The 279,532-nt window shown below is 36.3% G+C and overlaps 32 protein-coding genes, 4 long non-coding RNA genes, 1 other non-coding gene and 3 pseudogenes across 60 annotated transcripts in view; 18 read left to right on the top strand and 22 right to left on the bottom strand.

Moving 5' to 3' along the window:
- Window positions 1–793, top strand: part of LOC121805613 (F-box protein At1g67340-like) — a 1,971-nt gene extending 1,178 nt beyond the window's left edge. Inside the window, exon 3 of the mRNA XM_042205535.1 lies at window positions 1–793. This exon is cut by the window's left edge and continues 449 nt beyond it. Within this exon, the coding sequence (XP_042061469.1) occupies window positions 1–244 (244 nt within the window). The 3' untranslated portion in view covers window positions 245–793.
- Window positions 794–8,558: 7,765 nt separating this feature from the next.
- On the bottom strand, window positions 8,559–10,967 carry LOC121801868 (REF/SRPP-like protein At1g67360). Its single transcript, XM_042201312.1, has 3 exons — window positions 10,809–10,967; window positions 10,476–10,718; window positions 8,559–9,345 (listed from the first exon to the last, which is right to left on the bottom strand). The coding sequence occupies exons 1-3, from the start codon at window positions 10,821–10,823 to the stop codon at window positions 8,890–8,892; spliced, it is 714 nt and encodes a 237-aa protein (XP_042057246.1). The 5' UTR covers window positions 10,824–10,967; the 3' UTR covers window positions 8,559–8,889.
- A 457-nt stretch (window positions 10,968–11,424) lies between these two features.
- LOC121801866 (meiosis-specific protein ASY1-like) lies at window positions 11,425–16,489 on the bottom strand. Its single transcript, XM_042201308.1, has 22 exons — window positions 16,421–16,489; window positions 16,256–16,312; window positions 15,453–15,549; window positions 15,311–15,379; window positions 15,136–15,228; window positions 14,793–14,919; window positions 14,641–14,710; window positions 14,511–14,552; window positions 14,164–14,292; window positions 13,974–14,087; window positions 13,833–13,878; window positions 13,694–13,735; window positions 13,482–13,606; window positions 13,359–13,371; window positions 13,176–13,252; window positions 12,977–13,075; window positions 12,735–12,888; window positions 12,584–12,660; window positions 12,448–12,511; window positions 12,205–12,362; window positions 11,845–11,964; window positions 11,425–11,746 (listed from the first exon to the last, which is right to left on the bottom strand). Exons 1-22 carry the CDS (start codon window positions 16,421–16,423, stop codon window positions 11,693–11,695), a joined length of 1,830 nt encoding a protein of 609 aa, XP_042057242.1. The 5' UTR covers window positions 16,424–16,489; the 3' UTR covers window positions 11,425–11,692.
- A 1,223-nt stretch (window positions 16,490–17,712) lies between these two features.
- Window positions 17,713–21,679, bottom strand: LOC121801867 (CTD small phosphatase-like protein 2). Of its 3 annotated transcripts, none has more exons than XM_042201309.1 (8): window positions 21,449–21,679; window positions 20,354–20,533; window positions 19,865–20,007; window positions 19,591–19,687; window positions 19,394–19,465; window positions 19,034–19,303; window positions 18,199–18,536; window positions 17,713–18,116 (listed from the first exon to the last, which is right to left on the bottom strand). In XM_042201309.1, exons 2-8 carry the CDS (start codon window positions 20,505–20,507, stop codon window positions 17,901–17,903), a joined length of 1,290 nt encoding a protein of 429 aa, XP_042057243.1. In that variant the 5' UTR covers window positions 20,508–20,533; window positions 21,449–21,679; the 3' UTR covers window positions 17,713–17,900. The 3 variants fall into 3 exon arrangements, with proteins under 3 accessions (XP_042057243.1, XP_042057245.1, XP_042057244.1); XM_042201311.1 differs by having other exon boundaries at window positions 19,394–19,462; XM_042201310.1 differs by having other exon boundaries at window positions 20,354–20,524.
- Window positions 21,680–25,311: 3,632 nt separating this feature from the next.
- Window positions 25,312–30,801, top strand: LOC121801865. Of its 4 annotated transcripts, XR_006050695.1 has the most exons (5): window positions 25,312–25,599; window positions 26,063–26,145; window positions 28,940–29,164; window positions 29,237–29,546; window positions 29,683–29,896. It is a non-coding gene; the product is annotated as an uncharacterized LOC121801865 (long non-coding RNA). The 4 variants fall into 4 exon arrangements; XR_006050694.1 differs by lacking the exon at window positions 25,312–25,599 and having other exon boundaries at window positions 26,027–26,145; XR_006050693.1 differs by lacking the exons at window positions 25,312–25,599; window positions 26,063–26,145 and adding an exon at window positions 28,415–28,556.
- LOC121801864 (65-kDa microtubule-associated protein 8-like) lies at window positions 25,980–29,355 on the bottom strand. Of its 2 annotated transcripts, XM_042201305.1 has the most exons (11): window positions 29,222–29,355; window positions 28,928–29,131; window positions 28,281–28,538; window positions 27,972–28,184; window positions 27,712–27,867; window positions 27,481–27,640; window positions 27,247–27,398; window positions 27,071–27,158; window positions 26,913–26,986; window positions 26,500–26,574; window positions 25,980–26,391 (listed from the first exon to the last, which is right to left on the bottom strand). In XM_042201305.1, exons 1-11 carry the CDS (start codon window positions 29,306–29,308, stop codon window positions 26,086–26,088), a joined length of 1,773 nt encoding a protein of 590 aa, XP_042057239.1. In that variant the 5' UTR covers window positions 29,309–29,355; the 3' UTR covers window positions 25,980–26,085. The 2 variants fall into 2 exon arrangements, with proteins under 2 accessions (XP_042057239.1, XP_042057240.1); XM_042201306.1 differs by lacking the exon at window positions 25,980–26,391 and having other exon boundaries at window positions 26,531–26,594.
- A 691-nt stretch (window positions 30,802–31,492) lies between the features above and the next one.
- LOC121802564 (flavonoid 3',5'-methyltransferase-like) lies at window positions 31,493–33,479 on the bottom strand. The gene is made up of 5 exons (XM_042202250.1): window positions 33,341–33,479; window positions 33,146–33,231; window positions 32,928–33,072; window positions 32,677–32,808; window positions 31,493–32,031 (listed from the first exon to the last, which is right to left on the bottom strand). The coding sequence occupies exons 1-5, from the start codon at window positions 33,389–33,391 to the stop codon at window positions 31,741–31,743; spliced, it is 705 nt and encodes a 234-aa protein (XP_042058184.1). The 5' UTR covers window positions 33,392–33,479; the 3' UTR covers window positions 31,493–31,740.
- Window positions 33,480–39,427: 5,948 nt separating this feature from the next.
- On the bottom strand, window positions 39,428–40,548 carry LOC121804307 (annotated as a pseudogene).
- An 8,625-nt stretch (window positions 40,549–49,173) lies between these two features.
- LOC121802888 (flavonoid 3',5'-methyltransferase-like) lies at window positions 49,174–52,787 on the bottom strand. The gene is made up of 5 exons (XM_042202576.1): window positions 52,673–52,787; window positions 52,503–52,588; window positions 52,161–52,305; window positions 51,335–51,469; window positions 49,174–49,560 (listed from the first exon to the last, which is right to left on the bottom strand). Exons 1-5 carry the CDS (start codon window positions 52,721–52,723, stop codon window positions 49,261–49,263), a joined length of 717 nt encoding a protein of 238 aa, XP_042058510.1. The 5' UTR covers window positions 52,724–52,787; the 3' UTR covers window positions 49,174–49,260.
- A 3,095-nt stretch (window positions 52,788–55,882) lies between these two features.
- LOC121802887 (probable arabinosyltransferase ARAD1) lies at window positions 55,883–59,554 on the bottom strand. Its single transcript, XM_042202575.1, has 4 exons — window positions 58,935–59,554; window positions 57,446–57,739; window positions 57,268–57,363; window positions 55,883–56,667 (listed from the first exon to the last, which is right to left on the bottom strand). The coding sequence occupies exons 1-4, from the start codon at window positions 59,421–59,423 to the stop codon at window positions 56,251–56,253; spliced, it is 1,296 nt and encodes a 431-aa protein (XP_042058509.1). The 5' UTR covers window positions 59,424–59,554; the 3' UTR covers window positions 55,883–56,250.
- A 9,397-nt stretch (window positions 59,555–68,951) lies between these two features.
- LOC121803350 (F-box/kelch-repeat protein At1g67480-like) lies at window positions 68,952–72,574 on the top strand. Of its 3 annotated transcripts, none has more exons than XM_042203030.1 (4): window positions 68,952–69,109; window positions 70,018–70,083; window positions 70,186–71,079; window positions 71,745–72,574. In XM_042203030.1, the coding sequence occupies exons 3-4, from the start codon at window positions 70,520–70,522 to the stop codon at window positions 72,370–72,372; spliced, it is 1,188 nt and encodes a 395-aa protein (XP_042058964.1). In that variant the 5' UTR covers window positions 68,952–69,109; window positions 70,018–70,083; window positions 70,186–70,519; the 3' UTR covers window positions 72,373–72,574. The 3 variants fall into 3 exon arrangements, with proteins under 3 accessions (XP_042058964.1, XP_042058966.1, XP_042058965.1); XM_042203032.1 differs by lacking the exon at window positions 68,952–69,109 and adding an exon at window positions 69,524–69,682; XM_042203031.1 differs by lacking the exon at window positions 68,952–69,109 and adding an exon at window positions 69,715–69,931.
- A 513-nt stretch (window positions 72,575–73,087) lies between these two features.
- On the top strand, window positions 73,088–77,244 carry LOC121801859 (nuclear pore complex protein NUP54-like). The gene is made up of 9 exons (XM_042201300.1): window positions 73,088–73,633; window positions 73,716–73,769; window positions 74,207–74,266; window positions 74,363–74,473; window positions 75,933–75,998; window positions 76,171–76,257; window positions 76,457–76,558; window positions 76,631–76,777; window positions 76,903–77,244. The coding sequence occupies exons 1-9, from the start codon at window positions 73,199–73,201 to the stop codon at window positions 77,020–77,022; spliced, it is 1,182 nt and encodes a 393-aa protein (XP_042057234.1). The 5' UTR covers window positions 73,088–73,198; the 3' UTR covers window positions 77,023–77,244.
- On the bottom strand, window positions 73,623–82,447 carry LOC121801860. Of its 7 annotated transcripts, none has more exons than XR_006050688.1 (8): window positions 81,718–82,446; window positions 81,559–81,632; window positions 80,747–81,193; window positions 79,829–80,660; window positions 79,604–79,700; window positions 79,154–79,255; window positions 78,370–78,477; window positions 73,623–73,743 (listed from the first exon to the last, which is right to left on the bottom strand). It is a non-coding gene; the product is annotated as an uncharacterized LOC121801860 (long non-coding RNA). The 7 variants fall into 7 exon arrangements; XR_006050686.1 differs by lacking the exon at window positions 73,623–73,743 and adding an exon at window positions 77,611–77,894; XR_006050691.1 differs by lacking the exon at window positions 73,623–73,743 and having other exon boundaries at window positions 78,203–78,477; window positions 79,829–80,344; window positions 80,557–80,660; window positions 81,718–82,447.
- A 381-nt stretch (window positions 82,448–82,828) lies between these two features.
- On the bottom strand, window positions 82,829–84,841 carry LOC121802387 (40S ribosomal protein SA-like). The gene is made up of 5 exons (XM_042202053.1): window positions 84,665–84,841; window positions 84,011–84,273; window positions 83,728–83,925; window positions 83,336–83,534; window positions 82,829–83,184 (listed from the first exon to the last, which is right to left on the bottom strand). Exons 1-5 carry the CDS (start codon window positions 84,795–84,797, stop codon window positions 83,081–83,083), a joined length of 897 nt encoding a protein of 298 aa, XP_042057987.1. The 5' UTR covers window positions 84,798–84,841; the 3' UTR covers window positions 82,829–83,080.
- Window positions 84,842–100,405: 15,564 nt separating this feature from the next.
- LOC121801857 (U-box domain-containing protein 45-like) lies at window positions 100,406–105,159 on the top strand. The gene is made up of 6 exons (XM_042201294.1): window positions 100,406–100,651; window positions 101,259–101,358; window positions 101,549–101,734; window positions 102,031–102,138; window positions 102,479–103,659; window positions 104,016–105,159. Exons 2-6 carry the CDS (start codon window positions 101,308–101,310, stop codon window positions 104,788–104,790), a joined length of 2,301 nt encoding a protein of 766 aa, XP_042057228.1. The 5' UTR covers window positions 100,406–100,651; window positions 101,259–101,307; the 3' UTR covers window positions 104,791–105,159.
- Window positions 105,160–106,818: 1,659 nt separating this feature from the next.
- LOC121801853 (dihydrolipoyl dehydrogenase 1, mitochondrial-like) lies at window positions 106,819–109,239 on the top strand. The gene is made up of 2 exons (XM_042201292.1): window positions 106,819–107,117; window positions 107,782–109,239. Exons 1-2 carry the CDS (start codon window positions 106,854–106,856, stop codon window positions 109,030–109,032), a joined length of 1,515 nt encoding a protein of 504 aa, XP_042057226.1. The 5' UTR covers window positions 106,819–106,853; the 3' UTR covers window positions 109,033–109,239.
- Window positions 109,240–113,507: 4,268 nt separating this feature from the next.
- LOC121801856 lies at window positions 113,508–115,617 on the bottom strand. Of its 2 annotated transcripts, XR_006050684.1 has the most exons (3): window positions 115,416–115,617; window positions 114,343–115,161; window positions 113,508–114,235 (listed from the first exon to the last, which is right to left on the bottom strand). It is a non-coding gene; the product is annotated as an uncharacterized LOC121801856 (long non-coding RNA). The 2 variants fall into 2 exon arrangements; XR_006050683.1 differs by having other exon boundaries at window positions 113,508–115,161.
- A 1,431-nt stretch (window positions 115,618–117,048) lies between these two features.
- LOC121801855 lies at window positions 117,049–118,548 on the bottom strand. The gene is made up of 2 exons (XM_042201293.1): window positions 118,393–118,548; window positions 117,049–118,300 (listed from the first exon to the last, which is right to left on the bottom strand). Exons 1-2 carry the CDS (start codon window positions 118,462–118,464, stop codon window positions 117,218–117,220), a joined length of 1,155 nt encoding a protein of 384 aa, XP_042057227.1. The 5' UTR covers window positions 118,465–118,548; the 3' UTR covers window positions 117,049–117,217.
- A 9,738-nt stretch (window positions 118,549–128,286) lies between these two features.
- Window positions 128,287–131,937, top strand: LOC121801852 (lipoxygenase 6, chloroplastic-like). The gene is made up of 9 exons (XM_042201291.1): window positions 128,287–128,742; window positions 128,830–129,092; window positions 129,167–129,404; window positions 129,488–129,808; window positions 129,892–129,977; window positions 130,058–130,165; window positions 130,241–130,539; window positions 130,640–130,906; window positions 130,979–131,937. Exons 1-9 carry the CDS (start codon window positions 128,382–128,384, stop codon window positions 131,736–131,738), a joined length of 2,703 nt encoding a protein of 900 aa, XP_042057225.1. The 5' UTR covers window positions 128,287–128,381; the 3' UTR covers window positions 131,739–131,937.
- On the bottom strand, window positions 131,796–139,955 carry LOC121804306 (annotated as a pseudogene).
- A 4,091-nt stretch (window positions 139,956–144,046) lies between these two features.
- Window positions 144,047–150,389, bottom strand: LOC121801851 (cyclin-dependent kinase G-2-like). Of its 7 annotated transcripts, none has more exons than XM_042201285.1 (9): window positions 148,217–150,389; window positions 147,706–147,841; window positions 147,517–147,605; window positions 147,214–147,325; window positions 147,022–147,128; window positions 146,591–146,938; window positions 146,346–146,424; window positions 144,407–145,426; window positions 144,047–144,323 (listed from the first exon to the last, which is right to left on the bottom strand). In XM_042201285.1, exons 1-6 carry the CDS (start codon window positions 149,908–149,910, stop codon window positions 146,839–146,841), a joined length of 2,238 nt encoding a protein of 745 aa, XP_042057219.1. In that variant the 5' UTR covers window positions 149,911–150,389; the 3' UTR covers window positions 144,047–144,323; window positions 144,407–145,426; window positions 146,346–146,424; window positions 146,591–146,838. The 7 variants fall into 7 exon arrangements, with proteins under 7 accessions (XP_042057219.1, XP_042057220.1, XP_042057222.1 ...); XM_042201286.1 differs by having other exon boundaries at window positions 144,047–145,426; window positions 146,591–146,724; window positions 146,789–146,938; XM_042201288.1 differs by having other exon boundaries at window positions 144,047–145,426; window positions 146,603–146,724; window positions 146,789–146,938.
- A 4,392-nt stretch (window positions 150,390–154,781) lies between these two features.
- On the bottom strand, window positions 154,782–157,777 carry LOC121802177 (remorin-like). 2 transcript variants are annotated; one of them, XM_042201768.1, is made up of 4 exons: window positions 157,641–157,777; window positions 155,538–156,388; window positions 155,189–155,270; window positions 154,782–155,107 (listed from the first exon to the last, which is right to left on the bottom strand). In XM_042201768.1, the coding sequence occupies exons 2-4, from the start codon at window positions 156,290–156,292 to the stop codon at window positions 154,892–154,894; spliced, it is 1,053 nt and encodes a 350-aa protein (XP_042057702.1). In that variant the 5' UTR covers window positions 156,293–156,388; window positions 157,641–157,777; the 3' UTR covers window positions 154,782–154,891. The 2 variants fall into 2 exon arrangements, with proteins under 2 accessions (XP_042057702.1, XP_042057703.1); XM_042201769.1 differs by having other exon boundaries at window positions 155,538–156,383; window positions 157,641–157,771.
- Window positions 157,778–163,581: 5,804 nt separating this feature from the next.
- LOC121801847 (putative polyketide hydroxylase) lies at window positions 163,582–167,499 on the top strand. The gene is made up of 11 exons (XM_042201281.1): window positions 163,582–163,974; window positions 164,248–164,330; window positions 164,408–164,543; window positions 164,877–165,367; window positions 165,468–165,515; window positions 165,683–165,857; window positions 165,963–166,075; window positions 166,163–166,259; window positions 166,343–166,562; window positions 166,688–166,838; window positions 166,919–167,499. Exons 1-11 carry the CDS (start codon window positions 163,767–163,769, stop codon window positions 167,324–167,326), a joined length of 2,130 nt encoding a protein of 709 aa, XP_042057215.1. The 5' UTR covers window positions 163,582–163,766; the 3' UTR covers window positions 167,327–167,499.
- A 6,414-nt stretch (window positions 167,500–173,913) lies between these two features.
- Window positions 173,914–179,855, bottom strand: LOC121801846. 2 transcript variants are annotated; one of them, XM_042201280.1, is made up of 6 exons: window positions 178,713–179,855; window positions 178,503–178,611; window positions 178,040–178,160; window positions 177,202–177,933; window positions 174,960–176,751; window positions 173,914–174,632 (listed from the first exon to the last, which is right to left on the bottom strand). In XM_042201280.1, the coding sequence occupies exons 1-6, from the start codon at window positions 178,906–178,908 to the stop codon at window positions 174,211–174,213; spliced, it is 3,372 nt and encodes a 1,123-aa protein (XP_042057214.1). In that variant the 5' UTR covers window positions 178,909–179,855; the 3' UTR covers window positions 173,914–174,210. The 2 variants fall into 2 exon arrangements, with proteins under 2 accessions (XP_042057214.1, XP_042057212.1); XM_042201278.1 differs by having other exon boundaries at window positions 173,914–174,635; window positions 178,713–179,851.
- Window positions 179,856–182,055: 2,200 nt separating this feature from the next.
- On the top strand, window positions 182,056–184,829 carry LOC121805316 (protein Iojap-related, mitochondrial-like). The gene is made up of 4 exons (XM_042205122.1): window positions 182,056–182,440; window positions 182,980–183,067; window positions 184,379–184,476; window positions 184,559–184,829. The coding sequence occupies exons 1-4, from the start codon at window positions 182,132–182,134 to the stop codon at window positions 184,631–184,633; spliced, it is 570 nt and encodes a 189-aa protein (XP_042061056.1). The 5' UTR covers window positions 182,056–182,131; the 3' UTR covers window positions 184,634–184,829.
- A 1,017-nt stretch (window positions 184,830–185,846) lies between these two features.
- LOC121802991 (3-oxoacyl-[acyl-carrier-protein] reductase 4-like) lies at window positions 185,847–189,586 on the top strand. Its single transcript, XM_042202691.1, has 11 exons — window positions 185,847–186,155; window positions 186,347–186,489; window positions 186,980–187,033; window positions 187,574–187,654; window positions 187,729–187,774; window positions 187,853–187,947; window positions 188,035–188,067; window positions 188,415–188,549; window positions 188,647–188,740; window positions 189,139–189,221; window positions 189,336–189,586. Exons 1-11 carry the CDS (start codon window positions 185,996–185,998, stop codon window positions 189,366–189,368), a joined length of 957 nt encoding a protein of 318 aa, XP_042058625.1. The 5' UTR covers window positions 185,847–185,995; the 3' UTR covers window positions 189,369–189,586.
- A 1,826-nt stretch (window positions 189,587–191,412) lies between these two features.
- On the bottom strand, window positions 191,413–192,859 carry LOC121802958. The gene is made up of 2 exons (XR_006050880.1): window positions 192,725–192,859; window positions 191,413–192,208 (listed from the first exon to the last, which is right to left on the bottom strand). It is a non-coding gene; the product is annotated as an uncharacterized LOC121802958 (long non-coding RNA).
- Window positions 192,860–198,163: 5,304 nt separating this feature from the next.
- On the bottom strand, window positions 198,164–200,714 carry LOC121802812. Its single transcript, XM_042202516.1, has 7 exons — window positions 200,662–200,714; window positions 200,438–200,583; window positions 199,863–199,933; window positions 199,695–199,759; window positions 199,119–199,604; window positions 198,950–199,040; window positions 198,164–198,452 (listed from the first exon to the last, which is right to left on the bottom strand). Exons 2-7 carry the CDS (start codon window positions 200,577–200,579, stop codon window positions 198,366–198,368), a joined length of 942 nt encoding a protein of 313 aa, XP_042058450.1. The 5' UTR covers window positions 200,580–200,583; window positions 200,662–200,714; the 3' UTR covers window positions 198,164–198,365.
- Window positions 200,715–200,866: 152 nt separating this feature from the next.
- On the top strand, window positions 200,867–200,940 carry TRNAV-AAC. The gene has a single exon. It is a non-coding gene; the product is annotated as a tRNA-Val (tRNA).
- A 1,095-nt stretch (window positions 200,941–202,035) lies between these two features.
- LOC121805513 (40S ribosomal protein SA-like) lies at window positions 202,036–204,302 on the top strand. The gene is made up of 5 exons (XM_042205397.1): window positions 202,036–202,257; window positions 202,832–203,094; window positions 203,180–203,377; window positions 203,589–203,790; window positions 203,956–204,302. The coding sequence occupies exons 1-5, from the start codon at window positions 202,125–202,127 to the stop codon at window positions 204,060–204,062; spliced, it is 903 nt and encodes a 300-aa protein (XP_042061331.1). The 5' UTR covers window positions 202,036–202,124; the 3' UTR covers window positions 204,063–204,302.
- A 2,037-nt stretch (window positions 204,303–206,339) lies between these two features.
- On the bottom strand, window positions 206,340–208,462 carry LOC121801843 (glyceraldehyde-3-phosphate dehydrogenase, cytosolic-like). Its single transcript, XM_042201275.1, has 8 exons — window positions 208,359–208,462; window positions 208,127–208,227; window positions 207,915–208,030; window positions 207,715–207,814; window positions 207,204–207,411; window positions 207,022–207,119; window positions 206,800–206,942; window positions 206,340–206,722 (listed from the first exon to the last, which is right to left on the bottom strand). Exons 1-8 carry the CDS (start codon window positions 208,384–208,386, stop codon window positions 206,497–206,499), a joined length of 1,020 nt encoding a protein of 339 aa, XP_042057209.1. The 5' UTR covers window positions 208,387–208,462; the 3' UTR covers window positions 206,340–206,496.
- A 3,345-nt stretch (window positions 208,463–211,807) lies between these two features.
- Window positions 211,808–214,194, top strand: LOC121801844 (40S ribosomal protein SA-like). The gene is made up of 5 exons (XM_042201276.1): window positions 211,808–211,987; window positions 212,611–212,873; window positions 212,961–213,158; window positions 213,404–213,605; window positions 213,897–214,194. The coding sequence occupies exons 1-5, from the start codon at window positions 211,858–211,860 to the stop codon at window positions 214,001–214,003; spliced, it is 900 nt and encodes a 299-aa protein (XP_042057210.1). The 5' UTR covers window positions 211,808–211,857; the 3' UTR covers window positions 214,004–214,194.
- Window positions 214,195–215,217: 1,023 nt separating this feature from the next.
- LOC121802805 (mitotic spindle checkpoint protein MAD2) lies at window positions 215,218–216,917 on the top strand. Its single transcript, XM_042202510.1, has 7 exons — window positions 215,218–215,436; window positions 215,560–215,575; window positions 215,681–215,811; window positions 215,930–216,050; window positions 216,139–216,242; window positions 216,322–216,443; window positions 216,540–216,917. Exons 1-7 carry the CDS (start codon window positions 215,364–215,366, stop codon window positions 216,594–216,596), a joined length of 624 nt encoding a protein of 207 aa, XP_042058444.1. The 5' UTR covers window positions 215,218–215,363; the 3' UTR covers window positions 216,597–216,917.
- Window positions 216,918–217,019: 102 nt separating this feature from the next.
- On the bottom strand, window positions 217,020–220,012 carry LOC121803191 (trihelix transcription factor GT-1-like). Its single transcript, XM_042202890.1, has 5 exons — window positions 219,439–220,012; window positions 218,362–218,400; window positions 217,856–217,972; window positions 217,501–217,725; window positions 217,020–217,400 (listed from the first exon to the last, which is right to left on the bottom strand). The coding sequence occupies exons 1-5, from the start codon at window positions 219,911–219,913 to the stop codon at window positions 217,198–217,200; spliced, it is 1,059 nt and encodes a 352-aa protein (XP_042058824.1). The 5' UTR covers window positions 219,914–220,012; the 3' UTR covers window positions 217,020–217,197.
- Window positions 220,013–222,642: 2,630 nt separating this feature from the next.
- LOC121804305 lies at window positions 222,643–224,265 on the bottom strand (annotated as a pseudogene).
- A 31,560-nt stretch (window positions 224,266–255,825) lies between these two features.
- Window positions 255,826–259,554, top strand: LOC121801841 (serine/threonine protein phosphatase 2A 57 kDa regulatory subunit B' theta isoform-like). The gene is made up of 2 exons (XM_042201273.1): window positions 255,826–257,813; window positions 258,996–259,554. Exons 1-2 carry the CDS (start codon window positions 256,608–256,610, stop codon window positions 259,314–259,316), a joined length of 1,527 nt encoding a protein of 508 aa, XP_042057207.1. The 5' UTR covers window positions 255,826–256,607; the 3' UTR covers window positions 259,317–259,554.
- An 802-nt stretch (window positions 259,555–260,356) lies between these two features.
- On the top strand, window positions 260,357–263,356 carry LOC121805563 (probable carboxylesterase 16). Its single transcript, XM_042205465.1, has 2 exons — window positions 260,357–261,190; window positions 262,523–263,356. Exons 1-2 carry the CDS (start codon window positions 260,502–260,504, stop codon window positions 263,061–263,063), a joined length of 1,230 nt encoding a protein of 409 aa, XP_042061399.1. The 5' UTR covers window positions 260,357–260,501; the 3' UTR covers window positions 263,064–263,356.
- Window positions 263,357–264,068: 712 nt separating this feature from the next.
- Window positions 264,069–266,193, top strand: LOC121802129 (protein HHL1, chloroplastic-like). Its single transcript, XM_042201707.1, has 6 exons — window positions 264,069–264,415; window positions 264,735–264,872; window positions 265,190–265,276; window positions 265,358–265,405; window positions 265,676–265,842; window positions 265,991–266,193. Exons 1-6 carry the CDS (start codon window positions 264,140–264,142, stop codon window positions 266,001–266,003), a joined length of 729 nt encoding a protein of 242 aa, XP_042057641.1. The 5' UTR covers window positions 264,069–264,139; the 3' UTR covers window positions 266,004–266,193.
- Window positions 266,194–273,415: 7,222 nt separating this feature from the next.
- LOC121802226 (protein WVD2-like 7) lies at window positions 273,416–276,913 on the top strand. The gene is made up of 10 exons (XM_042201845.1): window positions 273,416–273,678; window positions 274,064–274,564; window positions 274,656–275,018; window positions 275,107–275,165; window positions 275,291–275,365; window positions 275,547–275,649; window positions 275,735–275,800; window positions 275,915–276,010; window positions 276,130–276,225; window positions 276,436–276,913. The coding sequence occupies exons 1-10, from the start codon at window positions 273,607–273,609 to the stop codon at window positions 276,652–276,654; spliced, it is 1,650 nt and encodes a 549-aa protein (XP_042057779.1). The 5' UTR covers window positions 273,416–273,606; the 3' UTR covers window positions 276,655–276,913.
- A 297-nt stretch (window positions 276,914–277,210) lies between these two features.
- Window positions 277,211–278,841, bottom strand: LOC121803373 (E3 ubiquitin-protein ligase AIRP2-like). Its single transcript, XM_042203046.1, has 4 exons — window positions 278,685–278,841; window positions 278,096–278,264; window positions 277,842–277,908; window positions 277,211–277,747 (listed from the first exon to the last, which is right to left on the bottom strand). The coding sequence occupies exons 1-4, from the start codon at window positions 278,765–278,767 to the stop codon at window positions 277,350–277,352; spliced, it is 717 nt and encodes a 238-aa protein (XP_042058980.1). The 5' UTR covers window positions 278,768–278,841; the 3' UTR covers window positions 277,211–277,349.
- Window positions 278,842–279,532: the final 691 nt, after the last annotated feature.

Genomic DNA, 279,532 nt, shown 5'->3' with positions numbered 1-279,532 from the left:
CCGTTTTTTATCGGATTGGTTCGCAGACCGGACCGGGAACGTTCCCGGTCCAGGCCTCCGGCTCTGCTCGCACACGGGGTGCGGCAGGCTGGAGACACGTAGGCACGAGTTTCGTCGCTGCTCGGTGTGCGGAGCAGTGAATTACTGCTCACGCGCTTGTCAAGCGCTTGATTGGAAACTCCGCCATAAGGCGGAGTGCGCACTGGTGGAGCGATGGGCCGACGGCGAGGCCGAGGGACTGTGAATGTGACATCAGTCTTTTTTTTGGGAGGAATCTATGATTATTTTTTTAGTTGGGGTGGAAAATTGAATTAATTATAAAATTAGTTGACGGTTATTTTAAATTGTACAGAGATGTAAAAGCGGGGGTTTATTTTAGAGCGACATTTTCCCTCTCGTCTCTGTATAAAAACTAATGTTAGTTTATAGGAGAAAATGGTTATTATTTGAAGTGGAGTAGTATTTCTAATGATTGGGGTTTGTGATACTATGAATTAATAATTTGTGCTAATGCTCAAAACATGGGTCGAAATTATGGGGGGAGTTGATGTGGTTAGGTAATGGGAGAGCAAATCACATGAAAAGTGGGACATGTTGTGGGCAATAGAGGTATGATTTTCTTGACAAGAAAGTGAAGCATTGATTCTTTTGATGTGTGAAACAGTGCTGGGGTTGATAGTACAAATTCAAATTATAAACTAGATAGTAGTACTAGTTAGGTAATTAAATGACATAATTGTGTGTGAAATTTGTTGGGAGCTTGCTAGTCTTGATCTCGGGAGCATTCGATTTATGATTCGAGTATTGTTTCGTCTATCTTTCGTGTTATGCCTTTTCTACTAGCTTTTCTTTCTTTTTTTTTGTTGGTATATGGCTCGTGTTGTGTCTATCTTTATGCATGTTAAACTTTGGTAATGGTTTGGTGCGTTGTTTTGTTAGATTTTTGACTGTTGGATAGTAGCTCGTCTCAATTTGCAAGGTTCAACATGTGTTTTTTTCATAGAAAAATACGTGAAGTCACTGTAGAAGAAGATTTTTTTATAGTAATAAAACTTTTACGTAAAAATATTGGTATCAAATACTTAACTCATGTTGATGCTAAAGATAAAGGTTTGTTTATAATGTGTGTTGTATATTTGAAGTTATGGATTTCAATATTGTTGAAAATTTGAAAATTGATAGTATAAACGAAATCTTGCATGACTTCAAAGGAAAAAAGGATAAGATTTGCATCTTTAAAGGATGGGGTGGGTAGGTACGGTATACCTTACCGAAACCACCATATCGTATACCTTACCGTAAATTCGGTATGCGAAAAAATCATACCTTTATCTTACCAAAATTTTCGGTATACCGAACTTTGATATACCTTATTTTCAGTATGGAGAATTTTCATACCGATATCGTACCTCATTTTCGGTATGCCATACCAAAGTTCGGTATACCTTACTTTCAATATCAATGAAAATTGAATATTTGAGTTTTTAGAATACTATTTATATTTTATAATAATTTAAATAATATACGGGGTATTAAATACTAGTATATTTTATTCATATTATATTATATTTCACAATAAATTTAATAATTTAAAAATATATAAAATACTTTATATATTATTATATTCATATATTACGGTATATACCGAATTTCGGTATGTCGCGGTATACCGCGGTATATAAAAATTCATACCTTTACCTTACCGAAATATTTCAGTAAGGTATCATACCGTACCGAAAATCATGGTATACCGAAAATTCGGTATTTTCAGTATTTTTCGGTACGATAAGTCCGGTATTTCAGCATTTTTCCCCAGCCCTATTTAAAGGGGCATCCAATTTTGCATATAAAAATATTCAAGATTTAAGAATCAAGCGTTCAAGCTAAGAATACAATGTGATTATAGCCTTAGGGAATATACTAAAGAATGGGCATATTTAAAAGTACAATAACAAGCTGTGATATTTGGTTGTAACAAGTTGGAATATAGGAGTTAGCTGGAAAGTCATTTGGTGAATTAAGTGTTTGGATGGTGGGGATCCTAGTAATTATATGAGAAATTAGGCAAATTACAACTCCTTTCCTCATTGTTGTGCTACTTTAATGTTTTGTCTAAATATTTCTAGTAGTGAGAGATTGACCAAACCACCACTTAAACACAACATGTGATTCAAGTTTTTGAAGAAAAGAGTAAAAGGTTAATTGCCAATAAAATAACACTGTTTGGTCAAATTCTGATATACCTAGTACAATGTAAAATTTAAATAACAAATTATGAATCTCAATCAGCCATGATAATTTTGGAGGGGGGGGGGGGGGGGGGGGGGGGGGGGAGATTTGATTCAAAATTGGTGTACATGGAATAAATAGTGATGTAAATGTGCATTAATGTGACATGTGAATGGCTAAACGACAATATTTTGAGTCTAAACAGTTAGAAATTATAAAACAAAATTGCTCAAATGGATAAATGGGAATTAATAAAATTTTGTAATTTGTAATTCACATTCTGAAAAATGCAGGACAAATCAGAATATTATCAAACCTTCTAGATTTTGTAGGAAATTAACCCATGAATTAATTGGAATGGTGGGAATGGGATAGCACTTATTCTTCTATTATAACCTTTATTTTATTGTCACTTTACACTAGCTCTATAGGGGTTGGCAGCGGAAGTGTGCGTTCTAACGAATCACATAATAATTCTGATCTATTTAGCAGATTATTTAGATAAAATCTATTCGCGTAATTCTCACATGTATCATGCTCATAACTTGAATTTAAACATGCTTTATCGCAATTAACACCTAAAACATGTTTGCTACGGAGTAAGCCAATTTACCTCGTTGATTCACTGAAAAATAGAAGATAGCTCGCACCTTCTCCACGTGAAGATCTTGAGTACTAAACCACTGATCATCTGACTGGTTCCCGGACTGTAATCTGATATCAGTGTGGCTGATCTCACCAGAATACTAGGGACTCAAATAAAGAAGACGGAAACTGCTCACGGAGAGAGCAAAAATCGTCCCCTATGATGGATAGGAGTTGGACGAAAATTTTGTGAAAAATACAAGTGTATATTCTATCTCCTTTATTCTCCTATTTATATTTAGTCACATATTGGGCCCAGTCAGAGATCTATGGAAGAATTTGGATATGGCCTCCCCCAATTAGCTTTTTACTAATTAAATTGAACCCACAATTTAATATAAGCTTATATTGGAATATTACGAGCAGCCACTACAGAAGTAATATTGCACTGCCCATCCAATTCCAAAATTACAAGTATTCCGTATTTCCATTTGTTTGTCATCAATTTCCCGCGCTTAAGATAGAAACGTCCATTAATTAATCAATGTATGCCATGGACTTAATTAATTAACATATTATTATCTCCAAAAGTTGAGTTAGCAAGAAACGCTTATTTATTATTTATATAGTAATCAAACTCCAACTAGCTAGGTTCCGAATAATAAAACCTTGTTTCGAACTCCTCTTGTGGACGTTATCAAACGAGACTCACCTCGCGCACGATTCAATATAATAGCAATCCTAGCACCGCTAGATATTAATCACCACTACCCAATATACCAGGATTCTTGGGTTGCGAAAAACTAGCACCTTTTGGTAAGTCAAAGTAGTGCATAATCAATACCGTATGCTCAATGCTAACATACATTGATTAAGAAATTAATTATCAAGACCTCGTCTTTCAGTAGATAGCATGTTAGATCCAATTCAGTGTTATACCACACCAATGTCATCTTATTTCAGTAAGGCTTAGAAATATGCGGACTGACATTGCAACCTTTCACGATAGGTAGTCTAGGCCTATCTAGGTTGTGAAATTCTTATTTTTCTTTATTCAGAACTGACCGTGTTACCTTAAAGTGGACGACGCCCACAACCGGTCTACTAAAATAAAGACTTAGACTTTGTTGTGTTGCTTATACATTTAAATATGCAATAAACATCCATTAAATGTAAAACATAACAACATTATGACAAAAATAATCTGTTTCATTCATTTGGAAAATAACATATAGAGTTTTACAGTATTCAATCACTCGAAAGGTGATTTCTAGTATACAAACTCTAACAAGCTCAACCCAAATAAAAGTAGAGGGAACATCTTTTTAGGTCCACGAACTTTGCCAAATTATCATTTTAGGTCCGTGAACTTTATAAATATCATTTTATGTCCATCAACTACAAGTTAATATCATTTGAGGTATTTTGACCTTTTTTTGGACGAAAATGCCCTTAAGGCCTTCAAAGGGCAACTTGGACAATTCTTTTTCCACTCATCTTGATGGAAAAATTTTATATTTAAATTCAATTTGGATGGTAATTGATCTCCATTATGAAATTCATATAAATAATACTCCAAATGACAATCCAAATTAATATAGCTATCTAATTCCAAAATAAATAAACTAAATATAATTCACTAATCACCTATAGTAAGTTCTTAAAATGCAGTTTAGATTGAAAAAATAAAATAAAGTATCAAGTCCCAATTCACTATCCCTAAATAATTGGTCATCTAATAATTGAAAAATTAACACATATTTTTAAGGCAAAATCTAATTATATTTAAATTCAATTTGGATGGTAATTGAATCAAATAGTAGTAAAAAAAATGTTGGACTCTAGGTCTTTGACGCAAGATGAGTGACGAAAGAATTGTCCAAATTGCCCTTTGATGGCCTTAAGGGTATTTTCGTCCGGAAAAAGTTCATAATACCTCAAATGATATTAACTTGTAGTTGACGGACCTAAAATGATATTTTCAAAGTTCACGGACCTAAAATGATACTTTGGCAAAGTTCATGAACCTAAAAAGATGTTCCCTCGTAAAAGTTATTGAATTCAAACAGAGGCAAAGAAAAGAAATAGTTTTGTGGTCCAAAATACCCACGAACACTCAAAATTCCATTCAATTTTCAAAGGCATGTTGGTTGAGTTAACAAGTTGGAAACTTGTTGGTTGGTCGAATTCTCTTTGTCAGGGTTTACACACACATATAATAAAAATGTGTATTATAAGGACCTTTCTTGTATTAAGAACGGAAAACTAATTTCAATTGTTTGACCATGAAGATTTTCTTAATAAATTGTCAATTTATTAAGTTTTACTAGTGCGGCTAATTTTGAATGCAAATGAAATTATTTTATAGGAATAGTACATTAATATAAGTGTTTTTCATGTTTTCACTATGACAAGATTTTGTTTTAACCAACCCGGTTGGTATGCATAATGCATATAGTTTCTTACTTTCTTTTACATCGGCCTAAAAACATAAGAATATTATTAGTATATCAACATTTATAACAATTAGGCATGTTATAATAGGGTGTACTTAGAAAATAACTTAAATTGGAATCACAACATCCTTCCAACCATATGCTACCACGTGGCATTTATAAGCAACAAAACAATGTTATTAAGCAAAAAAATTAGTGGATGACATTGATGACTAAAATGCAAAATAAACTGCATTTAATGCAACATAAATAGTCTTTTATGCGATCCACGAAAATCCATCAATGTCATCCACTAATTTCATTGCTTAATAACGTTGTTTTGTTGCTTATAAATACCACATGATAGCATATGGTTGGAAGGATGCTGTGATTCTAAATGTGAAAGAATATTAACTGAAATAGGTATATATATTTGGTGAAACAAAGGACCAAATTCTCAATAGTGCTCCCATGTTATAATATTAACTGAAATAGGTATATATAATTGGTGAAACAAAGGACCAAATTCTCAATTAATATGCACCAACAGAACCCACTACTCAAATTTCCTTCACTAAATAATGAGTAGTTTGACATAACTCATATTTTCCACATTATGTAATTTCCAGCTTCACGTTTTTCCTGTCAAAGAAAATCTGATTTTTTTGGTATCTGTTAGAATTAGAGGTCATTATTATTAAGAATTAAATTCACCAGCTGTGATTGACAAATAAGACATTCCCGTGTATATAGGAATCTGATTGAAGAAAATTAATTTAAAAAAGGAAATTAATAATAATTACTCCTTTACTCTCGGATTCAAAATTTACTGAACAAAATAATAAAGGAAATAAAATTTAAAAAGGGCAGTCAGAAAAAACATAAAAATTACCAGTAAAAGTTATGAATGTTAACATTTTTCTCAAATTTTATGTGACAAAATATTTTGATTTCCTTTTATCATATGGTGTTGATTTGGTTTATACGTGTTTCATATTGATAACGAGATTGAGTTATTTGCCAAGTGTATTAAGAAAAATGACTAAAATTTATAGGCGATCACATCCTTGTAGAATTTTTTTATGACATATTAGATACAATTTCATTTCAATTAGACCCTACGGCAAAAGTGAGAATAATATTCAATTCAATTTTACTATTGACTTATAAAGTCACGAAACAAGCTAAAATTTGACCAAAATTCATGATTTTGTCTTATAATTTGCCCAAGAAATAGTAAATAGAATTGAGATAGACAGGCATACGCATTAAAGGGATCCATAGTAACCCAACCATAGCATTGAAGCAAAAAATATTGATGAGTTTTTGTACAAATGACATCAATTACCTGTTTATCTCAAGTGAAGCATTTGGTGGGGAAAAAGCAGTACAAAATAATTTGATTCCTTAAATAAGAGAACCCCCTCTTTGTTGCAAACCCATTAATGCAACACACTACTGACCTCTCACCAGAAACACTCTTTGTTGCTTATTACTGGTCCGTCAGATGGCGATTCTAGGAAACGAAACTAGTATAGTCCAATACAATCGAGAATGTCCGTGTTGCGTCAGAAGGGGGAGTGGTGTGGCAGTTGTCACCGACAATTAATGGATGTCGGATGAAGAATGAAAACGAGCCCAACGTTAAAGAATTGTAGATTGCCGCACTGTAGGATCGGCGGTAGCTAGAACGACTATTATTATAAAAGATCAATAATTCCAAACCAGCGAGGGCACACGGAACCTATAATTCAACATTTATAGTGTTATAGACTTATAGTAACAAATCGATTAAAACGAGAAGACGTAATTTGATTGTTATGAGTGGAGAAAAGATCACACCTTAAAAGAGCCGGCTTAGTAATAACTAATAAATATATTATTGAAATCAATGGCGGATCCAGGGAGGGCGACCTGCTACCATGGACCCGGACGTAAATTTTCCATAGACGCCCCCTCCGATAGCTTCCGACGTCGCCCCTTCCCCCTCCGTTAGCTTCCGTTAAATTTTATTTCACCCCTTCTTAGGATCCTAGATCCGCCACTGATCGAAATGGAAGTTATTTCAATCTTGTGGTCCCTCTAATGCTACCAAGTGCAAGGCCAAGACCATTAGATTATAAAGCCACGTTTTTGTAACAAATCATTGTAGCCTATCACATGGCAAAGCTTTGTATATATCGCAACCTCTTCATTTTTGCTTCCTCTCTTGATGTACACAACAATCAATGACTTAATTATCAAATCATGTCTCACTCCATCTTACCCTAATTGTGTCAACTTATATGTCTATACACAACAATTAATCACTTAATTATCAAATCATGCCTCTCTCCATCTTACCCTAATTGAGTCAACATATATCTACTACATATTAATTACTAGCATTTATTTCTTTTATTATAATTTCTCACACATTAGTAAATGCATCCCTATTCATCTCATAGTACAACTAGTCTGGTCCTTCGGGGGTGTTTATTTCACTTATACATAATGAGTGATCGTGACGGATCCAGGAATTTTAGTGTTTGGTTCATTTAGTGGAAATGGAAACAATTTGCAGCCTAAATTGAATGAACATAGGAGAAACAAGAGTATTTCATTACAGTAATGAAGGGTAGAATTATAATTGCACAATATAAATTTTATAAAAAATAATCTCAGAACGAAGTAGTTTGATCTCTTCTGCTTAAAAAATTATAGATTGGAGAGGCGGTTTAGTTTAGGCAAAGCCTAGGGTAAAAATTAGGCACTCCTGGCGGTTTTAAAAGAATTTTATTCTGTAAATAAAGTTAATTTTTAGCCTCAAGATATAGGCCTACACTAAATGGGCTTAATTTAGTAACTATTAATCATTGGAAGAGCCCATTATCTAACTACACAAACAATGTTAGTAGAACTCTTAAAATTTTTTAATAACCTATAGTAAATTTTAAATTCATTATTTTAATATTATGTAAACTAAGACGGTTTTTTTAGTTGAGAAACAAATTTCATGGTTGTATACTGAACTTTAATCCATCCTAACAGCCAATTATTAATTAAAAGTTAACAATTAAGTGTGAAAATTAGTATCAACTAGTAAAATCAAACTGCAAAACAAAAGATTGCTATCGAAGAAAATTTGACTGTAGGTCACAATTCACAAAGATTAAATTTGGAACACCAAAAACCCTAAATTCAACACTGAAAAATAAAATCAACAATTAAGGAGCAAGATATATTGTTAAACATCCACATGATAATTCATGAATCAATATGATTATCGGACTTTATCATTTCAACACCAAACAGGGCCGGAGACAAAAATTTGTTAATCAAGGGTTATATATTTTAAATTTAAAGTTCGAAATTTCAAGACAAAATTTTTGTCGTGTTCTGCTGTGACGATAGTTGCTTTTGCACAACGATTCACACAAAATATCGAAAATTCAATGATAGTATACGAATAGAAAAAAGAAACTCTTAGCTCGGTAGAAACTTAAGCCCCTCCTTGCTTCTGTGTGCGGAAGACACCATACGCTCGCAGAAAATCCCCCGATATATCGATCACGCTCATCATTTCCACAATTCAAAGAGGGATGAGAAAGAAACACGCGCACCTATCAGTATTTACAACCACGAACAAACCAACCCGGACCTACTCCTTGTCCGATTCACTCGTACTCGAGCTGGATGCCTCCTCCTCCTTATCCGCGGCAGATGCCTCCACTCGCTTATACGCCTTTGCCATTTCCTCGACTGGTACCAACGGGGCGTAGCAGAACAAGCTATAGCCTTTCCCTCTCATGCCTTGGACCAAGCTATTGTATTTCTCCGACCAATCTCTGGCGGTTGGGGCAGCAACCTCCGCCACTCCCTGCAGAGTCGAGTGCTGGTTGATCTTGTACCACACCATGGCTAGCTGGTTGATAGCGAAGGTCTTGGACATGGACGAGGATCGATATACTGCAGCCATTGGACCACCAACCTTGGCTTCCTCGACCAACTCTTCAACTGTGGCGGACGCCTTCTTCATTATGACATGGACCTTGAGAGCCACGTTCTTGGCCATGGGCGGAGCATGCTCATCGAACTTGTGAGACGCATCGTCCACCTAACACAAGCAATTGAACAATCAAAAGATTATCTGGAAAATGATTGACTAGATAACATTGCAACTAACATGGATCCTCGCTACCATATGTAAATAGTTTTCAAACGAGAACATTTTTTTCGATAAACAAAAGGCTGCAAACTGAACACGCAAAGAGCAAACAGTTTCAGAAGACAACAAGCAAAAAAAGCAAAGTCCATAAACCACAAAAGCACCAACAAAAGAAACCTATTGCTAGCACACCAGAGACTAGCAAAGGGCAGAAGGAGGGCACGCACTCCCTCGGTCAAAAACATAAAACACACGTCAAACAAAAGCAAAATAATTCAATACTAAATGATAATATGGGGAAACAATAACTAGAAAGGAAGAAGATCACCTTGAAGGGTTCAAGTGAGGATATTATTGGCAAATGAAACAAACAAATATACATAACAAATATCCAAAGCATAAAGAGAATAACTGAAACTACTATACTCCTCCTAGTTGGTTTAGGACTTTATTTGTATTTCCTCTTTGAATTAGGTTTACATTTTATGCATTTAATTTTCTTATAGCCTCTCTGGATATAACTTCTTGTATCCTTTTATTCGATTAATCAAACTGGTTGTGACGTCTTACATCTACATTCTTTATCTTCTACTCCTAATACAATATTTATCTTTTATCAAACAGATTTCATCTCATTTGTAGTGTCTTCTAATTACAGTTTTAATACTACTCCATATAATTAGAGTCGCTCGTTGGGTCGGATAACTGAGTAAAAATTTAGTATTCCGGACACATTGCCACATTATGCGTCTAGCCAATCCATTGTGATTGGTTGGACATACCACGCATAAATATGCCCGGCCTAATAAATTTTTACTCGTTCCACAGCATTTCTGAGCTATTTTTCACATGTGGATCATCAATCACCGAACAAGCACATAAAAAAATTCATCAACAAAAAAAAAGCAAACAAAATTCAGAACGACGACACTGACGTAATCAATCGAGAAGTGCACTAATAATCGATCAACAGCAGTAATAGATCTCAGCATATCACGAAATCAAACCATATTCTCACAATAAATAACTGCATCGCATGTGAAATTCACGGAAAAATAAATAAAATAAAATAAAAAAACCTTATTGTCGAGGAAAACGAGAAGATGAGTCGGAACGTCTCTGAATCGGTGGTAGATCGGGGTGACGAGCGCCGTAACGGCGCCCTCCGCCCTGTCGACGGTGGGTCTGAGAGAGCCAGAATTCTGCTTCGCGTGATCGTAGATGTTGGAGAGCAGAACGACGGCGTTTATGACGAGAGACCTCACAAAACCTAGGCGCTTCAATTGGATAGCGCCATTAACGGTGGATCCCTCCATCTCAACCTATCGCCATAACAAAGAAGGAGAAAGCAGAGATTAGCGAGAGAAAATGTAGAAATGGAAGAGAGTGGGAGAGGAATTGATGCGTGTAACCTGAGATGAAGCCATTTTGGAGTGTGGAAGAGAAATGGTGTTGGCGTGAGGAGGTGAAGCTGAGTTTTGCAGTTATTTAGTTTTTCGGATTTTGCATTTGGAATCGCGAGAAACAAAACAAATGGAGTCGCGAGGTGTATTTTGGGAGTTTTGTGGAGTGCCGGTGAATCTGATGCCACGTGTCGTTTCACATTCCTTCCTATTCTCGAGGGGAGGGGTCCGGAGGAATTAATCAACCAGATCAGCATTGTCGCAATTAGGGTATTGAATATGTAAACGTACCATATTTCAATTGAAAGTTAAAATTATAGTAATAAATGAAATATAGAAATACATATCATATTTAAACATGTTTTAAAATTTAAACAATGTACAATTTTAGAATATGCTAATACTCCATGAATCATATTGAAATATTGATACAGCTAATACTCCGTCTATTCACATTTACTGTACATGCTTTTCCTTTTCAATATTTTCCAAACGTGGTAATACTTTTGGAAATAATAAAACAACTTATCCGATTTTTTCTCTATATTTGATACAGTCAAAAATCAACCATTTAATACCTTCAACCAACTTTTTTATTTTATTTTCAAACACACTAATCAATAGCTTCAAAAAATTTACTGTATTTCATCTAAAAATTATATGGAACGAAACGAATGGAGCAAACGTGTTGGGGGCGAATCCTCGCGGCACAATTACAAACATAATAGTATTTCAAAATTTACTAAACTGATTAATCCCCATTGAGGAATCTCACTCGTCAAATCTATATTATGCACTTAAAAAATCATGCTGCAGTACCTTGAAAAGTTAAAAATAATAAAGGATGTTTTTATATCATCAACTGATAGAAAACTAACAGAGCACTAAAATTCTCACACAGCCACAGATTTCTGGCGCTTTGCGTGTTGAAGGATCGGCTCTTTCACCTATAATAATTTATATTCACATAAAAAATGGTTAAAATGCTGACAATCAGATTTGTCAAGGAGTCAAAAGATTAGAAACACATGTACAAGAAGTTTACCGTGCTTGTTTTTCTGAAACGTTTGTCCTGAGTAGACTTGCTCTCCATGACCAAGTCCATGTCGTCGCCACCTCTGCCCTCGTCGGCCCCAGGCACGAAACTCTCTCTCGATGCTGCGGGCTGCGTGTTTTCAATTATACCAAGTTAATATTCTACACTCACTCCATCCCAAGGTAAATAATGTGTATTCTTTATCTGGACGTCCCAAGCTATCTTTTGATAAAAATTAACTGTTATTCTTTGTCATACTTTATTCTCTCTTCTACTTTATTAAACACCATTTTTCTCGTCCCAAAATTAATTGTATCACTTGAGTTGGGACGAAGGAGGATAAAAAAAGAAGTTAGAGAATGAGCAGACCTCAGCCCTGCTAGTTGGGGTACTCCCGGAACGGCCCATTTTCCTGCCAAGTCCTGTTGAGTCATTCATGTTTGCGTCTGATCTGCCTCTTGTCCTGGTGATATCCGACCCGATGGAGTGGAGACCACCGCACGTGGATAAGTCCTTGTACTTGGTACCTGATTCCAAATCATGATAGATTGTGTAAATCATGCCGCTAATTAACTTAACTTTTGGTTTAAGAAAGAAGGTAATATTAGTCACCAGCAGCAGTCTCAGTTTCTAGATTGTTGGTGGACTTGTCGCCTGATTCGGTATTATCCACGTCCTGTTAAGAAGGACATAATGCTAAGTATCGAAAACCAAGAGTCTTATGCAAGAAATACAGTACTAATTGTACCATTGCATCAAAGTTTAAGATCTTTGTCACTTCAAGCAGCTTTTTGTTAGTGAGGTCAGATTGGATCACTCTCTTTCCTGGCAGAATAGAAAGCATGTCTGTCAATTACAGCATCTTTGTTTGTGTCGGAAAAATATGTACCTGTACTAACCAAGTCTGCGGTTGCTAGTGGTGGCCTCAACGTAGCCATCTTTTGCCATTTTGTCTAGAAGCTTCCGAACTGTGCCCTGGCTGGCTTCGCCTTCAAGTTTGTTCTGAAGTTTTGCTACTGTTATATACATCAATGGAAGAGTATGGTACAAAGCCTGGAGACAAAGGCAAAGCTAGTGTAAGTGAAGAATGATACAGCTTGTAATAACTCAATAATTGAACTGGAATTGAGGGCTTATATACCTTCATGTACATGTGATCTACGCATCCAGCTTTTCCGTCGTGTCCTACTGCATGCACATCAGCTTCTTCTTTCACAACATCAAACTCGTAGTCGAAATTCTGCAGTTCAGTTGCATACCACAAGGAGAAGACACAACTCAACATACAGGTTATAAATGGAAGCATTGAGAAAAATGTTCTGAAGAAAAAGAAAAGAAACCTTTTTCTTGTTAATGACATAACTATCTCCAGTTGCTTTAGTTACAACATTTTCCTTCACGAGCATGTCCATAATATCTGGAAAATAGCCAATTTAGCATCAGATGAAGGCTAATAGGTGAATAGTAAAGTAACTACGACTTCGTTTCTATTAGCTTGAGTCATTCAAATCTTTCATTTATACCTTCAATCAAGATCTGCACAGAGAGGTTAGATATGGATCAGATACACTGAACAGAATAACTTGAATGCTTTATACCAGGTAAATTAATGCTTTGTATCATGTATTCATGTATAGAATTTTTACAACTGAGATGTCTGGGAAATTTGAGAGGACATCAGTGAGGTCAACTGTTTCGAGGTGATAAGAACCAATCCATTCCTTCACCCGCTCCAATTGGTGTTCATCTTCTGCTGGATCCTGTGTATTGTCTGCATTAACGGTGAAGGATTAGAACATCTTCTAAACGATATGAAAATAGAAATCCGGCATAAGGTACTGAGGTGATTAAATGGAACCTTCATCCGCTGCTGCATTATCCTCTTGAAATTGCTTTTTTTCTGCCAAACATGCAGAAAATTAGTGTGATTAAAGCTATAAAATTTGCAATGCAGACTGATCTAAGGCTGAAAAGTCTGTTGTTTGATGATATTTTACCTACGGGTGCTACAATGTATTGATCATCGTCATCTGAATTACTCATCTGAGTTAGAAGGTAAAAAAGACAAGTATCTACGTGTCAAAATTAGATGATCGTACTGAAACTCGGTGGACCAAATGCAACCATCCAAATGATACCTCACTGTTGGATTCACTATCTTCATCTATTTGGAGAGACTCAGCTCCCAGGCTGATTTCATCATCTTGATAATCGTTATTTTCATCTTCACAAGGATCAAGCACGCTCTTAACCTGTTGAGTTTATAGTTGGAGAAGAGATTAAGAAGGCCGGCTAGATACAGTAAAAGATTCTGTTGAAATCCCGTACCTTTAGATTTAGTACCAAATACTTGCTATTGACTCTGCCAACTTCCATCTTCAACGGATCTTTAGTCCATAGATTGTGTGGTTCCTCATCTGTGCAGCCTCTGAAAAATGGGGGCTCATAATCCATTGGCTGCAAAATAAAGGTTATGTAAGAAATCAAAATGAGCAAATGACTAAGCTAGCAGAAGAGTCCAAAAACTCCCTGCATCCATGAAAACCACTACTATTGAACAGTAGCAAGCAACACTTCAGTTAATTCATTTTTCCATAATCAAATCATAAAAGCAGTTATGAACAAATGAAGAATATAGATGCGGGAAAAAATAAACTACTCATGTAAAATTCTACCGTGACATCATCATAGTACAGGAGCTTCATCAGAACAGTGCGCTGAAAGAATGGGACACAATCAATAAGTATGCGAGTGAATCAAGTAAAAACAATAGACAGTCACAACTCAAGTATCTAGAAACCACACCTCTTCTGGCATCTTATCCAGAGTTCTCATTAGTTGTACCAATGTACGAACCATCTTGCAAGCAGAACTCCTGTTAAATAAGAATTTTCATTTATCATGTGCAAGAACAGAAAGCAAATATTTTATAATAGAAATGTTGTAGACTTCAACACCTCATCTGACTTGGAGTTATTTCTGTTGTGGAATTATGTTTGAAAGTCCCACCCTTCTTCGTCCCACTACGATTGATGTTCATTGAAACCTCTTGACTGTCAGAACTACTAGAGTAACTAAATGAGACTGCAAGAAAGGTTCTGCATCAGTGTATGCTAAATTAAAAGCGATACGAAATGGCTTGCCAGATCTAGAACTGGTCAAAACGTGTTAGTAGTATCTTATACAATGTTAAATATGGAAACAAAACTTAAGGAAAATAATAAATGATGACTTTCCATCATCAAAATTCTTCTGTATATGAGCTATTTTTCTGGAAATAATAGCTTCTCGGAGACTTACATGAATATTCCTCAATCATTGGACCATCTACCGCCTCACAGACACAGAATAGCAGTGTTTTAAGATATTTTTTCTGTAAAGCATCATAAACACCTATACAGAAAGGGTGATACCAGAATGAATTAGCTCCTGAGTGAGAGAAATGGGAGATAGTGAAGTTAGGTCTAGGATATACCTTTCTCCATCCAATCAATGAGTCTCCGTGATTCCGCATCCATAGGCATAAGCTTTTTAATTTTCATGTCTGTTACATAGTCACTAGTATTACCTATTTAACTTCATAAGTTGCTTTAGGAGTATTATGGCTGGAAACTTACCCAAAGCTGGAACAGATTTGTCACTGAAATATTTCTCAGGGAAAAGGCCTCTGATGTAACTGATATTGAATATGGCTATTCGCAACAGATTCCTTGTCTGATCAAATTCAGAAGCAATTTTCAGGATGCTTGTTAGGAATGATGAACCAAAACACAGAAAATGAGAAAAAGGAATACTATTAATTTGCAAGGACACCAGCAAATACTACAAGTGATGCTCAAAAAAAGAACAAATGGTTCAGATCGGGAATAAGATCGGTTAGCTAAACTGACATTTCTAGCTGCAATACAAGCCGTAATCATCCTACAAGTCGGACAATATACATAATCTAATGATTTACAAGTTCCAATCATCACAAATCAAGTGACTAACATCTTATTTTAAAGCTGTCATTCTTTGTCATTCAGATCAGATACCACACAAACTTAATACTCCGTTATTTCAAATGTTGATAATCCGGTTCCCAATCCAAGCAGCTAATAGATATCGGGCTAAACTACCGATTGAGTTGCACAGTAGTAATTCAGAAATCTCACGGGAATGATTCATGATCCTTTAAAAAGCTAAAATAAGATAAATTTGCAAATATCTTCAGGCACAACGACAAGTGCATCAGGAACCAAAATCCGATCCGAAATCAAACATATAGAAATGGAAATTCAGATGTCTAATGTAGCGCGATCATCACAATTATACCAGTATCAATGCGATCGCAGTTCACAAGTTAATACCCGTTTGTTCATGCCGAAAACAAATAATTCGTACAGAAAATTCAGATCAAAAGCATAAGCGAGAGATTTACGAGGAGAAGCGAGTCCTGCTCCGTTATCTCAGATTCCTTCACTTTCTGTGCAACCACCTGAAATTGTTAAAACAGTAAACATCTTAGCTACGATTGGAAGCTTAGTGATCAAACTAAGGGAATTGGAGAAACAGAGCTCTTTCTGTGATAGATCTCTCATCTCACCATTGCTTCGAATGAACAGACAGAAATGAGAGTTTCGAAATGAGCTGTGAACTGGCGGGAGCTTGGAAAACTCGGAAACTCGGAGGGGTTTTATATGTAAATTTTTGCAGGTGTAGACCGTGGTTAGGTTCATATTAACCAGAGTTCAAACGGCTTATAACTGCGGTAAGTTTGGCTGCATGGGGAACGTGAACAGTGGGCAAATCTGTAATTTCAGCATAAATGGGCATATTCTGCACTTGTGTTACTAACTGTGCACGTGATCAAATGGGCATATATTTTAAATTTTGAATATAAAAATATCAAGATAATAATTTTCACATAATTTATTAAATGTGCTTTTGCGCAACAATTCACACAAAATATCGAGAATTCGACAATATTATGTAAATAGAGACAGGAAAATCTTCAATTTAGTAGGAGCTTAAGTCCCTTATTAAAGACCATGCGAATCTCCCGGCATAACGAATTTGATCCTCCCATTGTTGATGCCGTTAGGTTTCGATTATCTCGTTATCGATGCTCTAAGGTTTGTTGGCATAACTCAAAATTCTTAGGCACAATAAAATAGTCAAGCATTTATTTTACTTCGCAAAAATAAATTACTTTTTTCAAGTGTGTAACTAATTTTCAGATCTATTGAAACATTATCTAGGGATGTTGTATAAGCATTAATTTGATTATATTTTCAAGAAATTACAAATCAATACTTAATGGAAGTTGAAGCTAGAAAGATGGATCATCGTAGTCTCACTTCTCTCTTACCATTGAGCACAAGTATTCGCTTAGTCGATTATCAATTAATCAATAACTGAATTGAATGAATCAGTTACTATTAGTTAATCTATAAGCATAATTTTGGGGTTTGGTTCATTTCAGGTTAATTCTTAAGAAGTTGGGATTAATTCAACTTAGAGGTGTATTCATGAATTCAGTTACTCCCTCCGTCCTCAAATAGGAGTCTTATTCCTTTTCGACCAGATTTTAAGAAAGGATAAGAAAAATAAATGGAAAAAATTAGTGGTATATGAATCTCAAGTGTATTTAATTTATTAGTTTTAAATAAAATGTGAGTGGAATGAGTTATAATGGTCCATTTATAGTATAAAAAGACCGAGACTTCTATTCGCGGACGGACTAAAATAAAAAAATAAAACTCTTATTTGCAAAGGAGGGAATATTAGTTAGTCAAGTCAATAGTCGATAATTGAACCGAACAAAATAAAATCGGTTATCAACTCTATGCCACAAAAACACAAACATATAAGAAATGAAATCAAGAGACCAAGAAGGGCAATTCAAGTGAATAAATCATCCATTTAAAATGTAACTTGTATAAACTTAAATTATTCATTTCCGGTTCACGTCTGCAGTCCTGCAACCCCTTGAGATCACACTGCTTTTACCTCTGTGTAGTTATTTTATCACTTCTACTGCTTCGACAAGACAAAGCAGAAGCAACTACAAAAAAACGCAACGTTCATCTCTGGAACGGGTCTCCTTCGTTGTACTCTAAAGGGGAGACTGCCGCGACTACTTTCTCTCGGAGATTGAATTTCTGGGCGATCAGTGGCCGTACATCTTGAGCTCCGACTAAGCTTTCCAAGAACGGGAGCAGCAATAACAATTCTGAATCAGAACGATCGTCAAACCAGCTTTCGATAGGGATTCCGTTGTCAACTTGGAAACCAAAAGCCTGCAAAACCATCACATACATAATAAGCCTATATATCTCATCAAGCTAAAAAAGTGGCGCGACGAATAAAAATTATGAGTACCTGAGGAGAATTGTCGATTATAATGACACGAGACAAGTCACGGCCGAGAACTGACAGGTCTTTTAGATAATTTCCGTCCACAAAAAGACAGGAATCGCGATAAACACGATGGCGAAAGATTTTCCTCTTAGGGTCCAAGACATTTAAAAGCTGCTCAGCGTAGATGCTTTGACTCGCGGTAAATATAATTATCTCGAAAATCCTAGATACTCTCTCCAGGAATTCTCTAAGATGAGGACGGCATCGCACATATACTGTGTGCTCCTTCAGGTTGAAATTAACAGAGAATGTGAAATCTGCATCATCACATGGTTCGAGTGTCGAGTGCACCAAAGTCTCTGCCATACACAATAACTTTTGTGAGTGCAATTTCATAATCGGGTAAAGTAAGAGATCACAGAAGAAGACAATAATTCACTATGCATAGTCATGAGATCGACAAGATACCAATATAAACAATTGCACAAACATGTTGGTCCAACGACTCAACCATCTTCATATAACGATCACGACATTGTAAAAAGCAAGAAAATGCACCGGAACTTTTTCATTTAGGAGGTCATTTTTGGTAGCCCTGTCTAATGACTGATAAATATGACTTCCAAATTTAGTAAACTACTTGGTAAAATGTACTTTAGTACTTAAAACAATAAAATCAATAAGCAGTGAATCAGCTCAACTCCAAAAGAGGCGTCTTTATTTCAAATTTTAATTTAATAATCAATTAGGTAAATTATCCAATCAGCTTTATTGGTGCCACTAGGCAATCCAACATTGGTAAAGGATCTCGATAACAATACCATAAAAGGAGTGCCAAACGGTAAATTGTGCTTACCATCCAAGTCCAGAACAAGTGATGTTGAAGGGCAGCTTCTTGTTTGTTTAGGCAATAGCAGAGGGCGAAACATAGGGACCACCGAAGAAAGGTCGGGTAAATTCTTTATGAAAAAGTATGGGTCAAAATCATCATAGTCATCAGCATCTTCATCCTCCTGACGTACATCAACTGACATGTGGTCCTGATTGTTCTCATCAATGCATTCCAGGTTTGAATTTTTCATGGAGAGATAAATAGCTGAAACTTCAGGTGAAAGAGTGACACCACCTAAATTTGCACAGAGAGAATAATCTAGTGAATTAATCAAGGAAGAATTTATGGAATTACGGAGATAAATACGTTTTGCCTTGCAAATACCTGGGCAATCAATCTGGATGTTCTCCTTCCCACAGTCCTGGTTCCCATTCCGGAAGTAATTATAGAAGTCTGCTGGAAAGATAAATCAGAGATAAGTTAAGGTACTGAAATATATGACATATTAGACATCGGAAAATAGACTTGGAAAACAAAAATGGAAACAGAAAAGAGTGGTCATAATTCATATAATACTGTACCTTCACTTGAAATATCATCGGCATCGCTTCTAGCAAGGTGAAAGGAAGGAGAGAATATGGTGTCCGCACTGTAATTAGCAGCTCCATTCTCATGACTCTATAATATGACAAATAAAATAAACAAACTCTGACAAGTTATACGAAAAGTTGTTACCACCATTCTTATTCCCATAACTTAAAAATCAGATGGCCCGTGTATTTTTGCAAAGACAGAATCAAACAATGTAAAGCATAATTGTGAAGAAAGAGTATCATATCCAGAGCAGCTGATTACCTTATTTAAAGAAGAATCATGAGATTCATGTTCAGCTTGATGATCCAAACATACGTTGGAGTCATCTGCATCTACCAATCTGAATTTGGTATCCAAATTTGTTCCACCATCAGATTCCTCAACCACCTTCGATTTTGTGCTAACTGAAAATTCAACAAGAAACCCCCAAAATGGTAGAAAATTAAGAAAAACTAAAGAGGGACTGGCTATGAATAGTACTAAGAAACTAAGACTTGGGAGCTTATCGTACAAAGATGTGCCCAAAGAATCAACCAGAGAGAGCAAAACATTAGGATAAAGATGTAAACAAGCTACAGCTAGTAGCAAAATCAGCCACCTAATTTAACGGAGGAACTAAGTCTCCAAATTTAGGGAAGACAGAGAATTCTCTAGGAAAGTTTTTAACGAATGAACTAAGCCTCCCAATTTATGGATTTAGCATTGCATTCAGGCAAAAACTTCAGATAACGGGTTGAAGAGGCTACTAACCAACTTTTTTCTTTCTAGCAGATGATGTTATTATCTCAGCAACTTTCTTTCCCTGAATCTGCACATTCTCGGCCAATTTTTTCTGCTGTCTTGGAACCCTAGGGCTGGCAACCTCTCGAGAATTTCTACCGGTTGTTCTTTTCTTGGTCTGCATTGCTCATTTAAGGAAGACTGTTCCAGCTGTAAAACACTTTCATTAGACTCAAACTCGATTTCATTAGGTTGAAAGAATAAAATTTTATGCAATCCCATCACCACATACACACAAAACCTTCTAAATTCAATTAGTCAAAGAAACAATGTACTATCTGTATATAAATCCCTTATGCAACGGAAACAACATTACAAAATCTACATTTTGATGGAGTAATTGTACAAGATAGAAACAAGTTCCAGACATTTTCTTGTTGCTGTTAAAATCAACTTAACAATCCTGAAATGGAGCATAGAAACCTACTGACAAACCCATTTTATCTGTAAAATTACAATTAAATAATTCAATTAAACCTTGACTACAGCACCAAGAGCTTCACTGAACTGACTAAATGGAGTAAATACTATTAGAAATGGGCAAACTCACCCCTTAAAAGGCCTTATAAGAGGGAGGGTTATCCACACTTATATAGATGAGCTAGGATCGTCACCAAGTCGATGTGGGACAAGATTTAATAGTTTTAACAAATACTATACACAAGCCCCAAATAACATAAAAAATAAATAAAACCACAAAGGCTTCTATTCTCAATTTCTCATTGAGCAAAAATGCAGGAAATCAAAAAAATTCCAAAAACACAGCTCAGCAGATATCTAGCTACTGATTCCATTGCATCCAAATCAGAGAACTAATTCTCCTCAATTAAAGAGAAATAACACTTAAAAAAGTTTTTTTTTCGAGAAAAAATGGACTCAGCTACTTTGTAAATCCACATGCAGCTCCCCCAAACTTGAGCCAATCAAAACAAACCCTAAATCCCAAAAAGCTAACCACAAAAGAACACAGTAGAATTGGAGTATGTCAGCATGCGTATATACTAACTCAATCGCGAAAATCAAAACAAATTCAGAAATCCCAGGAATGCAGCAAATGATTCGTACCTCGAATTCAAAATCTGCAAGGTCAAGAAAGTGAGCTGCTGAAAGCAATTAGCTGAAAAGAGAGTTTGTAGGCTCAGTTCAAAATGGAGAATTTTTCAAGAGGAAATTAAAACCTCTTCTTTCCCTCCAAAGATTAGAAAATGGAAAATATTAGAGGGAAATGAAAAGAGATCGAAATGGCTTTTCTATTTTCTTTTTGCATTTTTCTTTGGGTGAAGAAAATGGTTTGAAATGAAATTAATGCTCTTTGCAGCTTATTAATACCATCTTCCCTTAATATACGATTGCTGTCTTCGAATTTACATAATTTAATACACGACCACGCGCGGGTCGTAATTATATATGTGTACTCGCCCTTAAATCGTGTACGCGTGGACGACCTTTTGTAAAAATCGATTTTTTATTGTGCTCCCTTGACTTCATGAAATTGCATTCAAGATACATCTCGAAATATTTTTAATTTGATTGAACTATTAAAAATAGTTTTTTTTGTTCTAATATTTCTGATCCCTAATTAATTTCAATATCAGGGATAGTCGTTGAACATTGTTATCTAGAGAGTAACAGCATCCGTAGCGCGCCTCGTTATTGTCTCTATCTCGTCTTGAAGAGACGAGACGGCGTTGCAAGGATACGTCTTGGTCTCATCTCGGCGGGTGTCTCGTCCCGGTGGGACGGCTAGCACGACAGCTCGCCACGCGCCAGCGCCACGTGGCGCTAGGCGTGACGCCCACTCGCCGGCCCGGGAGTGGGCGTCGTCACGCTGACGCAATAAATTATTTTTTAATTCGATTTTAATTAAAAAATAATTAAAAATAAACGGTAATGTTACCGTTTTTTACCGTTTTCAACGGTATTTTTTTCTTTTTTATTTTTTACTCTATAAATACTCCTCTTTCATCCTCATTATACACACAAACACACATCTATTCTTCCCAAATCATCTTTCTTTCCTCTCCAATTTTCATCTCACCTCTCCAATTTTCATCTCAAAATGTCCGGCGACGGAAATGAGGGCGGCTCCGGCGGATATGACTTGAACACGTTTGGCGACTGGGGGCATGTACAATGTCTTGGGTGCTGTCGGTTTCGGTTCGTTGACGTAGGGCACCCAAGGCTCGTCGACGCCGGTGGCGTACCAACCACCCTATTTTGATGTGGATGCATACTCTCGTCCCTCTGCCCGAGGTATGGGCAATCGCAGGGATTATCCCAAATTAGGGAGGATTTTTCGGATGAACCCAATTCGGAAGGAGGACGAGACGGTGGAAGCTCCAGGGGTCGCGCATTCGACGCCGTGGAGGAAGAGGAGGAGGATATAGGCCGTCATCCATACAGCCGCAGGGACACGATGACTCTGTTCAACGCTTTAGTCAGCGTCCCATACGATCCCATCGTCGGGAATCAACAAACCCGCAAGTGTTTTTGGGAAAAGGTCACTGACGCCTTCAACGAGAACAAGTCGTCTCGGTCCCGCCGCCGCACCATGAAGATGCTCCGCAGTCATTTTGACCGAGTCGACAAAGATGTCAAAAAATTTTGCGGCATCTACAAGAATGAAGCGGCCCAATACCAAAGTGGAGCCAGTGGAGCCGACATTATGAGAGCGGCTATGCGAGTCTTTTTTTACGACAACGACAAAGAATTCAAACATGTCGATGTTTGGGAGGCCGTCAAAGACGTTGAAAGGTGTGCCGGCGGTGTCCAGTCCAGCACTAGCTCGAGCTCGAAACTCACGAAGCACACGACGGGTGGCCAATATTCGTCTAGTGAGGGCGGGTCAAGCAACGCCTCACAAGAGGTTGAGGGCACGACCACCGATGCAGGGGGCTCCTCTCATGGGCATCGTCGGCCGCAAGGGACCAAGGCGGCGAAGGCGGCTAGAGGGAGGAGGGGCCGAGGCGAATCAAGCCAGACAGGCTCGGTCTCGGGCTCGAACACCCTATTGTCCATGTACTTGACCGCCACGATGGCTGACACTTCCCGCATGACGTCTCCCCAATATCAAGCCCATCTTGCCTGAATTGAGTATATGGCAAGACAAATTGGTATTCCGCCTCCAGGTAGCTTGAGTGCACCGCCACCGCCTTCGGGGGATGATTCGCCGGCAGAGTAGTTCTACTCAATTTCTATAAAATTGTATTTAAATTATGTAATTGTTATTTTTTTAGGATTTTAATTATGTGTTTTTTTTATTTGTTGAATTTTAAGTTGTAATTTTATTTTATTTAATGAAGTGTGTTTTTATTTATTGAATTTGTTGGAAATAAAAATAAAAAATGAAATTGAATGAATAGTTAAGGGATGCGATGATTAAAAGATGGTTAAGAGGGAGAGGGTTGCAGATGTTGTCTCTTAGTTAAGAGATAGGATGAAAAGTACAGTGGGGCGTATGAATAGTGAAGAGATGAGACGGTTAAGAGACGGATAAGAGACGGCGTTACAGATGACCACATTAATTTCATGATATTAATTATAAATACGTTTTTCTTTTACAAAACTTGGAGTATTTAAAGCAATGCCAATAATATAGGAATAGGAGCATCTTCAAAATTTATTTCTTTTTTTACACGCAATATTCCTATTAAATACTACTACTACTATATTACAAGGTGAATAAATACGAGGCTGTAATCTTTACCGTTACCTTGTCAATAGATACTATTTCAGTGGAATACTTTCCAATTAAAGTGGCTTGATAAACATGACCATGCTGGCCTTTTAAAATTTAAAATTTAAACTACATTAGTTCAATTGAACGAAATTTATCACAACAATATGTCACTATATATATACTCCCTCCGTCCACCATTAGGAGTCTCAGTCACTTTTGCGTGTTCTCAACATTATTCTCTCATTTGCTTTATCATTTATCTACTTTAATTATTTATTATCATTTTTATAAAACGAGTGCGCAAAAGTGACCGAGACTCCTAATGGCGGACTGAGAGAGTAGTTCGGAGTTCGGACAGATCTCGGTGCGATTTTGAATCATCGTTTTCTGCAAATTAAAGCTGAGATGGACAATGCAATAGTGAATGAATATGGACACTTTAATATATCTGAAATACATCAATGTTCCGTCTTTAAATTAAATAGCGCCACATAATTAATCATTGAAAAATAAATCTTAGTATAAGGTTTAATTCCAATGGGCAATGGTACTCAAAAAACCATTTCATTTTAGGTTTTTGAGTATGTACCATTTTTGGATTTATACTAAAATAAACCCAGATTGTTTTTTATTTATTTTGTGAGCAAAAAAATACTATAAAAAGGAATAATTTTTTAGATTTGAGTTCTATGTAAACAGTTGGAGTAACATTTACGATAAAATAAATTTGAGTTTAATACGAATGATTAAAAATGTTCTAAGTCAACTTCAAATTCCGAGTAACAATTTTCCCTTTCAAATTTGTTAGTCTAAACTTCACAATTTTTCATCGTGCAAATACAAAGCTATTCTTAGTACTCTAAATATATTTGTCAAATTGTATTCTATTTCCCTTCTTCCGCTTTTACATGTCACATTTGGCATTAAATAATAAATACTACTACTATTAGTTGTATATTTAGAAACACAAATTAATGTCCTTACTTGCATTAAAAATGTCCTTAACGATTTTATTTTTATAATGACATATATTTTTCTAACTCATTTAATTCACATTTTATACATTGTTAAATACAGAACTAACTCATAATTATTTTATCCTACTTACTCATCCAATATTAAAATCGTTAAAAACAAATTATTGAGAAAAAGTAGAACGGAGAGATGAAATATTATTTGCTTAATCGAGACCAAAATAGTGAATTCATGGAAATTTTGGAGATAAATTACTCATATTGATTTGTACCAAAATTAAAGAATTACTAGTATTTCCAAACTATTTCCCGCTAAATTCCACCTCCAATACAGAAAAAAAAAAAAAAAATTCCCCTGCAATGGCAGAGGAAGTAGAAGAAGACCGCGCCAACATTGACGAGACGCATCAGTCGAGAAGAAGAGGAAGGCTATAGCAGTCGAACACAATCGAATTGCTGTCAAACGACACCGTCTGCCTGCTGATTTTCTGCTCGATTCTCTCCCGATGCCTCCTCGCCCCACCGATCAGAATATCCCGGGAGATCGGGCTAAATCGCGGCCAGTTAAGATGCCCGTACCTTCTGCCACTCGTTCAATTGATACCTTCTTTAAAAAAATTACAAAGGCTAATTAGAATTTCTGTTGGTATTAGGTTTTAATAGATTAAATTATACTATCAATTATTGTTCTAGAGGATGGTGTTGTGAGCCTGTTTCAATTCTTAAGTTGAGTTAAATTAATGGAAATTAGATATTTTGGTGCTTAATCTGATTAACAAATCATGTGCAATCGAGATTATATTAGACTTTATACAGTCGTGCTTCTGGATTAATCAATTCAATATGTTTAAGTTATAGTATTGCTTTTTATTAGGAGTATGAAGTATTTGTGGCTTGTGATTTTCTCTACAAAATGAAATGGTTTTGCTTGTCAAATGCTGGGTTTAGATCTTGTGAAATGATCTGTTAATTTATTTACGGGTACAACTCTTTTTATACTATAGAGAATGTACTCTGATTATACAGATTAATGGTGGACACCAAATATCCTAGGGTGAGAAGGGGCCAGAAAATGACGAGACAACTGACACTGTATCCTCTCTGGGATGGTAAGAAAAGCCTTTCTGACTGTATGCCCTTTCCCTCTTTGTTTTCTTTCCTCCTGTTATGGAAGATATGCCTCGACTTGGTGAGTTGATGCTGCTTGGTCCCATAGATTTTCTATTTAGAGGGCTTGCACTTCCAAAGCCTCCGTTTATGCTTTTATCTGAAAGACGTCGACTGCTAGTGCTTGGCCTTGTTCCAAATGGGCTGTCGGGCTCAGCCACTACTTTACTTTGTACCTTCTTCTGTTCCTGCATTAAAGATCACCCCCTTGTGTATTGAAATCTTCTAAAAATGCCATAATCACAGTTTATAGTAGTACTAGTGAATGAGAATGAAAAAGGTTCTGGAGATATTACCCGTTGTCTTTGTTTCTCCTCTTCCTTTTCCTTTCTCAACATATGGTACTCTTCAAGCATTGCTAGTAGAGGAACCTGAAGTCCGAATTTTAATTCTAGTACAAAGGTTTATTCAGAAACATTGCAAAGCTGAATAATGAGGCATAAAAGGCTTTGGAATTCAAAGTTTAGTTCCTAGAAAACTGAACAAGTGCGTGATCATGAAACGAAAAACCAACTCAAGTGTGTATAAGTTATCCTGAGAGTGTTCTCTCTGCTGAAACATTATCTACCTAACCAGTTTGACACTACAATTTCATCACTTCTACGAATACCATGTCTATCATATATCCAAGAATGTATCCAAGAAGATGGTACATATTCATAATGCTTACAAGAATGGTTTACTGAAGTAGCTATTCCGAACAGTATACCTCATCATACAAGAAGACTTTCTTTCTTTCATCTTCCCAGTCCTTAGTTTTGGATATCAGCAAGTCCACCAAAGCTGCCAGGAGGATGAAACAGACAAGATAATGTATTAGTACTATTAAGTTATTCTTGAAAGTATATCGCGGAGATAACTCTTAACCTGGTATCTTGTTGACCATCAATCTGGCTCGCTCAGCCCTTTTAAGGTTCTTATGAGCACCTCTGCTAACCGAATAGCGATTTTCATCCTGAATTGGGAAATTAGCAGCTAAGATTTTCTTGCTCAAGGGGTTCTTAATGTATTTACTATTTAAATGAAGAAGAGAAGAATCTGACCATGCTGTACTCTTCTAACCAGAGCTCCTCGTCACATGCCAATATCCACTTTTCAACCTTCTCCATGATCACCTTCCTGCTACTAGCTTCTTCTTCAGCTCTTGATATCTGCTCATCCATGCTTGTGAGGAGATCGGCATGATCAATCTCCCCTTTTATATGTATGGCCATGGGTCAAATTGTGATACATATGAGCTACAACTAAAAATTTTCTTTCTAAAAATTCAGTCTTACCGGAGTCTATTTGGCTTATTATTTTTTCCATCTCCGATCTCGATGGTATTTCCATGTGTGATATTCTGCATATGTCCTCGAGCTCTATTTGTTTCTTGAAGAAAAACTCTTTCATCTTGCTTGCTTTCAACTGATCCAGTCTCTTCACTTCAGTGTCAGCCTTGAAAAGGATTCATAATCAAATTAAATCATTTCTGGCATATAATTCCAGAGAAGTATCAGACAGCATACCTGTTGCACCATGTCAAGAGTAAGGCTTCCGGGAGTGGATATCTCTGCTGATGCCATAGATGATAGATTGGCAACACGTAGAAATTCTTGACGGTCTTTATAGGGTGTATCCATGAGACTCCACAAATCAGACAATGCTTTACCAAGTTGTTGCAGCTGAATAAATAAATCAACTAATCAGAGTTACTATGCTAGGAGTTTGCAGTGACCATTTCTGTGTGCATTCCTTATATCATATATATTGTGAAAAAAATATCTACCTTGTCAAACCGTGTTTGTTTTTCTGATTGAAGGGACTTCACTGTGCTATCAAGCTTTTCCAGGATACCATCACTAATGTTCTTTGACAATCCTGATAATTCGTTCAAGCTTGGGTGCACCTTTGTTATGATCGATGAAGAATCCATTCCTAAAGTGGCTGACAAATTTCTGATTGTGCTTATGCAGTTTTCCATCCTCTGAAGTCTGTCGCTCTTTAGATAGGGATACGAGCATGCAAGAAAACAAATAAAAGTGATTGGTTTCTGAATTTATTTTTAGCCCCTTACAACATATTTTCACTATAGTACCTTCTCACTCTGAAGTCTCTGAAGCTCATTTTGGAACTCCTCAAGTTTCTTAAGTGAAAGATCATTCTCATTGACACATACAGGTGATGTTGAATCATTATACTCTGTCCAACCTGCAATTTCTGCAGAAATTTTATGAATTTGCCCTTGTACTACACGGAATTGCTTTACTCGCTCTTCTTTCCTTAACTGCATCTCTCTTAGTGCTGGGGTTATAGAATTCAGTTGCTCTTTCAGCGTTCCTTCCATTTTCTCTGGCTGTCGAGGATGAAAGAGGTACTTGAATCAAAACATAACAGTACATATTTTAAAGCTTTTCTCCTGCTAAGATCTATAATTATTGTTTGCTGTAATGTAAAAATATCAGATTGCCAAGCTTCCTTCCCCTGTAATTTTACATTGATAGATGTTTTAAATCAGTTTTTCACATAATTGCAATATTTTCATTTTTTTAACATTATGATTGTCTCTTGATCTTCATGCAGAAAGCATTGAGAGTATTTTTCATGTTTCATAGTATTTGATTTCTCTTAAATTATGTGATCATGACCAAGAGCTACAACTATATTGGCTCTTCCATGATACAGTACTGAATAATTTCCTTATACAAAGGTTTCGATTTAACTGGTTTGTAGTGTATATCTTACCCTTCCTGGCAGTGATCTTTCTCCAAGTGAGAGGAGGAGATGCGTGAACTCAGCCTCGGACTCTGCAAGCTGCTGATGTAGTCGAGCTCGTGAAATGTTAGCTCTGTCAACTTTTCTTCTATAAATCTCGAGGCACTCATGCTCAAGATCCAGCAGAAACTTTTCCCGCTCAAATTTGTCTTCTCCGACTTCATCCCATATGATCTGCAAGCGAAAGGCTCGTGTTACAACAATCTGGTGAGCAATCTGACTGATCACATTGCCATAAGTTAAAAAATTCGTATAAAGACATGCCTGTAATTCTTGTAGCAAGTAGCCACACGACGTCTCCAGCAATGCTAAACTTCCCATCCCACCATTTGATTTCTGTAAGGATCCCATCAAGAGAATCTGTTGTGATGAGATGATGAAAGACTAGAGATTTAGCAGTCGTTTCCTAGAAGCGACTAGTATTTTCTCGTACCACAAGAGCAGTTATAAAAAGTAGAGAGATGGAGGGACCATAGTGAGGTGGGACTTTTGTTTTGGGAGTGAATATTTGCTTGAAAGATAAGGTTTCACTGGTGGGTGACAGTGGAACTTTAGGCTCAAGGATCCTTTGTTGCTTTTGATCTTCAAGGTTTGTCTTCCTACTTTACTGTCAAGGTTAATTCTAGTGTGTTTTGTATCAACAGATGAGATGATGGTTTGATTCTCTCATCACAATTGAGCTTCTAATGATTGTGAGGTCTCACTCTTTTTTTTGCTTTGAGCAGGACTTGATTCTCAAGCAAAGCTCTCTGGAAAATGGGGAAAAGAAATGGTGAGGCATCATATACTTGTCCTTGAGAATCTTGTTATTAGATTATCATATGAGAATCCACTTTTCTTGGAAACTTACTCATTTTATCTCAGATAATTAGTAAAATCACATTTACTTATGTTATGTTATTGGAGAGGTACTGTTATTCCTCACCAATGTTTGTCAAACTATGAATGAAAAACCCCTAGAATATGTCTCATTAATTCTCTTGCTAGTGTCTTATCTGCATTTTGTATGATTAAAAAAAAGAAAAACAAAGAAAGAATATTTGGGCAGACAAATCCCCTATGACGACAATAAGATTAGTGATGCCTTGTCCAAAAAAGGACATTTTACCTTGACTCTTTATGGGTTTTTAGAGACAACTAGTGCATTGCATGTTTCTATTAAAAGTTCATTTAATGTAGATTTAGTGTTAGAACTTAGATTGCTTGGTAGCATTTCGTTATCACTACGTTTTTGTTAGGTGGCGCAGGTAAACGAGAACGATGTTAAACCTTGGGTTTTTTCTCATTAAAGTCTAACATATTTATTTTAAAAACATGAAATACACACGTGGTCACCTTGTCTGTTGAGAGGTGCTCACACATATATGTATGCAATAAATATTGTATGAGTGCTTCACAAGTCTAGACTCCAAATAACTCAAATCATACTATTACAGTACTCCTTCCGTTTCTCCATAGTTGAGTCATTTCTCTATATAATAACTTTTTTCTCTTTCTTACTTTTTTTAATAAGGAGGATCAACGATGGTTCTCCATCTACCCCCGAGATGACTCGGACCCCCGACCTAACGGTTAGAGGTGAAGCGTCTTACCACCGAGGTTGTCACCTTGGGTACAAACGAGTCAACTTGACTACCCCAGAACTGGTACACGGCTAGTCAACTGTCACCCCCAAGGGAAATTAATCCCAAGATGCGCCTCCCAGGGGTCGAACTCGTGACCTCCAGGATGATGCGGTATCCAACGCCCTTTACCGCTAGGCCAAGTGGCTTGGATTCTCTTTCTTACTTTACTTTCTCTTACTTTATTCTTTCTATTTTATTCACATTCTACTTTATTCTCTACTTTTTTTCTCTCTCTTACTTTTTTATCTATTTATTTAACACATTCAACATCCCTTTCTTAAACTCCGTGTCGAAAAATTTTGCTTCAACTATGAAGAAACGGATGAAGTAATTACTAAGTGACGTGGTAGGTGTTGCTCAATTGTGACTACACAACAGTTGGAAAAGGCAAATGGTACATATAAGATGTCCTTGAATAATGATCTCATTCAATGACGCATGCATATTGGGGATTTCGTAAATGGAATTCGTAGAGTCGGACACAACAAAAAAAGTTAGTTGTTATCTACATTGGAAGGCTGTAGCTAAGTGAATCAAATGGAGTTTCGCGGTCTTCTATGGTTCCATCTATACCTAATATCATGTTTTTTTTCATATGTCCAAAAAAATTTACCATCCTTCATTTTAAAAATTCATATGATCTCACTTTTTTTTAGTTTCAACATTTTTTTATTATTATTACTAAATTTACAAATTTGTATGGGATTATGGGAATATTTGTCTTGGATGTGGATTGTGGGGTGTGAAAGATTATATGGACTGTTATTGATCTTTTTAATTACGAGGACGATTTTGTACATCCTTTATTGGGCTTCAATCTTTATTAGGCCAGCCCAATAAGATCCAATCATCAAATGAAGGCTTTTATGTCAAAGGCGAAATGCCAACACTAAAATGTCAAAGCTGGATGTGAGGTCTAAAGACTATGGACTCTGATTTATCAAATGTTCTTCAAATACAATAGTCCAAATTTTAAATATAAAAATAGTCACCAACGAAGAAAATAAAATAAAAAAAACAAGCAAAATAATCGAAGGAGTACACTGGTAGCAGTTCCAAACAAATGAAACCTTAATTTGTATAGAATTATAAAAAAAATGGAAATAAAATTACAGTTGCATATGGTGTAATTATATAAATAAAAAGGAGGGGAAATAATCAGATGAGACGCCTGCACAAAGTGAGGCCATCTCCGATAGAAAGCTGGGCCAATTCAATGCGAGAATCCGAGGCAAGAAATGAGTTGAGAGCAATGATATGGCCTTTGCAGCCCCTCAAGAAGTCATCCATCTCGTCTTCCTCCGCCGCGACGACGGTGCCGGACCACAAGGTGTTGTCGTAGGCTATAATTCCTCCTACCTTAACCAGCTTCAGCAGTTGTTTGTGGTAGTTGATGTAGTTCTCTTTGTCCGCATCAACGAATGCATAATCAAATGTCCCTTCCTCACCCTATTAATTCATTCATTTTTCATCAATTATTCAAAATCCAATATATGTTCCATTTTAAATGACATTTGACTGAAATGAGTTGATAATGGTGGATGGACCGAAATAAAAAAAAAGGACAAATATTGTTAGATGATGGAGTACTGACTTATGGATTTAAAGAGAAATATTATGTTGCTTATCTTATTTGAGCACTACAAATATCGCTTTCGTTTATGCTTATTTGTTATTTTTATATACTATATATGTAGTTATACTATTATAATATATTTGAAATTAATTAAGTTTATATAATTAATTTTATAAATTATAGTAGTATGAATTTTGATTCGATTTATTTATTTGAAGTTGTTGAGAAAATGAAGAATCAAACTTTAGTTTAAGTAATTTGTTAAATTAATAATAAAATAATTAAAATAAATGATACTAACATACACTTGTGGTAATCATGGTTCATGAGAGACAAAATATATAGTATAACACTTATCTATATTTAAATGGGAGTATTAATAGAATATGAGCAATCACGAAGAGAGATATTCGACCATGAATATATAGCATAACACTTATCTACATGAATTACTTAATTTTAGTATTATAAAGTTCACAATTATATTAATATTATCTTTGTAAGAAGTGATTAATTACCGTGGAGAGGAGTTCCTTCATGACACTCAAAGCATCAGACTGGATGAACTCAATTTTGTGAGCCATGTTTGCCTTTTCAATAAATGGCAATCCAATTTCGTAGGCTTCCCGATCCGGGTCGATCGCGGTTATCTGCAAAACGACGATTAGAGAGAGGTAAGTCGAGATGAAAAAAAAAACTACGCGAACTTTGATTCCTCAATGAGTATACAAGTCAATTATTTTATTTTTCATCCTCCAAATTTACATACCTTGCCGTCGTCGGGAAGAGCGAGAGCAGTGGAGAGAAGTGAATAACCGGTAAAAACTCCGACTTCGATAGTCTTCTTCGCATTCATAATTTTCAAAAGCATAGAAATAAACAGTCCCTCATCAGCCGGCACATTCATAAGACTCCTGATTAACCATCAATTGATTATTACAATTATTTTATTATGCAAAAACTATAAATGTTTGGTTTATATATTACCAAAATTTATATTTATCGACGGTAGCATTCCTGATCTCTTTGAGTTGTTCGTGCTCTCTAGGATAGGCACTTGTTTCCAGAATATACTGAAAAAAATTAATATGAAATATATTACTTGATAAAGAAAAAAAAATGAAATAAGCTAATTTTTCAATATTATGCAAAATTAATTTAAGTAGGGAGTAGAAAGAAAACCTTAGCTAGGACTTCGCTCTGAAGAATGGAGCCATAGAACTTATCCTTCATTTTCAAATTAAGCTAATAAAGATGAATGATAAGTTTGGTATGAATGAAGGGATGATGTATTTATTTGAAAGAATGAGGCTATTTATAAAGATTAGAGACTCTATTTGGAAGAAATGTCTACAGCAACTACTCTCATATATCCACTATTTTATTTAGGGATATTGGTTCCTAAAATCATAAACTTTATCTCAAATTTAGTACTAATGTAGTATTTTTCATGAACTTTGAAAGTGGTCTATAATATCACAAACTTTGCACTTTGTTTGGTATTTCCCAAACTGACTCAAATAAAATATTTTCATCAAAATCTTATTTTATGTGGACAATCGTGATACATATTATGATATTTTAAACCACTTTTTAAGTTCATAACATGTAGGATAAAAAGCATGTTGAAAATTACATTGATTTAATTGTGTCAAGTATGATAAAAAAAAACTTCGTAAGTTAGTCAAATACTAAATTTTGGACAAAGTTTATGGTTTTATGGACCAATATTCATAGTTTACTTTTAAATTTTTTTATATTTGATTTTGGGTGGGTTGTTAAGAGCATCCCCATTGCCACTCTCCGGGGTAGACGGCGTCCGTGCCAGCGGCGCGACACAGCCCCGTCCGCCGCTGTGCTCGGGCCAACGGCACGGCGCTGCTCGATAATAAGAGCATGTTCGTACCGCTGAGCATGTCGACGTGACAGCGTGCGATTGGCCAACGACAATGCCGTTGTAATTTCCTTTTTTTAAAAAATCGAAAATAATACCAAAAATTAAAATTTTAAAAAAAATCGGATTCCCAAAAAATATAGTCGTTTATTACCTTTTTTGATTTTTTTTTTGATTTTTTTTTAAAAAAATTTAATCCCAAAATCATCTATAAATACACACATTCATCATCCATTTTCTCATACAACACATTCATCATCCTTCTTCCTCTCTTACTCAAACCCTCTCTAAAAATTCATAAATGGATTTCACCGATATCATGGCTGAAGCGGAGCGCGAAGAATAAAAATACTATGAACAATATCGTGCCGCCTATGAAGCCTATGTCGACGTCGCCACCCCTGCCCCTCCTCCTCAACCAACTAGATCAAAACGCCGCTACATTCCTCGTGACCAGGAGGGAGCCCATGAAAGGCTCGTTGCCGACTATTTTTTCGACACACCGCGGTTTCCGGACGATTACTTCTGGCACCATTTTCGCATGTCAAAACGGTTGTTTATGCATATTGTCAACACATTGTCCACCCGTGTTGAATACTTTCAATCACGTAGAGACGCAACCGGTCGGCAAAGTCTCTCGGCGTTGCAGAAGTGTACTTGTGTCCTCCAACAACTTGCTACTGGTCAAACGGCTGACCTCTTCGACGAGTATTTGCATGTGGGTAAGTCAACTGGAATCCTATGCCTCAAAAATTTTTGCGACGACATTCGTTCTGCTTTCGGTGAGGAATTCCTTCGGGTACCCACCACCGAAGATTGTCAACGGTTGCTTCATCTTAACGAAACAGTCCACGGTTTTCCCGGTATGCTTGGCAGCATGGACTGCATGCATTGGAAGTGAAAGAATTGCCCGAATGCTTGGAGGGGGCAACAGTTAGCGGCCACAAAGGCGGCGGCCCAACGCTTATCCTTGAAGCGGTCACCAACTACCGCCTATGGATTTGGCATGCATATTTCGGTGTTGCCGGATCCAACAACGACTTGAACATGCTCTATTCTTCACCACTCTTCAATGATGTTTTGAGTGGTGTGGCACCGGTGGTCGACTTCATCGTCAACGGAAATCCATACCATATTGGTTACTATCTCGCCGATGGTATCTACCCAAGGTGATCAACTTTCGTGAAGACGCTCAGCAATCCGCAAGACCCGAGGCAGGTTCTTTTTGCGAAGCGTCAAGAGTCTGACAGGAAAGACGTCGAAAGAGCTTTTGGGGTCCTTCAAGGCCGATTCAACATTGTGAATGCCCCGTCTCGGCTGTGGTACTCTAAGAATATTGCCGACATCATGTAACCATGTATTATCTTATACAACATGATTATAGCTGACGAAGGACCGAGGGCGGCTAACTTTTACGACGAGGATGAAGCCGGAAGCTCAACGGCAAGGTCTCCCCCACGCTGAGGTGTGCATACGACGGTGCGAGAGAGGATCGAAACAAGACACACAATGCGCGATACCAAAGCCCACATTGAGCTACAAGAAGACCTAATCAAACACATTTGGGCGAAATTCGGCAATGAGTAGTGGGTTTTTTAATTTTATGAATTTAATTATATATTTTTTAATTTTTAGGACTTTAATTATGTAATTTTTAATTTTTAGGATTTGAATTATGTAATTTTAATTTTTAGTAATTTGTAATAGTATTCCGGGCATTTTTAATGCATTCTAATATTGTGGAAATGTTTTTATTTAAACTTAATAATATAATGGTGGGACCCTTAAACATGTCCTTGCGGAAGAACATGGATGTGGGTGTTGTGCTCTTGAGGAAGAGTATAGAGTAAAAAATGAATAAAAATGAATCTGGGCCCACTTTCATGCTATTGCTTAAGAGCATGGATGGGGATGTTCGTCACGTAGATTCTCCCGGCCAACAACCACCATCTCATTATTAAGTTTCACATATTTAATTATTTGCAAGAATTTGATAACATTAATTGGTTGGTTACACATGAATGAGACAACTCGATGGCAGTCCCCTAAATTATTAATTACTATGAACACAAATGTAGGCTATAATACGAATCTCTTCATCCTCCAATTAATGTAAATATTTATACAATTAGTGACAGGTCATGAAACAAATCTTGAGTTTGGTGAGGATCTATTAAGAAATAGAACTGGGATTCGAAGTTTGGTAAAATCCATTAAGAAAAATGAGAAATCATGATTGAGTTTGGTGAAGGGCAATAAAAATTAAGAATAAACTTCAAAATGAGAACCCATAGAAATCGAGCAACATGAAGGTGTGTTGTTATGATATTCATATTTTAATTTTAATACTACTATTATTATTAAAAATTATGAGTGGGCAAGTCAAACACTCAATGTAGGAATCACAATTAACCCAATTTTGTATATATATAAATCCTTATATACCGTGGTTGGTAAATAATGCTGTTTATTTATTTTTTAATAAGAAAATAATTTATTATAAAGAGAAAGTACACTAATTTTGATTTATAAACTAAATATAAAAAATAAACTATTTTTTTTATAATAGAGGCATCAATTAACTGCTAAAAACGATGTAATTGATCAAGTGCTCGAAATATTTAATGTTAACCACCGTTTATAGTACTAGGTCTATCTAATATAATACAAATAGTCAGTGATTAAGGTATGCCACTATCAATGTAACGATTAATTTACATGGACAGAGAGTAAATGATCAAATTCTGATTAATTTTGTAAGGTTAAAAATCAATGGTTAATATAAGAGGGAGGATGTTATTTATCTTCTAAAGAGCATTCAAACGAATACTAAAGCATCCTATACGTTACTATATGGAACAATTGATTAGCACAGTCAAGGTTAAAATGAATGTGTAATAGCCTTCTCTGATTTCGATTGGATAGATCTAGCACGAAGGCAGAATATAGGAGTCTTGCTTGTGCTACTTCAGAATCACATGGCTTCCATCAAGTCCCGCCCTACATGCTAGGACAAAGCACATTGTACTCTGTCCGCGATAAAGTCCTGGCCAAGGATATTGAGCTACAATGCGGCTTCGTCCCACTGCGTAGCTTCGCCTTTTCACAACAATTAATATATGTCCATTTTACTCTTAGATGCATGCTCAATTTTTTTCCTTAATATTTTTGTTTCCATTTTTTCACGGTTTCACCTGTAGTGCTTCTTCTAACAAATTTTATAAAGTACCTTGAAGGCTATACCTTTTGTTTCCATTGGCCTATAAAAAAGCATTAGCTTTGAGAAAGAAAAAAAACAATACAAACTACATCTCCATTTTTGTCCTAAATTTTCTTGCATTCATCATTTAGTGCACAATTAAGAAGTCTGGCTATTTTCTCAATTCTCGAAACTTCATCAGTGTGTAGTGAGTCAGAGGTGTTTTTATACGTTTGTAAGAAGTCATTTTATATTTGAGAACAATTCCCAAGCTGCGAGCACTAGCTTTTCTCGGCTTGAATTGGTTTTCATTCTTCTTCCTGTTTTGTTCATTTCCTCGGTTGTACTCCCTTCATTCACCATTAGGATTCCCATTTTTTTTCAACACGAGTTTTAAGAAATGTTAAGAGAAATGAATGGAAGAAAGTTAGCTGAATATGGGTCCCACTTGTATATACTATTAGTTTTAAATAATACTCCCTCCGTCCCATAGTAGATGGCATAGTTGAAGAATGACACAGAATTTTAGAAGATATTGTTTTGTGTTAGATGGAGAGAGAAATAGTATATTTATATTAACGTGAGAGAGAACTTTTTCTAAAAAAAGAAATGTGACATCTTTTGTGAGACAAACTAAAAATACAAGTGTAACATCTATTATGAGACGGATGAAGTACTCCGTATTAGTGAAATAAGTTAGTAGAATGTGAAGTCTCTTACCATTTATAGTAATAACTAACCAAGACTTCTATTCGCGGACGGATCAAAATTGAAAAATAGTACTCCTTTTAGCGGACATAGGAGCAATAGTTAGAAATCAATTTGTCACGTTTGAGATTTTTTTCCACATTTCAAAACATCACAAAGACTAGGTTAGGGATTGAAAAAGTTGTTGGGATTCTTTTTATTACAAGAAATAAAAGGCGGGCGTAATACAACCCAAAGAAGGAATACAAAAGAACGAACTGAACCAAAATTAAAATGGAAAAAATCGAAACAGTAAGACCGTAAAAGTGTTTAGCCGAGTCGAGGAGGCCTCTTCCCGCAAGACGAGAAACGCCCCGGTAGTGCTCTCGGTTTGGCGTGTCGTCCCCAAAGATAAAACGGCTACGTCTCTGGTGAAGCAGCACCGCAATCAACAGAGCTCCGGCGAACTGGATAGAGGAGAGGGCAGGGCTTTCGACAGGAAAAAATAATGCATGAGAGGGAGAGAGCTTATGATGCTATATGCTTTGTGAATATTGTGTAGAGATGCATGGAATGACTAGCCTATTTATAGGCTCAGTCCACTGTTGGGGTCAACAGCCATGATGGTTGTCATCATTGCGAGATTGTAACTGCCGAAAGTTACAGGCGTTACAAATCGTTACGAGAGTTGCTCCTTGACGCATCGGGACACGCGCGCGTCTAGGTTCGTATTGACGTGGACTTCATCACGTGTCAGCCACGTAGGCTCTTACCGCGTCATATTGACGATGTGTCATCCCACTTAGCTTGCTGGCGTGGAAACGTTGGTGGTCAAAAAAGAAAAAGAACTACACCAACCAGCCTTTGGGTCGAGCCCAAGCACCGAGCCCCACGACCAGGCCCAAAGAACAGTCCAAGTCAACTCCAACTCCAAGTCCACAGGCGCGCGGCTCGCCGCATGCGGGCGGCGGCGCGCGCGTGTGGGCTCTACAGCCCATCTTAGTCCACTAGAAGTATTACATGTAATAATCCCACTTATTAAATACTTGTTTAATAAGCTTTTAACTTTCAATGTGGGATACTTAATTAATCTCATGGCTACTCTCATAACTCATTTAATTAACTAGTAATTATTTTGCAACTTTAATCCATTATTTCTCACTCACCGGGAATCGGATTTGAGAAAATGAATATACAACGGTCATCTACTGAGAGCGTAAATCGACGCTATATTATTTAATTTCACAAAATTAAATGTCTCATTGGAAGTATTCTTGGTCAAAGTCCTTTGACCGCAACTATTACAACAAAAGTAAAGTACACAACACAATAGCTGGAAAATCAAACCAGAATTCAATTTTCATAAAAAAAATGAAACCTTAGTACAGAGTACATAATAAAACGATAGTGACACATGATTTATTTATTTATTAAAAAGGGAAGGGAAGGGAAGGGAAGGGAAGGGAAGGGAAGGGAATTAGGGAAATGATCAGGTGAGACGCTTGCACAAAGTGAGGCCATCTCCGATTGAAAGGTGGGCCAATTCAATGCGGGAATCAACGGCTAGAAATGAGTTGAGAGTCATGATATGCCCTCTGGCGCTCCTCATGTACACAGGACCACAGGGTGTTGTCGTAGGCTATAATTCCTCCCACCTTAACCAGCTTCAGTAATTGCTCGTGCTAGTTGATGATGTAGTTCGGTTTGTCCGCATCAACAAAAGCAAAATCAAATGTCCCTTCCCAACCCTATTAATTCATTAATTACTTCATTATCAATAAAATATACCTGAGTCATTTCTATATATGCTATATTTTTCTCTATTTTATTCGTTTTCTATTTAATTCTCTTTACTTTTTTTATCAATCTACTTAACATATCAAACATCCATTTCTTAAACTCTGTACAAAAAATTTCCGCCTCAATTATGAGGGAACAGAGAAAGTACAATTTCTGTATTTAAAAAGAAATGTTATGCTGCTTATTTTATCTGAACATTTAATACACCTTAGTTTTTACTTAAATTTGAATATCTTCAAAATTATTCTTTAGGTTATTAATTGTGCAAAATGAATAATTGGACTTTAATTTAAAAGATTTGGTAAATTAAAAATAATATTTACGTACTAAAATAAAATAAATAATGTTGATATAAATTTAACTAGTAAGAGAAATAAAATATGTAGCATAGAAGTACTTAATTTCATATTATAAAATTCACAATTATATATTAATATTATGTTTGTAAGAAATAATTAATTACCTAGGAGAGGAGGTCCTTCAAGACACTGATGAACTCAATTTTGTGAGTCATGTTTGCCTTTTCAATAAATGGCAATCCAGTTTCGTAGGCTTCCCTATCCGGGTCGATCGCGATTATCTGTACAACGAAGATTATACAAGTAAGTCGAGATTAAAAAAAAAAAAAAACTCTACGTAGGCTGTTATTCAGTGATAACATTTAAATCTACGTACCTGGCCGTGGTCTGCAAGAGCGAGAGCTGTCGCGAGAAGTGAGTAACCACTAAAAACTCCCTTCGCATTCATAATTTTCAGAAGCATAGAAATAAACTGGCCTTCATCAGCTGGCACATTCATAACACTCCTCATCAAATATACAAAGTCAATTATTATTACCAACTATAGTCTACTTCTGATTTTACCACTATTTTTAAATGTGGTGAAAACAATCAAGTATGTGACTTGTCCATTGAAAATTTCAAATATGGATATTGGTCCCTAAAACCATAAACTTTGCCTAAAATTTGGTATTTCCCATAAATTTTAAAATTGGTTTATAATATCACAAACTTTGCACTTCGTTTGGTATTTCCCAAACTGACTCAAATAAGATATTTTCTCTCAAAATTTTATTTTACGTGGGGAATCTACATCAAAAACACGTGGATCGAAGTGGCTAAGACCGTGAAGACTAGGTCGATGCCAAGGTTCATCAATGACGGCTCCTTGCAACCTAATAATCTACGCAACACCGCCACAATCATCGCAAGTAGTGCATTTCCGGTCGCAGTTAGGAGAAGTGGAGTTGATATAAGGCCATCCGAAATCCTTCAATGCCTCGGACTTCTCTGCTTGAATTCCGAACATTGCTCGACAATAATGTGGTGATGATATATGAGGATGATGAAACTAGTGCCAAACCAAATCCTAACTCCATCACTTATAATATGATATAGTACTATATGTTATGTTTATGTAATAGTGTTTTAGCTCCAATATCAGTTCTTATGTTTGAAATATTATTAATTTAACTTCAAGAGGACTTAATGTTGGCATGCCTAGTTTTGTGTATTTTGGGCCAAATTTTAAAACAAAACCCACTACTCAAATTTCCTTCACTAAATAATGAGTAGTTTGACATAACTCATAAATTCCACATTATGTAATTTCCAGCTACACTTTTTTCCTGTCAAAGAAAAACTAATTTATTTGGTAGCTGTTAGAATTAGAGGTCATTATTGTTAAGAATTAAATTCACCAGCTGTGATTGACAACTTACAGAATAAGAATTGAAAAAATTATTTTTAAAAAGGAAACTAATAATAATTCCTCATTTACTTTCGGATTCAAAATTTACTAGAACAAAATAAAACAAAAAAGGGCATTCGGAAAAATCATAATACTAATCACGTACACTGAACATGTATATGATGAGTAGTTCATAATACAAATTAGCTGAACACTTAATCCATTAACCAATTTTCAATGAAAACAAATTCCTGTGAAAGTGCGGGACCTACTATAATCTCCTACTTATTACACTATCAAATTATTACATGAACAAGTCTTTTAGATAGCACACCAATCAATTTAACACTCCCAATTTATGTTAAAGAGATAATAGAAAATAGAATTAACACTATATTAATGGCCAAAAACATAGTGTACAATCATCAAGCACATTGATGGTGTCATATAACATGGATTCAATGGTGTAGAAAAACTCAAGCAAGCATAGTTTACAACTTGGAGCAACATTTAAAGTTTAGCCCGAAAACATTGTGGAAATCACAATAAATACCATAGGAATCATGCTCTCGTGGAAAGAAAGGAAACTTGGGAGCGGATCGTCAGAATGTTGACCGTAATTCCTTCCTTTTCTTCCTCCTCTCTTTCTCTCTCTTTTTCCGCGTTTGAATTGCTTCCCAATCTTCAGTTTATTCCCTCTTTTAAAATTCACAACAGTCGGTAACTGCCAACAACGTTATTGTCAGAGACTCGCCTACACTATTCTGGAATTTCCCGTCGGTTTTGTTGGAATGAGGAAATTAATTAATTGGAGAACAAGAAGGCAATGGATGAAATTATGGCAAGAATATTGAAGGAAATCAATTAAAGATTATGGAAAATCAAATAAAAGGATATTAGTATAATTAAAATATATTTTCCATGTATAGCTAGAATTAGAGCCTATAAAAGGTTGTCTAACCATTGAGAGAATTAATTCAAGCATAATCACAATGTAGTGTTTACAATTTTTCCGTATTTTACTTTCTTCAATAGTCTTTTATTTTCCGCATTATATTTTCTAACATGGTATTAGAGCAGCTAACGATCCTCCGTTAGCTTGTTCTAAACCAAAAAAAAACAGAGTTGTGTTCGTTTATGTTGGATCTGTCTCTTGTTGGTTGAGAAAAATCAAAATTAATAACTAGTCGAGATCTTGAATATCAACTTGTTTTTTGGGCGGCTAAAAAAATGGTCAAATTTATCTCAAGTCTCCCGGATACAGCCTCTTGCCGGCTTCTAATTTGGAATCTGTCACAGGGGGAGGGGGAGAGGCTGTCACCGAAGAGGGGGGGTTGTGGAGGCGGGTGCCGACAAGAGAAGCTCCGAGAAAGCAATCTTGGAGTCATGGTGGCCAAGCTGAAACTAAGGGCTGGCCGAAGTTTACACACAACTATGAACCGGAGGAGGAGCCGCCACGGACGGAGAAGAAGGCTGCAGAGGAGCAGTCATGAAGAGATCGAGTCTCCACCCCAAAAGAGAAGAAAATATAGAAGTAGTTATCCGGCAGAGGGGGAAAGGAAGTACCCTACCGGAAGAGAGATAACGAACGGTCATTGACAAAGCCTCTGAAGAAGAAGGCCAGAGAGACCGTTGAGAAAGCCACCAAAGCCGAGGTTGAGAAATATGCTGTCGGTGAATTGTCCGACCAAGGAAGAGAGGAAGTATCTTACCGAACAACTCATCACCAAATTGAGTTGAGTCGAGAAAGGATACTAGTGTTGCCGTCGGGAAAAGAAGCAGATCGGACAGATCCAAAAAATGGACTCCTTCATCTGACAGAGAGAACAGGCAGCCTATGAGAGGTGGCGCCTGGAAGATTGCCTAGAAGAAAGAGTAATGGTCAGTATACTGTGGAGAAATTGAGGAACTCTCAGGCAAGAGGGGGAGAAGAATTACACCTCCCGGGCAATTCTAACATTGACGGGAAAGGCAGTAGCATTACAGTGAACACCGAGAAGAAGGTAGAGGACGGTAGATGCAGCAACAACACGCCGACATTGGATAAATGAGAAAAAGAAATGTCGAGAAGATGGCCAGCCCCACCGAGGGAGGAGAAGCTACTGTCGAAGAGGGGGCAGCAGGGGAGAGTCTGCGAACTCACGTTATAATGGATAAAGCGTTTGGCCGAGGGGGAGATATCATCCACTTGCCAAACAATTCAATCTCTGAATCAAGGACAGAATTTACAAGGACGAAGGCGGAGCAGCCAACGTCTGCGCGGTAAGGGGGAGAGAAATAGCGTGGCCACACAACCGCTTTGAAGAGCTGGTAGGAATGGGATGTCGTCGGGAGAACGTCAAGAACCCGCGGCCAAAAGACGATGTTGAAGGGGGCTCGTCGGAGGTGGCATGTTTGGAGTGTATGTCACCGAGAAAAGACCCACAAGGAGAAAAGGAGACTGATGGTTACATCTTCATTGTTATGGTTTCCAGAATTAGGAAGCAAATTTGAAGAGCTGGTATCCTTAGGCTCAAGGAAGAAAAGAAAATGGGCTAAGAATGGCCACACAAAGTTAAGATTTGGGCTGCAAATTAAATTCAGTCCAAAGACAAGAATTAGCTGCTCGACAAGAGTCAAAACTGTCAGAATGAGCTACTCAACAAGAGTCAAAACTGTCTGAATTAGTTCCTCGACACAAGTAATGTGACACCTCAACCCCTCTGACGTATACTCTTATAATAAATAAATCCCTTATCATAAAAGCAATCAATACACATGTATAATTTATAGAACACCCATATTATATAAGTTCAAACCAACACTTATCCGCTACATATTTCAAAATATCATGTAAAGTAGTGGAACCCTCTCACCACTCTATATACTATACATTTATCTACATGCAAAAAGATGAGACGGAGAAGGTTGCCAATATGCGTCAGCCGCCGAACCTAATAACACGTGGAGTTCATATGACCCATGTCAGTCAAAACTTTACTGCTATCTTATTCCTGAAAAATTTAGTGGTTTATATGAGCCACAACTCAGTATATATAAATTTCCACCTTTAATCTCACATGATACAAACGTCAAGCATATTCTTTTATCAATACATATAATCAGAAACAATATATAACATAATTTAAAAAAAACAGTTCATATTCATATGCATATGTCACTCTATTCAGTTTATTATTCTGTAACAGTCAAGCCTGGTATCTGCCCCGGGATTCCTCTATGACCCGAATGTCTCTCTGTAATTGGACTCATAGGTCACTCTGTATTTGACCCGAAGGCCTCTCTGTAATTGGACTCATAGGTCCCTCTAAAATTTCAGATCCAGTACAAGACTGTCACAGATCCTCTTTAATCCAATGATTTACATAATCAGTATCATAAACATATCCTTTGCACCAATAACATATCCATATCATATTCAACCATCTATATCAAATAACACATAATCATATTGGATCCCATCATATAATCAAATCATTCATTTTGTTTAACACCTAGCTAAGAAGCAAATAAAACATGTAAAATTAAAAGTGTGATTTATACATACCTGATTATGATAAAATCTAGTCGAACACCTCTCTTCACATTCTACAACCATGAACCCTTTTTGATAGACGGAGATGACAAAACTTGCCATATTTCTTCTATCCCCTTTTCCTTTATATTTTTTTTTCCTTCGATTTTTATTAGTAATTATTCCTACAAACTTTTGTATCTCATCTGTAATCCTCCCTCCCTCTTTTCGTCTAACTATATAAATATATAGGCAAGTTATCAAAGTCGGTTCCCTTTTTGCCAACCTTTTAAAATTATTTATAGATATATATATTTTCTATTATTTATACTTTGAGACTATTATAAATTCTTAAATATTTTGGAATTATCTGTAACAATGACACCTAACTATGCATGCAACACATGTAAGGATTTTAATTTAAACACGTATACTACATAAACATGTCATAATTCCCTATTGTAGTAAAGCTAACGTGTATACATATACACGGGGTGTACAAATATACTATTTATATTTCCATACACCACTACATGTATCCATATATAATTATTTTAATTAAACTAATTAACTAATAGTCTATACATAATACTTCATATTTTTGTTTTGCTCACATATAATAAATAACGTGAATATTACATACAATTATATCAATTCACCATGATTGAATAAAACATCATCCATTATATCCGAAAAATATGTTTGTAATGCTAATAGTAATAATAATATGTTGTTATAAAATTATATTTTCATGTTAGGGATGTTACAAGTAAAAACTGTCAGTCAGAAAAAAATGATGGCTCCTGGATACGAGCTAAAACTATCTAAGATGACTCCCTGACACGAGTTAAAACTGTCAACCAAAAATTGAAGCTCCTTGACACGAGTTAAAACCGTCAACAAAAATTGAAGAGCTCCTTGATAAGAGCCTAAACTTTCAATGAAGAAAAATTGAAGAACTCCTTTAAACGAGTCTAAACTTTCAATAACTCTTTGATACGAGTATAAATTATCAATGATGAATTGAAGAAGCTCTATGATACGAGCATAAACTATCAATGGAAATTGAAGAACTCTTAAATACGAGTATAAACTATTTATCAAACTAAAGATCATGCAAGTTAAGTGTCGAAATACTCGATACTGAACTTGAGGAGGAGTGTTGGAATGAGGAAATTAATTGATTGGAGAACAAGAAGGCAATGGATTAAATTATGGCAGGAATATTGAAGGAAATCAATTAAAGATTATGAAAAATCAAATAAAAGTATATTAGTATAATTAGAATATATTTTCCATGTATAGTTGTCTAACCATTGAGAGAATTAATTCAAGCATAATCACAATGTAGTGTTTACAGTTTTCCCGTATATTACTTTCTGCAATAGTCTTTTATTTTCCGCATTATATTTTCTAACAGGTTTCAGCGACTAGCCGAAACGAGCCTGCACTCCAAAATCGACTACTGCCTTCTTCCTCCCAGCTCTATTTTTACACTTCATTCTACTTCCTACACGAGAAAAACACACTTTTGCAAGCATTAAATCATATTAACCATTCAAAATAGTGAAATAAAGATATAATATTTGGTTCATATCATTAATAGCCATTTAAATCATGATATTTTGTCAAATTCTGGTCTGTTCCATGAACTTTGTAGTTGGAATATTAAATCATGAAATTTTAGTTTTTCTCAATTGTCTCATCCGTGCACAAATCCACATATTTTGGTGATATTTAAAATGCTAATATTTCAATAAAATAAGAAATGAAATGAGAAATAAAAGTAAGCCTCACATTCTACTATTTTTTTTACCAAATTTTCTTACATTTCTTAAAATGTGTGTTAGACTCAACTAAGACTCCTAATGTGGTACAGCGGGTGTATTATATTATTACTCTCTCCGTCCGCCCGAAGATGACCTACTTTTCTTTTTGGATTGTCTAAACCAAGATGACATATTACTAAAAATAGAACACATTTATCTCTACTTTATTTTCTCTCTCTTAATTTATTTCTTCAATTAATACATATAACAAAACTGCATAAAATCTCGTACGACCTAAGGACGGGGTCATCTTCCTTAGACTGAAATAATTATTATTTAATTTTTGCCTTTTACTAGTTAATCTTCTTCTTTTATTCACATCCATCATTACTGTTGTTTGAAATTTAAATTATCAAATTTTTCCCTTTTTAGCATTCAGCTTATAATTATTTAGTTCGTAGCATCATTAGTTTGTTAAGAGCTAAGTATATTCGAAAAAATTCAAAATATAACAAAAAAAATGAATTGGTTGGCCTCTCGCACTTGTTACTGGAACACCAAATGCGCAATGGTAGCCATGGTGGCGGCAGTTTCCTAGGTAATTAAGTATTGTACGTTGGAATAATTAAACGAACAATTACATAAAGTTTTCCATGATGATTATTCAAGAACAATGGAAAACGAGCATAAAATATAAAGCGGAAGCGTACTTTAATCCATCTAGAATAGAACAACTGAATTACTTTGCAGTGGGTATAGATCTTCCAAACAATCAAAGACATTCTTCCATAATCCTATCTTATATTTATATAAATAAGACCCTTTATTTTCTATTAAATCAACAAATAGAAAATCTCATATAATATCTACACTTATTTAACAAATAAATATACTTTAGCTCAAACTTTAATCTCTATTAGATCACTTTAATTGATTAAACTATGAATATTATCTCCGTTGTAAACTCCTCTTTTCTTACTTGAATGCGAAATCGAAATCTGTGGTAATTGTTTGAAATAACATGTATCCTTTCTTGCTTTTATACTCCACAAAAGTTTGAAATTGTTAAAGAAAAGACACAACTTATATGAACAAGAAGCCTTGTGCAATAGTGCGTGTGAATTGACAATAGTGGTAGAGTGGTTAATATCCAAAGTTAAATGTTTAAGGTTCAGTTTACCATAATACAACCCTTAAGACTTTTTATACCCTTTTTTTACTTCTTAGATTTTTAAGGTTATTTTAGTCAATATACAATTCTATCTCTTTACTTAACTCAAATATTTGTGTCTCTTCCCATTAATCTCTTTCTTAGCTCGTGTGTCTCTCTTGCAAACATGCAAGCACAAACACAAAGTATTTTTGTCCACTTAGGCAGAGGCATGAAGATATACTAGTAACTAGTATCTGCATGAGCCATCCCCCATTAAACAAAAAAAATCATAATAATTTCTCAATTCGAGAAACTTCATAACGTAGGTCTTATTTCACTTACATTTCAGAATTTGCTATTAAATTCATTGACCTTACATAATATTGGATTGAAGCAAATTTTCTATTTAAGGGTTTTTTTCTCTTTTTTCCCTCACAAAATTTCTAAGTAAACCAAACTACACTACTCATTTGTGAAATCGATTTAAAGTAAGCCATAGGCGTGTATTTTAGTGAGAATGAAGTGCGTATTTTTGGTACAATACAATATTTTTCTTTAATTTTTGAATTTATTAAATTAAACCATGGGTCGAGCGTGTATTTTTGTGCTCCTATTGACTTACTTTAAGTAGATTTTTAAATGAGTAGTCTCAAAATTAACTTCGATTGGTACATCTGGAACGACTCTGCCTCCGGTGAGAAGAAGAATCATCAATCAATTTAAAATTTAGGTGAGAGTCATTTTTCCATTTTACAAAAATAATGTACAGTATTATTTTCCACGTATTTATATTTTAGCTGAATCTCAACATGATCATATTAAAATGTCAACATATATTTGTGTTGCCATTTTAATAAACTGTGTTGACATTTAAATATCAATATCAACATAATGTATTAAAATATCAACTTAAGTTTATGTTGACATTTCGGTATCATCGTGTTGACATTTTTAATATATTACATTGATGAGTTAGCAAGTTAGCAATTTAAAAAAAGTATGCAACTGATCATACCACTGTGGTCATATTTATTAAAAATATGGAAATGTACATTATATAATAAAATTTTCTTATCTCAAATTTGTGACACAAATTATTATGAACTCATCATTTGTATATCACAACTTTATTTTAATAAAATACACTACTTTAATCAAATGTATTATTTATATTTATTATTAAATTAGTACATTATAATTTTAGACATCATATAATTTTATTATTTCATATTTGAAGAGAATAAAGTGGACCGTACATAGCACGGGTGTGATACTAGTTAACTTATAAAACACATGTTTTTTTACAAAAATACATTAATAAAATCAATCCTCGAATTTCCCCAAATTTCACACCCAGATTTATTAAGCAAAAGAAAAGATAGCGATATTTGAATGAATCAATGAAGGCGGCGGCAAAGGGAGAGGCCATCACCAATGGAAAGATGAGCTAGTTCGATGCGAGAATCTTTAGCCAAAAAGGTGTTGAGATTCCTAAGAAAGATCCGATTCTCCCCAATCTTATCCTTCCATTCCTGGGTTAGATCCTCATCAGCCAATGCCACGGTGCCGGCCCACAGGGTGTTGTCGTAGCCGATCACTCCTCCCACCTTCACTACTTTCAGCAGTAGTTCGTGATAATTAATGTAGTTTTCTTTGTCAGCATCCACAAATGCGAAATCAAATGTCCCTTCTTCTCCCTGTAATTAATTTATTTCACATTAATTATGCTACAATCAACTGGAAGTAGTACTATTTAATCATAGAGTGATGCTAAATGGCCATAATGTGGCCGGCCATAAAAAGTTATTTTAGTCCATTTACATGTATAAAAAAATTAGAATTATCGATATAAACTTATAAGTGTGTGAATGGACTTGTGAGTTGATACTTATTTTTGAATTCCATTACGTAAAACACATTAATATCACGAATTACTGTATACGTTGAGCAATAATCAAGAAATGACAGTAGTAATAAGTTGAGCAAAAACTACGAAAGAACAACACTAGCATGTTGAGTAACATATAATGAAGATGATATAAAAGTAAAATCAAATAGTATTAAACCAAAAATTTGAAAAAAAATCATTTTTTTTGTTATTTACTTAATTTATGGCTGGCCATAATGTGGCCACATAGCTTTATTCTTAATCATATTATGTTTGATATAAAATATTTATTTATTTAATATGTCAAACATAATTTTTTACTCATGTAATGTTTTTGAATTTTCTACTGAATATTATACTAGTATAAGTTTAAAATAGTGATAACTAAGGTTAAGTTATTTATAAAAAAATTTCTTTTAATTTTAACCCATATATACAATTGTATGATGGTTTATAAAATAACATGAAATATTGTGTTAATACTTATTTATTGAAAAAATATACGTATTCAAATATATCTTACTATTACAATTATTTATGAGGAAATTGAACTTGAATAATTTAGGGAAACATAATTAAATTTAGATAATAGTAGTAGTACTGTACTTGAATACACGATCACTAGTAGTGAACGACTTCTTTAGATTGCTATATTTTGTGGGTGGTCTTAAGAAAATGATTAAATTGGAATAATATAATTAGGTAGTGAGTGTTGGGAGCATTAGTAGCAGTGGCGGATCCCGGGGGGCAGGAGGGGGCGGTCGCCCCTACCCGACCGTCCGGAGAGCCTAAATTTTTCATTGAATCAAGCCGAAAATAGCATATCCGCCCCCTCCGTAGATTGTAGAAATATTTTTGTTTTCAATAAATGTTATATAAAATGTAGTAGTCCAATGGTTTGGTTGTTGGATTTTTAACCTAAATGTCTAGGGTTCAATCCTCAACAAAAAAAATATTTATTTTCATTTTTCATTTTTTATTTTATCAATTCATATTTCTTCTTATTATCAAAATAATACCTTTAAATACTAATAAGTTGCATATATTACGTTATTATATTTATTCTTTAGTTAAAATCATTTTTAATCTTGTGTTAAAGTTTTTTTTATCCTAAAGTACTTATAATTTGATCAATGCATCTTAATTATTCTCTATGTAACAAAAAAAATATTTTAAATATTTTTGAAATATAAATATTTAGTGCTCTACTGATATCACTTTTGTATATAATATTTACAGTGATTTTAAATGTACATATATTTATAATAATTTTATATTTTAAAATGAGTAATACATATGCAAGCTAAAGCATGTTTGTATTTATATAATTTTTTTAAAAATGAATAATACATATTTGCAAGCTGAAGCATGTTTATATTTTATTAATGAAGCTAGTGCTACTTAAATATTAATATAATATTTATTTATTTTATTATTAAAAATAATATTAAATTAAATATTTAATATTTAAATATAAGTTCCGCCCCCGCCATTTTCGGGTCCTGGATCCGCCTAGTATAATCCAACTATGACATTAATTAAATTAAATTAAAGATGTAGATTAAAAGAGAAAATGGACTCACACTGTGAAGTAGTAATTGGTTAATAGCCGTGACTGCGTCAGAATGAATGAATTGGATCTTGTGAGTCACGCCAGCTTTCTCAATAAATGGCAACCCAACCTCGTATGCTTCTCTATCCGGATCTATCGCAATTATCTTAACACAATATTTTAAAATTTGGATTAATAACCAAACCATCCAAGCTATTAAAATTTACGGTTGTAACAAAACACAAAATTCAATAATCAAATTTTCACATTTTCAACTTTGATTCATGTCATTAAAGTCATTTTTTTAAAAAAAAGGTAACTTGCCAAAAAAACCTATAAATTTTAATCAAATTCTAGTTTGTTATGTAAATTTAAAAATCAACCATAATAGCTTATGTAGTTTTGAATTTGTTCTCTATTAACTCAGTGGTGAATAATTTGTTCTCTATATTGTTTATATATTTTAACCAAATGGTGTTGATTTCTTTATAAACAGATAAAATTGTTTAATTCATCGGTGGTGACGTCCATGTATGATTTTTTGTTGTCATATCAGATACTACAATTTTACCAAAAAAAACCACGAATCAAAACTTCGTTATTATTTTGGTTGGTTTGCAAAGTTGCGGGACGAACCATAATTCGACCAAAGTTCAAGATTTTTTTGACAATTTACTTTAAAACAATTATGCATGGACCAGACCAGGCAACTCGCTAGTTCATGACTGAATTGATTGAAACGACTAGTCTGATCTGGTCCAATTTTTGAAACACGACCTAAACAAATTAATTCACCCAATATAGTATTATGTTTTATTACTATAAATAGTCGAATAAGTATTTGTGTAATTACTTACTTTGGCTTCATCAGGGAGGGCAAGAGCAGTAGCTAAAAGGGAATAACCAGTAAAAACTCCAACTTCAATTGTTTTCTTTGCATTCATAACTTTCAACAACATTGAAAGAAACTGCCCTTCATCTGCTGGCACATTCATCACACTCCTGAAAATAAAAAAATTAAAAAAATGGATGAAAGTTTCAAAAACTTAACAAAACCATATGACCATGATCATGTTAGTATTTCTTAATTACATACATATACAAATGTCATTAGGATTTTTTGGAATAAAAAACATAAATTTTAAAGGTCGTGTCACAGTGGACTCGAACCCAAGACTTAAAAAGTAAACATTACATACAGGTGACTGTATTTATCAACGGTAGCCTGCCGAAGCTCCTTGAGTTGTTGGTGCTCTCTTGGATAGGCACTTGTTTCTAGTAGGTACTGAAATTATATGTCAAAATCAGTAAAAGTAAGTCAAAATATATAATTAAGAATTTTAAATTATACAAAGTGAAAGAAATAAACCTTAGTGAGGGCCTCGCTTTGAAGAATGGTGCATGAGAATTTCTCTTTCATCTTGGAAGAAAAAGGAGATTAATGGGAAAGGGATCAAGATTTATTTTTGTGGATCTCTATTAGCTTCAACTTAAACTAATTTATAGAGTTCTTGAATCCATTAATATAATATTTTTTGTATTTAATATTGTGGGGGTAGGTTGGTAAGGTATGTTAAGTGTTGGTTTGGTGGTTGTTCTCTTTTTCTATTACACAACCATAGCACGGCAAAATTGAAGGGTCCTACTCCTGTTATATTTAATACTCCCTCCGTCCCTAAAGAATATGCACTTTGAGTTCGACACGAGTTTTAATCTAAAATTGGTAAAGTAAGAGAGATGAAGAGAGAAAAATTAATTAAAGTATTGTTAGTGGAAAATGAGTCCAACCTCATTAGAGAGAAAAATGTTTCTAAAATTAGAAAGTGTATATTCTTGTGGGACGGATTAAAAAGGAAAGAGTGCATATTCTTGTGAGACAGAGGGAGTATATATTTTTTATCATAATATATATTGAGTGACGTCGTTGTGTATTGGATTAGGAAAAACAGTTAAAATCCTAGTGATCATTACAATTTACAAGATTCGCAAGGAAAAGTCAAGATTTATTGTGTGTTTGATTTACTTATGAGATCGGTAGATTCTCCACCTATCAATTAATGAAATATTCGTTCCTTATTATAGTGACTCATTTAATCTTAATATATAGTATGATTATTTGCTTGAAAATTTATGAAGTACTGATGAATTCTGATTTTACATAGTACTCCATTAATTTTAAAAAGTGTGTGTTGAATTTGTTGAACTATTTATTGGTCTGATCTAATTAGTTGAAGAATATTAGTGTTAACATGGCTTGGTGATTTCGGCTAAACGTCACGCAACTTTGATAAGCTCATACCAAATCATGTCAATAATAATTCTTATTGAAAATTTTCATTTGTAGCAAATACATTGAGTAACACACAATTGTTAAAATGGTATGCAATATAGAATTTACCGAAAGTTCAGAAATTTCAAGCAAATAACCATAATTTATATGTCCGTGGTTATGTGTCAAATTACAAAATCATTTATCTTTCGCGGAGAAAGATAAAATTAAATCTACATTGATTATATTTATAAGAGTTTTTTGCAAAAATTATGCCATTTGTTCTATGTATTTTGCCCCCTTATGTTTGAGGACCTGGCTATGATGTCACTATATTATAAACAGTGACCAGTTCATTATAGACATAATTTATGACGAAAATTAATGTATTTTTTTGTGATTTACATAATTTAAGGTTAATTGCATATAAAATCTTCAAATTTTAAATGAAAATTTATGTATAGTAGGTAAATTGAATAGATTACTTCAATCATTTGACAAAAAATCCATGACTTCGATCTTGGAAAGGAAATGTTAATACTATCCTTTTCATTAAAAATGGGTTTAATTTTGACGGTTGGATCACGAGATTTGATAATCAAGATGAAATTTATATGCACTTGTAATCAACGATATTTTATACAATTTTCATTACAAGAATGGGTTGGTTATAGACTGATTTTTGTAATGAACAGTGGTTTATAATTATGAAATAAAAATAATTATTAAATAAATATGTCCCTATACATACACATATAATAGAGATCAAATGCAATAGGGAAATATTGTTCATATTTTATATAATGACTACTCAGTGTGCACAATAATATTTTAGGAATTATAAAAATGAGTGTGCGAATGGGCCAAGCAACATGGGTTAAAATTATAATCATGAAGTCGTTGGTTGATTATTAGTAATATAAACTCTTGCTCCTCCGTCTTATAGAAGTATTAATTCTTTTCTTTTTTTATCTATTCTACAAAGTATATACTTAATTTCTAATTTTAAAAATTCTTTTTTATATGGTAATTGAATTTATTTTTTTACTGATATTATTTTTTATTATATTTTTTTACTTTACTAATTGTATATTAAAATTTATATCAAACTAAAAATATACTATATTTTTATAGGACGAAAGAATTACGTATTTAATAGCAGTACAGCATGGATTATTTCCACACCACAATATTATATATACGTATGATTGAATATTTGTGAGTGTTGCAATTCATGACTTCATCTAAGATTGACCTTAACAATGGAAAAATACTTATATGTTTATTTAGACCAAATCACCATCAGTTAATGGTTGAAGCTTACAAAAGGGTGCGTACTTTGTAAAACTCTTGATTAATTATTATTAAAGAACGATGAATACCATAAACAAATAGGCCTATAGGAGAATTACTAGGAAAATTGGAGTTCAAGTTTTATTGAAAATGGAAATTTCTCCAAATTAACTTATGTGCATGATTATAACTAAAATTTCTCCAATTTACTTTGTAAATATAAGTAAAATTTCTCCAATAATCCAATTTACTTGTAATTGTAAATAAATGCCATTAGATGACTTTGTATCAGATTCTAAACTATTAGAACAACTAAATAACTCTCCTCACAACTAAGTGATAAGAATATTGAGAAAAATTATGAACTGTGTACAAGCGATATTGTGACTACTATAGTTCATGAACAGAAACATAATTAAGTGGAATAGAATTACAACGAAAAATAGTACTCCCTCCGTTTCTTCATAGTTGAGGCAAAACTTTTCGGCGCGGAGTTTAAGAAAGAGATGTTGAATGTGTTAAATAAATAGATAAAAAGTAAGAGAGGGAAAAAAATAGAGAGAATAAAGTAGAAAGTGAATAAAGTAGAGAGAATAAAGTAAGAATGCGTAAAGTAGGAAAAAGAAAAAAGTTACTATATAGGGAAATGACTAACTATGAGGAAACTCCCCAAAATGAAAAAATGACTCAACTATAGAGAAACGAAGGGAGTAGTAAAATAAATCTAACTTATTGTAAGTCGAGTCGAAAAAAAAGCAATTTTGCCGCAAGACAAATTATGCCCGACTAGTACTCTTGGATTTTACTGTCCTCAAGATAAAGTCACATCTGCACTTTGATAAGGATAACAATGCCCATAATAGACAACATACCTAATTGCAAAAGGCTTAAAAAATATACCTAATTGCAAAAGACTTTAAAAAATTTGTATTTCATGTTAACTGAAAGAGAAAAAATAATATATTTGTATTAATAGTATGAAAGATGACGTTTTCCTAAAAAAGAAATGTGACAATCTTTTATAGGACAAAGAAAATGTGACATCTATTATGAGACGGAGTACGAATTACAAGTCACACGAAAATCAACATCTTTACAATCTGCAGTTAAATCATCTCTTCTCCCTGCCCAAATTCAAGGCCTACTTTCTCAATATTAACATACAACACTGCATACCTTCGCTACACGAACACATCCTGCAACATAGAAACTCAGCAACTATACAACTCATTCGCCAGCAGGGTACGCAGCGCAAATGATTGACTGCGCATTTCCTGTTTAGCGTTTCCAGTGATGGCCGTGAAAACCCGTTACACCTTATTGCACTTCTGTGCCAAAAAGAATGAATATGAATGTACAAAGATATAAGAACATGCTTCTCAGTGTTATCTCCACCAGTCGGGTATTTTCAGCCTCCTACTCCGATGCACTGCAAGCTTAACCGTGGGAACTTTCGCCTTCACCTGTCTCCAAATCATATTGACCGCGTCTTCGTTCTTGGGAGGATACTGAAATTCAAAGTGGTGTGAAATATCTTTGAGTCGCAACCACATGTTTGTCCATTTCTCTGGTGAAACGCTCCTGAGCTCATTGACCAAGTAACCGGGTTTAAGCGCTTCATCTACTGAGATGAAAATGGAGAACTCCTTGTAGTCTATTTCACTTTCGTAAGGTAGCTCAATTCTGTCACTCACAATGACGGGAACGCAGTGGCTGACAATAGCATCAAATAGACGACATGAAGATGGAGTGTCACCCGCAGGATGGAGACAAAACTTTGATGAACGCATATGATCAGCAGACTGGTATATGCAAGAGAAAGATAATTTGTTAGTTGAAACGTCTATTGAGTATGACTCTGTAGCTCCAGCCATACGAGCAAAGTTAGAAAACTCAACAGAGAAACGATCCCTCGAGAGAACATATCAGTGTTCCTGAGTTCCATCTCGTGACAAGATCTCAAGCAATTTAGTATCCAGATATTTTCCTAATTATGGAGCAATAAGAGATAGCTGCAAACATTGAAAGTAAAATATAGGAATCTATATCTGTATCTAATAGTATAAAATTGAACTCTTAAGATTAAATTTATGTAGGCATTGAATGTTCTCCGTGCAATAATTTAGTAGGCATTTAATGTTCTCCATGCATCGGCACGGAGGGAAAATCTGGTTGAGGAAAAGCAAAAACTAGGATCATATGTAAAATTATGAAGTAAATCTGAAAGCATGTAGTAGACTGAAAATGGTTCATTTTAGCCCTGACCGAAGAGAAGTACAGAGATCATGTGCACAATTAACATGCCATTAGACTCATTACGGAATAACATTTTCACCTCTGTATCTTCTTTAAGTAATATGACTACTATCATGTGGGACAAAAGTAAAAGCCATAAGACTTACCGCTTTGAAGCCTTCTTCTGATGCATGAGCCTCCTCATAAATGACATCCTTTGTTCCCTTCAGTGCCTTGTAAAGTTGTGCACGAATTATTCCTTCCTGCAAAATTAACATGTCTGAAACATGTGTTTATTTAACGAAATCCTACAAAATATGATAAAAGCCTGTTTGAATTGCATACATCTTTTCTATGGGTCCTTCCGCGGAAGAAAAGAAGTGTCTCACGAGACTTGTATGGATCTTGATGGTCTTCGCTACTATATGATTCTACCATGTGTGGATAGGGTGCAACAACATCTTTTGTCAGAGTGGAAATGTTCATTATGCGCCCAAAATCAGCAACTATGAATATCGAGGCATTGAGCAGATCACGATAATGTCTGAAAGCATTTGGATGATGCATGGGAATCACATGATCTCGTCCATCAGACCTCTTCCAGTAATCTGATTCTCTCAATATATTTACCATCTCCAGCTACAGTTACAGGTAATGTCATCAGCTTTACTAAATGAGAAGATTTGATTTTGTAGACATAGGCCCATAAATAAAATAATATGCATGAGTCTCTTGGTTATCAATTACTATCAAATAGTACAGTATAACACTTAGAGTCACAAACTCTCCAGTCTCCACTCTCTACCCATCCAGTTTAACTAATCCATTGCACAAGAAAGGATGATGTAGGAAGGAAAACCACATTGTACAAAAATGCTACAGAAGATAAGCCAAGGCTTCAGTCAGGTGCATAAATGCGATTCTAGGAGGACAGCACAGCAAGAGCGTAAAATACTTAGCACAAGTGCACCAACCAGGCCATAATATGGTCTACTGCTGGGCTCTACTGAGCCGTAGATGCTGTTCACATGTTTAAAGTAAGTATGCTCTTGTTGCTCTACCATTCAATTTGTTAGGAAAAAATATTAGTAAGTAGTACTAGTTACTTTTCTAACTATTTAGAGAACAGCTATTCGGAGGTGCAGGTATCAAGCCATATCAATGCCAAACACAGGAGAAAACAATGCATCTGTATTTGTGTCAATTTTAGGCTTAAGAGAACTTGATTGCAAAACACTGCAAGATTAGCAAATCGGGCAACAACAAGACAATCAAACAGATAAGGAGATCCAAAAGCACCCCATAAAACCATATTTGTTTTAAGGTCGAAACTCTGAAGACCAGGTAAAACAACCAGAATCATCACCGAACCACTTATTGAATTGCAATTTCAAGCGACAGCGTATTGTTCAAGAAGAAAGCCAACACAATGTCTTCATTGAACAAAAAATGCATTTAACATCTAACTCACAAATAACAGGCCCTATAATTTATAACTTCACATCGAAAATAACCTCTTCTACACATTCAATAAGCAAACCGATATATTTCAAATTAATTAGTTAAATGCCGATTTAATGATCACGGACATTTGTTGACACCGTTTGATCTATCACCAGAGAACTGAGTGTTTGATTTGAATATTGTATAAATTACGAAACAAGCTCTATCACATTGTCATCTGATTATGTCAATCGAAATTCCTAGAACTAATGGTGGCGATCTCAATTGAATCACTACAAACAAAACATTTGTCTCGCTATACACGTTAACCTGTAAATAAATAATTGTAATTATAAATATAAAAATAATTCAATTCTAACAGAAAACGCACCTGCAATTTCTCATCCACAGTATCGATCTCCGCCATATTCCGAACATGAACATTGAAGCTAAGAGACGAGAAAAACGGCACGAAGAAGACGTCAGCCAAATCGGGGTCCATAACCCGAACGGCCTCCGTGGTCGACTCCGATTCCCCATCCCCGTCGTAGAGAAGCGACGCCATCATCCAGTACTCCACACTGTGCTGCCGCCGGAGTCCGTCGTTCCACCTCCAGGCGGGGATGTTCCGGGCGGTGACAGGAGCGGCGTCGGAGAAGTTAGGGTCCATCAATCCGACATTGAATCGCGGCGGCAGATCGTACATGAAGACTCGGAGCGGCGGCGATCCGGCTCCGCACGGCGAGGCATAACTGAGCTGAGGGATGAAATTGAGGAATTGCGATTTGTAATCCAGGGTTCCGCCGAGCAGCAGTGCGCCGATGAGTAGAGGAACGCATACTGATAAGCCGAGGAGAGTTCTGCTTATAGATTTTTGCATTTAGCTTGAGAGAGAGAGGGAATTTGGCAATTGGAAGAAGGTGAGAAGTGTGTATCGGGATTTTCGCAATGGAGAGGAAATGAATGAGCAAGATTTTGGTAAATTTTGAAACTGTGATTTATATGATTGGATTTGGGAGAAAGACGAAAATGAATAGTACTACTCCATTTAATATTTGAGTATTTAAAGAAAAAATATTTTATTCACAAAAATATTAGTTTATTTTGCTATTTTTGTTTGCCTGAATCTATTTTTTTTATTATTTTAGGTAAGTTTCTTTATTGAGTTGAGAATTGCGATTATTTAGGAGTAATATTTTAATTATTTTTTCATTTTATCTTTTTTTTTTGCTTAACTAATTTTATACTACTACCAGTATTAAATTTTTTATCGTTCTCAAATTCTCTATTTTTACATTTTTCCACCAGCAAAACTGATTATTTTTATTTATTTCATTTTTCTCATCTCTTATTTATCTGTATTATCATATCATTTGTCTTTCTTAAATTAATCTTATTTTATGCTTAGTCAACTTATGTATTGGGAACATGTTTCTATGTTAGTATTTTCAAAAAGTCAGTCCACTTGATCTAAATAATTTCAATTTTGAGAAAACATTTTGAGTTGAAATAGGAAAAAAAAAACAAATTTAGTAGTAGTATTTAATTTGGTTAAGTTCGATTATCCATATTTCAATATTTTTTTCATCGATCCTCACTCCTATTTAATTTTGCATTAAAAATAATCATAATTACAATTTCAAAGTCGATAATCATTCAATAAAACATCCAGTAAGGCAAAAATCAACTAAAATAGACCAAAACAATATGCAATGAAATAGCAATATAGTATATTCATATGAAACTTTAATTTTATTCTATCAAATTTGAACTACATATATATTTCTATCATGTATACATATAAAATCTGATCTATATGAAACACGTATAGAAATATTTTTGAGACTAAAAAATATCTCTAAGTACGATCTAAGATTATTTTTTATTTTAAAATGCTAAGAGAAAGAAACGAAAATAAATAAAATTGCCTGGGGCAGAAAAAAGTAGAGCCAAAGAATACTTACAAAATAAAATATTTGTCCAGAAACTATGACGCTATTTATTTTCAGTAGAAATGAAAACAAATTTGCAATTATATATAACTGGGCCAGTAAAATCTAAAAAGCCCATAAAAGCCCGCCCAAGGAAAATAACCCATCAAAGCCCAATAGTAGTTAAATGGGTTTTTCATTAAGCAATAATACACTTCTAACATCTTAAATTCAATTTGGTTTGAAATGTGGAATTCGTGTGAGGAAATTATCAGAGTTATCAAAGATGAAAAAGAAAACTCAATATATATATTTTTTTTGGTGAGAGAAGACAGGCCACCGCCTGATTACAAAAATAAATTAGCGAGCAAACGAAATACCAAGTCTATCGTGCAACATTGTCAACAATACTGCGTGAAGTTTGTTGATTTTCGGATACGGGCTACATGACACTCGCATTCTCAATAACCCATATATATATATGCTTATTATTTAAAACGTCATCTCAATTATATTACAAATCTTTTAAATTAACATCTAAAAGAGTTAGAAGGTCTAGAACATTATGACGTTTGATTTTATTCAAATTCTAATTTTACATATTTAAATTGATAAATCATCATTAAAGTCAATCCAATTGCGATGTCCTAGATAAGAGTACCACGAAGCTCAAACTTAGAGGATCAAACTATAGTTTTCCTATAAAAAGTGAAGAGTTGGGATGGATGTGAAGCTACCTTAAAGTTAGAGGCTGGTTTTTAGAGTTTTTCAGCGATACTCATGGACCGGCAGTGAAATCGTTTATTGTCCTAATAAATCTAGTTTTCTATTGAGAGTAATCATATTCATGTTCTTTCGCTGAGGGAAGGGGCAATCGTATTTCCTTACCATTGTTGCACAAGAATTTAAGAAATTAGCATGGAAACTTTCCTCGTAACGTCTGATGAATAGTATTATTACCTATCTATTTGGTCGAATATTACTTTAATTAGAAGCATCATTACATAGATGATTTTTAGGAGTAATTTAAATTGAAGACTGAAGCAGTCTTGTTTAGGTTTATACTTTGCTGTGCATTTTATATGATGGAGATGAGATGAGATGAGATGAGATGGTGGGTACAATTTCTTAATTTGAAAAATCTGTGGCATTCTTATCTAGTTATCTTCTGCATATGGATAAAATCCACCTTCACATGTTTCGATTGAAGACTGAAGCAAAGCAGTATATAGGTTCAATTTTATCTTCGTTTTGTTTTCAGTTTGCAATTATATTAAAATTAATTATATAGGTGTATTTGTATTTAAATTAAAATGTTGTGTTAGCAATTTTAATTTTATAGTATAATAACTTGGTTCAATGTTGTTGGTTTAAACTTTTCTACATAGTTAAAATAAATTTTGATTACTTGTATTTAAAAATAATAATTTATGCATGTAAATATTGTATTGAAACAAAAACTTAAATATAAAAACAAGATAAATAGGTTTTATAGGGGTGTGTTGTATTGTTAACCCATCCTTAAATTGCTAACTACAACTAAATGATAGGTATTAAATTTTTAAATCAAGGACCAAGATCATTCAAATTAACAACAAATTAGTTGTAGTTAACTTTAAAAAAATATCTCAAAACTTAAAATGCATATAATTATCTCGATTTAATTATTTTTTCACACAACATATATCAAATTAAAGATAATTCTATAAAGATTCTAACGAGATCCTACGTGCATATGTTTCGATATTAAAATTTGATAATATTTTCATAAATTTTCACATATTTTGTCAAAAGCTTTATGTCAATATAACTAACCTAATATGTTAACTTAATACATGTAAAATGTCAATATGAAACTGTGTTGACATATTCAAAACATGGTGTTGATATGTTTAATTCACTGTCTTGACATTTTAATCTAAAACCCTAAATTTAGAGTTGTTATTATTTTTTTGGTATTAAAAAATAAAAAAACAAATTTACACATGACAATTTATAGACTATTAGATCTTTAAAATCTTATGGTGTTAAATTAGTTGTAGTTAGTAATTAAGGGAAAGTTAGCAATTGATCACGATCCTAGATTTTATGTATAAATATTGATGAAGATTTATGGCGGAGTCAGCAATTTTTATTAGAAAAAATATTGGCGTTTTTATATTAATATAAATTGGCCATATATATAATGTAAGATGTGAAAAATGACATAAGTTGTAGTATAAACATATTGGAAACGTAGATTTATGGGGTCTATTAAATAGTAAAAATTAGGTGGAAGTTGTCATATATAGCCCAAAAGTGGAATATGGAAGCTATAGTGGAATATATACTTTATTAAAATACGAAAATTAAACATCAAAATAATCAAAAGATTATACTCTATTCGTCCCATAAAAATATACTCCTTCCATCCCACAAGAATATACACTCTTTTCTTTTTAGTCCGTCCCACAAGAATATACACTTTCCAATTTTAGAAACGTTTTTCTTTCTAATGGCGTGGGACTCATTCCCCACTAACAATACTTTAATTACTTTTTCTCTCTGTCTCTCTCTTACTTGACCAATTTTGCAATAAAACCCGTGTCGAACCCAAAATGCATATTCATTGGGGACGGAGTGAATATGTATTTTCTATTTTCGTTCATCTCATAAAAATATAGGCATTTCCATTTATAGAAAGTTGTCACCAACGCATTACACATGGAGTACATCAATTTATTTATAACTTAATTATATCGCTATGATCCACCATTACAATTCATTAAACACTAATAAGGTTGGTTCCTTATTTGCTAATACTACTACTTTAACTACCCTCTCATCATGCATTAATTTACCTGTCATTTCAAATTTCAAATGTACATATTTTTATAGAACGGAAGGAGTATTATTTAATGTTTGCGTAATATTACTCTATTATATCCATCACTTTATATATTCTATTGTATAAGGACAAAATTATTTGTCACTAAATTTAAATATAGATTAAATTAAGCATTCAATTTTATAAGGAAAATAAATAATTTATTTTTATCCCTAACTTTAATTAATACTCCTACAAGTTAATTTGTTTCTTTCTTGATTGAATTGTTATTTTTCACTTCATTCCAACAATTATCTACTTGATCATATATAAAATTAAATGATTGATTACAATACATCCACAACTGTGAAGGACTTTATTATACTAATGTTTCACTTCCTCCAAGAGTCATTTTTAGAGGATGTGTGGAATAAACTTCTTAAAGCAAAGTACCGCTTATTGACTTTAATTCATGCCTACCTAGCCTTTAATTATGGGTTTTTTTGTTTGTATATACTGACTTGGAATAAAAAAAAAAGATTAATTATAGTATATACATATCGATTTCAGATGACAGCAGCCTTGCAAAAAGATAAGAGTAAAAACAAAGCTTAAAATAACACATTAATTATTATGACAATTATATGGAAATTCGAGTTACATGAGAGTCATTAGCATCTTTTGAACCAATAAAAAAGATCAAATACGAAAAAAAACATAATTATATTATTCAAAGAAATTGACACCATTAATTTTTTTTAACTATTTTCATATAATATCATTCTACTCAATAGTCTATTGTATATAGCTAATACATACTCTCCCCGTCACAAATTACTTGAGTCGTATTGCTTTTTAGGTTGTCTCAAGTTATTTGAGTGAATCATTTCTTTTTTTGCTAAAAACAAAACATCTAATCTCACTATTTTATTCTTTCTTTTACTTTACTCTCTTTTTTCTTTCTCTTACTTTACTCTCTCATCTACTATATTTAACTCACTAAACACAATTTTCTTAAATCTCGTGCTGAAAAGAAATGTCTCAAGTAACATGATACGGAGGGAATAGTTTATAAAAAAATGTACTAGCATATATATCCTTGTATCTCATTCAAATGAAATATTTTTCTTTTCAAGACAGCCACTTATAAAGGTATATTTCTAAAAGGAAAAACATTATTTTATTACCCAAATATCTTAACTTTAATTGTAATGATAACTTAAGTAACATCTTAATAAAACTTAATTACCCAAATATCTGAACGACTTATCTAATATAAAATTCTTCGTTTGATGATTGTATTACACATGAGCATGATTACATCCAATGATCACGACTCCATTATTTCATTGAAACAAATAAATAACTAACGTCTTAAATAGAGAAAATGAGAAATTTAAAATTTTCAATCTTTTGAATCAAGGGTTAATTTGTTACTTACACAAATGTTCACAGAAATAATAAATCTGGAATAATACCCAAGCCAACTGTATGGACATAAAATTTTCATGATTTAATTGCATTGATAGCATATTACATTAATGAATTTTTTTCTTAAAATTAATTAATAATACTTTGAAAATGATAGTAGTGTATTTGTAGGCATTATATATTCCAAATGAAGAGACAAAATTAACATCAAACACATACCCCAGATTCCAGGAATTGTAGCCAACCACATGTGCTCTATACTTTTTTTTTTCATAAGTTTGAGAATTTAAAACTTGTATATTTCGAGGAGAGTATTATTTTGATAGGTAATAAAATCAAGAGCTCGAATTTATGTGGATTGACGAAGACACACTATTAATTTTCGACCATTGCTAATTGCACACGAGATTTCATATTCATAAGTCTTTGTTCTAACATATCGTCAATTAATATTAAGCCTGAGCGTGATATTTTATACCTCATTCTTTCATAGCTGACCTTTTGTTAAAATTGTAGTATAGCATTGTAACTCGAAAATATAGAATTAGATGTGTACGTGTTGTGAATATATAGCAAAATTCACTAGATGTAATATTTGTATAATATATTTGAATAATATATATGAATAGTAAAACCTATATAAAAGAACAATATATTTAAGCACTGACTAACACACGTTGAAGAGGGGAGGGGCTCGAGCCCTTCCCAAACTTTTCTTTTTAATATATGTCTATTGTAAAAAAAATCAAAATTTTTGAAAAGTATCTTCAGCCCTCATCAAATTGATGTCTTTGAAGTCTAGTGGTTGGAGATTTAATGAAAAGGAGGGGCTGAAAATTAAATTTACAAAGAAAACTACCTCCATTTCATCAATGGCCACTCTGTAGAATTGGGAAGGAGGAGAAAATAAACGGTTAAACTTAAATGAATATAATAATAATAATAGAGTTGAAAATGTCAATTGCCTACTTATTCATTAAATACGTGGCTATGACATGTTTTTAGATTTAAAATAATTTAGAAAGTGCCACTAAATTTAAAGTTATATCCATCCAGTAGTAATACTTGTAAAAATTGTATCCTAAACTGACACTACCGTTTTTTATTCAAATGACTACTGAAAATTGAAAAGGGCTTCTCAAATAGTTAAATTTGTGTTGGATTTGTTTTATGTAAAATATATGTATGCATTTTTTTAATAGTAATTATTATTATATATTTCTTTTGTTCTAAAAAAATATAGTATGAACTTGTAAATGACAAGAGTTTTAATATGCAATTAGTAAAATAAGAGATATGTAAAAAAGCAAGAGAGAGGAAAAAGACTAGAAATTGTATTAGTGGATTGTGGAATCCACATTATTAGCCGTAGTAATATAAAAACTTTCATATTTATATTCTAATTTTGGGGCGGCCCAAGATAGTAAAACTAATCTTTTTTTTAGGATGGATGAAGCATTTTATATATATATACTCTCTCTGCCCGTGAAATGTTGTTCACATCTCAGCGCGGATTTTAAGAAATGTGAAGAAAAGTGAGTGAAAAAAGTTAATGGAATGTCCCACATTTATATATTAGTTTTACGATAGAATGTGAGTATAATGATTTAGTTGAAAGTGGACTCCATAAAAATAGAAAGAAAAAAAACAAAGTGGATAACAAAGACGGACCAAAATGGCAAAAATGAACAATATTTCATAAACGGAGGAAATATGTATATTTTGTTAACAATAAATTTTTTTAGTAAAGCCCCTACTAAAATTTATTTTTGCGTCCTCCACTGTATATAAAAATAAATTGTGTAGACATAAAAATGGCAAATTTTTTGGGAAAATATGATTTTGGTCAAATTCCGGTACGTCTCACCACTCTTAAAATCTCATACGTAAAACCATGAATTTTAATATTTTCTCAATTTTTACATGACGAAATATTCTGATTTCCTATTTATAATATGTTATTGATTTGGCTCACACGTGTTTTGTTCGGATTGTCGACTGCAACAGGCGTTTGATATTGTCCACTTTGGGTCAAGCTCGCAAAGATTTGTTTTTGGGTCACTTCCCAAATATCTCAAACTAATTGGGGTTGAACAGGATTTATACACACCTTCCAACTTCCCTCAGACTTCCGATGTGGGATGAGTTTGTACATAACATGTTTCAAATTAATGACGCGGTTGAAATATTTGCTAAATGTGTAAACTGAGAAAATATATGGATGGTTATCCTCTTAGAAAATTTTCAAATGTCATCTTTAGATACAATTTCATTAAATTAGACCCATTGAGAAAACTAATTTTTCTATAAATATGATTTTTAATGTTGATTTTTTCTGGACGAATCAAAGTTTCATAGTAGTAGTTTGTTACTTATTTTTCTGGCAATTGTCCAGATAAAAATCCATGATCTCAATTTAGGTCCAGTTATAAATAGGAAATACTACAAAATTTTCAAATTCATCACAATAGATATAAGATGATTTAAAACCACTTAGTCGTAATGATATCTTTTAATGAGTTGTCTCTTAATTAGGTAAACTTGTGTATTCACAATTGATGCTATATGAGTATAAGTTTATTTGAGATGTGATAATTCATAATTCCCACTGTACATATTTAGAGATACTGTCATGATCATAATTTATTTAATTGAAAAATCTTGAACCACAGATCTGAACAAAATTCTATTCTTATCCTATTTATATTTGTGATGAGCACTTTTCAAAAAATTATTTTATTGGTAGAGAGTTTGGACCGCCACTCATGATTCAGTGGAAAAGATTCCATTTTGGCATAAATTTACCATTCTATGCAAAATTTTATAAACACAATAAAATACACTACCAGTGAACTTCAAATTTGGTCTTTAAAAATGTAATTTACATATTTTAGGTTCTTGAATTTGAAAAAATATCACCACACCTTCTTATAAAAAAAATACAACTCATTTTTATAAAAACATTTATCAAAATATATAGCAATTACATTTTATAAATAGACTAAAATAAAATTAATTTATTTTTCAGAGACAGAGAAATGATAATAAATACTCATTAACCTTTGAACTCCTGCGGTGATGTATTTTTCCTAGTGTTGAAAATATTCTTAATAAGAGATTAAACTTTTTATTCACAAAAGAACATAAAAGTAAGTGCATAGATATTTATTTGCTTGTTTGTTTGTTTGTGGATACAATTCATATTTAAAAGAACTATCTATTTTTTAGTTTCTAAAATATTTCTAACATAATCATATGAGAGATTAATAATTTATTATCAAACGAACACAAAAGTATGTGCATCTTTGTTTGTTTGTTTATTTGTTTGTGAATTCATATTTTACGATTTAATCTTCATGATTTTATAACTCCCTTCCCCAGATTTTTTTTTCCTCTAAAGTCTATAATTAAATTTTTATAACAAAATTTATAATTAAAACTCTTTGTATTTTAAATTCTTTTATTTTAGCTTCTGAAAATTAAATCAAGATACAATATAAATCAAATGTATTGAAAGGCCTACTGACAATAAAGTCATAGAGATATCAAAAAACAAAGAAAACCAAAGTAGTGTATGAAACTACTAATCAATATTTATAATAGTGAGAATAACTTTATTGCATTCGATTATATGGGTTATCTGTTGTAATTAATTTCATAAATACAATCAATAAAAAGATTTAATAAAAAAGGTTAATCTAATAAATGTTAATTGACTATAATATCAGCATGTTTTGTCAAATTATTTTTATAAAATTGACAAATCGCAAAATTTTAAAAATGTGCCAAAAAAATGCGATGTGAGTTGACGCACACGTGCAAAATTTCAATACTGTAGATGAATAGTAGCACGAATATGTGTTATGGTGACGACGTGAACATCTAAATGACCTTGTTTTAAGGATAAGGAAAAAAATGGTTAGATCGCTAATTCATTTTATTTCCAAATTCAACAAATAACAAAATTTTAAATTAAGGGTTTCGTTAAATCAAGAACCGGCGAGTTTTAGTGCCGGGAATAGTGAAACCATAATCGGCTTGACAACAAGTTCGACGATTCCAGGTTTTCCATCATCAATCGGCGGTTTCAGTTCGGATTCAAAAGCAAAGATTTTTTTGAGTCTTGAAAAAACAAAAATAAATAATTAAAATTTATCCTTGGTGAAATGTGATCATATGACGTGGCATCTCTCTCTCATCCATCTCTCTGCACAATAAATAGAGAGAGATATGGTTATGGTGTTGGCAATTCCATACCCATTTCCCTCGTTTCAACATCTGATAATACACACCGCCTCCGCTCCATAACTCATTCTTACCCACTGCATTCATTCTCTCTCCTCATCCCTATATTTACTCCTTACTCGTCCATTCTCTTCTCAAATTCCGCATTTCAAGGTATAACTTTTTTTTATTTGATTTTTCCTTTCCCGTTTATGTTTTTTTTTATTTGAATTTAGTTCGTTTTATTAGATCTGTGAGCAGTTACCACGGTTCTGGATTTTTTTTTTGTTTGGAGCTGATTTATATCTATCAAAACGCTTTGGTATTGGATCTAACTTGTCGTCGGTTTTCTCTTATATATTTATACAAATTTTGATTCTGTTGCTTGGTTGCATTTCAATCAACTAAATTCCACATATCCGTTGTATTTGTGTCGTTGAGATTGGAATTTGTCATTTTCTCTTTATATTTATTTTTGCATGTGGGCGGAAGTAGGTTGAGAAATTCCACCTTCAATCATTGAATGCGTTACTTTTCATATAATTGATATTTATTCGTTCATTTATTTCCACTTTTTTCGTTTTTCAACTTGATTGGAAGGAGTAGTTGGGTTGTGATGGGTTTGGTTGGTGGGGAGGTAGCTCAGCCCGCAGCTCAACGGTTGCATCTTCGAAGCTTGATATTACGATGCTCCGCTTTTGTTGGGATCTTATCTTTTATAAATTGTTGAAATTACGTCAATATCAAGTTAGTTCCAACTTGTCATTATATAAACAAATTCATCGATTTGGATGATTGGGAATTACTATTTGATTTGGTCAAGGACCAGTCTTATTATATTAGATCTCTGTTTATATTGCCACTTATGTAAAGCATCACTTCGTGATTAATCGTGATTGCAGCATTGATCGATTTATTGGGTTTTATTAATCTTCGAAACTGGAATAATAAGATAAGATCTGCACCTTGTTGTAATCTTCAGAATCCTAAATTTGGGTTGTGCTTTGACCTTACCTATTGTTTTAGCCAACTAGAGCTGATTTGAGATGTATATTTATCTCGTCTTTTTTTATTTGATGCAGACGATTCTACAGTAAAGAAATGGAAGTCCGCGGAGGTTAAAACTCATAAGGCTATGGGCTTGTCAGGTTTGTTTTTTGTTCCATTAGAGTGCCTGCTTATTGATCGACTATTTGTTGTCTTCTCGTGTCTTCATGTGCTCTGTTTGACGGGTCCGTCAATGATTGTAGGTGCTTGGGCAATGAGTGAGGGGAAAAGCACTTCAGGAAACTTGAACTTTCATATAGGGTTGACGAATCTGAGTTATAGTGCAGTAGGAGAAAGTGGTATGGACATTGAATCTGATAACCATAGAAAACCGTTGGCCTTTACAGCTCAAATGATCCGATTCACAACATCTTTTATGCCTTGGTCTTGTAGAATTCCCATTAGTGAAGGATTTTATGAATTTTTGTAATTAGAAACCCAGATTCTATTTGTTGCATTGATACTTGTCTTCCTGAGACATTTTTTATTCACGAAAATTGTGGTGCCAAAATTCCTATAACCTGTGACTTGGGAAAGATGCCGGGTCCTATTTCTGTGAAGAGATTCAAAGAATCAGATATGTTCTCTGACTCTTTCCAGCTAGATACTCCAACTGCAAAAGGTGGTTCTGTCTTAGTTCCCGAAGCTGTTAATGCTAAAACCAAATCGTTCTTAATTTCTGAGGTTGATGATGATTATCATAGTCCCATCTTGCCTGGGTTACCCGATGATGTTTCTAAGCACTGCCTTGCTCTTGTTCCCCGTTCTGATGTTCCTGTCATGGGTGCTGTCTCCAAGCGATGGAGATCCTTTGTCAAAAGCAGAGAGTTCATCACTGTCCGTAAACTAGCTGGAATGCTTGAGGAATGGCTGTATGTCCTGACTGTAGACGCTGAAGGAAAAGAGAGCCACTGGGAGGTTCTTGATTGTTTTGGACATAAACGGCAGGAACTTGTGCCTATGCCTGGGCCTGCTAAAACAGGCTTCGGCGTAGTTGTTCTGAATGGAAAGCTTATGGTCCTTGCTGGGTACTCTATCAGTGATGGCAATGCTCTTGTTTCATCAGATGTTTACCAATACGATTCTTGCCTCAACAGGTTTGTTTTCTCTTACTTCCGCCAAAATTGCTATAGTTGTCCATCTTGTGTATGATGCTACTAGATGATTCTTGTAGATGTGAACTAGGTTCATGCATGGTGATGTTGGCTAGTAAAAGAGTTTCTGTCCAAGTTATTTACTGCTGGATCATTCTAAAATTTGATGATTTGTTAATTCTATGTTGATGTTTGGTGATATGCGATCTATGGAATATATCACTGTTTCATTGCTTTCACTTTGTGACTATCTCTATGAACTTTGATTATACGTTAATCTTGTCACAAGGCAGCAATGCCAAATTATGTCTCCTTGTTGATATATGCATCACTGTTTCATGTGTGAACCCCTTAATGCTCTGTGCCAGTTGGACTTGACCTTCTCTACGACTCTCCTAGCTCTGGCAAGCTTTATCAGAACGTTTGAACTCAACGGTTACATTGTTTTTTGGAACGAACGAATACCAATAAACTAGATATGCACTACATAGGTACTGTGTAGCTAGCCAGACTCTGCATTTGTGTGATTTACTTATAGTTTCATACTTTTACCTATCAAATGCAGAATTACTTCGCTAGTTTCTGTCACGGATGCTTAACTCGCTTATATCTAATAGTTCAATGACAATGATGTTTTCATTTTTTCCTAATATCTGCACCACTTGCAGCTGGAGGAAACTAGCTAATATGAATGTGGCACGCTATGACTTTGGCTGTGCCGAAGTTAATGGGATGACCTACGCAGTTGGAGGATGTGGGATGGATGGGGAATCTCTCTCGTCTGTCGAGGTATACGACCCTGAAGCTGACAAGTGGACAATGATCGAGAGTCTGCGACGCCCCAGATGGGGCTGCTTCGCCTCTGGCTTCGAGGGGAAGCTCTACATCATGGGTGGAAGGTCCACCTTCACCATTGGAAACTCAAGGTTCATTGACGTGTACAGCCCCGATAGCCACACGTGGTCCCAGATGAAAAATGGGTGTGTTATGGTCACTGCTCACGCCGTGCTCGGGAAGAAGCTGTGCTGCATGGAATGGAAAAATCAGCGTAGGTTGGCAATTTACAACCCCACGGACAATTCATGGAAGATGGTACCAGTGCCAGTGACCGGAAGCTCAAGCATTGGGTTTCGTTTTGGGAGCTTGGATGGCAAACTCTTGCTGTTCTCGGCAGAGGAGGATCCTGGGTACCACACGCTGTTATATGACCCGAACGCTGCACCAGGCTCCGAGTGGCAGACTTCTGAGATAAAGCCGGTGGGGCCGTGCTTATGCAGCGTTACGATTGAGGCATGAGTAGTTGGATTGAACCTCCATTTTCATCTCATTTGATTTTACTTTTTGATGCAAGTTGAAGTTTGTCTACTCTTTTGATTAATGGAAACATCACAAGGGATCTTTTGTTCCAGTTGTGGAAGACTGTAATTTGTCTTACTTTGGTTTGGATGTGATGACTCGCAATTAGGTTGGCATTACTAATATTAAATATGGTTTCTCATCTTGAATTATTGCAATTTATTCTTTTTCAGGGGAAGGAAGAAGCTTAAAAAAAGAATAAATGTGGAATAATGAAAATTATTGTAAATTATTTTTGGAATAATTCATTACTCCATTTTTAATATTTTCAACTGAATCAAGAAGCTTTAAATTACCATAATTTGGTAACTCAAAAAAAAGGATAAGTTGTCAGTAAATTTATAAATTTATGTTAAATTCTAATTTTACATATTAACTTTAAAACTCGTCTGTAAATTATTAAACTATTAATTTATTCTGATTTTAAAACTAAGATTTGCTCGTATTTTATAACTAAACTATTGATTTGTTCTGATTTTACCGTTAAATTCAGAGATGGAGCTAGTCTATTGGCATTAAGGGGAAAATGCCCTCCCTCAAAAAGCTCACATACACACATAAAATCGGTTACTAAAATTTTAGTGTTAACATAATTTAATAATTTATAAAATTGAACAAAAATAAGGCATACCCTTAATTTGGATGAAATTATATACGTACATTTGATTTTGATTTCAAAACACTCCAAGCCGGCGTCGTATCGAAATTGGCGGCAACCGCCGCATTAAGAAATTCCCAATCTCTGAATCTAGGGTTCCGCCACAAAATGTTTGGAGCTCAATCTTCCACCCCGGCCTTCGCCACCCCTTCCTCCACCCCCGCATTCAGCACGCCTTCTACTCCGGCTTTCGGTTCATCGCTCTTCTCCACACCATTTTCCCAACAATCCCAACCGCAGCAAACGCCGTCGCTGTTTCAGACGCCTCAGCAGCAAACTCCGTCGCTGTTTCAGACGCCTCAACAGCAAACTCCGTCGCTGTTTCAGACGCCTCAGCAGCAAACTCCGTCGCTGTTTCAGACGCCTCAGCCGCAGCAACAACAGAGCCCCTTCGGCTTAACGACGCCGTTTAATACCGCACAGCAACAGCAATCCACTCCTTTTAGTAATGCTCCTCAAACCAATTTCATGAATCAGCAATTGACTACTCAGATGGCACCAGTTGCTCCCCTCCCGTTCTCTCTAGCCGATCGCGATATTCAAGTATGAATCCTGTTTTTATATGATCCTAATTGATTAACTTTTGAATTATGTTGATGTTGATCGCTTCATTTTGTCCCTACAGGCGATTGTGGATGCATACAAAGAGGAACCTGGGAACATGAAGTACGAATTCAAGGTCCGTTTCTTTTTTGCCAACGTTGCTCTTTTCTAAGTACTGTAAGCATATGAATCTGATTTATGAATAAATCCCTGAGTAGCAATGCACAAACATTCTGTTACAAATGTAAATTGCCAATGCAATACCCAACAACATTATATTCAAGCATGACTTTTCTTATCTACCGATGTTGCGCTGAAATTGAGCATGTCCACGGTTGTAAAACTGCATTGAATTCTGTTGTGTGGAACTGAAATGAATGAGGAAATAATTGCTAAGGGATGTAGTGCGCTCTTTAGGTGTAAGAGCATCATTTTCAGCATGGAAGTTGAAAATTTGAAACTAGAAGAGTACTGTTAGAAATTCATGTCTCTCAATTCAAGAAGCTTGAGCTTTAACTCTGAAATCAAGCTCTTTCTTATTTGGATACTTATCAAGATCATTTGGTTTTGCAGCACCTGTTGTTCAGTGTGACTGAACCTCAGTACAGGTCAAAGCCTGCTGGTGTATCAGATGTGAGTGTAGTTTAAATTTGCATCACAATACTATTAATTATGAATGTATTTTTGGAGTCTATTTTGTAAGTCTGGTAAAATAGTTTGAGCTGCCAGATTATGTGGGCAGAAGCCATGGCAAAACTAGAAGGCATGGAAAGTTCCAAAAGAGAACGTTTGTGGCCTCAACTCGTGCAAGGTTTCAAAGATCTTTCCCAGCGCCTTGCGGTACGTGCATATTTTAATTAAACTATTATCTGGATTGATTTGGGAGGATCTCCACTATCCTTCACACCATTTGAAAAGTTTTCCTTTCTAAACTTGAGTTACAAACTTTTTAATATTTCGCTAAACCTTGTGTAATGTCTTTGTTTTGCTCCAGTATAGCCTCCATAAACTGCTAGATTATCTATCACATTAGGCGTTCATCTGATACATTGAACACTTATTTTGAGCATATATCTCACTGGTACTTATGATGGTCTTCTCACTCGTCGTGTCATATTACCATTCGAATAGTATGACTGTATCTCTAATGGTCCCCACCATTTACTAAAAAATATTGGATGCATAAAGGTGACAAGAGGATATTGATTATGATAATGTTCAGTATATGCATGGATATGAATATATGCACATGCAATAATATATTCAGCTTAAGGGATATGCTTGGATTTGGCATCATAAAGCCAGGCTAAAAGCTGTGTGCTTGATAATTCCAAAAAACAAGCTTCTATTTACATATATTTTTAGAAGCTTTTGTTTTTGGGAAAGCATATTGAATGTCTAAAGGAGTGCGGCGAGGAAAAAAATATTGAAAAAGGCAAAAATTCCTGCTTGGGCTGGCATATTTTAAAAAGTATTCTAAAATTCTAAAATCATGTGGTGTAATTGTTATGTTCTAGCACAACCTTTGCTCCATTTGGATAGTTAGAAACAAGAGAGTTTTCTAGGAATATGAAGAATTCTAGAGGGATTATCAATTTATTATTTTGTATGGGTTGCATGAGAATGGCAGATTTGGGCTATATATTTCTTAATTTGATTGCTATTTGCTTAATTTTTTTATTTCCTGAATGAATTATGGATTTGTAATGTTAAATGTATATTAGATAAAATATACTTCCTCCGTCCCATAGTAGATGGCATACTTGGTGAATGACACGGGATTTTAGGGGATATTGTTTTGTGTGTTAGGTGGAGAGAGAAAATAGTATATTTATATTAATGTGAGGGAGAACTTTTTCCTAAAAAGGAAATGTGACATCTTTTGTAGGACAAACTAAAAAAGAAAGTGTGACATCTATTATGGGATGGAGGGAGTACATATTTTTGACGTATCGGTATTGTATCTTGAATTTTTCATTTTTGAGAATTGACATATTTACTTCCCTGTGGTGTCTCTGTACGTATTCCTTATTTGTCCACGTGCTTCGTAGAAGATTCATAGTAAAATTTTAATTGCTTGATTTATTGGTCTAGTCCCTTTAACAATCTTGTATTTACGTGAACATCATTATGCGATTATTGCTATTATTCTGACTTTAAGGGTTCTCATACATACTACCTATTCTGTCCTGATCTGTTAGACAAAATGTTTCTTTATTTTGAATAATCAATAACCACAACCTGCTTCTACTTTTTACTAATAAGTTTCTAATGATGATCCATAAATGCACTTCTTTAGCTTCAAGATGAAGTCATACTGTCAGATTCGGAAAGACTGAAGATGACCCAGACCAATGTGAAGATGGTAATCTCTCTCTCTCTCTCTCTCTCTCTCTCTCTCTACATCTTATGTATAAATATATTTAGAGGGACAGGCAACACGGAGTAAGCTTTAAAAGTGTAATTCACATGCATATGCCCTCATCTCTCTCTCTCTCTCTAATTCTCCCTCTTTATCCATTTTTCCTTTGATGCAGCTCCAAAGGCATTTTCAAGCTGACACACTTCCTTGGATCCAAAGAATGCAACAGAAAGAGCAAATCCTTCAAAGGCGTCTTTTGAGGGTAGGATTTTGTCTTGTTTTTCTTAAATATGAATATTAAAAAACCAGGCTCATTCGAGACATGGGTTGAGCATGGCATATGCAGGCTACTGGTTGCTTGGTCTCTTATAATTGCTATAGCACAACTATTTTAGTATTTTACCAATTGTATTTAATGGCATCGTCCTGTTTTTCATTATTGTGTGTTTTATGTTAAACAGGCAATGAGAATAGTAGAGGCGCTGGAGGGTAAAGGTTGTCGAGTACCTCTGATGAAGGGAGAAGTAGAATTAGCAGAGAAGTTGGCTGCAACAACGAGACAGGTTACTCTTCACCTATTGTCTCTATTAAAATGTGAAAAAGAGGATCAATAAGAAAAGTATTTGAAATTGCAGTTGAAAGGATCCGGAGCAGAACTTTCTAGACGGGTTCAGAATCTACTCATGGTATCTCGCCTTCAAGCAGACGGCCTAACTGGTAGCTCGATGTATCTGCCAGGATCGACCAAAATTCATGAACAAAGTCTATCTGACATGCAGGAGGTACAATGAAAATAGCATGCTTATCAATCCGACCCTCTCCTTGGACCTTTGAGTATTTTGCTGTGAATACCATGTAATTTTGTGATACCATATTATTGAATGTGTCAATGTTGTTGTAAAAACAGGTGTTACAACGACAGACTGAGGCTATTTCGAGACTAGGCAACGTGCTGAAGCGGGACGTGAGAGATATGGAAATCATAATGGCTGAAGATACAGTAATTACCCAACAAGACTACCTTTGAAGTGAAATCTGCAGCACTCCCTTTCCCTCAGTTGTATCAACAATTCTTTTGCCTATTTTATTTCATTTGGTAATGTGTTCATGAAATTCTTTTCCCTCAGTTGTATCAAATGAACCCATGATTTCAAGGTGGTTATGAAATTCTTACATGGGCAAGTTTTATTGTACTAACATAATCTTTAAAAAGTGATTCAGAAGATATGTATAAAGATGTTTTTACAAATTATCCATTCGTCAAAAACATCGTAATAACAAAAGATGTAAGTTCTTCAATTACCCGCAAAGTGGTAATTTGCTTGTAAATTAGTATTAAACTTTTGTACAATTTTGGTTTTGTATACCAACATCAAAATTTGATTTTACATTCAAACTATTGATTTGTTTTAATTTGCAGCCAATCAAAATTTCTACACTGGCATAACTTCATGTCTTATTTGCATGGCTTTATTGGACGCCATTGACGGCAACCACAAGGATGTCATGCTTTAGGCAACAAAAACATCTTATTATACTAAATTAAATGATTTCATTTGTAAAATCAGGTTTATAATAAACTATATAAGTGCCAAAATTATAATTGGTTGCAAAATTAGAACAATCAATAGTTTGTAGTTTTTAAAGTTGGTATGAAAACCAGAATTTGATGAAAGTTAAGAATTTTATAAACAAATACCCCAACTAGAAATTATGCATCAGCAACATAACATTAGCAAACTTAACTAGTTGAGTTTCATCTAAGTGATAAAACTATATCCATATTCTATAATACTACTCCATGTGTTTGAAAGAACAAGTATATGAGTTGATCTCGGAGTTGCGTTTTGAATAAGACTTTCCTAACACTCACTAAAGGATTCAGCCATGATGTCCAACCTGTAAGCCAATACAGACACCATGTTGTTGAATTAAGGGCAGAAACTTTGTACAGAACACTCAAAAGGCTGAGCAAACAAAGAAATAATTTTGTGTACTCTAGATTGCTTGAGTTCCTCTTGAGTAGTGAGCACCAACTTTAAGTTGGGAGAGGGGTGTATAAGGCTGCAAACTGGAAATCACTCAATGTTCAGCCTATAAACTACAATTAACCCTTTGTTTACTGTTGAGTTGGAAAATTGAAAATCCACCTCAGTTTACTTATGATCAAGTCACACTTCCAGTGACACAAAACTTTAAACGGACCATAACTATGAAATTTCTCAGATTTCATGACATACGAAAAAGAAGTCAAAGTTGAGGTTACAAACTGAAAAAACACTTAAAGTTCAAGATATAAACTAAATCATTATTCATTCAGATTTTCGCTAAGGCCTGAAGAATTAGCATGTAAACTACTCAGAAACCGCCTTACTTTAGAGGAAGGTGGAAGTGAAATTTTTGATTGGCCATAAAAGTAGCCAACCCCGCCCAGCAAATTCCCGAGTGCTGCTTTGGCCACTATTATGGGTTCAGGGTTGATCTGAAACAGACATACATCTCATTGAACATGTGAAACTATCAAGAACAATGTGGCAAAGTATACATACTATTGAAAAAATGTGAAAATGATATGATATAGAAAATGGAAGTAAACCAACACAGATGATTGAAGATTATGCAAATAATTCAGACATAAATTTAATTAAATGTGACAATCACATGAGTTATGAAAAATTCATGACATCTTGTAACCAAGCCTGTTATATATAAAATCCACTGATATATTGTTAGCAGATCGTAATTTTTTATCTTCTATGTCGACGATTTCACTTGTTTATCTTCATGTATTATCTTCAATGCTCTGTTCAGAAAATGTTTAATTGCAACCACTTTAACCAGTGTATAGATGGCATCTCAAGAGAAGACTGCATGGTCTATATTTTGTTAGCAGTTTAGCACTCAACAATGGTGGGTTGAGACACACTTTGTTCTGAATTTTTTTTTATTATGTATTTTCATATATGGCCGTCTAGCAATGCATAGGTATTATAGGTTTTCGTTATTCAGCTTCAGATAAACTATGCACATCATTAAAAGTCAATATATGAGGTTTAGTTCTTTATTTGATAAAAAACCTAACATCCAATATAAAAATTTAATAAAACTCAATTAAATGATGATGACTAAGGCAGCAAAGGATCTTTCATGATTGATACCTCATTGGACATGTCAAAACAGCTCTGGAATTTGTTGTTAAATTGCTCCTGTTTATGCTTGAGATTACTGGATAAAGAGTCGCCTGGAATGATTTCAACGTTCTTGATACAACAAAAATATATAAGCTTCTAAGTCAGAGAATTAGATAAAGAAACATCCTGACTCCAAATAAATTCAGAGAATTAGGAGACAAATTTTACCAGAAGATGTCAAAGCCTTTGCTTGGGAAGTGTGAGAAATGGAATTTTTAGATTCTAAATTTTTAAAAAAATCTTGAAACTGGAGTTTAAATTAGAATTTTAATGAACATATTTTATCCGTAGGATGTATCAAATATGAAATTCAGTGGATTAAATTGGAGAACTTCTCAGCAAAAGGTACATATAATGTTTTTTTTCGTTAAAAGCTCAAATTAAATTGCCTGAATGTGTAAAACAGATTAACAGTACCTATAAAACTTCTGATACGTTCTTTTAATCTTGAAGTAGAACCACTCAATTTTGTCACAAAAGCAATATCCACTTTGAAAGTAATCATTGCAGAAACCTGAACTATGAATAGAAAATGATGAGCAACATGGATGAGAACAAAAATACTCTCAACAAATATCTGAGTTAATTTTTAGGATGCTGAAATTGCAAGAAAGATTATGAAAAATTTGATGATTGACAAACCTGGAAAACTAGAATATTTGAAGCATGATCAGATGTATCCGAGAGTTGAAGTCAGCGGGTTGTCTGAGCCTACAATAAATTGTGGAAAATGATCAATACAAAATCCAGACCAAATCCTGACCATGAGATTTTGCAATCTAATGGTCAATAATTAAATAAAAATACAGAGGGTCATTATAAAGTAGTTTTAGGTCATATTATAAAATTCGGGTTTGAGGTCATGTTAAGATCATTTTATGTCATCATTACTATAATGACGTAAAAATAAGCTTATGATGACTTAAAAATGACCTTTGTATGTTTGGTTCTGCATTTTTGTATTAAGAATGGGCTTTGCATAGATCAAAACCCCATAAATTGTTATTTAAGTATTGCAAAGATACAGCCAAAAGGCAGGGGCTCCATAGTGAAACCTAAAATTGTACATAGCTGGATTGCAAGATTGGTTTGGACAAGCTCAGATAAATTGTGAATGTTATGTGTCTTGAAACCAGCATAATGGAACTCAAAGTTCTCCTTAAGAAATTCAGTAAGCTATTATTAGGTTATCTATGTACTAGGAGATAATATCATAAATACGTACTGAATAAACCTTATATTTCTGAGTATGACAGGCTCTAGCTACTGATCAACAAATTTAAAGAAGTGAAATCGTGCAAAGGTAAAAATATTGCCCTGGTTTCCCAAAAGAAATAGCATCTGAATATATGAAGGAAAAGAGACTGAACTCATTGATAAACACAAGAGTAAATGATTTGCCTCACTGTTGCGACATATTGGCAACCTTGCTCCTCCTTATACGATTCCAGATGTAGCAACATTACTTGGTTCTCTGTTCATTTATCTATTCATGCATTAGTCGGGGGAAGTAAACTTTCTAACCATTCTTCTATACTGCAAAACATAATAGACTCTTACATTATTCTACTTCAACTTCAAAATGCAATTCATGCCTCCATTGAAACTTCAGCACGAAAAGTGCGTCACTTAATTCAACTTTACAGATGATTAGCCACGACGAAGTATTTTGGAAATCCTAGGCAAAATCTTTTCATTTCATGATAAACCATGCAAGTCATTGAAACGAAGCAGTATAAAAGGTATAGGCACGTACACTTCACTTTGTGCTTCGATTGGAAGTGCCCAGTTCCCACCATAACCACTCTCTTCCTCCCTTGATTTCAGGAAATTCGTTGTCAACACCAAATTTTGGTCAACCAATACTTGACGTCCATAATCCCGTCCGTTATGGTGCGTCCAACCATATGTCGCTAGCTCATCTGAGTCCTGGCACACATGCCGCATCACATATCTCCCATCCTTACACCAAGCCACATCAGACCCGCCAGCAGAGACTGAGGAGTCCTGACAATGACAACATCTCACTAAAATTTCTCAAGCAACCACTCTACTGCAGATGCAATAACAAAGATATGCAGACAGAGTAAGAGAACACAGCAACACCAAAATGCTTGTGCTTAAATATACATTAGCCAAACTTATATAAAGAGAGCAGCTAAAAATGCTTATCACTGGAAGAAGACATGAACAACTAGAATGGGAAATCCTGAATGAAATATCAAGATCCTCAGTCAGTCCGTATGCATACATAAGCTGAGGATGAAATTGTTATATACATAATAATATAAAATCAATGCAGAAACAGATGACATTTTTTCCACAAACAATAGATAGAATAACATTAAGATAAATCAGCGAAATGAACTCACCGCGCACGAATTCCAAAATAAACATGAGGCCTGTATGTTCCCCAATACAAACTCTCCTAGTGCTCCCCTTGAAACTGCAGGGAAAATGATAAAAACTCTGATTCTACAACTAAAATAAAATTATGATCTTATCAGAATCCAAAAGAATCTTCAATTCACCATAGGAAGATCCATGAGCTTTGGAGCGGATAACGGGCATGACGACCCTGGGTTTTACAGTCTCCTTAGCAGGGTTTATGAAATAATTCTTCATACAAAATCCGATAGTGATGAGAACAATTCCAATAGACAACAAAATCGAGGAAGTGGAAGTGACGATCCGAGTGAAACCGCGGTGGCCTCCGGCGGCGGACTTTCGGGTTCTGGTGTTGTTGTCGAGGTTCGGCGATTTGCCAGCGGAGGTTGCTTTGTCTCGAATGTTTCGCCGCGAAACCCCGGCCATTGCCGGCCAGTGATTCCGATCGATTGGAAATCCGTTTGATCAACTATTCCTACTACCTAGCTTGACTAAGATGTGAGAATACTAGCTATGAAATGTTTAGTCAAATCAAATAATTTACTAGTATATATGATGAAATCGAAACTAGAGAAATCGATTTATAGCTCCAAACCAAACACAGAAATCGGAATTCAATATTCAAAGATAGTCAATTCCGAAATAGCAATATATGTAGAAAATGGAAACCGGTGAGGGGATACACGTTTAATAAGAAACTGCAGAAGCAACAACCGCAAGCGAGAGCAAAGGCGGCATTGTGAGGAACTCGACGACGGCGACGATTATATCAACAATTGGGAATTCTATTTTCTTTTTCCGATAGAGTGAGAATGATGACGGACGCAGGCAGATTCTTCAGTTCTCCTTTCAGTTTTTTGAGCTAAGTTGCAAGTCCAAAATACATATTTTTAAAAGATTTATTAAATTATTAGACAATTTAATCATAGTTCATATTATTTCTATTCACGAGAATCAATCTTAGTAATTTATATCTAGATTTTAATGCAAAATTTAATAGTGAGTAATACAAATTTTAATAATAAAAATAACAAATGAAAAAGAAAAAAAAGTAATTGAAATGACTCATTTTAGTGGAGTAATCAAAATATAAAAATAAAATTATCTATCGTAAAGGAAGATGGAGTAATAAATTTTCTACAATTGCTATTATTAGTAGTAAATAATCTGGTATTTAGTATTAATGAACATAATTTTAATTAGGATAAATTACCAGAATAATCATGAAATTTGATCCTAATTGTAGGCTAAATCAATCACAAAGAAAATTTTCTTGATTGAATAATTAATCCGATATAACCACAACAAAGAAATGTCGATACCAATTACTTATATCCTCAAAAAGAAAAAACTCATTTCATATGAAGCCCCATAGAGACATGGAGCCCAAAAGTTTACACCTGATTTGCTAAAAATCACTTGAAAGTTGGAACCAACAAAAACCAATCGTATTAAAAATTTTAAATTAATGAAAAAGGGATTCTGCAAAAATGAAAAACACAGCGCCTATTCCCACCCAGCTGGAGCAATGGGCACTACCTCAACACCGGGGACTGCTTCTGTAGCCGGAGCAGCTGCTGAATCCCATCCATCACCGCCGACTGCAGCACCTGCAATATACACCATAGCAGGAAAACGGTTAACAAAATTGCATATACTACAATGCAAAGCAACAGTAGTGTCTAGTCAATCAATTAAGGGAACATAATTTAACATAACTCGGTAGAACAATACGCCACTTAATATAGACACAACACACACCTGCATCAGCAGTCCATCCACTTGTGACTGGAGCAATGGCACCAGCAACCTCAGGAGCCCACTGGGCATCGGGAATTTGGGCACTGGACCAATCAGCACCTGCAGCTGCGGTATAATCGGCATAATCAGGTAGAGCAGCAACTTCATCTTGCTCTTCTTCTTTAGCCTCTTCAGGCTCCCTATAAAAGAATAGATCAACCTGCCAAAATTGCCCAATTGTCAAATTGTGACAATAGAGAAGCTAAATCAACTACGAACAAAACAAATACTACTCCCTACATAAATCTCATACATCAACCTTAACCTTCACTTTTGTCGAAGCACAACTTGTTTAACAAGCACATCCACACAAAAGAGCATTAAAAGAAACCAAGTATTCAAAGTTTTTTTACCATGACTTCCCATTTGTGTCCAGGAGCAATCACACTGCGCATCTGCAGCACCATCCTAGCCAAAAGCCAGAACAAGCAACCAATGCTGTGCTTCCCTTTGTTATTAGCTGGAATGCCAATATCAACATAGCGCATTGGAGAATCCGTATCACAGAAGGCAATGGTGGGGATATTGTAAAGAGCAGCTTCCTTAATAGGCTGCAGAAGAATGGAATGTCATATTAGCAACAGAAAAAGACATACACTATCACAACCATAAAACTAAGCAGTGAGTGGCAATGACCTGATGATCGGTCCTTGGATCAGTAAGAATGAGCAGCCTCGGCTCACTAAAGGAGGTCTGAAGCTGATTAGTGAAGGTTCCTGGCGTATGACGCCCTGCAATTGCCTGAGCACCTGTGTACTGGGCAAACTTCAAAACAGCTCTCTGTCCGTACGGCCTGGCAGACTGCACGATAATGTCTTGTGGGTTCTCGATAGCAACAATAACCCGGGCAGCCATCATAAGCTTTTCCCAGGTTCTCCCAATATTAATGATGAAAATTCCTGACAAATTGATTATAAGTAAATCAGTTAAGTGATATCACAGCCAAAAGCAGCTGATAAACTGATTTTGTGACCTTTGTCAGCTTAAACAATTAAGAATTATCAAAATTATGAGCTTAACTAGAAACAATACATTTAGTAAACACATATCAATTATCAGCCATATGATTATCCTATAAGATAATTGGTATATCTTCACTAATTACTCTAAACAGACATTACACTAAACTACAATTTTTCTTAATTGCGCCCTTCAAACATCCAATAAATCTCAAATTCCATACAAAAATACATGATCAAAAAGAAAAAAATATGCAGAGTAACAAATTGAAACTATCAAACAATCACATTAGTAATTGCAACGGAAAACATGCTAAGTAGGGTAATTTACCATCATTGCGGCGCTTAAAGACGTAGCGCTCCATCTGGAAATCGCAATTTTTGGTTCCGAGATGAACCTCGGCCGCCAGCATGAGCTGATAGTCCGCCTCTTTTGTGGAGAGGAGCCTTTGATCAGACGCCATGGTTGAATGCTCTTCTTCGCCGCTTCTCTCAAAGGAGCACTGTATTTTCTTCAACGGGAAGTTCTTCATAACCCTAATAGATAATGTATTTATGTTGGCCTCCTTTCTTTTTGATTGGGCCTTTTTGGAAGCCCAATATGTTTTCGTTTTCTTCTAAATCACTTCGAGTATTTCTATTGGAGATTGCATATAGAATTTGGAGAAATATATTTTCCATTAATGGATTAATTGTTAAAAAAGGATGAATTATTTATCACATTTTGAGTTTTAACACCTTTATTAATAATACTATTTTCTATTTTAGGGTTATAGTATTTCGATGACGAGATTTCAACCCATATTATACCGTGCCATGAGTGGTATACAACAAGTATATATTAAATTTTATATTAGGGTTGATAAATAACGTTAATACTGTAAAATTGTGCAATACTAGCTACCATTATAAAAAAATATACTATAGAATCTTTAAAAGTGCAAACAAAACCATGAAATGTTTTTCACTTATTTAAAAACTATAGGAGCTTTAAAAGTGAAAATAAAACCATGAAAAAAATTGTAATAATGTTTTACACTTATTTAGTGGTGACTTTTTCTTGAAGTATGAAAAGAGTCGGGGGATATATATTGTCGGATATTTTATTCATTACTATATATTAAGGCAAACGAAGAATCAAAAGAGTATTAATTGATTAATTAAACATTAGATCTGTTAAAAATTAAAGAGTTGACTATGAATAGGATTTTCGTAGTAATAATAATGATGAAGAGCGCACAAAAAATGGGTTGGATTTGGGCCAAAATGAACGGATCTTTCAGGGTGTCCACTATAATGAGGCGCGGCTATAGCCGCGTTTGGGGAAAAAGCGGGGCGGAAGCGGGGCGGGTTATAGTGGGAAGGGTGTCCGCCGCGGGGGTGGACGCGGCGAGTGGGGCGAGATGCGGCGGACGCGCGATAGCCGTGTGCGCGGCGAGGACGCGGCGGGGGTGCTATAGCCGCGCCTATAGGCGCGGCGCCTATAGTGGAGACATTAGCCGCGGCGGTTGCATGCGATTTTTTATTTTTATTTTTTTCACTTCAATTCACCTATAAATACACCCCACTCCATTCATTATTTTCACACCATTCAAACACAACAACTATACAATTTTCTCTCACTACAATTTGGGGTCGGAAATGAACAATTTGTGGAGAGCCAACTGGAATGCTCTGATTCAACAGGTGCAACACCAGGCCGCCCAGGAGGTAGCGGCCCGTTTGGCGGAGGAGGCGGAGGATGCGGAGGATCCGATCCCTCGCACCATTACTCATCGGCGGACAATCCCACGAGACCACGTCGGTGCTCACCAACGTTTAATGGATGATTACTTCGTGGATAACCCCCGTTATCCACCCGAGATATTCCGCCGGAGATTCAGGATGTCGCAGCGGCTGTTCAATTATATAGCGACGAATTTGGCGGAGCGTTACCGGTGCTTCACCCTCCGGCGTGATGCGGCTGGCCGGATCGGGCTGTCCACACAACAGAAGTGCACCGCTGCAATCCGACAGCTTGCCTACGCCGGACCAGCGGACATGTTCGATGAATACCTACAGATGGGTGAGACTACTGGCCTCACGGTGCTTAGGCAGTTCTGAAAGGGGATCCGGGAAATTTTCGGTGGGGAGTTTCTACGGAAGCCCAACCCGGATGAGTGTCAGCGCCTACTTGATATGCACGGGTCGGTGCACGGCTTCCCAGGAATGTTAGGAAGCATCGATTGCATGCATTGGGAGTGGAGGAACTGCCCCGTGGCATGGAAAGGCCAGTTCACTTCTGGATTCAAAAGCAAACATCCAACGATGATACTGGAAGCCGTTGCGGACTACCGACTGAAGATCTGGCATGCGTATTTCGGCGTGGCAGGTTCGAACAACGACATCAATGTTCTTCAGTCGTCGCCTCTCTTCAACGAGGAGTGCCGGGGGGAGGGGCCAGAAATCAGCTTCGTAGCCAACGGTACGCAGTACAGTAGGGGCTACTATTTGGCAGATGGAATATATCCGCGGTGGCCCGTATTCGTGAAGACTGTCCGCCAACCGGTAGGACCGAAGAAACAATATTTTGCGCACAAACAAGAGAGTGCTAGGAAGGACGTTGAGCGGGCTTTTGGTGTCCTCCAATCGCGGTGGGCTATTATACGGTGTCCGGCACGAGTTTGGCACGAAGATGATGTCGCGAATATTATGTTAGCCTGCATCATATTGCATAATATGATAATAGAAGATGAAGGATTTGCGGCAGAGCGATGGGCGCCGGAAGAGGGTGCAAGTACAAGTCACGGTGTCGCCTCCGCGCCGATCCAGATGGGCGTACCACGGAGCAATGAATATTTGATCCAACGCTTCGCTGATATGCGCAGGACCACATCACATAACACAATGCAGGCCGATTTGATTGAAGAAGTGTGGGCACGTAGGGGAGGTGGTGGCGTTGTGTAAACTTGATAGTGATTTGTACTAGATTCAATGTAGTGTGTGATTTTAATTTTAAATATAATTTAGTGTGTAATCCTAATTTTAATTTTAATTTGTATTTTATTTTTATTTTTATTTTTATTTTTATTTTTATTTTTATTTTTATTTTTAATTCGTATAGTCGGCTTCTTCTAATTACGTATAGCCCGATAAAGTTGTTCATAATTACTTGAAATATTATAAAATAAAAGTTGATTATAAAATTTTGGGGCTATTGGAGGTGTCCACCATAGTGGCGGACACAAAATTTTGGGGCTATGGACAACAAAATTGGGGCTATTGACAAAAACTGGGGCGGGGCTATTGGGCGTGTCCGCCTTATAGTGGACACTCTCAGGCTAGGTTTTTCATACCAAACAATTACTCCATATCTTAATTAATAAAGGGTGATTATATTCCAATTTCTCATTTTAATCCCGGATAAAAAAAACAGTGATAAAAATGATATTACTACATTTACTGTGTTTGAAAAGGAAAAGATTATGATTGAAATCAATTACTCCAATTAAGTGATTGAAACAATAAGTTGATTAAGATAGGATTAATTCTCTTTCTCATTGTAATTAAAACTTGCCATGTACATTGCTTCTCACTCCATATTTAAAGGGTACTCTCCACAATAGAATGATCATCCAATTCTGTACAACTTATACTAGTATTACACTATTATATTGTAAAAAATAAACTATAACCCTGGATTTTAACTAATAATAAAAAATTATATTGCATATACTATTATATGTAGCCACCGATTTCCTATTTTATAACCCTGAATTTAAAAGAATAATAAAATATAATAATATACTACTACTATATTGGATATGGCCTTTGGGCCAATAAGTAGGCTTTTTCAGGCTAGATTTGTCATACCAAACCATTTCTCACTATAACCCCTGATTTAAAAAAAATTAATAAAAATAATATTACACGTATATTCGTAATTACTTATAGTATTATTTTATATAGAGTGAACTACAAAAACAGTCTCTGGACTATGCGTTTATCTCGCTATTAGTCTCTGGACTTTCAAAATATCTCCAGACAACCATGGACTAAGCGTTTATTTCGAAAATGGTCCTTTATCACTGTTTCGGGATGAAAATACCCTTTTGGGGGGTTTTGGGGGGGTTTGGGCAATTTGGTTTTTTTACACTTTTAACATTTTAAATCTAATATTATATCATTGATGTACTAAATCTGATATTATTTCTAAATTATTATTCTTCTTCCCTTTTACTATCCTTCACTTTGTTTCTTTATTTCAATATTATATTTAATTTTATAAAATTAAATTTTAAATTTCAATTTATAAATATCAATAAATTTTTATTAATTATTAAAATTACTATTAAATAAAAAAATTAATAGTTTTAATAAATATTTGATAGTGTCTAATATTAATCAATAAGGTACGACGACGCCTTAGTTTTAATCAATATTTATAGTTTTAATTATAAATAGTTCATATAACATGATTTATTCTGACATAAATATGCATCTAATGTAAGACTAATATAATTTTTGTTTATTAATTTAAAAATAATTAAAATTAACTAGAAAATTTCAACAAAAATTCTCCTATATCAAATTTTAGTAGTATCAAATTTTTAGTCAACTTCATAATATTTAATCACAAGCAATTATAACAACCGAACGAAGGCTAAATAGAATAACTCTTATTTTTCCATCATGATTAATCTGTACTTCTTCAATTCAGCTAAATATTATATTAAATAACAAAAATTAATAGTTTTAATCAATATTTATAGTGTCCATGAATTAATAGTTTTAATTAAAAAAATTTATTGCTATTTAAAAATTTTAAATTTAATTTTATAAAATTAAATCTAATATTGAAATAAAGAAACAAAGTGAAGGATGTCAAAAAGGAAGAAGAATGATAATTTTGAAATAATATCAGATTTAGTACATCACTGAAATAATATCAAATTTAAAATGGTAAAAGTGTAAAAAGACCAAATTGCCCAAACCCCCCAAAACCCCCCCAAAAGGGTATTTTCATCCCGAAATAGTGAAAAATGACCATTTTTGAGATAAACGCTTAATTCATGGTTGTCTGAGGATATTTTGAAAGTGTAGGGACTAATGGCGAGATAAACGCATAGTCCAAGGACTGTTTTTATAGTTCACTCTTTTATATAAATGAGAGGGTATAGTAAGTTTTTTTGGGGGAAAGTAAATATGGTGGATAAATTTATAATTAATGAGTATAGACTGTGAAACAATTAAAGTAATTAATATATGTATATGTGAGTATTTAAACATTAAAAAAATCATATAATCCCGGAGTTAAGAGAATAATAGAATATGAGATCACATATGCTATTAATAAGTGTATATGTGAGAATCAAAATATACTATAAAATGAAAAGAATAAGCAATTAAAAGTGTTTATATAAGGATTTAAATGTTTTTAAAATCAGAGAAATAAGCAATTAATAAATGTAAAAATAAAAAATAAAAAATGTTGGCAATTAAAAGTGTTTATATAAGGATTTAAATGTTTTTAAAATCAGAGAAATAAGCAATTAATAAATGTAAAAATAAAAATGGGGTTCAAACCCATGCGCACTTATTGTGTAGAAGATCTTAAGTCTTCCCCCTTAACCTCTCGGGCAAACCAGTTGATTGTTTATATTTTTCATAATATTTTAATTATTACATTTCACATAGTAAGAAGTTAGCACATATTAGAAATATGTATATTGATCCACTAAAATTATAATTTACTCATGTAATAATAGATTAAAATATTCCAAAGTTATAGCAAAATTATAAGGTATCATTTGCAATAGTTTTTTTTTTAATGGAAACTTGATCATCTTATAATAGAGGTAGGAAAAATTGAAAAAGGAAAGGGATTTAAGGGAGACAATCATAGGAAGAAGGTGCATGTACCCAACCAACTTTTGTCACATGCATCAAATGAGTAATTGAATGGTTGTAGATGAAGCTTAGGCCCCAACTGCTATAAATTGGTCCCAATTATAACTCTCTTACCATGTTCTACCATTTTCATTCTCAATTTTAATACCTATAAACATGTATTTGGGGTGAGGGGAGTGGGTAATGCCCATATGAACCTCTTTGTTTTTTCCTTTCTGTATTGGTGAGCTTGTCGAAATTATTTTAGAGTTATCTTCGATTCTTCGGCTCTTACTAAGTTGACGTTACATAGAAAATTGCTTGAGGTTGGAGGAATAGAAAGGGCTTAAATTGCATAAATAAGTAGTAAGAAGAAAGGAATTTGGCAGTGTTAAAAAGTAATTTTGACGTTAACCTAGTATGCTTTATGCTGCGTACTTGATGTGAGCATTATTTGTGATTACCACTCTCGTTTAATCCACATTTATCATTACTTGTTTAGTTTTATACAATGCATCCAAAATTGTTACTCACATTGTTAAATTTACAAATTAATTTAAAATCAAAGTCCAAATTGTTATCTTATTCATTTATTTGAAGTTTTATAGAGAAAATAATCGAATCGAGCTTTGATTTTCATTCATTTGCGATATAACGTCATTTATAATTATAACTTTTGATATAATAGAATCAAACAAATGTATAAACAAAACAAATACTAACATTAAAGCATTTGCCAACATTTTTTTTTTCTGCGTCCACCCTGACTAACTCCTCACTGCCATTTTAGCTGACTAACGAGGAACGAATCACAAATACTATAAAATGTAAATGTATTGTTTTTTTGTTTGAAAGTGTTATATCAAAATGTCAAAAGTCAAAATGTATTGTATTTTTTGTTTGAAGGGGTTAAGTGATTAGCTTATTAGGGCTAAACCCTAAACCCGTATGGTTCTTTTTATCTAACTTTTTGTCTGTTATATCTTTTATTTTTCTTGCAATTCTTGGTATGATATGTTGGTATATGTACCTTCAAATATTCGCTTCAAATATTCAATGCTATGATACTACGATATAAATGCCAATAGCCTTTTGATATTTATTAATTTACCTCTTTTTGCCATAATGGTCAATTATTTTGACAGTGGGTGATCATATTTTCATATATATAGTTGGTCGTAGTAATAAATGTGATCATGTGAAATGCGTGGTTTATTTTTTCAATTTATGTCTTTAATCTTTGACTCAATGAAAGTAATAATCATTTCTTAATGTAATGATTGTAATAAAAGTGACATATTACCACTTTTTTTCTTTTATTTATTTTCACTACAAGACACAAAATATAATCCCTGTAAAGAATGATGCATAATTATACAGCAATGGAGCAATACAAATAGCGCCACATATAATATTAGTACTAACTAATTTTGGGAAACATATATTTACTAGTACTTTTTTTTGTTAAAAGATAAAATGAAATACCAAAACAATTTTAAATTTTATTTTCTTAAATTTTCAAGATAAAAAATTATATATATTTTTTATATTACTACTTAATAGTATAATTTAAATTTTTGGATTAAAGTTTATTCCCACCTTTTCCTTATAAATTAAGTACTACTAGATTTATTGCGTTGCCCGTCAGATGCATATACTTCCATTACTATAACAATTCAATTACTAAAACTTATAATCAAAATATATCGTAATAAAAATTATATATTTACTATTTAATCGTTTAAATTGCCGCTAATATCCTAATACAGTTAACAAAATGAATACTAACAATTGAAGTTATATTTTTAGCCAGTTAGAAACTATATTGGAATCCTTCCAAACCTAATAATCAAAAAATCAATTACTAATATGCTTTTTCAGTAGAGTGAATATTGCATGCTCAGCATGTGGGGAACAAAATAAGTACCTATCACAAATCAATTATTTGTGACGCTAATTAATTATATATGCAACTTTAGCAACATCATGTCATTATATGCAAACTAAAAATTCAAATATTTTCTACCCAAGGTTCCGTTTGTTATTCAAAAGTGGGATCCGTTATCTTATTTTAATCTATTCCACCAAACATATAAATAAATCATCTTATCTTTAATCTTATCTAGCAAGAAATAACACAAAATCGAAATTAATTAGTAACTTTTATTTTTATCTTCTAAACTCAAGTACTACTAATTTAATCTCGATTTAGTCGTAGTTTTTATCTAACAACATAATCAAACTAATTAAGCGTTATTAGTATATCATAAAAACTTCACATTATTCTAATGATTAAGAAAAAATGTACATTAATGATGAATAACTTGAAAAGGTAATCACGGTAAATTGATCAATTTGAGACAAGGTGTGATTACAAATAATTATCTACAACTACATTAGCCAGCTCAGGCCTTACATCAAGTTGTACACTATAAATTCAAAAACAAAGATCCCACGCGACGGTTAGATCAACTTTTTGTAATAAATTATTCATTTCAATACTTAGGCTTAAATGATTAATTTGACCTAGTTGACTAGTCGTATTATTTGGACTATTTGGCGGTATTTATTCATTATTGTTAATTAGGAGAATAATTTTCAACAAAATAAGAATACTCATAAAATTAATCATATCAACTTTGTATCTTTATTGGATCGATCGAACAAGAACATGGTAATTTTAGATCAAGGTATATAGAGCGGATTCGGTAATTCATTAATAATTAATATTAATGTTTTAACTATTTAAATTCTTTATTTCTATTACGTTCTAGAGTTAAAATTAGGTTATCGTTCCTCCACTTTTCATAGTCGTCTCGATCCATAACATTTCTTGTCTTCACCAACACGGCGTCCACTACCATGCTGTTGTCAGGTCATATCTCATTCACAACATGGCTAAATTGTCTGTCGTTATCATGTTTGTTGTGTCTGACTCATCTTGTTATCATGTTTTGTGAACCCGAATAGGATCATAAGTGTGGCCAAGAGCATGTCGTGTATGAGTCGTGTTCAAGTTTGAATGTAACAAGTCGGATTTGTATTTAAGTTGAGAGTTTTTTAATAGGCCGTGTTCGATTTGACTTACTTGAGCCATTATCAAGTTGATCAGAAAACAACTCAATCAAAACATTTAATTTTACCTATAATTAATTAACCACCAAATAAATTAACGAATTTTAAATTAATTCTATAACTACAAATTATACATCCATTAAAGTAATATCTTGCTCCCTCTTGGTCGAGCGGGTCGGTCATATTTTGGGCCCAACCTTTATTAAATAATAATTGGCTCCATTTGTTTTTTGAAGCAATTATTTGCTATATTTGATTTCCCTAGTCAATCTAAGAAATTATCCTAAATTCCTAATGAACAACGTTTGACATTGCTAACTATGTTCATTGTTTCAAATGAGTTTATTGTAGACTACTGTCTCATGATTCAATGATTCATCTATGCAGATTTGCTTTGAGAGCAATAAAGGTGAATCAATTTATTAATATTAATCATGAATTGCTTTGCGATGATTTTTAACTTTTATAACAAGTATCATCTTCTTTCTTATTTTAAATAATACAGGTAGCCTAAACGAATCAAGCTACATTCATTTTTATTTATAATTAGGTGGAGTATTATTTATTTTATATGCCCAATACAAATGCATAATTAATTTAATTAATTACAATCTATTTTGTTTTTTGCCAACCATTTCTGTACAAACTCTTGTGTACTTTTGCAACATTTCAACCACCTTTCTTCCTATACTTAATTGTTCGTAGTTGCCTTTTGTATTTTTAAATTATAATTTGAGTTACTGTTCTTGAATTTTTTTTTTATTATGCCAATATCTAGGATGAAGTCTGATTTAGTTTTAATGGAACGTTATTCAAATACACAAATTAATTATTGTTTCTCTTTATATTAATGACTGGTTATCAAATCCATAGATATTCATTAAATCAAGAAGGTAAATAAAGCAGTCAGTAAAGTAGAAGTAATTTCGGCGAAAACCTCCTATGTAAAAATAATATATTTCCTCCCTTTTAATAAACATACGCATTTTTTACTTTTTCGCCATTCCATAAACAATACAAATAACATTATACTAGTATTTATAAAAAAAATATGTCCAAATATTTGTGCATGTTTTTATGGAACAGAAGAAATATATATTGACTATAAATTTAAAAAAGGCAATACCCTACACAAAGGTGCTAATTAATTATGTAGGCGAATGTTGAACAATTATTTTTATATAAAATGACATGTTGAAGGTGACATGCAATATGTGATCAAGAAACAGAACTTGTATGCCGACATATAAGACCAAATTAAGAAAACAAAATTCAAACCACAAAAAAAAAAAAAACTATTTCATTATTTTATTATATAAATTTCACATTCTGCATTCACCAAATTTAGTCTATGCAGTGAAAGACACAAATTTAAACATAAAGTTGAGAAGTAGGAATAATTGAAATATTCTTAATGAACAATGACTTATCTTTGGAGATAAAAAATTATCATAAATAGGTATTTTCTACTTTTGATGGAAGGAATAAAATGAAAATTATAATTATTTTTAAAATATTGGGTTAGGTAGGAGGAAAATTTTAATTTGTGTTCGGCGCAAAGGTTGTATAGTTTTTCATGCGTTCAAGATGTAATTAAACCAAGAATAAGAGACAAAGATAATTCCTAAAATTCAGGATTTCAATGCGAGGATTGTATTAGTTACTATTTATTGTATTTTTGTCTCTTATATTCGAATTGCAATTTGGAAATGTGTTCCAAGTTACATTAGTTTAAAATCCATGTTTTCATAACAAAATTATTATCATAATTAAGGTAACAGAATTTCATTAAACGTTACGTGTCTGTTTAACTTTATAATTGGTTTTGACAAGTTATTTATGTATATATCGTTTTGGTTTAAATTAAGATACAAAATATGCAAGAAGGTGAGTTTTTTTATATTATAAGGTACACGAATTTCAGTGAATTTTTTTTTATATCATTGATCTATACAATGAGCTATTCTTGTCCTCGTCACATATATACATAATTAGATAGAAACCATCCTTTAACAACACAAGTAAAGCTATATCCCCTATATATTATTGATCATTGATTATAAAACTATAATGATATAAAAATGCATACTATTTATAAAAATAAGTCACGTCCTTCGCTATTTTTCTGCTGATTTTTGTCAACATTCTTCTTCAACGTTTTCATTCATTGGGAAATGTGAAGGGATGGATTGCAAAGTTAGGCCAAGACACCTCCCAAAAAGATCATATCTCTAAGGCCATCCACAATAGGAATAGCCCAGCAATAGCCCAGCCATAGCCTAGCCACTGCCACATTATCAGCACTAAAAATCCTCATGCCACATCATAAATAGCCCAGCCATAGCCTAGTCACATCATAAATAGCTCAGCCACATCAATAGCCACATCACTAATAACAATTATATAAAATGAGATAATTAACAATCACACAATATACAGAATTTAAGTTACGAGACATATACGGGAAACATTAATAATACTATTAAAAATTTAAAAAGTACAATAATTTTAAAATATTACAATAATTAAAAAAAAAAGTACAATAATTTTAAAAAAAGTACAATAATTAAAAAAAAAGTACAATAATTCACTCCTCGTCGCCGTCGTCGTCTCCTCCGTCGCCGTCGCCACCATCGCCTCTGCCTTCGTCGCCGTCGCCTCTACTCCCGGCAGCTTCCCTCCGTGCCGCCTCCAAATCCTCCTGCATGTTCAGGAGCAATGTTTGAAGCAAACTCTTCTCCACGGGGTCCACCGCCGCCCGCCATTCGGCCATCGTCTTGACCATCTGAGCGCGCGTTTGTTGACGCGCGAAGAATTTGAGATCCGCTGTGGATTGGCCAAGGGGGATGCCGACTGGACCTCCTGAGAACCCCCGACGACCCCCATCGCCTCCCGTTGAGCCCGCATGTGCCCAACCGGACGAGTACGGCGAGCAAACGAACGAGGGGTCGGGACCTCCTGGGCCGTCTCAGGGAGGTCGTGGGAACCACCACTACTGCCGCTGAAATCACCGGAATAGTTCAGCCGTTGCTTCTTCGGCCAGCTAGAGTCGACACCTACTCAGAACTTCTCGGAGTCGTTCAGCACAAGATAGCAGTTCCAGTAGGTGAAGTCCTTGTACACCCCCTTCAGGGGGAAGGCTTTCTCCGCTATCCTCCTGCAGTCGTCCTCAGTTTGCCCACTGCTCATCATGCGGAGGGCGTTGGTGTACAAGCCCGAAAATCGGGAGACCGCAACCCTGATTCGGTCCCACGCCTTCCGGCAATCCTCCCCATTGCGTGGCCTCCCCTCCGGGCAAAACCTCTGGTAGGCTGCTGCTATCTTGCCCCACAAGTTGACGATCCTCTGGTTGTTCGAAATGAGAGGATCGTCGCAAATACTCACCCACGCCTTGGACAGCGCGACGTTCTCCGCGTCCGTCCACCTCCTCCGTACCGCGTTGTCGTCCTCACCCGGCTGCGAGGACTCGCCGACCCTTTTCCCCTTGCCTTTCTTCTTTGGGGTGCCCCGACCCCGCCCTGCGCCCCCCGTTTGAACGGGAGCATCCAGAATACCGGAAAGATCTATCCCCAAGTCATCGAAGGAGAAAGTGTCAAACTGGGCCGGAGGCGCAGCCTCCGTTGGCGTCGATGTGTGCGACGAACCAGTCGAAAAATCAACACTGGGGCGATAGACGTGCCCCGGCGTCCCCTGTGTCGCCGGTACCCCCGCCGGGCATCATCTGCATTCTGGGTGCCCACCCCGGCATCTGGACACTGAGTGTCCACCCCGACATCGCCGGAAACGCCCCCGGCGGACTCCCCCCCGCTGGTATCCCGGGCATCATCTGCTGCCACGGGTACATGTTGTAGTATGGGTGCATCTGACTCGGGTGCATCTGACTCCATCCACCTCCCACGGGGATCGGGGGAGTTTGAGATCCGCTACTCCCTGAAGTAGGCTCGTTGTTGAGATCCATTTACCGTTGTTGATCTTGTACAGAAATTTAGATAGAGAGAGTACTCGTTAATACAAGTGGTGCGAATGAAAATGACAGGCAAGTCGCGTATATATAGTGTTTCGGAATAAAAAAATAAAAATTCGCGCTAGGCGGTGCGCTAGGCGATCCGGACGCTGCAATAGCGTCTAGCGGATCGCCTAGCGCACCGCCTAGCATCGCGGAACCGCCGAGCGCTAGGCGGTTTTTTTCCGCGAAATCGGCTAGGCGGCTGCAATAGTTCGCCTAGCGCACCGCCTAGTGCCGGCGCTCGGCTAGGCGGTGCGCTAGGCGCTATTGTGGATGCTCTAACTCGATTTTCATGCAAATTTGATGATAAGAAACTGATATTTTAATGTTAGTTGTGGCAATCGTATTGGTTATTACTCCCTCCATTATATACTACTCCTTTATTATCCATTTCTTAATTTAATGTCCCAAATTACAATTTATTTTTCTTGTTTAATTATTTCAAAATTTTCTTTCATCAAAATCGAAAAAAAATGCATTTTCTTAATTCATGTCCAAATAAAAAGTGAACTAAACTAGTGGAACAAAGGAAATATTAAGGATTTATGACCTCATGTTGCAAAACTAACTTAAGTAATCAAAGCTGAAATATTAAGATTCAACCTCACCTACACAATAATCTATACATCATCTTAAGATGGATTATAATAGCTAAAGTAATTTTTCTCATTCAAAGCAAATCAGTGGAACACATAGCTAAAGATATCTCATTTTTACTTTCTTCTAGTAAATAGGTTACACAGTTATTAATTTATTTTATTTGTATATTATTATAAAATTAATATATAAAAGTGATATTTTTTCAGCTTATATTTATTCAACTTTATGAGGGGCCTCCGAGAATTACGGATCTGGGCAGGGTTTTTCCGCAAATAAAAATAATGGCTGGTCAATATTAGAGGCCACGTGGCCTAGTATTGAGCAAACATTTCTGCAGCAATCCTGGGATTTTACACACGTGAGATATATTAATATTAGTAGTACTATTTTTATATTTAGATTTTATAATAATTTTGGATTTTAAGATATTGATAAACTATTAAAATTAAACAATTTAATAATATTTTAGTTTTACGATTGGCAAAATAAAATGTACTACATACTAAGACTCTTTCGTATTAGTGCATACTAATATTTAATACATATACGTATTGATTTATCAGTTATAGAATAAATCTTTTGTGTTCGAGTATATATTATCAAAGATATATTATTATATCTGTAGTAAGAATTATAGTACTTAGTAACTTGCTTTCCCATTTATATGAATTAGTGCAAAATTCTTATCGAATAGCTAGGTCAAAAGGGATATCGAGTTTTTCCTTCTAAAGATGACTTAATTGAAGTATGTAAGGACAATTTTGACAATCATAATTCATTTGGAGACTTTTCTTAATCTTGGTCATTTCATTCTTAAAATATCAATCAATCATTTACTCATCTATGAATTGGGATTTAGTTTGCCTCTCCTTTTTTTAAATTCGAAATGTCTAAGCACATGGATTTATATTTCAAAACTTGTTTGTGTTGGTCGGCACAATCCAACAATATGAACAAATGATTTACTTTGGCGTGCATCTGTCTGCCATTGAGAGCAATTACCTCTATATATTGATTGACATTATTGAATTTCATCAAATTTGAATGAAATTAAAAAATAGAGCTATTACTAGCTAATTGAATTGTGAAATTAGATGTCACAATATATCACTAATCATTCACCACTAGCACAACTCTTGCAATTTTTGTTTCATTTATTAATTTATTACGGATGGTATTACGAGTCAAATCTCATCGGACAATATATATATATACATAGCTAATCCAAGCCTCCTAGCTCAAGTGGTTGAGAAGGATGGCAAGGATATGGCACCATCCAGGAGGTCTTGAGTTCGAATCCTGGATGGTGTAACTTGTGATTAATTTCCCCTGTGGGCTTGATCAAGGTTGTTTCCTTGGGGCTTGGCAAGCTTTCGAGCCTGGGCACGTCTGAGGGTGATGGGTAGTCTACGGGCTCGGACCCGGCTGACCAGGGGGGCTAGAGAACGGGCTTGAAAAGGCTAGTTCATAGGCTAGTGCTCGGCTGGGGGGCTAGTATTCGAGCCACGAGGGGCTGTGTAGAGCTAGTTCGCTTGCCAAATGTATCCCGAACTCCTATGTATGAAAAAAATTAAAAAAATAATATATATATACATAGATATGCAATTAATGCAAAACTAATTTTAAACATAGAACGCTTTAAGGTCATTTTCACTGTTTTTAATTCATTATAAAATTGGATTTTAAAAATGGCCTAGGTCATTTTTTAATCGTTTTAACTCATTTTAATATCCAAAATTTCCATAATGAACTGAAAACAAAGTAAAAATGATTGAGTGTTCTCTTATAATGACCTGCCTTTAGTTATGTGTTCTGAATTTACGGGAGTGTTTTGTCTTTAACATGATGCACTTGAATTTTAAATACTACGTAATAACAAAAAATCACTAATACATTGTCAAAATTACCAAGATCAGATTTTGATTCAACATACTTGTGCAAAATTTGATTATTAATTTTAGTTGTCCTGATAGATTAAGTCAATATTTTGAGTATTAAATCACATGTGCATGTATAGTAAAAAAAAGTTTGACAAATGAAAATCCATAAAATAATTAAAATGCAAGGTAGTCAAGACCTCAGAATAATTAAAATTAAGGTAGTTATATAGTCAAGATACCAACTGTCTTGATAGATTAATTCAATATGTTAACATTAAATTACATGTATATACATATAGGAAACCAAAGTTTGTCAAATGAAATCTATTGAATGATTAAAAACAAGGTAGTAATAAGTAATATAGTCAAGATATCAGCTCATAAAAATTTCAACTAATTAATTAAAGATATTAAAAACCGAACCACCAAAGTGAGGGGGCAATAGTGACATTTCATGACATTAATGTCAGATCCGCTAACCGACAAATAAGGGGGTCGGCAAATGTCGGCAAGTGAGCCGAGTAGACAATCTCGCCTCTCGAAATTCCTTTTTTACCCCCGCCATCATTTTCGCATAAATACCTCTCTATTTAAATATTGAGGGGAAAAAAATTAAAATAAACCCTGAATTTTTAAATTTAATTTTTTCCTTTCCCCCAATAGAATATTACTTCTAATATTCCTACACCATTTACGCCACACGCACTGTAAAATATCCCTCAGCCCCTCCTTCCTTCTCCATCTCTCTTCTTTCTCTCACTAAAATCTGGTGATCCGAATTTAGAAAGCCTCTCGTTTCCTGGAAGTTTGTGAATTTTCGGCATTATCGTTTTCATGTCAGTTATGCTGGTTTGATGAAGCCGTCTTGGATCCTTCTCGGACGATTCCGGTATGTTTCTCCGGTTGCAATCTCATAGCATTTCAAACAAATTGTTTATCGAATGTGTTGTATTGCATTGCGTGGATTTTTGGTAACATAGTGTTTGAGTTTTACTAAATATTGATTGAATTGCAGCTGATTTATGTTGATATGTATCGCTTGTTTGCAAAAGATGGAAGGATTTTTGAAAAATGAAAAACGAATCAGCTGATGGAGAGTTGAGTTTGTGGTCATGATGTGAGATCGTCATTTGAAATCCTGATTTTTGGATTGTGTTTTTTTTCTTTGGAAGTGTAGATTTCCAGCTAAGAATTTCTAACTTTTGTTGCAATTTGGATTAGTTGTTGATTTGTGAGGAGAAAGTATGGGTAACTAAATCTATCATGCCTATTGATTGATTGCATTGATGACTAATTATTGTTTTGTTATTAATGATTTCCTTTTGACTAACTTGATGTGACGAGGTAAAAACAAGTTGGGCATTAAAGTTGCTATTTCTAAAAATGAACTGGTTATAGAAAAAGACAGATTTCTGCGTTTTTGAGAGGCTAATTAATTGTTCATTTGTGCTCTGATGATTAATGATTCGTAAACCTTATGTTCGTTATTTTTGCAGGATTTTGCAAATTCCATTTTGAAACTAAACCGTTATTTCCACCGTTAACATGGATGCTTCTGAGATTGAAGAAAGTTTAATCTCTATTGGTGAGCCAAAGGTATGGAATGCAAAAGCCAGACTTATCTTTTTGCTAGCTTAATTTGGTGTTTGGCTAGCATTAATTTTATTTCGGCAATATGTTCAATGCGTTCTTGCATTTAGCATCTTTACTTTTGGCTTCGCATGAACTTATGGATGGTTGTTCTCTAGGTATGTTTACTGATTAACTAGATATGGTGTTGATGCAGTTACATGGTGAGATGTGCAAGAGCCTTTGTATCGTGTATGTGAAGGTGCTTTCCATTTTTCCAGACCTAGAAGCAGCTAGGCCAAGAAGCACATCCGGCATTCAGGCACTATGTGCTCTGCACATTGCACTCGAGAAGACGAAGAATATTCTTCAACACTGTGCAGAGTGCAGTAAACTTTACTTGGTACGATAGCTTCTGGTTTCATATTTATTATATCGCCTGCAAAAAATGGATCCTCGTTCAGATATCCAAAGTAGAATTTTGGTAACTTGGTCACCATGCTTATTGGTTTCTAATAAAGTTCAACACAACTGTTTTAAGTAATTCATACTGCTAATGTGTCTTTCATAAACTTTCTTGCTTTTCACTACTTCACTAGCTTCTAGAGAGATACATTTGAAAGCAAGTTCACTATTATATTTAAAACTTAAAAGCATACCTGCAACCATGACTGACTTTATTACTTTTCTGTTCATCAGGCAATAACCGGAGATTCTGTTGTTCTAAAATTCGAGAAGGCAAGATCTGCCCTAGAAGATAGTTTAAATCGGGTTGAAGATATTGTTCCACAAGTTATTGGTGTTCAGGTACAAGTTGTATTTAAATTTTATTTTTTGTGTTTTTAGTCCTACATTTGTGTTTTGATTGGGGCATTTCTCACCTCTTCTTTTCCAAGAATAATAGGAATTATGAACGGCGAAAACGTATTCAACTTGTAATTTTTACTCTTTTGTTATTGGAGTTTATGTTATTAGTTACTGAAAGACTAGATTTACTTCTTGTGCACTCAAAGACTAACTGATAATGCATCCATGTTTATTTCTCTGATTTGGAATTATTACTCTTCAAGTTGTGCTGTCTGGAATTATTTATGAACCTTTAAATGGCTTTATTAGTTTCTTTCTCATCTGAATGGCGTTTTTCCAGATTGCTGAAGTTTTAGCTGAGCTTAGAAGGATTGAGTTCGCACTTGATCCTGTGGAGAAGCAAATTGGTGATGAGATAATTGCTTTGCTCCAGCAAGGAAGAAACTTCAACAACAGTTCAAATGACAATAATGAGCTTGAATCCTTTCACCAAGCTGCTTCTAAATTGGGTATCACCTCTTCGAGAGCTGCTCTTAGGGAGAGGAGGGCTTTAAAGAAGCTCATAGACAGAGCACGTGCTGAGGAAGACAAAAGGAAAGAGTCAATAATCGCTTATCTTCTTCATCTCATAAGGAAGTATTCAAAGTTGTTCAGAAGTGAGCTATCAGATGATAATGATTCACAAGGTTCAACGCCTTGCTCACCTACTGTTCAAGGGTCTTTGGATGATGGTATTGTTCTGGGGCGCAATGGCTGCGCCTTTGACAGACAACTGTCAAAACTCAGTTCTTTTAATTTTAAGTCCAATTTCCGGAGATCAGAACAGATGACAGTCCCTCCTGAAGAATTAAGGTGTCCGATATCATTGCAACTTATGTACGATCCAGTTATTATAGCTTCTGGGCAAACATATGAAAGGGTTTGCATTGAAAAATGGTTCTGTGATGGGCACAATACTTGCCCTAAAACACAGCAGCATCTCTCTCATCTTTCGTTGACTCCGAATTATTGTGTTAAAGGTTTGGTGGCTAGTTGGTGTGAACAGAATGGAATTCCTGTTCCAGATGGCCCACCAGAGTCCCTTGACCTTAATTATTGGCGTCTAGTGTTATCAGAGAGTGACTCGACAAATTCAAAGTCATTAGAAAGTATCAGTTCATGCAAGTGCAAGGGTGTTAAGGTGGTACCTTTAAATGACAGTGGGACCATTGTGGAAGCTGAAGGAAATGAAGAGGAAGAGATCTCTACACAGGAGGATGACTGTGAAGGTAATATCTTTCAGAAATACGAGGATTATCTGAGAATTTTGGAGAAGGAGGATAATTTGATGAAGAAATGCAAAGTGGTAGAGCAAATAAGACACTTGCTAAAGGATGACGAAGAAGCCAGGATTTATGTGGGGGCTAATGGTTTTGTCGAAGCATTGCTGCTCTTTTTGGAGTCTGCTGTCTCTGCCAAGAATGTGATGGCTCAGGAAATTGGGGCAATGGCTCTATTCAACCTTGCTGTAAACAATAACAGGTATACTAAGATCCAAGTTACAATTTCTGAAGCTTTCAGTAGCTGCACTAGATGAACAAGTAGACTACAAGTCTTTTGCTTGGTTATTAAACATATCTATTATTAGTAGCACACATTGAATTCTACCATTTCCAGATCTATCATGTATTGCACGCCGTTCATCTGTCATAATTTTAGGACCAACACAAATATCTAAGTCTCTCTACTTATTCAGAGTAGACTGATTCTGTAAATATTAGCCTCATAAGAAAGAATGCTTTGGAACGTCTCATTCACCACCACTTTCTTTTGCGGGCTTGAGAATGATCTAATTTACCGAAATGCTCATGTTAAACAACTTTTTCTGTGCTTTTCAGAAACAAAGAATTGATGATGGCATCAGGAGTACTTCCAATACTACAGAACATGATTGTCGACGCTGATTCTGTTGGAGCAGCCTCAGCTCTTTACCTGAATCTTTCGTGCCTCGAGGAAGCCAAGTCAGTTATAGGAACTACGGAGGCTGTCCCTTTCTTGATCTGGGTTCTTAAGAACGAAAATCACGAGCAATGCAAACTTGATGCTCTCCACACACTCTATAACATTTCGAGTCAAGCCACGAATATTCCTCACCTCCTTTCAGCTGGCATCATTGACGCCCTCCAAACTCTCATCACACACCCGAGCGACCAAGCTTGGACCGAGAAATGCATCGCTGTGCTAATATATCTGGCCTCTAGCAACACCGCAAGAGATGAAATGGTGAAGACCCCTGGGCTGATCGGTTCCCTTGCCACCATCTTGGACGTGGGCGAGCCCATCGAACAAGAACAAGCCGCGGCTTGTCTTTTGATATTGTGCAATGCAAGCGAGAAGTGCAGTCAGATGGTCCTTCAAGAAGGGGTGATACCTTCGCTGGTGTCCATTTCAGTGAGTGGGACTGTGAGAGGGAAACAGAAAGCGCAGAAGCTTCTGATGTTTTTCCGCGAGCAGAGGCAACGAGATCCGCCGCCTGGTCCTGCAGAGCCAGGGTCTCAGAGTGGCGAGTCCGAAGATGCAAAGCCATTGTCAAAGACGGTTTCGAGGAGAAAAGTCGGTAAGATCTGGGGTTTCTGGTGGAAGAACAAGAGTGTCTCCATGTACCAATGTTAGAAGGGAGTTTACTGCTGTGAAGTTCTTCTCCTCCCGACCGGGCGGGTGTAGCATCGCACTGGACTAGGATAGATGGTGTGCGAGTAAAAATTAACGGTAGAAGAAGAGCAAGTACGTGTTGAAGAAAATCTTAGGTGTGAATAGTTTGTTGTAAATCCTGGGATTTAGCTATGGAGCTCAGTAACGTTTTTGGTATAAGCCTTATATCATGAAATGAGCTCCAAATTTCTATTTTAAAAATCACCCAATTTTGTAGGTAACTTTTGCTAGTACTTTTTTAGTTTACTGGAGTCATATTTTAGTTAGTTGCCACTTTGTATAATTTTGTGCATTCGAGAAAAGTGAATGAAAAAACAAAATTTGCTAGCATTCAACTGGTCATTGCGATCTATTTTTCTTCGAATTTGTAATAAAATCATAATGTAAAGTAAATATATATATATATATATATATATATATATATATATATATATATATATAGGGATGTATTCATTTCCTTTTCCTATATTTCCTCCTTTTTCCTTCTTAATATCAGCCATTAGATTAGAGAAATGGACGGTCAAGATCAACATTGGGTAATTAATCCCGTGTTGCATTATTTGTCCTATTTTGTGCATTATGAGGGTACAATAGTAATCTAATAATGGCTGGAAACCGCTACGAATAATGCACCACATGGTCACGAGTAATGCATATAATTGCCTATATAATGCACAATATGTGAACTGCAATGCATACGAATAAGATGTACCATGTTATGATGTTTGACACACGTTTCTTGTTTCCCCTAAGGGTTTAATAAGCTTAGGGGCTAGGGTATAGTACGTAGACATTACTAAATGCACGTATGTAATCTTCAATCCGTTGATTAACCCATATACACAATACCTCTAATAATGCATAATATACTGAGATAATGACAATTAACAGCTACATAATGCACTACCTAAACCAAATAATGCACATACGTATATTCCAATAACAACAATTTGTTAGTAATGTCTACGTACTATACCCTAGCCCCTAAGCTTATTAAACCCTTAGGGGAAACAAGAAACGCGTGTCAAACATCATAACATGGTACATCTTATTCGTATGCATTGCAGTTCACATATTGTGCATTATATAGTTAATAACATCCATTACTCGTGACAATTTGGTGAATTATTCGTATCGTTTTATAATTTGTTATTAATGCGTACGTACTATACCCTAGCCCCTAAGCTTATTAAACCCTTAGGGGAAACAAGAAACGTGTGTCAAACATCATAACACAGCACATCTTGTTCGTATGCATTGCAGTTCACAAATTGTGCATTATATAGTCAATTATATCCATTACTCGTTACCATGTGAAGATTACATACGTGTCTATGTACTATACCCTAGCCCCTAAGCTTATTAAACCCTTAGGGGAAACAAGAAACGTGTGTCCAAACATCATAACATGGTACATCTTATTCGTATGCATTGCAGTTCACATATTGTGCATTATATAGTCAATTATATGCATTACTCGTGACCATGTGGTGCATTATTCGCAGATACCAAAATGTGGCAGTTACTTTTCCGTCAAATGTCAATAATAACCCTGTAATGCATACAACCACCTTCTATAATGCAACACGGAACCAGTTTTATAGAATCAATCTGATCCGTTGATGCCTTAGATCTAATGCGTAATATTAAGAAGGAAAAAGGATCTAAGATGTGAAAAGGAGAATAACGCTCATATATACATATAAACATATATTGATTTTTTTAAAAAAAGAAATGACTCAGCTTGGACAATCCAAAAGGAAAGCAATTTGGAGGAGCGGAGAGAGGAAATGAATTACATAACTAAGAAAAAGGAGTATAAGAATTAGTAAAAAATTTTTACAGGCATTTGTTAATAGTAATAAATTGCATAAAATTTGTAGACGATTTAAAAAATTAGATTTTTTTAATAGATAAAAGTAATAATGATCGACGGCGCAGCATCCATCGCATCCAACGGCAGTAGAAAAAGAGGAATCAATCAAACCCAAATCAATCAAAGCTAAGCAAACAGGAAGTGAGATATGGCGATGGCTGTAACTCTGGCGAGGCGAAGGGCGGCGGCGCTGTTATCTCCATCGTCAAAGCAGCTTTACAGCGGAGCGTGGATTCTCAGCAGGGGATTCGCCACCGGATCTGATGAAAACGACGTGGTCATTATTGGCGGCGGCCCTGGAGGTTACGTCGCCGCTATCAAGGCGGCCCAGCTAGGCCTCAAGACCACATGTATCGAGAAGCGGGGCACCCTCGGAGGTACCTGTCTCAACGTCGGCTGCATCCCTTCTAAGGTCTGTTCCTGCTATGTGCCCTAATTGCGTTTCACTTTAATTTAGATGTAGTATATTTTTTGCGAATAATTTTGTTCGAATTGTGGTTGATGATGTGTGGATAATGTGGTGGGGAAATGAAGATTGATAAATACTCATGAATACCTCTGTTGATGGATAGTTGGAGCTAATCAAGTGAGGCATTGCATATTTTCTGCATATAGCTGATTTTCAGTTACTATTATTTAACTTTTTAGGTTATGTTTGGTTGTAAAAGATTTCAACTTTCAAGGATGGAGATGATTGATTTTGATGGATTTAAATTGAATTATTTCATTTTAAATCAAATTTCTCATTTCTAAAGACAGCCTTAAGTTTGTTTTGGTTAATAGAGTATAGGAAGAACTTCAAAATGCTCCCATAACTGATCTATATATTGGCGTTGCTGACTTGGAGGGAACACATGGGGTAAAGTATTTAACTGCTTGATTGCCAGCCCAATATGTTATATACTGATGTCTTAACATTTTGGTATTGCGTTATTACAATATGCAAGCACGCGACATCACATGATTAGTCTTTTGAAATGAAATACTACATGCCTAAAACAATTGCATCAATAGCTTGGAATTTTTCATTTGAGAAATGGCATGTGGTCCTAATGATTTACCTTGTCGTCATGCAGGCATTGCTTCATTCCTCCCACATGTATCATGAAGCAAAGAATTCATTTGCCCATCATGGTATTAAGGTTTCTTCGGTCGAGGTGGATGTACCAGCAATGCTGGCCCAAAAAGATAAAGCGGTGGGTAACTTGACTAAAGGTATTGAGGGTCTCTTTAAGAAGAACAAAGTGAACTACGTGAAGGGGTATGGAAAGTTCCTCTCCCCGTCTGAAGTTTCTGTTGATACTATTGATGGTGGCAACACAACTGTGAAAGGAAAGCATATTATAATAGCAACTGGTTCTGATGTGAAAAGTCTCCCAGGGATAACCATTGATGAAGAGAGGATCGTATCATCAACTGGAGCTTTATCCTTGAAGGAGGTTCCTAAGAGACTTATAGTGATAGGGGCTGGTTATATTGGTCTTGAAATGGGATCTGTTTGGGGTCGCCTTGGGTCAGAGGTAATTGTAGTTGAATTTGCAGGCGACATTGTTCCAAGCATGGACGGTGAAGTGCGGAAACAATTTCAACGGTCCCTTGAGAAGCAGAAAATGAAATTCATGCTCAAAACCAAGGTCGTGTCTGTTGACACCACAGGAAGTGGTGTCAAGTTGACCCTTGAACCAGCAGCTGGTGGCGAGCAGACCACACTCGAGGCTGATGTTGTTCTGGTTTCTGCTGGAAGAACACCTTTCACTGCTGGACTCCAGTTGGAGAAGATAGGGGTTGAAACTGACAAGATGGGTCGCATCTTGGTCAACGAGCGGTTTGCCAGTAACGTACTAGGAGTATATGCAATTGGTGATGTGATTCCCGGGCCTATGTTGGCTCACAAAGCTGAAGAAGACGGTGTTGCATGTGTAGAGTACATTGCTGGTAAGGAGGGTCACGTGGACTACGACTTGGTCCCAGGAGTTGTGTACACGCACCCTGAGGTGGCATCAGTGGGGAAAACTGAGGAGCAGGTGAAGACCCTCGGAGTTGAATATCGTGTGGGGAAGTTTCCTTTGTTGGCAAACAGCAGAGCCAAGGCAATTGATGACGCAGAGGGACTGGTGAAAATAATTGCTGAGAAGGAGAGTGACAAGATCTTGGGAGTCCACATAATGGCGCCGAATGCTGGGGAGCTAATTCATGAAGCTGCTTTGGCTTTGGCGTATGGAGCATCAAGTGAAGACATTGCCCGGACATGCCATGCTCATCCAACAATGAGTGAAGCGTTGAAGGAGGCCGCCATGGCCACTTTCGACAAACCCATTCACATTTAGAAACTCGTCTTATTTTCATAATTAATTCCAAGAGTTGTTGATTGGAGCTATACAACATACTCTCGTGATCAACTTGATAAATGATTGAACTATATTTCCTCAGTTTTCATTTCATTATGATGTAATAATATCACGAGCTGTGTAAATTTTGAGCTTTTTCAGCTCTCAAAGGTTTTTCATTTTCTCAAAACATAAAATTTACTGTTAGTCTTGTTAAATATGCACATTCAATATATAGAATTCCTATTTGAATATTACAGGTTTGAAGTTAAAGCTACACTAGCTCAACCAGGAAATAAGATTTGTGACATTTGGAACATGTTCCATGGTAGATCAATATCCAAATAAACACTCATATACAAAAAGAACAATCTTGGAAGTTTGAACACATCACAGGGTGGTGTAGAACCAAACTAGGACTTTTGTGGCTTGAAATCAACAACAATGGCCTTCTCAAACAGGGGCAGTAATTTGTTTGCAAACACGAAGGATGATTCGAAGAAATGAGTGAAGCCTTGATGCATGTTCAACAACATATAACCAATGAAGATACTAGTTTTACATAAAAGTTTAAGCAAACGAATTAAACCACAAATTACATCAAACACCGGCATTTTCTTTCATGGTATACGAAAAGCCTACAAAATGTGGCTGGGGAAAAAGAAAATTTTCATCTTTCATTTTCATACATCAGTTCAGCTTAAGCACACCACCATGATTGATTGTTTCTGTAGATGATCTCAGAGAGCAATATACTTACTAGAGTGTCTCCATGTACCAATGTTAAAAGGTAGTTTACTGTTGTGAAGTTCTTCTTCTGCTTCTGCTCCTCCTCCCGACCGGGCAGGTTCAGCATCGCACCGGACTAGGATAGATGGTGCACTGAGTATAAATTAACGATAGAAGAGTAATATAAGTGTTAAAATCTTAGGAGTGAATAGTTTGTTGTTAATTACCCAATTTCGTAGGTATTTATTGCTACTTTCTTTGTTTTCTAGTAGACTAGTACTAGTACTTATTTACTGGAGTTGTAGTCGTAGTTTTAGTTAGTTGAAACTTTGTAATATATAATTTTTACATTCTAGAAAAGAAATTGAAAAATATAGAGTATAAATTTGCTAGTATTTAACCAGAGTCATTATGATTTTGTACTTTTTTTCTTTTCATATTGTAAAAATGAATACTGTGTGAATTACATAAATAAAAAAGGTAAGAATTAGTTCAAAATTTTATACGCATCTGGTAAGAGTAAATTGTAGAGTAGTATGAATGTATGATAAAAGTCTTTTTTGTTTATTAACAGATAGTGAATATAATTGATAAACAGATAAAATAGGTAGACGATTTATAGTTCTATTCAAAATTCGTCAGGTTATATAAAAGCATTGTATAATGTTAAACAGTTGGCTAGTGACGCCAGTGACGGAGTACGTGGTGCGACACACAACGTGCGCGATTGGGCTCACCCGATGCCGCCGCCCCAGGCGGAGCGGCGGGACAAGGCGGGAAAAGAACGATCATAGCCGACTCAATGCCATCTCGATAGGTAGTCCGCACAGGAAAACCGAAATCGGACGAGCAAACGCTCGTCCCGACAATTGAAGAGGCGTGGAGGAGATGCCGTCGCTGCCCAAGCAGGGATCCGACATGCCCATACACGCCAAGCGCCACTCACGCGCCACCACGTACGCTATGCCTAAGAAAGTTGCCTCCACCTCGCAGCCGGTGATGCATGGCATCTCCGACAGCGGAGCACAAACAAACGACCCCAAGCATGCCCCGCTGGACACGGAAGACACCAACATGGAACAAACGAGCGGGGGGCGGCAGGGATGATAGCATGTCTCCCGGACCCGCCCCTGCACTTCATCTTCCCAATGTATATGGTTTCTACTAGTATTCCGTGCCCACCAGTAAGACATTAAAATTGTAGGATAAACTTACTTTCGATAAACTTAGTTCCCATGTGTTAAATCCACAAAGTATGTTTTTGTAATGATAACCTTCACCATGTGATAAACTTACGATAAACAGTTGGCCAGTCTAGCTCAGTTGGTAAAGCGCAAGGTTTATTTATTGGTGGATGTCCCAAAGATAGAAAATGATAAATGGAGTAATTTTTATTGGTTTATGCAGGTCCCACAGTGGGCTTTTGTTATTGTAAATGTTTTTTTATTGGTGGATGGCTAGAACCTACTGTAGGCGTTTTTTTATTTTATTGGTGGATGTCCCAAAAATGAAAAATGATAAATAATTTTTATTGGTCAATGTATCAAAATAGAAAAATGCATCTTTTATTCGCGAACAACTAGCTATTTGTTTTGCAAGATTACTAAAAATGGAAAAAAATACATGTTTTTCATAGGAGGACGTCCAAAACGACAAAATGCATCTCATATTTACGGAAGAAGAAAGCAATGAAAAGTATCAATACAAATCAAACAACACACCCTACATAAATATATATATAGGCACTGGAGTATGATCAAATACAAATCCTCTATAATACAAACTATACAAACTCTAATCCTACCCATTAATTTCAATTAATCAACGGTTAATATATGGGCTGATTTTCGATGTCAACAAATAATACTAATTCTGTCAACAAGGGTGTATATGGAATTTGATTTTTTCATTAGTTACAACACTCCCTAATTTCACGCCATACTACTAACAAGATTATTATGTAACAGTTTACGCAAAAGTCAATTATGCGTCCCTAATCTATCTCCAATCTCCCAAACTACTATTATTATCATTTTTGGAAAGAGATTACATTTAGCCAAAAAATTGTATTAACCATTCATCCATGAAATATCAAACTTCTTCTCTGACATAATTCTTCAATAATTCTCTAAATTTCGATATCAAATTTTCAACATATTCTCCTTGGAATAATACTATTTCTGTCATACGAAATTGATCTCTAGCGGTCTTCTCTGGCGTTCTTCTCCGGTGGAATTTTTATCCGACGTAACTCAACGGCCACGTTTGTGCTGAATGGAGATGTCTGACGAAGCTCAAGGTATTTTTCATGCTAATATGCAAAAATAAGGGTATCATAATGATGAAACCAATGACGATTATGTTGGATTTTTTTACGTTCGTTGATGAATGAGGTTGAGCAGTAGTTTACCTTTCAAATTTGGTGATGTCCCTGTGATGAATTTGGTGACGATTTTTTGGTCAAGAATTTTTTGATGCTCGAGTCATTGATGCAGTTTCAATTTGGTGAATATCCACATTTTGCTCAATTTTGAAACGAATATTCAAATTTTTTTCTGAATACAAATCGATGCAGTTACAATTTTGTTTCAAGTTTTTTAAGCTACAATTGTCAACACGTCTACACAATGGCGGATCCAGGAATAAAATGCCGCGGGGTCGAAAGAAATAATAAAATATACTAATATATATACTTATAAAGATACATTATAAATGAAATATCTCTATTTTATATGTACTTCTACGATATTATGAAACTGTCAAAATTAGTTGCGAAAATATCTTCTAGTTGCTGTTGTTTTTGTTTGCCATTAGCATTAGAAGAATTGATGGAAACTCGAGATTTTTAAAAAAATGAATACTCTATCCGTCCCATAATATGAGTCACATTTGATGTAGACATGAGTTTTAAGAAATGTAAAGAATAGTGGGTAGGAAAAGTGAGTGGAACATGAGGCCCGCTTTTTTATATTGATTTTTTATAATAAAATGTGAGTGAAGTGAGTTAGTGGAATGTGAGACCTATTTACCATTTATGACAAAAGTGAAATGTGACTCTTATTGTATGATAGGCCGAAATGACAAAATATGACTTTTACTGTGGGACGAATGGAGTATCTATTAATCTAAAATAGAAGGTAACTAAAATCAATAACTAAAAGTAAAAGATAGATATTACTCCATCCGTCCCATAAAAATAAATACATTTTCATTTTGGAATGTCACATAAAATTATCTCCTTTTATAGTATTTCGTAACTTCCTTTTCTAGTAGATGAGCCACATTCTCCACTAACAATACTATAATTACTTTTTCTTTCCATTTATCTCTTATTTTAACAATTGTACATTAATTTCCATTTCATTCTAAATATTCATATTTTTATCGGACGGAAGGAATATCTATTAAAATTAGGTTAAAATTTATCGGTTACTACGATAATAAAATAAATTAATTAATAAAACATGACTACAAGATGTTCAATAAACTATACTCCTATAATATAATGCACCGAATCTTTTTTTGCACAGCCTATGCTCTACGCCTCAAACCCTTAATTTGAATTAAAATTAATTTAGATTACGAGCAATCTTAGTTGTAATTTGTAAAGAAAGTATTAACCATTATAATAGAGATAAATTATTTATGAAGAAAGTATTCCCTGCATGTTTTAATTAAAATAAATGAAAAGGCCCAAACCTAAACCCACGCATAAAAGATTTAGCAGTAGAGGAAATAACAATGAAGGTGCAAAAGCTGCGCGCAGCTTGAAGATGAATCATGGGGCAGAGTTCCGAACGCCGTGGGGTCGGGGGCCGTTGGGAGGAGTATTCCGGCAGTTCACCAGGGATGGCGGTGGGGTCGGCCGACCCCACTCGACCCCACCTCCATCCGCCGCTGCGTCTACAACAAATGTCAACAAAATGATGCAGTTTCAATTTTTTTTCTGAAACGAATGTCAACAAAGTGGTATGGTTTCTTGGTATATCAACATTCAGGACCTTCGTCTGCATAGAATGTATATCAACATCCTCCTCAAGTGGTATGGTTTCTAGGTATTTGATGCCAGTCATTCGGTCACTTCGATGAAATGTAATCCCCCCATTTGGGAAACCAAAAATAAGCTCAACATCTTTCGCGTCAATCCCTACCTCATCACCATTAGGCAGCTTGAGACTGCACCGTAGGTGGTCAAAATGCTCCAGTAGTCAATAGGCTAACGTTGTTGGAATAGATGACACATCGTACTCGAGAAGACCACCAAAGCCGAGCTGCCTGACTGCAGCTTTCTGCTTTTCATTGAGAGACTTCAGGATCCGCAAGAAAAAACGCGTTGTTCTCTTGATCATTAGTTGTGTTCTGTCGGCTTGTATAGGCATGGACTGCACAGATTTTGACTGTTTTCCAACTGTTCTAGTCCGCTTCCCACTCCCCTCACCCTCATCTACAGCTTTACCCTTTGATTGACGTTTTCCTGATCAAATACCAAAACATCAATAAATAATGTCAGTCACTATACACAGTAAACCGAGCAACGTCGATACGAGCAATTACAAAAGCAAAACAAAACAATACACTAACATGTTGTTTCCATTCCCAGATAAATTATCACCACGAAATTGTTCTACGCAAATTTCAACACCCTTTTTCAAAAGCGTCAGTATTCCATTTCAGTTACTAAGCAAATTTCATCACCCACCGGCTAAATGTTGGCCTCCCACGTCATATACACACCAAACCAAGCAATGTCAGTACGAGCAATAACAAACGCAAAACAAAACAACTCACTGACATGTAGCACTTCCCAGATAAATTATCAGCATGCAAATGCAACAGATCAGAGACTTAGAACAATGTCAACAACAAATTTCTACACTCATCATCAAAGTCACAGCCAAGATGTCACTTTAATTCTCATATACATTTCAGAATGTCAGAAATACACAACATCAACATCAGATACATTCCAGAATGTCAACACCCAAATTTCCCAAATGAAATGCACAGTGTCAACAATGATGATGGCCGAAAATTTCAACAAACCAACATCAACAAAATTTCACCATACATCCAAGCCCCTTAGCTCAAGTGGTTGAGAAGGGTGGCAAGGATATGGCACCATCCTGGAGGTCTTGAGTTCGACTCCTGGATGGCGCGACTTTGGGATTAATTTCCCTGTGGGTCTGTTCAAGGTTGTTTCCTTGGGGCTTGGCAAGCTTTCGAGCCTGAGCGCGTCTGAAGGTGGCTGGTAGTCTACCGGGGCTGAACTCGTCGGAGGGAGTGCAGTCTACGAGCCAACATTGGCTAGTTCACGCCCGAACCCATCGGAGGGAAGCTAAAGTATTCGAGCCACGAGGGGCTGTGGCGGGCCAGTTCGCTTGCCGAATGTATCTCGAACTCCTATGTATGAAAAAAAAAACAAAATTTCACCATACTACTCCACTATTTTAGTTTGTACAATGTCAACAGATAAGTTAGTACACTTTAAGCAGCATAAAGAAACACCCAAGAATCACCAACTTGGCGACACCAAAGAAATAGCCAGAAATTTCACCAAAATTTCAACAACTAGGGTTTTGTTGCTGGAAAGCTCACCAAAAAAACCAACAACAATGGAAATCTCAACAACTAGGGGTTTTCGCCGGAAATCTCACCTTCAGATGACTGCGCCGAAGCTTTCCCACTTTGTCGCACAGAACTCATGAAGCCGCCGACGAGGATTCGCTGACGCTGTCGCCGCAGAGGATCGCCGTCGATTAACTATGGAGGAATTGCAAAAGAAGAAAACGTGGAATGAGGGGGAAGAAGAGAGATGAAACGAGGGGATATGAAACGTGAATAGTGGGGAGACGCAGTTATCGGGATTACATAATCTCTCACCATAATTAATAGTTTCAACTGATTAATTTTGTCTCAAAAATACCCTTTGTTGACAGATTCATAGGGAATATTGACATCTCAAATCTAACATATATTAACCGTTGATTAATTACAATTATTTGGTAGGATTAAAGTTTGTATAGTTTGTATTATAGAGGGTTTGTAGATTATCATGACCCGGTAGACACTTCCTATATATTTAGATTTTTCTATATAAAAGTAGATATTTTATACTATAATAATTCTATATCTAAATAATTCTACTATAAATTATCTAGAAATTCTACTGCATGACATATAGACATACATAATACTTCGATATTTCTACTATATTTTATTTTATTTTATTTTAAGAGGATAATCTGATTGGGTGTTAGGTAAACCCGATCAATATCTAATTTATTGTTTAAGATGTTTTTTTTCTCAAAATTAGGTGTAGTGTCTCCATCAAAACCTTCTCCACTCTCTACTCCCTAGTAGGTCTCTACTTCTTGATTAGTCACAAGACTCCTTGACAATTCAATCGGCATAACAACATCTCCCTTCAATAAAACCCCAATTTGGAAACTCATGCTCGCAACCATCTTTCAAACTGTATTCTCTTGTTCTATTTTTTATGTTCGTTTATTGTATTATTCGATTCTTTAAATTGCTACTTAATATAAATTGGATATGTTAGTTTCATGGTTATAAAATGGTTAAATAATTAGCATAAAATAATAAAAAGAAATTAATGCATTTTTTTCTCATAAATGAAGTTACATTTTTTTTTGGAAAAAGCTAAACACTAATTACTAATAAACATAACCATCATTTTCTCTCTCCTCATGATTACTCTATATAATTTTTTTCATTTATACATTCAACTACTTTGTTCTCTCTATTTAACATATAAAATAACATCATCTAAAGATTCTAAACATTCGATCCATCACCCAAATATGACAACACTACTGAATGGACGGAGTACTAATAAGTTACAGAACAAACTTTCCACTTACGTATTTTATTATCCTTGTAAACGACTTTTAACTGCAGCATAATTAGAATAAAATAATTTAATACATTCTACTTTAAAAAAAGAAGAAGAGAATTTTAACTTTGGAGAATTTAATATTTTATCCATTCTCTATTCTCAGTTATAAACTTATTAGTAAGATATGGACACAGTCAATTCACACATAGGTACACCGTCGGTATTCGGAGACTCGATTAATCGGTTTAAGATACTTCGTGTCCGGCATTTGATTACTCGAAATATGCATCGGATCGGCTATCGAATATGCACTTTAGATGATTTTTGAATTTGAATATCTGATTCAATTGGTGGAGTCAGTATCACAATCATCGATCACAAAACAAAGAATAATCATGTAAATCAAGATTTCATTGTAGCCCTAATAAAAGTATCCCAAGACATAATTAATTTGACACAAAATTATACAAATGGGCCAATAATGGCAGCCATATACTATTATATTAAAACAAGAAAAAAAAACTAAGTTATAAGTACATATATATATATGATCTACATGCAAAAAATCAGTATGGCACAAACAATTGCTTACTTACTTCTTCAATCAGTTTGGATGATTTCTTCTGCGATATCCTTCAAATGTACATGTTCTTCTTCCTCTTCCTCTTCCTCGTCCTCCTCCTCTTCCGTCCCGTCTTCCTTCTTCTCCCTTTCGAGCGCCTCCTTATACGTGCTCAGCTCCTCCTGCGTCTCGTCTTCCTTCTTCACCTTCTCGAGTGCTTCTTTATACGTGCTCGGCTCGTCTTGCTTCTCGTCTTCCTTCTTCTCCTTCTCGAGCACCTCCTTGTAGCTGCTGCATCCCAGCGTCTGGTTGAACGGGTGATTCTCGTCCTGCGACGAGCAATCGGAGACCGGAGAAGTGTTCGCCGACTGGTAGGATGAGTACATCGGCGAATCCCCTGCGCTCAGCGGCTCCTCCAGCGCCTTTATCCTGCTCTTCCACGATTGCAGCCTCTTCACCGACAAACGCACCACCTCGCCGCCGTTTGCCTCTTCGAATTGCACCGATTTCGGCGGCGGCGCGTGGTGGTTCCTCGCTGCGTCGGCGTAGGAGTACGGCTTCTCGAACTGCACCGATTTCGTGTGCTCCGTAGATTTGTCATGCGATTTGCAGTTGAGGTCGACGGGGATCTCCTTCTCCCTCGCGGATTTAGATCCGAGGCGGATGAGGATCGAGAGGAGGAAAGTGATCCATGAGATGAGGAGCATGATCGCCCAATCGAGGAGCGGGAAGCGGATCGGGAATTTCCTCACCGCATCGTCGATTTGCTCCGGCAGAGCCTCCGCGCGGCGGACGATGCCGTCGATTCCGTCGAAGAGCGGCGCGGATTGGGGGAAATTCGCCTCGATTTTGCCCTCGATTGAGAGGATTTGGTCGTCGATGGCGATTACCAGGCCGGAGCATCGAATCGCGGTGTCGTGGACGAAGGACGGGCAGAAGGCGTTGAAGGTCGAGATCGTCCTCTTCGCCATGGATCCGAGCGGCGCGTCGAGATCCTGCGCCTTCGCGGCGGCTCTGCGCGCGATGGAGAGGCACGAGGCTCCGCACGTGTGCAGCGGGCGGCGGCGTGCGGATTTTTTGGCGGTGGCTCCTCCTCTTCCTCCTTCGTGGGGAATCCGTGGCTGCAAAACGTTGATGTTTGATGAATCGAGTCGAAAAGCAGAAGAAACTGCAAACAATGTGAGATTGAAATGGGAGAAGAAGAAAATCGTACCGACGTTAGAGAGGAAGCCGCGGAGTGTAGAATGTTTGCAGGAAGACTCCAAACGAGACTGACAACCCCCATTTTCGTGAGTAATTTTGAAGAAAATTGGGAGAAAAAAAGAAAAAAAAAAGGCGCCAAAATTGAATGATATAAAGCACGTGATTTTAAAATTCGTTAATTCAGGAATATAATTGGTCGTTATTCACTTTGGCCGTTTTGTTGTAACTGAAACCATATAATTAATTTTCTATTATTATCCTTTTTGATATATATATAATCTCTCTCTATTACTACTACTACTACATAATACTCCACTATTAATGAGGTGAAGTTCACGTGCTTAAATTAGCATACACTCAAAATATTTTATCCCAATTCTTTCAATGTATACGTACTTAAATTATGCAAACAATAGTCTTGTTTTTCTATTTATTTGTACATCAAAATTATTCATTTTCTATTTTCTTATTCCCCTACTAAATTCTCCATCCAGAATATATATTATTTCCTTCGTTTAAAACAATAATGTTGGCAGTGAATTATATGCGTTTATATGTGAAATTGGTAAATAAGGTATTCATAGAAATTGGTTAGAATATTACTAAGGCATCCACATCCCATACTGAAGGTAAATATTACTTGGTTGCTCAAATGCTTATCAACATTATTTGCACAAAATAACTTAAATCACAAGGACCGAACACTATTCACATTTATTATTATATTCTTGTTTTTTTATTATATATTAAATACTCCATCCATTTCTGAATAGGAGTTTCATTTTTTTCAGACACGAATTTTAAGAAATGTTAAAAAAAATGATGGAAGAAAGTAAATAGGGATGTCAATCGGGCCAACCCGTTCGGGTTCGGGCCAACCCGTTCGGGTTGTCGGGCCATTCGGGTACGGGTATTCGGGTTATGATTTTTTCGGGTTATAAAAGTTCGACCCTAACCCTAACCCTAACCCTTCGGGTTTCGGGCTAACCCACCGGGTTATTCGGGCCAATGAGTATTTTTAATTCTTTTAATATTTTCAAAAAATAATACTTATTTTAAATTTTCTTTAATTATATACATATTTTTAATTAATCATTCAACAATGAAATACGTATTTTTAATTTTCTTTAATATTTTAAAAAAGATTAAGTTATTTAAATTTAAATAACTTATTCATTACATAATTATTTACAAAATATCTATCAATAGTATGTTTCTGTTTATGTATTTAAAACATAAATCAACACTTTATTTCAAAATTCAAACATAAATCAATTCGTAGAAAATTAAATAAAATTTTCATAACGTTAGAGGTGCATCGTAGATGTAACAAAAATATTTTGAATTGTTAAAGAGTAAATTATCAAGATGCTAGCTAATTAGAGTAACTCTAAGTTTTCTTGAATTATGATTGGTCAAATTTAATTTATTCCAGCTGTAAATAAGTCAAATAATAAGTTATCTTTGTTTTAAGAATCATCAAAGTACGCATAATTCAATGACGAAGCGGCGTCAAAACACTTTGCACTATTATATTGGAAATATACTAAAAAAAAGCTTTTATATACGAGTCTTTATGAATCCATGAACCACATCATGATTTTTTTCGTGATCTTATATAGTCGGTTGACATATTTGGATTTTGCATGGTTTTAGAGGGTTGTCTTGGATGATTTTGATTATATTTCTATATTTTGGTATGTTTACATCTTTGTTGAGAAATGATAGAAAATGGATTAGAAAATGTACACAAAATATGTGGATGTGCAGCAGCCTTGTTTGAGTCAATGTTTCTCGCGATTTTGAAGTCTGATAAACCTCTAATACATATCTCTCTTCGTCTTCGAAAGAGCTTCGCGTGGATATATTGCACGCCTCAATCGGAGCTTTGTAGAGAAAGTTATGACCGTTACAAAAACTGCTCGCTGTGCAGAAGCCTTCAACCCGACGGGCCGACCCGTAACCCGAACGGGTCAGCCCGCCTAACCCGACAACCCGAATGGCCCGATTTTAAATTCGGGCTGTGAAATTACAACCCTAACCCTGTATTTTTATCGGGTTATTCGGGCCGGCCCGCGGGTTCGGGTTACATTGACATCCCTAAAAGTAAATAAGGGTTCCATTTATATAGAAGTATTTGTATCTGTTTACTCTAACCTTCATTTCAATGCAAAATTATTGGCGGCCAACGTTTTAATGACTTTTGCTTCAATAGTAGACTATGCAACTACTTTTATGAGACTATTCATATGTATTTTGTGCAACTTGATAGCCTTTTTCCACATCATTTTTAATGCATTTCAGTATCTAAAAAATCACAACAACGGTAAGCATTGCTATCGTGTAATACTAATTTTGCATTATTAATTTGATTTTATATATTTAGTTTGATATTAATAACTTAAAACATATAATTGATACTCCCTCCGTCCCGCACTACTTGCACTTATTTTCTTTCTTGGCGTCCCAAGTTATTTGCACTCTTTCAATTTTTAGTAACAATTTATACATACAGCCGTAATTGTTGACTTTGTCTATCACTCATTTCTTAATCTCCGTGCCCAAAATGAAAGGTGCGAGTAGTGCGGGACGGAGGGAGTATTATTTTACAAATTACATCAAATCAAAGCCTAAGTTTATTATATTTTTTTTAACTAAGTTGTAGAAATTGCACGTTTTCATATTTATTGTCTTTCCTCACATAAACCAAGAAGAAAATGATAACTAAGAAGAAAATCTTATATCCTACTACTTATTATTATATAAAATGAATTATGTTATCTTCAAATCAATAATCATTGCCGTCCTTTTTCTGATATATAAATCACCGGCTTTATTTAAAAATTTCATGTATTAATAATTGAACAGACATAGAGATATTGCTCGTACCAACAAGCAAGGTATATCTAATATAAAAAATAATAAGTACTACAATAAGATTGCTTATAGTAGTATTGGGTAGTGATCTATGTCAAACACTCCTTAAGCAAATAACTAGAGAACAAATCATAGCCACAAGATCAAAAAAATCAAGGGCTAATATTAATTTTCGAATTTAATGAGATATTAGCTCCCTCAATCACAAATTTACTCCATAATAACAAGTCAGGGGTATTTTGGTCATTGCACAGTGAATTAAATCCAATTTTGAAAATTGAATTCAAACCGTGTCGGGTCTTTTTCTATTCTTCTCTCTTTTCCTCTTCTCGTCGCAGTTGGCGGTGTCGCAGAAGAGAGTTTTGGTGGCGACAATGGCGGTTGCCGAAACCGTCTTCGCTCTCATCGGTAGCTCAGCCGCGCAGGAAGGTCCCGCACCGGCGCTGGCTTCCGTCGCTCGCCGTCGCCGTCGCAGTCGCCGTAGCCGTAGCTTCGTTCGTCGTCGGCGCGGCGCTCATGACCTGAGTTTTTATTTTCCTTTCTAGGCTATGGTGGAGTGTGTATGTAATATATATTGATTTGCGGTGTTTGGGGGTTTGGATCAGTTGAATTGCTGTGTTTGGGGTTTTTGAAATTCTTTTTCGGTTTGTAATATTCATTCGACATTTTTATGTGTGACTTCTAACAGTGTGTATCACACTATTAGATATTCATACTGTGCATTTGATGTTAATTAGGATAAGTAGTATAAAATTGCCATTTTCTCCAAATCATATTGCCAGTAAGTTCTTACCAATTTTGATGTTATTATTATATTGATTTCATTACTTATTTTATTGTTGTTGTTTATACTAAAAGAGTGATGTGTTTTGTAAACAAGAGTGAAGTAAAATCACAATAAGAGTGATGTGTTTTGTAAACAAGAGTGAAGTAAAGTCATGCTACGAGTGATGTGTTTTGTGAACAAGAGTGAAGTAAAATCTGAGTAAGAGTGATGTGTTTTGTGAATAAGAGTGAAGTAAAATCTGAGTAAGAATGATGTGTTTTGTGAATAAGAGTGAAGTAAAATCTGAGTAAGAGTGATGTGTTTTGTAAACAAGAGTGAAGTAAAATCTGAGTAAGAGTGATGTGTTTTGTGAATAAGAGTGAAGTAAAATCTGAGTAAGAGTGATGTGTTTTGTGAATAAGAGTGAAGTAAAATCTGAGTAAGAGTGATGTGTTTTGTAAACAAGAGTGAAGTAAAACCTGAGTAAGAGTGATGTGTTTTATGAACAAGAGTGAAGTAAAACCTGAGTAAGAGTGATGTGTTTTGTGAACAAGAGTGAAGTAAAATCTGAGTAAGTGTGATGTGTTTTGTGAACAAGAGTGAAGTAAAATCTGAGTAAGAGTGATGTGTTTTGTGAACAAGAGTGAAGTAAAATATGAGTAAGAGTGATGTGTTTTGTAAACAAGAGTGATTTGTGTAGCCCACAAATAAAATGATTACATATAGTACTCTTCACGTTACGGTGAAATGAAATCTAACTTCCATGTCTCAATTTATTTATTTCCAATTATTTCAATTCTTTAGTACTCCATATATTTTTTCACCTTTTCTTTTAGGTGTCCAACGACCGTCCTGGTATTTTGCTTAGTGTTTCATCTGAAAATATTAACAACATTCTCAAATAGAATATCAAATTAAATCAATCCCAATTTAAATTTTATTTAAAAGAAATTAATCGTATTTTCAATTCGACTTAAGTAATTAATCTCCGATAACAACTAAACCACCCGTTCCACTAAAAAATTTCAACACCCTAATAGGATAAACCTCCTCATATCACACCCCCACCCCCCAAAAAAAAGATCAAAATCTCAAATAAAACATAATTAATCAAGAAAAGGTTCTGATTTCATTTTCTGTTCAAGTAGTGCATCTAGACATAAAATGCAAATAAATTCGTTGCGTTATTGTTAATCCGGCCACTTTGCTTTCTCCACACAGACAGAGAGAGAAATTATATTATAATCTGATAAGAGTGTAGCAAAGTGCATGCCTTGCCTGCTATATGGTGGGGCTAGCCTGCCTAGTGGTTATAACTCATAGCGAGCGAGAGAAAAAAGCCATTCAAGAAAACATCAGTGAAACCGAGTGAAGTAAAATCTGAGTAAGAGTGATGTGTTTTGTGAATAAGAGTGAAGTAAAATCTGAGTAAGAGTGATGTGTTTTGTGAATAAGAGTGAAGTAAAATCAGAATAAGAGTGATGTGTTTTGTAAACAAGAGTGAAGTAAAATCAGAATAAGAGTGATGTGTTTTGTAAACAAGAGTGAAGTAAAATCATGCTAAGAGTGATGTGTTTTGTAAACAAGAGTGAAGTAAAATCATAATAAGAGTGATGTGTTTTGTAAACAAGAGTGAAGTAAAATCACGTTAAGAGTGATGTGTTTTGTAAACAAGAGTAAAGTAAAATCATACTAAGAGTGATGTGTTTTGTAAACAAGAGTGAAGTAAAATCATGCTAAGAGTGTTGTGTTTTGTAAACAAGAGTGAAGTACAATCATGCTAAGAGTGATGTGTTTTGTAAACAAGAGTGAAGTAAAATCATGCTAAGAGTGATGTATTTTGTTACCGGGTTAAAGACATTGAAAAATGCCGTTCAAGGATGTAATTGAACGCACATCGTGCATCACAAATTCAATTTGACAATCACTCCAACAGTTCACCTCTGTTTCTTGAAACACAATTTTTTATTTAAAATTTTCTGAAATCATACCATATACATATCACACTAACATATTTCCATTCTTTGGAGAAAATTCATATGCTTTTTTTAATGTAAGAAACTACTACTATGAATCAACATCCAGCTGCACCGAATCCCAGCTTCCCTCCGGCGACATCATACACCACTTCAAATGTCAATTGCTGCGTGTTTCCGAAGATTCCGGTGTCTGTGGCGTCTCCGTTTCCGGCAAAAGCAAGGCACGCCACCGTGGAGCAAACCGATATCAGTATCCCCGACGGGATGAGATCGATCTTCACTCCGCCGCCGAATGCGAACGACACGGTGGGGATTGTGACGGTCGTGTAGTTGGAGAAGTCGAAGCTCGTGTCCAAGATGGAGTACGCCGGCGCCGCCGGGTAATTCTTCATCCCGTCGCCGGAGAGGAAGTGGAGTCGTGCTCCGTCACCTCCTTTGAGAGAGAGCATAGTGTGTCTACGAGAATGGTATGTGTATATGCAGGAATGGTGTGTGTGTTTGATTTCCCAAAATGTCCCTATGCAATTTGTATGAGTTAAAAATGTATGCTTATTTTAGTCATTGGATTAAGATAATGTGTGGCTGAGATTTGTTCTCTAGTTATACACTTAAGATTAGTTATACCTTGATCACTACCCTAGTAGTATTTATTTATTTATTTACAAATTTTGTCATTGTGTTATTTGTGTCTACCCTAGTTAAATAATTAATGTAATGATATTTAATAGTCGTGGAATCTTATCAAGAGATACGTTATTATATTTCATTATAATGAACTGTCAGCAGCTTGGGACCCATTTTTGCCAACTATAATCAATGATTATTTAGTTATGATAAGAGACAGTATAATTAATCTCAACAATACATTTATAAATACGACAAGACCGTATAATAAATTTCAATAATAATACATTGATATCCTCGTTTTAAATCTAGGTAACACATTTCATGTATAGGGTATTTGATTCATCAAATCTCATCACGTTGATATTATACGATGGTTTGGATACTAAAATTTACTACTACTTTATATTATCTTATGATTACAGTCACACGCATTCATTTGCTTCAAATTGTATTTAGTGGTCCATCGATAATGTCAATTTAGGGAAATTTTCGAAAAAATTTAAAAGTTTTGTTCAATTCTGATCTACTCTGTTATTTTGAAAATTATAGAAATTACGAAGATTGGATTTATTTCAATGATCCTATGGTGAAAAGGTAGGTGATATGTCAACGGAAAAATTGTGCGTGGACGTCATCGCTGATGAATTAGTCAATCTTATCAATTCATAAGAAAATGAAACCGTTTGACGACCAGAATTTTTTAAGAATAAAATTAAAATGTTATGATTTTTCTGAATGCTTTTTGAAATTACAAGACAGAATTTGACTTAAAACTTTTTTGGCAATTTGCGCTTTATATTATAATAATCAACAATATAGTAAATGCTTTAAAACAATTGGGGCCGACTAATTGTTTTCATTTTAGTGTATTATAAAGTTCATATATACGCTCCAAACAATAATCGATAAAATAAAACAGAGATTTGTGATTTTGCTCTTGCTCTTGGTATTAATTTTCTTGTGATATGGTGTTGGCAATGTTATTTTTGGGTTTTAGAGCCATCATTGGTTTGCGTGCTTTTCTCATACTATAAAAAAAATCAAAATCTCTTTTTTTTGCTGTGAGAATTGTTACTCTAAAGACACGATTATTTCATGATTAACTAGAAATTACGATAACCTTATTTAATTAAAACCGAGAGAGTTATCTTCAACTTCAAATCTTGGCATTATATGAATTAAAATAAGAGTAAACTACATAAATGATACTTGATCTTTAACTTTCGCACATAAATGGTACCTGATTTTTATTTTATATCGTTTTTGATACATCATGACAAAAATAACCATGGGTATTAAGCATGAGATTTTTTTGCTATGGAGGATATTTTTGGAAATTTCAATTAAATAGTAGTACCAAAGATGTGATTTTTTTTTCTTTCTTTCTTATTTTTTTCTTCTTTAGTTTCTTCTTCATTTTCTTCTTCGTTTTCTTCTTTCTTTTTAATATTTTATCTTCGTTTGTTCTTTCTTTATTCTCCTTAGTTTATGTTTCCTCTTTTTTCTTTTCTCATCTTTCTTTATAGTATTTTATACATACATCTAATTGTATTCATAATATAAATCAAGAACAAAAAACTTAATTAAATTAATTATTTAAAGTAATTAAATCAATTGAATATTTTTTATTCAATTATTTTATATTCATTTTAGGGTTGAAACACGTAACTAAAAATATTCAACTCTTTATATCATTACGAATACAATTCACAATTTTAATTTTTTATTAAGATTATATTGATTAGTTATTAATTTAATATAAATAATAATTGTTATTATTATATAATATTATATGATTCATAATTTAAATAATTATACAATAATTATTTATTAATTACTACTAGTGTTTATATTGTAACAATAATATTATTATAATAATTAAATATAATTATAACTATAATTATATTTAAGTATATTTGAATAATATTAAAAATAAATTAATTATTAATTTATAAACATTAAAATAATAATATTAATATTAATTAATAATAATAGTATAAAGAGTGAGGAGAATGAAAGAAGATATTATAATATTATCATTTTTTGTACTAGTTTTGTTTATGCCCAAAATATCTTTCATGACACAAATGGAAAAATGCATTTGCTTAGAGGGCATTTTGGGGTGAAAATCTTATCATATACTAAAAATGTGATTAATAGGTACTAAAAACGATATAAAATAAAGATTAGGTACCATTTATGTGCGAAAGTGAAAGATCAATTATCATTTATATAGTTTACACTTAAAATAAATATAGCTGATTGAACACAGTTGGGTGAGATCATGCATTAATAATTTTTGATATTGTTAATGTGTCAGTATTATAATATCATTTGCTAAAGTTCAACTCTTGTCATTTCATTTATTTATACTTTGGAAACATATTATAAAAGTGATGAAGAAAAGTGGCTAGAAAAACCTAAAATATTCTAATTGTCACGACCTGTGATTAATTAGTGTAACACGTGAAACTTGAAATTATGAAATATATTATATTTATATACTATTAGAAGTTTGTGGGAGTGATGCAATGTTGTGACATTAGACTTTAGTGCATTAGTGTGAGCTTTGATAAGTCGTTGAATGCATCTATCCATTGTACTAATTAGACTTTATCGCGTTAGTGCGATATGTACGAAAAGTTGAAATCAATGAGATATTTTTATTTCAGTATTATCGAGTATCCATTGTACTAATTAGACTTTATCGCGTTAGTGCGTTATGTACGAAATATTAAAATCAATGAGATATTTTTATTTCAATAGTATTATCGAGTAGCATAAGATTCGTTCAATAATTCATCTTGAGTTAAATGGTTTAATCTCTGTCTTTAGATGTGGAGTTGGATCTCCTGCTGTGCTCCAACCATAGCAGGGGCCAGTGGCGGTTGTGCAGACACAAACATATATTTTATTAATGTTTTTTTAAAAAGAAAATAAAATTTAATATTAAAATATTATGTTGGGTGAGGTACAACAGCCTCTGCTGTGGTTGGAGTACAACGGGGGATCCAACTCCTTTAGATATAAAGAACAAACTTAATTCTTTGGTTAATTGTGACAACTGACCCAGACAACTAATCCAACGATAAATATTCTTGGTTTAACGATAAAAAAAGATATTTGCATAGCTATTTAAAGATATTTATTCCCCTTGTTTCATCCCTAAATTTAGTTGGAAATATGAATAAAATGAATTTCAAATAGTTGAAAATTTTGCTAAATAAAAATGGTGCCATTTATTGAATTAACTTTATGAGCCAAAAATTTAGCATTAGTATTTGTATGACCCAACAACCAGATGCACCTATTTGTCTAATCCCTTTCTCATATTTTCTTTCTTGTTATACGCACTATCATAAACGGTATCTATATCTTCACATCATAAATTACAAAAAAAAAAAAACACCCATGTTCGAAATTTAACTCAAATTTACTAGTTAAATTTCTAATTTTACAAATTCAATACTAGTAGTATGATCTAAGTAATCAAAGCAATTGTAAATATGAATGTTAACATCGTACTCTCTAGTAATTAATGTTTGTCGGTATCTAATCTTGCTGCAACCTGTCCATAACCACACAATCACACCAAATTGAAATAAAAATGACTCCCAAACTCAAACAAATAAAATATGACTAATGAAAACAACAGTTTACTTTCTTCAATAAATGGCAATATATTAAACATGCCCATGTTTGCAATATAATTACTCCCCATGCTTTGCACATTTTCACCATTCTTGAAAGATGCTTACAGCTCAGGCCAGCCACACCACTCTCCGGCGGAGGGAGCCCTTCCCAGCCGCCGCGCACCAGCTCAGGCTGGCCGGGAAGCCCTCCACCCTGGCGATGCTACGGAGGCCGGTGATAAGGGCTGTCATCAGCAGTGGAGACAGCAAAACAGGAGTGGAAAAGGCAGCAGAGAAGGCTGTGGAGAGTGATTTGTCATCTGCAAAAAGTGGAGGTGTGAGTGTGAGAGCTGTGATCAGAATAAGGAAGAAGATGAAGGAGAGGCTGCTTGAGAAGATTGAGGATCAGTGGGATTCTTTCCTTAATGGGATTGGGAGAGGGATCTCACTTCAACTCATCAGCCAAGAAGCTCATCTTGGTATAGTTCTTGATGTTTCTCTCTCCTTTTACTTGTTAAATGCAGCTCTGTTGACTTTTTTTGTTCCAACACAAATGTTCTTCTCAGGCAAGAGTGATGAGACTTTTGTGAGGGGATGGTTGCCAAGATTATCAGACAATCCTTATGTGGTGGAGTATGGAGCGGATATGGTGGTGCCTAGTGATTTTGGGCAGCCGGGAGCGGTTGTGGTGACGAATTTCCATGAGAAAGAGGTGTTCTTGATGGAGATAGTGGTTCATGGATTCAAAGAGCCTGTATTCTTCACGGCCGATACATGGATTCATTCGAGAAACGACAATCCTGAGAGTCGAATCATATTCAAGAATCAGGTAGTATATAGCTTGACTTGTCATTAATTGTGGGTTTAGGAAATTTAACTTATAGTAGTAACTCATTGGCACAGGCTTACCTGCCGTCTGAGACACCACCCGGGCTGAAGAATATCCGGAATGAGGAGCTGTTGAGAGTTCGTGGCAATGGAAAAGGAGTGAGGAAGCTGCACGAGAGGATATACGATTATGCTGTGTACAATGATTTGGGTAGTCCTGATAAGGATGAGGAGCTAGCCAGGCCGGTTTTGGGTGGTGAGGAGAGGCTGTATCCTAGGCGTTGTCGGACTGGTAGACGTCCCTCTTTAACAGGTTGGTTTCCCTGCAATGCTGTTTTTGATATCTACCAATGACCTCTCCACCTTATAGGCTTATACCTGAAACATTTTCATCAGATCCTGATACAGAGAGTAGAATCGAGAAGCCTGATCCGGTGTATGTTCCTCGTGATGAGACGTTTGAGGAGGTTAAGCAGAGCACATTTTCAGCTGGAAGGTTGAAGGCTGTGCTCCACAACCTGATACCATTGATCGTTTCCACGTTGGCTGATTCGGACATCCCATTCACAAACTTCTCCGACATAGATGATCTGTATAACGATGATATTCTGCTGCCAAAAGGAGCCAAAAAGACTCACCTCCTTGCCAATCTGATGGATCAAGTGTTGAATGTTGGTGATAATCTGCTGAAATACGAAATACCGGCCATTATTAGGCGTAAGCACCGCGCGCTCTCAACCATTACAAGCCTATTTATTTTGTTTGCTTAATCTTGATAGATAAACCCTTTTTGCTCTCAGGTGACAGGTTTTCATGGCTAAGGGATAATGAGTTCGCCCGTCAGACTCTAGCCGGGGTGAATCCTGTTAATATCGAGCTGCTAAAGGTATCGTTGTTGGTTAAGAACTTGAGATAGGATGTGGTATCAATGGCTATAAATGGAGACTCACTGCATTTTGATTTCAGGAGCTTCCCATTTTAAGCAAACTTGATCCTGAAATATACGGCCCTCCGGAATCTGCAATCACGAAGGAAATCATCACCAGAGAGCTCAACGGAATCAGCGTTGAAGATGTAAGCTATTTAGTTATTCACACACAGGATTGATCATAACAAAGAAACTGACTCTGTCTCATGATGCATTCACAGGCAATAGAAAAGAAGAAGCTGTTTATAATTGACTATCATGACTTGCTGTTACCGTTCGTTGAGAAGATGAATGAGTTGCCTGATAGAAAAGCTTACGCTTCTAGAACCGTGTTCTTTTTCGATGATGGCATCCTCAGGCCAATTGTCATCGAGCTATCACTCCCACCAACGTCTTCGTCTAAGAGGAACAAGAAAATATATACTCATGGTCACGGTGCCACCACTAGCTGGATCTGGAAGCTGGCTAAGGCTCACGTTTGCTCCAATGATGCGGGCGCTCACCAGCTCGTGAACCACTGGTAAGACTACACTTCACTTTGTTAATCATTCTAACATAAGTAGTAAAGGTATGACATGTTTTTAACATATATATATCAAAACAATGAATTCCTTTTTCAGGTTGAGGACTCATGCCTGCACAGAACCTTATATAATCGCGACAAATAGGCAGCTAAGTGCAATGCACCCGATATACAAACTACTGCACCCGCATATGCGCTACACCATGGAAATCAATGCCCTAGCAAGGCAAAGTTTGATAAATGGCGGTGGAGTCATAGAGGCTTGTTTCAGCCCCGGAAAGTACGCCATGGAGATAAGCTCAGCTGCCTATGAGAGCTTGTGGCAGTTTGACAGGGAAGCATTACCTGCGGATTTACTTCACAGGTAGATATTTTCTCCCAAAACCATGAACCCATTCAGACACTTTTTCCTGATTTGAGCACATTTCGTCTGCAGGGGGATGGCGGTTGAGGATCCCACCGCGCCTGGTGGTGTCAAACTTCTTATAGAAGATTATCCGTATGCTGCAGACGCGCTTCTCATATGGGCTGCGATACAGGAATTGGTGGAATCTTATGTCGAGCACTATTACTCTGAGCCAAATTCGATCTCATCTGATGTGGAGCTTCAGGCATGGTGGGACGAGATAAAGAACGTGGGGCATCATGACAAGAGAAACGAAACGTGGTGGCCTAACCTCAATACACAAGATGACTTATCAAGCATACTTACAACCATGATTTGGACTGCTTCTGGTCAGCACGCAGCTATCAACTTCGGGCAGTATCCGTTTGGGGGATACGTACCTAACCGTCCAACTCTCATGAGGAAGCTAATCCCCCAACCGGGTGACCATGAGTACGAGAGGTTCCTTCACAACCCCGAGTACACTTTCTTGACCTCGTTGCCCACGCAACTCCAGGCAACAAAGGTTATGGCTGTTCAAGACAGCCTATCAACACATTCTCCAGATGAAGAGTACCTGCATCAGTTGGACCAGATTCACAGGCTCTCCTCCAATGATCCTGTAGTTCAAAAGTTTTTCGAAAATTTCTCTGTGCAGTTAGAAGAGGTAGAACGAATCATCAATCTACGGAATAAGAACATAGAGCTGACAAACAGAACTGGTGCTGGCGTTCCTCCGTATGAATTGCTTCTACCGACTTCACCTCCTGGCGTTACTGGTCGTGGTATTCCCAACAGTATCTCCATCTGACTTCGTGGTCAGGGTTTGTGCTCTAGGGAAAGCCTGTAGTCATTGTTAGAGAGTGTCTATTTCTGCATCTATCAGAATAGTAGATAAAACATGGTTATGCACTCATCATTTAAACATCAAATGCTCTTTGTGCATAGATTATGAACTCAATGTATTGCATCGTTGTGAATGTTACAATAATAAAATGCATTTCAACCGAGACAATGGATGCTAATATTACAACTTTGAAGCTACACGTGTTGCTAGCTTCACTAATTCCTTTCTCAAGACTTTTCCTGGGGCATTCTTTGGTATAGTATCTGTGAAGAAGATGCGTCTAATTTTTTTATACGGCGCCACCTAGAATCAAAACACACTCCAGTGAGAAATCAAATCGCCAAATGGTTATTGTACAAAGTATGGATGACTGTTTTCATTTACCTTTTGTGCTACAAAATCCATGATCAACGACTCATTTATCGTGCTTCCCGGCTCTTTAACCACGAAGGCTGCAGGTATTTGGCCTGCATCCTCATCAGGAAGATCACATAAGCCATTTCTAGAGTCAAAAGACTGTTTATTTTATCAGTTCGTGTTCATTGCTTACGGAATCACAGCTGCTTCAACAATGGCTGGATGTGAAAGCAGCAGATCTTCCAGTTCTGCTGGAGCAACCTGATTGTTTCATTAGCCATTATATGATGAGGAAAAGATTTTAGAAACATGAATGTGACTAATCGAATAATTTAAGATGCAGATATAACCTGGTAGCCATTGTATTTAATCAAATCCTTCAATCTCTCAACATAGAACAGTAGTCCGTTTTCGTCGAAAAAGCAAATATCACCAGTTCTCAGCCATCCAACTGAATCAACCATTGCTGCAGTTGCTTCTTTATCGTCCACATACCCTGCAGCAAGCCAATGGATTCTTGATCTTGAGAAATCTTACTTCAACTACATAAAGTGAAGAGAGACACACAGAGATGGAAGGTGTCTTTCATTACTGTGGGGCCTCTTATCCAGAGCTCCCCTGGCCTAAGAGGCGGCAAACTGTCGCCGGTGAGAGGATCAACAATTCTGGCCTGGCAGTTAGAGACGAGACGGCCATTTGAACCTTTCACGTCACTTTCAAAGCCTCCTAATGGTCGAGTGACTGCTGCACTTATTTTTGTAAGCCCATAACCCTGCAATCACCATTAACTTGTTACTGATTCCGTCCCAAAAAAATGTCTCATTTTGCCATTTTCAGTACATCTAAGATTTAAAGACGTTTTTTTTTCCAATTTTAGTAAGTGAACCTCATGCTTCACAAAATAACCATTTATATTTTACTCTTATAAAACTAATAGTACTACTCTTCTTGTCATTTTGGTTTGTCATACAAAATTAGTTCACTTTTACTTTTAGAAAGTTTTCGCCACACATCACAGTATTAATAATGTAGGCTTCACAAAATTTGCATTTAAACTCGTGTCATCTCCAAAATTACTATTTTTAGATTATATAAAAGTTAAACCCATTAGATTATATAAAAGTTAAACACAAATAAAAAGGTAATTTTAAATCATAGAACTAGTAATGAAAGGACTACAGTAACATCAAATTAACAGTAAAATATGATGGCGCCAAATTTTGAAGTACATTCTAAATATAGAACAGAATCTGTACTTGATTTTTGGCACAATTTTATATTTGCGGACACTCCTTAGCAAGAGATAGTTATAATTAAGAGATACTACTAGTAATGAAGTAGTAGTTAATTAGGAGATTAATCAGAACTATAATCATTAAACAATCCGCACCGTGCGATAATTTATAGTTACGAACCTGAATGAGTGATATATTGGAAAACTTGGCCTTAATCCTCTCAATAACTGTACTCGCCACCGGAGCTCCGCCGCTCATCACCACCTCTAACGAGCTCAATTCGTACTTCTTCACCACCGGCGGCGCCACCGCCAAATGCGTGACGCTGAACTCCTCAACCTCTCCAAAAACCTTCTCCAAATCCAATCTCCTCCCTCGCCGGCTCTCCGCCGCCGCCACCACGAGGCTCCCGCCCAGCGCCACCTCCCTGAGGCACATCGTGAATCCGTACACGTGGAAGAACGGCACCACGCACAGCGTGGCCGGAGGCGACGGCCGAGCCGGACGAGTCGCGCTCGCCGGCGATCACCGCGATTAGGTTACGATGCGTCAATTCGACCCCCCTCACCCTCCCCGTGGTGCCGGAGGAGTAGAGAATCGCCGCCGTGTCGTCGGGGAACACCTCCGGTGGGTCGAATTTCGCGGCGGAGGGGAGAAGTAGGGTTTGTTAAATGGTATAGACAACATATTTAGGGAAGAAAGCAATGGGAGAAGATTATTGTATTTTGATTGAATTATGAAATGGTACTCAACACCCATATATTTATAGGGATGTTGGTGACTTTTGAGATCCTACAATAAATATATATTCATGGAACTACACTACTATTGGAACAATGCATGCACATCTTCAATGCTTCTTGGAACTCTATTCTTCTTTAATGCTTATTGATACTTCCCCTTTTCTCAACACTCCCCCTCAAATTGAGTGGTGGGATCTCCAAAACTCAATTTGGAAAGCACATCTTCAAAGCTCCTTGAGTTGACTGCTTTAGTTAGGATGTCGGCAAGTTGATCCTCAGAGCGAACAAAAGGGAGTTCGACAATCCCATTCTCAATGTTTTCTTTGATGAAGTGTCTGTCAACCTCCACATGCTTCGTTCGATCATGTTGTACTGGATTTTGTGAGATGCTTATAGCGGGTTTGTTATCACAATACAACTGGCACTTGCTTGGAGGGAGATTAATCTCTTTCATCAATCTCCTTAACCATAAAATCTCGGTCAACCCACTTTTAATCCCACGAAATTCTGCTTCGGCACTCGAAAGAGCCACCACCTTCTGCTTCTTACTTCTCCATGTTACCAAATTACCTCCAACAAAGATAAAGTAGCCTGCTGTAGACTTCCTATCGTTTGGGTTCCCTGCCCAGTCAGCATCTGTATAACCATGAATCTCAAGATGCCCATTTTTAGCGAACAACACTCCATGCCCTGGAGTTCCCTTCAAATACCGACAAATCCTAAGTGCTGCCTCCATGTGATCTGTCTGCGGCTTATGCATGAACTGACTTACGACCCCAACTGCATAGGCAATATCTGGCCTAGTGTGCGAGAGATATATGAGTTTTCCGACTAGTCGCTGATATCGACTACGGTCAGCCAACTTGGCTCCTTCTCTGATTTGTAATCCGTGATTAACCGCCAGAGGAGTGTCTGCTGGTTTACATTCCAGTAGGCCAGTCTCTGCTAGGATGTCCAAGATATACTTCCTTTGTCGCAGAAAAATTCCTTTGGTTGACCTTAGCACTTCAATCCCAAGAAAGTACTTGAGATTCCCCAAGTCCTTCATCTCAAATTCCTGAAAAAGATTTTTCTTTAATTCCTCAATCTCTTCTAGGTCGTCACCTGTAATAATCATGTCATCAACATATATGATTAAACATGTGATCTTGTCACCCTGCTTCTTAAAAAATAGCGTATGGTCTGAATTGCTCTGTGTATATCCATAGCTAATCATTGCCCCAGCAAACTTCCCAAACCATACTCTTGGAGATTGCTTCAATCCATACAAGGTCTTCCTCAATCGGCACCCTTCACCTGCTTTAAAATCTGTTGCAAAACCTGGGGGTGCCTCCATGTAAATTTCTTCTTCCTTCTTCAACTCTCCATGTAGGAAGGCATTCGTTACATCAAACTGGTGTAATGGCCAGTCCCTATTAGCAGCAATGGATAACAACACCCGAATTGTGTTCATCTTAGCTACTGGAGAGAAGGTCTCAGAATAGTCAACTCCATATGTCTGAGTATAGCCTTTTGCGACAAGTCGTGCCTTGTACCTTTCTATCGAGCCATCAGGTCTTCTTTTGATAGTGAAGACCCATCGACAACCCACTGGTCGTTTCCCTTCTGGTAGAGCACATTTCTCCCATGTGTGGTTTCGAATCAGTGCATCAATCTCTTTCTTCATTGCTTCCCTCCAATGCTTGAATTTCATAGCTTCTTCCCATGTCTGTGGTATTTCTTCTTCCTCATATAGTGCATTCTCGAAAGCCCGAGCCATCTCTGATAAATGGCCTTTGGCTAGGTTCACAACAGAGTACCGCTTTTTCTTGTCAATCCTCTCTGGCGTATACCTTTTGGGTGGAACTCCTCTGTTTGACCTTGGTGGAAGTATGTACCTCCCAGTGTCAGGGTCAACTCCTTCGACCTCGACTTCCTCAATTTCCCTTTCTTCGGCCTCAATTGAATTTTCTTCTGCACTTACAGTGTTAGCCAAACAATTATCTGTATCCACAGGATTACTTACATTGGATAACCTTAACGGAGAAATATTTGAGGCGATGCCACTTTCTACGATGGACTCTACCACATCAGAGACTTGCTCAGCGGAATTGCTTACTGTTTTCTCTGATAGATCCGCATCAGGATTGCTTGGCGTTGGCAGTGGCATTGAGATCCAACTTAGCGGGTCCGTATCATTGTTATCCCTAACATTACTCTCCCCCTGACCGCTAAGATGGGTAAAGAAGTACTCAGTTTCAAGAAAGTTGCAGTTCATTGTAACAAACATCCGGTTGGACTTTGGATCGAAACACCTATACCCCTTTTGATTTACCCCATATCCTACAAAAACGCATTTGATAGCGCAAGGGGATAGTTTAGTTCTTTCATGTTTAGGAATGTGGACAAAAACGGAGCATCCGAAGACGCGAGGTTCAAGAGTCAAGGGCGGAGGAATTTTTGTGAAGGTGGACAAGACTTGTAGAGGAGTTTTGTGTTTGAGAATACTTGTGGGCAATCGGTTTAAGAGATAGGCTGAGGTGGCAATGGCTTCTGGCCAGAAGTGTTTCGGGGCTTTTGACTCTATAAGCATAGAACGAGTCATTTCGAGGAGAGATCGATTTTTCCTTTCAGCCACACCGTTTTGTTCGGGAGTATGAGCACATGTGGTTTGGTGTATAAGACCTTTGTTTTGGAAGAGTTGTTTCATGGTAGAATTAACGAACTCCCCCCCATTATCTGACCGAAGGACCTGAATGGTTTTGTGAAACTGAGTTTGGATAAGGTTATAGAAATGGGTAAAGTGTGACAAAACTTCAGATTTTTGTTTCATGAAATATATCCAAGTCATGCGAGTGCAATCATCCACAAAAACTAAGAAATATCGAAAACCTTGCCCCCCAATAACTGGTGCGGGCCCCCAAACATCAGAGTGTACTAAGGCAAATGGGGTTTCAACACGAGTATTACTTAATGGGTAAGAGTTCCGATGACTTTTGGATAAAAGACAAGTTTCACAGTACATGTCATGCTTAGGAATAATACTAGGAAATAACAATTTTAAGTAACCGATAGATGGATGACCCAAGCGCCGATGCCAAAGCCAAGCTTTCCGGTCAGCTGATCCGTGAGTTAACATGGCAGTCCCTTTTTGAGCTATCTCATCCACATAGTAAAGCCCATCACGTTCAGTGCCACGTCCAATTATCTCTCCGGTTCGGATATCCTGCAACAGACAAAATTGTGGCTGCATTAGTAACGTACAATTCAATTCCTTTGTGACATGACTAATGGATAATAACTTATGAGACATCGAAGGAATATATAGACAATTTGATAACTGCAAAGTTGGGGAAATGTTAACGGTTCCAGCCCCCTCAACCACCGTAAATTCCCCATTGGCAGTTTGGATATGAGATTTTAGAGGTTTCTGAAGGTTGGTAAGGTCTGAGGCATCATATGTTATGGTATCGGTTGCCCCACAGTCAAAAATCCATTTATCATTTTTCTCATGGCCATTAGATACTGCACACACAACTCCAAGCTTCTCGAGAGGCTGAAATCGATTTTGGCAAGTGGTTTGGGAAATTATGGAATTTTCAGGAGATTTGGGGGCTAATTGTGACTGAGAATTTTGGTGGGGTAAAACCTGCAATTTCCCAAAGATTTGGGGGCTTCCAATAAAAGAGCCCCCTAACCCTAATCTACCTGAATCAGGCGCCGCCTCTCCCCTCATCAATTCTTCACTCCAATCGTGAATTACACTCCCACTTCCGCTGGCAACGAAGTTTGCTGCCCCGGTTGTGTTCGCCGGCTGAGCAGCTTCATTTCTGGTCCTTCCTCCTGGCTGGACAGTACCGGCGGTTTGCACGACCCCCTGCACGGCGTTGCCTCTGTCGCCTCCAACTGCTGCGGCGGCGTGCCCGCCACGGTTCCAGGGTGTTTGCGGTTGCGGCGGCTTGCCGTGCTTCTCTTCCCACCAATCTGGATATCCAACTAGTTCAAAGCATGAATCTTTTGTGTGTCTTTTCCGTTTGCAGTAGGAACACACCAATTTTGACTTGTCTTCTTCATCACTTCGCCGATTTCTATCATTGCCACTGCCGCGACCACCACTGTTGCTGCCGCGACCACCACCGTTGCTGCCGCGACCGCCACCCCGAGAGCCGCCGGTAGGGTTCTGCCACCCTCGGATGGCGAGGCCAGTTCCAATTCCATCCATGGCAGCTGCTCCGCCGGTGTTTTCCTGTTGTAGCACTCGGAGTCGTGTCTCCTCCTGCTGAATCAGGTTGTACGCATAGTCGACGGAGGGAAGCGGGTCCATTTTCAGTATCTCCCTCTTAGTTGTTTCATATTTGCTATCAATTGCATAGAGAAACTGACATACTCTCTGATCTTGTATGAATTTGTTATGAATCTCCATATCCTCTGGACATTTCATTGGGTTCGTCTGTTTTTGGTCGATTGAAATCCAGATCTCTCCCAACCGGCTCCATATTTCTTCTAATGAACTGCTTCCTTGTCTCAGTGTGGTTGCTTTGAACTGAAGATCATACACCTGGATTTTATCTCTTCCGCTCCCATATGTGACGGCCAACGCATCCCATATATGCTTTGCCGTCGGATGTTGTGAAACTCGACTGACCAGTCGAGGCTCAATGTTTTGTACTAACCAAGTGATCACACAGTGATCGGCTTGTTCCCATTGTATGAAGGCTGGATCGGTTCGCGGTGGGGAATGAGGCACTCCGGTGACGTGAGATACCATTCCCCGACCGCTTATTGCCGTCTTCATCAATACGGACCAAAGGGCGTAATTTTCTCCATTCAACTTATTCCCACCAATGTGGAGGGGCTGCGTGTCAATTCTGAATGGCATGGCAGCTGTTTCTGGTGGATTTGGTTGGTTCATCGCAAAACTATTGCGCATAAAGTTGGCAAATTGCCGGGCAAATTCATCTGCCATAGATGAATCTGAGGTTTCGGTTACTATATAGTTGTCATTTGACATTTTGGCTTATGGTTATAGGTACAGCGGAAAAAGGAAAAACAAAAAAACGGGAAGGGGCCGGGAAAGGTATCAAGGACGATGATGATACCTTATCTGAGTCCAAACCCGCTTTGATACCATGTTAAATGGTATAGACAACATATTTAGGGAAGAAAGCAATGGGAGAAGATTATTGTATTTTGATTGAATTATGAAATGGTACTCAACACCCATATATTTATAGGGATGTTGGTGACTTTTGAGATCCTACAATAAATATATATTCATGGAACTACACTACTATTGGAACAATGCATGCACATCTTCAATGCTTCTTGGAACTCTATTCTTCTTTAATGCTTATTGATACTTCCCCTTTTCTCAACAGGGTTTCGAACTCCGGAGAGTCGAGCTGCACCGTTCCCTCGCGCAGCGGCGGAACCCTAGCGGCGGAGGCGGAGGTGGCGAAGGCTATTGTCGGTTTGGTGGTGGGAGATGTCGGAGTCGGAGGAGAGGGGGTTGGAAGGGGAGACGATGGCGCCGAGGGAGAGGAGGGAGAGTTGGAAGAGGGGAATGTGGATTGAGTTGCTGGAGAGGATGAATGGGACGTCGTTTTTGCGGATGTTGAATTTGAGACGGAGATTGGAGGCTAGGGATTGGACGAGGAGGGGGGGTGGAAAAGGGGGATGCGGCCGGAGGTAGCGGCGTCGATGAGAGCGGCGGAGGGAGAAGGGGAGGAGGAGGAGAGGAGGGAGAAGATGTAGCGCGGGAGAGGGTAAGGGGGGATGGATATGGAGGGGCGGAGGCTGTGGAAGATTTTGGTTTGGGAAGAGAAGCCGCTGTTTGGATCAATCGTTGAGTTTGAAGCAGCCGCCATTGATTCTGGTTTCAAGCTTTTTTTTCTGGTGTTTATTTAAATTTGATGAAAATTTTGTTTACATTATCTCATTATTAGTGTACTTGTACATGAGTTGGGTATTCACTATTCAGTTTGTTTTTCAGTGCCAAAAAATATTTACGTACTAATTTATTCCTTCTGAATAATGTGTTTGTTATTTTAACAAACCCATTGAAGAATCATTTCATATTATTCAAGCTGTTGATACTTTTTTTGTTTTTTCCTTGCTTTATTCTCACTTGATCAAACTTGTTTAGGCAATTGCATATATCCTTTTTTCATTTGTAATGATTTTACTCACTATACCCACTCCATGAGTGGTTCATTCTCGAGTGAGGGTCAAAAATTTTAAATCCGAGTCCGTCTGCATTGTAACAAGGGAAAAACTTGTAAACTTATGCCCACCGCATGAAATAATTAGTTAGTCACTATGCGCACAAGAAATGCTCTCTTGTGACAATTGGATTGTTGACATAGTTAGGCCGGCTAACTATATACTTCAACAAAATCCAAATATTCTTAAATGGTGTTCGGTTTCTAAGATAAAATAATACAAAAATACAATCTAGGATTGAGTTTTGAGATTATTTTAATCATAGGGGGTTAGCTATGACTAATTATCCCATGATTATCCATCTAGGATTGAGTTGCGGGGTTGAATCTCATGATCCAAACACACTACAAATTTAATCTCGGATACAATCTTGCAAACCGAACACCCCCTTACTATTTTTCTATGAAAGGATATAATTCAACTGTAGTGAGAATGACAAAAATAGACGGGGGAGATATCTATACTACTTAAAAGTGACAGTTGGATGAAGTTACTTTTATACCCTTTTTGGGGGGAAAGTTATTCATTGGTTGAAATTAATTAATTGATCAATACATGTTTGAAAATAAAAAAGGAAAAGTCATAAAAAATGAGAAAAGCTGCAAAGCTGCCCAAACACTCCAATAAAGTGGAAATAAAACTACTAGTGGAAATAAAATCAAATGGATTGCCGCAAGACTTCTCAAAGAAGCTTTAACATACTTATAAATAAGTGTACAATTAATTAAAACTGTGTTTATGATTTCATTTGAACTAATGTACACTAATTTTATGATTGCAGTGCTTATCTCATGGGGTGAATCTGCCCAAAATCCGGCCACCACTCCAGAAACTTTCCAGCGACGCCGGCATGGCGGCTGGACTGCAACAACGGGTGAGGAAGGGAAGCGGGTAAGCGGATGAGGACGGTGGCTGGACGGCAACAACGAGAGAGATGACGGAGGCGAAGAGGAAGCGGTAGCGCGGCGGGTGAGGAAGGCACGGCGGTGCGGCGGGCGAGGAAGCAAGGCAGGTGGGACGAGCGGCGAGACTATGTGGAAGGAGCGCCGACGAGTGAGAATGAATGATGCTCTGGCCGGGGAGATTGATTTCCGCCGATTAGTTGGGGAGGGAGAGGTGAGAGAGGCGTGAGGCGTTGCAGAGTAGGGTTTGGATATTAATTTATGTATTATTTGGATTTTATTTTAGGCATTTAGTGGGCTTTTTGTGTAATGGATTTTGGAGTATACTTTTGGTTTTAAATAATAGGAGTATAAAATTATGTACTGTAATTGATATTTTTAATTAAATAGAGTTTTAATTTGGATATTGGATGTTATTATTATGTTTTAAGCTAAATTTTAATTTAGACTTCTAATTTATTGAAATTTGTATAATATACTATTATTTTAAAATTAAATTTATTTGTTATGTAATTAAATTATATACAATTATTATTATATTTTAAGCTAAATTTTAATTTAGTCTTCTAATTTATTGGAATTTATATAATATACTATACATTTAAAATTAAATTCATTTTTATTAAGTGATTAAATTTATAGGTAGTTATAATTGAGTTAACTTTGATTTATCATAGTATTTCTATGTTTTTAGACTTCTCAAAAAATTGAATATGTATATATATTCCCAATCACATCCCTCCTTTGCTATTTGTTCATTTGTTTTATTTTGTTTTTGCTGAAATGGATATGAAATATATGTATATACATATTTAAGTCTTTAATAAATATTTTGTTCACATTCTATTAGATTTTTCATATGATAAATAGAAATATGAAATATATATATATATATATATATATATATATATATATATATTATGTCTTTATATTTCACATGTGTTCATTAGATTTTGTCTTTATATTCCATATCCATTTTTATATTTCTTGTTGAGGTATATATATTAAATTCACATTCTATTATTTTTTATCCTTATTCACACATCCCTCCTTTGTCATTTGATTTATTTTGTTTTACTCTACTCATATCATAAATTAAAGTTGTATAAAATTGTTTGTCGAATGTGAATGTTTAATTTAGAGTGAGTTGGGAGGAGTATATTTCTCTTTTTGTTACTCCTATTATTTATAATGTTTTTAGGTCTTTATAATATTGTGAATACTTACTGTAATTAACACATATTCGTAACTATATGCATCATTATATTCTTATTATCCTCTTTTTTAAAATCTACTTACTTTATAATTTTTTTTCACAATTAAGTCATTAATTTGAATTTATTTGGGCTATGATTTTATGGCATCATTTTTGGACCATACAAATTAGTAATGTAAATTGCCTGTTTTATTTGATCTATTTTTATACTCTATTGTTTAAGTTAATAATTTTGTTATTAATTATTATAATAAATTCTTTTCAATATTTCTTATTTTGAATATAAATTATTAACTTTAAATCAAGACGATGGTATTTTTTTTATTTATGTATTCACTTTACAATTTCTTTTGATTCCTTATTTTATTTAAATATATATTTCGTTGTCTTAGATCCTATTAGAATTAATTTATATTTTGTGTAGCCGATGTTGGTGGTTCCATTCAAAGTTCCGTAATTATAGGTGATGTTCTTGATCAACGTAATTCATGTATTATGAAAAACAATAATTTCCATTCGTCGATTTTAAATAAAGATGGAGGTATTTTTTATCCTTTTTAAAATATATATATATATATATATATATTGATTACGAAAACTTTTATTTATGTATTAACTTTATAGTTTCTTTTAATTCCTTCTTTTTAATTTCATTCTATTTGTTTTATATTTCCCTTATTTTTTCTTTTGCAGAATATGAAGATATTGACGATCCTTAGTTAACGTGTTCACATTGTGGTGCATTCTTTTGGGTTAAGAAATGCCTCGGCAAACCAAATAACGCAACTAATCCAAGATATTCACTTTGAAGTATGAATTAGAATATCCAGTTTCCTAATATGACATCTCCTCCTGAAGTTCAATATTAGTTGATGTTCTTTAAATACTTGAAAAGTAGTCACTATTTGAAAATTATACGGTCATATAATTCAATGCTTGGATTTTTCCTCTTTGATCTTTAGTTGCACATTTCCTTTATTTGTACTATTAATATCTTATTCTGACTAACTCATACTATTTGATCCTTATTTACACATCTCTCCCATTTATCATTTGTTTTATTTTATTTTACTCCACTCATATTATAAATTAAAGTTGTATAAAATCGTTTGTCAAATGTTAAAGTTAAATTTAGAGTCGGTTGGGAGGACTGAGGAGTACATTTCTCTTTTTTGTTACTCCTATTGTTTATAATATTTTTAAGTGTTTATAATATTATAAATACTTATTGTAATTACACATTCTTACCCATATACTCCCTCCATCCCACACTACTCGCACTTATTTCCTTTTTGGGCGTCCCAAGTTACTTGCACTCTTTCCATTTTTAGTAAAAAATTTCACCTACAGCCGTCATTTTTTACTTTCCTATACACTCATTTCTTAATCTCCGAGCCGAAAAGGAAATGAGCGAGTAGCCCGGGACGGAGGGAGTACATCATTATATACTCATTATCCCTTTTTTAATCTACTAACTTTATAATTTATCTGCATTGTTTGAAAATCTTAATGTCCTGTGTATAGCACGGGTATTAACTCTAATTTCCTAAAACAGAGGGAACATATATCTCTATCCAGGAGAAATCTGTGGTGACGTAATGCCAGGCACAACTCAAAATAAGCTCGTCAAAGCCGCACAGTACAATTTCATTTTGCTCGTTGTTGAGTATTGTCAATAGACAAATTAAGTTCCAAAAATTATCATAAAAAGCAGAGAACCAATATTGGTATTGAAGAGAGAGAGAGAGAGAGAGAGAGAGAGAGGAGTAAAAGGTGACAAAAAAGGGCCACTCCAGTCCCCCCGCTGGCAGCATAATCTGCTACTTCTTTCCAATTCAGTCAGAGTCTCTCCCACCGGTGAACTTGTCACATAAATGTGAAATGACTACAAATAGCTGTACAAAGGTCAAGTTTATCAAAAAGTAGACCAAACTTCCATTACCAACTGAGAAGCAGGATGAAGAGTTCATCGCCTCACCTTGCTTTTATAAGCCTGTGTAGCTTTTTTACTTGTCAACAATAAATACTGAGATTATTAGCAATCCATTTCACTCAGCAAAAACCCAATAACTCTAAAACTAGTTCCCTTCTGCACTATATCAAGCACAAAAAAAGTGTGATCTATTCCTATGCAGTTCAGAGCAAGTACTTTTGTCGTTAAATTACTACTACCAGTTATGAAACTAAACATTGGAAAGAAGACATTCTTTACCTTGCTAAGTGATATACGATTTTACTACCTGATGAATCATGTGTTTAGGGTGGATTGACAATTCGGATGTTCAAAGGTTAAGAACTTAGCAACTCTTTGCTCAACATTGTTAAGCGACAAAAGCACATTAATAATAATTTATCCGGACAACACAGACACAGGAACTAAATTAATCGATAACATGTTAGTACTGGCTTATCTGTAAAGCACAAAACCTTGATACCTGCATCCCAACTAAGCAAGGACTAGAATACCTGCCACAATAGGCATGTATGGTCACCACTGTTAATGGAAAGTACAATCCAATAGGTTAACGGTAATCAGAAACAACTTCCTACAAGCTAACCCAACCCAGCTGCTAAATGAACTCAATCATAGATACAGTCATCGACATGAATAAAAATGTATTAGAGTCTAGCCATAACCAAAAAGAAAATGGTGTTAACAATAATGGCAAAGCTGACAGGAACTAAGCTTCTCAACATATGCTTGCCTATTAACAGCTACACAGGAGAAAAGAAACAATAAATTGTATTTATGCTTATCAGTCACAGGTAAATTGACTGTATAAAATTAAATTGCTGGAAGGATACTATTTTCTGCTGGTGTCGGTAAGGATAAATCATAGAACAGCCGAGGTACATAATAGTAGCTTAGATAATTTAATAGAACAATAAAGTTGGTGTGTACCTCTAGAGCTTCAGTACAAGCGTATGACAGAAAATAATTTTGACATTTAGAGGGCCAACCTACGTAACTGAACTCACGGGCATGCTTGCTTGAATACTGCAGTCACATTTCAGATGAATGTCATAAAGGGTCAAATGTCAATGCTGCACACTATTGGTGCTACAGTGTGGGGCAAGATAAGTTAAATATTCTGAATAAGGTACAAAAATAAGGAGAACAGATACGTCAACATTAGGTGTAAAAATAGGTTATGCAAGACTGCCGGGTATCCTTACAGCAATGACCGATAAAATGTCAAAATTTGAAGATAAAAATTTTGTAAACAATCATATAGATTTAACTTGGACAGAACACAAATCCCTTATATTGATGGTACAATGGGCATGCGTGTGAAGATTATTTATAATATAAACTAGTAATACGGGGAGACAAAATTCTTCAGTAACAAAAGAACCATGATAGTTAGTCAAGGAAATTTTAATCAACTTATCCACTGACAATAGATTTTGAACCTCAAAAAAGAGTCTTCCAATCCTTGTGCCCACCAGCACATGAACTGATAATATCCACTAGCAAGAAATCAAGATCATAGAAAACCACCAATAAAGAAAAGACTAAGACAATTATAGCACCAGATTTCAGACTGCTGCAACAAACAATCATCTCTAAGCAGAAAGGGTTAGGTATGGCCATTTTAGACTATTAGGTAGTAAAACAAATTTATCTATTCCCGAAAAAAAAATCCTTGCAATTTATTAGTACAGGACTATTACCTAAGGAGCATCAAGAACACAAATAAGCAAAAATATTAAAGAGAAAGCATGGTAGTGTGAACTGTTCTTTCTCCTCTTAGTGTTATAAGCATGCTCCATAGCATCAGACGTAACACATCAACGAGCAGTTAATCTACAGGTTGTAATATCATACAAGATCCAAGATGGGATAACACCATTGCACGTGTATAAACCAAATTCCAATCCTCAATTGCATCCATATAATTGGTTCTAATATTTACCTCCAGAGTGGTAAACTTGGGGTCAAATTCTTCAGCAATGAAAAGTTAAGAATCTCCCATCCACTTTACATCACCACCTCTTGCAAACACAATACAAAAAGTAAAATGGATAGCACACTAAGAGTGCAGACATAAACCATAGCTTTGTTATTCAGAATCAATTTCAAGAAAATTGTTCACAAGGATCAATACAAAATATGTTACATGTAGTGATTAACCAAAAACAGTTTCATCAAGGGAAGCACCTTATGCCACACCTTTTTGGGTAAGCACCAAAGCTGGATCCAAATTGTCAGCCAACCCCAATAAGAAAATCCAGCCAGCAGCATAGGATTGATAAGAGCAGGCCAGACAGTTTCCCCACTACTGCATCATGTGCCTGATAAAAAACAGCACGAGTGATAGTCTCACAATCAATTTTGCAACTCCCTTTTTGCTCTCACCTCAATCATGTCCGTCTAAGGCTGAACCCAAACTAATAATAAAATGGAAGCTATTGGCCAAATAAACCACCAGTTCCTAGTTCCCCTTGTTTTTCCTTCCTCTTCAGCTCCTCCAGTGGATCTGGACTCTTCATTACTCTTCTCATGCGCCTGATCATATTGAAAACTATCAACACTAACAGAAATTCTTACAGAAAATTGTCCATGATATTGTAGCAGAGATAAGAAAATACCTGTCTTGTGCATGTTGAGCAGGAAAAGTAGGCATAAATTCCTTAGACTTAGGTAACGGGACTTCGCGAAACCATTCGTGGTTGAGAGCAGCGTCAGCAGTTATCCTCTGCACGGTATCCATTTTCAGTTCAGACAATAGAAACAGGAGAGTAAGATCACATAAATAATATGAATGAACAGATTGAAGATACCTTCTCGGGGTCATAAGTTAGAAGCTCGTTCAAAAGGTCAAATCCAGCATCAGATAGTACAGGTGTCCCTGTAAAAGATGTCGCAGGAAATTTCTTGCGCAAAAGGTTGTACCTGAAATATATGTAGAAACTGGTCAGAAGCAACAAAATATTATAGTCAACTGACACACAGTGTCACCAACAGAAGCACGAAAGCCAGCCAGAATCACCCAAAGCTGGACGCCTGGGAAAAAGTGAAGAAGAAAACATAAATTTTGAGACCAATTTTTGTAACAATTGAATATAATAGATACGAACACTTACTTCTGCTTGGCGAAGTTCACCTTCGCACCAGGGAGGTCAGAAAGCCCAGGCCATATTGTCTCATTGGGAGTTCCAAGAATCTTGAATATCTGTAGGCATGGCCACCAATTAGAACAATTACAAAGAATATAATCAATGATTTGTATGAAACACTTCCTAGCAGTGGATAAACCATCAGAATTTATTTACCTTGTCAAGCTGCTCAACCTCTGACTTCCCATTGAACAAAGGTTCTTTTGACAATAACTCAGCCATTATACACCCTAACGACCACATATCAATTGCCGTGGAGTACTGTTTTGCTCCTAATAGAAGTTCTGGTGCCCTGAAAGGTAACATTATGATTCATTAATTACTTTGTGAGGACGAAGCAGAACTGTGGATGACATCAGATATACTAATATAATCTTTTTGTTGGCGTCTATAATACCATAGCAGACAGCCACAAGTAGACTAGTAGATTATCAAACAACCACAGACCAAGTAGTTATAGTGCGAGAGCAAAAACACAATAACACAAGTCACCAATGTTATTGTGGTAAAAGAGAATAGTGCGAGAGCAAGCTCCTATACAGAATGGTAAAAAAGATGCTTTAGTTGTGAAGCTCATAAGTATATGAAAATTTGTGCATGCATAAATGATAGGAGTACTACATAAGTTAGCAGAAAACTAGAATCTTGTAGAAGCATAAAGACTCACCTGTACCACAAAGTCACGACCAGGGAAGTATATGGTTTCAGAGGACTTCCATATTGACGGGCTAGTCCAAAGTCACAGATCTTCAAATCACCACAGTTATTCAAAAGAAGATTAGAAGTTTTCAGATCACGGTGCAGAACCCAATTATCATGAAGATACTTGATCCCCTCTAAAAGCTGAAGCATCAGGCATTTAACCTCACTTTGACTATAAGGTTGTTTCATTGTCTCCATCAATCCTTTGAGGTCGTGTTCCATGTACTCCATGACCATATATATACTGTCAAGGTTGCTCCCCACAACAACTTCTTTAACATCCACAATGGATGGGTGATGAATAGAGAGAAGAATATTTATTTCTCTAAGAGAAGTCAACGGAAACCCTTCTCTCTCCCTATCCATCTTGACCTTCTTCAGAGCCACAACTTCTCCAGTTTTCTTGTCCTTGGCTCTGAAAACAATCCCATATGTTCCTTCATCAATCCTGTTCAGTCGTTCAAACTCATCAACACTTCTGCAACCATGAAGCATATTGAAGCTCCTCTGTGGAGGATGGACGTGCTCTGGTGTGCCATGAGAGCCAACATCATCCTCTGACTCGGTACCAGAATGGCTAGCATCACTACAAACAATATTTTGATCATCATCTACTTCCATGTAGTCATTCTTATCAACAGTGTCATTGTAACTATCTCTACTGGAAGACCTTACACGTTCATCTGAACCCAATGACCGTACCTTTGTTCCTTCAGAAAATTCTCCAAGCCCAGGACTAATCGACTTCCTGCCTACCTTTGCTTCAGCTGATTTGGATTCAGACTTCCTCTTCATCTTCCAGCTGTCTTCATAATCAGAAATCTCACCTTCGTCAGATGGCGACTCAGCATCATTTGCCCATCGAGATGATGTTATAGTCCGTGGCACATAGTCATTTTCATCATTTGTCTCTGCTATCATGTCATTGAGCCTGTCTTCTTCTTTGGGTAATGAAGAATCTGTCATGCCAGGCAATTCTGACACGTAAGGCAGTGAATCAATGTCTGAAGGTGGGCCCCCAGAAACATGAACACCATTGTCTTCAACCAGTGAAGTCTGTTCCACATCATCATGAATAGAGTTAGACTTAAGGGGAACAGGCAAAGGAGGAGGTGGTGGTAATGGCGGCAAGTTGCAACTTTCCAACACTTTCGTGCTTCTGATTGTTCGAGTGGCATCCTTATCATCTCTGTCCCAAACAATTGGGGAAAACTTCCTCTTCTTATTTTGAATAGGTGACAACTGTCTCCCATTATCCAATATTGTAACATCAGTTTCTTTATTACATTGAATTTCAGCCTCAGTAGCACCATCAGATCCATCACTAGACAGTTCCCCAGGCTCTCGATCCACGGGGCGAACTGCATACCCACACCTCCTAGGCCCGCCACCACTACTTCCTGAATCACTCCTGCTAGAAGTAGAGCGATGTCCACCATTCCTCATCTCTCTTTCTCCTACATCCCTTTGCCTGACCCTATCCCGATACTCGAGACTGCCTCGAACATGGATCTGACCCCTATCAAAATCTCGACTGCCTTTCCTGCCCCGCTCATATTCTCCATTTAAAGAGCCAATTTCCTTCCTCGTTGTTCCATAATCTGTCTTACGGTCTCTGAATTCATTGTCTCTATAACCCCCGTGCCTTCCAGCGGCCATGATTCTGATTAAAAATCCGCTAGAATGCACAAAAAAAAACCTAGACCTGACAGAAGTCTCCTAAATTAAGTTGGTAAACGAATTTTCCCCGATTCACCCAGGCCCGATCTATCTAAATTACTTCAAATTGAGAAAAGAGAAAAAAAACCCTAATTTTCACGAAGCAAATCGATCCAATTTTCCCTCTCCTCAGATTCCGTAATCGGAATTCGAAATTAGGATTTGATGCAGCGGGAACTAGAAAATAGCAAATCAGACAACGCACAATTCCCGACTCAGAAGAAAATTGAAGGACAATAGAATCAAACAAAACCGGGAAACAGATACAGTACCCCAAAAAACAATCAGCGCGCGATCTCTTCGATCTATCTTCCACCGCTATCGCGCGTGCTTTATCAGAAAATTTGAAAGGCTTACCGGTGAAGATTGCGAAGGAAATTATTGAGAAAGAAAGCGCGCGGCGGCGGCGTATGGTGCTAGAAGATAAGATGCAATGAATGAGTAACGAAGGAGAGCCAAATTGCGACGGCGTTAAAAACAGAACCTAAATTATTGGGCTTTCCATCTATTTAAATGTGAATTTGGCCACTAGATATTTCCAGGATTTATGGTAACTTTCATTTTATAATGTGCTTTATTATTTAATTTATTTTTCATTATAATAATATTTTAAATTTCAAGACTGTTTTTTTTTGTTGTTGAATGGAACATGAATTGATAAAAAATATTTTGGCAAAATATAATATCTTCTCAAAGGAGATGTCAATATTGAAAAATAATAAAATATTGTTTTGATCTTTATTATAGGCGATTTCTAATCAGGCCATTATTACCATCAAAACGAAAGTTATTTTTAAATTTTTACAATAAACTATAGTTGATATTTTATTCTTTCAACAAAAATGTTCTCCAAATTAATTTTTCCAGATGTGGTGATAATATTCGTATAAATTAGGTTTACGAATCTACAAGCGTGGTAATCAAGTTTAGTCATTCCTATCATGCTTTTGCAGCACAGTAGAAAAATAATCATCCAAGTAATAACACTAGAAGAATATTTTTTTTTATTTACAATGAACGGTTTAATGACAAAAAATAAAAATAAAGATTCTAATTCAGAAAAATGACAAAGAGAAAAAAAAGGCTTATTCAAATATTGAAGCTATATGTCGTTGTAATTATTTCGCACCCCATAAAAAATTCTGGATCCGCCACTAGGTGAAGGCAATGCCGATGTTGTTAAGGGAAGGTCGTCGATGTCATAGTTTTTATGAGATAGAACATGAAGTAGTCAGAGAGGGGTATGTGAATAGAATTATGGGCATTACAAAGAGATTCGAAATAAAAAATAGTAACGTTGTAGTGAAATTTTGGAAGAAAGTTCACACATATTTTTCGTTTGAAAAATCAAAAATCAACTAAATTTTAATTTTTCTAAATTTCGCAACTTACTAGTAGTTTTAATTATTTGAATGAGATTTCATAACATCTTTTATTCTAAGTTCATATCCAGAAAATTTTGATTTACTTTTTTGTCTTTATGCCAATCAAGTTTGATGGTTTTTATTTTGGTAGTTTTACTCAAATTGTGTTGAATACTTATTTATTCAATATAATCGATCCAAATTCGGATTGATTATATATTTTTAATTATTTAAATATTAAATTTGATCCAGCATAATGTTATTATCAATTTCACGTTTTTTAAAAATATACTAGCAAATGAATTTGGAAACATCTAAAAGGTAATGTTCTCTATATAAATAAAGAGATTTAAGAAACTAACTCCACTTATCATATGCAACAAACTCAATAAATAAATTTTTTAAAATTCCAATATTGAAAATGAAAATCCGCAGCCCAGCCCTTAAATTTTATTTTTGAGCCCACTATTACAAACGACTAAAAAAGGCCTATATACAAAATATATAAGCACTCCAATATTAAATTAAAATGTATAATTAAAGGCCTAAAAATGTGTTATTAAGTGGAGTGAGTGAGAGGTTTTACTATGTCATTTAAATTTGGAGATATGGGGAAATAATTAGAGTACCTTCCATTTTAAATCAATTAAATTATCTTGATTTGTGGATAATTAAATCGTATAATAAAACATTGATCTTAATTTACTTTATAATAATCCAATATCTACACTACATAAAAAAATAATTATATATGTAAACAACAATTAGATATTAACAAATTTAGTTAAAATTAGGAAATAATTCAACACATGACATTACTTTATTAATATGATAATTATTGGTGACAAAGTGAAAATATAGTTTAATTTAGTGTTAGGTAGAAATTGTTTATAAAATTGTTTATACACGTGATTTGTATACAAAAAGCACTATATTAACAGTTCTTTAACTAAGAATATTTGCTGATGAATGTGAAAATTATTTGCATGATATGAAGAGATTATGACAAGCATTCATAGATTACATGTTTATTTATGTTGTTCTCTCCTTCGACGTAAGATTACAATGAAAAATACTACAAGTTTATTTATCAATGTGATATAAAATTATGCGAAAAAATGATAAAAAAAATTAACATAAAGTCATATAATTGCTATAAAATCATGTCATTAGTGAGAGAAATCAAAAGATTCTTATGATAAATAAATGAAAGAAGTGAAAATATTTTAAAAGAAGATTGATAGAGGTCAAAAAGGGGTTTTCAATTATTATGATATGAGTTTATTATTTAAGGTTTAGGGGTTAGGGTTTTATATTTTATTATAAATCTAACTATATGATGGAAGTTTTAGTGGTAATAATTTAATTGTAAAAAGTTAAATAAATAGTACATAATTAACAATTTGATAATGTAGTGGAATAGATAATTAAATTAAACTACTACCATATATATTTTCTCTCTTCTATTAGTGACCAATTATTATATTAATAAATTCACTTTTATAGTGTGTCAGTATTATTTGTGAATATACTTTTTAAATTCACTTTTTTCCTTTATTTTGTATAAGGCTAAATTGTTGTTGCACACATATCTATTTATATTATTTTATGGCATATATATTACTTAATTTTTAAATTTTGAACTAATATAAAATAAATTAATTTCCGAGCATTGCATGGGTGTTTGCTCAATTTATTAATGTTTTAGTCTTTACTTTCCTTTGAGAAGTCATCATATTTGGCGTTTAGATTTTTTTCCTCATTATTCGTTTCTGAAAAATATTTGGGTTCGTGCATGGCACGTGGGTGGATACTAGTTAATATAATAAAACAAATGCGAAATATTTTACTACCATGTTTGAACTTATACTACTACATCATTTGTGTTTTAATTTTTCACCGCAATATAATTTTTTCAATTTTCCATTTCAATATATTTTACCATGCATATAATAAAGTTATGGAAAAATTTAATATGATTAGTTAATTTTATTTTTTTAATCTTATAATCCAAAGTACGTACTTCACATGCATTTAAATACACCATTCAGGCATTCATCATCAAATTTACACACATTGAAAGAAAAGGGAGGATGATAAGAAGTCGAAATCAGTTCAATTAATTCGTAGTAGTACAAAATTTAATAAATCAATCTTCAATTCGAGTTGTCAATATGTATTTATAATTGTCAAACTTAAGTAGCTATTAAATTATGGATTTGACAGACTAAGCCTGAATCAATCGATCATCAAAATCAATTTAAAACGTGAAAATAAAACTTTGCTATGCCGAATTCAGAAACTAATGCTCCATGTGTCTAAGACTTTAAATTAGTTACTCCCTCCGTCCCCCAAATATTGTCCCACTTTGATCGGATATGAGTTTTAAGAAATGTAATGAAAAGTGAGTTGAAAAAGTAAGTGGAATGTGAGTCCTACTTTTATATATTAGTTTTATTTTATAATAAAATGTGAGTATGAATGATTTAGTGGAATATGAGGTCCGTGTCAAACTTACCAAAAACAAAACATACCAAATGACGAGAAGAGTATAAAAGGGAAAATTGATAATTGATTTGTAATTGATACACATTATAATAGATTATTCTCTACTAAAAATAAATTTGTATCACTCTATAACCAGGGAAGAATCGATTACAATCAATATACAAGAATTACCCTAATCTCTCTTTTTCATTATGGTATCATGAGCGGGTGAGGACTCAGAACAAAATCATCATTATCCATAACCTTTCTCGGCTTCCTGTATCTGCACAAACCAAAACCATGTCAGATTCAGAGTATACCGATTCTGAAAAACCTACCATGGAGACATCGAGCAAAAGCTCGCCGATGTTCCCTCCAGAACTAGCCGCGCAATTCGCAGAATTTCTGCCTTGCCAAAAAATCCAACCGCAGAAACGAAGCCCCATAGCCCTGAATCATTGGGCGACATTACCCTCACGCCCAAACTAGATGGAGAAAACTATCCACTATGGGCTAATATGATCGATAAGGCAATCGAAGGGAAAGGATTGACGTCTCACATTGACGGATTGTCAAATCCCCCTCTTCGATCTAACCCCTCGTATCAGCAATGGCAACAACGCGATCATTGCATCTTCAGTTGGATAGTCAACAACATCAGTCCCGATCTTGTGAATGAGGTATCACAGTATGCGACAACAATGGACCTATGGGAGGGCCTTGCCGTCACTTATGGAAGCAGAACCGACCCATTTCAGATCAACGACCTACACAGACAGACAAGTGTTTACAATTTTATATAATGATATTGTTTCTAATTTCGGTTAATTAATTTACAATCTAAAATCAATGTTTAAAAATTTCTTAATCTATGCATATCACATTGTGCTACTAGTAATACTGAAATTGAACTAAACCACCAAACACTGAAATTGCAAAAAAAAAAGCAAAGAAAAATCATACATCAAACCAACACATATTGAACTTGGTGCAATATCCATAGAAAACAGAGTTTTATAGTATTAAGTACACTTCTTATAGTGCCATGTACATACAAATGGTGACTTGTGCTACCAGCACAATGAAGGCAGCTTGAACGTGAACGAGAATGAAGATGGGAGATGTCCCGTCCTCCTTATGTAGTCCGCCCGTTGAGAAGTCTTCACTGCCTTCTCGTTCAAATCTGCCTCAGCATTGGCACGTTTCTCCTCCGCTATCCTTCGAGTTGCTGCCAACTTGTTTGTGCACTTCTCCTGTGCTCGAGACTTCAGCCTCTCGGCTTTCACCTAAAGACGAAGTTTGCCAATTCGTTAGACACTAAACTACAAGAACGTAAAAGGAACACGAACAATTGGAGAGGATGTTACCTCGACTTTCCTCATCTGCATTTCGGCTTTCCTCTTCTGATGATTTTCCCATGCTTGAATCTTCACTTCTTCCCGTTTAAACCTATACACCACGAACATTGGAAAATGAGCAAGTCGTCTACTTCGGGTAAAGTATATCAGATTGACAATACATTTCAAGGATCAAACAAGCTCAAAATTTCTACTCCATTTGTCTTTTAAAAACAACTTTTGAAATGACACGAGTTTTAACGCACCTCATTAGAGAGAAAAAAAGTTCCCTAAAGTAGAAAGTGCATAATATTAAAAGACGGACTAAAATGGAAATAGTTGCTACTTTTAAAGGACGGAGAGAGTACTTTTTATCTACCTTGCCATGTATTTGGCACGCTCGGCCTCATCCCAAGCCACTGCTCGGGTTTCCAGAGGATTCGTCTTACTAGACTGATCATCCGTTTTATTTTCCAGCACGTCCACGCCATCAAGGCCTTCTCCTCTCCGGTCAACGGGAGATGCAACGGGCTGGCCATTCTCAACCGTCATTGCCCCATTCTGGCCCCTGGCTGGAGTCGAGGTCCCTGAAGAAACAGGGCTTCTTGCAGCCGGGGTGGTGGCCCTGATCGGGGTGGCTGTCCTAGACGGCTCCTGGCTCGCCATTGGCGTCATCTCGGTCCCCATATCCCTCACACAAATCGACCTAACGACCGATTTGCAACTACTAGCTGGCCTATTGATCCTCCACACAGACTCATCACAGTCCACATTCTTCGTCTCCACATCAAACTGATCAACGCCACTCGAGGCATTCGCCCCCTCCTCGTCCTCCTCATCCTCACTCGGGTAGTCCTTCTTGGGAACGGGAGGGGCTATCAGTCTCCGGTCATCGGCATTGGAGTTCCGGGGAGAGGCCTTGGTGGGATTCTTCTCCCCTCTGGAGAGATTGACGAGCCACTTCTGGGCGTCGTCCCATTTCGATGGAGTGGGTTTTCCTAAGGACGTTCGATGATGGTGGGAAGCACTACGAGTGAGTGTGAGGCCGTTGCTCTTGAACTCGAAGCTCATACAACTAGCACCACCAGCTGCAGCTTCTTGTGTCAAGCACCCTTTATCCTCTATGGATCTCATCACTTACTTCTTACACCTCTCTCTCAATCTTAAATCCCCCGAAAATCTTTCATGTTTTTCAAGAAAGTGAACCAGAAATCAGGATGAATATCTGCACTGTGTTTCGAGCAAACAACAATCCAATTAGAGACCAAAATTCATGCCAAAAATTAAGCAAAAATAGACAACAATCCATTAGAAAAATACCAACTTGAAAGATAAATTTGAATAACACATCTCTTTTAATCTCAAATGCAGTAAAGATTGAATTTTTGGTGGGTTTGAGTAAACAACAATCCAATCACACAAAACTCCATTACAAAAATGCCAATTTGAAAGATAAATTTGAAATCATAACACACCAAAAACAAGGCACAGAGCTCACTCTTTCAATCTCAAATGCACAACAACACAGCAAAGATTCAATTTTTTTTTGGGGGGGGGGGGTTGAGTAAATATAAGCACATTACTAATAACTACTACTTACTTCACACATATGATAAAAATACCAAGTTGATGGCAATTTCAAGATTTATGTAAAATAAAACCCCATTTCCATGATGACAAGTTCAAGAAAACGATCCAGATCTCAGGATGAATATCTGCAATGTGTTTTGAGTAAATAACAAGCAAAAATAGACAATAACCCATTATAAAAAATACCAACTTGAAAGATGAAAACATAAAACACCAAAATCAAGGCACACAGATAGCACAACTCGTTCAATCTCAAATGCACAACAACAGAGAGTAAAGATTCAATTTTTTTTTCTGTTATGAGTAAAAATAATCACATTATTCACAGCTAATTACTTCACATCACACCTGCGAAAATTACTAACTTGATAATCCAGTCAGACAAAAATCCTTGCCAAAATACAAGACAACAATCTATTAAAAAAATACCAACTTGAAAAATAAATCTGGAATCATAACACACCAAAATGAAAATGAAGGCACATAGCTCAACTCTTTAAACTCAAATGCACAAAAACACAGTAAAGATTCAATTTTTATTTTTATTTTTGAGAAAATATAATCACATTATTCATAACTACTTCACACACACACACAGAAATTTCAAGATTTATGCAAACTCAAACTTAAAGCAACTCAAAGAAATTTCAAGATTGATGTAAAATCAAACCCCAACTTGAAAGATAAATCTGAAATCATAAACACACCCAATCAAGGCACATGGCTCAGCTCTTACAATCTCAAATGCACAAAAACAAAGTAAAGATTCATTTTTTTTGTTTTGAGTAAATATAATCACATTATTCACAACTAATTACTCCACAAAGCATCTAAGAAAGCATAAAAATGAACATTAATATTCTCCCAAAATCAGTTTAGGAAAAGCACATACATTTAATTTCTGCTTGAAGGAGTGAGCACAATCAAATGGTGCAGAGAATGAAGGTAGAGATGGACCGACTAGTTTATGAAAACTAGCATTATTTTAATGATATTTGCATAAGTATTTTATTGCATGGTGAGGTAGTAAAAAGGATACCAGGCAAAAAGCAGTAAAAAATGCATAGATTGTTGTACAACTTTGGAATCTTGGGAAGAGGTCTCAGTGTCGCCATCAACTCGTAAATAATTATATTTACATTTCTTTCACATTATCAAGACTCAATACCAAAAAATTCAAATGCGTTTCCACTTTTAAATGAGATTCTTTTGAGTGATTATCAAAATTGAAATGATGTTAGGAAAATTAAGTAATCCTTTGACACCGTCCATGTAGAATATCCCATTTGACTATTTTTGTAGTACGTTCTTAAATTAATACTAATCTCATTTATTTTTTATATAATTGTTTCTATAAAGGTGGGATCACATTAACTTCTTTTCTCAATTTTCTTTATAAAGTTGAATAAATTCTAAATTCTTAAAATGAACTATAAATACGAGACGGAGAAATTATTTGTTTTAGTTATTGTAGCGAGGCAAGCACTGCCTTTTGAGGAATATATATGTATATTTTTTTTAATAGAAGCCCAACACATCTCTAAATTGATTGTGACTTGTGAGAAAAAACAAATAACCGCCCATATTTGTGTAACACTTTGTGCTACAACTTTGAAAACTAGTCGAGAAAAAATTATGAATATTGAATTGGTTTTCAATTATATTACACGTAGTAATATATATTCTTGATGTTATCCTGAACCAAAGGGTGTTGTTTTCTTTATGAGTAGACGAAATCGTGTAATACATCGGCGATATTAATGTTCACACATCATTTCTCGGTTTCTATATCACGTACAGTTTCACCAAAAAATATTGGTGTTAGGTAATTGACAATAAATTTTAACTTTATGATCTTTATGATCAATTTTGGAAGTTACTGGACGGTGATCAAATTTCACGTTTTCAGACAATTTGCTATTTGAAATATAAAGTTCAAGAAATGAAAAACATAATCAAGATTGATTAAATTGCAATGATAAGTGAGATTGAGCACCAAAAAAAATCAAGAATGACATGTGAGTTTTCAGAATATATGGTAAATTAGTATGTCAGATTAAAGGGGCCATTTTTGGGATATTAATTAATTTCTGAGATATTTCACATGGGATGGATGGGCACAAATATTTACATTAATTGGAGTGGACGAGTGGTACAATTTTGGATATATTAATAGAATGATGAGTCCCACATCTTGGCATTATATATGTCCTTTATTTTTTTTATTTTTTTTCGAACTAAAAATCTTTTGTTATATTTTATTGCATTCCCTAATATAATGGCACTAGTGAGGGTGGCACGTGCATTTTCCATTAGCATCCAAACAATGCATTAACTTCAATGTTTGATTCATGTTAGGCTCCACATTAATTTATTTTACAGCATATAATAATGTAATTAGTGATAACTCCAAGAGTAAAGACGTTACTCACATGCATTAAAGTATATTCTCTATCTCAAAAAAAGTAAAAAGTTGAGAGTGATGGGAGTTTGAAATTTTCAGAGCAAAAAGATTGGAGAGAGATGGCACGAGCATCAATGGATGCTACACTATCTTATAGCATCTCCAATGGCGGACGTCTGGTCGGACATCTGCGACGGGCGATCGGGACGTCCGCCATTGTAACGAAGCAACTCAGATACGGACGTCCCGTAAGGACGTCGGATGTCCTCGAACGTCAGGGCGACGGGCGGGCGGATGTCCGATATTAATTTTTTTTAATGAAGTTGTTAATTTTTCCCGTTCGTATTCGTGTTGCAATTTTATTTCCGTAAACGTAAATTGCTTTATTTGTGAATTTGTGATTTTTTTATTGCAGGAAGTCCTAGTGGGAAGGGCGATGGGAATGACGGATTGTGCACGGGAAGTCCTAGTGACGTGGCAGTGGGATGAGAAGTCGTAGTGACGTGACATGAGGTGTTTTCGGGAAGTCCTAGTGGATGTCCGAGGGGGACATCCGTGCATTGGAGATGCTCTTATTAGAAATGAGTGGTACTTGTGAAAGCCATTGTTCCGTTGTATTGTATCTATAGTAGGGTCCGGTCGATCGACTCATCCCTCGTCTATTTATAAGACGTAAACTCCATTAAATTCGGTTTTAGAATTGCGCTAGTCTGATGGTGATAATTCTGCCCCAAATTTTTGGATTTGAAGTTGACTTTGTTATTCATTTGACATTTGCATTTTGACTTCTGGTGTCAATTACAGTTTTATTCACTAATTCAACTTTACGAATTCATCTTCTTAGATCTGCCATTGACATGAATAGACTATGACTCTTCGTATACTTGTAATGGCTTGCTTCATTATTACATGCTAGTAGGGTTGCTGGCCATTGTTTTTTATTTTGATGGAAGTGGAACTATAACTAGATCAAAAAGTCCTATATGTAATTTTGGGTTTGAACTAAAAACCAATATTTTGGGCCGATTTTTGACTATTTTTCGATATTTTGCCAAAATCGTTAATTCTTGATATTAGATGGAGACCACCGATTAAATTTCGGTTCACAGTTCAAAATTGTTAAAATTGAAACTGGACCAGTAGAACCGATATGTTGATTCCGATTAATCCAAAATGCACATGTTACGATTCAAAAATCAAAACTTATAGTCAAAACCTGACAACCCTCCATGTTAGCCTCAGCCTTTGATTAGGGATGTCAATCGGGCCAACTCGTTCGGGTTCTGGCCAACCCGTTCGGGTTGTCGGGCCATTCGTGTACGGGCTATTCGGGTTATAAAAGTTCGACCCTAACCCTAACCCTTCGGGTTTCGGGCTAACCCACCGGGTTATTCGGGCCAATGCGTATTTTTAATTCTTTTAATATTTTCAAAAAATAATACGTATTTTAAATTTTCTCTATTTATATACATATTTTTAATTAATCGTTCAACCATGAAATACATATTTTTAATTTTCTTTAATATTTTAAAAAAGATTAAGTTATTTAAATTTAAATAACTTATTCATTACATAATTATTTACAAAATATCTATCAATAGTATGTTTATGTTTATGTATTTAAAACATAAATCAACACTTTGTTTCAAAATTCAAACATAAATCAATTCGTAGAAAATTAAATAAAATTTTCATAACGTGAGAGGTGCATCGTAGATGTAACAAAAATATTTTGAATTGTTAAAGAGTGAATTATCAAGATGCTAGCTAATTGGAGTAACTCTAAGTTTTCTTGAATTATGATTGGTCAAATTTAATTTATTCCAGCTGTAAATAAGTCAAATAATAATTTATCTTTGTTTTAAGAATCATCAAAGTACGCATAATTCAATGACGAAGCGGCGTCAAAACACTTTGCACTATTATATTGGAAATATACTAAAAGAAAGCTTTTATATACGAGTATTTATGAATCCATGAACCACATAGTGATTTTTTTCGTAATCTTATATAGTCGGTTGGCGTATTTGGATTTTGCATGGTTTTAGAGGGTTGTCTTGGGTGATTTTGATTATATTTCTATATTTTGGTATGTTTACATGTTTATTGAGAAATGATAGAAAATTGATTAGAAAATGTACACAAAATATGTGGATGTGCAGCAGCCTTGTTTGAGTCAATGTTTCTCGCGATTTTGATGTCTGATAAACCTCTAATATATATCATTCTCTTCGTCTTCGAAAGAGCTTCGCGTGGATATATTGCACGCCTCAATCGGAGCTTTGTAGAGAAAGTTATGACCGTTACAAAAACTGCTCGTTGTGCAGAAGCCTTCAACCCGACGGGCCGACCCGTAACCCGAATGGGTCAGCCCGACAACCCGACAACCCGAACGGGTCAGCTCGAATGGCCCGATTTTAAATTCGGGCTGCGAAATTACAACCCTAACCCTGTATTTTTATCGGGTTATTCGAGCCGGCCCGCGGGTTCGGGTTACATTGACATCCCTACCTTTGATACACCAGTATTTCTACGTACTATTAACTGTTGATGAACAAATTTCTTAAGTTTGAAATTTCTTTATCTTGTATAGTAAAATGATGATAGTATGGGCATGAGGGAAGACTTGTTCACCTTAACCTAGATCCATCACACCAAGATATATTTTTCCTTGAGGCTCTTATATTTCTTTTCCTAGCTCTAAAATTAAAAAATGAGAACATCCTTACATCCCCTAAAAGGCAAAATCCAACTATTTCTAGTAGGAGCCTCACACTACACCATCTAACTCCTAAAAGGCAAAATCCAACATATCACCTGTGGCCTAGGTATATCTATACAACTTTTACCCTTTCCTCAATTAATACTACTACTATATCTTCATATATTTGAACACCCAACAAAGTTATTGTATTTTAGTCCAACATTGGTGAAAATTGTTACGAGTCTCAATCATCATCAATACTTTCATCTACTTTCTGGAACATAATTATAAGATGAAAAAGATCATGAAAGATAAACTAAAATATTTGAATATCTTGATATTGAGGATTTTTAGGAGTTTTATTCCATGTTGGGCATTGGAACTATCGAAATATTGAAGAAGAAATCATAAATAAAAAGGATATGATTAGTAGTAGTAGTATTTTGTAAGGACACAATTAACAGAGAATTTATTTAGTACTACTCATGTTTAACTATGATCTACATGTAACGGATAATCCGATTTGCTATTGCATATGATGTGATTTGCATGTTACTTATTATATAGAAACGTGAATTTTTGTATAAAATGATTTTCAAATTAAATTATCACTTGTAGTAGGATGGATGGAGTATTACATAGAAACATGAATTTTTGTATAAAATGCTTTTCAAATTAAATTAAATTAAATACTATGGATGTGTGGCTGCCAAAAATGACTTCTTAGTTACTGGTTGGGCCTAAAACATTCTTCCAGCCCATCTGGTAAGGGCCCTAGTTTCAGCATTTCAGCCCAAAACTGTACTTTAGATAAGTCAGTATGAATATTGGATGGCCCCCAATGAGACCCTCTTTTATATTACGTGTATATTAAAAATTTGAATCCGGATGCAACGAAAATAAAGGTGGCAAAGAAAATGAAAACAAGACGATAAATCCCAATTGATTGAAAAAAATCACATATCTCGAATTACTATAATTTATGAAATTTTTAAGCATGTAAAACAACAGTATTACTTATTTGTGTTTCTAAATGTAATAGAGAAGCCTAAATCAGCATCCTAATAAATTCGGGTTTGTTGTTGACATATCGTCCCCTAATACACAAATAAATATACTAACCAATAGCATAAACGAGAATGGTTGGCACAACAATAAAACTATGGTGAGATCGAAAGTGGAATTGATATGAGTTGTTGAACCGATTAATGGAGTTTTATGAAAGTACCTATAAGGTGACGGTGGGTCAGGTCACCCTCCTCAACCCCACCTCCACCACCCGTCACTAGACTCGAATCCGGTCCGATTAACCCGCATGGACTTTGTGCGACGACCCAATACTTTCTTAACACATGACACGGAATAAAAGTTAGCACTTTTGAGATCAAATGAAACACGGTGTAAGTGTAAGAGCATCCACAATAGCGGATGTCCCGGCGGACGTCCGCTATTAGGCAGCATGCATACGGATACGGACGTCCGCTGCGGACATCGGAGTTCTGCGGCTTTCCGGGACGTCCACCATTGCGTTGACACGACGGACGTCCCGATTTTTTATTGTTTTTTGTGGATGTCCGTCGGGATATTCTTGGGGATGTCCCCATTGTGTAGTAGGATGTCGTTATAACGTGGCATGAGGTGTTTTTGACATCCGTCCCATCATGGATGACCTAATATTAGACATGGCATAATTCAATCCATGAGTTCTCCTACCTATTTCGAGTTCTTTAAATCTTAAGAATCATGAAGGTTTTAGCATAAATCCCAAGCTGTATTATCGCGCAACAGAAATAATCAGGATCGCTACATTTGAATCAGAGCTTAGTGAATCTTACTAGAATTGTTGGAATTTAGAGTTTCGATTGAAGAATTAGCGAAACCGAAGTAGAATTGGCTCAGTGGCTGCTGCAATGGCAGCTCTAAGGCTCACGAGGAGATTCCATGGATTCTACCGCACCAGATTACATAGCAATGCCGTTCTATGCTCCTCCTATAATCTGCGCAGAGATTCGTCAACCTCTTCCGACGGAATTGACGGCCGCGATTCACGATTGCCGGTCTTGATCGTCGGCGCAGGACCAGTTGGCCTTGTTCTCTCCATTCTCCTCACTAAATTAGGTTCAATTTCCCTACTCACATCTCCGATTTTTCTATTTCTTTTCTTTTTTGAAAAGTTTTTTTTTCGTTTGTGCCTGTAGTTATTGGACTTGTTTGATTTTCATATATGATGAGGCTCAGTTGCATTTTGTGACCTGTATATATGCCAATTTTCAATTTTTATCTGTTCATTTGTAGTATTGTTTTTTTCCTGGCTAACTAATTGAGTTATAGGTTTTGCTTTGATGTCAAATTTGAGGCTATTTATAAATTATAATGGTGTTTGGCTGGCAGGGGTTAAATGTGCAGTTTTGGAGAAAAGTTGTGGTTTCTCAAGGCACCCTCAAGCTCATTTTATTAACAATCGATCCATGGAGGTTTTTTTGCATCCCCTTTTTTGGGTTAATTTTGAGATATTGAGGCCTTTTGTATTGAAGTGGATAATTCGTGCCAGGTGTTTCGCAAATTAAATGGACTGGCTGATGAGATTTTGAGGCATCAACCGCCTGTAGACTTATGGAGGAAGTTTGTATACTGCACTTCGCTCACCGGCCAAGTTCTTGGTTCAGTTGACCATATGCAACCTAAAGGTGATTTCTTCATTTCTGCAGCTCTTGAATATCGAGAAAAATCTTGTTCTTTGAATTGGCTGTTGAGATTCATGTTGAATGGAAGGAGTAGGACTCATAGCTAGTACTTATTTGATGAGCTCTATCACCTAACATGTATATTTTCTGTCAGACCATTCTTTTCCCTCAAGGGATTTGGAATTGCATATCAACAATCTTCGTTTCTCTCATTCCTTTCCTAATTAGCTTCCTTTTTTCTTCTGACGATAACTCAAATGAACCTAAAAACACCATGGAGTGTCTATTAGCAGTTTTAAAAATTCTTATCATGTTCACAAGCTCTGTTGTATGCAGATTTTGACAAGATTGTGAGTCCAGTTTCTGTTGCCCACTTTTCTCAGTATAAACTCACAAGGTTGCTAATTGAACAGCTCAAGCACATAGGGTTTCATGTCAAGAGCGATGGCTTGCTCAACTCTGACGACGTAAAGCTTGCAGAGCAGCAAATACTCTTGGGGCATGAATGCACTTCCATCAACACCACTGAAAATGGTGTAACCGTGACCGCTTCTATAACAAGGGCAGGAAAGCGTGCAGAAAAAAAGTTCCACTGTGATTTTCTTATCGGCACAGATGGTGCAAGTAGTACAGTAAGAAAACTAGTTGGAATCGGCATGAGTGGCGAACATGATCTGCAAAAACTTATCAGCATACATTTTACTAGTCAGGACCTTGGACAGTATTTAATGAATGAAAGACCAGGCATGCTGTTTTTTATATTCAACACTGAAGCCATCGGTGTTCTTGTTGCTCATGACCTGATGCAAGGAGAATTTGTGCTGCAGGTGCTGTATATTCCAACCCGGCTTTTGTTTTGTGTGTATGGATTATCTTGTGCTGATATGACACCAGTAACTTAGATTTCTGGCATATTATGTTATGCAGGTACCTTTTTATCCTCCCCAACAAAGGTTTGATGATTTCAGCTCGAGGGTAACTCCCTATCTCTATATCCATTTCTTCACCCGTATAGCTTGAGTTTCGTTATAAGATTTAAATATAGTATTTGCTAGGAATATGGTGGCTAGGTATTGTTGTGCTGTTAAGAGCCAGAAAATTAATCATGATAAATCAGCTGTTCTGAATTCTTTGTATTGTAGATGTGTGAGAAAATAATTTTCAGTTTGGTTGGTCGAGAGCTTGCAGACACCAATGTCCTGGATGTAAAGCCTTGGGTAATGCATGCCGAAGTTGCTCAGGCATTCTTAGCTAGTAACAACAGGGTAATACTCGCTGGTGACGCTGCTCATCGCTTCCCCCCTGCTGGCGGCTTTGGTATGAATCTTCGGATATTATACTAAAATTGATACCTTTGGCTAATTACTGAAAACTATCAAAAGACCAGTTATTAAATCCAAGACCTTTTGCTATATTTTTCAGGAATGAATACCGGAATTCAGGATTCTCATAATCTTGCCTGGAAGTTGGCTTCTGTACTCAGGGGAATAGCGCCACCATCAATTCTTTCGACTTATGAAACAGAGCGTAGGCAGGTATTGTATATTCATGTGTGTAATTGTGCTAATCAGCATTTCCAGAGCAAAAATCTTACAAAACTGTTACGCTTTGGTACTTGTCAGATTGCTCTCTTTAACACTGAACTAAGTGTCCAAAATTTTAAAGCAGCAATGGAAGTTCCTGCTGCTCTTGGTCTTGATCCAAGTATTGCTACTTCAGGTAATGCATCTACAATTATGAAATGAACTTCCTCAACTGTTATTGTAACTCATCAGGTACCTGCACCGTTTCTCAATTCGCAGTACATCGTACCATAAATCAAAAACTTGGTTCCATCTTACCGTCTGATCTGCAAAGGGCGATTTTCAATGGAATATTTAGCATAGGCCATATGCAGCTCTCTGGTTTTATTCTAAATGAAAGCAACCCACTTGGATCTACAAGGCTTTCAAAACTAAGAGAGATCTTTGAAGAAGGAAAAAGCCTGGAACTCCAGTTTCCTGCTGAAGACCTAGGGTTCAGGTACTGTCATTCATTCTAATTGCTTCTAAGCACAATGACTCGAAAGTTTACGCGATTTAGTGCTTGTGTGCGTGCCCCAATGGGTACTCCGTGATGATTTGTCTAACCATGAGATTTTACCTTAGGTATTATAAAGGGGCACTAGTTTCCGATGGTGAGAGTTTTTCAAGCACGCAAGAAAAGCCAACTGGACGGAGGCGGGACTACGTTCCATCCTCGGATCCTGGATCACGGCTGCCCCATATGAACATTCAGTTATTGTCACATTCAAAAGAGGTATGCCATGCCACCTTCTCTAAAACTGTGCCTGTGATGGTTTTTAGGCAAAACTCATGATTTCATCTCGATTTTGTCAGGAAACCTGCTCTACCCTGGACCTTGTAACTGCAAACAATGTCGAATTCCTTCTTATTATATCCGCAATCGAAGAATCGTATCAACTAGCTCAGGCTGCATTCAAGGTGGCTCAGGAATTTCAACTCCCACTTAAAGTATGCATAATGTGGCAAGACAAAGCAACGTATGCAGTTCTTAGCAGCAGCGAAAGGCTGCTTTCACCGTGGAAAAACTTCGTAGACATTGTAGATGCTAAAACTTGTCCTAGCTTACCGTTGTGGTGGGATCTCTGTCAGATGACGAATAGAGGAGCTATTCTAGTGAGGCCAGACGAGCACGTAGCATGGCGCATAAAGTCGGGGATCGAGGGTGATCCTGTTTCAGAGCTCAAGAAAGTTTTCTCAGCTATACTGAGATTAGATTCATGATGCAATTTGACTATGTATGGAAATTAGAGGCAAGGTTTAGGTTTATAGAAACAATTTTTTCTATTTATCTTTTCATCAGATATGTACCTTTAAGCTACCCATTCTCTTGAAAATAGAAATAAAACACAAAACAGACTTTTGTTTACGAATAAATAAACAGAAATTTTGATGGTCGTGCCACAGTGGATTTGAACTCGAGACCTTTGGTCTCAACATCAACCACTCTACAACTACGCCAATACACACACACAACACGACTTTGGTAACACTAAACAAAATCTTTATCATGATTGCTTCATATTAAATTTATAACTACTGCTGTAATTGATCCCAGAACAGCACCAGCAGCAACCTGAAGTTAAACAATGAACACCATAATTAATAAAGCAATAAAGAGAGACTGTTTTCTTGCATCTATAATGCACAATTGAGTATTTGGTCATGTTTAAAGGTTTTGTGCAACAAATTGATCGTTGATCTATGCAGCGCACGCGCATACATGCCAGGTCGAAGATGGATGGAGCAGAATTTAGTGGAAAACGAAAAGGTGTTTTCATTCACATGAGATTCAGAGATGTTCTTCAAATAATCCAAAGCATCAATTCGAAACCTGAGTAGGTGTGTGACCGAGAAGTTCGCGCAGAGGCATGCTCTCAGCAAGAGGGTGCTCAGCTGGAAGTTCACATAAAATCTAATTTAATACCTGCCAGATATAAAGCTCATCAGAAACATTCTGGATGTATTCAAACTCTAGTTTTTGCCCTTTGTTTTTAGCACATTTGGGGTGTAATTGATGAAGTGGCTTGTGCATTAGTGAAATGGACACAAAACAAACTGCACCATAAGCTACAAACCTCTGCTTGGCGTCCGGCATGTAATCTTACACCAGTTGCATCGTACATCACCTGTCGAAACTTGATAGAGTAAGACCAGCAGCTACCACATTCCAAGAAAGTGCATAGTGTACAATATACGAAAGCTTAGAACAAGTAAAAGCGTATGTCGAAGCTCGGGCATGAGGAAATCTAGGACTTACCCTCAACTGTCAATTTTGGTATAAACATTATTGAAAGTTCATGCATCAAGATCTACTGAAATGGATTCAAAAATAGACTTACCCTCACCTTGAGGTTTCAATCTTCAGCCATTATGAGTTAGTATAAAATCTTAGTTCTATTATAATTAATAAATGAACTTCTAAACTTTCATTCTGCATATTTCTATAAGTATTTGTGTAGCAACTTAAGGTACATGGGAAAGGAAAAGTGTCCAGACAGTACTAGTTCAAATAATTTGATTCATACATTTAGACCTTTATAATTTTCAGTACTACTACTTGATAAAACAGAACAATCATTTTGTAAGGTTATATGAGTGCACATTATGAACAAAGTAAATTTATGCAGAATGGAGCTAGGTTACAGGAGAACATACCACACACGCCAAGACTAACGCAGTTGCGAATTCCGGCCCTCCAAAACCGTCTTGTAGGCCAACGCCAACCGCAAGAGCGGTCACAGTAGCTGAATGTGACGATGGCATGCCACCAGATCCGATAAGTTGCTTCGGATCCCATCGGTTTTCCCTGTACCTGGATCGATACAACGCTGGTAAGACTCCCAAGATTGCAGTTTGCTCTATAACAGAGCTCATTACATCACTTTAGACAAAAAAAAAACAACTTAAAAAGGCTAAAGAATGAGAATGAATCTAGATTTTATTTTTTTGGAAGAATTCTGCATTTATTCATTGGAGATTGAATGTGGCTGGATATAGCAAAAACCAATTAGTGTTCATAACATAGTAACATACTATAAAACAGTATCTCCAATTGCAAAAATTTAGAGAGTGGCCAAATCCCATAATCTTTAAAATGCAAAGATTCAGTTTGATTATGAAAATTCATAATCTTGTAAGATAACAAGACTCGTCTACTTGAAACTCACACACACATACACATATACCAGAGAGTAAAGAACTTAATGGACTGAGCAATGGCAAAGCCAAGAAAGGCAGACAGCAACGCATGATTTGTGAGGAGCGCCAATATTCCATTTGACAAATCACCCATCATCACAATATCTCTCAATTTTTTTTTCTTCTCAATTTCAAAGCAGATCTTGGGAAGTTATACAGCAGCTGCGTGTTTAACTTAACTAACAAACGGTTGACAATTATTTTTGCAACGGATCTTCGTGATTGTTAGAAAATAATTGGATAAAATTCGCAAGCCTTGTACAGGTGGTACTCTAACTATTATAATCCAAGGAAAATAACAACAAGTGGAATGGAAATTACAACGGAAATAAAATAAAACAAACCAACAATAAGTCGAGTCGAGGGAAGCCCTCTTTCCGCAAGACAAATTACACCCCGGCTAGTGCTCACTGAACGGAATGGTGTATTGCCCCAAAGATAAAACGACTTCCTCCTAGCATGTAGAAGCACCTCAAACACGCTAGGCACCGGCGAACTTGATGGAGTTCCGAGAATCGAGCTAGACAATGCTCCTAGAATGCACACTATGATGTAGATAACTAGAGAGAGGAGTGAAAATGCTTGTTGTGGTATAAAATCTCTCTACAACCCCATGTCTTTTATAGGCATCAAATGTGGACATGGAAGGTCATGGAATTAACCACCATAAACCACAAAATTAACACAATGGAGGTTACAAGAACATGAAAGACCAAAGGACTTGAAAGTGAATAGCTTGAAACCTTTCAAATATAACACGTTTTCAATAATCCCCCACATTGGTTAGAGCACTGCAAGCTCAAACCAACACAAGCCGTGTATGCATGCATGCAGACTCTTTGCTCAATCATCGAGAAACAATATTGCATTTGGAATAGTAGCTTGGGACTTTGAACTTTCATAGTCAACACTATCGGGCATACCGGTGGCCTGGTGGACGTGATGCCTTGAACCATTTCTCCTTGGTGTATACCGAGACAATAATATTGGCACAATATTATTTACAAACTCATCAGTTCTCATGTTTGTGTCCTTTACTGGCCATGGAACACCACTTTAGATTCATAAGTGATTCACATGTTGAAGCGGCCCACACTTCTTCACTTACATAGGTGATTCTTTTCCAGGTATCTTGGAATACCCACCTCCTCGAAGTTTCTAAGAATCATTAAAGTCAAAACTTAACCTTTTACCACATGCAGGTTACAACACTTAATGCTTTCTAAAGAACGGGTGAAGATTAAAAATCTTCCGAGTGTTACAACTAGAATCATAGCTTCATTTAGCTCCCTCCATATTTGCTTTCTTTAAAAGACATTTAATGTAAGTTGACTGACAAAGATGTAAATCAGAATCTGTCTTAACAACCTCAACACCAAGAAATAGACCTACCTCCCCAAGATCTTTCAAGGAAAAATTAGAATTACAACCTCAACACCAAGAAATAGACTTACCTCCCCAAGATCTTTCAAGGAAAAATTAGAATTCAACTGAGATATGACTGTCTTGATTGAAGAAGAATTCCCAGTGATCAACATATCATCTACGTAGATGAGAAGATAGATAACTTCATCTCCTATATGTCTGGAAAACATTGAAGCATCGGCCTTCGATTGAGAGAAACCAAGAGAAAGAATGACTGAGTGAACAGTGAGGAATCAGGCTCTTGAAGCCTGCTTAAGTCCATAGATAGCTTTATTAAGCTTGCATACCAAATGAGGACCACCTTGTTCAAAACCAAAAGGTTGTTTCATGTATATGTCTTCCTTCAACTCACCATTCAAGAATGCATTGTTGACATCTAAATAAGTCACTGACCAACCAAGAGTGATAGCCAGACTAAGTATAAGTCTAATGGTGGTAGGTTTCACAACTGGACTAAAAGTCTCATTGAAGTCAAAGCCCGATTGTTGAGAGAAACCTTGAGCAACCAATCTAGCTTTATGTCTAGCAATTTCCCCAAAAAGATGAAGTTTCAGTTTAAAAACCCAAGTGCAGCCTATGAGGTTTTTACCAGGTGGGAGTGTATTCAAAATCCATGTATGGTTTTTAAGGAGAGCTAAAAACTCAGTGAGCATAGCAGCTTTCCAAAAAGGAAGAAGAATAGCTTCAAGGGCAGATTTGGGAATGAGGTAGGGAGAAATAGAAACAGAATAAACCTTAGGCTTGAAAACTCCAGCCTTTGATCTTGTGGTCATGTGATGAGTGGGATGGGGTGTTTGACTATCATCATCATGTGGAGAAGATATAGGAGGAATATGATCATGATCAGAGTTGTTAGAAGTGGAAATATCAGGGGAAGCAGAATCATGAATCTGAGCAGGAGATGAAGAGGAGTTAGTAGAACAGGTTGAATTAGAAGGTGATGATGAGGGAGCAATATTATGTGCATCATGTGGGACATGATCTAGAGTATGAGTCAGAGAGGAATTATCAATGATAATAGGAGGTGTGGGAAAATGATTAAGAGAAGAGTCTACTGGATCTACAGAATTTTTGTTGACGGCTAAATTAGAAATATCAGAAATATGTGACTGAAAAGGAAAACAATGTTCATCAAAGACAATGTCTCTAGTCACTATCACCTTCCCACCAGGAATAAGAGCTTTGTATCCTTTATGTGAAGGACTACATCCAAGAAACACCACTTTATCAGATCTGTAATTCAATTTGTGCTTGTTATAGGGCCTCAAGAAAGCATAACACAGGCACCCAAACACTTTGAGAGTGGTGTAGTCAGGCTTGGTGGAATATAGTTTCTCAAAAGGTGAGAGGTTATTAATGACTTTGGTTGCCATGAGATTGATGAGGTGCACAGCAGTGATAAAGGCATCATCCCAGAACTTGTGAGGAAGAGAAGCTTGTGAGAGAAGAGCTAGATCCGTTTCAACGATGTGTCTATGCTTTCTCTCTGCAAGTCCGTTTTATTGTGGTGTATGAGGACAAGAGACTCTGTGTACAATACCACATTCCTTAAAAAAGGACAATGCTTGGAATCCCCCCCCCCCCCCAAACAGATTGAAAAGGCTTAAGTTTGGTGGAAAATTGATTTTCAGACATGACTTTGAACTGTTTTAAACACATCAGCTACATCATTCTTTCGTTGTAACAAGTAAATCCATGTGAATCTACTGAAATGATCCACAAATGATACATAGTATAGAAATCCATTTCTAGAAATGATGGGGGGAAGGGCACCAAAGATCACTGTGGACAAGAGCTAAAGGTGAATTGTACTCTGACTGAGAAGCAGTGTATGGTAATATGTGAGCTTTTGAAACACAACATGAGTGACACAAAGAAGACGATTTCATTGGAGAGTAAGGAACATGACAACTATTTAGGGTAACCTTAACAATATCTGAACTAGGATGCCCAAGCCTTCTATGCCACAAATCAATATCTAAGACAGAACTGGACTTAGAAACATTGTTATGACAAGGAGTTTGAGCATTTGTAGAGATTAAAGTAGGTGTGTCTCTTGCTTGATTGAAAGGAGAACTGAAGGTAGAACTTCTCTTGGCTGGAGAAAATTAAAGGTAATAGAGTCAGGATTTTATCCTGCTCTGATACCATAAAGAAGAATGTGGAAAGCCATTGAAAAGAGTGAATAAAGATTGAGAATATTGTAGCACAAAATAGAATATAGGCTTGAGACTGTTTTCATAGATCAAAGTAGGTGTCTACACATTACAGGATATATATAGCATCTACAAGAAGGATCTAGAACAAATAACTAAACTTAGATTAAGAACCAAATCCATAACAGAGAGCCAATTAGTTCTTCTTCAAGACTTCTTGTGGTCCTTCACATTATGCTTATAATATTATAAGCATAATGTGAAATGAAAATATGTAGCAAAAGTCCTCTTCTTCTTATGCATATGTTGTATCACACCTAATCAAAATCCTTCATTAAACATGCACTCTCTGCACTATCATCCGTCAATTGTGTATCTAATATACTCCCTACGTTCCTTACAATTTCACATTTGATCTAACACGGGTTTTAAGAAATGTACTCCCTCTGTCCCGACTATGATGGCATATTTCTTGGCCGGGACGGGATTTTAGGAGTTATTAGTTAAAGTGTTTAATTGGAGTGAGAAAATGTGGATGTAAGTATTAAAATAAAGAGAGAAAGAAAGATGAATATTTTAATAGAAGTGATAAAAAGTAGTTCGGTGTATTAATTGGAGAGAGTGTTTTCAAAAAAGTAAATGTGTAATCTTAGTTGGGGACAAACTAAAAAGGAAAACGTGTCATCTTAAGCGGGACGGAGGAAGTAATAAAAAGTAGGTTGAAAAAGTAAATGACACGTGAGTTTTACTTTTATAAGTTATAATAAAATGTTAGTGAATATGAATTAGTAGAATGTGGGGTCTACTGCCAAATATGATAAAAGTGAAAGGTCACAAATTTTTAGGGACGGACGAAAATCGAAATAAGTGACAAATTTTCAGGGACGGAAGAAGTACTATTTTTACCGAAATTTTTGATGATCTTCTCCATCTACAATCAATGTTACACAATACTTAGATAAAAAAGTGCAGATTTACTCATTAAGAGACGGCTAATGAATGAACATATACTTGGAAAGAATACAAACATACATTCCAACCTGCACGCGCGTCTTTATTGAATAAAATGGCATTACAACCAAAACAAATAGCTACAATTACAATGGCCAAGAATAATTGTCTGAATGCACTGTTCTGGTCTGGATCACCACAAAAAGAATCAACCTATACCAAGCACTAACAAGAATAAAAACCCACACTATTATCAGCCTAATAAAAACTGCAACTCTACAAAAAGGATTGCCTCTAATATCATCATCTCTTTAATAAACAATTAGCATCAACAAAATCAAACCTATTAAACAAACGTGGTTACCGTCTTGGGCTTCACATGATGGTGCAGTTGCACTTTGACTCCAGCTTCGGAGGAGGATGTGTGGTGGCCTCGCCCTTCTTGCCAGGAGATCTCACGATGCGTGGACTAAATTTTTCTTCCCTTTCAGGAGTCACGGGCCTTGGCTTTGGCTCTGTCTCCAATCTTCTCTGGCGAGCCTTTTGGGCTTTGGAACTGCGTTTACCCAGTGGCCTTGATCGCATCTCCCTTCTGTCGGGGTTGGGTTTGCCAACCACTGTCACTGTTGGTCTCGCGACTTCCAGAGACAAGTTCTCCTTCTCTATGGCTATATTTGCCACTTCATATGCCAGATTGTGGACAATGGAGCTGCAGAAGAGGATTGCGTCTGTTGCTTCCTCGAGGGTCAGGCTTCTAGAGTTTGCTCCACCAACGTCTTCTCGTGCAATGGTAAAATCTTCTGAAATTCACAACAGAAGTTAGAGATCCTAATAATACAAATTCAGTTAACCTTATGTGATCCAGTACAAAATTCAACTAGAATATACAGGAAAACACACCTCAGGAATTTTTCAGATAAGATCAAACACAAGTTTTAGAATATTATTAGAATATTATTATTGAAGCTTAAGGCTTAAAAACATCTCCCAGTCAATATTACCAGTTTTATAATATTTGTGTAACGACTATGTCACAAAAGAAAAGGCAAAAGAAGAAGCTCAAGCATAAAAAAAGGGGCAGACTAAGATACTACACAACATTTAGGAATGTAAGATGCACATACCAAGGACACAATTTACAGGAACAGGGATGTCAAATTCTTCCGTAGTTTCTGTCATAATATCATTTTGTTCCACTGAGACAGAAGGCTCCAGTAACTCATTTGTTAATGTCTTCGAATTTGTGGAATCAACATCAGATTGTGAGTCACAAGATAAAATACCAGAATTCTGAATTTCCATTTCAGATATATCATTCAAAGAACTCATATGAGGAACTTCCGTGACATCCACCATGTCATTACAAGAGCTTTGCATGTCTTCCCCTCGGGCAGAAGTCTGTAACTGTGTAGCTGCTGTTTCTTCGTTACTGGATTCATCTGTACCGCTCCCATGTGATACTAGCTCTTCAGAAGCAAGAATTGACTCCTTCGGACTACCTTCTGAATGGATATTCATCAAATCACTCGATAATTCTGCAGAAACCTTGAGGGTTAGACTGCTTTCCAAATCCGTGCATGTACTTTCTGCTTCTTTTTCAGAGGGCAGTGACTGGTTAGGAGGAACTGGATATGTTACCCCATGAACCTCCCTATCCTTGTCGGAAGACGCTAGCTCAAAACTATCCCCTAGGCAACTTGGTGTTGTACTTCGGACCTGGGATCCAAGAGCTGACGCACCACCAGACAAAGAGGAGATGGAGCGTTTATGCTTCATAGGAATTTCATATCTGTAATTTTCAATGTCAGATCTCTGGCCACTTGATTGCCGACGAATACGTGCCTCAGTTTGCCTAGAAGATCCCAGATCAGTGGAGGATGATACAGATGCATTACTATACCCACCGGAGCTTCTCATACTATTTACGCTATCCCTCACATAAGAGAAATCATCATAACAAATGTTACTTGCGGTGAAACTCCTGCTTTGGATGAGATGTCCTTTACTGCTACTTGATGACTTCAGAAGCAATGATATACCTGTACCTTCGGAAACATCAGCTTCTGAAGTTGAACAGATACCAGACTGGTGTAATTGTTGGTGGCTGGAGTGAAATTCCACAGCTCCAACTATCTCTTGCTGGCTGGTGACCATAAGCTCCCTCTTCTCAGATTGCAATACTTCGTGATCCATGCCACGCTCGGTCTTTGAATATTGATCATCAATTGCCGTAGAGTCGAGGTGGTGCATCTCTGTTTCACCAGCACCAATAACTGGTACTGATTCTTGAATTGAGACAGATTGGTCCAAAACGTCATGCCATCCACACTCACCATCGTGAACAATGGCTTCTGCAATTTCCTTATCTCTCTTTACTGTTGTCACTGGGAGGGTTTCCATTGAATTTGTTTTCAAACTAATGCATTCCAGACAGAACCATAGGTGACCTTCCTTTACCAATTCACTTGAAGGAAACATGTCACTGCATCCAGAGCATACTTCCATATCTGAAGTCCCATCAACATCGGAGTAGTCATATTTCCCATCCAAGATTACATCAGCAGAAGTGTCAAGTTGGCTGCTACTCTCAGCAGTATCTGACAGAGAAATAACTCTAGCGGGGTTACCATCTTCCGCATCCTGATATCCCGACACCTCCTCAAATACTTCGTGTTGCATAGTTGGGTACCGTCCCTTCACAAAGTCACTGGTCACATCATCCTGGTTTTGCTCATTTTCTTCAGTATCAAGTGCGCCACTTGTTCCTTGATCGGAACTGGCATTACTGCTAGTTGTGATTGAAGAATTTCTTGATGTCAGAGCACGATGATGTGTACTTGCTTTCCCTGCACAAAATGTTGAACTGGGGACACTGGACAGCAGGGGTCTGAACATATTCTGTGGAACCTTCCTATCCTGCATGATGCATATGGATATGTCAGATAAAGGTAGTGTGAGTAATTTGAACATAATCAGTCACGAGAAATTCGATAATCACGCCCTGCCCGACTTGGAGTAGAGGGCATTTCATATCTTGAAACACCTAGAATAATCAAAATGTTATGAACAAACTGAAATGAAGGCAATCCTTAAAGTTGATAAATTTAGTAATGTATTATTAATATAATACTACAAATTAATCAACTATTGTAATTCCAAAGCACATGCTGAAATGAACATATGAGTATCGAAAAATGATTCCTTAGGAGACGCACATCTCAATAAGGAAAACAAGGTCCAGTGATTTATCAATCAAGAAGCAATTGCCATTTAGCACAGTAGTGAGTAAACTACAGACAAAAGCTTGGAAGCAAATGAATCCATAAGTAGAATCTAGAATAGCATCAACAAAGGAAAGATGTTTACCATTTGTCGAAGTGCCAAGTCGAATGATCTTTTGGGAGCAGAATTTGACAAGGTTTTGGTAGGTTTCTTGGAAAAGCCCATGGTTTTATTATTTGGGGATCTACCTATGCTTCTAGGAACTGAGCGGCCAGAGGTGCTGATAGGCACAGATTGTAGTGAGTCTGCATCATCATCACCAAATGATGCAACTGAGCCTCTGCTGTAGGAGCTAAATTGATCCCTTTCATGACTATAAGATGAACCGACACTTCTTGAGGCAGTTGGGGAAATAGACTGTCTAGCAGATCTGGACCCATTTCTCGAGGCTGGTGAGGAACCTCTGACATATGATGCTGGCCTATCAGCCAGTGAGGTGCGAAGATTAGGAGGCGCCTCTAAGGAAAACCCAGGGATGTTAGATTGCCATGCTTTTATTTTAGGTGAAGCAGAGTTACCCTGACTTGTCTTGACGGGAGAGGCACCTCTCGCCCTTGAAGGTGCAGTAGCACCAGGTGAACCCGTGCTCATTCTCCTAGGTGTCGGTGTTCTATTCCTTGGAGCAGGTATTGGCTTACTTGGTGGGGGAGACAGCCCCCTTGATGGAGAAGAACGTCGCAAAGCAGGAGGTGGACTGGAATGAGTGGCAGAAAATGGTCTGCTTTTAGACTGCAATGGACTAGTACCAGACCGAGGAGATGGACTAAGGCGACGGGGACTAGCACTGGTCCTGCCACTCTTATAACCCTTCTCCATCTAAAATTCAACATATTCAGAAACCATTTGCAGACATCAATACGAAATTACAAGAATAGATAGGATACTTATAATCTAATTGCTGTTTCTATATTTGATATCTTACCGTGGATGATCGCGAGATTGTAATAGGTTGACTCCTGGGCCTGCCTCTGGGTGCAAGGCTAACTGTCGATGCCTCATCATCCAAAGAAGGAAACAGAGGAGTTTCAGGAGGGGTTATTAACCTATAATGACAACACGTATTAGTTGAAAACAAATAAATGTAGTGATGTATGCAAAAAGTTATTCACGCCTTACGGCTTACATCAATAGATTACTTTACATATCATGTGACCTATTTATTACTACTAGTTATCTTCATTTAATCCTTTCACAGTTCAGTAGCACTGGCATCTTCGGTTTCCCAGATGGAGTGGTTACAGAAATAGACTAACAAAAGAAACAATCTGAACTAACTCAAATAAATCCAGAAAGTAAACTCAGCAGTGATTCTTGTTCTTAAATGAAACACCAATCAAGATAACATGACTAAGCTACTCAAGATTCGTAAGCATAGAGAAACCTACCAGTCATAGTCATTTTTATCTCCTTCTGCATTAAGCAGGTCACTACTCTCCCCTCGAGCAGGAATGGATATTCCAAGCTTGAAATTGGAGAACTGTCTTGGCCTCGATGCTATGAAACATAAATGGTAAATATCGACACATATGTCAGCAAGAATTCATTAAACAAGTAACGCACACTGTGCTATTGCCAAAACAGGTTCGAAAACTTACAAAACATGTCATCAAAGTCATCATTCGTCTGGAGCAAGAAATTATCAGTTTCTTTGTTCTGCACCTCATTGAACAGAGCAAGATCCTCATCCTTCTCTTGAAAGAGAATCCCACTCCCAAAACTGCTGCCTCTCTTGTGATTCTCTCTCTTCATCTCCCTCCCCGGGGAAACTCTAACAGAAGGTGACGGAGGCATACCCGATACTCTCACAATTAAACTTAAACAAGCCTTATAAAATCTCAATCAAATCCTCAAAAAACCCAAACCTAAAACTAAACATCATGAAAATCTCTTAAACTCTAACGCACCGAATAGAATCTCAATCAAATCCTCACAAACTCAAACCTAAAACTACACATTGTGAAAATCACAGAAACCGTTTAGCTGCTGAAATATGAAACTCAATTCCATCCTCCTCAACCATACAGAGCCAAATCCAACTTCACATTCTCAACAGCCATATCAAATTGAGATCAATTCCTATTCACTTCCCAAAACCCCCACCTCAAATCACAGATTAAAACGAAATTCACGTAAAAACCCCAAACCCAATTCAAAAGCCACCTCAACAAGAAAATGCTTAACACCTCTAATTTAACAGCTCCAATGTGTGAAATAGACCCAAATTTAACTGGCGAAGCCCTAGAATTTCTGAAGCAGCGAGCAATAAAGGTGCGTGGATCTAGAGAGGGCTGGAGTAGATCAAAAGATATCAGAGATCAGAAAGAAAACCCTGAGAGCATAAGGAGAAGAAGAAGATAAAGCACAAGAGGAAGAAGAAAAGGTGTGATTATGCTTCACGTGAGATGTGGATTGTGAATTGAGAAAGCGAAATGTAGCACCACCGCCACAACCACACCACAGCAGCAGCTGAGGCCAAAGCAAAATCAAAACCAAAATTAAAAAAAGAAACAGAAACAAAAGAGAAAGCAAGATCAAAATTATCCTTGTTCATGTGATTCTAGTCATATCTATGAACCAATTCTGTTCATTCTCCACTAGATTTCCAGTTCATATGTCACTGTCTCTCACACACACATATTTTTACTGTAAAAAATTAAAATTAGAAAAATACTCCATGATAGTTCAATTTGATACATCAAATTAGATTTGGATATTAGTATGAATTTTACGACAACAGTAATACGTATGATTGGTGTTTAATCATAATTTATGATTTTTGGTGTTTCTCATCTGATATAACTAATCTTGAATAAATTCAACTAATTTAATATGGGAAATTCTAAGACTAATTAATGTTAGGGCAATCTAGTTATAGAGCAATCTAAGGCTAGGACAAATTTCATACTACAACTTTAGCAATAACGTATAGTACTACCGAACATTAACTAAACAATGTTACATTAATGGTAGCGAAACGATGTCTGTATCATGTAGAGTAATTTATTTGTTGCACTATTTTCCATCTCGTTTGTCGTTTCTCACTTTATTGTATGCAATATAATATTGTTTTGATTAATATTCGATAGTGTTAGATAAGTAAAGTGTCAAAAAAAATTCAGCGCTTAAATTTTAATTAATTATAAGATTATAACAAACTGTTGCAAAGCGAATACAAATCACTAATTTTTCCAATATTCACGTTTCAATAGGAGTATAATTTATCTAAGAAATTGTATCATCACCAAAGCCAATGTAAAAAGGGATTCATAATTCTAAGTTATAGGTCAAGAATAGACCACAAGCCAACATCTAGAAAGATAATGATGACAAAGTTGTCTTAACTTGTTCTTACAATAGGCTAGCTATAAAATCATTTTTTTTAATTGGTTGTTTTAGTGATAACTATCAAACTAAGCATTGGTCATAATGGATACATTGGTGGCCTTTCTACTTCTTAGCATTTAATTAATCATGGCTTTTGCTAATATCTCATAATTGCTAGTTGTAATCGACCATTATTGGCGAGCCAAACAAAGACGATTGTGATTTGATTGATAATAAAGTCTATGCTTTTGGATTGTTCATTACTCTACAATCTTAAAATGGTGGACTATTATTATAGATAAATAGAGTACTAAATTGTAATGAGTTCTAGAACATCCATATTTATCAAACTTGATCTCGATAAATTTAGTCCATCTTTTAATTTGAATAAAAACCACAATAGTCTATTCACCTATTGAGATGGATGAAGATAGAGACTTCGAATCAATTCCGATAATAAATCTAATTCTTGTTTCCTTTACATACATATAAGTTAATTAAAATAAACTTTTGAAGTTTGTATCTATATACATTTATGTAGTACTCCAATTATATGATGGCGTGGTTGGTAAGTTTTCACTTTTTATTTATTTTTTTGTTTTGAAAACTATTGCAACTTTACCAAATGTATTAAAACCTGATTATCGACTAAATGCCGAATATGCACAACACTACATCAAATATGAACGGGTCTACTATACGATCACACGAGGTGGAAAATAAGATATTCGTGATCACTACAATACATATATATTACACCTTATAAAACTAATAAATATTAGTATATTTTATCGTAAGTAAATGACATTAAACCTAACATACATCGATAAGAACGTTTCGTAAAACCTCGCTAAAAATACTATAGAGTAGTATATGGTTATTATTTCTCCAACAAAAACAACTTTTTATTTGATTTGACAAATTATATTTAACTTTGGTTGAGTAAATAGTTATCTATTTGTAAAGAAACTTTGTTGGTATTCACAATGAATTGCATTTGTACGTTTGTCACATGATAATAACTTAATTAAAACAAATACAAGAAAAAATTGGATCACTCAATAATACAAGATGGGTTGTTCATTTTGTAAGATTAGATCTCGTGATTAAATATATATTGTGCTAGTTCATGAAATTGAATCTTACAAGTTAATTCTAGATAAATAATCATATAATAATTAGTCACAATTCACTATATTTTAACTAAAATAATATCACAACTTAATTATAGATGGATTAATATGATAGTTAGTTATGACAACCGAACAATACCGATATGGATTAGTTAGGATTGATACAAACACAAGTATGCGATTGAGAGTTTGAGACGAGAATGTGTAGTGAAATACATTTTTTTTGCTTTTGTTTGACAAGAACTTATTAATACTAGCGAGTCTATTTTTGAGAGACAAAATAGTTCTAAACATTTTATACTATTATTTCAAAATTTTAGTAATTTTCCATTCTTATTTTTTTATTATTTATAATATTTGCTATATATATTTTGGGTTGTTTGAGAAATTGATGACTTACATTTTATAAGAGTATAAATTTAGAAATGAGAATTAAAAATAATTATAATGAATTAATAGAAATAAATAATTGAATGTAACACTAACATAAAAAAATCCCAAATTTTCACATACGTTCCAGTAGAATCCCTAGATATTCCGGCGACACGGCGCAACCAATGTGGTCAGCTTTACGCGGCGGAGCCCTATCATCTTCGCATTCCGCCATTTCTCACCACTTGAAAAACCTAGCCTCTTCCAGTCCCATTTTCAGCCGTAATTTTTCTTCATCCGCCCTCAGCAGCGTCGAGAAGAACAAGGAGCTGCTGAGCTTGCCAGAAGTTGAGAAAATACTCCAAGACGTCAGAGCGGATGATGTCACGGTTATTCCGGCGCCAAAAGGCTCTGAATTCGCCGATTACATGGTAATCGCCACCGGTCGATCTCCGTGGCACGTCCGCAATATCTCCCAAGCCCTAATTTACCAGGCAGGTTCGATCGATCCAATTTCCACCACAACATGATTTTGGTTGTGTTTGAATTCAAGCATATCGCGGGCATCTTTTTTAATCCGTTCAAATGAGCGGCGCTATTGTATTTTGAAGATTGATGTGATACGGATAAAACATGATTTTTTCGATAATAGGTTTACCTTTTGTGCATATGAATGTAGATTTGATTATCAGACACATGCTTTTCTCGCGAAGTTAAACCATTTTTGTTAAGCACTTTGTTTCTTTTATAACATGGTTTACAGTAGACATATATGAATCATTGATCAAGATGAGCTGGTAGTTTATGTAGGACTCTACGTAATTTCGCTCACGTTTTTCTAACCAAGCTATCTGAATTTGTTTGACTATTCTCCTAATAAAAACTTCTGTTACAAGAAACTGAGAGTGTTCATCTTATAAATCTTGATTTATAGAAAATAATGCGAGTGGTGATTGCTTTTCATTTCAGTCAAGTAAGTAGCCTAGAAAACTGGAATCGTGCATTTGACATGTTTTTGGGTTCAAATGAGCAGGTTAAGCAAAAGCAGCGAGGAGCAAAGAGGATCTTGCTGCCTAGTGTGGTAGGGCAAGAGGGAGGAAAGTGGATTGTTATCGACTCTGGTATAGTTTCTGTTCTTCCTCAACCCGTCTCCTTGAATTTACTCATACATTCATCTACTCAATAAAAGCCTTGCCATTAGTAAAGGAAACTGGATTAGTAATAAAAATCTTGTTTTGACTTTTGTGGGTAAATGTATTCAGGAATACTCGTACTTAGGTGTATGATTTCTAAAGATTATGTCATTTGACTCATTTCTTGCATTTCTGTCGTATAGGTGATCTCCTAGTACTACCATGAGCTGCTCATTTTACATTTGTGGTCAAGAACAATTTGAATAGGCCAAAAATATGTGATATAGTTGAGAACGTTCCTGTACATCTATTATCCATGGTGACAAACTGACAGTATCTCAAAAGCAATTGACTTGATAGACATTATGTGATAGGTAACAAATGGGCTAGCTTTCATCTGAAAATCATTTTACTCAAGCAGGATGAAACTAGATGGTGCTAGAGAACGAGTTTCATGTATAGATAATTCAGTGTTGCAAGGGATTTGGATCTGATGTACTTCACTGAGTAAAAGAAACATATTAGTTTGAGAAGTTTTAATAAGGTGGTATACTAATTGGTGATTTTGGAATATGTTTAATTTTGCTTGTTACTGCCAAATTATTAGAAAATATTTTTCTTGACAGCCAATGTTTCTTTTTATCTGAGGTAGTTGGATTATGATCCCAGTTTGAGCTATTTACATAACTAGGGCAATAGTTCGTGTAGTAAAATGCAGAGATCTTGATACTTTCGGTATCCCCTTAGTGCAAAATTAAGGGGAAAATATCAATGTGTAACTTCAGTATGGTCTAACTAGAAAATGGTCACATTCTTAATAGGACGAAACAAACATTAGAGGTAGAGTGAGATCACTCCTTTCCTTATTTTGTTCAAAGTTTTTGGGTCCTTTGGTTTGGCTTTAGGTTTTATACTATAGTGTGAGATGAATCTATGTACTGTTGAAGGCTTGAAGCTCAAAAGATTAAATCTGGCATTTGGGCGTGATCCAAGTTTTCAAATTATGGGCTTGAAGCTCATAAGATTAAATACTGGGAATCTGGGATTAGGGAAGAGAAGTAGTAGTACTCCATTACCAGGAACCTTTGGAATTTTTTATTTCATCTCATGTATGCCTTCTTTCATCCTCTGTGGTGCATGTTTGCTTCATTTCATCTCCCATACTCATGTATGTAACTTATAATAGTGAAGTTTAAAATTATAAGTGCGAAATCCAGAGGAGATGCTTGATATTGAAGTACGAATCTATTATACCATAAGCATCTTGCCTAAAAATTGATAGCTGGGACTTTATTATAGGTAAGCTAATTGTTCATGCTGTGGATGAGAAAGCAAGATCTTATTACAACTTCGAGGGGCTCTGGGATGCAAAACCATCAAACGTAGAGGATAGTCAGGTAAGAGCGCGGTCACATTCAATTTCTGATTTATGAGCAAGAGGAAGTGTATTAATTCATTGTGAGGTTAAAATGTTTGTAGGATTTGGAGAAGGCTTTCGTCGAGGTTCGCCCCAAGAATAACTCCAAGAAACGCCCACAAGTGCGTGCAGCATAGTTAAATGTTGTACTTTTGGGACGAACACTACAAGTTTTCGTCTCTCTCGTCTTCGAGAGCATAGATCATAAGCTCAGTTTGGATATGTTAGAACGAATCATATCATAAGTTCAGTTTGATGAATATCATGTGCAATACGTATTGAACAATGAAGCTATAATTCATTTACTAAAAACATGGGTCAAATTATCTAAAACCTACTTTTAACAGTAATATCTACTACTGTATATTTCTAGATGCTATAATATAAACCAAATTAATAGTTAAACGATGAATATTCAATTCAAATTTAGCTCACCAATATTAATGTCGTAGACATTGTCTATGAATTAATAAATTAGTCTTAACTTAATAGGTTCAGGGAAAACATTAATGCTTCTACTCCAAATTTTGCAATTTATTTTTATTATTTAATTTTAAGGCTACTGAATATGATTTCGAACAATTTATCGAATCTCATCTCATCTCAAACGTGATTGCATTCTTGAGCCTCACAAAAAATCTAGAATTTTAGTTGAGTTGCAAGAAAAAATTGTCATTTAAATCATAAATCGTAATTTTACTATCATCCGTAATTATTCCATGAGACCACTTTATCAAAGCAAATCCCAAATTCGGTTTATCACCTCATATTGAGTTGCAATGCAATCACTATAAGGAATAAAAAAAAGTCATTTCCACACCACCACTAATTTAATTGAAAATTAGTCTTGTGGGACAATTGCGAATTTAATAAAGTTACAATTACAATTTAATCTATTGTTTTTAATTACCATGATTGATAGAAGTCAACCAACAAACGATAAATTTCGCTTAAAACATTAATTTTTATAAAAATGAATATTGTTTCACAACAATTACTTTTAATCACAACAAGTGTTGCCTTTTTATTTGAGATATACTTTAGCTATAAAAATAGTTTCATTATGATATTTTAGTCTGTTTAATATAATTCATCTATTTTTATTCTTGATAAATTTTAACCACATTACACATTTAATAAAGTAATTCATTCTCCATTTATTTTACTTTAGTATTTTTTTTCTATTTTTATATTTTACTTTATTTGTTGCGCATCTAAATATCAATTTCTAGATAAAATGTGTTGGTATTTTTTATTTGTAACAAATTTGTACTTACTACTAGTTTTTAATAACAATAATTAACAAATTATTTTATGTAAAGGCACAATAAAATGGACATAGTTCTCATCGACAACAGTCTCTGCGGAAATACCCAAGTTTCCAATCCCACCTTTCCGTATATAAACAAGGCACTCAATCTGTTTGTGATATTTCCTCAGTGGCGACTCTCCTTTCCTCTCGTTTCCTTCTCCCCCTCCGCCCCGCCCTTCTAACCACGATGGCCGCCGCCTCCGCCGCCGGATCTTCCGTCCTCTCCCTCAATGCCGCCGGGATTTCCCACACTAAACTCTCCAATTTCAGCCACGTCTCTCTGCCGGTTAAATTTCCAGGCTCCTTCGATCTGCAAACCCGATTTCTTCGCGCCGCTCCTTCCTCAGGTACGCGTGCTCGAAATGTCTACCTCATTCAGCTCGAATCGACGATGTCTTCAAAATTATGAATTCGTATCATCAATTGATTGTTTTAATTGGTGGTAAAAGGGGAAGAAGCAATGTTGGAGAAAATGGTGGTTACTGCGTCAATTATTTATCTCGATTTTCATCGTTGTCTAATTGAGTTATAAATGCAGGCATGAAGGCGCACGTCGCAACTACCGAACAAGTGGCTACTGAAACGTCGCGGAAGGTGGAAGCTCCTGTTGTTGTTATTACTGGAGCTTCCAGAGGAATCGGCAAAGCTGTTGCTTTGGCTCTCGGGAAAGCTGGCTGCAAGGTTGGGTTATTTGTTTCATTGCTGGACAAGTTTGCATTATGATGTTCGTCTATTTTTATTGCGTCAGCTTTCTGCAATTAGAGGGATTGATGTTATTTGTTAGTGATTAATGATGATTATAGTTCACATGGCCTTGTGATTGAGTTGTAGTAGAGGAGCAATATATGAATAGTTTCTTTTAGCAAGCTATTCTCTGAGAACTCGTAACTTTATCTGTGTCTTTTTAATTTCTTTGTTTTTGTTGGCCCGGCTACTGTTGTGGGAGGAACTTTTGTGCTTTCATCCAGCTAGATGAATAAATAATCAAATATACTAGTTTATCATCTAGTTGAATATGATACTACTGATTACTGAGTCAATTGAATATAGTTTATCATCTGGTTAAATATACTAGTTGTATGTTGCTTTGACATATGGTATGGATTTGTGAGATTTGGATTCTCTTTCACTTATATTGTCTCTTGAACTAATTAGGCAATATGTGCTGCAGATTTTAGTTAATTATGCCAGGTCATCAAGTGAGGCAGAACAAGTTTGCAAAGAGGTAACTTACCTCTTATATGAATACATAATGTACTTCTTAGAACTACTATTTGTTATACCAGATATCTGGGTTGTGACTCCTACCCTTCTACCCATATCATCAAAACTCACTCAAGATTGCAAAAAAATATCTGTGAATTTTTATTGAGTTTCTTATTATACAAGTTACGGAGTACTATATTTTTGGAAAAGGATTCTCAAATCCAATTTTTTTTTATCCCAGACCTCAAAATCCTTTTAAAGGTTATGGTCGAGTGGTAGTAAGTGTATAATGTGACTGATCATCATTTCTTCGTGAAAGTATATGTTTAAATCTCATGTTCATATAGATCCTTTGTATGTTTTGGTATGTCTGTATTCCCTTCTTTCCCACTCCATCCCTGTGAAGTACACGTGCATGCATCTCGGAGACCTGATCTCTTTAAGAGCAAATAATAATTTGTAATATGATGCTACCAGGATTCGAACAAAGTATACTGGTTATACCGAGCTCTTACTGCTTTAATGTAAATTCTATTCTTATAATTGGTTCTTATTGCAGATAGAGGCGTTTGGTGGACAGGCTCTTACTTTTGGGGGAGATGTTTCCAAAGAAGCGGATGTGGATTCCATGATAAAAACTGTGAGAAAAATCTCCTATTCTGTTTTTCACCTTATGCTGCATGTATCATTCTCTCAATCATGTCTCTCCGGCAGGCAGTTGATGCATGGGGAACTGTAGATGTTTTGATCAACAATGCAGGTAGTTGAAGAATCCACTTTTTTTTTGTTGTAAATTCATGTTTTGGTTGTTTTCATTCAAAATGTGAACAAATCACAGGAATTACAAGGGATGGTTTGTTGATGAGAATGAAGACATCTCAATGGCAGGAGGTCATTGATCTGAACCTTACCGGAGTTTTCCTATGCACACAGGTCAATTTGCCACAGCTCCTTTATGCCTGCTGATATTAATGCCGAAACTTGTATAGAACTTAATTCTGATACTTTCATTCTCTTCAGGCAGCTGCCAAGGTTATGATGAGGAAGAAAAAGGTAACTAGTACACTTAGTTTCTCAATGGTTTGGTTGTGTCCATGAGCTCGTTTCTTGTTGTAAATATATCCTCTTTGTTTCTGGCCGAGCATACTTGTATACTCTATTTTTTGTGGCTTCTTTAGTAATGATATTATGCTAGCGGGTAGTGGTACAAGACCTCTGAAGTTACACGTAATTGGCTATGACAACTCCTTATTTGGTATCTTTGTTGCATTCAGAATGTTCTAAAGAATTGTGTGACCCGTAAGTTACTATTCCACTATGCAGTTTGTTTTCAATTTTTTATGCAATATTTTCTCTATAGGGAAGAAGGTTATTAATATCTTATTTTTTTTAACCTATAGGGAAGGATCATTAATATCTCATCTGTCGTTGGTCTTGTTGGAAATGTCGGACAAGCCAACTACAGTGCTGCAAAAGCTGGGGTTATTGGACTAACAAAGACAGTTGCCAAGGAATATTCAAGCAGAAATATTACCGTAAGTTTGCTAAAATGGTTACGTGTTTTACAATTGTATGCATCTGCACTCTGCTGTATGCTGAAATTTGAAAATTAATGTATGGTCATATTAACAGGTGAACGCCGTTGCTCCTGGATTCATTGCATCTGATATGACTTCTAAGCTCGGGGAAGAGTTTGAGAAAAAGATATTGGAGGCCATCCCATTGGGTCAGTTGATTTCTCTGATCCTAATCAGTGACATACATGTCATTCTCCCTTTCTTTGCGACACAAGAAAACTGCAAAACATGTCATTAATCGTTTCAAATGCATCTGAACTTATACTCTTTGCCAAGCATGAGGCAGATTCCATCTATCTTTCATCTATTTCCTGGCCATATTGAACAGGTTTTTGGGAAACCCATGTCACGTCTCCGTCTAATCATTGCCTAGACACTCATTTATACGCTTTTTTACTCTAGGATGTAAGGTTAATTTAGTGAGTCATATCAACATGATGACTGCTGTGATCGATGGTAGTGAATATAATTGCAATTGCTCTTGCTCAAGGTCACGTTGATATGAAAATATTTTACAATTACTAACTGCTTCTCTATGCAAATTCAGGAAGGTATGGTCAACCAGAGGAAGTCGCTGGGTTGGTGGAATTCTTAGCCCTTAGCCCTGCCGCTAGCTACATCACTGGACAGGTTTGTAACCGATCAGCCACTTAGCCTTACTGCACTAATAAGGCACCCACAAAACCTGTCTTGGTAAGGCGTTTTATAGTGCTAAAAACCAGATTGGTTCTTTATCATGTGCAGGTGCTAACCATTGATGGAGGAATGGTCATGTAAGAAGCTCCTCCTGATTTTCACCATGAGTCGACTCACCCGTTTGCGTTTGTATTGAGTTTTAGCCTTTGAATAATACTCCTATACTGAGAGAATTTGATGTTAAACCAAGGTTTTAGTTTATTGAAAGCAGGTGGTTTTAGTCATTTTTGTACTTCAAATTGGTCATGTTTCTAGTTTGAAAGACCAGCTGATCAAGTAATTTATGTAGTATTTGTCAATTCTTTTCCTAGTATTTTCTAAGCTTACAATGCATCCAAGTATTCCCACATCTAAAATAAAAATGAAAAAGTATTCTCATGTGGTGTGGCACTCCACAATTTTTTTAACTTTAAAAAACAAGCCATATTTATTATGAAGAATTATCATGAATATTCCAAATTATATCTTAGAAATGGTTTAATCGCTTAGAATATCACTAATAATAGATCATTTTTTTATTTGTCTTGTACATCTGTGCCGTTGTTAATATAATATTGAGATTCAATCAACAAGTTGCGCATTGGTATAGTGTTTTGTGGAGATGTATCTTCATTTTGTGTTTCTTCATTTTCTTTTTTATATACAGTATTATTCTCTTTTTACAGTGTTTTATAATTCAAATTTTGAAAGATGGAGACAATTTACCCTTTGAAAATATCATATAGTACATCAATAAAATAATGCTCTACTCACATGCCATATAATCAACATCAACATGTATTTTTTTCAAAACTGAATGAAAGTTGAATCTAATTGTAAAAACTGATATTGTGAATATGGTTTTTCCCATCATTAAACAAAAGAAAGACCTATACGAATATAAATATATAATCATAATTCATATTTAAGTAGTCAAGCCTTTTTAAGTGAAATTCATCCGTAGTATAGTAAATAATATACAAAAAGAATACACAGTGAATGTCATTTTGGATGCTCATATAGTAATATTAGATCATTATACTATTTATTATCATATGAAGGAAGAACGATTGCCCAATATTAGCAAAACAATAGTACTCCTATATCATAAGACATGGGGCAAAACTGGTACTCCCTCCATCCATCTTATTAGTGTTGAGACGTTTGTTTTGAGCATGAAGATTAAAGAATAAGAGCACCCGCAACGCGTCGCGCGGGTGTCTCGTATCTCGTCCCTCCGAGACGAGACGACAGCGAGACGCGTTGCAGCGTCCCGCTCTCGCCGAGACGGCTGGCGCGCCAGCTCACCACGCGCGACGTGGCGCGCGCTGGCGCTAGGCGTGACGCCCACTCGCCGGCCCGCGAGTGGGCTTTGTCACGCTGACGCAATAAATCATTTTTTTAAAAAAATTCGAATTTAATAAAAAAAAATTAAAACGGTAATGTTACCGTTTTCAACCATTTTTTTATTTTTTCTTTTTTTTACTCTATAAATACTCATATTTCATCCTCATTATACACACAAACACACATCTATTCTTCCCAAATCATCTCCATTTCCTCTCCAATTTTCATCACAAAATGTCCAGCGACGGAAACTCTGGCGGCTCCGGGAGGTTTGACATCAATGCGTTTGGCGACTAGGGGGCATGTACAATGTCTTGGGTGGTTCCAGTTCCGGATCGTCGACGCCGGGCACTCAAGGCTCGTCGACGCGTTTTGATGTGGATACATGCCCCCCAGTCTCCAAACGCGTTTAAGTCAAAGCCGCCAGAGTTTCCGTCGCCGGACATTTTGTGATGAAAATTGGAGAGGTGAGATGAAAATTGGAGAGGAAATGAAGATGATTTGAGAAGAATAGATGTGTGTTTGTGTTTATAATGAGGATGAAAGAGGAGTATTTATAGAATTAAAAAAGAAAAAAATAAGCGTTGAACGGTCATATGACCGTTTTTTATTTTTTAATTATTTATTTAAAAAAATGATTTATTGCGTCAGCGCGACGACGCCCACTCGCAGCCCGGCGAGTGGGCGTCACGCCTAGCGCCAGCGCGCGCCACGTGGCGATTTATATTAAAATATGATATCGCCACAAACACACTCAATAAATGATCAGCTGGGAGAGATCGGGCAACTATTCCAGATATAGTAGTAAGTTGTGTTACCAGCAGTTTTTCTGTCCAGGCGATTTCATTTTCTTCATAACGTCTTCAATCATCTCGGCTGCACCATACATGTTTTTCTCTCTCATTTCTTTCAAAGGCAATGAACATGTTACATATCTAGGTTTTATATTTTGACCTATCATTTCCTTGAAAAGCTGGTATGCCCTCTCGTATTTGTTTCCTCTGCAGAATCCATGGATTAAAAGAGTATAAGTTGCCAGATCAAGACATAAATGGTGCTTCTTAACCACGTCATCTACGAGATTCAAGCACTTGCATGTCTTCCCATCTCGAAAATACAACTTCAGCAACGGATAGAATGATTGAACATCAGGTTTACAGTATGGTGACTGTTCTAAAATCCCAAGGTACTCCAGGGCCCTTTGCTCTTGTTTGTGATGACAAAACATAGCAATCATAGAATTGAAAGTTGAAGTATTTGGGTTAATTCTTGTATCTTGTTACACTCAATGTCTTGTGCCAGAGACTGGAAGACTTCGGATTCACTTTGTGCATTGAGAACTTTGTTGATGATGACATTAATATCATGATTCCTTTTCTTGTCTCCACATTTTTCAGGTTGCTCAGATGATAGATTGCCGGACAAGGGATAACCGTCTAGCGCAGGATCATCTGAAGTAAACAAACGACCAAAGAAGCTTCTTGAGACAACCGCAAAACGAGCCTTCGATGGAAACAGAGGGAAACTGTTGAATACAGCGAGGATTCTGCCACGAACGACCATGAAGGGATTCTAGCGTTTTTTCAAGCCTGCAGCTATAGAAAAACCTAACCACTTTAAAAGCTCATTATAATCATGTAAACAGTAAAAGTAAACATGCGTATAGATTACACTGATAATCAAAAAAGCATTGATGATCAAATAATTATAACATTCTAGATTCACGCTTCACCAGTTAGCAATTGAAACATTGATGACAACATCCATGTATAATCAAAATATAATCTTCTGGCCCTTGTATAGATTCTAAAAGACATGTATCAATTCAACGAATGCTTAGCTTCTGACTCGTGGAAAAAAGAAACAGTGCAGGCTTCTGAATTACTGCTACAATGTTTAGAGATACAACAAAACACCAAAAAATTAGAATACAACAGCAACTACACCAAATTCAATTCAATTTAAAATTTCCAATTTCTGAACCGGATAGGTCTCGCCTCTCTATCTCAAATTCAATTCCAATTCCAATTCCAATTCCAATTCCAATTCGCAGGCACAGTGCATTCAATTTCGAATATCAATTCAAATTTGTAATCGAGAGAGAGGCGTACCGTCACGGCGGATAAGTGGAGATCGAAGGACAAAGCTTGAAACTCAAAACAAGCTGCTCTTTTGTGTACCTTTTCGCCTCTTGTAGATAGAGACAGAAACTAGAGCTCGGTCAGCGTTCTTCTACCAGAGCAACGTACTGCTAAGAATACAGTGGGACATCTCTGGACTAATAATTTATCTAAAAAACTAGTTTCAAACGCGAAATATTTTTTTATCATACGATTTTAAATTGTTAATCGATTAACACAAGATCACGTTTTGATTCCGAAAATAAATTAGTAGTATTGCAAGTTTTAAAATTGGACGATAGCTTTTCAAACCTCAAAACGGTTTTAAAATTGTATTTTGAAGTATAAAAGCGCCGACGCAGAATAATATTGTCACAAAAATGTGTGTAATCTTTTTTGTATTATGTATCTATTTAAATTAGTATTATACTTTATCATAGTCGAGCTTCAGTACATTGCAATATAGTGACCCTAATACGCTAAAAATTCAAACCTTGAAACCTAAATCCTAAACCCTTAACGTTAAAATATAATCATCATAACCAACAAATGAGCCAAATATAAATAAAATCCTCCCTCCGTCCCAGTTCAATTTTACTTTATTAATCACTTTAAAACAAACTTTAATAATAGAAAAAAAAATAAAAAGAATATCATAACTTCATGTTAAACATTACGAAGAGTATTGGAAAATATGGAGGGAGTGAAAAAAGTGATGAAAAAAAATATGTGAATGGATAAATTACCAAATGTCATATATTTATAGTCCAAAAAATAGAAGATAACTCCTCAAAACTTTTTCACTTTCTTCACCTATTATTAAAAATTTTAAAACCTTTTAATTTCCCAAAAATTAAAAACTAAGCGTTACGTAAATGTTATCAAATTTTGGAAAATGAATGACAATAATTTCTGCCATTGTATTTGTATGAAATGAGTGATGAATAAATGTATAATAAATTTTGAAAAATGAAATGGAAGGCCATTGAAGCAATAATCTCATAATTTACTTTACAACCTTTCGGTTAATCCGCATACTCATACAACAAAAGGTCGTTATTCCTCATACTTATAAATACCAATCAATGGCAATATTAAATCTCCGTAAATATCATTATGGATTTTATATAATTGTATAAAATACTTCAACATCAATGTAGAGACTTTAATATCATGGGGATATTGAAACCTCAATCAAAATTCAGTAAAAACCAAAACTTTTCATTTTGTCCAGTAATTACTAGAAATAAATAAAACTTTTTAATTTCCTCAATATTAAAACCCCACAAATTGGCAATGTTAAATTTTATATCAATACGTTATTAACTACAGTTAAATTTTATTGGATTGTATTTTATATTTTATTATTAATCAAAGTAATGAAATATGAAAAGACACTAAAATAGAAAGAAAATTAACTGATTGAATTAAATAAATTTGTATTATATTATTAATTTTCTCACAAACTCCATGCTTCATGTTGCGCAAGCAATAGACGTGGAAAGCAATGCACCATTATTAGCAGGTTTTCAAATTCCATGCTTCAATTTAATTGTTTTATGAAATTCAAGTTTTTTTCAGTAGCTAATGAAATTCTAATATGCCTAAGAAAAACTGCATATAAGAAAAATTGTAACTTCATAATGTTGCTCTTGAAAGCAAGTATGAAAGCAGTAATGTAGTTCTTGAAAGCAATAATGAAAGCAAGTGAGGTAAACCAGTCTCTCAATATCTTGAATTGTTAATAATTTCATGCATATTGAGTAATCGGTGATGCGATAATTCTACGAGTCAAGTAAGGTAAAACTGAATAGTCGCAAATCTCCAACTAAACTATGTCTTCCCTTATGATAATATCTATTTTTTCAAACCAACAGGTTGTGGATTCATATCTTGGTGCAGAATTGTTACTTTTGAAGCTTTCTCAAGGCAAAAGTATACCTGCAAAAATAAGTGAAGATTTTACAAAATAGTTGCCCACATATATTTTTTAATTGTTTGCAATAATATAATGAATAGAATAAAATACAGTGATAAAAAGGAAAGATAAGAAACTAAAATAAGATAAGCATCAAAAGTAAAATAACATAATTAAAAACACAAATTAGATTAAATAACTCGTAGAGAAAGATAATACTCCACATGATTTGACGGACAGAAGCATCTTTACTGAAATAGTTTTTTTTTTATTAATAGAATTGGTATTTATAGAAGATTTGATAGTAACTCAATGGTATAGTATTATTTATTGTAAATTAAATTAATAATAAATATCCTTTATATCTTGTGACCTTTCAAATTATTCAAGTGGAAGTGAAGAGACAAAACACATTTTTTAAAAATTAAATTTGACCGCTTGATTTTTTCGCACGCTTTGTTAGATTAGATAATTTAGTATGGAAACATATGCATGATTATAATGTAATGTTAGTAATGGATCATAGTATCGAAACATTTCCAATCATAAATCAAACACAACAATATTCAAGAAAATACATAAAAAAAAATAAACACCACATAATATTAAATTAATTGAAACCATCATTTTCCAACAATACTACTAAATAGATTTATTTTTCTTAGAGTGTATATACGTAACTTGTTTTATATAAATAGAACCTTTTTCATTTTTCTAATTATTACTCAAATGCATAAAAACCTTTTCATTTCTCTAGTTACTACACAAATAATGGCGTGAGTTGTGGAAGGAGATCATGGGAACCTTTTCATTTCTCTAATTACTACACAAATAAATAAATAAATGTGAGAAAGTTTTTATTCTTAAATGTCTAAATTGTAGTATTTAAATTATATATTTAAGCTTAAATGATAATTCCATAAATACCACCCCCAAAACTCCCCCTTTATATATGTATAGATGATCCTTTTGACTTTTTTTGAATCGAAAATGCCCTTTTGGGGTGCTGGACAATTTGGTCTTTTTACACTTTTACCCTTTTAAATATGATATTATTTCAGTGATGTACTAAATATGATATTATTTCAGTGATGTACTAAATATGATATTATTTCAAAACTATCATTCTTCTTCCCTTTTGCCATCCTCCACTCTGTTTCTTTATTAGTACAACATTATATTTAATTTTATAAAATTAAATTTTAAATTTATATTTTTTAAATATCAATAAAATTTTGTTTATTATTAAAATTATTAAGTAACAAAAATTAATAGTTTTAATCAATATTTGATAGCGTCTAATATTTAATCAATAAGATATATTGATGCCTATTTAGTTTTAATCAATATTTAATACTAGTTTTAATCATAAATGGATATGCATCTAATGTAAGACTATATAATTTTCGTTTATTTATTTAAAAACAATCAAAATTAACTAGAAAAATTAAACAAAAATACTCCTATATAAATACTTCAAATGGGTAAGTAGTAGGAAATAATGGTTAGCCACAGACTTATTATAATACGGAGTATAATGTTTTGATAAAAAAGTTTTCAAAAAATATAAAAATGAACTAATTTTGTGGGATGGACAAAAATGACAAAGAAAAGACCATGTTTTTTGGAATGGATGGAGTACAATAGAATAATAGTAATAGTCTCAAATTTTTAGTAGTATCAAATTTTAGTCAACTACATAATATTTACTCACAAACAATTATAACAACCGAACGAAGGCTAAGTAGAATAGCTCTTATTTTTCCATCATCATTTATATTTTTTTTTTGTACTTCTTCAATTCAGCTGAATATTATATTAAATAATAAAAATTAATAGTGTTAATCAATATTTATAGTGTCCATGAATTAATAGTTTTAATTAAAAAAGTTTTGATATTTAAAAATCTAAATTTAAAATTTAATTTTATAAAATTAAATCTAATATTGAAATAAAGAAACAAAGTGAAGGATGGCAAATTGGAAGACGAATGATAATTTTGAAATAATATTAAATTTAAGTACATCACTGAAATAAAATCATATTTAAAAAGTTAAAAGTGTAAAAAGATCATATTGGCCAACACCCCAAAAGGACATTTTTTGTTCAAAAAAGCCAAAAGGACCATTTTTGAGATAAACCCTTAATCCAGGGATGTATGACGATATTTTTAAAGTCCATATACTATGGACAAGATAAACCCCTAGTCCAGGTACATTTTGTGAAATGGAGTTGGAGAGAAGCAAGATGCTCTGCAGAGGCAGATTGTTTATTACTTTAAAGGAAGGAGCTTAAAATAGTAAATCTTCTCAAAGGGTATATCAATTTATTTCATATATCTATTCTCCCCTGCCTTTGTGATTAACTAGCTCAGATCAATTTTTTGTGGCTTCTTACTTAGGGTGTCCACTATGGAGTGGACGCGGCTGTAGCCGCGAGGGTGGGCGGGGGGGCGGCGGATTATAGTGGAGAAGTTGTCCGCCCCGGGGGCGGACGCGGCGAGGGGGGCGAGAGGCGGCGGACGCGCGATAGCCGGGTGCGGGGCGAGGACGCGGCGGGGGGCTATAGGCGCGGTGCCTATAGTGGACGACATAGCCGCGGCGAATTAGCCGGTTGCGGGGAATTTGAAATTTTTTTACACTCCCTCTATAAATACCACACCTCCCTACTTATTTTTCACCATTTTCACAAAATCCATCCACTCACTATCCACACAACCACTCTCTAAAAAATGAATCGAGGAGACGACGACTCACCCGACTCTCAGGAATCGGGATATGACACCAATACATCACACCCGTCGGGTTTTGCCGGATATGGCACGACTCCGTCCCAGTATTGGAATTGGAATCAATCTCCCCCACCGTGGGAATCGGGATATGACACCAATACATCACACCGTCGGGTTTACACTGCGATTATTTTAATAATAAAATTTGGGGGCTATTGGAGGTGTCCACTATAGTGGCAGAAATAGAATTTTGGGGCTATGGACAACAAAACTGGGGCTATGGACAAAAACTGGGGCGGGGCTATTGGGCGTGTCCGCCTTATAGTGGACACTCTTACACCTCAACTCTGATGATCAAATCTGGTAGAGTACAGTGGAGCAGCAGCAGAGGAGGAGGTGTCGTCGCTTTCACGTTGCACATCCATATTGCTGGAAGAGAAGTAAGGAACAAATGTGTTGGTTCGATGTTCAAATTTGAAGACACTTCATCGAGCAAACAAGATGGAACGAGATCGTTGTTTTAATCCTCTTTCAAGGCTTTCATTGTGATTGCCAAACATTTTTTTTAAGAATGAAGAAGGTTATATGGTATTTCCATGGCTCAAAGTCAGGGATATCATTGTCACTTCCATTAATATCCACATGTGGGAATCTATCACAGATCATCTACCAAACACACTGTTTATATGGTTTCTTAGTTTTGCCAAATTCTACCAAACAGTATATTTATTTATGTAAACCTATGAAAACACTATCACACCCTAAGAGAATAAGATGGTACTGATACTAATTCTCATCCATTTTCCTCAACACATCATCTCATAATGTAAACCAGCTGCAAAGTCCAATATAATATTGGCATTAGTTCATCTATAGATCGATAAACAAAGTAAATCTTGATCTATGGTTGGCATTAGTTCATCTATAGATCGATAAACAACGTGAAATCTTGTTAGTTTTGATGATATGCAGCAGAAGAGCTCTCAAGCACCATATTTTGGGGCCTTCCATAGCTTGAAGGCTACCTCATGTAAGAATCGATCCACTGGTATAACGAGGTCTCCCCCATTCTGCAATAAAAACGCACATCTTCAAACAATATATAAAGTCTTCTTAATCAAAGCATCATAATATACATAGGCCAATTCTTCAGAGATGAATCTTCGTAGACAAATGTCAGAAATAAAGACCATCTTCAATATAGAGGAATTTTTTTTGAAAGATGAATGTTATAGATAAATGTCATAGAAAAGGCTTAATAACTAATCTAAACACACCAAAATCTAACACTAGTAAAAGTCATTTATTTTCTTCCTGCATAAACTAGGAAAGAAAGCTTTTTTTGCCCCGAGCTGAGTGTACATTTTGCAACAGATTATATAATCGGACTAAATTCAAGACTAGTATTATACTAAATCATGATGTTCAAATTGCGTAGAACTGTGGTCATGAAACTATTCTTAGTCAAGGAAGAACACAGCAATCAGATATCATCTACAAGTATTCAAGAGTCATTTAGCTTCTTTAAGAAATATGAGGAAGCATAAACATATATGGAAATGAATACCTCAAGAAAATCACTAAACGAAAACGATTCAACCGCATCAACGCGTGTCACAGCATGCTGATACTGGGCTAGTAGCATTGGACAATGCTGCCTGCAAAGGATTTGGTTCAGCATTAGCATCATAGCCTTAGTCTCACTAACATATTTTCACAAAAATACCAACTTATACCGAATATTCTCCCTCGGTTTCCCGGCTTTCATCATGTAACTTTGACGCGGGAAAAGGTGCGAAAGTTCACTATCACCCTTCTTTCCCGCATTTGAAACAGAGAGTTCAAGATCCTTGTCTCCCAAAGTAGCCCCATAGCTCATAATAACAGACACGTGCAACCTAGAGCTAATATTGCTTCCAGGTGATGCCTTGTGTAAGAAATCACCAACCAAACGGTTAACAAGATCTATGCCCTCAACCCCATTCATCTCCGTATTGGCTCCAACGTGGGCAAAAATCAACTCAAAGATGCCCGAATCCAGTTCCTTCCCTTCCTGAAATCCAAGCAGTTTCAGAACCTCGGAAGCCAAGTGTGATGACTCAGCACTAGAACCATCGTTTCCGGATATTTCGTTCCAGGAAAACACTTTGAAGCCAACCATACCTCCAAAAGACTTCACACTTGAGTTGTCGGTGACGATAGCCGCCTTCATTCCCATGAACCTGAAAATGGAATCAAGAAACGACTTATAAAGTCCATTCAGTTTATATATAGATCAATCAAGCCCATGAAATCCCTTTAAACAAACAAACCTCTCTGCTACAGATGGAAATGCACACTTTTCTTGAGGTGTATCTTCACAAATTCCTTTTACAGCCTAAAAGAGGATTGCAATAGGCTGTTAGATTTCCCAATCTCATCAAAAGATCATCACATATACCATACAGGGATTGAACCATTTCTATCACATTGCATCTCACCGTGCTTTCATATTCTTCATTTGCATCAAGCAACTCTGCGAACTCCCTAACTATCCTCATATCCTCATTTTCTGCAATGTAATTCCCAAACAAATCTCAACATTCAAAAACACAAGAAATGCAAATATTCACATAGAAAAAAAAATCGTAGCTAAACACTAAACTCGAGCTGCATAAAAAATCTTAGCAATATCAAAGCTGGAAAGCAAATAACCTCTCTCTTTCTCCCTCTAAGGAAAATCTTTTATCTCAGTCATGACCAAGACAGTATTTTTCATTGACTAAAAATACAGCCGGAGTAATTTATCGTACAAATCAAACCCCATTTCTGATTATTCTGTAAAATAGGAAAGAGATTAAAAAAATAACATAGTTCAGTTGAGTTTTGTACTGTCTCCAAATATGAACAAATAAAACATTTTTCCAGTCTCACAATGATCACTGAAATTCAATTTGAATTCCAATTCTATGACAGAAAATGCAGCAACTAAACAATCAAAATCCAACCAGCTCATTAAATTTCAATTAAAAAATCACATCTACAGGTGAGGTAATAAAAAGGAGAAGAATAGTACCTGATTGAGGAGAATGAGGGAGGGCGAGGAAACCGCAGAGAGCCCGAGAAGCGAGCGAATTGAGATGAGTTTGGGCGGGGCTCATGAATCGAGCCAGCCCGTCGCCGTACAATACGAGGCCTCTGCTCGGCTTGTCTGCCATCTCTCTGTGTATAGGTTTGTTTCAAACTCTCAATAAAGAAAACTGAATTTTACTAAGTAAATGAAAAATCATTCAGCGTTACCGAGTTTGCTTGGCATTGCTATTGGCAAGCGGATTTCTATATTTAAGTTTAGATTGTGATCATTTGACAACTGACTCTATTTTGATAAATTGTGGAGTAGTATGTAAATTTATATTTTAACTACCATTTTGAAAATATCGCCAGAATACTAGTATAAAGTTTGTTCTTTGTTTATGTAAATAATGTTATAAGCTTCTAACATATGGGTTTCGTGGTGTAGTTGGTTATCACGTCAGTCTAACACACTGAAGGTCTCCGGTTCGAGTCCGGGCGAAGCCATTTTATTATTTTTCTAACTTCCAAGTATGCTAAAGAGTTTCACTCACATGTTTTTATTTGATGCCAGGTTGGTATTAAGTATATATATTAAGTTATAAAAGTATTGTTTATTGAATGGTAGTAGTGTAATTCTCCTTGAAATTGACTACAAAAACTTTGTTGTTTTTACGTTCGTCTATATTGCAAAATGTAAAATTTTAAAAATGTTTTCCTATCTTGGTGTTACAGCCATTGCATAAATTGGGTGGGTATAGGCACCATGTTTTAACAACATCTTTTAAAATGATACTATTTTAATGTACTATTAGTAAAGATGGATTCCAACTTATTAGCAATGAGACGTTAGGCGGCAAAATAATCTGCAATGAGTGGTTAGGCGGCAACTCCAGGCTCTTGATGCACATAAATCCTGAGTTGAATAGATCTCGGCAGCCTGACACTCGTTTTGAAAAAAATCGTAATAAATAGTTAGAGTGGATAAATAATGTTGAGAAGACTCTTATCTATATTATTCTCGCCTCCATCCCAAAGAAGATAGCACGAGATTTTAGGAGATGTTGTTTTGTGTGTTAAGTGGTGAGAGAAAATATAATTTTATAATTGATGTGAGAGCAAACTTTTTTCAAAAGAGGAAATGTGACATTTTTGTGGAACAAACTAAAAAGGAAAGTGTGATATCTACCGTATGACGGGGGATTACTATTTACCCACTTCAACTCTTTATAATGATTTTTTCAAAATGAGTACGTAAAAGAAGTGAGTCAACTTTCTTGGGGTAGAAGGAGTACATGACTAAATATCTGGACTGCACTATGGATATCCTTTAACATGATATTTTACAAAATTTCATACCATTTAATATAAAATTGGAAAATTTATTGTTAAGGACATTTAAGTAACGATTTTGCACAGAATTTTTAAAATTTAAAATAAAATACAACTAATTTTTTTTCTACCTATCTCGCCGTTATGATTTTCAAATAAAATTTATAATTTTAATAAATAGTCGGTATATTTTTCTGAGTGTTCTTTATTGGGCCGGTCCAATACCAATTAATCCATTGTCAGTTTTGGCCCAATAAATAGAATTTCAATCTAGGGTTTATGCTCCCTACTGCGCACTTCTTCTCTAATATTCATCTCTGCAAATCAATCTCTGTTGCGAAGAAACCAACTGCTGAATCATGGCTGCCCCTCAGAGGATTCTGTCGACCAGGGAGGCCGACATTCAGCTTATGCTGGCGTCTGAGGTTCATCTGGGAACCAAAAATTGCGACTTTCAGATGGAGCGCTACGCCTTTAAGCGCCGCAATGATGGTAAAATCAGCTATTTCTTTGTCTACCTGTATCGTTTCAGTATCGTAATTAGATGTGCTGATTATCGTGCTAGTTTTTCTGCTATTCAATCGATAGTGTGTTTTGATTTCTAATTCAAGCGCTGCTGTGTTTTATCGTCTAATGTATATTGCAACATAAGCTTAAACATTACCAATTATAAGAATTATTATATTTTACCTAGTTTTATAGTACTATTTTGCAACGTTTATGAATTTTCAACTGTGCATTGATTTTCTCTAGGTTCTTCACTTTGAGGAAGTTAGTGCTTAGTACTTAGTAGACTCGATTGGTATTTGTTTATGAAGCTCTTGACCTCTGTTAATATTAATGTCATAGAAACAGTGGATATCATCAAATTGACCACTAGGAATATTATTCATTCTGCCTTAGTCTATGTTGAATGCGTCTTTGAATTGTATATTCCTTAAGTTGCATCTTCTTAAAGATGTATTTTCAACTGCAACGCCTCTTCATTGGTATTTTACTATATGTTGCAATTTATTCACCATATTGATTGGCTGTTGATATCGGTTTTAATTGTTTTACCACTCAGGGATTTACATCATCAATCTTGGAAAGACGTGGGATAAGCTGCAGATGGCTGCCCGTGTTATTGTTGGAATCGAGAATCCCCAGGACATCATTGTCCAATCTGCTAGGCCTTATGGTCAGAGAGCTGTTCTGAAATTTGCTCAGTACACTGGTGCTAATGCTATCGCTGGGCGTCACACACCTGGAACTTTCACCAATCAGCTCCAGACTACTTTCAGCGAGCCAAGACTCCTGATTCTGACAGACCCAAGAACTGACCACCAGGTGAGCTACTAATTGTGATTGTGTAACGATGCTGTATGTCACATTGTATGCAATAATGGCTCTAACATTTTAAATTCCTGGACAGCCTATCAAAGAAGCTGCTTTGTACAATATCCCCACAATTGCTTTCTGTGATACTGACTCGCCTATGCGATATGTGGATATTGGAATTCCTGCCAATAACAAGGGAAAACACAGTATTGGCTGCTTGTTCTGGCTTCTGGCCAGGATGGTGCTGCAGATGCGTGGTGTCATTGCTCCCGGTCACAAATGGGATATTATGGTAAGATTCAGGAGTATAATAGTATATTGAGATTTTTTGTTTGACATGACATATTTTGATGCTTTGAGGCTTTGTGTTGCAACTGGAAATCATCTGTTTACTTGTATTATATTTAAATACATTATGTGATGTGAAACGAAAAGATGAGTACAATATACTTCTTGACACTCTTTGCACTGTCCAATCTTATTATCTCTTTCTATTCTGGCAGGTGGATCTGTTCTTCTACAGGGAGCCTGAGGAGGCTAAGGAAGAGGAACAGGAGGAAACTCCTGCTCTTGATTATGCTGACTACGGTGCTGCTGCTATTGGAGGCGGCTGGTCTACTGCTCAAATCCCAGAGGCTCAATGGGCTCCCGACTTGGCTGGTGCTGCTGCACCAGTTGCCGGTGGTTGGGCAGCTGCTGAAACAGGTAAAAATATGTAGGGTGATTTTAAGAATTTTAGAGGGTGAAACTGTATAGCTTGCAAGATGGTTTGTGGATTAAACAAATTGTTAGATTGGAGTTGTCTTTTAGTAATAGATTTTCTCTTATTATATGTTTGAAATAAACTCTAATGTTAAATAATATGTTTAGGTCCCGATGGATGGGATGCAGCTGTGGCACCACCCGCTGATGCTGCAACAACTGCAGTTCCACCAGCAGCTGCTCCGGTGGACATTGCCCCGACCGGCTGGGATTGAAACCTTCTCGTTACTGAGCCGAAGAATTTTGGAGGTCCCGGTGCGCGTGAGAGATTCCAGAAATCCTACCAATAATATGTTCGCGTTTAATATCGTTATAATCGAATTTTGGTTGCTAGATGTTTTTAGTTTTTTACTTTGGAAGTATTTAAGTCATTTTGTTTATTATAATGTGTTCTTACGCACTGGTTTTTTCTTAACATTATTAATTATATTGAATATGCTCACGATGTTTCTCAATTTTCACTTGACTAAATTATTCTAGGCTCATTAGAAGCTGTGTTTAATAATTTTGAATTGCTAATATTGCCAAACAAAACAAAAAATACAAATAAAACTAAACTTGAAAAATCAAACACTAAAAACCGAACTTGCATGACAATATCCAAAAATTTATAAAAAAATTGTTCGGTTTTCATTTATGTGATTTTAATTTGATTATGTTTAATCTGATATAAGGTACGTGAAAAAATAGTTTCATTCGGTTTTCATTTATGTGATTTTGGTTCGATTTCATTTAATCTGATATAAGGTATGTGAAATAACAATTTCAATCGTCCACAATAAATTCAAACAAAAAATTAGTATTGAAAAATAAACAAATTTTATTTATTTTTAATTCACCCCAAACTCAAACTTTTAAAAAAGAAGTTAAATTTTTGAGTATGACTTGTGTATTTACATAGACAATTAAGTGTTGTTTTTTGTTTAGCGTCAAAACAATTCAGAATAGTTAGCTCTCTACATTTTAACTTCGACAACCACTTCCATATCTATTAAAAATAATTACTGTATAAAATTTGAAAAGAATACTAAATTGGCTTCGCCCGGACTCAAACTGGAGACCTTCTGGTGTGTTAGACTGACGTGATAACCAACTACACCACGAAACCTTGACGTCGTTGTTTACTAATTTATACAGTATTTCATATTTTCATTCAAGTACTACTAAATCATTATTTTGTGCTATATTTAATTACCTTTAGCAGTTTAACCCATAGAGACTTACTATAACATTGGTATTTGGCTTTGAAAAGCAATTTCCCATTCCTACATGCATAATTATTTGTTAATATAAATGTCTAGATTAGTCTTAATGACACTTATTAAACATGGAAGTTTGCTAATTTTGCACATAACTTTATAGAGTTTCGAATTAAATACATCAAATTTTAATTTTTCTGACTGTTCCCAATTTTTAATTTAGGTCACAGATTGCAGCTTACTTGGCTAAAATATAAGATGAGACAGTGACACGACAGTATATTTTATTTTATTTAGTATTTCCACTATATCACACAAATAGATAATTTTTGTTAACTTATTTTATTTTTAATGAAATGGACCTTATTTTTCATTATTATTTTACAAATTGTGTATTAAAACCATATCATCATAAAATGTGTTATTTTTATTGGATGGAGGGAGTAATTGTTATCATCAATATCAATTTAAAGAATTAAAACTTATACTAGAGGTATTTTACAACATTTTTGCGCATTCGTTGTCAAACTTTTGAACTTGATTGTCTAGAAAATTACCGAAAATTGCTCTTTAGACCAATGTTATCAATGTTGTTGCTTAACACCTAGCATTGTACTTTCATTTTATTTTGTTCTCTTGTACCGACTTTACAAGTTTGATTCATTGTCTAGTACTCCATTTAATATGGATGATTAATTTATAATTAAATAGTAGTACTTGCAAATAAGTAGCACATGAATATTGGTTGAAAAAAAAAGTGACAAGTTGAATATCACGGGAAAATTCATTTAAAGGTAACGACACAAATAACTGCTAAGGCCATCCGCAATGGGGTGGACGATAGACCGCCCGATGCCTCGAGCGCGCCATCGTATGCCACTGTGGGTGTGCAGACGATACCCGATGCATCGTCTGCGCGCCCTATAAATCGTCCGCAGACGATACGCGGACGGCATCGTCCGCCCACTGTGGGCGACGCGAACGATGGCACGAACGATGCAACGCATTTTTGTTTTTTTCTTCAAATTTTTGTCTATTTAAACCTCGTTTCTTATTCTATTTTTCATATGAACATTTCTCTCATGTCTCACTTTCCATACGAATATTTCGATCATCTCTCACAAACAAAAATGAATATTCATTTTTTCAATGATTTTTTTTAATTCGTATTGCATTAATTTTAAATGAAATGAAGGTTTTTTTTCCAATTTTTGTAGTTATTTAAATATTAAAATAAAGAAAATGTTTAGGGCGGCCTTTAGGGCAGCTTATACTTCACTGCAGGTGAAAGGGTAGGAAGATAAAATGATGATGTGGCGTTGCTAATGTCCTAAAAAGAGGTGCAGTCACATGATTTATTACAAGTCTGTCGACTCTTCGGTCATAACTAGAAAGGGAAATGCCACAAAACAATGCCGGAAAGATGAAATTAAGAGGGAAAAAAAGGCCTTCATCTTAATGCAACAGATGCCATGTGAGCAATCAGATCGATCACTCTTGAGCTGTATCCCCACTCGTTGTCGTACCATGACACGAGCTTCACGAAGTTCTTGCTCAGTGCAATTCCGGCCTTGGCATCGAAGATGCTCGATCTGCTATCGCCAACGAAGTCCGTGGAAACCACATCGTCCTCGGTGTATCCCAAGATGCCCTTGAGTTTGTTCTCGGACTCCTCCCTGCGAATAACAACAACATTATTAGATAACACTCTCAGCAAACTCCAAACACGCATTCTTCAAACGAAATAGCTCACTTGATGGCAGCTTTGATCTCGTCATAAGTGGCCTCCTTCTCTAGCCTGACCGTGAGGTCGACGACTGAGACATCAACGGTGGGGACACGGAATGACATGCCGGTCAGCTTTCCGTTTAGAGCCGGAAGCACTTTACCAACAGCCTACACAACATGTCAATTAGTACATCTCTATAATGTAGTATCAAATCTAGGAAATGTGATGAGTGAATGAACACAATACCTTGGCTGCTCCAGTGCTGCTGGGGATGATGTTGAATGAGGCAGCTCTTCCGCCTCTCCAGTCCTTGCTTGAGGGACCATCAACAGTCTTTTGAGTGGCTGAATGCAGACAAATACCGGATCAACGACATTCATAAGATTAAATTCAATCTCAATCTACAAACGTAAGCAAACAGAAGTTACCGGTGATGGAGTGGACAGTGGTCATGAGACCCTCAACAATGCCAAACCTATCGTTGATAACCTTGGCCAATGGAGCAAGGCAGTTGGTGGTGCAGCTGGCGTTGGAAACAATGTCCAACTCGGGTTTGTATTCCTTCTCGTTCACACCCACAACAAACATTGGGGCATCTTTGCTAGGGGCGGAGATCACAACCTTCTTGGCACCACCCTAATTCCCCAAAATTCAACATACACAACACAATCAATCACTTATAACAAGCACATCTAATATCTAATCATGAAATCAATCAAAGTTAAGCAAATCTAAGATCTAATCATGAAATCCAAAGCAATAACCAGATAGATTTATTAAGTGCAAATAAACACTTATGAAATCCAAAGCAATATTGTTTGACAATGCATATTACATTAAGATCTTAAACACACCACAAGCCGACAGATCAAAGAAAATGAAATACAAATTGAACGATTATGCTATCAAATTGAATTCAGAAACAGAATAAAAAGCAACCTTCAAGTGAGCAGCGGCTTTGTCCTTGTCAGTGAAGACTCCAGTAGATTCCACAACATATTCTGCGCCAGTTTCACCCCATGGGATCTCCTCAGGGTTCCTGGAAACCAACAGCCATAAACAAATCAATTTCCACTCATTCTATTCAATTATTTAAACACATCGAAACATAATAAAAAAACAAGCAAACAAACTAGCACCTGCATCCGAAGACTCTGACAGACTTCTCACCGAAGAGAAGGCTCTTCTCGTCCTGCACCTTCACATCGTGGTGCTTCCACTGGCCGTGCACGCTGTCGAACTTGAACATGTACGTCTGCAGGGGAAAAAATCAACTAGCATTAATCTCTAACCCTCGATTACAAGCAGATCTCAAAATCTACAAATAATTTGTTAATTAATGCGATTTTACCATGTACTCGGTGGTGATGAATGGATCGTTAATGGCGACAAGCTCGACATCGTCCCTCTGCAGAGCGACTCTCGCTACCAAACGGCCGATTCTACCGAATCCTGAGCAAACAACACAAAAAGGAGCAGAATCAACAGATCGGAACAATGCAGATGAAGCTGAAGCGAAATAGCACGTATATAATGAAACTGAGGAATTAAACTAGAATTAAAGTGTAGATCTAGTAATATACCATTGATTCCGATCTTGATCTTGGCCATTTGATGGAGAGTGTAACGAAACTGAGACCTTGGTTGGTGAATAGAGAGATGAGACTGGTGATAAGAAGGTAGTTTAGTGAAGAAATGAGAAAGTGGGGGCAATATTTAAAAGGTTTCAAAACCGGCTTCGTCAAAACCGGTGGTTTGGAAGAGTGGTTTTCTTTCTTTTCGTGGGGGAAAAGAAAATTAAGATTTTGAAATAAAAGGGAAAAAAGATTTGAAATTAATGTCCTCCTAAATATAACTGCAAATTGATGAAAAATGAAAAGTAGTACTAGTTAATTTCTTGTTAATCATTACTTCAAATTATGATATTATATCATAATTTTGAATTTTCACCAATTATTCTATAACAATGAATTTTGGCGTGTTGCGTGTGTAAATATGTTAACGTGGTACATACATCTATGAAAATTAAAGGCATATTTAATTGGGATATTAAACATTGTCATTAATAGGTAAATGTTTTTGCTAAATAGTATTTTCTGCATGCTACATCATATATTATTTCCTCAAATCCAAGACTACAAGGTAATTGAGAACAATATTCAAATTATAATATTACCTACTACTTTTCTAAGTTGTGAAATTGATCAGAAATTTAAATTTTGGTGATTTTTGATATTTTTTCATATATATTACTTTCATTTTTGTGTGATGACCTCTATTTTCATTTAAAGGACCGCTGGCTAATTCATTTTGTGGCCTCGAAGAATGATTGATAATTAATTGTAGAAAGGATGTCCTAATTTTAATTATTATAGGTTATTATCTTGATGATTAATTTTAGAAATTTCAATCAATTTTAAGTCCCAATCTTGGATGAATGTATAATCCCACCTTTAAACTTTCGAAAGATAAAGTAGAATGTTCAATTTTGCAACAAATTGAAAACATTTGAAGATTAGGGCTAATTTTATAGAGATCCAAGATTTGAAGTTACAATTATCTCTTCCTATATAGTCATAGATACTAGCTTAATCCCTAATTGAACGAGTACGAAGACGAAATACTTTTTCCCTCTTTCTATTAAACCATTATAGAAACAAACAATTAATAAATTAGTCCACTTTTTCATAGTGCAATAAATATTTTGATTTTGTTTGATAATATAATTATTGTGGATACATAAAAAAGGTAATTAGTCACAATTATTATTAATGAAAAATCTTATACGAGCTTAGAAAGCAAGCAATTGTCATTTTCTATGTAAAAATTATGTTTTGATAGGAATATTCGCAGGAACAATTGGAGAATCTTTGTTGGTAGGTTGCAAATAATTAATTAGTTATTGTTTTTTCTATCATGACTTTGGGCCTGTAAAGTGTCACCTAAATTTGGAATAGGATCCTTACGACATCACTATTCCATACACAACCCCCCCTCAACATTTTTTTTTATGTTGCTTTTATTTGGTTTAACTGTTTGGAAAAGAAAAATATTTACACATTATTTGTTGGAAAATTCTTTACTATGAGATTCTCTGACTATATTAGTTATTAAATGTCAACGTAAAATTTAAATACTACTACCAATTTTTGGTTGGCGTGACACTGGTCATCACTGCTGCGGTGTATTTCACACTTGTTTGAGATATAATTTCTATAAAAATATATTGTTTGTCAACTAAAAGGATCTATTTTTAAAGCCCAACTGCACCAGATATATAAAAAGATAAAATAAAAAAACGAAAATTTGTGAAGAAATGATCTGTATTTCATATTTGATTAAGATATAATTTCTATAAAAAATAGTACTCCATGCAGACTAAAAAGCAACTGCATCAGAAATTGAAATTGTGTAAAAAAGACATTTGAAAAACGGATTTTGAAAATAAAAATAAAATTAAATATTGGCTTCGGCCGGGGGTTAGAACTGGAGACCCTCAGTGTGTTAGACTGACGTGATAACCAACTACACCACAAAACCATTCATCGTGCAATCTTAGAATATAATTATATTTATATATACATTATGATTCTTGAGGAAATATACACTTTATTTTCGAGCACCATATGTAGTTATGTACGATAAAAAAAACTCTTGAATTATACTCTATATATGCCATTGACATGATGACATGGCATAACATTTTTTTTGCAAGATTAATGAGGGAGGATGAACTAAGGATATTTATTATGAGAAATGCAAGTATAGTTTGTAATGGTTATATATGAACTACATGCAGAATGATTTTGTGGAATTATGAGCAGTAAATGGTCACAAAAACGTGAAACTCTTTGTTTGCTTAGGGAAGAGGCCGTCATTGTTACATTGAAGAGAATAATATATTTCCTGAAGACAAAGATCTCGAGTTCGAATCCACCGTGATACGACCTTTAAAAATTAAATTCATTTAATCACTTACCTATAAAAGAGAGAACAATATATTTTAGATTTTTTGACTCGGGCTTCAAAACAATCGTGGGCCTCGAAGCTTAGGGAATTGGGCTACTTGGTAGTTGTTTTATATTGTTGGACCAAGATTAATAAGTTAACCTTTGCCTAACATCTCATGCTAAACATACCCTATCAATAATTTATATAAAAAAAATACTAGATTAACTTACATTTGTTATATACTTAAAGCGTATTTGAATATGAACCAATGAACTCATGCATTTTGCATATGAATGCGCAGGAGAAGTGGCACTGGAGGAGGGGACGAGGAGACTGTTGAGTATAAATCCATCCCACATCGAGAGTTTGAGGGAATTTGGAAGCCATACAACGACTTATAGCAGTAATGAGGCATATATAGGTGTGAAATAATTCTTCATACAAAATATAGTATAGTGTACTAAATTCCTTCCATCATCTTAAAGATATTAATAATATTAATGGAGTATTTTTTTTTATAATTACCAAGGGTATGGTAGACCTATTCACTATTCTCCGTGTTGATGCCAGGATTGATCCTTGATCATTAATGGAGTATTATTTTTTTTATAATTACTAAGGGTATGGTAGACCTATTCACTATTCTCCGTGTTGATGTCAGGATTGATCCCTGATCATTTGGTTAAGAATGAGAAAGTCAATGAAGATTAGGGTTTATTTTTAAAAATTAAAACAAATTATTGGGCTTTCCATAATGAGAAAGTCAATGAAGATTAGGGTTTATTTTTAAAAATTAAAACAAATTATTGGGCTTTCCAGAATGAGAAAGTCAATGAAGATTAGGGTTTATTTTTAAAAACTAAAACAAATTATTGGGCTTTCCAGAATGAGAAAGTCAATGAAGATTAGGGTTTATTTTTAAAAATTAAAACAAATTATTGGGCTTTCCAGAATGAGAAAGTCAATGAAGATTAGGGTTTATTTTTAAAAATTAAAACAAATTATTGGGCTTTCCAAACGGCCCAATTGAAAAGTAATGAGGCATATATAGGTATATTGATGATTAGGGTTTATAGCAGAAGCAAAAAAATACAATACTCGTTTGAGCGGAGCGGCGAAGAGCATTCAACCATGGCTGATCAAAGGGTGCTCTCCACAAGAGAGGCCGACATTCAGCTCATGCTGGCGGCCGAGGTTCATCTCGGAACCAAAAATTGCGATTTCCAGATGGAGCGCTACGCCTTTAAGCGGCGCAATGATGGTAATCGACATGTCTCATTTGAATGTCGTCATTAGAACTGCTTCTTATCTTGCCATTTTGCCTGCTCTTCAATCACCGTTGTATTTTGTTTTATAATTCAAGCGCTGTTGTATTTTGTTTCATAATTCAAGCGCTGCAGTGCTCTCTCGTCTAATGCATATTACGACATAGGTGTTAAATTGAACAATTATAATAAATATTAGATTTTACTGAATTTTCTTTATTTTGCAACGTTTTTGAGTTTTAATTATCTATTGATTTTCTCTTGTTTCATCAATTTAGGGAAATTAGTAGGTCCTCAATAGACTCGATTGGTATGTGTTTATGAAGCTTTTTGACCTCTGTTAATATGATTGTCAAACAAACAGCGGATTTCATCAAATTTACCACTAGGATTACCTCGTTCTGTCATAGTCAATGAGGATTGAGGAATGCGTCTTTGATTTGTGTTGTATTTGGTAAAAATGTATCTTCTAAAGATGGATTTTCAACTGTAATGCCGAATCTGATTACTTCTTGATAGTATATGCATGATATCTTCATTGATACTTCACATATGTTGTAATTTGTTCACTATATTGATTGGCTGTTGATATTGGTTTTAATTTATTTATACCACTCAGGAATTTACATCATCAATCTTGGAAAGACGTGGGAGAAGCTGCAGATGGCTGCCCGGGTCATTGTTGGAATCGAGAATCCCCAGGACATCATTGTCCAATCTGCTAGGCCTTATGGTCAGAGAGCCGTTCTGAAATTTGCTCAGTACACTGGTGCTAATGCTATCGCTGGGCGTCACACACCTGGAACCTTCACCAATCAGCTCCAGACAACTTTCAGCGAGCCAAGGCTCCTGATTCTAACTGACCCAAGAACTGACCACCAGGTCAGCTACTAATTGTGATTGTGTAACGATGTTGTATGTCGCATTTGTATTCAGCATTGGCTCTAATATTTTAAAATTCTTGTGCAGCCTATTAAAGAAGCTGCTTTGTACAATATCCCTACAATTGCTTTCTGTGATACTGACTCGCCTATGCGATATGTGGATATTGGAATTCCTGCCAATAACAAGGGAAAACACAGTATTGGCTGCCTGTTCTGGCTTCTGGCCAGGATGGTGCTGCAGATGCGTGGTGTCATTGCTCCCGGTCACAAATGGGATATTATGGTAAGATTCAGGAGTATAATAGTATATTGAGATTTTTTGTTTGACATGACATATTCTGATGCTTTGAGGCTTTGTGTTGCAAATGGAAATCATCTGTTTTATATTACTAAATTTTATGCTTGTTCGCCTACAGCATGAAAGTTGATGCTTTTGATGTACACATGTATGTTATGTGAAACGAAAAGTACAATATGCTTGACGGTCTTTGTACTGTCCCATCTGATTATCATTATCTATTCTGGCAGGTGGATCTGTTCTTCTATAGGGAGCCTGAGGAGGCTAAGGAAGAGGAACAGGAGGAAGCTCCAGCTCTTGATTATGCTGATTATGGTGCTGCTGCTATTGGAGGCGACTGGTCTACTGCTCAAATCCCGGAGGCTCAATGGGCTCCCGACTTGGCTGGTGCAGCTGCACCAGTTGCCGGTGGTTGGGAAGCTTCTGAAACAGGTTATCCTTTCTTTGATGATATTGTTGGGTTTTTGCCTGAATACAACTTTGAGGTTGGAGATTTTAAGAATTTTAGTGGGGGTGTACAGATATAGATAATTTGGGGAAATTTGAAAAATTGAAGAACAAAATGACTAGTTTTTATGTCAACTCTTTGTTTTGGAACTTTGTAGCTTGCAACATGAAAACTATGGCATGTTTTGCGGATACTACAAAATGCTTGATTCTAGTTGTCATTTAAGAGAGTTTCTCTTATTACATGACTGAAATAAACTCGTATAATATGTGTAGGTCCCGATGGATGGGATGCTGCTGTGGCACCACCAGCTGATGCTGCAACAACTGCAGTTCCACCAGCAGCTGCTCCGGTGGACATTGCTCCGACTGGCTGGGAATGAAACCTTTCTTTAAAATTTTGTTTTAGTTCTGAAGTTATACGTATAATTGTCATCTGGCAGTCTTGAGCATGTTTTAAAAGCAGTTGTTTTAATTATTGTTTATTGAGGTGGTTGCTTGAACTTTCTGCTAATTGTTTATGGCTCTTTTGTTGCGCTACAATTTTTAATTAATGATGATTAAATTTTCCGCAGTTGATTTTTTGAGATTTATTTTTGTTTCTTCCCAGTTTTGGGAATCGTCGTTCCAGCCCGTTCTTGTGAAAAATTTGTAGTGTTGATTCTTTTTTTTCCCAAAAAATGGTAATAAGTTAATTTTTTTAATTGAAATTAGCATTCAACGGAATTGAATTGTACTCTTCTGTACCAAGTTTTATACCTATTTGAAATTCTCATTATTTACTTTTGATATGGATTTAAGATAAATTGAAATTATAATTCAATTTTAAATACATGTATTTTGGTACTATTAAGAGTGTCCACAAGTGGCACGGCCATGATTCTGCCTAAGTCAAAGACACAAAAACTTGTTCAGCCCAATAGTGGTCATGTTACAAATCACATTATTTTATTAATTGTTGGTATAGTTTATTGGACTGGATCAAAATTAATTGGACAAAAATAAATAGAATGAAAAAAAAATTTGAGCAAAGATTATTTATAGATAAAGATTTTAAAAAATAAAATAAAATAAAAATTCAGAAGGCGGTTGCGCCGTAGCTATGTCGGTCTGCAATAGATTTCAAATTATCATACAAAGGTAAAACATAGTACTCCATCCGTTCTAGTTAAGATGACCCCTTTTATTTTTCGCATGTGTTTTATAAAAATCATAATGAATAGTTAAATTGAATGGAAAGTAAATTATATGGAAGAGACCCTCTTGTACATTATTCTCTCTCTTACTTTACTTTTACTCTATTTTAACTATTTATTATGATTTTTCTAAAATATGTGTGAAAAACGAAAGGAGTCATCTTAAATGGGATTGAGAGAGTACTACATTTCGTTTATCTCTTTCACCCACTTCCTTCACCACCTTTATTTCATTTTACATTTTCCCAAAATCGCGTTACTCAATTTCAAATTATTTATATAGATGTTAATATTTTTAATTTTATGGTTTTATGTTAAATAAAACAAATCTAAAATAAATGACCGTTGCGTTGAAACCCCACTGATAAACAAAGACGATGAAAATCTAGCCGTTGCCTTTCCATTAAAACCCCTCTTTCTAAACTTCCTCATTAAATTTGTTTTCAATTTTCATCTCATCACCGCATTCGCTCTTCATTTTCAGCCCTTCTGCCCTAAATCTGTTACCCTGTGATATAGATCTGAAAACTCGAGAGAAAAAGGAATTATGGCGTCGAAAACTGCCACTAAAGACATCATCACTCTGCGGGGATCAGCCGCCATCGTTAGTGAATTTTTCGGTATGCGCATTGTTGCGTTTTTCAATTGCTTATTTTCTTCTTCTGATTAGGTTTGTGCATTTCTCCTCTTCTTTATAAATCCTTTACTAATCAAACTTTTTATTTCGGGGAAAACGATTTCAGGTTATGCAGCAAACAGGTAAGGATCTACTGTTACGTTTATCTAAAAATTTATCATTTATTTACTTGTATTTAATTTTGTGGCGATGAGAAACAAAATTTGATTGAGAAATTATTTTTGTAGTATTTTGTACAATCGGGGATTGTATCCAGAAGAAAGTTTTGCGAGAGTTAAGAAATATGGTCTCCCGTTGTTGCTTACTCAAGACGAGGGGGTTAAATCCTTCATTTCGAATCTCACTTCTCAACTCTCTGGTAAAAATTTCAGCTAATGTTATATGCATTTTCAGAGTTTAGGATTAGTTGGTATGCAGATTGTGTAGATGTTAGTATGTTTATTGAAAATGACTTCGTCTCGTAAACAAATACGTAGAGTGGCTGGAGGCAGGGAAGCTGCAGAGGGTGGTGCTGGTGATCATGAGCAAAGCTAGTGGAGAGGTTCTAGAGCGATGGAATTTCAGCATTGAGACGGATGGAGAGGTCATTGAGACGGGGTAATATGATGCTTTTGATTGCTTTTTTAAGGTTTGTGAAGCTAGTTTGCTGCAAGCTATGTATATTGAATGGGATCTCGATGTTCAGAGTGTCGAGGGAGAAGAGTGATAAAGAGATTATGAGGGAAATTCAGGCAATCATGAGGCAGATAGCATCCAGCATTACGTACTTGCCATGCCTCGATGAAACATGTAAGAGTCTTGAAACATGTATGTTATGTCTCTGTCCAAATATGTGTGTGTTTGATTTGGTATTTTGTGGCTGTTGTAGGTGTGTTTGATGTTTTAGCCTACACTGATAAAGATTGCTCGGTCCCTTTTACTTGGATGGAGAGTGACGCTAAGCTTATTGCCAACCCACAAATGGTGAAACTACACTCTTTTGATACAAAGGTAAAATTTCATTTAGTCCGAATCTGATGGATATGAGATATCTAGAGTGTGTTGCAAGTAAAATCTCACGTGACGAGGCTATGTCTCGCATTGCAGATTCACAAGGTTGACACTCTGGTATCATACAAGAACGATGACTGGGACGAGCCATGAACGAAGATAATAAACCACGCTGCAGCAGCTTTTATTTTCTCTCCTTGAGATTTCTGTGTTTGGCTGGAAGTGACAGAAACCGTATATCATACAAGAACGATGGCTGGGACGAACCATTAATAATTAGACTTTGCTGCAGCTTTTGTGTTTTTCTCTCCTTGAGATTTTTGTGGCTGAAAGGAACAGAACAATGGTGACTCACTCTTGTGAATCATTCATTTACAATGTGTATTTGTTATGTATGATTTGATTCATGGAAGTTGGTAATGTTGCATTGTTTAAAGCTTTGAATGAATTATGAAGTGTGTAGTTTTGAGTGCATTTTTGGGGCCAAAATCTCAAACAAACCATGATGTGTATTCTCTCCTAAATTTCTATGCTGAAATTATGAAACATCAGATTATGAAATTAAATATGATCATAAAAGTTCAAAACTATCTATATTATCCAGAAATTTAGAATGATATACAGTGGTGTCTAACTGTTTTACAATTTGTCACAAGAATATAACCAAGCATTGAATTTTAGCATTTTGACACAAGAATCCATGCTGTTGTCAATATGCCGGTAGCCATCGTTTCTCTCTCAGAATAGAATGCTCTCAGTTGATGGATGACACACCACGATACACAGCCCCGGGACATAGCTCGTCCATGCTGTCAATATGCCGGTAGCCATTGTTCTCTCTCAAACAAGTCCAGCAACGTCTCGAGAGGAACTGGCAAAAATCATCATCTGTAAAGAAGGTTTTCTCCTCTGTGTGCACTGGCAAGTGCTCTGGCGAACAAACTCTAATCATCAGGCCTGTAACGAGGGTTGTCATTTTCGAGCTTCACACAATGATCAAGCGAACTTCATCCTACAATCACCTTATAAGTAATTAATGTGGCATTTTGTGCAGTACCTTCATCGACGTGAAGAATGTAGTTCCCTATCGGCATTTCTCTGTCCAGTGCTCGAACAATATTATCTTCGTCTTCCAACCAGAAAGGGCGTTTTGTCCTCAGCCCGAATACAGATTTGATGGTTTCCTTTATAGCATCTCCACTGCCATCAATACCTATCCTCTTTGTATACTCTCCCATCTTTACTGTTATCACCCTCCCACAGTAAGTGTTTCTTTGCTCACCTGCAGAATATGGAATGTATCGATCATCTAATATCCGTACAAGACTTTAACAAAACGCAGATCATCCGCTAACAAAGCTAGATCAAGTGATCGAACTAGATCCATAATGTAAAACAAAATGTGGACTAACCTTTTCCTGGAAGAGTATCTTTCCAATTCCATGGAGAAACATTAACTGCATCAGCTTCCGTGGTGATGGAAAGAGGATGTGCCTCGAGATCCATATGTGTCGCTGATCCGCCAGTACCTGTATGCCAAAGATTTTTTTTTGTTAAGAAGTTAGATCATTGCTGCTAAAAAGAGAGACAACAGCTTAAAGTTGACCCTCACCAATATGAACAAACATATCACTTAACATCATAGAGAGACATAAACCAGTTCAACAATCACTCTTTCAGGTTTTAGCGAAATGTCAGAGAACATGGTGTAATGTGGCAAGTAGAGCTATTTGACATTCTTGATATGACGCTTGAATTAGCAACAGATCACTCAAGTAGAGCTATTCTCATATCAGTCTAATAACTTCCCTTCATCCTTGCGATTTCTGTACAACAAGAGTCCACCGCTCTTCAGCAACAAATTAAGCACAGTGACGAAGGAACGACATGCAAAGATCCAATTGGACAACGCACATACCTTCCATATGTCCAAAAGTTAGACTAGCATCATCCATATCTGCATAGGCCAAGTAGAATAAAAAATTTAATGCAGCATTCTACTTCAAACGTTTACATGTTCAATGGGCATGTAAAGGAGAGAACGTAGACGATGGTGGCACCAAGTGAATTTATAGAACATGATTCTAAGATATATAGATACAACTACACTACAGAAGTAGTCATCATTTATCCGTGAAGAAAAACCTACCACGACCAATCCACGCGCATAAAATGTCACAGAACTCTAATAAGTGAAGAAACCACCACAACAGCACCTATCCTATAGTTCATCAACCCACTCTGTCTAACAAAATTTCGACAGCAGAGGGGAGAAGGGGATCACGTGTATACCCTGGTACAGAAAAGCCAGAGTGTCCGGGAAGGCTGGGAAGGGACAGACTAGATTGCAAATGAGAGGTACAATTAGCCCTTTATCTTACTTATTGGGACATTAAACCCTCAAACTCTTTTTAGTTCAACTAAACCCTCTTTTCTTTCCATCATAGAAGTACCGAACTAAGAAGCTCTTCATTTTACAAAAACCAAATAATTTGGACACTCCATCTAATTGAGTTAGGATGCTTTTCGTTTATTGCTTTACACGGACACTGTGGGCTTGCGGTTTTCCACCACAATGGGGGTGACAAAGAAAGGGAAAATCAGGATGGATGGAAACTAGCAGATTCTGACTATTTTGAAAATCAATACAGCAACACACCCTAAACCAGTAACAGCAACACCAATCTTGCAAAAAAGATTTTGAATGCCAATACAAACAATACAACACCGACTTCTATTCTTGTAACTCAGCTGCTCAATAAAAATAGAAGAGACTCTACAACTACACATTTCTACAAAAGACATAGGCCAATCCCTACACTGAATTCCATCACATCATCCCACCAGAACTAGTTCTTCTTGAATTTGAATGAAGTGATACGACTCAATGAACCCCTAAACTATCGAACAAGGGAACAATTTAGCTCAATTTTGAATACAAGATATTCCTAAACAAACAGTATTGAATCAAAGAAAGGGGAAAATCAGACCTAACCTTTCTCACCAACAGATTGCACAAACGAGCCCAATTCAGAATCCTTCCCATTTCCGCCCCCCTCCATCATAACCTCATCGATTTCGTTGTAGAAGTTCATCTTATCGCTCCCATCCGCATCATGATTTTTGTTCTGCTTCACCCTTCTGTACTGCTTCAGCAGATTCCTCCACTTTTCCACACACATAGCCGCCGATCGATCGAAACCCCTCTCCCTCATCGTGGCGTGAATGTAGTCCCAGAGATGCTGGTTGAACTTGGAGGCGCTGAACATGAAATTGGTTTCTTTGCGGAGAGATATGAGGGCGCGGGTTTCCTCTTCACACCACGTCTCCCCCCGTTTCCTGGGAGGAGGTGGAGGCAGTAGTGGCTTGAATGAACTCTGGTTTGCGGGATCATCTTCGCCGCTCATTTCGGCGATCATGGTATCTTCGTTGTTGAAATCTGCGGCGGATTCTTCTTGTTCTTGATGCATTTCTGATTAATCGAATTTTTGGGGGTTTTCGGAATTGAAATTGAATTGAAAATTGAACTGGAATTTGTGAATTTGAGCTGTAAAGGAGCTCGGAGAATCTGACAGTTATTACAGTTATGGTTTTTTGAAGAGATGCTTTGATTTTTATGGCGCGCTAATATATATATACATTTAATTATCTTCCAAATATCTTTTGAAAATTTCAGTTCTATTTTAAATCATCAACTTCTTTATTTAAAACTTGTAAAATTACATAAGTTTGCATTCGCGCCATTTCCGGTCATCCACAATTTAGAGTCACGTTTTTTTATTTATTTTGGTCAAGTGGACCTCGTACTCCACTAAATCATTGTACTCCTCCAAGTATATTACTTTGATTCATTTTAAGGTTTAAGAAATGCTACTACTATGAAGAACAATGAATAACAAAATTATTTTACAATAAAATATAGATGATAAGGGTTAGTATATAAAATAATACTCCCTCCGTCCCTCTGTAGCAGAGTAATTTTTTTTCGGCACAGCATTTAAGAAAAATTGTTTTAAATGAGTTAAGTAAAATGAGAATAAAGTAGAAAGGAAAAACGTAGAGAGATGAAGAGAGAATAAAAGTAAGAGAGAGTAAAGTACTTTTTGCCAAAAAAGGAAATGACTCAACTACAGTTGGACAATCCAAAAAGTAATACGACTAAGCTACAAAGGGAATGAGAGAGTAAAGGATAAGTAAATAAGACAATTCCCAGGTGGATCACTCGTCTCACAATTTCCTTTAATTAAGCATCCTTAACTTTAGAGTTCTTATGATGGATCTTGCAATTTCCAAACGCATATTGTTTTCTGGTCTCCATCTCATAAGAATTTTAAAGTTAAGCGTGTTTAGCTTGAAGAAATTGCGAGATGAGTGACCCCCTTTAGAAAATGTCACAATAGGTATGGACATAGGAGAAAATATTTACCAACACTCTAAAATTATTATTTACTACGTACTTTATATGTTCTACAACATACTGAAAAGTTAAAGCTTTCTTTTATCACTTGAAGTAATAAATAAAATGAGCAAGTTCCATTGCATGTCACTCACCTTATTTTGTAATACAAGTTTCATTTCTCGGCAATTTATTTGTGATGATATTGAGTGGTTATGATATCATACATCATAAAGACCTCTCACTACAAGGGGATGAGAATGTTTCCTTACTTTCCAAAAATAGTAGTTTCATGCATGTAGGGAGCTCGAAAAACAACCATATTTAGAGCATCGTAAAAAACATTAGACAATCTCCCTCTCTGCGTCCTAGCAAAGTAAGGTATAGACGAAACAAGAGAGGAGAAGATCGATGGATATATATGAGTCGAACGGGCTGTCGTGGGCAGATCAATGGGACCCTCAGCCGGCCCCATCGGAAATGCCCGAGAATAAGAAGGAGAAGGATGATTCTGACAAGTCCAAGAAGAAGCTAATCAACTTCAAATGGGTCAAGAAGTGGTGCAAGAAATCCAAGAATAACACTTAGATTTCCATGCACAATGTGGTCACATATATAATAAGTACATGATTTTAGGATGCTATCTTCAACTGTTTCTTGGATTTGTTTATTTTTTTCTTGTTCGAATTAATTCCATTTATAATTTTTTTTATTAAGTTTAATTTATACTTTATATCCCAAAAATTTTCCTTATTATTTTAGAAAAATATGTATTTTTATCGACATGTAATCTAATCTTTTAATTGGAGGGAAAATTGATTAGGGCTATGGGTTAGTGGCAATATAACTTCTTTCTCAACAAGGAGACAGAAGAAAGTGAAAGAAATTTGAAAGGAAATATTGAACATAAAATCATATGGAGTAATACACAATTATTTGTAAATCTACAAAATCAACAAAAATTAGGGAGTCAAAAACCTTGAATGAGGGGAATACTATAATTTCACAATGTTATATGTCTAGGGGTGACCGCCACTTCTCGCCCCCAAGCCGACTGTTACGAGAAGGAGATGTAGCACGGTTGCGACAGTTCGAATGGCAATGTGTTTATAAAGATATTAGTAGTATTTATTTTCTTACAAAGTAAAAAGCTAAAATGTTAAACAATAACCGGTGTAGAAATGAATGTATGTGATTTGATAGAGGGCCTATGTACAACATAACGATTGGAAAGTATATATAACTCTTCTATACAATTTTTATTCCAAAAGTGTAGAAATAAATTTCTACTATTATGAGCCAAGTATTTAAACAATTCAATTTCGCAAGGCTATCTCATAACATTATTTGTCAGAGTATGTCACCAATATATCATTTAAAATAAAAACTATTTTCTAATATAGTAGTAAAATTGTTACTACAATATATGCATCTCACCTTTTTTAGTCTTAATAAATACTAGTACTAAAACTAATCACCCAGTAACATTACCATAACAACAAAAGTTAAAATCTTGAGTTATACAATCTATACACATTCCGTCTCTAGTTTTTCACCCTCTGTAGTCGAGCATCCATCGGTGGAAATGGATAGCAAGACGACTACCAAGTATCATCTTGTTCCTAGATTTAAAGCTATTGAAACTGAAGTGACGACTTACACAGTGTCAATCGTCACAAATTTGGTTTCCTCTTTAAACTTGTCTTCTTGCGCGAGGTAATGCTTATAACAATGTGATCATAGTATATTCATACAATTGTCCACCCCAAATTTATTACCATTAACTCACCGGCTACAGTTAGCTCACCTTTCATAAATCATTTTGAAGTCCTCACATCTCAAACACATTTTAACATCAATGGTGTGATCATGATCAAGTGGAAGATAAACATTCTTTGTGTTGTAGAAATGTGGCTTGTGAGTACTTTCTTCAATCTTCTTGTCCGTGGAAACCAATAATGAGTTCAACTCTTCAAATTGATCGTGATTCACACCACCATAGATGCCTCCAAGTCTCAACTGTACCTCCAAATTCATTCTTGTAGTTGTAGGATCTGATGTAATTCAATATGCATTCGAATTTGATCTTTGTACAACATACCGGGAACACACACCTACATAATGAACATATTAGTTGACCACTAAATATCACATTAAATAAGCAAAACTTAAGAAAGCACAATTTATTTACCAACATGTGGAAATTTAGATGTTGATGTCAGATTTATCAATGGTTAAGACGTTGAACTTCTACTAAGATAGGAAGCATGATGCGACTATGTTTTAAGTGTTTAATTTCACCCAAACCCCACCCCGACTAATTTAACAGACAATTAAAACATCTTCTGCTAATTAACTTCACCCGTACCCCACCCATAGCCACATAATATCATCATATAGAAACTTGCCCAATGTTTTGTAAACCAATAATTGAAGACACAACAATCATATGCAAGTTATGTAACACTTGACAAAAATGTGAATAGTTGAGTTCTGCTGGACTACGAACCTTAGTTAATTGTCGATTTGCTTGAAGTACACGCTTCACACCATCATTAGTTATTTTGAAGCACTCCACTAAGCTCATGCATTGAAGATTACCCTAAGCTCTACCCACCAATTTGCATGAGACCTACGTCTGTGATCCTTTCACACGGAGGCCGGTGTATGTGGATAGTCGTCCAAAACAAAGGATCCCCTAGGACAATAGATGACGGGGAATTACAAACCCTTTCTACAGACAAAAGGTCCTTCACTCTCAGATGGCTAAGAACGTAAGTAAAAGCTTCGTGAAGCTCTCCTTCAAATTCAAACGCACCATCCACTTCCCTTGTGGATACCATGTTAAGACCGCAACCAACGTTCTCCACATTGCACGCTCGTTCGACTCCAACATCACCCTCATATGTACTTAATGCAAGATTGTGGTCAAACTGAAAACTGCTAGGTAAATAATCCTGCATAATTGTAATTAGTCTCGTATTTAACTGAACTGTGCGTGAAAGCGATTGGGATGTAAAAGAATGATTCCAAAAATATATATCCCGCATATAAACCATAACCTTCTTGACAAAACATGTTCTTCATGTAATTGTAACCTCCCCAATCAACCTCGAGATCCTCCAACCGACTAGTGGTAGCAGTGAAAGTAGTTTTAATATCCATCCCAAAAGGATAAGATGGCAAATGGCCAACAATGTCCACGGAGGTTGGTTCCAATGAGCTGCAACAGTCCCTCCCGCAGCTGAAGTTCAAATAACTGGCTTCCAACCTACTAACATTGCATGATCTTGAGTAGATTTCTACATTATTTTCAGAAACACCTTCTTCCAAATTCCCATTCCCAATCACCCTAACATGTGATACCGGATTATCTTCAGAAATGTGTGCTCGGGACACCGACCTAGATGAATAGTTCAAGCCCATTTCAATATCTCTACAGCAATATCTCTATAATTGTCAAATTCCCTACTTAGAAAAATAAATAGAACTATGTTACTTGTTCCACATCAAGCACAACAATATTTCAAAGTTGTCTTCTTTTAGTAATACTACTATGTTTGTAGACTCAATAGTGACATACTAATAATAATAAAATAGGGTGAAATGCAATTCAATTAGTAAAATAATTAAAGAATATGAAACATGGCCTTAAAAGAATTAAATAGTTATCAAAGTATTCAAAATAAATCATACATAGATTGTTTCGTAATAGTATAAATTATATTTAGACATGCATATGGGCGATGTTCACATATACTGCTATAGCATATCATTTATGTATTTAGAAGATGTTGACAAATCTCTTGATTAACTATAACATTATAGGTGAATAAATTGTGAGAAAAAATTCACTAGTCAAGGAATACCAAGGTGGCATTCTTACTTGATATGTCACACCAATAAGTTTTTGACATATAGAAATATATATTGCCCCAATTCCAACTAGACAAATAAATTATGGAAACACTCTAAATATAACCCCACACTATTAATTATATGAAAAGTTTATGCATATTCCATATATAAAAACTACATATACACACATAATATAAGTATTCCATTAATTTTCCATACATGTAATGATAGAATTGATTCATATAATACAACTAATGTGCGATAAGTCTACTTATAAATTAATGTTACATTTTCATCTTCCTTTGGCGTGATATGGAAGGACACAACATGCAGAGAAGGCCCGTCAGCCCAAATTTTACTCCATTTAACAATGCTGTAAAAAGCTTTGAACATAACACTATTTGGATTTTATTCCTTACTTTTGGATTGATTAAAAAAATCAATCGAAATATATTATGACCTGACAATGCATATCACTATTGCTGCTACAAAATTAAATACCATAAAATATTAAGCTAGATAAAGATTTACCATACATAAACTACGATACATAATTTTTCAACCAAAAAAATTGCAATCAATAAAACAGACATGCATCACCAATTTTCCATAATCTCCAATTCTCTCTCCATAAATTATTCTTTCCATATTAAAATATCGAATTCTCATAGAAAAGAGCTTCACATCTCCCCTATAAAAACCCTCATCCCATCACCAAAAATTTCCACATTGAATCATAAAGAAAGATAGTGGTACATAGATATATTGATAGAAATCCATGGGTTCCATCCTAAAACCAAATGGTGATAGGAGGAGTTATATAGTGGTTTCAGGTCTATGTGAACACTGTGAGATAATTATAATATTATATCAAGTTTCAATTAGCAACACCTTCCCTCAAACCTTTCAAGGTGAACTTGGAGGGGTTAGTCTTTTTTTTCTGATAGTTAAATCAATACTATTTATAGGCTACCTATAATAGATAAGTATTAAATAAAGCACAAGACCTAAAACATTCTAAAACCTTTCAAGCTTGTACATTAGATAAGTATTAAATAAAGCACAAGACCTAAAACATTCTAAAACCTTTCAAGCTTGTACATTGATGTGTTAGATGAAGAGTCTTGTACTAGTATTTTACTTATTGAGAGTTACAAGTTAAATCTGATGCACACTTCACCTTTCCATATTGCTGCAATGTAATGTTATTTTCCAACTTGGCATTGCATTCATTTCTGCCGGCGACTTCTTCAATTTTGATATTTGAAAGAGAGGTTTCAATATAAACCGACTCCCAACTAGCTCACTAAATCTTCAAACTCCACTCGAAGCTCTCTCTAAACATGCCCAAATACCTATACCTTTAACTCTTCAATCCAGGGTGTTCGGATGTTCCATATTTGTCCACATACCTAAACATGACAGAGATAAACTATCTGTATGTGCAATTAAATGCATATTCGTTGGTTATGGGGTAAACCAAAAGGGATATACATATTATGACCCCAATTCCGATCGCACATTCACTACAATGAATTGTGACTTTCTAGAGAGTGAGTACTTTTTTCACCAATTTAGCGGTCAGGGGGAGAGTAATACCTTAGACCCACTAAGTCAGTTACCAATACCAAGTCAACTCGAAGTGGACCCACTCGAGAAAGTTGTCAGAACCACCGAGCAAGCCCCAGAAGGACAGTCCGCTACCTCGAGTGACATTGTCTCAGATTCGCCCCTACTGATACCCACTGAGCCAGAAAGTATTACTATTAATACTGATAACACATAATTGGTTGCATATTCTGAGCCTGATATTGAGACTTAGGATGAGTCGGAAGTTTGTGAATTGATTAAAAAATAGGTGAATGAAGAGATTGGTTGATACACTCTTCCAGCAAGATCAACGGGGGGTGCCACCCGAGAGATACAACCCAACAAGGCTCAGAATATGCAATCAACTCATCGGATAGGAACATCGAAGTCCAGATATTCAATTGCGAATATTGCAACAAGACGAGTCTCAGAATTGGCTAAATCCCCTGCACTGTAGAAGAGGCTCGGAGACATAAACATTGGAGAGAGGCAATGCTAAAAGAAATGGGGGCACTAGAAAGGAATGACACTTGGGAGAAATGTCGAATACCAGAGAGAAATAAGACAGTCAGATGTCGGTGGGTATTCACCATAAAACAGCGACCAATGGCTCCATAGAGAGGTACAAAGCTCGCCTAATCTCCAAGGGCTATACGCAGACTTATGGCGTGGACTACTTGGAGACTTTATCCCCGGTGGCAAAAATGAACACGATTCGAGTTCTTTTATCAAAAGCTGCCAATAGAGATTGGTCGTTGCACCAATTCGACGTCACCAACGCGTTCCTCCATAGTGAATTGAAGAAAGAAGTGTATATGGAAGCTCCACCAGACTTCTCAGAATGATACAAAAGGGGATAAGGGTGTCGACTGAAGAAAACCTTTTACGGTTTAAAGCAGTCTCCCAAAGTATGGTTCAGAAGGTTTTCCGAAGCCATGATGAAGAATGGATTCAGACATAGCAACTCCAATCATACGCTATTTTTGAAGAGGCGCGGAGAGAAAATTACGTGTTTGATTATTTACGTCGACGACATGATCATTACTAGACACGACACTGAGGAAATGGAGCGACTCAAGGGAAGCCTCTTTTCAGGAGTTTGAGATGAAGGACCTAGGAAACTTGAAATATTTCCTTGGGATAGAAGTGTTGAGGTTCTTTTTCAGGCAGAAGAAGTACACTCTCGACATTTTAGCAGAGGCTGGCCTATTGGACTGCAAGCCGGTCGAGATGCCAAAGTTGGTAAACCACGGGTTACAAATTATAAAGGGAGCTGAGTTAGCTGATCAAGGGAGGTATCAGCGTTTGGTTGGGAAACTCATTTATCTGTCTTATACCAGACCGGATATAGCATATGCCATCGGAGTGGTGAGCCAATTCATGCATCGACCACAAAAGGATCATTATGATGTTGCACTTGGGATTGTTAGATATCTCAAGAGAACAGTTGGAAATGGAGTTATGTTCAAGAAAAATTAACACCGAGGAGTTTTTAAGTATACTGATGCAGACTGGGCTAGTAATACTTCACTTTTGTGGAAGGTAACTTGGTAACATGGAAGAGCAAAAAGCAGAAGGTAGTGTGGCATTGTCAAGTGCTGAGGCGGAGTTCCGAGGAATTAGAAGTGGGCTAACGGAAATTTTGTGGCTGCGGAGATTAATGGGTGAAATTGGAGTTGACCTAGAAAAGAGTCAGCTTTTCTGACCCAGTAAAAGGAAGTTAGGCAATAAGGCCAAAATGGCCAGGGAACACCTCAAAATTTTGGGAAGTCAGATTTATAGATAGGGAGGTTGTTTCCATCTTTTGTCCCTAAGTTCACATATCCTTCATATATTTGTACTTATACTTCTTGAACTTAGACGCCTAGGATTCTCACCTACATACATTATAATCCCCTGGCCCGTTATAACCAAATGAAAAGACCTTAAGGAACTCTTTCTGTGTCAATAAAACCCGAGGCATCAGTGGTATGGCAAAAACATAAATGAGTGAATGGTCCTAACGTTTCTGGTGAGGAATGGGTGGCCAAGTGAATCCAACAATTAGAACTGACTAGATAAGACGAAGGGAGGGGGATGAATTTTAGACTGTAGACGATTGGAGTGACCTTAAGCTTGTGGGGACGACTGCTATAACTTGAACCAGTTTATACATATGTGTTTATCTTTGTCTCTCTGAGTTTTTAGTTGTTTTCTCATATGTGTATCTAAGTCTGTGTCTAAGTTGTCTGCGTCTCTAAGTTGTCTAGGAGCTATGCTAGTTTTTTCTTTAAGTTAGTTAATAATAACCATGCACGAAATTTGACTTATTTCTTTATTTTGTCTTTCATACTTGAGGGCAAGTATGATTTAAGTGTGAGCAGTTTGATAAGGCCAATTTCATGCATCGGTTATAGGGTTAAATTCTATGATTTCGATTAACTAATACATGTTTTAAGTTTAGGTGCGTAGAGAATCTGTCAGGTCAAGGGAACGGAAGGAAAAATCTACCAGACAGAGGAAACCGAGGGGAAAGTGTAGTAAAGAAGTCAGTTGCAACTAGACCGGGGAAGTCAAGGAAGCAGCTGTGAGCAGAAAAGTGTCTTTTTGAAGGATTTTCTTGGAGGGCAAAATCGTCAATTCAGCAAAGAGACTACCCTACAAGTTCGAGCCTCAACTATAAATAGATACAACATGAAGAGAGAGGCATCATCACCAAGCATTATACACTTTTCACTTTTCTCTCTTAGCTCATTACTTCACACATATCATTTTCTCTGCGCACTTAGGTACTTATGGGGTAAATTTTGGAAGTTTGTGGTCGCCTAGTTTGATTTCCATGGTGTAACACCGTCATCGTGAAGGGCGAAGATACAAAAAGAAGGATTTAATGGTTGAGCTTTATGTCTGTAGAGTTTAAACGGTGAATACATGAATAGAATGACTCGATCACAATTAGGGGTGGGTAAATGGTTTTCGGTTATTCGGTTAACTGAGAACCGAATCGAAATCGGTCGGTTATCGGTTAACAGATAACCGAAATTTACGGTTATCGGTTCGGTATCGGTTTTACGTTTTGCTCCAAGTCGGTTATAACCGATAACCGAATTAAATTCAATTTTAATTTCAATTATATATTTATTTAACACTAGAAGAAATTATAATTTACTTTCAAACTTTGTCACAATGGAAGAAATTGTAATTTATATCTAAATTTTGTCAAAGTCTCGTATTGCGATGTCAAAAAAGTCCATTTTAATTTGTGTCACTATCAATTATAGTATTATACTTATTAAGTTATATCTCAAAGTCAATAAAGTGCTTAAGCATTACTCTTTTAAAAAAAGAATAACCCTTCACTTATTATTGGGGAAAAGTTTTTAAATTATAGATCATGTAAATTTTAAATCTTTTAAAGTGCCTAAACAATTTATGTATTACTTGTAAATAGGAGTATATTAATAATAATAATAATAATAATAAAGTAGAGGAAAAGTTAAAAGTTAAAACCATAAACAATTTTAATTTCAATTATATTTTAATTAATATTAGAAGAAAATTATAATTTACTTCCAAACTTTGTCACAATAGAAGAAATTATAATTTACTTCCAAATTTTGTCAAAGTCTCATATTGTAATGTCAAAAAGTCTATTTTAATTTGTATTACTATCAGTTACTTATAATATCTCAAAGCTTATAAAGTTTATAAATATTAGTATTTTATAAATAAGATCTCTCAAATTCAATAAAGTGATTAAGCATTACTACTATTTTAAAAATAGGATAACCCTTCACTTATTATTGGAAAAAAGTTTTTATATTTTAGATCATTTAAAGTTAAGTCTTTTAAAGTGCCTAAACAATTTATGTATTACTTGTAAATAGAAATATAATAATAATAATAATAATAAAAGTAGATGAAAAGTTAAAAACCATAAACAATTTTCATTTCAATTCGGTTAGTTCGGTTATAACCGATAACCGACCGGTTCTAACTGAGTCGGTTAATTAAGTAACCGAACTTGAGATCGGGTCGGTTCCGGTTAGTTTTTTGATGAAATTTTGGGGTCGGTTAACCGACAAGTCGGTTCGGTTATTAACCGAACCGACCGAATAACCACCCCTAATCACAATGACTCGAGTCGAGGACCATACAATATACTGGCTAGTTATCAGAGTCTTTAGAAACATAAAGGATTTCACTTGCTTCAATGCACAGCTGAAGGAACTGAACGCGGTTCCATGTATGAAGACACGAACCTCCGAGAGTATTGAATGAAAATATAAGTAGGTCTGGTTTAATTAGCACCCTCCACTCCATCACAGCCCAACCTGCACATTTAGAAATACATGCAGGGCTGAGTACAAAGGTACTAAATGAACACATTGTCGAAAAATACAATAATACATTTGAAAATATTGTCAAGCCATTAACATAGTAACACTCAAGGGTTTTATTAAAAAGACCTGCGCTTACTAAAAATTATTTTTCGATTGCACAGTCTAAGTTCTTTCTGTTCTTTGCCATATCTGTACATCTTGTGCCGTAGAGATGGTGTTCTCCTACGGTCACCTTAACATTCATGTGCCGGGAAAGTGGCCACTTTCCACGGACACCGGACCGGCCAACCTTACCGATGACACATAGTCCACGTGTACACTAGTCCGAGTAGGGACTCTCCCTTGCTGGGACCCGAATTCGATTTCTTACTTTATTTGCCATAACACATTCGGTATAACCAAACAGATAGATATCATTACATAAAATAACATCCTTTATGACAAGACAACATCATTTGGATAAATAAATATTATCTCAAATATACTTCATATTTTTATCCACACTTGTATGTAGGATAGAAAAGTTCACCTTGTACGCTTCTGACTCCGTATGACAATATTAACTCCTTTTGGAGTTAATTCCGTGTGATGGACCTTGTCCAATAAAAGATAATAGTCTATTTTCTTCTAGGATATGCTCCTAGGATATGCATCATATTTTCTTCTCTCTTTCATAACTCCTTCACTTTAATTAAATCCGGAGATTTAATTATTGACATTAATTAATCTCTCAATTAATTTAGTAAATCTGAGGATCAAATCATGCAAACTCACTTATTTAAATTAATTCAAGAGAATTTAATCTCAAGCAATTAATTTAATCCTAATATTATAATTAATTAATCCCAAATGAAGAATTAATTAATTTTAGTCCAAACAACTCTAAAAATTTAAGTCATAAAAAATAAAGTATGTGGCCCAAACCAATTTTATACTTGAAATGGTTCAATGACAAAGGAGCTAAAAATATTAGTCCAAGTACTTAAATAAGTCAAAATAGGCTCCCGCCCTTAGAAACTCTATAGGTGAAATCCACTTCTCTCTATCTGCTCAACATCTGTTTCTATCTCTCTCTCTCTCTCTCCATTTCTTTCTCTTTTTTTTGCCAAACAAGATATAGCCTCAGATTCCTTCACGATCAGAAGTCCAAACAATATCCGATCGTCCCGAAATTTTAACCGAAGGTAGAAGACTCATAAAGTATCATTATTACCGAAGGATATTAAATTTTAACAGTTAGATATTCCAGTATTAATTTCGGAAGTGGCTGTCGTTTTCTACAGTACCAGCGTTGGTTTTGTACACGATCGGAGATTCAAACATTGTCCGATCGTTTTGAAATTTTAAAGGAAGGTAAACAACTCTCTTAAGTTCACTTTGACCTAAGAAAATTACATTTGAACGGTTAGATTTTCTGTTATAAATTTCTGAAGGTGCTTATCTTCCAAAGAGAAAACATTTTAGGAGTTTTTCCTACTTTTTTTTTGTGATTCTAAGACTTTGCAGTTGTATGTAAATTAGGCTCAGCATAAAATAAATGAATTTGAAAAATTGATTATTTGGGAGCATGCTTGGTTGTGATTCTAAGTTCTATATGAATTCATGCTAACATGACGTGCTTGATAAAAAAACTTGAAAAGATTTAACTTGTGGTTTGAGAATCATTACCTCAAAAGGATGATAAGAGATTTCTATGATGCGACTTGAAACTCTCCTTCTTAAAGAAAACTGGAAAACTTGGTATTGGAAGGTGAAAGTTTTCCGTCTACTTACTTGAAAATAAAAGTTTGGAGGTGAAAGAAAATTTTTTGGGTAGGCGTTGATAGGAAGCTGATACCTTCTTGTATACATTAACTCCCTACACAAGTTATGGCTACGCATTTTTCTCGGTTAATATCCCAACATCATCATTCTTTTCTTTGATTTCATCACATTTTGCAGAGGTAGAATTAAGGGGGGTGTTTGTTGGCGGAGCTCTCGGGATGGTGCAGGATTTGGTAAGAAAAACAAAGTTGGTACTATTCCTCCCTTCCCCACTTCCTATTCTTTTGCCCACTAGGTAGATATATATATATATATATATATATATATATATATATATATATTTTACTAATTACAGTGATCATTTTCTCGTGTAGGAGGTTTTTCTGAAATGGAAGCGGGATTTACTAATTGCTCGAGATGTCGGACCTTCTTTTATTGTTGTATACATTCAAATACTACTTGTTATTTTACGCATAAAGATGGTAAAAGTTATTTTTTGTTACTATATTATTATTGCACTGTCGTTTCTGACCTGTCCCATCATTTGTAGGAAGTTGGGGTTTCCTGAAGATCGAATACTAGCTTTGCGAAGAAGCTTTAGCTCGTTTTTGTAACATCGTAAATTAAATACAATTAGTACATTTCTCATTTGAAGAGAAATGACTATATTTTGTAAATGGACATTTAATATCCATCTGATTTATAAATGCACATTGACAATTATTTTATCGCTTCATGTATCGTCTTGCACATCAAAGTTCTTGATAAAAATTAGTTTCACGTTGGCGCTTAACTATCAATTAAAACCCATCAAGGATTTTAATACAACGAAATATAGGAGTTTAAAATACTACTTGCTTTAATATATTCATTTACTCTATAAACGTTTAATAACGTTAATTTGAGCGGGGTATTATAACAATTAAATTTGAAATTATAAAAAAAAATAACTTAGTAGTACTCCTATAATATAAGTGAACGTGATCCCCAATTAAAAATTTTAAATACAATAAAACAAGTAATAATTCTAATTAAAAGGTATAAAAAACTCTTTTCTAAACAATAATAAAATCTACTGTATATTTTATGCTTATGAAATATACTTACGTAATAGTTCTAATTAGTTTTAATAGCATTATTTGCACATTAAAAATTAGTAATAGTTCTAACAAAATAAAATAAAACAAGTAGCTGACATTAATTTCAATTATAATATTGTACATTAATTGTATTAATACTATATGAATCAATTTTATCATTGCATATGAACGTTAATAGATACATATGTAGTGCATGTATTATCTATGGAATATGCAGAAACTTTTCATATAATTAATAGTGTGGGGTTATATTTAGAGTGTTTCTATAATTTGTCTAGTTAGAATTGGAGCAATATATATTTCCATATATGTCAAAAACTTATTGGTGTGACATACCAAATAGGATTACCACCTTGGTATTCCTTGACTAGTGAATTTTTTCTCGTGCATAAAATTACTATGGCGCCTGATGGAGTACGTACTAAACAAGCCAGCACAAAGCCCGAGAAAGAGTACTAGTTCGGCATGACCAAAGAGTTCGGCTAAGAGTTCAGTTCGGCACAACCAAAGAGTTCGGCCTCAGCCTACAGCTCGGTAAAAGCCAACCAATCAAGCTCTGCCCTCAGGTCGGCATCAAGCTCTACTCTCAGCATCGGCAAAAGCTGCTCGGCAATACCGAACTGGGAGACACGATCTATCTGGTGGTGGACCCATGCAGGCTCTCATGACCTCCACGACATCCACGACATAATTACTGATGATGTAAGCCACCGCCTAATTAGTGGCCATGCAGGATCTCATGACCTCCGTGACCTCCACGACTTAGGGTGGTGATGCAAGCCACGATCTCAGTTCTATATATAAACGGAACTTAGATCCGATAGAGGATTCACCAACTCTAGAGAGAAAATATCATATAGCAAGCTTGTATTTGTAAGCTGTAGAAAACAGATCAAGCAATACAACTCTGCTCTCTTTTCTTCCCGTGGACGTAGATTTACCTCAGTAAATCGAACCACGTAAATCTCTGTGTTGTGATCTCTACTTTCCTGCATTTACTACCACCAAAAATTCGCGGATTCATCACTGGCGCCGTCTGTGGGAAACAGAGAACCAAATCTGTGATAAAGCGAATTTTTGACCCTTTTTCCACTACAAAAAAAAAAATGCATGCCAGATCGCACAACTCCCGTGCCTCCGTCCGTGATGACCATGAGGAAGCTAACCCAGCAGCCCATAGGCCTGGAAAGCAGCCTCGTGAGAAGTCTGTATCCAGTTCTCACGGTGAAGGAACAAGCCGCTCAAAAGGTCCACACACCGAGTCTTCCCAGCAGCCTGATTTGAATGAGGCTGTCAAGCTGTTCTTGGCTGAGAAGCAGGAGGAGTTCTTAACCTTCCTGCAAAAGAGCCAACAGCCGAAGACGAAAACGGTAGATTCTCCTTCCTCATCCAGACATGAAAGTCACCACCGCAGTAGTGCCGTGTCTTCCAGGAAGAAGAATCCTCAACCCCGACATGTTCCTGTTTCTCCTCGGCACCGGAATCACAGGAGAACTCCTTCTCCTCCGTACCGAAGAGATGTCGGGTTCGCCATGTACGGAGCATTAAAGACTCCGTTCTCGGACGATATCATCCGAACTCCTTTGCCGCGGAACTACCGGATACCGTCAACGACTTATGACGGGCTAGTGGATCCTCATGACTTCTTGGGATGCTATCAATATAATATGGCGAACCAGGGTCTCAATGAGGTCCACATGTGCAAGCTGTTCCCCGAGTTGCTCATCGGGAACGCCAGAAGGTGGTTCGACAGCCTTCCTCAGGACAGCATTCGATCCTACCGAGACCTAATGGATGCTTTTCATAGGAGGTTCTTTCAGAAAGCGGAAGTCCGAATTACCTCGGCTCAGCTGCTTTCTATACGTCAAGGTCGCGACGAAAAGATCAGCGACTTCCTGACGAGATTCCATAAGGAATGCCTACAAGTAGATAATCTCAATGATCTACTTGTCATTTCGGCATTCCAAAATGGAATCCTGCCCGGAGCTCTCTACAGAAAGCTCGTGGAGTGCGGCCCGCAAACAGCTCAAGAAATGTGGGACATTGCGGACCAGTTTTCCCGTGCGGATGAGGCAGACCGTCGAAAACGGTCTTTAGACAGCTCATCCCAAGAAGAGAAAAAGAAGCCCGATCAAAGCGGCCAGGTGCTTCCTCGCCGAACTCCTTTTGAAAGAATTCAAAGGGCACCGGTACAAGGCAGATTGGGGCCACGGCTCAATCCTGAGAAGCCGCCCGCTCAGTTCGTACCATTAAACAAGTCAAGAACGGAAATTTTCGAACTACATTCCGATATGTTCGAAAAACCAAAGCGGATGACGAAATCAGCCGCGCGGCGACCTCAGGATCAATATTGCTCCTTCCATCAAGCCCACGGTCATGATACCGAGGAGTGCCGAAATTTGGCTGCAGGTATTGATGTTCTTGTGAAAACAGGAACGTTAAAAAAATACCAAAGCAAGCAGCCGAAAAAGAACAAAAAGCAGAGAGGTGCGAACTGCAATCCTCAGGATCCGAAAAGGCATGAAGATCCCGAAGACGACGACGAGCCGCAATATGATGGAGTAATCCAGACTATTGATGCTCTCCCTGCCGGGAAAACTAAGTCGTCCCTAAAAGCAGAACGCAGAGGTTCCAATCAAGAGGAGCCGACACATAAAAGGCTGAAGAAAGACGAAGTGATTACATTTTCAGATGCCGATCCCGTCCCGGCCATCTCTCCTCACCAAGACGCTATTGTCATTCAAGCCGGAGTGGCAAACAAACTGATCCACAGAGTATTTGTGGATACAGGAGCGTCAGTCAGCGTTCTTTTTAAAGAATGTTTTGATAAAATGGAAGTGGATCCAGCTCGGCTCAGTCCGGCTCCACTTCCTCTGAAAAGTTTCGCCCAGGAAGACACCCGCCCTGAAGGTATTATCAGCCTTCCGATCACGGTGGGAAAAGCGCCTACAAGCTCCAATACGATGATCGAGTTCTTTGTGGTAAAAGCTCGGTCCCCGTACAACATCATCCTGGGGAGAGACTGGCTCAACACAGTTCGGGCCGTTTGCTCTACTTATCACCTCACCATCAAGATCCCCACTAAAGGTGGGATAGCGGTCATCCGAGGTGATCAAAAGAGAGCAAAAGAATGTTTGCAGATTGCGCTTAAAAGTGCCGAGCAATCAGTTCGGCACCATCAAGCATAGCAATCACAGCAACCGGAGTCAGAGGCAAGCGAGATGGCCGAAGTCACTTCAGAGCCGAACTCAATGACCGTTCGGTTATACGATGACGATCCATCCAGAACGGTCAAGATCGGCTTCGCAGGAACGCCTCTACTCCGAGAAAAGACCATTCAGCTCCTCAAGGAGTACAAAGATGTCTTTGCATGGTCTTCGTTGGACATGACCGGAGTGCCCCCCGAGGTAATCACTCATCGGTTAAATATTGATCCTTCAATCCGGCCAGTAAAACAGAAGCAAAGACTCTTTGCGGCAGAAAGAAGCCAAGTCATCCATGACGAAGTCCGCCAATTACTAAAAGCGGATGTACTATTCGAGGTGAAATATCCTTCGTGGGTGGCCAATCCTGTCATGATCAAGAAAAAGGAAGGAGGATGGCGGATGTGCATAGATTTTACCGATCTAAACAAGCACTGTCCTAAAGATTGCTATCCCCTTCCGAATATAGATAAAAAAGTAGAAGCTTTGATCGGCTTCGAAATTTTCTGTTTTCTTGATCTATACAAAGGATATCACCAGGTGTTGATGGATGAGAGTGACGCTCCGAAAACAGCTTTCATTACCGATTTCGGCATTTTCGCTTATAAAAAGATGTCATTCGGTTTAAAGAATGCCGGAGCCACTTATCAAAGGATGGTAGACAAGCTTTTTCGGCACCTAATCGGAAAGCAGGTTGAAGTGTATGTCGACGACATAGTTGTCAAAAGCAAAAGCACTTCGGAGTACGAAGACAACCTCAAGTCCACTCTCAACGTGCTCAAGAAAGCCAACCTCAAACTTAATCCCCAAAAGTGTACCTTTTTGGTAGATTCGGGAAAGTTTCTGGGTTGTTGGGTTTCAAAGGACGGACTCAAGGCAAACCCCTCAAAAGTTCAAGTCGTTCAGGACATGGCAATGCCGAAGTCCATACATGACGTGCAAAGGCTAACCGGATGTCTAGCCGCACTGAATCGATTCCTTTCCCAAGCAGCCGAAAAGCAACTGCCGTTCTTCAAGGTGTTGAAAAAGGCACCAAAGTTCGAGTGGGGAGCCGAGCAGAAAAAGGCCTTTGACGAGCTCAAAAGTTATCTAGCCGAGCTTCCTATTCTCTCTGCTCCAACCGAAGCCGAAGTAATATTCTTATACTTAGCGGCATCGGATCAAACCATCAGCGCGGTGCTTGTACGAGAAGAAGGCCTAAAGCAGTTTCCCATCTACTTTACAAGCCGAGCATTAAGAGGTCCAGAAACAAGGTATCAACCTCTGGAAAAAATTGCTCTGGCGTTAGTAAATGCAGCAAGGAGACTGCGGCCATACTTCTACGCTCACAAGGTATGCGTCTTAACCGATCTGCCTCTTCGGCAAGTTTTGACCAAACCAGAAGCATCAGGCAGAATCGCCAAATGGGCCATAGAGCTGGGAGAACACTCAATCGAGTATCTACCCCGGAAAGCTATCAAGGGACAAGCCTTGGCAGATTTTCTTGCAGAAGCAAAGTTCGATCAAGCAATTCCTGTTATTGCCGAACAGAAGAATTCTGCCAATGCCGAACTAGTACAGCCCTTGGAATCCGAAGTAGAGCCGCCGGACTGCTGGAGCGGATTCGTAGATGGAGCTTCAAACAAGATGGGAAGTGGAGCTGGTATTTTACTTGTCGCTCCCGACGGACACGAGGTAACCTACTCACTTCGGTTCCTATTCCCCACTACTAATAATGAAGCCGAGTACGAAGCCCTCCTGGCCGGACTCCAGTTAGCGCAAAGTCTGCTCGTCAAATCTCTCAAAGTCCATTGTGATTCACAAGTCATAGTAAATCACATGTTGGGTACAAGTGAAGCTCGTGACGAGAGAATGAAGGAGTATTTGGACAAAGCGCAAAGCATCAGCCGAAGTTTCTCCTATTTTCGGATAATCCGCATTCCCAGAGCGGAAAATAGCCGAGCAGATACCTTAAGTAAGTTGGCCTCAGATCCGAGCTCAAAGGCGGAAGAATTAATGCATCGAAGCATTGATGAAGCCGAGGTACATTCAGTATCCAGCTCGCCGAACTGGATGACGCCGATCTTGCAGTATCTGGATCAAGGACAATTGCCCGAGGATAGGAGAGAAGCTCGGAAGATCACGTGCCGAGCACTTCGGTACGAGCTTCATGAAGGAGTCCTCTTTAGAAAGTCTTACCTCCAGCCATTATTGCGGTGCGTAGGACCAGAAGAGACGGACTACATCCTCAGAGAAGTTCATGAAGGATCGTGCGGTAGCCACATCGGAGCCAGAGCTTTAGCTAAAAAAGTTCTGAGATGGGGATATTATTGGCCAACCTTGGTACAAGAAGCAGTGCAGCTCGTCAAGACCTGCCCGAAGTGCCAAATCCATGCAAATATCCCAAAGATGCCGCAGACCGATCTATCCACTATGCAGAGCCCTTGGCCTTTCATGCAATGGGGCATAGACATAGTGGGACCACTTCCTCAAGCTCCTCGGCAAATGAAATTTCTAATCGTTGCCGTGGACTACTTTACGAAGTGGGTGGAAGCTGAACCATTAGCTACGATAACGAGCTCGAAGACATTGGATTTCGTCTGGAAGAACATAGTGTGCCGATTCGGCATACCCCACATCCTCATCTCGGATAACGGGACTCAGTTCACCGACAAGACGTTCAAGAATTGGTGCCAAGAGCTGGATATTCAACAGCGGTTCACTTCGGTCTCTCATCCACAAGCAAACGGACAAACGGAGGTAACAAATCGTATCCTGGTGAAAGGGTTAAAAGCTCGGTTAGAACAAGCCAAAGGACAATGGGTAGAAAATCTCCCTCAAGTCCTATGGTCCTACCGAACTACACCCACAATCTCCAACGGTGAAACTCCGTACAGTCTGGTGTACGGCACTGAAGCCGTAATTCCGGTGGAGATCGGCGTACCCAGTCCCCGAACTCTAAATTTCTCCTCAGAAATGAATGACGACGGACTGAGAGCCGAGCTAGATCTTGCCGAAGAAAGAAGAGAATTGGCATGCATAAAAGCAGCCAAGTACAAGGAGCAAGTAGCCCGGTATTACAACCAAAGGGTGAAGAAGCTGCAATTTCAAGTGGGAGATCTCGTCTTGAGAAACAACGAAGTAAGCCGAGCAGAAAAGCTGGGCAAGCTCGAACCCACATGGGAAGGTCCGTATCGGGTGTCAGAAGTCCTCGGCAAAGGGTCTTACAAATTGGCTCACATGTCAGGAGAACAGGTACCCCGAACATGGCACATTTCCAACCTCAAAAAGTTCCATTTGTAAGAGACAGTCCGGTCAGTCAGTCTTGAGTCCTGTTCGGTCAATGTGCTTTCTTTGGTTTGCTTGGTCTTTATTTGTCTCTGTGCGTTTTGTCTGTGTGTTTTGTCTGTCTCTGTGCGTGTCGTCTCTTACAAATGTTACTGAGGTATCTTGTTCTTCGAAGGCTGATCCCCTTCTTAGAACATGTACAAGCCAACGATTGAGAGTCAAAGCTTCTACAGAAGATACAAGACCACAATTCAGCTTAAACAAGCAGTTCGTCTGAAACGAGCTGCAATAAGCCAACGATTGTGAAGTCCAAGCTTCTAAAGAAGATACAAGACCACAATTCGGCTTAAAAATCAAGCACTTCGTCTGAAACGAACTGCAACAAAAGTCCGATCCTCGCGATAAAACTTGCCTGAATTAGGACAAGGGAAAGTCCGATCCACGCGATAAAACTCGCCGAATTAGGACAAGGGAAAGTCCGATCCCCAAATTAGGACAACGGAAAGTCCGATCCGAGCGATAAAACTCGCCAAATTAGGACACAAGCTTAGTCCGGTCAAAGATGTTTATTTCATCAGACCTAAGACGAGTCCGGTCAAAGATGTTTATTTCATCAGGCCAAAGACGAGTCCGGTCAAAGATGTTTATTTCATCAAGACCAAGGACCAAGTCTGGTCAAAGAAGAGTTCACTTCATAAGACCGAGGACAAACATCAACTTACCCCGTACCATTATCCAGGATGCCGAAGTGATTCACTTCGCTCTTCGGGGGGGGTAGTGATGGAGTACGTACTAAACAAGCCAGCACAAAGCCCGAGAAAGAGTACTAGTTCGGCATGACCAAAGAGTTCGGCTAAGAGTTCAGTTCGGCACAACCAAAGAGTTCGGCCTCAGCCTACAGCTCGGTAAAAGCCAACCAATCAAGCTCTGCCCTCAGGTCGGCATCAAGCTCTACTCTCAGCATCGGCAAAAGCTGCTCGGCAATACCGAACTGGGAGACACGATCTATCTGGTGGTGGACCCATGCAGGCTCTCATGACCTCCACGACATCCACGACATAATTACTGATGATGTAAGCCACCGCCTAATTAGTGGCCATGCAGGATCTCATGACCTCCGTGACCTCCACGACTTAGGGTGGTGATGCAAGCCACGATCTCAGTTCTATATATAAACGGAACTTAGATCCGATAGAGGATTCACCAACTCTAGAGAGAAAATATCATATAGCAAGCTTGTATTTGTAAGCTGTAGAAAACAGATCAAGCAATACAACTCTGCTCTCTTTTCTTCCCGTGGACGTAGATTTACCTCAGTAAATCGAACCACGTAAATCTCTGTGTTGTGATCTCTACTTTCCTGCATTTACTACCACCAAAAATTCGCGGATTCATCAGCGCCCGCATTTGCATTTATACTATATATAAAGTCTTAAGCTCTACGATCTGGTGCAAAATTTTTAATATAAATAAATATCCTTGATGAGAGTTTAATATAAATGCAGTATGCATAACATTATATTTCAAAGTTAAGAGTTCAAATCCACATTGGAACGGTTCAGTTGCCATATTTAATTATAACTAAAGATCATGTATAATCTTATCTCTTGTTTGTTGATTTTTATCTCAAAAGCTCATATGTGATAATGCATTTTGATCCATTTATACAATGTGAAGATTACATTGTAGGAGTAGTTAGTTCATGATTCTATATCTCACAACTTCACTCCTATGACTAATTTAAATCCCGAACAATTCTCGTTTTGACGTATCCATATTGTCTCATTATTATCTTGTTTAACGAATCGAACGTCACCATTATGTATTAGGGTGGAACGGAAAAAATGAATCAGATGGTTGGCCTAAACTATAAGTTATGCTCTTGTTCATGATGCCACATTTTCATCTAGGAAAAAAAAAAGTCAATTATAGAAATGCAAGAGAAGAATTTGGGAGTTTGTTCAATTATCTCACATTTTCAGTTTGGGATGAGAATTGTTTTAAGCCTAAGGAGTATATATAGGTTGAGAATTTTTTAACTACACTGTCACTATTCACGAGTATCATTTTTGTTTAGTTTCTGTTAGCATAATTTTTTACTTTTATACTACTAGATACGATTTCATTCCAATAGCTTAAAAGTCATTCTTAATATATATCACCAATTTTATAATAATTATAGCTTAAATCATCATTTTCTGGATAACTTTAAAGAAGAAAGAAAAGATCTATTGAACTTTAATTTTTATACTCTATTATGTTTAAATTTAATGATGTAAGTAATGAATGTTAAGATATTAGAATGGAATTAAAAGAATAAAATAAAAAATAATGCTAAACTACATTATAGTAGTATTAAGAACCGTGTTCAGTGATGTTATATCATATATGCACCATCATATTTTTCTATATATACATATATTTATTGGTTAGGAGATTAGAGTTAAGGGATACAATCAACGGTGAGCAATCATTCCAACATGTGGGGTTTAAATTTATTTCATTTTTACTAAGTGTGGTGATTATGGTATATATGGTCCCCTAGCTATTGTATATTACAAAAAAATGTATATTTAAGAATGAAAAAGGAAATATTGGGAGAAAGAACTTTTGATATAATAATAAACTACTCTTCCAAGAAATAATTCGTATAAAAAATTATTAGAAGCACTTGACGAATTTATTGGTGCAAGCTCGATTTTATATAAGTCAATTTAAGTATCAATTCTATTAGGCCCGTGGTTGGTAAAAGACCTTTATGATTGGGCCCAATTTAATTCTTACATGTAATTTAATAAACTGGATTATTTTCTCATAAAAATAAAAATGGAATCTTTATATATTAGTACTACATGATTCCCATTATTTTTCAAGAGTTTCATGTTATTATGATATAGGTGCAACCTACGTTGCTTCAGTATAGGTTAAAGTTGTCAAACCATACCAAAATCATAGGAGCCATTATTGGAATCAAAGAAGATTGCATTACCATAATCATGGGAGTCATTACAGGGAGAATATACACAATTAATAGGAAATACATTGTCCTAGAATAGAATTATACACTACCTAAATTAAGTGTACTCCTCCCTATATAAAGGAGATGAATCATTGTATCTAATAACAAGCAATAAACGATTCTTTTGCTCCCTAAAACATCCAATATGCCCAGCATATCCTATTCTCTCGATTACCATCGTTAAGATGGTATCAGAGCAGGTATCCTCGGGCTTGAGACTCAGAAAAATGTCATCACTGTCTCAAATACCTTCCCCGGCCTTTTGAAACCTGCAAAACAACCACAAACAGAAATCATGTCAGACTCCGAAAATCCACCCAAAACCAATCAAACAGTAACCCTCTCAGCCGATCAGTTTGCTGAGTTCATGAGGCTCAGCATGTCTCAGAAAAACCAACAACCTCAGCCTTCATCCATGGAATCATTAGGCGAAATACGCCTAGCCGAGAAACTCAATGGCGACAACTACCCCCTGTGGATGAAATTGATGCGAAGGGGGATTAGTGGAAAGGGTCTGTCTTCTCACATCGATGGAGTTACAGACCCCCCACCATCAACAGATCCGAATTACAACCGGTGGCAACAGCGGGATGATTGTTGCTTCAACTAGATTATAAGCAACATCGACGCGAGCCTCATAAACGAGGTCTCCCAATACGAAACGGCCTTCGACTTGTGGGATAGTCTGGCCACGACGTATGGAAGCGGCGCCGATCAGTTCCAGATCTCAGACCTGCACAGACAGGCTTACACCATCAAACAGGGAGAGCTAACATTAGAAAGCTTATGGCAAAAACTTCAAGACCTCTGGATATCAATCGATACCAGAGATCCAAACCCGATGGATACTCCGTCAAGCATCGAGAAATATAACCACAATACCCAGAGGCACAGGTTGTACCAATTTGTCTGGGCATTGGACGACCATCGATACAGCAAGATTAAGAGGGAGATCCTGAATATGGACCCAATCCCATCGGCAAGGAAAGCATATGGCCTAGTCCGACGGGAATCCGTCAACGACAAATTGCTTAACCCAGAACCAGGAATAGGGGTCGGCCTTGCAGTATTCGACAAGAGTCGAACCACATCACAAAATTATCAACCACAGAGGAATCCCAGCAATCAGAAGGATGAGGACAAGAGCAAGCTCGTATGTAACCATTGTGGAGGAAAAAGACATACCAAGGATACATGTTTCCATATTCATGGATTCCCAGAATGGTGGGAAGAGATGAAACGGGCGAGACAAGTCCGGTATGCAAACCGAAACGGCGGAGGCAGAGGAGGCGGGAGAGCCTCGGCAGCCGTTGCTCTTGACCGCGCCACCTACACCGAGAATCCGGCGGGCGACAGCGGAGGCAGCGGCGACAGCGGTGTCAACACCAACGCACGCGGTGGCGGAGAAATCAGAGCCGAAACAAAGTCTCCAATCGCATCCGTCGCCATGGCTAGAACGTGGTCGGAAGGTAACGGGTCACGAATCGGAGATTTCGCCGGCAGGGACGGCAAAGACGTGACGACCGGAGACGCAAGGGTCCCCACGGGCGAGAGAAGGAAAGCGGCTAGGGTTCCGAAAAATCCCCAAATTCCTTATCTAAATCCCCAACTCTCCGAAATCGCTAATCTACCCCTAATCTCTGCCATACCCCATAAGAGCCCCCACTGCCAAACTATCTCACAGAAACCACCCCCGAACTCCCATATATCAGAAATTAACCCCCATCCCAGAACTATCCTCTCCAATGTACCCCAGCACTCCCGTAAATATCAAACCCACCCCCACCAATTACATTCATCTCGAAATCTACCCCAAACTACGACCAAATTACAATTGGACCCTCCACATGCCAAAACATTGCAAATTACACCCCAGCCCTCCATACTCGTCCTAAATCAGCCCAACATCCCGTGTCGAAACTCCTTTGATGCCTTAACCTGTTCATCTACGTCCACTCCCGGCCCAAAAGATCCTCATTGGATTTTCGACTGTGGGGCGACAGATACAATTTCGTTTGAAGCCTCCGACTTTGTCTCCATTATCCCGTCCAAAAAATCCTACGTCCAAACTGCCAGTGGGGACCTGGCACGAGTCATGGGGGCGGGCACGATTAACATTTCACCCACTCTTTGCCTCTCTAATTGCCTTTTTGTTCCGTCTTTATCTCATAAGTTGCTATCAATTAGTCATGTGACTAAGGAACTGAGCTGCAAATTACTAATGCAACCTCAATTTTGCATATTACAGGATATCAAGACGGGGACGATAGTTGGGCGTGGCACTGAGCGAAGCGGACTGTACTACGTGGATGAGATAGCTCAACAGAGTGCTGCAATGATGCTGACTCCCGGACTGACAGACCGACAGGCTTGGCTTTGACATCGTCGGTTAGGACACCCATCTTTAGGATATTTTCGACTTCTTTTTCCTGAATTAGCTAGATCTTTGAACTCTTTTCATTGTGATACTTGTGTGTTGGCTAAAAACCATATGCATTCTTTTAAGTTAAACAATACAAGAGTAAAATCACCTTTTGCTTTAGTACATTCCGATGTTTGGGGTCCTGCTCCAATCAAAGGGGGACAAGTTTTTCGCTATTTTGTGCTTTTCATTGATGATTACTCCCGTATGACTTGGATCTATTTCCTGAAAAATAAACATGACGTGTTTGATAAGTTTGTAGATTTCTATAACCTTGTTCAAACTCAGTATAACCAGTCCATCCAAACTCTTCGATCCGACAATGGGGGGGAATTTGTCAACAATCAAATGCAAGAATTTTTTAGGATAAAATGGATGGTCCATCAAACCTCATGTGCGTACAATCCAGAACAAAATGGGGTCGTCGAGAGAAAAAACCGTTATATCCTAGAAATCACTAGAGCCCTCCTAATTGAATCCACAGTCCCCAAATCTTTTTGGCCAGAAGCCATAGCTACCGCAGTCTACCTCATCAATCGTCTCCCTACAAAAATACCTAACTTCAAAACTCCCTTAGACATTTTTTCCCAACACTTCGACATCCCCTCATCTCTATCCCTTGAGCCCAGAGTGTTCGGCTGTATGGTCTTTGTCCATATTCCCAAACACGAACGCACCAAGTTTGATCCTTGCGCCCTGAAATGTATCTTCCTTGGCTATGGAAAAAATCAAAAGGGATACCGATGCTATGACCCAAAAACCCATAAAATCCACACCACCATGAATTGCGACTTTGTGGAAGGGGAGTATTTCTACAGCCAATCCAGTAGTCAGGGGGAGACTTTAGACAATAGTCCATATAATGACTTCCTAGATTGGCTTCCAGATATTAGAAATCATCAGTTAGGGGGAGAACCACTTCCGGAAAAACATCAGACAGGGGGAGAGTCACAGCCAAGCCCTGTCACAGACGTTAGTCCACCTGAGAAAGCTAGTAACACCGCCGAGCCGTCTTATCCTGTAGTACAGAACGAAGAACAAAGTGACAATGACCAACCGTCAACCTCGTCTTTGATTCCTGAGGTAAACGGTTCAGAACTTGATAATACACCCTCGGAAAATACTAACAATGTTAGGGTCTCTAATGAGGAATGTGGAGTGCGTGGAGATACAGGGGACTTATACGAGTTGCCTCCGAGAAGAACACGAGGAGTCCCTCCGCGGCGGTACTCACCAGACTGGAGAGGAAAGAAGGCAAAATATGCGGTATCCAACGTTGCCCACAGTCACTTATCAGAAATGGCAAGGGCCTTTGAAGCTGCCCTATATGAGGAAGAAAACATCCCACAGTCTTTTGAGGAAGCCAGTAAACACAAACACTGGAGAGAAGCCATGAAGAAGGAGATAGACGCCCTAGTAAACAATGGCACTTGGGAAAAATGTACACTACCAAAAGGGAAGAAGCCAGTTGGACGTCGGTGGATCTTTACCATAAAAAGAAGAGCAGATGGTTCAATCGAGAGATACAAAGCGAGACTCGTGGCAAAAGGATACACTCAAGTATATGGAGTAGATTACGAAGAGACATTCTCCCCAGTGGCTAAGATGGAAACTGTGCGGACACTACTATCAGTAGCGGCATGTAAAGATTGGGCACTTCACCAGTTCGATGTGACCAACGCATTTCTTCATGGAGAGCTAGAACAGGATAAAGAACTATATATGGAAGTTCCACCGGGATTCTCCGAAGAATTTGGAGAAGGAGAAGTGTGCAGGTTGCGAAAAACGTTGTATGGTTTGAAGCAGTCTCCACGGGTCTGGTTCGGAAGATTCTGCCAGGCTATGATTACGCAAGGGTTCCAACAAAGTCATTCCGATCACACGCTCTTCACGAAAAGAAGGGACGACAAGGTAACATGCCTGATTATCTACGTTGATGACATGATCATTACTGGAGATGATGTAGAAGAAATCCAGAGGTTGAAGGAAAATCTATTCAAAGAATTCCAGATGAAGGATCTAGGTGCTCTGAAATACTTCTTGGGAATAGAAGTATTGAGATCCCGACACGGGATATTCCTAAGGCAAAAGAAGTATGTGTTAGATCTACTGGCAGAAACAGGTCTCCTTGACTGCAAGCCTGCAGACATTCCGATGATTCCAAAACATGGGCTAAAAATAGAGGAAGGAGCAGAACTAACAGACAGAGAAAGCTATCAACGACTAGTCGGAAAACTTATCTATCTCTCCCACACTAGACCCGACATTGCATATGCTGTGAGTATTGTGAGTCAGTTCATGCACCAACCTCAGGCTAATCACATGGAGGCCGCGTTAAGAATTGTACGGTACTTAAAAGGCACTGTAGGCTATGGAATATTCCTAGCAAAAAGGGACGACTTGGAGGTGGATGGATACACGGATGCTGACTGGGCAAGCAATCCAGTGGACAGGAAATCTACAGGAGGCTACTTTATGTTCATCGGAGGAAACTTGGTTACCTGGAGGAGTAAGAAGCAAAAGGTTGTAGCTCTGTCATGTGCCGAGGCCGAGTTCCGAGGAATGAAAAGTGGACTCATGGAAATCCTATGGCTAAGGAGGTTACTCACATAGATTGGCTTCCCACCTACTCGAAAGAGTCAGTTGTTCTGTGACAACAAAGCCGCCATCAGCATATCAGAGAATCCAGTGCAACATGACCGAACCAAACATGTGGAAGTAGATCGACACTTCATCAAGGAAAAATTGGAAGGAGGTGTCATTGAATTTCCTTTTGTCCGCTCGGAAGAACAACTCGCAGACATATTGACAAAGGCGGTTCAACCAAAAATCTTCAAAGAGATATTGGGCAAGTTAAGCATCGGAGATACCGTTGCTCAACTTGAGGGGGAGTGTCAAACCATACCAAAATCATAGGAGCCATTATTGGAATCAAAGAAGATTGCATTACCATAATCATGGGAGTCATTACAGGGAGAATATACACAATTAATAGGAAATACATTGTCCTAGAATAGAATTATACACTACCTAAATTAAGTGTACTCCTCCCTATATAAAGGAGATGAATCATTGTATCTAATAACAAGCAATAAACGATTCTTTTGCTCCCTTAAACATCCAATATGCGCAGCATATCCTATTCTCTCGATTACCATCGTTAAGAAAAGTAAGAGTTTATAATATGTTGGGTCTGCTTCCTTCTTCGTCCATTATCTATGCCAATGATCGCTGTTGCACCGTTTCTACCTTCCGACTCTAACGATGACCTTTACTATATGTTCGATCCCACGAATTTTGTTCATTTATGCTTTCTTGCTCTTTCTTTCGTCTTATTTTTTCTCTCTTGTCCATGTCCCCATCTAATAAATTAGTCTCACTTTAATCATATTTATTAAACTATAAAATAATATACTGGGCCGTTTCCACTAACATTACACAATGTTATTTTAATAAAAGAATATTTTAATGCAATCTCAATTGAAAAATTGGAGAAAATTCTTAATAGACACACGAAAATTTTTGTGGGACGGTATTATATTTGGCCAATATAAAGTCTAGTTTAAGTTGTTTATGGTACCAAATTAAGTTCATAGACAAAGTCAGGGTAGGAAAACGGGTAAAATCCAGACAATCGGGAAAAATTAGGTATCTGCACTTGAAAAGTGCATTAACACTACATCCGAATCTCGATCTCATTATCGGTTTGAGTTCTCAATTACTTGATGCGAGTATCCAAACTGATCAAACCCATGTTTTGGACATTGTCTAATTTTTCAAATAAAGTTGAATTCCCAAAATATACTTATATTATGACTTGACAAAAGTAAAAGTAGTTTAACGAATTTTTTGTTGTTGTATATTTTTTAAGTAAAATATCAAATTGAACCATATTTAATTGCATTTTATGTGATGTAAACAACATACTATATGGCAGCCAAGCACATTAACTAGAAATAGCAGAGCGAGAGTTTTATGGTAAAAATAGCCAAAGATTATTGAAATACTAGAGCTCCTTATGAGAAATAAAAAAAAAACACAAAACATAAAAGTTTATAAAGAATTATAGAATTGGTAGAAATCAATGGTTGAACTAGAAGTTTTAAGGTGTTATATCATCATTGTTGCATGTGTAAAAAAATCACATTTAAAACATCTTTTGAAAAGATTTTTGCCCGTTAATAAAAGCTATTAAAAAAAATTTATGGAGTCTATCAGACATTCAGAAAATACACTACATCTAAAATATTCTAATTTTTCATATCTGATCCCGCTTTCGATACCGTTAAAACTAGTATTGGGTTGCCAATACCCGACAGATATCGGGTGGGTATGGTATAAGATACTACTACCATTTTCTGTTTTCCTACCCTAAACAAAAGTAAAATGGCACGTTGTAAATGTTTTCTACTCTTCTAATTGTTAGTCAAGAAATCCATTTTTGAATCGTAAATACTAGACAAAATAGAATAAAACAAAAGATCATTCAAAAGATCCTTAATTTGTTTTGAAAAGTCGTTTTAGGGGGTCAAGTAGGCATGCACAATCCGGCCCGGCCCGCCGGTTAACCGCCGGTTCGGGCCCGCCGGTTCATGAACCGGAACCGGGCCCGGAACCGGCGGGTTGAACCGGCTGAAGGGTCGGAGGGTCATAAGGGCCGGTTCAGGTTCGGGCATAACTTGAACCGTGAACCGGCGGTTCGGCGGTTCGAACCGCCGGTTCAAAGGGTCGAACGGCTAGGGTTCGTAGGGGTTCGTAGGGGTTCAAAGTAGGGATAGGTATGAACCGGCGGTTCGCCGGTTTTGGGCGAAAACCGCCGGTTTTGGAGGAAAACCGCCGGTTTGAACCGGCGGTTCCGACCGGTTTCCGCCGGTTCCGGAAGCTTTTCAGGCGTAGGGGGCTAGGTGAGGTCAGAAACCGGCGGTTTGTGTCGGAAAACCGTGGACCAACCCGCCGGTTTCGTGGAAAAAACCGCCGGTTTTGAGGTTGAACCGCCGGTTCAGGCGGTAAACCGGCGGTTCGGCCGAAAATTTGAAAGTTTGAAATTTGAATTTTTTTTTTATTTCTTCCAATTTTACTCCTATAAATACCTCACTTCTCCTTCATATTTCCTTACCCCATTCTTGTGTTAACAAGGATTTCATTCTCAATCTCCATTTCTCTATTCTCTCATCATTCTCTTGCGCAAGTTTAATTCTACACTTTCTACTCACTACTATATTTGTTGTGCTCATAATTTACCACTTCTTTTATACTTCATACATATTTTATTCCAAGTCCATATTACTTTTCATTTATCAATATATTCAATATGTCTTCTTCTCGTGGTGGATCGGGACGTGGTGATCGGGGCAAGGGAATAGCCCAAGATCAAAGCACTACGCGTCCCTCAAAATCTCGACGACCTAGTCGTCGAGATGTTATGGACGAGGTTTCCCGATTGGCAGCCGAACGCATGCAAGTAAGTAATGAAAAATTTGTTTTCCAATTCACATGCACAAAATTTCATTAATTTTTTTTTGCGTTCATACTTTTAACTTCTACGTACATAATATTTGTAGATGGAAGAAGATCATAGGACCGCCATGCTACTTGCTGAAATGCAACAAGGCGGGGGTAGGGGAGATGAGGAGTTCGACGTTACTATATCGTCGGACTCGGACAACAACGAGGATAGATCGCATTCTCGTATTCCTTCTAGCACCGGCGGAAATGAGGAGATGCCTCCCCCTGCACCCACTAACACGGCAAAACCTTTGAAATCGGACATTTTTATCAAACACTACAAGAAGGTGGCGGTGGTGATTCCAAGTCCTCACGATCCGAACTCTCAAGAAGAGACTTCGGACTTTCATGTTTATTGCAACTATTGCGATAAAGTGTACAAATGGTCCGCCGGTGGTGGATATGGCACCCTCCGTCGCCATTTAGTGGCAAAGCATCCGGTAGAATGCGGCACTGCCTCTACCCAAAGCCAACTAAACTTCCAACCCGCCGGCGCCGGCTCGGGTTCGTCAGGTGCGCCTCTATTTAAATATGATAAAAAGAATTTTGATGATACAATGACTAGATGGGCGGCTATGAAGCATATGCCCTTTAATGTTTTTGATGACAAAAGTTTTGAGGTTACTATGCAAAGTGGGTTGAATGTAGCAATCAAAAGAATAGGTCGAATGACCGTGCAACGATCTACCGTTCGGCAGTGCTTGGAGAAAAAGGTAGAATTATCACGTTATTTAGTTAACATGGGCCACAGGGTGAACATTTGCTCAGATGTTTGGACGGATTGTTTTAACCGTCATTCATACATGGGTATTACGGTTCACTTTGTGGACAACAGTTGGACTTTGAACAAGCGTTTAATTGGTTTTAGAGAATTTGAAAGTCCACACACTGCACCAGAAATTGCTTCTTTGATTATACAAGTGTTGAATGAGTTTCAGCTATGCAACAAGATATTTTCTATTGGTTTTGATAATGCAACTGCCAACACCGCAAGTATTGCCGATTTGATTGCGGCTTGTACACCGGTAATTGGAGGTAAGTATTTTCATCAAAGATGCATTTGCCATATTTTAAATTTATGTGTACAGGATGCCCTTGAATTATGGCAAAAGCATGTCTCTCCTATTAGAAATGCAGTTAGATTAATCCATCAAAAGCCAGCTATTGGCAAAGCATGGAAGAAATATTGCCATCAAAAGAATGTCAGGTACACGAATTTTACTATGGATGTGTCTCATAGATGGAATTCGACATATGATTGTCTGAATTCTACCTTGACACATAAAGATGCTTTATGTGATTTTTATAGAACTAACCCCTACCGTGATTTATATCTTTCGCATAGTTGTTGGGATAACAGTTTGGCTTTATTTAAATTGTTCAAATATTTCAAAAATGCTACTGTTGAATTGTCGGGTGTTTATTATTGCACTGCTGTTCGTGTTTTGGAGCATTGCATGTACATATCCCTTGGTTTTAAAACTTCAATGAAAAATGCTTCCTCTTCTCCCGAGTTAATGTGCGTTTTGTATTATATGATTGAAAAATGGCTCAAGTATTTCAGTGAGATTCCTAACGTGTTTTTGATTGCAAAGGTATTGGATCCAAAATGGAAATTAGCAGGTACCTCTAGAATTTTAGATTTTTATTATAACAATTTGAGTTCAATTGATCTTGGTCCCCTTCAAGCAATCCAATCCGATACCAGTGACGAATTTGGAGTCGACCTCTCAGAAACCTTTCAAATAAACCTCCCGGACCGGTCAGTTGTGCAACAAAACCTCGAGTATAACTTGCGCTCTCTCTACACCGAATATGAAACCAAGTATAACACCACTCACCAAGTCAGAAGACCCCCTCCTCCACAACATAACTATGGCTTTGCATTTCAAGCCGATTATGATGACCCCGACGCGCAATCCCAACTAGCCGACCTATACAACTACAGCACCGGCGGAAGGTCCTCAGGTATGGTCAGTGAATTAGATTTATATTTTGAATCACTCTTTTCCTTTGGTGATGAAGGTCCTACTCCTCCCGCCCAAATCGACGTCCTCGATTGGTGGGGAACCCACGAGAAAGATTTTCCCATCCTTGCTTCAATGGCCAAGGAGATTTTTTCTGTTCCGGCTTCCACCGTCGCCGTCGAGTCCGCTTTTAGTGTTGGCTCGCGCGTTTTGGATGAATCAAGAAGTAAGCTCTCGGCGAAAAATATGGAAGCCGTGATGTTACTTGATGATTGGGCCAAAGCTGACGTCCGAGAACAAGAAAATGATTGGAATGATCGTCAAGAGGGATCACAAGATGAATTCACCGGGGATGAAGATTAGGCCAACCGTCAACCGCCGCCGGCCAAACCAAATAGGTAAGTAAGGTAAGAGAACTACGTGGACTTTGATTCCCTAATGCAAATGAGCAATTGGGATACGTAGGCACCTCAACTTAAATTAAAAATTTAAGTTGAGCTCAAGTCCTTTTTCTTTTATTTCTTTTTTTTTCCCATTAATTCCTACTTTAAAAATATGCAAATACAATTACATAATTGTATTTGTATATACTCTAGTCGATGAAGTATATTTCTCTATACGGCTAAATGAGGGAAACTTTTGACAATTCTACTATAATTGTTGATTGTTAGACGAAACTCAACATTTAAAGTTGAATTGCTAAAGGTGTCCTTAATTTAGTTATGTAGAAAGATCTTCTTCGCCGGTTAAGAGTATATATATAATACACTTATACGTTTAAGAACTTCAACGTCGTTCCTTGTCATTTGTAATTAGTTCTTCACTAGTAGTCTCATTTGTATTTAAATTTTGTTTAAGAATTCAAGACCGCCATATGTTTTCAATTTGTAATTGTTGTAACTTGTAACGTGTAATTTGTAAACATGCAATTTCAATAAAATTGCAACTTTAGACGTATTTTTTTCAATTTTATTTACTCACATTGCATACAAAAGCAAACTTGAAAAGTGTAATGTAATTTGATTAAAATTGAAAAGTTGAAAAATGCAAAAAAAAAAAAAAAAATCGTCAACCCGCCGGTTCGGGCCCGGAACCGGCGGTTCGAGCCGAAAACCGGCGGTTTTGAACCGGCGCGTAACCCGCCGGTTTTTTGAACCTGAACCGGAACCGCCGGGAGCTAGGCGGGCCGGTTCAGGTTCGCGGATTTTCCGACCCTTGACCCGCCGGTTCGGGCCCGGAACCGGCGGGTTCCGACCCTTGTGCAAGCCTAGGGTCAAGGTTCGAATTTAAATAATGCAAATTTCTACTAAGATTACAAATTTGTCATTCGATATAATTAATTTGTATTTGGATATTTAATTCATTCTGATCAGATGGAAAATCTTATAATTACATTTTTTTGTGAATTTATATCGCTTACTTTGGGATATTAAATCTATTTTACCTACCATTGTTTTGTTTTTTGTTTGTTTCGTGCCAACTTATTTTTAAATCAACTCAACCACGGTTAAATATCATTTAGTAAAGGGACTTTAAATTTTACTATTTATTGAGACGGTAAATTTCACTCTACAAAACCATTGAAACACCTAATTACTCTTTTTTACTTCTAGTCCATGACTTTATATACATCAAATTAATAGTTTTTTTTTTTACTTTGAGAATAAGAAAAAAGTAGTATTCGACAGCAAGAGTATATAGACTTTAAAGTACAGCCTGAAATTTATAAATGAATAAAATTATGGTATGATTATACCACAATTCGAATAGAACTTATTCGAATTTAAACGAATTAATTCAATTAACTCCTCTAAAATCATCACACTTATATTTCATATATAAAATTAATAGTATATAGTAATAAAATTGGAATTCTGTTCTGTTAACTTTTTTCTATACATTTTTCTGAATTTTACAGTCAAATGATCTTTTAGAAGTGAGTATTAATTAGTACCCCTTATTTTAATACAGTATTTGGTTGTTGCCACCAAACTTATTTATCGAATTATTAAATAAAATCGATGATAAACAAACTTCTTATATCTCAAATTGGGGAGTGGAGCAGGGGCAGCTGTGCTAATAATACGACGACGTTTTGTGGAAAGTTTCACAAATTTTATTATTCAAACCAAATTCAGCACTAAGTAATCCATACATAAGTGATTTATATTGAGTATTCAAATATTCCACCGTCCACACCCGTGGCTTTCTCCTCATGAAATAAAAAAAATCTTTAATAATTTACTAAATATTGTTTTTCTATATGGAATTACTAATTAGAATTTCAATTTTTTTAGTTCAGTTGCATCATGATCATTTAAATTTTACTATTTAACTATTAATATTATGACAAATTAATATAATATTATTTAAAATTATAGTTATAGCTAATCTGTTGCAGAGTTATCAATTTCTAGTTATAATTCGTTTTAACTAAAAAATCATCAAATTTGGAAAGTTATTTTAAATTTAAATTTATTAACTTTCAATTATCATATAATCATATGATTAGCTATAATTATTATAACTAAGTTGTAGCTAATCGTATGATTAAATTTATTTAACTTTCAATTATAGCTAATCATGATGCAACTTAATTAAAAATTTGAAATTCTTATCAGTAATTTCATACAGAAAAACAATATTTTGTAAATTATTAAAGAATTGTTTTATTTCATGAGGAGAAAGCTGCGGGGGTGGACGGTGGAATATTTGAATACTCAGTATAAATCACTTATTTATGGATTATTTAGTGCTGAATCTGGTTTGAAACTTCCCACAAAACGTCGTCTTATTATTAGCATAGTTGCCCCTGCTTTATTTCTCCGTAGTAGGGGATCCACTGCCCTCAAATTGAGAAGAATGAAGCGATTCTTTTGACTTTGACCTGAGATGAATGTGGATAATTATCTCTGATTATAAATTGAAATTCTCAGAAACTGCCCCACTCCCAATTAATCAAACACAAGCATTGCGCGTCAACAAATAACAAATAAATTAAATAAAGAAAATTACAGATAAGGGGAGAGAGAAAGTAAAAGGAATTTCAAGCAGAAAGCAGAATAGTGAAGTTTGTTCCCTTCCCTTTCCATCTCATTTAACCTTGCTCCGTCGTTCCTTAACTCTGCCTCGTGTATTGTGCAGATTTTGAATTTCTCCACTTCTTGAATAAAATTCTATCTTTTTGCTTATTCTATTTGTTCGAATTTTGAAGTTCTTGATTTGGTTATGCTTTATTTTTAGCATTTGCTGCAGTTTTCTGTGGGATTATTGAGTTTTCTGATCGTTTGCTTCTGTGGGTTTGTGAAGTTGATTTTTGGGTCTCGGAGTTTAAGTCAAAATATTGCAAATTTAATGCAAAGATTGGATTTTTGAGTGAAAAGTGGGGGATTTTGATTAAGGCATGAAGAAGGCATGGGGTCGTATGTATTGACTGCTACATTAGTGGGCTTTCTTGATCTTTGGTTGAGAGGGGGTTTCTGCATTTAAAAAAGGGGTCTTTGCCTCCTTTGATTAGTTAAATCAAGGAGATTGAGAAAAATTGCACAAGGGTTGACGCGTATTCAGCAATTTTGGTGAGTCAAGCCTCGAGCTCATGAATTCTTTAATGTCAATACTGTTTCTTGACTTTTGCATCTGTGTTTGAGGGTTTGTGGAGAAAGAAAGGAGAGAGAGATTTGTGTGTTGATTCAGTTTGTTTTGATTGTGATTTTTTGGGGGTTGGTATTGGTTTTAGTTAGTTACTCTTAACATGATTAACAAGATATTTAGTAAGATTCCAAGGAAGAGCTCAAAATCTGGAGGAGAGCCTAGCCCCTCCTCGAGTTCTTCGACTGCTTCGAAGAGAAATGAAGGGGGGAATAAGAGATTGAGTAGTGCAGTGGATGATGCTAATGCTATCACTGCCCCGTTCTCAGTTCTAAGCGTTGGCAGCAACGTAGATGATAGGTTTCTTCGAGATAGGAACTTGAGAGGGGATGTAAACATAGCTTCTGCTTCGTATGAAGCGTTGCCAAGCTTTAGGGATGTCCCGAGCTCTGAGAAGCAGCTCTTGTTTATCAGGAAGGTGAAGATGTGTTGTGTCGAATTTGACTTTACTGACCCCACGAAGAATCTCAAAGAGAAAGAGATCAAGCGGCAGACTTTGTTAGAGTTAGTCGAGTACTTGACTTCTGCAAGTGGGAAGTTTAGTGAAAGTGTGATGCAGGAGGCTGTTAAGATGGTGTCAGCCAACATCTTTAGGGAGTTCACGCCTCAGCCTAGGGAGAACAAGCTCGTTGATGGCGTTGATTTGGAAGAGGAAGAGCCTGCAATGGATCCTGCGTGGTCTCATTTGCAAGTTGTGTATGAATTCTTGCTGAGGTTTGTTGCTTTGCCAGAGACAGATCCGAAAATTGCCAAAAGATATGTGGATCATTCCTTTGTGCTGAAACTACTCGGCCTCTTTGACTCTGAAGATCCGAGGGAGAGGGAGTATCTGAAAACCATACTACACCGCATCTATGGGAAGTTCATGGTGCACCGGCCTTTCATTAGGAAATCAATCAATAACATATTCTACCATTTTGTTTTCGAGACGGAGAAACACAATGGCATTGCTGAGTTTCTTGAAGTCCTTGGCAGCATAATCAACGGGTTTGCTCTGCCGCTCAAGGAGGAACATAAACTCTTTCTCGTCCGGACTTTGATTCCTCTGCATAAGCCCAAATGTTTGGGGATGTATCATCAGCAGTTATCTTACTGCATTACACAGTTTGTCGAGAAAGACTGCAAGCTCGCTGATATCATTATCAGAGGATTGATAAAGTACTGGCCTGTTACAAACAGCTCGAAGGAAGTTCTGTTTCTTAATGAGCTCGAGGAGGTCTTGGAAGCAACTCAGGCGCCAGAATTCCAGCGCTGTATGGTACCTCTGTTTCATCAAATTTCGCGAAGCTTGAATAGTTTGCATTTTCAGGTACTTATTATACACACCCAGAATCCTTTGCTTGTTATTTTTTTCTTTCTGGATTTTGTTTGAATGTCTGTTTCAAAGAACTTTTGATATGTTCCTATGTCCTTCTAGAACTTTTATACACCAATATTTTTTGGATAGTGGAATTTAGCTCATTGATATTATGTATTCTGATGGTTTGAGATCATTGATGCATATGTCAATGGGAGTGGGATCAGCAACTTGTTGTATGCTTCATATTTCGAGGTTCTGATTGTGTACCACCATTTCATTTGAAGTATGGTTCAATCAATTACTAATTGAATATGTTATCATTTTCATCATTTATAGGCGTTTCTTCGTCAGTGTCATAACTCGGTGAACTCCTTAGAAATAGCATTGAACTTGCATCCTATAATATCTGCATTTAACGACTATTAGATATGGCAATCGAAACAGACATGATTTCTATTATTGTTGAGGTTTCTGTATAGAGAACTGATGACTGCACGCGGTCACATTAATGGGCCTCTGGTTAAAGTAATTTTAGGTGTGAATTTGCATGTCATAAGCCACATACAGTTTATTCCCAAAGATAGTAACGGGTGATGAGTACTGGTGATGTAATCCACACCTTGCCCCGGCTTCAACCGGGTATTTATGTTGTGATATATATGTCCTCGTTGCACCTGTGTGGATCCTGATACCCTATCCATTCGATGCTGCTCTTGATGAGGATACTTTATCTTATCAATCAGTAATTTGATCGAAACCAAAACTTGATTCCCTTATAGGTGGCTAATGAACTCAAAACTTGGAAGACAAACTGCAGATACTAACATGTTGAATATGCTAAGCGTTATTATGTGTTTGAGAATTACTAGGTTGGGCCAGGAACATTCACCCTCGTCCCGTCCTTCCCGTTGGGAGAAAAAAAAAAGAAATCTCGACTGTCGTTACCACTGCGACTTGCATTTTAAGAAAAAAAAAGGGATCTTGACTTGCATGGTTTGGCAACGGTAAAACAGCATGTTCTCAAATGTTCTGATACGAGAGTGGTGTTCTCGAATGTTCTGATACGAGAATGGTGTTCTCGAATGTCTATACAATTTGCACGAAATCTTCATATTTTCGTAGTTGCTGGAAATTCGTTTCAAGAATGTGTCTTGAAAATATGGCTGATTATGTATTTATTTGTCGATTTAGGTGGCGGAGAGGGCTTTGTTTCTGTGGAACAACGATCACATCGAGAACCTGGTAAAGCAGAACCGCAAGGTGATACTTCCGATCATCTTCCCCGCGCTGGAGAAGAACGCTCGGCATCACTGGAATCAGGCGGTCCACAGCCTGACCTTGAACGTCCGCAAGTTCTTCTATGATCTTGACCCGGACCTATTCAAGGCCTGCCAGATCAAATTCCAAGACGATGAAGCGAAGGAGAACGACATCCGAGAGAGACGCGAAACCACGTGGAAACGATTGGAACAGGTGGCTGCTGCTAAGAAGGCTGCAAATAATGTTCCTTGAACTGGATTGTTTTTGTTTCTTGAAGATTTGGTCTCATATTTGTTTTGATTTTCTGAATTTTTGTCAATTTCTATGTATTCTTTCCCTTTTTGTGGTTTGCATGAGGGTTGAGAGGAGCTTCATAATTAGACTGTAGGTTTAGCCGTTGGTGTATTTCTTTTGATTTTTGAGACATGTTGAATTTCAGTTTCTTTTTATGGCTGCAGAAGGCAGCCTATTTAAGGATATTTATTTCTTATGTCTGTATTTTGTTGAGAAATGTCTTAATAAGCCTAAATTGGGTTTACTCTTGCTCTCCATTCAAATTGTAGTATGAAAAATACATGCACTGTTTTTTGTTTTTATTTTTGTGTTTATGTTTTTAGAAAACAAATTATGTGCTTTTTTAAATTTTAATTATGTCATTTTTATTTCAATTGTTTGATTTTAATGAATTAAATTTTAAAATATTTGTACGATTTAAATAACTGAGAATGAAATTTGCAATTTGCTTATATTTTAACTTGCAAATATGCACTTAAGATGTTTTTGAACGTTTTTATTTTCTTTTTATTCATTATTTTAACAATTTTTTTTTCATTTCTAAGTCAATTTTTTAAAGTCCTTTTTCTCTCTCTAATTTTCCCCTCCATCTTTGACAATTTGATTTTCAATTGCATAACGGAATACTCCATTCATCCTATAAAAATTTGCATTAATTCATTATATAATTTAAATAGATTTGAGAATTTTGAGGCAATGGATTGAAGAGAATGAATAATTAAAAAATTTTAAACATAATCCATTCATATCACTTACAAATAATTAAAACGACAATTATTTCAACCCGCCCCAAATGACCAAATTCTGAATAGAATCTCCAATAATTTAATTTAAAAAACAAAATAAGGAGACTATTATTGGCAGCCGTTGTACCTTCCAGCAATGGTACAACCAATCAATGCTGGCACCAAAGTCCAGCTTGGAATCCAAGTCACATTTTCACAACAATATATATATAATAAACAAAATAAATTCAAACTCTGGAAAATATTCTCTCTAGAAGCTCTCTCTCATCATCATCATCCATGGAATTGAATCAGTCTCGTTCAAACCTATCTTTCTCCATGTAAAAATCAAATCTTTTTTAACACACGCAGAAAATTCCCTTCGATAAATGCTTCCATTTCTGCGTGTGAATCAACAATGCCGACCGTCACAGTCAAATTGTACAGCGTCCTCTTCAAATTCTTCCTCAAACGCAAGCTCCTCACCTTGATCGACGCCGCAATTGACCCATACGGGATCGCAATCCGCCCCGATGAAGCCGTGGCTGCCGCCAACCCCAGCTTCTCCGACGACGGCGTCGCCACCAAGGACCTCCACATCGACCCCTTAACCCCCCTCTCGCTGCGAATTTTCCTCCCGGACTCCGCCATCGTTTCCCCCAAATCGGTCCCCAACCTTAGGGTTAGGGTTCCGAAGGGGGCGACGGACGGCGCGGGGGTTTACGGCGGGTATCTGCCGGAGAGCAGCGGGCGGAATTGCCGGAAGCTGCCGGTTATTCTGCAATTCCACGGTGGGGGGTGGGTTAGCGGGGGGAGCGACACGGTGGCGAACGATGTGTTTTGCAGGAGGGTGGCGAGATCGTGCGACGCGGTGGTGGTGGCGGTGGGGTATAGGCTGGCGCCGGAGAGTCGGTATCCGGCGCCGTTTGAGGATGGTGTGAAGGTGTTGAATTGGCTGGCGAAGCAGGCGAATTTGGCGGAGTGGGGGCTGTCGTTGGGGAATAGGAGGAGCGGAGGCGGTGGAGATGGAAGGAGGTTGCAGATTGCTGATGGATTCGGGGCTTCCATGGCTGAGCCGTGGTTGGCTGCTCATGCTGATTTATCTAGGTATACATATCCTCTGTTTAAGCTTAAGCTGAGATTTAGCTGATATTCATGAGATTGAGAGTGAATTTTTTTGCCAATTTGCGTTTGATTTTGTTGAATTCAATTCATATGATTGTTTATGCTTCGTGTTTTGCAGATTGACATGTTTCATGTTGCTTCATTTCTTTTCCCCTTTTGTGAGATTGTGAATCTTTGTGCTTGCTTAGTTGATATTCTTGAAATGGAGACTGAATCTTTGTGCTTTTTAATGCTTCCTTAGTTGATTATGAATTCTTTGCCAATTTTGTGTTTGGTTTTGTTGAATTTAATGCATATGATTGTTTAATGTGCTTCGTTTATTTCCCCCTTTGTGTGATAGTAATACTAGATCACTTAAAAGGGAAAATTTGAAGTGGTTTCAATGAATTGATGCAGATTTATCTAGCTAAATCCTCGATTGAAGCTGAGATTTAGCTGAGATTCTTGAAATCAAGACTGAATCTTTGTGATTATCTAATGCTTGCTTAGTTAATCCTGAAATTTTGCCAATTATGTGTTTGATTTTATTGAATTTAATGCATATGATTGTTTAATGTGCTCCAATTATTCCTCCCCTTTGTGAGATAGTGATACTAGATCACTTAAAAGGGAAAATTGGAACTGATTTAAATGAACTGATTCAGATTTATCTAGGTATTTCCTCTGTGTAAGCTGAGATTTAGCTGAGATTCTTGAAATGGAGACTGAATCTTTGTGCTTCTTTAATGCTTGCTTGGTTGATCTTGAATGTTTTGCAACTTTTATGTTTGATTTTGTTGAATTTAATGCATATGATTGTTTATCGTGTTTCTTTTATTTCCCTCCTTTGTGGGATAGTGATACTTAAAAGAGAAAATTGGAAGTGATTTCAATGAACTGATGCAGTTCTTCTTGGATATGGTGATGCTATGCATTTCAATGAACTGATGCAGATTTATCTAGGTGTATATATCATCTGTTGAAGCTCAGATTTAGCTGAGATTCTTGAACTGGAGAACTGAAACTTCGTGTTTCTTTAATGCTTGCTTAGCTGATCTTGAATTTTTTCCAATTTGCGTTTGATTTTTGTTGAATTTATTTGTGTTTGTTTACGCTTCATGGTGATTTATCTAGGTATATATCCTCTGTTGATTGAGCCGATATTCTTGAAATCGAGACTATTTTTTTGCCAATGCGTTTGATTTTGTTGATTTAATGTATATGAATATGACTGCTTATGCTTCATGATTTGCAGATTAACAATTTTAATGCTGCTTCATTTTAATGCAAATTTATTATAAAGAGATGCTGATTTCTGTACATCTTTGAAACCAGGTGTGTTGTTCTTGGAGCGAGCTGCGGTGCGAACATTGCCAACTACGTCGCGCAATATTCCGCCAAGGCGGGAAAGCTTCTCGACCCGATAAGAGTGGTGGCTCAAGTTCTGATGTACCCGTTCTTCCTCGGAAGCATCCCCACTCCATCAGAGATCAGACTGTCGTCTCATTCATACCTCTACGACAAATCCATGGCCTTGCTCGCGTGGAAGCTGTTTCTACCCGAAGCCGAGTTCAGCCTGGACCATCCCGCAGCCAACCCTCTCAACCACGCTCGGGAAGTGGCCCTCAAGTACATGCCACCGACTCTGACCATCACTGGCGAGCATGATTGGATGCGCGACCGCGCCATTTCTTATGCAGACGAGCTTCGGAAGGTCAAGATAGACGCCCCTGTTCTCGACTACAAGGACTCGATCCATGAGTTTGCAACGCTAGATGCGCTGCTCAAGACCCCACAGGCTCAGGCTTGCTGCGAGGACATTGCTATATGGATGAAGAAGTATATATCTCTGAGAGGCAACGAGCTATCTTACTAGCAAGATTTAGATGGAACTGAGGCCACACGATTTGAAGTGATTTTGTGGTGTGGAATGAATCAATGGTGCTGATTGATTGTATGATCGATAGGCTGAGAGCTGCTATACATTTTTGTACAGGTTTGAGTAGTGAGGTTTGTGGTTTCTTTCCTTGTAGTAATCTTTCTTGTGCAATAGTTATTCCAGTGTACATTAGTTTTGGATGGATAAATTATTTTATTATTTTTTTACATTAAAATCATTTTTCTGTAGATAATATATTTATAATAAGATGGTTTTACCAATGTTCAAAAGTCTTGCTTGGATAATTACACAATTTATACAAAATATTTCATCTTTATTTTATATTAGCACACAAAATAGTACTCCATAATTTTTTTGTACTGATAAAACAAAAATAAATGTTTTGTAGTATGAGGTATGCAATTACCTCAATTTGGTTGAAGAATGAATCACGCCTTTAGTTTTGAAATGTAAATTCAATTTGTAATCCAATCACAAATTTTAATTTGTAAAATCATTTCACAAATAATTACTACAACACATCTATAAAATTTTAATTTTAAGAGATTTACGATACTTTGTTAAATACAACTATACCTATGGGTTTGAATATAGTTATTCGTTCTGAAAAATGGAATATTAGTTCGTAAAGTTTGAAAATGAAATATTAACTCATAAAATTTCTTCTTTTTTTCAATTGTTACATCAAGTAACAAAATGATATCTATAGTGATGGTCAAAATGGTGTTATTTGATAGTATTTTGTTTTCAAACTTTACTGAGTCTGATCAAAATTTAATCAAAATCCATGATTTAATTAACTATTTTTCTTTAATTTAACAATAAAATATAAGTAAATTAATTTATAGAATATTGTATTTGTAGTAAAAATGAGACAACATGCAAATGGATAATCAGATGCAAATCCACAAAATTCTAGCAAACGAGAAAAACCCGAAAAATACAAAGAAAAATTATGTGGATAAGGCTTAGCCATAAGGTCCCATCCGAATCATGAATCTTCAAAATTTGTTACTCAAAATTTAGAGAGGGAGAGAGAGAGGTGTGTGGTTATGGAGGTAGCGATGTCTCTGAATCCATTGGTGCGACTGCCCTTATCCTCCAATGGAAGAATGCAATTGCAGGAAGATTCAGTCATCAGACACTCACTGTTTTCGACAAGAACACCATCTTCAACCAATCAAAAGCCCCACAGACTGATGGTGGTTGAAGCTAAAGGCAAGAAAGGAATGGCTTCTCGACAGTACCAGCGGACCCCACCGCCCCCTCTTCCCAAGCTTGAAGATGATGGCAACCCCAAGTTTGTTGTCTTCATTCGCATGGCTAATGTAATTGCGCTCTAGTTTATGTTTTTGGGCCAAAGTTTTCTTGATTCTGTTGCAATCTGAGGAGAAATTTTGGATGTGTTTATGGGTTTGGAACATGTAGAAAAACACAACTAAGTGGTCATGATTCTTGAATTGCAGTGTAATCTATGTTTTGGGCTTCAAGTTTCTTGATTGTAGTTGAATTGGGTGTTCAATTTGATAACAAATTAAATCAAGATGTCATCTTTTTGAGTGTGCTGTCTGATTATGTGAATTTGCAAGTTTTAAGGTTTGTGTCTGAAGCTTTGAAATGAAAAAATTGGTGTTTTGATGTTTGCAGGTTTACCTTTGGTATCCTCTTAATATTGTGACTGGTGGGACAACAGCAAAAATCATGGTGGCTGCAAAGGATAATTTTCTTGGCAAATATATATACAAAGACACTCTAGCTAGGAATCTTGCAGCAGTCATCTATAAAGTGAGTTTTCTACCCCTCCATAATATAAAATCTCTCTGGTCTCAGATGAATTTGTTCATCCATTGAGGTGAAGTTTGGTACAATAGACCAGATAATATTAAATGAGTCGCTTGGTGAGCGTAGGATGGATGATCGTGAGATACAGTGTAATCATAGCACTGTGGAGAAGGGTCGAGATACATTGTCATGGGCCAAGTTTTTGAGAAAAAATGCAACCGAACAAGAGATAAAAAATAAACATAGCCTCTAGTTTATGCAATTTGATTTTGATATTGAAAATAAAGCAAGCACAATGTATGTTCGTTCCATGGTAACAGGATGAAAAGGAAATACAGAAGATGGCACAGAAACAGTTTCGTGTATTGCGGTCTGCCACAGATTTCCGATACGGCTACAAACTTGTTGTAATGATTCGAATCTCTTGTTTCGGTCTCAAGATCCTAATGGTACCTGAAAAGTTCTAACTCTTGCTCCTAACATGCCAGGAAAATAACAATTTGAGGGCCGCGCTTGCTGCAAATGATGTAATCGAGGTATACTTAGCTGCCTGCTTTCACCTTTTCTTGCTCACATGGTTATATATGTAGAATTGTTTCACATAACAAATAGAAGATGGCAGAAATTGCCTTGGATGTCGATGAAAACAATTTCACATGGCTGTTCTGCTTCTATAATTTTAGTCTGATTTGTACTAAGCTCTTAAATTATGTGGCACGAATGATGTGCCACTTGCTACGAGCACATTTTATTCTTCCATGTGTGTACTCTTAACAAGCATCGCTTTTTGGGGGGTAATTTTGCAGCTTCCCAGACCAGAAGAACTCAAAACTGTTGTTGACAAGGTGAAGGACTTCTTTGGCGACGCCAAAGAATCTTTCGGGAAGATTACATTGTTGGACACGGGAGATGATTCGTCAGAAGACGAAGTTACTAAAGAGGCTCCTAAAGAAAAATCCAAGGAGAAATCTCCGTGAGTCTCGAAATTCTGTATATTCAAGAGTAAAGCATCCTGTGTGATGGTGGTTGAACTCGAATTTGAGTAACCCGTCTTTACACAATTTTGTGTGTTCTTTATATCTTCATCTCGTCGTGACTGACTAGATGTGAATTATTGTCAGGGTGAAGAGCTGAATCTACTGTGCCAGAGAAAGAAGTTGAAGACTTCTTTAGTTTTAGATTTGTTCTTGAATTATAACTTTGAGATGACTTTTCTTGGCATATTCACCGTTTGACTTGATCAGGGAAACATGCTATGGTGTTGTGAATATTATATGGATTTTGAATATAGAAATCGAATCAAGTGTGTGATATCATGCTAAAACTAGTATTAATCAAGTGTTATATCCGATCAATATACCTGTTTCCTATAGATTTTTCTATAGTTATCTTTTAGTATGTTTAGTAGTTTTTTTCCTAATTCGAGTATGTAGTATGTTTAGGAGTCTTTAGTTTGTTACCCCGAAATTTTATAAAGTGTTGTGTTGTTTTGTAAGATAGGTGATGTAGTATGTTTAGGAGTCTTTAGTTTGTTACCCCGAAATTTTATGAAGTGTTGTGTTGTTTTGTAAGATAGGTGGATAGAGAATAAAGTAAGAGAATAATAACAATGTGCGCAAGTTACCAAAGATGCAATATATCTATTGGTCACAACTTCACAAAAACTGATTAATCAGAACACAAACCAACTTATTATTAAAGCACCGCACGATGTCGACTTATACATGAACAAAGAGGAAAGTAGAGTAACAACATTGATACATTAGCAAATTTACAGACATCGTGAACCTGATTAACGGAATCACCCACACACGGATATGGTAATAAGTGTAGTAGCGTCTGAACTCATTAAGGCTATGACCGTATATGGCTTATACTTATTGGGAATCCTTTGCTGCTTTTCTCTGGCGAGCTAGTTCCCTTGCCATCTCCCTCATTTCCTCCGGGGATGGGGGCCGTGGCGCTTCAGGAGGATAGACCACATATTCGCGCTACAAAATACATTAAAAACATAGGAGAAAATAAGGTAGAATTCATCTATATTTGTGACACTGATACCTACTTGATCAAGATCAATATCTACTATTTGTACACTGATGCAGCAAATCAAAGCTTGTTTCACGAAAGCAGAGAAGAGAATTGAAGCCGAAGCATCATTCATTTCTCAATTTTGTTTTGACTTGGAAGATAAACTAAGCTTCATCATAAACTGTCAACTTCTACGATGTCAAATGTAAAATAACCTTTTTCGTTATGGCAACTGGCAAGATGAATTGAATTAATGATAATGGAAGCTTCACCATAAACTACCAACCTCAACACTGTCAAATTTAGTACTACTAGTTTAATTTGTAACTTCAGTGAGATTTTAAATATCCCACCTTTACTCCTACCCAAATTAAACCCTAATTTCCACCTCCGTAACCCAACAGAAGCAGTAAAAGCGAACATATACAAACCAAATAAAACACTCAGAAATGAGAAAAAAATACATCCGAAGCACGATTAAACATCATAAAATGAAGCTCAATTACACAAAAAACAGTCAGTTTATCACTAAAAGCACCAAATAAAATACTCGGAAATGATAAAAAAATTCTTCCGAAGCACAATTAAATCTAACAAATGTAGCTCAAATCCTTAAAAGTCAGTCAGTTGATTCCCAAATCAATGCCTTTGAAACCCAAATTCAATCCTAATTTCGACCGCAAAGCGAAGATTACACACCAAATAAAACACTCAGAAATGAGAAAATTCCATCCGGTGCACGATTAAATATCACAAATGCATCTCAAATCCACAAAAATCAGCTCATGAAATCACTTCATCGCCACATATTAATTAACTATAATCCTAAATAGCATATATAAAAAAAAGAATCGCATAGTCAAACAAAAACATAGGTCATGAAAATGGAAAGAATTCATACATTTCCCATAACTTTCTGGAGATTCTTTGTATTGCTGGCGAAGAAGTACATCAATCCGATTGGAACAGTGACGTACACTGCAAATTTCGCAATCTCCAAAATTCCTTTCGATGTGCCCAAAGACGACATTTCTCTTGATCCGTTTCAGCAGAAATAATTTGGGGTGAAGATAGAGAAATCAGTAGCTGAATTGCTGTAAAAGAGAAGGGTATGAATTGCGATGCTTAGAGCCTTTCGCTATCTCAAATTTCAAATGAACTCTATATGGGCCAGGCCCAATAGTGGTTATGAGAACTTTGAAGCCCACTATGAAGCATTTTATTGGGCCTTGTTATTTCTACTTGTGAGCTTTGCTATATAACTCATAAAGTACAGAATAAAAAGAGTAATCCTGTAGTTTTTAAAAATCTATCACAAAAATTGTCAAATTGTCCAAAAAAATTATGAAGTTAATGGCAGATCTATTCACTCTATCAATAACCGAGCCGGATCTGGTGTATCATAAGGGATTTGCCTTTTCTATTGATTCCTACGGATTGGATCAAAAACAATTCTTGAATGAGGCCAGGGATGAATCGAAAAAGAAATCTTTATTGGTTCTACCTCCTATTTTTTATGAAGAGAATGAATCTTTTTCTCGAAGGATCAGAAAAAAAAGGGCCCGGATCTACTGCGGGAATGATTTGGAAGATCCAAAACCAAAAATCGGCCAAATTTTAATTTATCCTATAATTTTAAAAATTGATCAGAAAAATTTTAATTTTAGATTTGTTCTCGATTACATCATGTGTGAATTATTCTTTATGAAATTGTATTTAATAAGAGTCATGTGATAGCCAAAAAATTATAGGAGATAGTCATGTTGATGAGCTAAACAGTACTCCATTTTCTATTCATGAAAAAATTTACATCGTTTGATTTTAAATACGAGTAATATATTACATGTATACAACCATAATTTTCCACTAAGGGATAATAAAAAATAAATACTCCCTCCGTCTGGCATTAGGAATCCCGGTTGAGTTGGGTGCGGGTTTTAAGACATATTTGATTGTGTAATAATTAGAGTGTGTGATAATGGAATGTGGACCCATTTTGCATTATTATTTGTTTTATTCTTTGAATGTGTTTTTACTTGTGTGCTTTTTAGTGTTTTATTTTATAATATTTTTATTTTACTTTTTAAGGAAATGTCTACCCGGGACTCCTAATGCTGGACGGATGAAAATGCTCAACCGGGACTCCTAATGCCAAACGGATGGAGTATAATCTTTACTGTTTTTCTAACTGATCGTTAAAATTACTGGATATAACAAAATTTTATCGAACATTATAGTTTTTTTTATAATTTGCTACTATTTTTTAAGGAAAAAAAATGAAAGTCTCAAGAGTAAATTTGGGTAGTCTACTTTATAGCCAAGTCTTGTATGTGTATCAAGAGAGTAAGGTGATTCGGAATGTTAGGCATCTGTCAAATTTTATGCGTGTCAATGCCCTAAGTCTACTATTTCCTCCATTTATTAAGAGCATCACAATGGCGCCTAGCGCACCGCCTAGCCGAGCGCCGGCGCTAGGCGGTGCGCTAGGCGATCTATTGCAGCCGCCTAGCGGATTTCGCGAAAAAAAACCGCCTAGCGCTAGGCGGTTCCGCGGCGCTAGGCGGTGCGCTAGGCGATCCGCTAGGCACTATTGCAGTGTCCGGATCGCCTAGCGCACCGCCTAGCGCGAATTTTTAATTTTTTTTGTTTCCGAAACACTATATATACGCGACTTGCCTGTCATTTTCATTCGCACCACTTGTATTAACGAGTACTCTCTCTATCTAAATTTCTGTACAAGATCAACAACGGTAAATGGATCTCAACAACGAACCTACTTCAGGGAGTAGCGGATCTCAAACTCCCCCGATCCCCGTGGGATTTGGAGGCGGCACGGAGGGAAGCCGACGGGAGTAGAGGCGGCGGCGACGGAGGCGGAGGCGATGGTGGCGACAGCGACGGAGGAGACGACGACGGTGACGAGGAGTGAATTATTGTACTTTTTTAAAAATTATTGTAATTTTTTAATTATTGTACTTTTTTAAAATTATTGTACTTTTTAAATTTTTAATAGTATTATTAATGTTTCTCGTATATGTCTAGTAAATTAAATTTCGTATATTGTGTGATTGTTAATTATTTCATTTTGTGTATATTTGTTAATAGTGATGTGGATATTATGTGGCTAGGCTATGGCTGGGCTATTTGCTTGTTTTGATGATGTGGCAGGAGGATTTTTAGTGCTGATGATGTGGCAGTGGCTAGGCTATGGCTGGGCTATTGCTGGGCTATTCCTATTGTGGATGGCCTAAATGTTGTCCAGAATTCTCATTTTATTGTGTTCACAAAATATTTTCCATTTTGTTTTTTAAGTGGATTTTACTTTTTACCAACTTATCATACTCACATTCTATTATAAAATTAATATTCTTTCCATCTCATAATAGATGTCACACTTTCCTTTTTAGTCTGTCCCACAAAAGATGTCACATTAATATAAATATATTATTTTCTCTGTCCATTTAACACATAAAACAACTTCTTCTAAAATCTCATGCCAATCTCTAAGTGTATAATCTATTATGGGACGGAGGGAGTAGTATATGAAAGTGGGATCACGTTCAACTAGCTTCTTCAAATCTTTTTATATTTCATAAAATCCGAGCCAAGTCGAAACAATACTGAATGTCAGAGGGAGTATGTCATTACCATATAGAGATGAAAAGCCATGCATATAATAAGATAAAATGAAATATTTTATTGAAAAACTGAATTATGTAAAGTCAACACGTATCAGTAATACTTTTTGTTAGGAGTTTTGTGATGATAACAACGAGTGAGGGTGCATCGGAACCGAGCGTGGAGTGTGCGACACATGATCAAGAAGTTTGAGTTCAAAACTCTGTTATGCAACGGATATTTAAGTTGTTACACATTCATGGCAGTTTCAACTGCATGATACAATCCCTATAAATATTGCTGCAATCCAAGGAGTTCATTGAGAAGAAACGAGAGAGAGAAATCAGCTGAGAGATCATAACAACAACCAATAGCTAGAGTGAGAGATACACACTATCTTTGTGAGGAATTAGCTTGTATAGTCTTCGGTGTGATATGAGTTCATATGCGAAGAGAGAGTAGCTTGTTCTTGAGTGTGTGATCTTGTTGTATGATTGTAGTTCTTGATCGTGATTGAAGTAAATCGATTCGTTATTCTCCCGTGGACGTAGGCTTACGCCAAACCACGTATATCCTCGTGTTCTTGTTGTTCCATTTCGCTTTTGCTCCGGTCTAATTTCCAACAAGTGGCGCCGTCTGTGGGAAAGAGGAGAATCGTTGGAAATAGTCGGAGCTCAGTTCGAGAAGGGATGCGCAGCGGTCTTGGAGAAGCCCAATCCCGAGAGCAAAGGGAAGACACCTGTTCTGGATGAGAAGGCACATCGCGGTGGAGGTGGAGGCGGAGGTTTCCGTGGACCTCGCCGCGAAGCACCGATGGATGATGATGATGTGCCGGTTCCCAGTAAGGCAGTAGGCTCTCTTCACCAAGTGGATTCAATGATGAAGAAGCTTGAAAAAAGGGGATTGAAACTTGATCAAGCTTCGGAAGGAGAAGGACTTGTTGCTGGCTAAGGTTCGGAAACTGGAGGAAGAGGAAATCAGTTTCAGGGGTGAATCTGAGGTCAGAGAAGATGTTATTGCGGACTCTGAAACAAGAAGATAGAAGCAAATTGGCGGATCAAACTATCATTCTTGCTTCGACAGACTATCATTCTTGCTTCTACAAACTATCATTCTTGCTTCTACAAATTATCATTCTTGGTTCTACAAACTATCATTCTTGGAGGCTGAGAAAGAGCTTGCTTCGAGAATACCTGTATCGAGAAATCCGAGTGGTGATGATGCCGTTTAGGCGATTCCTGTGGTGATGATGCCGTGAAAGCGCCGATAGATTGATATGGAAATGGAGTTTCCAGTCATGAAGAGTTTCTGACGGAGGAGCAGAGGAGATGCTGAAAAATAGCATCGCAGAATACTAAGGAGGGGAGAGGGTTCATCAAGATTCGTAACAATTGACGCTGCACTGCTGTCTGCAACTGAGGAGCTTCAGAAGTTGAAGCAAGAACTGTCAATGACGTCTGCTGCGAAGAACCAGGCACAGAGCCATGCTGACGATGCAACAAAAGTAGCTGAGATTCATGCGGAGAAGATCGAGGTTTCGTGACGAAAACCGTAGGAAATTACACGACTGGTGGAAAAGCTCTGTGTAACCAGGAGATGTTTGAGGGATGCGAAGAAGCATGAGAGCAGTGTCGACGACGCGTGCTCGTTAGCGGTCCAGGCATCGATCCTAAGCGATGAAAGTGGTAATAATCTTGACAGAGATTCGGTTATCACTTATGAGAGATGTGTGATATCTCTAGGGATCAGATACTCCAATTCTGATTGGGGAATATTCAGATTAGGTGGAGGTTTTATCGTCCGGTGGAGGCGATCGTCCGGTGGGGGCGTTGTGGCTGATCAAGGAAGTGATAAAGGAGGATCTGGGGATGATTCTCGGAGTCAGGATACTGACAAGAATAGTCAAGATTGGCGCTACTCGGACATGAGATCGACAAAGAACAAGGTGATCGAAAGAAGTGTTGTATCATCTCAAAAGGTGGAGGATTGTTAGGAGTTTTGTGATGATAACAACGAGTGAGGGTGCATCGGAACCGAGCGTGGAGTGTGCGACACATGATCAAGAAGTTTGAGTTCAAAACTCTGTTATGCAACGGATATTTAAGTTGTTACACATTCATGGCAGTTTCAACTGCATGATACAATCCCTATAAATATTGCTGCAATCCAAGGAGTTCATTGAGAAGAAACGAGAGAGAGAGAAATCAGCTGAGAGATCATAACAACAACCAATAGCTAGAGTGAGAGATACACACTATCTTTGTGAGGAATTAGCTTGTATAGTCTTCGGTGTGATATGAGTTCATATGCGAAGGGAGAGTAGCTTGTTCTTGAGTGTGTGATCTTGTTGTATGATTGTAGTTCTTGATCGTGATTGAAGTAAATCGATTCGTTATTCTCCCGTGGACGTAGGCTTACGCCGAACCACGTATATCCTCGTGTTCTTGTTGTTCCATTTCGCTTTTGCTCCGGTCTAATTTCCAACACTTGTATTAAAAAAAGAAAATATAAATGATTAATTATTCCTAATATGAGAAATAGGATTCAGTCCAACCAAATCTAATCCCATTCGGAGTTAGATATTCAAAGCACTGCTAATAATCGTATTTTTGTAAAATTATTTCCTTTTTAATTTCCTTTATTCACGCTTATTCCATGCAAATTAATTTGTCTCGAGGATTTTCACAACTCACCAACTAAAGAAAGTCAATTCAAAACCCGTTTATAGCAATTGAAAATAAAAAAATATATTTGCTCAATTTATTAAACACATCCGTCTAAATGTTTTAGCCGTTTAGTTATAGTAATCTATAATTAAAAATTTATTAATTTAGTATATGTAACAAGACGGAGAAATGGAAACTAGCCGTTGCAAGCAGAGCCTAATTCAACAACAACCAGAAACCCTTTTCAAAGAGCTCATGCTCATCAATCTTCAATGGCTCGCTCCTCCCTGAATCAGATTGAAACCCTGTTTAAAAACTAAAAAATCAGAAATTTGTTCAGAGTTTCCGAAATCAGAGGTTGAGTAGCGCCAAGAACAATCAAATTGCCCGGGAATTTTTCTTGATTGTTATTGCTTGGAGGATCAATGGGGGAATCTTCTGCGTGCCTCGTACGATCATTTTCTCAGCCTTCTCCTACATCCGAGGAAGAAAAAAAGGTATTTTCTTTCTCAAGATCCATTGCGCCTCTTGTTTGGCTTTTGACATGTGCTGTAGTTTTATCAGATTTGTTTTAGTTCAGTTTTTAGCTCAATTGCTGTAGATTTCGTGTGAATGATGCTGTTATTGGTGTTGATTGAATTATCCTAACCTAATTCGAAGAAAAAAAATCGAGTAATCGACCTTATTTAGGCGTGACGTGATCAGGAAATATTTTGGGGATTTTGTTACTTTTCTGTGAAGCATTTCTCTTTCGTGAATCATGAGCATAGCCTTTATCTAAAATTCATGCATATATTGTTGAATGTTATGCTTAATCAATGTGTTATTAAGCATCACACACTAATTGCAAATTTTTGGATGATGCTATTGATATTTTTGTAGAGGAATCCGATAGATCGGGCCCTGACAGCATCAGTATCGTTCGGAAGGTTCATGTCTGAGTCGTTAGACTGGGGGAAATGGTCAGCTTTTAATAACAACCGATACTTGGATGAAGTTGAAAGGTATACGAAGCCTGGTTCTGTTGCTGCGAAGAAAGCTTACTTTGAAGCACATTTCAAGAGAAGGAGGGCAGCAAAATTGCTCGAGCAGCAAAATGTAGCAGCTTGCACCGGCCCTGAAACAGAAAATGCAGAAAATAAGATTGAAGACAATTCATCCATTGATTTCAGCCATGTACAGGGAGCTGAGATTCCGAGTAGCATACCAATCGTTCCCTCCGGGAAGAGTGGTGACCATGATGATACTTCAGTTAAAAGAACGATGGGAGATTCCAAGCCTGGAGAAACTGCACAAGCCATGGCAACACTTGCTGAGCATCTTAAAGATGATGTGTGCATTAGTGATACGGTGTCGACGAAAGAGGATAACACGTGCATCAAGGTAAGTCACTAAGTTTGTTATTCCTTTATTACATAAGCTAGTGACCGAGTTTTAGTTTATCGTGAACTGAGCTTGCTGGTGTTTGTTCCAGGATGATGTTGCTATAAGAAACTTGGCGGCAGGTGGGAAGATACCCAGAGCTCCTTCTGCTAAGATGTTGACAGAAGGGGTCGCTTCCATTTCCAAGCGTCCACCTTCAGTGGAACCGATAGTGCCTGATCAGGCCAATAATAGTGATAAGTCACCACCAGAGAGCAAGCGTAGTTCATCAGGCTCGAGCAACAAAAGAAGATCCTACATGACATCCCTTCACATGTCCATTAATTTGGCTTCTTGTCCGGGCATGACCCAAAATGACACATCTTCAGGTTTACCAAAGATTGAAAACCCAAAAGTCATCAGAGCTCCAGCCAAGAAATATAAAAACAGCGCGCTTCCTCAAACTTCAACTAGGGTAATGCATCTTTGCTTGGTGTGACTTCCCTCACCTGGTTATTACGTTTCAGTGATTTCTCACGAATCATTCCATCTTCAATGTGCAGGGATCTGTGAATGGTTTAATCAAGCAGTTTTCGGTGGCACCTACAGCAGAAAACAGAAGGTCTCTTGTCATTCCGATTCAAAAATAAACATTTTCAAGAGGATCTAGAAAATATGTTTATGTATATGCTTCGTTATAGTATACTATTGAAGTGACTCCCTTTGACTGATTTAATAATTTTGCAGGACTGTGAGACCACATGGTGATTCAATCCCAGAAACCAAAACAACAGACGAAAAAGTCCAGTCCCCATTCGCAAAGTAAGCATGTTGTTTTGTTAATGTCTCTAAAGATGGCATAAGTGATTTTCTGGCTATGAAATTTTTAAATTTAATTTCGGTTTATCATTAAATAACCACGTTCCAGGTCATATATAGTAACTATGTTGATACAACTGAAAGTTGATATGAGAATTTGATTTTTATTTTTCTCTCTCTTTAGATACCCCAAGTCTTCAAATTTATTTGGAAACAAAGCACGGCTACCAACTGTGCCTTCTTCCTTCACTTTTAAGAGTGAAGAAAGAGCAGTAAAACGGAGAGAGGCAAGTCTATGTTGTTTCCATTCTCACCAAAATATATCCAATTTATTCTCTTATTCTAATGCATTTGCTTTCATCTATCCTTCAGTTTTTTCTGATGCTCGAGCAGAAGACAAAATCGAAGGAGAAACATCAAGTGCATGCAAGACCACAGGTGATCTGATGATGCTATCTCGCAAGAACCTTCATCCCACTCTTAACACAAACCTACAGTGTTGGTTTTTAAGGAAAAATAAACAACGAAATGTAATCACCTTTTGTTATGCAGGCCACCGGAAGAAATAGTAATAAGGATGCTGGCAACTCCATTACACTAGAAACATCCAAAGCAGTGGAAGCTCCCTTAAGAAACGTAACAAAAAAGGTATGTTATTTTACCAGTTTACTAGCTTCCTCCGCACCATATAAAATCATACTATTTGTTATTTTGCGGCTAAGATCATGTGCAATGCTCAATACTCGATGCAATTTTGCTTGGTTCAGGCCACTGGAAGAAATAGTGATAAGGATGCTGGCAACTCCATTACACTAGAAACATCCAAAGCAGTGGATGCTCCCTTAAGAAACATAACAAAAAAGGTGTTTTATTTTACTAGTTTACTAACATCCACCGCACCATATAATATCATATTTGTTATTTGCGGCTAAGATCATGTGCAATGCTCAATACTCGATGCAATTGTGCTTGGTTCATTCACTAATGTAACTGGTTGTATATTTGTCATAGTGCTTAGTACACATCACATGATATGATATCTTCGTTTAATGAAGTCATGATGTTCCATGTAGATTCCAACTGCAAGACCTTTTTTTCCAAAAATAGAAGAAAGAGCTGCTGCTTTCAAAGTTCAGGAAAGTAACATTGTAAGACCTCCCTGGAAATTCTCGGCGAATACAGAAGGGTCCAAGGGTTTTACTGCGAAGAATAGCCGGACGCCAAGCCACTCTACAAAATGTCAGCCAAAGAAGATCATGAATGAAAATGCTTGTCCAAACATCCAGCTTTGACTGCTGAAGCACATTTTTGCTGCTCTCCGGAGAAATTAGTTACAGCAGCGCATTGCCTGCGTCGCATACAGAGGAAGTAAGTGCTTTACAATCTGGAAATACGAATGAGTTGAAGTTTGTGTGTAATTACTAGTTGCATTTTGACAGTTGGGTTAATATATATCATTAGAAGTTTGCTATAAGTCGTTGTGAGAATTGATGATCCAAGACACTTCTGGAGATATAAATATGGAGTACCTAGTTTTTACTTTTGCAGTCATGGAATTTTGTCATTTAAATAAAAGTAGATTTACATCCATTTGTATCAAATCATAGAGTAATGTTATGATGACAAACTGATGGTCCCATGGGACTGGAAATGGCAAAACTTCTCGAGTTGATGTCAAAGAAAAATGATCTTTCCTACTTTCTCCTAAAGAGTAAAAAAAACTACCATCTTAGAAGCACTCGTCCCATCGTTTGAAGCGTTTGACCGAAAATGTCTCGCCATTTAACGAAGAAGAGGATGGAATACACCCCTTCTAAAATTGTGAAATTACAATCGTACACCTCAATGTTAAAAAATATTTTCCCTTGTTGGTTTACTTCAAGCTACAAACTATTTCAACCTAATCGATAGGCTCCTTCTAAAATTATATTCTGGATCCGCCACTAATAGCAATCTGTACATAATCTTTGTATACACATTAAATCAACTAGATGAGATAATTGTACATGAGCAAGCTGTCTTGGTGGGATGCCAAAAGAGGCAAGTTTTGAACATAGAGGTAGAAGCTCCTGAGGTTGTCCTTAGCAAGAGTGGTGGCGTCGACCACGTTAGACCTACTTGTTAGAACCCAAAGATCGGCCGAGGTGACTCTCTTGAGGCTGCCTCGGCAGAAGGGGCACGACCGCGACCTAACGTACCACTCCTCGAAGCATGTGATGCACATAGAGTGGCCACAATTGGGGAGTGCAACTCTGCAATCCATCTCCATGCATATCCCACATTCTTCCTCTTCTTCGTCCTCCTCCTTATTTACGTTGTCGTCTGGCGCCTGCGTTAGTCCCTCGAGATTCCCTTCGAGCTGCTTTAGCATGGGGTATATCACAGCTATTTTTTTGAACAAGACAAATTGAACATCAAACATGTGATGTTTGTTGATGTTTGAGTAGTAGATGTTGTTTGTGAGCAAGATTGATTTTACCGTAGAATTCGCGGAGGGACGCTCGCCTTTCTTCTGGGTTTGCAATCGGCATGTCGTCAACGTATACCTAAGACTATCTTCATCAGTGATTCTCGTCCAACACAATTTAATTTAATTTTTTTTAAATATTTTATTTCTCTCTCGTTCACGTACACAACCCCTGAATTACTTTAAATTATCGTTCAACGATCTAGGCCTATCCTAATAAAATATTTTAAATTTTAGTAATAAAGTTTACATGAATGGTAGCTCACCTGGTAGACAAGGACGTGAAAGAGACCTAAACAAGTGAGGAAAGTGTCGAAACAGCTGCAATCCATCCATTCTAGTACAGACATCAATAATGGTGCAAATGGACTCAAAGATAATTTCATTTGAATAAAACAATTATCCTCTCTTATATCTCTTGGAAGAGCAGCCACCCTATCATCAAAATCCAAATACATTAATTTATTTTATGGCAAATTGTCAAAAAAAATTCACAAAGTTTTTGTCAATTTTTGGTTAGTCATGCAATTTTTCAAAAAATATTAACTGAATCAAACTTTGTCATTTTTATCAATCGTCTTATGGCGAAAAACCCAGACATGCTACGTGACTGACTATAGTAGAACTTTTTGTTCATACAATAATTTTCTTCTATCACTATATACATGATTTTCCTCAAAACCGAGGTTATAGGACAATTAAGATGATATAATCGGCTATTTTTTAAAGTTGCGGAATTTACCAAAAATTGACCAAAAGTTGTGTTTTTTCACATAGCAACAATAAAATTACTACAGTATTTTTTTCATTATTATTATTATTATTATTATTATTATTATTGTTTGAATAACTTACAAAGTGTTGGCATGATGAATATCGGCTTCAACGGCATTGATGGATTCCCTCAAAGAACATCTTCTAATCTGTCTCTGCCACATTCGAGATACTCAAAAAACTTTCTAACTTTTAGATGATAAAATAAGACAAATTAATTTAAAAGGATGACACAATTGAAAAGGGAGCTTTTTTGTAAAGATGGAATTGAAAGAAGAAGAAAATTATAAAGGAGATGGAGTTTGCTTGGTGTTGAAACTTGTCCTAGCTAGATTGTTGAAGACAAGAAAAGAATGTCTTTCCTTGTCAACATTATCTTACCCTAATTCTAGTATTAGTATACATTTTTATCTTCTTTGGCTCAAAATCATCATATATAGATTGCACTACTCAAGTTTGATTCTATATACAAGGAAAAAGTAAATAAAATGGGATATGATATGAATGTGAAGAATTTGTGAAAAAAAGAAACAAAAGATGAGGGTAAATTGCTGAAAAAAATCATAAATTTTGGTCAATTTTTTGTTCGCCCTACAATTTTGAAGATCAACTATCAAAATCCGATTCAGGTGTATTTATCTAATGTGACATCCAAAAAATCGACGAGGACAACACCACTCATGAAACTAAACAGACTTAAATAACTCCAACTGCTCATCGATTTGCAACACGTGTGACCCAAATCAACAGCATATTACAAATAGAAATTCTGATTTTTTTTGTCATGGGAAAACTGAAAATGTTACTTCTAAAATTCATGGCCTTTAGCTGATTTTCAAAATTGCAAAATAGATGAGAATTTATCAAAATTAATGATTTTTTTGGTAATTTGTAAAAAATAAAGGGGCTATTGATTCTAGTTCCCATTA

Source organism: Salvia splendens, chromosome 5 (assembly GCF_004379255.2).
Source record: "Salvia splendens isolate huo1 chromosome 5, SspV2, whole genome shotgun sequence".
NCBI classification, from domain to species: Eukaryota; Viridiplantae; Streptophyta; class Magnoliopsida; order Lamiales; family Lamiaceae; genus Salvia; species Salvia splendens.
Note: the sequence above shows the minus strand (reverse complement) of the source record. Positions and strands in the feature narration are given on the sequence as shown.

Excerpts from the sequence above, each read along its gene's own strand:
- LOC121801868 (XM_042201312.1), bottom strand. Across the intron at positions 9,346-10,475 it reads TCGTTTTCCTCGACAATAAG|GTGGACGATGCGTCTCACAA; the intron begins GTTTTTTTATTT and ends TGCTTGTGTTAG.
- LOC121801866 (XM_042201308.1), bottom strand. Across the intron at positions 14,711-14,792 it reads ATAACTCCAAGTCAGATGAG|GAGTTCTGCTTGCAAGATGG; the intron begins GTGTTGAAGTCT and ends CTTATTTAACAG. Across the intron at positions 13,076-13,175 it reads ATGTCATTAACAAGAAAAAG|AATTTCGACTACGAGTTTGA; the intron begins GTTTCTTTTCTT and ends ACTGAACTGCAG.
- LOC121801867 (XM_042201309.1), bottom strand. The coding sequence starts at position 20,507 with ATGCAGACCAAGAAAAGAACAACCGGTAGAAATTCTCGAGAGGTTGCC. Across the intron at positions 19,466-19,590 it reads CGATGATATTTCAAGTGAAG|CAGACTTCTATAATTACTTC; the intron begins GTACAGTATTAT and ends TTATCTTTCCAG. Across the intron at positions 18,537-19,033 it reads ACTTGTTCTGGACTTGGATG|AGACTTTGGTGCACTCGACA; the intron begins GTAAGCACAATT and ends TGTGTATGGCAG.
- LOC121801864 (XM_042201305.1), bottom strand. The coding sequence starts at position 29,308 with ATGGGATCCTTACAGAAATCAAATGGTGGGATGGGAAGTTTAGCATTG. Across the intron at positions 27,641-27,711 it reads CTCTTGACATGGTGCAACAG|GCTGACACTGAAGTGAAGAG; the intron begins GTATGCTGTCTG and ends ATCCTTTTCAAG. Across the intron at positions 26,575-26,912 it reads AAGTCTTCTTGTATGATGAG|GTTCCTCTACTAGCAATGCT; the intron begins GTATACTGTTCG and ends TTCGGACTTCAG.
- LOC121802564 (XM_042202250.1), bottom strand. The coding sequence starts at position 33,391 with ATGAAGGATAAGTTCTATGGCTCCATTCTTCAGAGCGAAGTCCTAGCT. Across the intron at positions 33,232-33,340 it reads AGAGCGAAGTCCTAGCTAAG|TATATTCTGGAAACAAGTGC; the intron begins GTTTTCTTTCTA and ends AATTTTTTTCAG. Across the intron at positions 32,032-32,676 it reads TGAAGGAACTCCTCTCCACG|GGTGAGGAAGGGACATTTGA; the intron begins GTAATTAATCAC and ends ATGAATTAATAG.
- LOC121802888 (XM_042202576.1), bottom strand. The coding sequence starts at position 52,723 with ATGAAAGAGAAATTCTCATGCACCATTCTTCAAAGCGAGGCCCTCACT. Across the intron at positions 52,589-52,672 it reads AAAGCGAGGCCCTCACTAAG|TACCTACTAGAAACAAGTGC; the intron begins GTTTATTTCTTT and ends ATATAATTTCAG. Across the intron at positions 49,561-51,334 it reads ACCAATTACTACTTCACAGT|GGAGAAGAAGGGACATTTGA; the intron begins GTGAGTCCATTT and ends AATTAATTACAG.
- LOC121802887 (XM_042202575.1), bottom strand. The coding sequence starts at position 59,423 with ATGCAAAAATCTATAAGCAGAACTCTCCTCGGCTTATCAGTATGCGTT. Across the intron at positions 57,740-58,934 it reads CTGTGGATGAGAAATTGCAG|CTGGAGATGGTAAATATATT; the intron begins GTGCGTTTTCTG and ends CTGTAACTGTAG. Across the intron at positions 57,364-57,445 it reads GAAGGACCCATAGAAAAGAT|GAAGGAATAATTCGTGCACA; the intron begins GTATGCAATTCA and ends TTAATTTTGCAG.
- LOC121803350 (XM_042203030.1), top strand. The coding sequence starts at position 70,520 with ATGCCGGGTCCTATTTCTGTGAAGAGATTCAAAGAATCAGATATGTTC. Across the intron at positions 71,080-71,744 it reads TACGATTCTTGCCTCAACAG|CTGGAGGAAACTAGCTAATA; the intron begins GTTTGTTTTCTC and ends CACCACTTGCAG.
- LOC121801859 (XM_042201300.1), top strand. The coding sequence starts at position 73,199 with ATGTTTGGAGCTCAATCTTCCACCCCGGCCTTCGCCACCCCTTCCTCC. Across the intron at positions 73,634-73,715 it reads TAGCCGATCGCGATATTCAA|GCGATTGTGGATGCATACAA; the intron begins GTATGAATCCTG and ends TTGTCCCTACAG. Across the intron at positions 74,267-74,362 it reads AGCCTGCTGGTGTATCAGAT|ATTATGTGGGCAGAAGCCAT; the intron begins GTGAGTGTAGTT and ends TTGAGCTGCCAG.
- LOC121802387 (XM_042202053.1), bottom strand. The coding sequence starts at position 84,797 with ATGGCGTCTGATCAAAGGCTCCTCTCCACAAAAGAGGCGGACTATCAG. Across the intron at positions 84,274-84,664 it reads CTTTAAGCGCCGCAATGATG|GAATTTTCATCATTAATATT; the intron begins GTAAATTACCCT and ends TCAATTTGTCAG. Across the intron at positions 83,185-83,335 it reads TGGATGGACTGCTGATGCAG|GTGCTGCAGTCGGCGGTGAT; the intron begins GTGTGTGTTGTG and ends TGTATATTGCAG.
- LOC121801857 (XM_042201294.1), top strand. The coding sequence starts at position 101,308 with ATGGATGCTTCTGAGATTGAAGAAAGTTTAATCTCTATTGGTGAGCCA. Across the intron at positions 102,139-102,478 it reads CACAAGTTATTGGTGTTCAG|ATTGCTGAAGTTTTAGCTGA; the intron begins GTACAAGTTGTA and ends GCGTTTTTCCAG. Across the intron at positions 103,660-104,015 it reads CTTGCTGTAAACAATAACAG|AAACAAAGAATTGATGATGG; the intron begins GTATACTAAGAT and ends TGTGCTTTTCAG.
- LOC121801853 (XM_042201292.1), top strand. The coding sequence starts at position 106,854 with ATGGCGATGGCTGTAACTCTGGCGAGGCGAAGGGCGGCGGCGCTGTTA. Across the intron at positions 107,118-107,781 it reads TCGGCTGCATCCCTTCTAAG|GCATTGCTTCATTCCTCCCA; the intron begins GTCTGTTCCTGC and ends GTCGTCATGCAG.
- LOC121801855 (XM_042201293.1), bottom strand. The coding sequence starts at position 118,464 with ATGGGGGTTGTCAGTCTCGTTTGGAGTCTTCCTGCAAACATTCTACAC. Across the intron at positions 118,301-118,392 it reads CGGCTTCCTCTCTAACGTCG|CCACGGATTCCCCACGAAGG; the intron begins GTACGATTTTCT and ends AACGTTTTGCAG.
- LOC121801852 (XM_042201291.1), top strand. The coding sequence starts at position 128,382 with ATGCTTACAGCTCAGGCCAGCCACACCACTCTCCGGCGGAGGGAGCCC. Across the intron at positions 129,093-129,166 it reads GAATCATATTCAAGAATCAG|GCTTACCTGCCGTCTGAGAC; the intron begins GTAGTATATAGC and ends TCATTGGCACAG. Across the intron at positions 130,540-130,639 it reads CACCAGCTCGTGAACCACTG|GTTGAGGACTCATGCCTGCA; the intron begins GTAAGACTACAC and ends TTCCTTTTTCAG.
- LOC121801851 (XM_042201284.1), bottom strand. The coding sequence starts at position 149,910 with ATGGCCGCTGGAAGGCACGGGGGTTATAGAGACAATGAATTCAGAGAC. Across the intron at positions 147,842-148,216 it reads GTCGTGACTTTGTGGTACAG|GGCACCAGAACTTCTATTAG; the intron begins GTGAGTCTTTAT and ends GTTACCTTTCAG. Across the intron at positions 147,606-147,705 it reads AGGTTGAGCAGCTTGACAAG|ATATTCAAGATTCTTGGAAC; the intron begins GTAAATAAATTC and ends CCATGCCTACAG.
- LOC121802177 (XM_042201768.1), bottom strand. The coding sequence starts at position 156,292 with ATGAGATCCATAGAGGATAAAGGGTGCTTGACACAAGAAGCTGCAGCT. Across the intron at positions 155,271-155,537 it reads CGTGCCAAATACATGGCAAG|GTTTAAACGGGAAGAAGTGA; the intron begins GTAGATAAAAAG and ends CGTGGTGTATAG. Across the intron at positions 155,108-155,188 it reads TGCAGATGAGGAAAGTCGAG|GTGAAAGCCGAGAGGCTGAA; the intron begins GTAACATCCTCT and ends CTTCGTCTTTAG.
- LOC121801847 (XM_042201281.1), top strand. The coding sequence starts at position 163,767 with ATGGCAGCTCTAAGGCTCACGAGGAGATTCCATGGATTCTACCGCACC. Across the intron at positions 164,331-164,407 it reads TTAACAATCGATCCATGGAG|GTGTTTCGCAAATTAAATGG; the intron begins GTTTTTTTGCAT and ends AATTCGTGCCAG. Across the intron at positions 165,858-165,962 it reads CCCCCCTGCTGGCGGCTTTG|GAATGAATACCGGAATTCAG; the intron begins GTATGAATCTTC and ends TATATTTTTCAG.
- LOC121801846 (XM_042201278.1), bottom strand. The coding sequence starts at position 178,908 with ATGCCTCCGTCACCTTCTGTTAGAGTTTCCCCGGGGAGGGAGATGAAG. Across the intron at positions 177,934-178,039 it reads CAATCTCGCGATCATCCACG|ATGGAGAAGGGTTATAAGAG; the intron begins GTAAGATATCAA and ends GTTGAATTTTAG. Across the intron at positions 174,636-174,959 it reads TCCTGTAAATTGTGTCCTTG|AAGATTTTACCATTGCACGA; the intron begins GTATGTGCATCT and ends TGTGAATTTCAG.
- LOC121805316 (XM_042205122.1), top strand. The coding sequence starts at position 182,132 with ATGTGGTCAGCTTTACGCGGCGGAGCCCTATCATCTTCGCATTCCGCC. Across the intron at positions 183,068-184,378 it reads GTGGATTGTTATCGACTCTG|GTAAGCTAATTGTTCATGCT; the intron begins GTATAGTTTCTG and ends ACTTTATTATAG. Across the intron at positions 184,477-184,558 it reads CAAACGTAGAGGATAGTCAG|GATTTGGAGAAGGCTTTCGT; the intron begins GTAAGAGCGCGG and ends AAATGTTTGTAG.
- LOC121802991 (XM_042202691.1), top strand. The coding sequence starts at position 185,996 with ATGGCCGCCGCCTCCGCCGCCGGATCTTCCGTCCTCTCCCTCAATGCC. Across the intron at positions 187,655-187,728 it reads TGGATTCCATGATAAAAACT|GCAGTTGATGCATGGGGAAC; the intron begins GTGAGAAAAATC and ends TCTCTCCGGCAG. Across the intron at positions 187,948-188,034 it reads GAGTTTTCCTATGCACACAG|GCAGCTGCCAAGGTTATGAT; the intron begins GTCAATTTGCCA and ends CATTCTCTTCAG.
- LOC121802812 (XM_042202516.1), bottom strand. The coding sequence starts at position 200,579 with ATGGCAGACAAGCCGAGCAGAGGCCTCGTATTGTACGGCGACGGGCTG. Across the intron at positions 199,934-200,437 it reads CCCTCATTCTCCTCAATCAG|AAAATGAGGATATGAGGATA; the intron begins GTACTATTCTTC and ends ATTACATTGCAG. Across the intron at positions 199,605-199,694 it reads TTTCCATCTGTAGCAGAGAG|GTTCATGGGAATGAAGGCGG; the intron begins GTTTGTTTGTTT and ends TTCCATTTTCAG.
- LOC121805513 (XM_042205397.1), top strand. The coding sequence starts at position 202,125 with ATGGCTGCCCCTCAGAGGATTCTGTCGACCAGGGAGGCCGACATTCAG. Across the intron at positions 202,258-202,831 it reads CTTTAAGCGCCGCAATGATG|GGATTTACATCATCAATCTT; the intron begins GTAAAATCAGCT and ends TTTACCACTCAG. Across the intron at positions 203,791-203,955 it reads TTGGGCAGCTGCTGAAACAG|GTCCCGATGGATGGGATGCA; the intron begins GTAAAAATATGT and ends TAATATGTTTAG.
- LOC121801843 (XM_042201275.1), bottom strand. The coding sequence starts at position 208,386 with ATGGCCAAGATCAAGATCGGAATCAATG. Across the intron at positions 207,412-207,714 it reads AAGCCGCTGCTCACTTGAAG|GGTGGTGCCAAGAAGGTTGT; the intron begins GTTGCTTTTTAT and ends TTGGGGAATTAG. Across the intron at positions 206,723-206,799 it reads GAGATCAAAGCTGCCATCAA|GGAGGAGTCCGAGAACAAAC; the intron begins GTGAGCTATTTC and ends TGTTATTCGCAG.
- LOC121801844 (XM_042201276.1), top strand. The coding sequence starts at position 211,858 with ATGGCTGATCAAAGGGTGCTCTCCACAAGAGAGGCCGACATTCAGCTC. Across the intron at positions 212,874-212,960 it reads ACCCAAGAACTGACCACCAG|CCTATTAAAGAAGCTGCTTT; the intron begins GTCAGCTACTAA and ends ATTCTTGTGCAG. Across the intron at positions 213,606-213,896 it reads TTGGGAAGCTTCTGAAACAG|GTCCCGATGGATGGGATGCT; the intron begins GTTATCCTTTCT and ends TAATATGTGTAG.
- LOC121802805 (XM_042202510.1), top strand. The coding sequence starts at position 215,364 with ATGGCGTCGAAAACTGCCACTAAAGACATCATCACTCTGCGGGGATCA. Across the intron at positions 216,051-216,138 it reads GGAGAGGTCATTGAGACGGG|AGTGTCGAGGGAGAAGAGTG; the intron begins GTAATATGATGC and ends CTCGATGTTCAG. Across the intron at positions 216,243-216,321 it reads GCCATGCCTCGATGAAACAT|GTGTGTTTGATGTTTTAGCC; the intron begins GTAAGAGTCTTG and ends TGGCTGTTGTAG.
- LOC121803191 (XM_042202890.1), bottom strand. The coding sequence starts at position 219,913 with ATGCATCAAGAACAAGAAGAATCCGCCGCAGATTTCAACAACGAAGAT. Across the intron at positions 218,401-219,438 it reads GCAATCTGTTGGTGAGAAAG|ATATGGATGATGCTAGTCTA; the intron begins GTTAGGTCTGAT and ends TGGCCTATGCAG. Across the intron at positions 217,401-217,500 it reads CATTCTTCACGTCGATGAAG|GCCTGATGATTAGAGTTTGT; the intron begins GTACTGCACAAA and ends CCCTCGTTACAG.
- LOC121801841 (XM_042201273.1), top strand. The coding sequence starts at position 256,608 with ATGATTAACAAGATATTTAGTAAGATTCCAAGGAAGAGCTCAAAATCT. Across the intron at positions 257,814-258,995 it reads TGAATAGTTTGCATTTTCAG|GTGGCGGAGAGGGCTTTGTT; the intron begins GTACTTATTATA and ends TTGTCGATTTAG.
- LOC121805563 (XM_042205465.1), top strand. The coding sequence starts at position 260,502 with ATGCCGACCGTCACAGTCAAATTGTACAGCGTCCTCTTCAAATTCTTC. Across the intron at positions 261,191-262,522 it reads GCTCATGCTGATTTATCTAG|GTGTGTTGTTCTTGGAGCGA; the intron begins GTATACATATCC and ends CTTTGAAACCAG.
- LOC121802129 (XM_042201707.1), top strand. The coding sequence starts at position 264,140 with ATGGAGGTAGCGATGTCTCTGAATCCATTGGTGCGACTGCCCTTATCC. Across the intron at positions 264,416-264,734 it reads TCTTCATTCGCATGGCTAAT|GTTTACCTTTGGTATCCTCT; the intron begins GTAATTGCGCTC and ends TGATGTTTGCAG. Across the intron at positions 264,873-265,189 it reads TTGCAGCAGTCATCTATAAA|GATGAAAAGGAAATACAGAA; the intron begins GTGAGTTTTCTA and ends CCATGGTAACAG.
- LOC121802226 (XM_042201845.1), top strand. The coding sequence starts at position 273,607 with ATGGGGGAATCTTCTGCGTGCCTCGTACGATCATTTTCTCAGCCTTCT. Across the intron at positions 275,166-275,290 it reads CCTACAGCAGAAAACAGAAG|GACTGTGAGACCACATGGTG; the intron begins GTCTCTTGTCAT and ends ATAATTTTGCAG. Across the intron at positions 276,226-276,435 it reads TAAGAAACATAACAAAAAAG|ATTCCAACTGCAAGACCTTT; the intron begins GTGTTTTATTTT and ends TGTTCCATGTAG.
- LOC121803373 (XM_042203046.1), bottom strand. The coding sequence starts at position 278,767 with ATGTGGCAGAGACAGATTAGAAGATGTTCTTTGAGGGAATCCATCAAT. Across the intron at positions 277,909-278,095 it reads TTCACGTCCTTGTCTACCAG|GTATACGTTGACGACATGCC; the intron begins GTGAGCTACCAT and ends AGATAGTCTTAG. Across the intron at positions 277,748-277,841 it reads GTCCCTCCGCGAATTCTACG|CTGTGATATACCCCATGCTA; the intron begins GTAAAATCAATC and ends TCAAAAAAATAG.